Raw genomic sequence first — 260,330 nt, 5'->3', positions numbered from 1 at the left:
ACTTTGAAAGTTTGTTGTTTTCATGAATACAAAAGTTGGGTGACCCTCCCCCTAGACTAAAAAAAGTTGGATGACCCTCCCCTCAACAAAGAATAAAAAGGCATGACCCTCCCCTATTTTCCTCCGGTGGCCCATTCCATAAATACCGAGCGGTCCCTTATGCACAATTTATAATAATTACCATAGAAACTACATGTAACGTGTAACAAGGACACTGTAAATAAAGTGTTACCAATTTTTTTTCTATACACTGCCGTTCAAAAGTTTGAGGTCGGTATGATTTTTTTTGAATAATGGAATCGTAATTGTAAATAAAACGTCTCGGTTACGTATGGTAACCCTCGTTCCCCGAGGAGGGAACGGGGACGTGAGTCAGAAGTGATTCTGACGAATGGGGAAACTTAACGAGCCAATGCACATTGGCATGCGATAATCGCATCCTTGTTTTTCCACCGAGGAGCCGGACCTGTGACTCGGCTGTACAGCGGAAGCTCAGCAACTGTGGCGAGGGGACTCATGTCTCCGTTCTGTGTACGTCTGATCTCCAAAACGTCTGACTGCCGCAGGGGTGGTGGAGGAGCTCACAGGGTTAGCCATTTCTGGGGAACACTACTGGAGCAATGGACGCACGTATCCGGCTCATGGGGGCGGGAGTGGCATTGCAAGCCGACACTAAGAACGGGTCCCTCGCGCTACTGGCCACGGAGGCTATAGGATCTAGCGTGTTAGATGTCGCCCAGCCCGCAGTTCTACATATATCTGTCAGCGAGGTGCCTTGAGGCGGATTCAGTCTCCTCGCTCCCATTATGAGAGGTGTTGATGTAGTGGCTTAAAAAAATGCTGATTCTATTTTGTGTGAGGATGGAGCTCACCTGCCACCAGTTTAAGTAAATATATTTTGGAGTTTTTGCCTTTTATTATGATAAGAAAATATGGAATCAAGAAAAGTCCACGAGCCAGGACTTGAACTTGTGTCACCTAAAAATTATCAGCTCTTGATGTCAGTGCACTGACCACTAGGCTGTGGGGGCCTATTAATTATAAGCACTTTGATAGATATTAGAAGATCCTACTTGTGTAAGAAATACTGGGGGAACAGAATCCGACGGCAAAATAACAGCTATCAGAATCCGTTCCCCCACTCCCATTATGAGAGGTGTTGATGTAGCGGCTTAAAAAATGCTGATTCTATTTTGTGTGAGAATGGAGCTAACCTGGCACCAGTTTAAAGAAATATATTTTGGAGTTTTTGCCTTTTATTATGATAAGAAAATATGGAATCAAGAAAAGTCCACGTGCCGGGACTTGAACTTGTGTCACCTAAAAATCATCAGCTCTTGATGTCAGAGTACTGCCCATTAGGCTTTGGGGGCCTATTAATTAACAGCTTTTTGATAGATATTAGAAGATCCTCATTGTGTAAGAAATACAGGGGGAACAGAATCCAACGGCTAAAAAAAAAGGCTTCGATCCAACCCATCTTCCAGGAAAGAAAGCACGAAGAAAGGTCTTCCCGGTGGAAAGAACACCATTCAACGAACAGGTTCCACTTCAGAGCATAGAGGCACCTTGTTGAGGGGGCTCTAGCAGAAGTGATGGTGTCTACCACCACCTTGGGTAGATCACCTAGAACCTCCACGTCCCTTCCAAGGACCAGACATGGAGTTTCCAGAGGTCTCTAAGAAAGCATGTCCTTCCTCAGAGGAATGGGCGGAGGAGGTGCTGTCGCGAGGAGCATGAGTTCTGGGAACAAGGTCCGGTTGGGCCAATACGGCACAACTAACAAGACCTGCTCCTCGTCCTCTTGGCAATTGGCAATGGGTCGAGTCCGGAGAGGCAAACAGATCTATCTGAGTGGCTCCGAAGAAGTTCCATATCAGCTGGGCCACCTGGGGATGGCGACGCCACTCTCCCGGAAGCGTAGGCTGTCGTGAGAGCTCGTCGGCTGCACGATTGAGCACACCAGGGATGTGAATGGCACAAAACGACCTCAGATGCTTCTGACTCCATAGGAGATGGCGGGCAAGTTGCAACATGCGGCGGGAGTGTAGACCACCTTGACGGTTGATGTACACAACGGTCGCAGTTGTGTCCATACAGACCAGTACGTGCTTGCCATGTAGCGGCCCTTTGAGGCAGCGCAGCGCAAGGCGTACCGTGAACATCTTCAGGCAATTGGTGTGCCAATGCACCAGGCGAACCACGGACTGAAGGTTTGGAGGCAGTACGGGGTGCGCCCCCCGGTACGTGCCGCTCTTCCACACCCATCTCGGCACTCGACCGTGAAGCCAGTGCTGAAGCGGCCTCATATGAAGCAATCCAAGCAGCGTACTGCGGCTACGGATGCCATTTGCCCCAGGAGCCTCTGAAAAAGTTTCAGTGGGACCGCTGTCCTGCTCTTGATTTTACTCAAGCAGTTCAACAGTGACCGGATGCACTCCTCTGCGAGTCGTGCTGTCTGGTTGACCGAGTCCAATCCATACTGAGATAAGAGATCCTCTGTGTAGGGGAGAGTTTGCTCTTGTCCCAGTTGACCGAAGGCCCAACAGGCTGAGGTGACGGAGCACCATGTTCCTGTGTTCGCACACCTGATCTCGAGACTGATCAGCCAGTCGTTGAGAGTACGAACACCGCGTTCTCGTAGTGGAACAACGGCTGCCTCCGCGACTTTCGTAAAGACACGGGGCGACAGGGACAGCCCGAAGGGCAGGACTTTGTACTGATATGCCTGTCCCTTGAACGCAAACCGGAGGAACGGTCTGTGTCGAGGAAGAATCGAGACATGAAAGAAAGCGTCCTTCAGGTCGATCACTGCAAACCAATCTTGGGGACAGATGCATTAGAAAATGCGTTTCTGCATGAGCATCTTGAATGGGAGCTTGTGCAGGGCCCAATTCAAGGTTCGCAGGTCCAAGATTGGCTGTAACCCACCGCCTTTCTTGGGTACAATGAAGTATGGGCTGTAGAACCCTGTCTTCATATCGGCTGGAGGAACCGGTTTGATCGCGTCCTTCGCCAGTAGGACACCGATCTCTGCCCGCAAGACACTTGAACTTGGGAAGGCGCCGGGCGAACTGAATCGCATAGTAGTAGCCTTTATTGTCACTTAGTCACAAGTACCAGCGAAATTAGCCATCAACCTGTCCATGCACAAACATACATACAATATGACAATGGGGTAGACAAGACAGGAAGACAGAGGATTGAGGAAAATAATACAGCATGACATGAGGATAGGTGAGGGAAAAAAAGGCAACTCCCAGACTATGCTCCTGTGAGGAGTACAGTCTGGGAACAGGAAAAAACACCTCAGCAACATTAGCACATAATCAGTACTACGACATGAATCCACAAGACTTGCAACAGGGGAGGGGAGTGGGGGATGGAGGTCACCCAGCACAGGCAAGCAGCCATCCGGTCCTGCAGCCATTTTCGGCACTGGTCACAGACCCGCCCGCCAGGCTGGGGGGTACAAAGCGGTGAAGGCGAGGGATGTGGGGTGGGTGGGTGATTGCATATCTGTATATATATGTAAGAGTTTGTAAATGTGTAGGCCTGGAGATTCGCTCCGCCTGGCATCCAAATCTCGGTGCCTCTGTCCGCAGGATGTTATAGCGTTAGCACAGCAAGTTGCCATGGAGACAACTTTGATTAGGTCCCAAACAGAGTCAACAATCAGCAGGAGTCTGTGAGAAATGGGGGAAGGAACGCAAGAGCGGCTCACTGCAGTGCTCTTCCGGGGGAGTTGTTGTTCCAACAGCGGCCTTGGCCGAGGCCAGTGCTGGTTGAGGGGGGCCGAAAGCAGATAAGATTGGGATTATTTGGTCTTGGGGCGAGTAGCCGCATTCCTTTGCACGACTACTCTCTTAGTCCATTCTGGTCCATCAGCTTTTGCAAAGCCGTGAGCTTCTCCATGATGTTATCCATACTTCGGGTCACCTCCCTGTTGTTATCCATAATGCGGTTGATAGTCCCAGCCTGAGTGCTGACCGCTCTGCCCACTGCTTCAATCATGCCGGGCAGCATTGTGGGGCTTTGGACAGCTGTCACCGTCTTCTTAATTTCTTGATAAACCAGGGCAATGCCTAATCCAGTCAGCAAAAGACCTGTTATCATGGTTCCGAATAGATAGATATCTTCAATGTCCTCCACGGAAAGAGCCGCCAGACACACGACCCGCCACCTCTCCCACGCGTCCATCGTGTAGCCAGCTGCGAACGTTCCGGCAGGGCAGTCAGGTTCCCCCGAACCCAAGCTTCACGTCGAGAAGATGGTGTCAATTGCGTTGAGAGACCAGTTGATCAAATCCATGTAACTGTACATTAGTTTGGAGAGCAGTGCGGAGAGAGTCTCTCAAAGTTAAGACATAAGACTAGACGAGAGGAGCGAAGCAGGGAAGGTAAGGGGGAGGAGAGGGAGAGAAAATTTGACCGCCTTCGTTGAGAGCCAGAAGAGCCGAGTCTGATGGTATGGATGAGCTAGCGAGACGGGCTGGGAAGCGCTAGCCAGGTTCCCAGACACCGTGCAAGTGGGACCAACGGGACCACATACCTGTGGGGTGGGGCAGCGAGGTGGAACACAGGGACTCGGCTCGGGAGGCACTGAGGCGGCCCGAAGTGGAGTCTGAGTGTGTTGTACTACACTTACCTGGTTCCAGGGTGGGGCAGAGGGTGCGTGGGAAGGCTTTGTGGCGTCCCGAGCCGCACACTGCTGCCCACTGGCAATGGAAGAGGGGAAAAGGAGTGGCAAGGCATGCAAGCATCGCTCACTGCAATCCGCGCCCTCTTGTGACCCAGAGAAGCTGCTCTTACTGACAATTTGGGTACAGCTGACAGACGCCAGCAGAGGAACAGAATTTGAATAAACAAAAAGATTATCCGCCCGGTCCTCCACCAGATGACTCTGGGTCGCCTGTCTCAGGGCTGCTGTCTTCCTCCGAAAGCTTGACGTCACAGTAGAGCTGGCTGTGACAGTTTTTTTTTTTTTTTGCAGGGGACTGACATCTTTGGCAACAAACAGACTAAGAGGAAGCCCACTAGTGACTCTGGAGCACATCGGGGCAAGCTCTTGGTTACCTCAGCCTGCTTATGAACTGTGGAGAACCACTGGGCACAGTCTCCAACAGTGTCGCCGAAAAAGGCCATCTCTTGAGATGAGAGCATCGAGAAAGTGAACTTTGTCTTGCACCTCAGCAAGGTTTAGCCCTGGGTCGCTTCTGAACCACAGCGTGGACATCGTTTGACCAAGGGCCAGCGCTGTGATTTAAACCACGGTTAGTCACTATGCGCAGCTCAACCTCGACTCAGAACTACCCTGGTGCATTGCTTGTTTTGGCCTTACACAGAGTTGTAGGGTGGTCATCATATGCAGGGAAGAGGCAGTCTGTAATTAGCAAAGCTCCCCCACCACCAAGGGTAATGAGAGAGGAAAAACTTTTTCTGCAGATATGCTTCCATACTGCCAAAGTTTTTCACACACACCCGGGCAGGCACGGGGGCGAGGTAAGGCAATTACGCGTCGCACTGCCTCCCCAGAGTAGCCCGGGAAAGTGTGGCTGTCAAGTCTGAATCTGATTCAACATGAGCACACACACCATTACAGTGGGAACTCAGCATCATCTTCATTTCCAGACCGTAACAGCCCTCTCTCCAATGCAACGATCAACATCTGATCCTCCACTGGAGCCCCGAATGAAATGCTTGGTCCCTCATTAGAAGGACCAGTAATCCCATCCGAAAGCAGCCAGGCATGCGAGACAGTGAACGTGTCCATCAAACTCGACCGCACACGGCACTCTGAGCACTCAAGCCCTCATGAGAAAGGCAAGACGAACAACGTGCCGACGTGGTCATGCTCTAATGAGAGATCATAAACCACCCACGAACACAGTCTTGGCATGTTTGCGATGCGCTAGAGGAGTGAGGGGCCCGAGGAGGTGGTCTCGTCGGGGAACGCTCACTGTAATCCTCAGATCACCAATGCTATTAGCCAAAGTAGCCCTTTTCTGGTGGCCACCAGAAGAGGAACTAGATCGGGGAATAGGCAAAGGGACTCCACCTCGTTTGAGGCACTGGAGTCTCGATCGCGCATCTAGAGCAACAAATGACGCACGCTGGGTTACCGTGACAACTCGCCGGCAGTTCGACGGCACACGGCATGCTGAGCGGCTAAAGCCTTTACGAGAAAGGGAAGACGAACAACGTGCCAACGTGGTCATGTTCTCATGAGAGAACATGAACCACCCACGAACGCAGTCTCAACACGCTTAAGCCCAGGCATGTGAAACAGTGATCGTGGCCGTCAAATGAGGATAGGAAACGACCGCATCCAGAAACACACGGTTTGAATGACGTCTTGAAAAAGATGCAGTGTCAAACCATGTATGCTCTTTCAGGAAACTGTGCTTCTGGTGCTGAAGCACCCAGGGATGACCATGGCTACACAGATAGTGCAAGTCTGATGTGAGCACTCACATTCTCATTAAAGGCGCAACATTCTGAGCTGTGAAAACAGCTGTTTTGAAGAGGCATTCTCATGAAGAAGCAGACTCGTCTTTCGTAGTTAAAACACTCTCAGATAAGAATGCAGAGCAGGAACAGACAAGGATGCGAGGCACCTGCTGCTTATTATATGCTTGCACCGCGATGCGCAGCAGCTGGTGCAATTATCGCATGCCAATGTGCATTGGCTCGTTAATTTTCACTCGAAGAAGATAGGCTCTCGCAAGCGATCCCCATTCGTCAGAATCACTTCTGACTCACGTTGTAGTGATCTGACGAAGGAGAACTATTAATCAGCAAGGATGAAATGACATAGACATTTACAATGTTACAAAATATTTCTATTTCAAATTAATGCTCTTCTTGTCATATTTCTAAAAAACAAATAAAAATGAGCATCTCTGTTTCCACAAAAATATTGAACAGCATAATCATTTGGACCATTGATAATGGAAAGAAATGTTTCTTGATCACCAAATCAGCTTATTTGAATGATTCCTGAAGGATCATGTGACAATTCAGCTTTGCCATCATTGGAATAAATTACATAAAGTAGAAAACGGTTATTTTTAAATTGTAATAATATTTCACAGTTTTACTATTGTTTTTGATCAAACACATGCAGCCTTGTTGAGCATAAGAGACCGCTTTCAAAAACATAAAAAAATGTACTGTCCCCAAACTGCTGAACGGTAGAGTGTATATGTTTTTAGTTTTGTTTATTGTTCCATAAAAATTAACAAAGATTATTTACAATATCTACATTGATCGTAGTCAGGTAATGTATTTATCCCTCTGATGTAGTCGTGTCGATTCTGCTGAAATATCTGTAACCTACTGTAATCTGAAAGTGAACAGAGCCCAGCTAGACCACAAGTGAGTCCATTAGACTTAGTCTGGCTGCTATAACAGGGAGCTTCATTCCTAAAATTGCAAGACTGCGATTTCCACGTCACCTGGCCTTGCAATCTGGATCCAGATTTGGACCTTGTTTTAAACGTCACCAAGGCCAAACTTATTAAAGAAGCAAAATTAGATTAAATTTTTAGTGATTTTCATTCTTGCATGCATAGCCATCAGATGTCTGGGGCTATAATAAAGTCCATGTGTTATTATTTGGTGGTTTGCTAAACACACATTCTAGAAGCACTTTGTGTACTTGTCTCAGATGCTGGTTTAGAAACCTTGCTAGATTTACTAGTGATGACTTCATGATAGCAACAGGTTTACAGAGACTACAAATTCAAACACCAGATGTACAATGCTTTCAACACTCTTTTAAAACAAATAGACAGAACTAAACAGTGGACAACACAAGAATTAAAATTATTGTCTGGAAGATAAATTGTTATTTGTATGTATTCCTTGTATTTATTCTTAATTGTGGACAAACGCATCCTACCGGGCTATGGACTCTGGGCTTTGCAGATACATTAAAATTACATATAATGTACAATGGCATGTCATGTATCAATATTCATGGTTAATTATTGTGTCTCAGCATATACGTGATAAACTTTGAAACAAATGTGTTGTAGTTCTACAGTAAAAAAAATGAAGGCCATAACAATTGCATTACTGTACTACATGTATAAATCTTACTGGCATTGTTATTGTTTGTGGATCTGCATTTATCTTTTTGACAGATACTTCATTACCAAAACAATGCCAGGAGCATTTAACAGAGCAGGTTGTTGAGAAAAACCTTCCATTCTGCAAGGAATGTTTTTTCTTCTTCATATTTTTCATGCTACTGTAGCTTATAAACATTGTAGAGACGCAAGCATTCATGATGCATACGTTCATGTGGCATCTGTTTACTTTTTTCTCCATTCTGTCACCTGATGGAGTTTGGGTTCCTTGCCACTGAAGCCTCTGGCTTGGTTAGTTGCGAACACTTAATATTCAACAATATTATTGATCTGACTGAACTGAGCAAGACGATGACATCACTGTTTCCTGCAGAGCTGCTTTACAGCCGAATTGATCTCTGTTTGAATAATTGAATCATTATTTTCATGTTGATCACTGTACAGCTGCTTTGAAAGAATCTGTAGGCCTACTGTATAAATCGCTATAATAATAAAGGTGACTTGATTTGGCTCATCTTTATTTATATTTCATTTCATTTATTTTGATAATCCACATTAGACATTCTACTAACTACAAGTAACTTTGCAACTACATGTCAACTAATTAATAAGTAACTACATGTCAATAACTCTCAGTGTTAGGGTTCGGGTCAGTAGAAAAAGTTCACATAAACTTGCAAAGTTACTAGTCCGTAGAATGTCTGTTGGGGGAGCATCAAAATAAAGTGTTAACAGATATTAAAGGTACAATATGTACGAATTTTGTAATTCAATATTAGGAGTGTCACGATTCTCCAAATCCTCGATTCTATTAAATTTTCGATTTTAAGGTCACGGTTCAATTTGATTCTCGGTTTTTAATTATTATTTTTTAAAGCACAGTTTGCTTTGCCATTTTTAGACCAGACTTTTATACATAATATCTGACCTTTGTTCGCAATGTACCACACTACATTGTCAAATTTAAAACATTTATTAAGAACATAATGTAACAATAATTTATATCTTCAGTCAATTGTCAACTTAAGCAAAATAACCTGCCATCTAGTTGCTCTTTTGTAACTGCAGTCTTCTTCACAGAAGATGACATTCAAGTTCACAATAAAACAAACCAACAGTTTAACAGATAAATCTATGCGTCGCGCAGCGCCACGTCTTTAAAATTCGAAGACTTTATCTTTCTGAGTGTAACATTACACACACACCGGCGGCGCCATTCGGCGTCTGTCCGCGGCGCCAAGCAAAGGCTCAGTATTAATTCAAAATTAATACTGCTGCGCCACAGAGCGCCATTTACATAGTTTTATATAAAATTTACATTTATTTGTCTCAAATCGTCATTATGACTTCACACTGTGCTGCAATATATATTTAGTTTTACATTCATTAACAGAAATCAGCTGGTTGAATGAAAATTGCTGATGTTATCGGATTTTCAGGATATATTCTCAATTCATTCAGTTAACGGACGCTCTGAGATAAAGTGAATTCAGACTGCAGACTAGCAACGTATTTAATTGTACAGTAGCCTACAATCATAACATAGACATGATCTTAATCCCATAATGTCCTTAAACATAACATTGCAAGCCATAAACTGAGAAAGTGCATGTCCGGTGTGCGATACCTCGAGTTGTCATAGACGCGACGCTTCTCGTCCGGTGTGCGATACCTCCAGTTGTCAAAGACGCAACGCGGCGCTTCTCGTCCGGTGTGTGGCCCCCTTTAGAGGAGATTGACTCGCAGCACTTCAACCAACAAGCGTGGTTTTTTTTCTGTAACAAGCCGACCGAACGCGACATGGGGGTGTGGCAGCATCGACGATTCCATTTTTTTATTCGAAGTTCGAGATTGTGACTTAATTTCGATCGATTTCGATGTGACACCCTTATTCAATATCCAAAAATCACTTGCACAGTGTGATATATTTCCTGCAGTTATGTTTACAATATCCCAAAAGTCTCCAAAGATTTTTTATTTCAGAGAAATTGCTATTTTAAAGAATGTCCCGTCCCGGAAAAAAATGTTGCCCGTCAATGACGCAATATCCGCGCTATCCTCGGTTTCCGCTCCTACTGCCATAGCCATGATGTAACCATGGCGACAGACGTGGACAACTGCGTAGTGCGTAATGTTTAGCGGCACGCTGTTCTTATTTCATTCAAACATTATGGACCATGGCAAGCAGACTTTGGGACAAAAAAGGTAAACTACAATGAGGCTCAATATCGGCGTGGTGTTTTCGAGATGCCGAGAGCTCCACTTCCATGACAAACTTGGACTTGACAGAGCTTCACGAGTCACGACTTGACAGCGACACCGCTCTTGAACATTCTTTATTAGACAGGTGAGCAAATGTACATCAAATCAATGTTATATAGCTCAACATGATGAAATGTTAGAATATGATCTGTATTTATCTGTTATTCTAATGTGGATCTAGCTTACTAGTAAGCTGCTAGTTTCATATAGCAAACGAACTAACACATAGAATAACATTATAACTTTCAACACACTCAAATGCTGTTTAGTATGATAGTGTAACATTAGACCAAGTGAAACAGCGCTGCGTTACCTCACAAGTTTAATTCCTCAAATAAACTGACCTGTGTGAGTAGTAATTCAGCACTTGCGGGTGGTTCGGTAGAATTAAATATCTTTTTCCCTTTATATCCGCAGGACTCGCATGTGATATCTGTCTATTATTAGCAATCGCGACCTGCTTCATACCACTGTAATGTTAAAAAACATTAATGTTTTCACTCATCCATTAACATTATTAGATCCATCAGCTTGACAGCAAGTCCCATCATTCAGCTTGTCACTGCTGATGACGTATAACAGAGCTTTGTGGCAAATGAGAGAAGGTGGGATGGTAGTCTCCTTACCACACACTATAGAAATTTCCCATATTCCCAGATGATCGAAGCAGAAGCTGAAGTGTTTGTCATTTATGATGTCAACTGTAATTGAAAGCAGTGTCAATTTTACTGCCCATCAGTGTAAGATCAGTGACTTCAGCTGCTCACTTATGGGCAGTAATAATAACGTGAAGGTTTCACTTTTATGGCAGATTTAGCAGAAAGCATGGTGAATTAGTGAGAACATGCAAAAGCTCGAGGGAAGATGAGAGCAGGATATGCCATGAAGGTTTGAGAGGTGCGTGCAGAAAGATTCATGAAAGGGTGTAAATCAATAATATATGTGCCCTGTTTGAAGTGGGGAGCTCCAAAGTCCATGTTTAAAGAAGATAAATGAGTCCTTATCTTTTTTCCATCCTGGCTTCAGTTCCTCTCTCGTAAAACTGGCGTGTTTGCTTTCTTAATGCTCATCTGTTTGTGAAATAGACTTCATTTGCATGTGTTGTACTTTTGCTGCCTTACTTTGTGTTGTCTGTTAACTATGAGAAAACAATTTGGCTCTTAAAACCTGAACATGGTTTTGACTTTGAACCTTTGACCAGGACAAGCCAATTACATTCTGAACAGTTGAAATCTTTAACAGACACTTTACGTGCAATAACAAGTGATTTTGTTCGAGAGACAGGAATGTGACAAAGTGTACTAAGAACGTTTCCAACATCAATATGGTTGCTTATCCCAAAAGCCCACATTTGTGATAATCAAGATCAGATCAGAACAAATATACAATCCTTAATCTCATTAAATGACAGAGCACTATGGGGTTTACAAGGTGATGGCTGTCAATAACAAAGAACTACGTGCTGGTTCGAACGAGGTGAAAATCCAGTGTTCAATTACCCATTGTCGTCATAGTTTGAGAGTGACGGGATGGAGGATTATGTAAAGCGCAGGTGGTAGCAGCCGCAAGGCTTGAGTGTTGTCTGGGCCTTACGTAAGGGGCACGGTATGTTTTTAATCACTGTCAGATGAGAGGAGAATCGGAGGTATTTCACTCACGTGCAAGCTTTGTACATACAAGCAAAAAGCACTTTATGTGTTTGATGTCACCTGCTAGTGAACAAATAGAAGATGATTACAAAATCATTCATAAATTTAGCAACCATATTTTTTTTCCCAGTAAAATAAAGTAGCCCACTTTATAATATACAAAGCAAATAAATAAATAAATAAATACATTGTCTTGATTTCCTGTAATAATGTTTAAAAATCCTTAAAACAAGATAAATGTACTCAAGTAAATTTAAGCGATCAATTTTTTTTTAAGCCAATCAAAGGCTTTTGAGGTGCATTCTGCCTGTCATTTTGCACGTTCAGGCAGTATGGGAAGCCGGAACACGCTAGATGAATTTGGAACAGTTTTCACAAGTTTTGAAGGTGACATTTTATCAAACGATTTATCATCAACGTCCTGAAATAAAACAAAGGACAATAAAGAGACCAAAAAAGAGCAAGACGAGAGTTAGTATTTAAAAATATAATAATCTTGTTATCAATGGAGGGTATACAGAGATTTTTCACTTGCTTAGAAACAAATTCCGTGTTTGTCTTTCTTCTACCTGACAGATAAAAACTATGCTGTGTTCACGCCATAGTCGCCGTAATTATTGTAATGGACCTTTTTCAAATTTCCGGTTTTCTCAGAAGGGGAAGTTGTCATAGTTGGATAAACTCTTATTGCAGTGAATGAGAGATTACATTAAGTATATTTTTTGTGTTCCCATTTACTCAAATAGCAAAAGGAAAACACAACAGTGTTTTCCCAACTTTCAAAAAGACAATTTTTTTTTTGAGGATTGATAACGGCAGTCAGAAGAGAGAAAGACTTAATCTTTACCGTCACTCCCATAGACAATGTATTAAACACACCCTCACAGCAGCGTTAACTTGTTTTTGCAAAGTTAATAATAAAGTATAGTGTTATAAATGTACATCTTTTTTTTTTTTTTTACATTTGCAGGATTTACAATGTTGAAGACCGTTACAACGCATCATCAGTCTGTGAAAAGGGTCCATTACAACATGACCACCCGTGACGTTCAAATCACAGCTGTTCATGTCCTCAGACTACAGTAGCAAATACGCATTTCAATGAACAGACCAGAATGCATTTGCTCTCTAATCACTCTCACAGTACTTAGATGTCATACCGTAAAGCGTAGTGCCGCTTCAAGTCGAACACACTAACAGTGTTGGCAGATCAGGTTGAAGATTTTCAGGCCAAAATCTCTCAAAAACTCACCCAAATCATTCACTGCCAAAAGAATGTCATGGAATTGTTTCTACCGAACAGGTATGTGTTCTTTATGTGTACAGATGTGATGTAATGAAGCAAAGACATGCTTGAATTTCCCACGGAAATCCACCAGTATCACTGGAATTGAAAACATTATTACAAGCTTACTGTTTTGATTTGAGCTAGTTTTGAACACTGGCTGGTTACTTGCTCAGTATTTGCTTAATTTTGGAATATTTTTAACCCAAAAAAGTTACGGACTGTAGCTTTAAAAAGAACTGTGTTTAGTCTACTTACGTTGGAGTTTCATCCTTTGTCGAACGAGATTAAGTGGATTATTGGAAGAACTTTGCATCGACTTTATTTACATCTGAGATCAGCTGCAACCATGACAACAGGACACTGCAAATCTGTGGATTATACATGCATGTCTTTCCTTTTGAGCCATGGACCTATCACCGCGAGAAAGGACACTGGTCCGGAGCTGCTCTACAAACATCAGCAGAGGAGCTTTGTTCAAACATGGCGTCCCGCGTGAAGAGGTATGCTTAGTTGTGCTACTTATTGTTGAATGGCAATTTAACTTTGTGTGCACATACATTATAGTAAATCCAATGCATTGGTTGTCAATGGGGATAACTAACTTTGCAAACTAGTTTCATATTGCTGAATATTTTGTGGATTATGAAGGCGTTTTTAATGATGTTGATGTTCAAATGGACTAACAAAAATGTGTTGTGAAATTAACTCCTAAAGCATTTGTTGAAAAGGTTGAAAGGTTGCAGAGTGATAGAAAATATGTACTAACTAAAGATACTAATTTAAAGGGGTGGTAAAATGCCCTTTTCACAAGATGTGAAATACATTTTTGATGTCCCTAGAGTGTGTGTGTGTGAAGTTTTAGCACAAAATACCCCACAGATATTTGTATATAACATGTTAAAGTTTTCACTTTTTGAGGGTTTGCAAAAACGCACCATTTTGTGCCTGGCCCTTTAAATGCGAATGAGCTACTGCAGAGGGCGGGGTTTCAAGAGCTAATGTGTTAGCAGCTGCAATTACCTCACCCAGACACACTAAAATGACAGAAACTGCTCTGCCTTTAAAGGGACACTAAGTAGGAATTACTCCCATCTAGTGGTGAATTTGTATTTTGCATCCAAAGTAATTTTGCTCTCCAGCGCCTCGCTTTTTCAAATGCGCATTGCATCTACGGTAGGCGATATGTACCAAAAAGCTTTGACAGGATATCTTCTAATAGCACTTCGTCGAGGGGGGATGTTTTGAAACATTGTTATTCATAAAAATAAATCATGAGAACACTGCATGTGCAGGAATTGTAAAATCTTTTTTCTTATTAAGTAGCCTAACGCAATATTTTTACTCTAATAGCTTATCTTTCCCCACACATATGAACTCTGTGATCATCATGCAATAACATTAACTTTACATCACGATGATGAGCTACAGTGAAATGATAGAAAAGACATTATCTGTGATAGCAATTCGCCTTATTCGCGCAAACTGGAGTAGAATGATAAAAATAATTAAGCAGAGGCAGCGATACATTGACCAGGAAGGGGGAAATCCCACGCATTTTACGTTCTATTTTTGGCGACGATGTTTTCTTCTCCTGTGGCTTGGCATATGTATGGTCCATAAGAACAATGCAATTCAGACTTTTAAACTTGCCGGTGCAGTTTCAAGCGCCTCTCACTGCTCTGCACCTGCGTTTCTGCTGGTTTCGGCTGGCTCTGAACGAAAACGCGTTGTGGAAACGCGTTGGCTTAGTACTTTTTGTCCCTCTCTGCTATTATAGTTTTGCAAAATGGCGGAACTACATGGAAGCCTCCGTGGACCTACCCGTCCCATGTATATAAAGATAATTAATTCTTCATTTATAAGGATAAGTCAGATAATTGGCCGAGGTATTTGTACACCATTGAGGACATATTTATGAATAAAAATATTGATTTTAGATAATAAAATACCTAAAAAGATACTTACTGTCCTTTAATGTAGTCAAACAAAGATGGAGAGACTCAAGAAGAAGTGACAACATTTAGAATGAAACAGGACATCTCTGAATGGTTAGTTGATCCATTTATGTTGCTGATGTGGAGTTAACTATCTTCAATTAGCATTTTCTGTCATGATAATCTATAAATCGCTCGTATAGGAACTGTTGTGAGATGCACACAGAGTGACTTTCTATTGCTTGTAAAAAGATGAATGCTAAAGTTTGAGCTGAATCACAAATGTGCTCTTATACAACTTTTCCTCTTCTCAACATGGACCGCGTGTTCCCGGGGGTTTATGTACATTTTAGGGTTGCTGATGTCACTAACCCGGGAGGAATGTCAAGTAGTCCCTACCAGCCGTTTGTTGTAGTTTCTTTAAAAGCAAATACAGGTGCTGGTCATATAATTAGAATATCATGAAAAAGTTGTTTTAATTCAGTAATTCCATTCAAAAAGTGAAACTTGTATATTATATTCATTCATTACACACAGACTGATATATTTTAAATGTTTATTTCTTTTAATTTTGATGATTATAACTGACAACTAATGAAAATCCCAAATTCAGTATCAGAAAATTATAATATTACTTAAAAGGTGCTCTAAGCGATGCTGGGTGACGTCACTTCTTGTTGACATTCAAAGTATTGTCAAACAAAACGGAGGCTAGCTAGACCCTCCCTCCTCCTCATCCCGTCTCCTCCCCCTCCCTTCATTTCCCAGTGAGCATAAACAACGGCTCCGTCATAAACAAATTTAGTCAAAGTTGTCAATAGCCTATAAAGGAACATTCAAATTCATAACAAACAGTGGGTGTATACAATCATTCACACAAGCTGTCGCCCTATAGCCGGCTACTGTAAGTTTGCTTGATCATTTACAATAGAGATTGATCGCTAGCTGCTATAAACATATATGTTGTATTCACTAAAGTTTGCGCTGACTGGATAGATCTAGCTAATTATATCCTTGTGTTGGTTAGGCGAACACGAACGTCCATTTAGAAAAACTAAAAAATTGATTTACCCACCTGTCCAGCAAAAACAGAGCTACCTGAATATCGGATTGGAAGCCCCTCTGGCGCCGGAGTTCTCGCCACCTTTCGCAGGCTTTTCCAATGTAAATTCGGGACTTCGCGCGTTCCTTATCCTTTTCCCTCTTTGCAATCTGTTCATCGGAACGTCGTCTCTTTGGTCGTGTGTCGGCCATATCAAACTTTAAGAGAATATAATTCTAATTTCCCTCTTCATGCTTCTATCTCCTCCTCCACACACCCCTTCATGTGTACGCAGTACGCACACTAACACCCAAAACCCCACCCCCAAATCTTGCTTGTCGGTTATTGGCTGGAACACTGTTTGTTATGTTTCGTGGTGCGGGTTGCCCCAGTTTGTTTTTGTTCATGTTCATGTACATGTTTGTATTTTTGAGAGAATAATGTTTATGCATGGTTATTGAAAAAACTAAAAACTAAAGTGTCTGAAATAAGGCCACAAAACACATACTAAATATGTGTCCACAATACTTTTGATAATGGATGTGGTCGCCTAGAGTTCTTGTTTCAAAATGATCTGATATATGAGTGATCGTCTGAGCGGAAAGAGTGATCATCTGAGCGGAAAGAGTGATCATCTGAGCGGAAAGAGTGATCATCTGAGTGGAAAGAGATTGAGAGCTGATCCAGCGGAAAGAGTGTTATTGGTATTGTGATTGATTGGTTGTTATTGTTGCTGTAGCGAGGCTATGGTGAATGCGCTGTGTGCACACCTTTTGTTTGTTTTTGTTTGGAGTAAATAAAAGTATGAGTCCCATGCAGTCACGCCAACCCCGTCTTCTTCCTTCCAAAACATTGAACCTCATCACAGTTACACAGTACTTTAGTATTATTTTTATATTTTTACCCAAAATGGGGAGATGATAGCGATATGGAGCGTTCTGTTTAATTCATACTGGAAGCCCAGTACTGATTCATCCCCCACGCAGAAAGTCCACAAGTGAGAATCATAGAAGTATTAAACTTATGACATTTCAGGAAATGCCTTATATGGATATAATAACATGCAAATAGAGATGTTTTGACTGATGAAACATGAAGACAAACAGATGATAGCGATAATATATCTGTGTTCATCAAGCTATCTCAGGTATTTTCATAAGAATGATGTATATCTTTAAAGGGTTATTTCACCCAAAAAGGATAATTAGCCCATGATTTACTCACCCTGAAGTCATCCTGGTGTATATGACATTCTTCTTTCAGACGAATACAATTTTATTTAAAAAAATGTCCTGGCTCTTCCAAGCTTTATAATGGCAGTGAATGGCTGGAGAAATTTTTAAGCCCAAAAAAGTGCATCCATCCATGTTAAAAGTGCTCCACTTTTACTCCAGGGGGTTAATAAAGGCCTTCTGAAGTGAAGCCATGCCATGCGAACCCATATTTAAAACTTTATAAACTATAATCACTAGCTTCTGACAGACGGCCGTACGCATCGATTTACGCTGGGAGACTAACCCCTGACCCGACGCACAACTTAATGACGAACGTGAAAGCTCTGCGGAAAGAGCAAAAAAACACCAGTCACGAATTAGCAATTTTGCAGATAAATGTCGGAGGATTTCTATATAATAAAAGAGGAGCTTCAGTTTGTTGCACAGCCATATTTGTTTAAATCGCGAGAAGCATCTAAGCTTACAATACTCCTACATCATTATGTCATACATGTGTCACGGGTTACTCTTGTGGCGCAAGTTGAATTGCGTATGCGTACGGTCGTCTGGTGGAAGCTAGTTATTTTAGATTAGAAAGTTATAAACATGGGTATTTTTCTTACAAAAACCAATGGTTTCCCTTCCGAAGCCCTTTATTAACCCACTGGAGCCGTGTGGAGTATTTTCCAGTCATTCACTGCCATTATAAAGCTTGGAAGAGCTAAGAGATTTTTTTAATATAACTCAGATTATATTCGTCTGAAAGAAGAATGTCATATACACCTAGGATGACTTGAGGGTGAGTAAATCATGGGCTAATTTTCATTTTTGGGTGAACTAACCCTTTAATGCAATGCTATCATAGAATTTAATAAAATAATATATTCTCACTCTGTGTTAAGAAGCAAGCAACATGAAACTACAGAAGTAATTTCAAACATGTATTGTTATTTTGGAGCAAAACATGATATTAAACTCATAAATTGTAGTGTTTGATGGTATGCTAAGCAAACCAGCTTTCCCTGTTGTCAAGAGCAATTGTTTTATTACTAATTTTGAAAAGTAATTCCAGGAAAGATCATTTGAATGTTTTCATTTAAATCATTTCATAATTGAAAGCAAAGAAGGTTAAGTGAGAGTTTTTTTTCGTTCTAACGAAAATATGCTGGGAGCCCACTGTTGCTATAGTAACGAACTACACTTTTACATGCATCTGATTGACAGAAATAATGAATGCGATCTTATTTCACTGCTGTTGAGTTTTTTTCAACTTTGTACAAAGTTTGCTTCATACATTTAGTTTAACTGTATTGTTAAAGAGGGCGAGCTTTACCATTTAATTGAACGTATTGCATGTATTTAACATGACACTTACATTGTTCTTGCTCCGTCCATGCACGTGTCCATGTTATGAGCCGAGTTTTATACAAGCGGCAACCTCCCTGTCTCTCTCTTGAAACCAACACGGAAGTGAATTAAACGGCAATTCATCGCCTGGCCGCTTGAGGCTGGCTGCCGAAGTGAGTAAAATCTGTATCTCCCCCATGTTAAAATGCCCAACTTTACAGCAGAAAAAAACATGTTTACAGCCTGGTTCTCTATGTGGCTTTGGTCTATACAGCTAATTTTGCCCTTCATAACAACTGTGAGGGGGGTACATTTTTTTATAACTCATCCGTTTAGTTGATTAATATTTAAAGTTCTGCATAATTAAGGGTGTGTCCACTTTTGAGTGACAGGTGGATTCCCGCTGATGTCAATGCTAGCCGTTTGTCTGCTGTTAGCCGTCACTTCACCTCAGCAAATTCCAGCTGCTGAACTTGCAATCTCTGCCGTGTTTTTTCGGGATTATTTCATATAATTTAATACACCCATTACTTCGCCTACGCCTTTGGATTCCACCTTTGGATTCCGCCGTTGTCATTGAGTATCGTTCGAGAGAACAACCAGCGCTGTATTTCAGTTGTTTTCCTCTGTGAACATGCACTAATGGATGTCTAACAATTTCGTTGCTTTTTGGAGTTTTCAGATTTAAAAAATGTCTATAGATATAAAGGCTTCACTCGTTCTGCGGTACCTTTGCTCTGAAACAGATTATATATGCTTATGTACCGTCAGATGAAATCCTGCAGGTGTCGGTGCTTTCTTCGTCCATGCAATAAATGCACATCCTTGAATGAGCGCGTATTTCTATCGCATTTACTTGAACTTCATAGGTAATCTATCTATGGTTTGACCCATTTGAGAATTGAAATGCGACCAAAATCTGAATTTAAAATGGACTGAATAATAAAGCTCTCTACGAACTTGACGAGCGATGCCGCGCTGACGGATGACTGTAATAAAAGAGTGACTGACATGTATGCACATAAATCACGGTCACACAAACACACACACTCTTAGATTAATATTGTAAGTTACTGCATAATACATTTTCAACTAGCAGAATAGCTGTACAGAATCACGATACACAGTCTAACTTGTAGTCTATATCTTTTAACTATTATAATATTTCGAAGGGCAAAAACAGGACCTTTTAATTGGCATTCTGATTTTAATCATCAACTGTCACTTTAGCGCGAGGCCCTGTGTGGAGTCACAGATCTGGTACTGTGAGTAGCATATAGCATTAGCTCCCAAGCCTGAGCTAACTCCATAACGTTGAGCTAGGTGGGCGTGATTTCAGATAGCCAGGCTCCTCAGCTCCGCCCCTTTGCCCATATACTGTTATCCGAGAGTGACGAGCGGTGACGCGAGGCCAAGATGGCGATGGCCGGCTCCGCCCACTTTAGGCTTCAAAAATGCTCTTCAGAAACCTACAGGTGACGTCACAGACACTACGTCCATATTTTTTTACAGTCTATGGTTTTATACTTCAACTGCTCAGTGCTCTGGTATTATCAATGTGATGACCCATTTTAGGAGCCATAATTCAAATTTAAAATCAGAATATGAGCATAGCTCACTTACATTCACTGAAATATTGAAACGTTAGCGATACTGATTCAAAACACGAGCGCACAGTGATTGAATGTCAAAGCGCGGTTTGAACGCCCCGCCGTCCCCCAGCCAAACTCGAGATTTTGATTGGTTTTGCACCCAAGTCAGACCTGTCTGTTATAGGCTGAACCGCTTCAGTTCTGTCAGTTATTGGCTAAAGCGCAGGGCTCCACCGCAGTAGTTTGAAAAGTCAGCTCGCCCTGTTGCTCCGTCAGCACCTTTGTCAAAGTACTTTGTACTTTTAGTGAAAAATAAATGTAGCGAAGTTGAATACTTTATTTTTATTTAAATTGAAAAATCTACTCAAGTACTGTAACGAAAGTATTTGTAATTAGTTACTTTCCACCTCTGGAAGCCAGTGAGTATATAGGGATGATTAGGAAGCCATGATGGACAGAGGCCACTGGGCAAATTTGGCCCTTCAATTACTCTTTCGAAAGACATCCTGGGATTTTTTGTGACCACAGAGAGGCAGGACTTCGGTTTAACGTCTCATCCAAAGGACAGTGCTTTTTGACAGTGTCCCCGTCACTATACTGGGGCGTTAGGACCCACACGGTGAGCACCCCCTGCTGGCCTCACTAACACCTCTTCCAGCAGCAACCTGATTTTCCAAGGAGGTCTCCCATCCAGGTACGGATCTGGCTCAACTCTGCTTAGCTTCAGTGGGCAACCTGTCTTGGCTACAGGGTGATATGGCTGCTGGATAGAACAATTCTATTAATTTATATATTATTCTTATAAAACAAAGTAATTAAACAAGCAAATTAATGAGTAGCCTAAATAAGCAAGTTAATGATCAAATAAGTTAGCCCCGCCCCCCTCACGATAATATCTTGTATTGCCGATCTCACAGGCTGACAATAGGACGATTTGAACATGGAGCATATCGCCCAACACTAATGTAGATGATTGCCTTAAGAGTGTGACATCTGAAGAAGAAGCTTGTTTAGTTAAAGGCCTTTCCATTCTTTGTCAATGAGGAGGTTTCACTCAGACAAAATGGATTAGCAACAAGCGCATTGTCCTGCAAACCATTACCGAGGAGTGCAAAGAGTGGAAGCAGCTAGATCTTGACAGGGACAATAGGTAAAAGTAAATCGCTAGTTAATACCACTAACAAGGCTCAAAATAGCCTCACACTAACACGGCAGCATAATGAGGGTCCCTACATGCAAACCGAAGCATTGAGAACTTTGTAAGTGTTCAGACAGTTTAATAAGAAGATACTTTATAAAGACAGTACATTACGCGTATACAGGCATGAGTATAGGTGTGGCCTAGGTGTGGCCTGACCTATTCCATCTTGGAAAACAGTCTTGACTAGTCGAGCCACGAATGCCGTGGGTAGAAATCGGCTCATGGCTATACTTTTCAGATTAGAGGAGACATTGAGGAGCAGTTGACTGGTTGCTTAAGTTGAATAGGATATTATTGAGAAGGACTCGCAAGAGGAGGGAGTCAGATACTGCAGATGCCAACAAGCAGATTGCCTTGGTGCAAGAGAATCGGATAGCTAAAGGTACAGCAGGAAGGCAAGCCTTGTCGGCTGATGATCTTAATCTGCTACTGCCGACAGCAAAGATTCCCTGAGGAGATCGCTGCTTTGTCGTCTGGAAAGGATATAGTGATCAAACAGATTGTTATCTATAAGTTGGGCCCATGGTTGGATAATGGGATTCTGCTATATCCCAACACAAGAATTGACTATTTTGGACCAATAGAGGTGAAGAAAAGAATGGGCACAGTGAAGTGTTATGGTATCCTCTTCACCTTCTTGGCCAGCAGAGCATTCTCCCTTGAACTGGCCAATTCCCTTGACACAGATGCCTGTATTAATGCTCTGTGCAGATTTATCAGTAGAAGAGGGGAGTCAAGCATCTTCTATCAGATAATGGCACACATTTCATAGGGGCAGAGAGAGAACTTGGGGGTGCACTTTCATTATTGTCTCATGGTAAGATGCAAGGAGTTTTAGGACAGAAGGTCATAAAACTGATCATCTGCATGTTGAGGAAAATCCTAACCGCAGTTCTCCAACAGCAGACGCTTGATGACGATGGTATCCAAACAGTCTCATGATAAGCTGAGGCCATCTTGAACGATCGACCAATCACCAAATTGACTGACAATAAAATGGATCATGAAGCTCTCACACCCAATCATATCCTGTTGCTGAAAGGAAAACCCTCCTTATCGCCTGGATTGTTTGAAGTGCATGATTTGTACATAAAAAGAAGGTGGAAACAGGTTCAATACATTTCAGATCTTTTTTTGGAAGAGATGGTAGAATAGAGAATACTTTGCTGCAGGAGAGGAATATTGAATAAAACTAAGAATAACCTTAAGCCTCGAGACATTGTGGTCATTATGGATCCAACGTGACTCGAGGCTCCTGGCCACTCGGAAGAGTTTTGGAAACATTCCCTGATAAAAAAAGGGTTGGTGCGATCTGTGCGTTTATAAACTACGGCTTTATTTTTTTGAGATTATGGGCTAGGGGGTTTTGTTACAAGCATCATGTGTGTCTATTGTGCTCACTATTTGTATTAATTAATGGCTCTTTGTTATGTGTTGGGAATTGGTATGTTTAATAGCCGAGGCACTACCCACGTAAAGTTGATGATTCCGCGAATAACAGCAATTGCAGATTTCGAACAGAAATGGCGGCAAAGAGGAAAAGCTACGGACTGCAGCTTTAAGTAAATACAGTTTTTTGACTAAATGAAGAAGCCTACTACTTAAAGCAGGTTGAGGGATGCTGAATGGTGCTTAATGGACGCGCACGACTGGTTTATTATTAACTGAAATATCCACACACAAGTTAATATGCTCACAATTGTACTTTAGATTTTACCATTTTATTTTACCACTTTTTATTTTATTTTATACTTAATTTCAAGTAAGCAAGAATCCAAACAAACAGTCAATAAATCCACAGTTACAGTCCTTCACCATTATTTCCTACTTGCATATGGCATAGCATAGCATATACCGTAGCTTAGCAGTCAAAAAACTGTGTGCACCTTCCCTCCAGCAACACCTGTTACCTGTACCAATTACACAACAGTGACCCCTACTGGACACACACCAGTGTGTCATGGGGGGGGCATTTTCTTTAGTATACAATTTCCTCTTATCTTCAGATCAGTCTATGGAGTTAAATAAAGTAGGTCTTTTCATTAAAGATAAGTGAGCGAACCCTTTTTTGAACCCAATTTTTAGTTTCAGTCCAAGCAGACAACCACCCATAGCTACCCTTCAGAACAGGCTGTCAGCAATGAACTCACATGCCAACCAGTGAGGAGGCCTAGTGTGTGAGAAAAGAGCTTTGCACTTGTGTTGTCATGGGCACTTGTCTGATCAGACTAAAACTGAGCATTCTTTGTGTTTGGCCCAGCAGGTCATAATAACCATGACGTATGAGGAAATCACCCCATAGAGGGTGACCACACACTGGCTCTTTTCTGCAGCCGTGACAGCCCTGCAGGTGGCTGTGATGTCATGGAGAGGATTATGTTAACTATGCTGATCACTTCCAGTAACATTGCATTGCTTATTTGCATCTTGACAACAAAATGCCCACTGAACGCTTTCATTTATAAAGGTCTAATGTTAAACGATGATGACGTTAAAAAGATTGACCAGAATGCTGTGAAATGTGGGTACAGTTGTTGCTGCTGCACACTTGTGAGGCTTTCAGAGAAATGAAAGGCTGGCATTCCAAAAACCATGCACCACCAGAAGCCAACAGAAAGCGGGCTCCCAAAGCAACGCAGAAGTCGGCACCTTACAAAGTTACAAACTACAAAAAGAGTTGCCTGGGGTGGATGGTGACATTTTAATATTTTCATCAGAATATAATAATAACTAAACTGATAATAGTTTGTGTAGATGGACATTTTTGGTTTGGCTTAGCCTCCTTCTGTCTATTCTTGCTGTCTAAACAGATCTCTGATGCTTGGCTGTTGGAGTCACAGTTGGCTATTGTGGCTTTGGCAGAACTTTCTGGTTTGAGACCTTTGGATGACAAGTTGTGACTGTAATTTAATAACAGGCCACCCAGGATAGACTTATTGGTGAGAAGAAATCCAGACGTGTTCAAGTATTCCCTCTCCACTAGGTTTTCCATTTAATAGAAAACCTGTCTCTTTTTCCTTCATGTAAACAAAAGACTTTGCCTCAGATGCAATGTTCATGTATTAGTGGTCCCTAGCAGTAGTAAATTAAAATGTTGCAATTTATCGGACTTGTGCTGTTCTTTCTTTTTCTTTTTTTTTCTTTTGCTGTTGTACATTGTGAAATCACATGAACAAGACCACTGTGATATTCGGACCAAAATCATGAATTTGAGTGTGATATTGCTTTAATACAAATTTTCAATAAACAATAAGTTAATATTGAGTCACTTACATTTTAGAAAAAATATTCAGTTTGTCTGTTTTTACACCACCAACGAATAGTGAAACTGCAGCTGAATTATCCTTTGCACATCTTTGAGCTTCACACAGCGTTTCGGTATTTTTAGATGAATCAGTTGATTAAATATTTCAATGAGAATCAGAGTTTATTTGAATCTGTGTTTATGAATTAATCAACTCAAACAAATCGAATTCAATGGTTCGCTAGTAGACACCTACTACGGGTGTGGCCTGACCTATCAAGTAACTTGCTGAAAGAGCCATTGAAAAATCTCAGTAGACAGGTAATCTGTTGTCTATAGCCTTGCATGTCACCATGTCTTTATACTTATAGCCTATCTAAATATGAATTCTTACTTTGTTGCAACATTTTATCAAACCATTATCCCATTTGAGTTAAGTTGTGACTACAGGGAATGAATACAGTGTGGCACTGATTTAACTAAAACAAGGCCACGGGAACAAATTAATAAAACGTGCAAGAATCAATAAATTGTGGGAACGTATTTTTAATTTATGGCCAAGATATTTATATATTTTTTCTTCCATATTTCACCATCAGGGTTCCACTTTATTTTGATAGTCCACTTTAGACATTCTACTATAAGTAACTTTTCAACTACATGTCAACTAACTCTCATTAGAGTATTAGTAGAGTGTAGTAGACTGTCAGTAAACTGTTTGGTTATGGTTAGGTGTTAGGGTTCGGGTTAGTAGAATAAGTTGACTTGTAGTTGCCAAGTTACTTAGTCAGTAGAATATCTGTTGGGGGACCAACAAAATAAAGTGTTAGCATATTAAGCAGACAGTCAATACTCTAATGACAGTTAGTTGACATGTAGTTGCAAAGTTACTTATTGTTAGTAGAATGTCTAAAGTGGACTATCGAAATAAAGTGTTACCAAAATCAGAATCAGAATGAGCTTTATTTGCCAATTGTGCGCAAACACAAGATATTTGTTGTCTCTCTCTCTCAGTTGGAACATGATTCAGTTCCTCCAGTCTCACGTCCAGCATCAGTCACACTATTGATCCAAAACACATCAATCCCTTCGACCTGCCAATAAACACGCTTCTCCATTAAAAAAAAAAAAAAAACGCCCACAATTATTGCTTTTGTATGCGTTTAGCTGAGCTGTGTTCTCGAGGGTTCTGTACTCTGGCCCTGTGGCTGAGGATGTGGAGAGTTAGTGGTGGATTGAGGAAGGGAAGCTATGGGTCAGGAACAGGTCGGACTGGATTTATGAGCTGATGCTTAGTGCCTTTCTATGACCCAGACTGAAGAACATCATGGTGAGAGTCATGGGAACACTCCACACAGACTGATACTCTTGTTTGGTCTCAGATTCAGACCAGTCTAGTAGCTGAGAGTTGATTTTGAGCTAAATGAGCCTAGAATGATGTGGAAGGAATTTCCACAAATGAAAAACTTGAAACTCACTTGAAAAATGAGGAATGAAACTGATTTACGAGTTGCCGGTTCAGGTGAACTATGGTGTTTCATATGAATCCTATCCTGAAATGATTGTCGTTCGTTCACTAATAAGCACGTAGCCTACCAGTTCATTTCGGAATAAATTAATCCAATATGATGGTAAAATAGTGATGATATTGTCCTTATCGATCTAAAGCACTCAATTAGGCTACGTGATTATACAGGTTTGCGTCTTTGCATTTAGTAAAACCATCACGCTGTATCTAGACATCTAACCCCTGCAATGTTACTTTTCATCCGACAGATGGCAGTATTGGGATATTTTTCCCATTGATGGGTCAGTTTGCTGGACTCTAATTCGTAAGGATGATGGCAGCATGACTCAAAAACTGGAGAGCCAGTGTGTCATAGATTAGAATATGTTACAAGAATGCTATGACATATTAGATGCCTGTAATATTTTTTATTTAAATTACTTATGGCTGCACTCAAAAAAAGTTTTTAAGGAAATAATTTTTGCAATAAAGTTTAAGTGAATTTTCAGAACAATTTTGTTTGTCTAACACAATAATCACCATATGCAGCATGCTTTCATTCCAGCATGTTTTAATAAGCTGTAGCTAGCTACAGCAACATATTGTATGTTTTAACAATAAATACATTGATTTTGTAAAATATACATCTGTAGAAACAAAATGTGACTTGTACAACTACTATATGTGACTATAGAAATGGTGTATTGCTGATGTTTATTGTCCCCATACATACATTATTTTTGTTTGAAGTTGTTTCCCGCTGGCATAAATGTAAATTTTAATGTATAAAAACTGTTAGCCTGAAAACAAGTGAAATAACTAGCTTAATTTCCTCTGACATGATAATATCTTATGTTGTTTTAAAATACATTAATTTTAGGGTTAGTGTTTTGCGTTATACATAGATTAAATTAGTGTAATAAGCAATATCACACAATCAAGTTGTGCATAGTGAGTGCCGTAATCATAGCTGTGTTGATATTACTATAGGACATTGTGAGGGTGAACAGTTCCATAATGTAATATTGAATAACTTACATTTCAGAAGCAATATGGCCAGTTGTTCTAAGTTTGTTCTGTCCCAGCAGAATCAGCTGTATATCAGTGCTATTGGAATGCAGCTTGTCCAAGATTAGAGAACCAGAACTAACTGTTGTATATGGTCTTGCACTACATTCTGCTCCATTTATTGTTATGGATTTTTTTACTGCACAAAATGGTTGCAATTTTGTCCAAGTTTTTTTCTTTAAAGAAATAAATCCTTTCTGATTAACTCCAAATATCTCAAAAATCTTGCAAAATTAGAACAAACAGTATCCTCTCCAATAATGGATCTGTATCTTTACACAGCCTGATCTGGCTCCACTCCCTCAGCTCAGATAAAAACCAAACTCTTTCTCTCACAGCCATTGCCAAGAGTGTAGTCCAACATCAGACAAGCCGTATTAGCAACAGACAGCTTTAACAAAGAGTTCGGAAGACAAGAGAGAACGTACTGTTTTGCAATCCCTGTCAATCGGGACAGACATAACATATAGCCTACAGCCCTCGTATCTTGATCTCAGCGATTCTCTAATTTCAGACACTTCTTTCCTTAATCAAATGAATGTTTGTTTGTGGCATCTAAGGCTGACTGACATGCAAAATGCTGGCACAATGTGTGGAACTGCTGGGGAGTGAGTGTGAAGTGGTCCATTTATATATAGCATTCAAATCAAATCTGCATTTTGACTGATGTTGAGCCGGTTCCAAAGAGAAAATAACAAAACTTGATGTTTATGATATTGGTTGGAATATGAAATTGAATTTTATTTTATAAACTTTAAATCCCCATGTTCATTAACTGGTTTCCCACTTGAGCCGGGTTTTTCTCATGCCATAGTTGTCTAGGTGTCGTGAGTATGGTGGAACTTTCTTTTTCGATTGTCTTTAACCAAATCTGTTTTTCTTTGTTTTAATGTCATTGGTTTCAGGTTTCTATTTTAATGGCTCTGCTCTTTCTCCTTCTTACCCTTTGCACTTTCTCACTCCCTTTCTCTACATATGCTCTAAACCAATGCCACATGATGCTGAGCATGCAAACTCGCCTGTTTTTTGTTTTTTGTTTCCAGTTAATTTGAGGTTTGAGGATTAAAAATGTTCCTCATCTTGGCCTACCATCAAGAGGACATTCTCCTTCCAAAAAAGGCATGCCTTTTGATGTGTGTTTGGACATTGTATAAGAGAGGACCATGTCGGGCCTCTACAAATGGAGGGCGAAGGTCAGGGAACTGCAGTGTAAATTCTTGACAAGCGAGGGTGTCCTCGCAGTGCTGCACACCATCACAATTTTTTTCCTACCCAGTTCCTCCTCTTTATTCTTACGTCTCATGTCTTGAAATGTGACTTGTATACATTTTTCTGTCTTTTTCAGACAAGGCTCTCACTTAAGTGTGAATAATTTGGATGTAGTGGGAAACATTCACCTCATTACTCAAGTGCCCTTTCCGGAAAGAGACGTAGTTGTCATTGTACCCATTTGAAATTGTTAGAGCTGACAGATCAAACACATTCCCTTCACAGCTGAGGATGTGGTGAGAACCATCATGCTGTAATCGCAAAGAGTCACAGCTAGGGGAAAAACACAGAGGGACACAGACTGACATGAATGAAAGAGTGAAGGCAAGCATTCTGTATCTCAGAACTGCATATTTAAGCGTTTCTATATGTAATATCAACCCTGTGGTTCTCCCAGGGCAGCTGATTCTTGCTGCTTTCAGCTCATTTTTCTCTTTCAACTTATCTTAGATCAAAATTATCCATTTCATCACTGCCTTGTTTTGGCTGCCAAGTCACCGTGAGAAGGCCAGCATGGGTGAAGGCAACGTGGAGGTTATGACTCCTTTTTTCATACAGAGAGGATGTTCTTTGTGATAGATCAGGTAGTTTGAGGTGAGGGCTGAGGGTTTTTACCTTTAAAGTATAAACTTATGACCCTTACAAGACGCAGGTGGAGATGGTCAATAAAAATGCATTTACTTACCAGATGTTTAAGCAAATACCTATATTCAAGAAAAAAAGGACTACCAGCTAACATTTAAAGGGATAGTTCATGCATCATGCACCCTCATGTTGTTCCAAACCTGTATGACATTTTTTGTTCTGTGGATTGCAATAAAAGATAGTTTGAAAATCAATGAGGTCCAAAAGCACTACACCCCATTGACTTTCATTGTATGGACAAAAATAAAGACAATCATTTTGATTAATTTCTTATTATTTATTTATTTTTTACAAAATATCTTCCAGTCCTTTGTGTTGGAACCACATGAGGGTGGTTTATAATGCTATAGAAAGATAATCTATTTCGGATAAATGCTGTTCTTTTGAACTTTCTATTCATCAATAAATCCTGAAAAAACTCTATCACAGTTTCCACTAAAATACTACGATGTATTCAACATTGATAATAATAAGAAATATTTCTTGAGCACCAAATCAGCATATTCTGAAGGATCATGTGACACTGAAGACTGGAGTAATGGCTGCAGAAAATTCAGATTTGCCATCACAGAAATGATTTACGTTTTAGAACGGTATTGAATTTCATAGATATCACTGTAATTAGACAGACCAAATGTACAATAGAACGATACGGGCATTTTGGCCTTCCACATTCCCACCTTATTTGGGTAATGTCTGGACATGCATGGAGCAGAGTGTTGGATGAATGGCTCAGTTTGCCAAGTGAGAGGCCGAGTATATGGACATGGTCTGGTCTCCATTGCCTGCTCTGTGACTCCTAATCACAGCGGTAATCTGGAGCCTATCCAGATATATTACACATCAGCTCAAACAGCCAGTCTATGAGATTGCACAGAACACATCCATCAAAAGTTCTGTCAGTCCAAATCACTGAATATGGGAGAAAAGGGAAAGAGAGAGAGTGCTCCGCTAGTCTGGATATTCAAAGCAAAACATGCTTCTCTCTGAACATAAGCAGTCAGAATTAGAGCACACACTTACACATTTAATGTGACTAACATGAACCAACTGCATGTGAATGCTTTTTTTTTAAGTTTGCATATTTTGAGTGGTGGTTTTCTTTTGAGATTAAGGTATTTTGAAGTTTATCATTTAACAGTTTTTAGGTTGGTATAGAGAACATCTCTGTTCTGGATTTTTAGTGACTATTTACATTGCTGTGCCCATTTAGTACATCTGTGTTGTGTGTTAGCTAGTCATACATTTAAGCCGTTTGATGTTGGCAGGCTGTTTGTGAGGGGTGCAAAAGACACTGAGTCCTCTACATCCAGTGTGTTTATGGAAATCCCCTTCATTTTGCTGTTAGATCATCATCAGTTTCTTTGCTGCCCAGCTGCAACTCTAATCTCGGTGTGTGTGTGTGTGTGTGTGTGTGTGTGTGTGTGTGTGTGTTTGTGTGTGTGTGTGTGTGTGTGTGTGTGTGTGAAACATCTTCAATCTAAGTGACAGTTGTGCTTTCTCTTGGGATATATCAGCCAGCCAAATATGCATTAAGGCAGCAATTGTGAGGGATATTTTGTTTTTAGAGTTTGTGTTTGTGTGTGTATATGCAGCTGTGCAGTTATCAGTGTTTCATTGCATATGTGGGGTTGTCTTCAATATACACACATACATGTGGGATTGTGTGTAACTCACAGCTGTGACCTGACTACATACCTCCAGCACTCTTGGGTCAGAACGACCCACCACAATACTTGTCAGCTAAGCATCACTGAGTTTGTGTGGGCTTACGTTTCAGTTTGTGGTTCTTAAAGCACCTTAGTGAGTATTAGGTCAATGTGCATTTGCGTGTGTTTGTTTCTGCGGGCGTATTTACACTTTCTTGTTCTTCAGGTGTTGCTTTGCTCTTAAGTGTTCTCAATAAGCATTCACATTTTTCAGAGTAATGTCAATTCATTAGGATATGTATTTAGGATCAATAAAGAGCATGCTTTGTGTCATAGTTTTCAGTTTGGCTTGATGGTGAAGTCCGGATGTGAAGTTCATTTTGCTGGCCCAGATGGCTTATATTTATACATAAGTTATGTCCAGGTTGTGTTGACTTGACTTGAACCCTCAAGGTTTACAGGATGCAGCTGGAGTATATTCTTATATAGGTGATAGTAACACATCAATCAGCAACAGCAACACATGTGTGGTTCACCAACACAGTACATGCTATTTATTAACAATGTTACAATGAGTGTACTTTGCAACACTTGCAACGGCAACAAAAGACAATACAATAAGTGAAGAAAAAATAGCAAAAATAGTGGCTTGTAAAACAACACAAGTATTTAAAGCATTTCAGACAGAGGAATTCACTTTGAAAATATTTGTAGAATGTGTGGTTTTTGGATGGGGCCAGAGACATAACAGTTTGGTCAAGTCTTCGGTTTCTGTTCTCTGATGTGGTTTCTAAGGCAATAACCAGTTACCATTTAAAAAAAAAAAAACTTTTTCCTTTTTACAAAGTATAATTGCAGATTTAAGTGTACTTTATTTGTCCTGAAGAAGGCTGCTTATATTTAGCATTATATTCCCAAATTTTGTGTAAAACACTGTCTTTTTTAGCTTTGAGTCTGAAGAATATTTATCGCCAGTGAGCGCAACCTTTGTTTCTCGTGACCTCTTTTCCCCACTGTTTCTCATAGCATACCCGACCCATTATGGAAGGATATGGAAGACAGAGGAGGGGGGGATTGAGATCCAGCCTAGGACAGCCCATGATATCATGGGAAAGAAAACAGGCCACACAAAACACGATGTAGCTATCCAATTTATGGAGTGTTTATATTGGATTTTCTCTGCTAAGAGTGGCAGGGAGGGAGTAATGAGACAGGCAACAAAGGGGCAATACGCCTAAAAGCAGCGGTTCAGTCTGTATCTTCACTAGTTTCACACACACACACACACACACACACACACACACACACACACACACACACACACACACACACACACACACACACACACACACACACACACACACAAACACAAACACAAACACAAACACAAACACAAACACAAACACAAACACACACACACACACACACACACACACACACACACACACACACACACGTTGCACTTGAGTGGACCTCCAGTGTCACAACATTTTGTGGTCCAATTGCAGATACACAAAGGTCAGAGATCGCTTTTTAAAGGGATAGTTCACCCAAAAATGTAAACAATCTGACACCATGTTCTCATCCTCATGTTGTTTGCTCAACTTGTATGACTTTCTTTCTTTTTTGGAACATAAAATATTTTGAGAAATGTCTCCTCTAGCTTAAACAGTTGAGCAACACTAAGGTCATGCATTCTATTCTCAGGGAATGCATGAACTGATAAAATGTATACCTTAAATGCAATGCAAGTCAATTTAAATAAAATGGTCTGCCAAATGCATATATGTAAAATGTCTCAGACTGTGTTTTCTGTCCACACAATGGAAACTGGACACCAAAACTGATAACCAAAAATGTTCAAGATTGTACACCTCTGATATAGAACATACTTTTTTAAACAATTGTGAAGTTTGTTTCTCATCAAATGCAATACCTACTAAGACGGTATGTGATTTCAGATGCCCCTTAAGTGTATTTATTGACAACTGGAGTGCATGCTGCATTAAATAGCCTATGGTGCTGAATGCTACTGTATTCCATTCTGAACATACACTCTAACATAACAGTTATGAAGAGGCGAGATCCTGTTTTCTAGTGCTCCACATTTAACTGAAATAGTGTTATGGGAAATGTTTAATTTGTTTATAGGAGCACCAATGAAGCCTTTTCTTTCATTCCACTAAACATATTGTTTATGGAATGTAGTTGCCTCTAAGGGTACAGTGGCCCAGCGTGAACTACGAATGCATGTGTGCAAATGTGTGTGCATGAGCATGTGCCTGTAGGCCAATGTTAAAGTGTTTGTATGTGTGTGAATGCTTCGTGTGCGTGTGTGGGCCAGTGTGGAAACATGCGCGCATGTACGTGTGCTGTTTTAGGAAGGGTCGTGTTTAAACACAAAAGCAATGGGGCGTTCTCCATCCATCATATTCTCATCATGCCATGGATGGATCAGAATTTGGAGAGTAACATAGGAAAAGCTGCTGACAAAGCGTGTGGTCTGACTGATGAGTAAGTGCTCAGGTGTAGCGGAAACTGTTTAGATTATGTTACAAGCCTCACGGCACTTTTGCATGCTGCCTGTCAGAAGATCCTAACAAGCTGGAAGTATGTCAAACTTGAGCAAAGCATTATGAAAAGATTTGATCAATTACACAACAAGGGGAAAAATGACACATGCCTTAAACAGGTGTCTGTTTGATTATAATTTGTGTTTTGGCTTTGTTTCCTGGCTCAAGCTTCACGAGTACAGTTTGTGCCTCTTGTAGTAACTGCCAGCTCAGTGATGTCACTGACTTTGAGTCTTGTTGTATGTTACTAATCTAGGAAACATTCAAACTACCTTCTTGTGTTTTCCTCCTGAATGTTTTATTTTCCATTGTTTGCAGCAACTAAACAGGACCTAGGTGTTCGGTATCAGATACTTGTGCAGATTTATGATATTCTCATTATTTCTTAATCAAATCAATATTCTAATTTGATTAGGGAATGCAGACCTGTGCCAGCAAACCAAAAACAAGCTCAACTTTAGTGCCAGGTGTTCTACAAGAAAGTTTATGTTGGCCCTGAGATTGAAGGTCTGACTAATTACAGTGCAGATCAAAAGAAAAAGAAAAAAACTGTTTTAGTAGCAGATGAAAAACCCTGGGGATTAATTGATGTGGGATTGTTATGCGGTTCAGGTGTAACTAGTGCGGAGTTTGGTGAGGCTTAAACTGAGTTCTTCACTCTGCAGCCGACCAAAACGTTTCTGAGTTACATTATAGAGAAAGGGCGTTTATCTTGGCAGACATTGAGTAGCTGATGGCAGAAGCCTAGCTCAGTAAAATCTCTGTTCAAATGAGGTCACTCAGGGTGGAAAAAGGCAACACATACTTGTCTATTTCTAGAGACATGCAGTAATGCGGAATAGGGTAGTGTAAGGTTACCTAGAACTTATCCGGTGTTATCACTGCTCATTAAATATCATCAGGTAAAACATCAGTAAAGCACAAACAAGAGCGTGGTGTAAGACATGTTTCCTACAGTTTTTGTTGAGTGCACTGAAGCTCAGTCAAGTTAAAAAAGTTAAAATCGAGTTAAAATTGCAGCTGATCATGGCTGCTACTGATCATTATGCATTTTTGTTGTGTTAAGGAGGAGCTTTGACATTTTAATAATAACTCTAATTGTGTTCAGTGTAAGAATGCACTGATAACCTGGCTGATACTGATAAGACAAGAATGATCTTCATGCTGCCAATATTAAGTTATATACTGTATAGTCTAAATAAATAAAAACACTAAAAACAAGTATAATATATATAATGCAATTATATATAACAAATAATCTACAGTATTAAAAATGGATATTCATTTTGAGATTCGCTAAAAATGTTACAGCGTTATTTAATGACGAAATGTAATTTCTGTTTAAAACGAATCATCTGTAGAAGTTGCAACTGTGTAAGAGAAACTTGTGTGTATGTATGATGTGAGATATGAATGAGTAATGCCATATATGTTTCTGTCTATGTGCCCAGTTTGAATGTTTTCCAGGTAAGAGTCTGATGTGTCTGTATTTGATTGATTGTTGCTGTAAAAAAGTGTTCCAGCTGAAATTTCTCAAATCATCTGGAGAAGATGGATAGAAAGGAAAGGATCAAGATCATCCGTCCTTTGTAGCTGACAGAGAGGGGAGGGGGCATGAGAGAACGAGTGAGACAGAAGAAAAGTAGGTCATTTACTGGTCAGCGAAAAACCTTTGGAGAGAGAGGAATGACTGTCTTTAACACTCAGAACAGCTGAACACTCCACGCCTCATTCCGCCAAGCCAAGTGTCAAGATGTCAAGTAAAAAAATGAGCGTAAAATAAAATAAGCTTGAGAAAGACTATTAGAAGACAGCTGGTGGGGATGGAAGAGTTAATGAGTCTGGAGGGATTGAGGTCTATGGGAAGAGTCCAGCTTCCACATGCAGAAGAGTCTAATGAACTGCACCTGCCTGTAGGTGCTCACTGTAAATGACCTACTGCAAACTGAACTGACTGTTTTTAAATATTTGTGCATGCTCATTTTGCATGCCATTTTATTAGTTATTAAAATAAATATCAGTTGATCTATATTGGTCAGAATTTTATATCAGTACATCCTTAATGAACAATCAATACACTTAACTTAAAGCATTAATGGTACTGTAGCTCTCTATTGGACAGAGCGGTTTGTAAACTATATGCAATGGGGGCTACCTGGAGCAGCCGTGGCTCGTCTGTATGGGCAGGGGTTCTGCCAAAATATTGATCCAAAATATAGCTCTCTATATAAGCTGAATCAATAATACATTTTAAATGTGTTCAGCATTCTTCAACAAATATTGTTTGAATTTTCTAGACTATTTTAAGTCATAAAGTGAGCAGGGTATATTCAAATTTATATCATGGCTTCAGCAGGCATGTATCATGAAAAATGGAACTGCAGCACGCTCTAATAAAGAGCCATTGGGGCAGATTTCAGACTGCCCCGCTTATTTTCATTAGCTTATTATTTCCTAAGCTTTTATTAGCTTACGTAAACCTTGCTCTAGACCAAGACAATCAATGCGCTTCAGCTATATGTATATTTGTCTCCATCAGGTCTGTAACCATGTCTGTGCTTCCTATGTGGACTAGCATATCAAATTAATGAAAGTATAAATCCTTTAGTTTAAACATGCTTACGCAAATTCTGCAGTGTAAATATTTTGGATGGCGTCAATTTAAAACCAGTTCGAGCCCGATTCAGATTTTGCCAATGTTAACAAACAAGAGGATCATTCAGAACGGATTCCATGCACAGACTTTGCAAGCACGGATTTCACAGGACGTTTCAGTATGTTTTTATGTAATTTTCTTATATATACAATGTTATCAATCATTTAACCATGATATTTGTTGGAAAACAAAGGTAATACAAACAGTAATCGATCACAAAACCGTTAGTTTTCTCTATTGCAGCTCAACCAGGCCTCGCACCTTTTTTGCGTTTCTGTGGGCCGGGATTATTTAAACGAGGAATATTGTGACCAGAAAAATCGCATTGTAGTCCAAACGAGTCGTTCGTTGTAGTTCTGGAAAAGCGAATTCTGTTAAATAAAAAAATCTCCCTTTGGAGTGGACTTTGAGCTTTGTAACCTTGCAGAACTTTTTTATGCTCAAACAAACAGCAACATTACACACAAACTTAAGTTGAAAAAGTGGAAAAGCATAATGGGACCCCTTTAAAAGCTTGTCAATCAACATTAAAGCGCCACCCTCAGGCTGAATAATACAACCTCTGCAAGAAGTGTTCTGCGTGTGTTCAGCAATTAGAATATAAAGCTTACAAAAATATTTATCATAAACTATAGCACTATGATTTACGGTCAGGAGCCGCTACTGGTCCGGAGTAACTCACACGGTAGGAAATAAAGTAATAGAGAAGAGAGTGAGAAAACCATTGCCGATAGGGAATAGGGATCCCATCCAAATCCACTTTGTAAATTACTGGCTTTGCCCTCCTTTGAAATGTCAGGAAATATAATGGTCAAAGCACTAATTGCCCCATTTTTTAGGCAATCAGTTGGAAATTTGGATGTTGAATGTGGCATCTGTTCACAGAGGAGTTAACGCTTTTAATGGTTCAGCGATTCAACTTTTCTCTCCCAATAGACAACTTAAGCCCTAATGGATATGCTGACTAGTGTGAGCAACAATTATTCTCCCAAACTAATCAGAAAAGTTCAAATTATGGTTTGAAACTTTTTTTTTTTTCTTTTGCTCTTTGGCTGAAACTGCACCACCAACACCCACATGGGACGTCCATTAGCAGTGTGCTCACTATGTAAAGGGACTTTTATTTTCATAGCTGCATGTGTTAGTAAGTCTGTGCCAAGTTACCTATATACAGGTTACAGTATATTCCACTTGGCGCTCCAGTGACTCGTGGGAATCATTCTCCAGCCTCCAATCCATGGCAGGACAGAATTACTCTTCTCGGAGCGAGGCGAGAATGTATTTGTTTACTCACAAAGATAAAGATGCGTCTGATGATAAAATAAATAGTTGGGTGACTGTAACTGATCAGCATTTTGGGTGTAAGAAATGGATGCTATATGGATAAATAAATGTATTAAAATTTAGTTCTACTTTGCAATGACAAGAGATGAAATCATTATTATTCCACTCTAGAGTTCCTGGGGTTAGAATAATGAATGAACTGATCTTGTGTCTGGTTTCAGGAGAATGAGTGACTGGAATGGGGAAGAGGAGGAGGGGACATTAACAAATGAAGGGGAATTATGCAATTCCTAAGAGGAGCTATGGGATTTCTGAGCGTGAAACAGGTGTGAGAGAGACACCTTTGGAGAGGGAGACTGAAATGTTCTCATACTGCTTCATAGTTTGGCAAATGTTGAAAGTCTTTAATCTTTATAACTGAAGGAATTATATGTTGTGTCTGCACTTGAACTGGGATGGCTGTGTTTCTCAGTGAGACTATCACTCTAGGTCTTGACTGATGATATTAATTTATTGCCGTGCAGAACTAGGTCAAAAAGAAGAAAGATTATGTCCATGTATAGTTGAATTTATGTTGGACTGTATATCAAATTTGTGCTACAGAAGTCATACAGTGTGGAATGACATGAGCCTGAGTAAATGATGACACAATTCTAATTTCTCTTGTGAACTGTCCCTTTAAGTCTGAAGTTTCAGTGCAGAATGCAGTTTTCAAGTTGTGGTCATCATAGTATTTTCATATTATGATTAATTGTTTGTGGGTACACTTAAGCCGTAGAAGAGATTCCAGCATGCCATTCTGAATAATATGCAGCCCCTGTCTGTATGTTTGGTCAAGAAGAGTAATGACAAATTAATGCCATTAATAAAGCAAATCTTCAAGTTTTCAGCATTTTTTCCTAGCTGTGCAAGAGAGCTGTATGTCTAAGCCATCAACGTTTGGCAGAAGAAACAAGGGTAGTGTGTGTGAGGAAAAAACTTAAGGGAGAAGATGAATTATTAGATTTAGGTTCCATTGTGGTATAGCGCAAGGTTAAAAAAGGCTTTAGTTCCCCTCCCAGTATTCAAATTAACGGTTGTTGATCAATTTGGGGTTTTCCAATGAAAAGTCTTTAATTTCTCAAAAATTTATATTTGATTATCATCCAGTCTTAAGCTTTGCCAAACCAAGTTCTTAATACGATTTAAAGCTGTTTCTGTATGATCCAGTTGTATTTTGGGGGTTCTTTTGGCTTAAGTGTTCTATGGTTCAGTGTTGGGGAAGATACTGTGAAACTGTGGCTTGCCAAGCAACAAGCTACTCATAATTTAAAGTTAAACAACTCAAACTACTAGGCCTACACTGTTCAAACAGTGGAGTATGGCACTTGCAAGACCATGGTCATCGGTTTGTTTTCCAGGGAATGCATGCATGAATAAAATCTATACCTTAAATGCAATGCAAGTTGCTTTGGATGTAAAGTACATTAGTGAAATTTGTTTTGATCACATTGTGTATGTACTACTGTACATGACCCATCTAAACAAACCTATGCATGTTAACATTACTTGGCTAGAGCACTTTTTTTTTTGAAAGAGTTGCTTGTTACTGGAAAATTTTCCACTAGTCCAATGAAGATAGTATAACACAAGGTTTAACAGATAAATCCAAATAGGCCATCACCTAATAGGCGAGACAGTGTGCTAGTGCACAGACAATACTGGACAAGGAGTGTAGGTGAGGGAACAACTTAAGTATGAACACAAACAAGGATAATTACTTAAAGGGTTAGTTCACCCAAAAATGAAAATAATGTCATTAATGACTCACCCTCATGTCGTTCTAAGCCCGTAAGACCTCCGTTCATCTTCGGAACACAGTTTAAGATATTTTAGATTTAGTCCGAGAGCATTCTGTCCCTCCATTGAAACTGTATATACAGTATACTGGCCATGTCCATAAAGGTAATAAAAAGATCATCAAAGTAGTCCATGTGACATCAGTGGGTTAGTTAGAAGTTTTTGAAGCATCGAAAATACTTTTTGGTCCAAAAATAACACAAAATAAGACTTTATTCCGCATTGTATTCTCTCCCGGGTTTGTTGTCAATCCTTCACAGTTACGCTGATGGCGTAAGACGCTGATGACGTGTTATCTGGTGCGCCCGAGCTTCATTTACAGTCTGAGGGAAACGCACGCTGTAAAAGTGTCTCATCCGCGACATGCACATTTACGCACCATTAAAAAAATGATATCCACGCAAACAATGTAGAATAGCTTGAATATAGCGTGCGTCTCCCTCAGACTGTAAACGAAGCTCGGGCGCACCAGATAACACGTCATCAGCGTCTTCCGTCAGCAGCGTCACTGCGGAGTCGTGAACGCAGATTCACAACAAACCCGGGAGAGAATACAATGCGGAATAAAGTCTTATTTTGTGTTATTTTTGGACCAAAAAGTATTTTCGATGCTTTAAAAACTTCTAACTAACCCACTGATGTCACATGGACTACTTTGATGATCTTTTTATTACCTTTATGGACATGGCCAGTATACTGTATATACAGCTTCAATGGAGGGACAGAATGCTCTCGGACTAAATCTAAAATATCTTAAACTGTGTTCCGAAGATGAACGGAGGTCTTACGGGCTTAGAACGACATGAGGGTGAGTCATTAATGACATTATTTTCATTTTTGGGTGAACTAACCCTTTAAACACAGCTGAAGAACACTAAAGAAAATTTTTTACCTTAAAATAATGTTTCCAAAACCGTATCAGTGGTTCATCAAGTCGTAACAGGGTGAAAGGCACTTTTGGATTCGCTTTGCAGCCTATATCTGCTATAACCGCACTATGCAAGTTTGCCAGACCGGGTCGCGTTTCTGTAATTCGAATGAGACATAAGAAAACTACAAATGTTTTACGTCAAGCGTTACAATAGTCATTATTTAGTTTTTCTTCGTTTCTGATGTTGCAATACATCATACTTTCATGAAATCATGCAAAATACTCTACCTTGCCTGTGGACATCGTTCATTCCAAAGCCGGTGCTGGATAAACAGCGAGCGTGTGTGCGACAGTAGGCTCTGGTAGGCTAAATTATTTACGACAGTTTTTAATGGTACGATAATTATTAATGGACAATTCCGCTTCCAACCTGTAGGGCGACCGAAGAGGAAAAGTTCTTTAGTGTTGCTTTAACACATCTGCAGATACGTTCTTCAAAGTAAATCCCTTATGAATTTTACCTTGAGCATGATTAATGATGATGACCTTTTGGCCCTTCTGTTGTTGTTCAATAACAAGCTCCACTGTTTTGCAATGTTCACTGGACCTAAAAAGTACCCGTAGCCCGCAGTCCACTCAGAATTAAATATGTGAATCATTCATCACATGATGCATACTTGCACATTATTTTCACAAGCCCAAATGCATGCTTGCTCCCACACAGAGCAGATTTCATTTCATTCATCAGGTGTTTCAGTGTGTGTTGTTTTTGTTCTCAGTTTGTTGTCCTGCCATGTAATGGAGCAGTTGTTTACATTATACATGCATTTAAGATTTACCCACATTTAACACCACAGGAAAACATCCTGTGAATCATCTCCAGGATAACAAACAGTTATGAAAACTCTGCTGTTTAGCATATCTATCACATACACACACACATAACTATTCTCTCTCTCTCTCTCTCTGTGCTCATCACAGACAAGTCAAGTCAGTGTCGAACGAAATCAGACACCTGCTTAGCATGAGACACATGAGGTCACTCAAGACACCAAAGCTATTTCCCCACATGGAAACAACATCATTAATTATAATGTCTTGAACTAACAAAAGAACAATCCACAGGCAACAATGAGCTTTCGTAAGAGCTAGAGGATGGAGACCGCAAAACACTAAAGTTAAAAATGCCTTCACTGACATATAGAATCACTTATGCCTGAGAATGAAAATATTCCAAATGGCAAATAGTCTTTATGAGTTTTTCATTCTCTTATCAATATGTTAGATCAGTGCTAAGTAGAAGTATCATGTGATTTCAATTCTTAATTATTTTATGATTAATAAAAAAATTCGCTAAGAGAAAGTGTTGTTTCGCATAATTTGAAAGTGTCACTGAAGTCCCCAGTGTGTGTGTGTGTGTGTGTTACGATTACCTCACGCAGACACACTAAAATGACACAAACTGTTCTGTCTTTACAGTAATGTTAAAACTGAGTCAGACAAAGATGGAGAGACTCAAGAAGAAGTGACAACATGTAGAATGCAACAGGACGTCTCTGAATGGTTAGTTGATCAATTTATGTTGCTGATGTGGAGTTAACTATCTTCAATTAGCATTTTCTGTCATGATAATCTATAAATCGCTCGTATAGGAACTGTTGTGAGATGCACACAGAGTGACTTTCGATTGCATGTGAAAAGATGGATGCTAAAGTCTGAGCTGACTCACAAATGTAGTCTTATACAACAACTTTTCCTCTTCTTGGACTGCGTGTTCCCGGGGGCGGGGTTTATGTACATTTTAGGGTTGGTTATGTCACTAACCCGGAGGAATGTCATGTAGTCCCTACCAGCCGTTTGTTGAAGTCCTTTTCTTTAAAAGCAAATATCTTCCTTTGCTTTGAACTTTGAGCGTTGTAACTTTGCAGATGTTGTTTATGCTCAAACAGCAACATTTACACTAACTAAAGTTAGAAAAGTGAAATCATACTTTACCACCCCTTTAAAGAGCTAGGAAACAAGACACTCTAAATTTTAAAACAGGCATTCCAAAGGGGGAAGGTAATAACATAAGGGCAAAAACAATGGGGATTATTCAACAGTCTCAGAGTCTCACACACTCACACTCATCTGGGGCTTCAACATGGATGACGTCATCTGTTTTTATTCTGATCGAGTGTGTTCTAGTGAATGCAGAATGTCCTTGCCGTTTGACATGCTGCTTTTGCCATAAATGGCAGGGAATTTGAACTTTTTATTAGGAAAGTTTTATGCCTGCTGATATGCTGACATATTGAGGTTAGATAAGCTGCTGCTTGAATTTTTCTTTATTGTTTAAAAGCCTCAGAAAATGTAAAACATTTCCCTATTTGTACATTGGTTTGTGCTTGCTGCTGCTTAACATTATCCTTTGCAGTCTGCTCAGAAGCATTTGTTTTTATGAAATGGTAAGTTCCTTTGATACAGGATTTTAATGGATTATCTAAATAATGAGACATATATTTCCTGAAGCTTTAAGAATGGTTTTAAGAATATAAACTGAAAGCGATAGTTTACACAAAAATTAACATTCAGTTATTTACTAATTTATTCTATTTTAAATATATATTACTCATTTTGATGTCCTTAACTTCCAATGGATGTTCCTTATGTCCAATACCTTCTTTTGTTTTCCAAGTAACTAAAATACATAAAGGTGTGGAACGTCATGAAGGTGAGTAGTGTAGATGATGACAGATGACAGACTTTTTGTCAGCAAAAAGAAAACATGACTTTAGAAATCCTTTATGGTAGAATTACAGAAATGTTTTTAATTTGTTTTGTTTTTTACTCCCATGAGGCCCTGTGTTGTCTTGTTTTTATGTTCAACAGAATTTCAATCATGTCATACTTGTGTTGTTAATTTGATATTGAACAGAGGCAAGAGAGATGTTGACAGATTTTTGCTGATTGATAAACACACACCCCAACTCCACATACACCAGTGGTAATTCCTCTAAGGAACCCTCCTTGAAAATGATGAATGAGAAAATAATTGGCAGTACAAAATTGAAACAAACATCACAGAACATGAGATGAAACAATGCGTAAATCACTCTTTTTTTCAGACTAAATTACTTTAACAATGACAGCAGTGGAAAAAGAGTCAGCAGCATAGAGGGAACAGAGGGAATTTAATTGATCAAGTCAAGAATTGAATCAAGTAAGCCACAGATACAGAAAACATCTCTACAGTGTGTCATCATGTGAGAGATCTTTGCAATAATAATTAAAAAAATCCATTTAGACAAAATGAAGCTAAGGGGTGTCAGCGTTGGCACTGTCCTCACTTGTTGACAGCTTTCTCAACCTTCTGTGAGGTCATGTTTTTTTTTTCATTCTCCAGAGCTAGAACTAGCTGTTTATTTAAAATAATGACCTGAACCAAACATTGGAAACTGCATTTATACCACTTTTTAAGCTTTACTTTTTTTCATATTTGGTTTGTGAGTTTTGTCAAAAAGAAAAAAGAAAGTAACATTTTTGGATGTTTGACACATGTTTTGTGTGTGCAACAACTTGAGGTACAGAGCACGAGCACGCTGGCACAGTACATGCCAAACATTTATAGATAACACTTCTGACCTCGAACCATCAGACAGTCAATCTCAGCTAAAGAACCAACCCGTCGACCACAGTCAGATTGACGGTTTATTTTTCCAAAAAACACGATAGAGCTTCCAAGACAACAGCCAAGCAGACCAAATAAACGCACAGGGGAGTATACAAAGCCAGTATCCATCATAAATAATGAGAGAGTATGTCTGTACTGTTTGTACAAACAGGGATGGTGGCATACAAAGGGGTCCTGCAGTGATGGTAGGAGGGGGCTGACACAAATCAAGATGGAGATGTAAATTAACTTCGCTTTCTTTTGCTCTTTTTATCACTCGCCACCCAGGAATTTGTTTTAGACGGGAACTTGCATGTTAATATCACTGCTTGTGTTATTGTAGAACATGATTGATTTGGAGAAAGAGGAAGAATTCTCTGTTTTTTGTTCAGCCAGACATCCATAAATCTATAGATATTCTAACAATCATTTCCTAACAATCTTGTCTTTCTCTTTTTAGTTTAACAGAACATGTAAGTGTGAGCAGCTCTGTTCAGTTAAGGATACTCATCTTCTCTTCTCCACAAAGTAACAGAGATATGGAATTTGTGATCCATATTATTTGATTTTTTTTTTTTTTAATAATGACTTTATGACTAAACATACACAGTCATAAAAACATAAAAAAAACATTAAAGGGCACCTATTATGCAAAATTCACTTTTACATGGCGTTTGAACATACACGTGTTTTGGCAGTGTGTGTACACAACCACCTAATGATAAAAATCCACCCAGTGCTTTTTTAAAAATCCAAATCATAAGCACTGTCTCAGAACAAGCCGTACTCAGATTCGGGGCAATGTGACGTACTTTTGCACAAGCCCCTCCCACAACTGTTGATTGACACTGCAGTTTTAGCATAGACCCGTGAGCTGGACACACTCCGCCATTGTTTCGATGCTGGAGCAGCTGTAGACAAGAATTTAAGGGATACACACTAAAATGGTGCATTTTAAAACGGAGTCCCAAAAAGTGACAATTTAAAAAAAAATATCTGTTGGGTATTTTGAGCTAAACCTTCACACACACATTCTGGGGACATCAGAGACTTATTTTACATCTTGTGAAAAGGGGCATAATAGGTGCCCTTTAAAGCTATCCCATGACTTTCCCAAGGGCTCATACTGTCCATTTTTGCTAATTATTATTATTTTTTTTATTTTTTTTTACATAATATAACTCTAAACTCAATTGTGTATTTCAGATGCTGTCTCGTATCATAACCTCATCATCTGCAGAGATTTCACTGGAAGTTGGTCTTCATTACATCTATATTATGTTCACTGTCAATTCGCCTTTGGCTAAGCCACGCCCTAGAATGTAGATTGACCAATCACAGCGCAGCCAAGAACGAGCTCCCACAGAGGTCCGACACTTTTTCACAGGGCTCCATTGACTTTAACACAGGCGTCTCATATGTTTGGTCTCGGCAGGCTATTACCGTCGTAATTTTATCAAAAATATGGTTAAACGTTGTGCCTGGGGCATTTGTAACACAGATACGCATTTCCAAGAGAGGTTGGAGGGGGGTGTCCATTTTTTCCCTTCCCAAAACCGAAGTCAAATCCTGACAAGTGTCGTTTTTGTATTAAACTGTTGGACGTCCTCACAGTCAGCGAAACCCCTCAAGATCAACAAGCTCACTTTTGTGCTCTAAGATACATTTTGCTTTTAACCTTACTGTGAAGTTATACTAGTTAGACAGTTTTAGGTTATGATTTCGGTTCTCTACCCTAATTGTTGATACGCTAGCACACGCTGTTAATAAATACAACTATACTCGCGTAGTCCGTTTGCTTTGTAATAACGATTAACGTTATAGAAGTGAATAGAGACCTACCCAGCTTTGCATGAACAGTGTTGCTCCTTGATATATTTAGTCCCAGCCTCCGTCTCGATTAGTAGGATATGCGCTGGTTCATTTTTTGACTGTGACCGGTATGCTTTTGCCTCTATTTGGATGCCTTGTTGTTGCTTGCGTTTTTCCGGTATGTCTTGAATATAGCCTTCGAACGCATATTGCAGCCCCTTTTGCCTACTTCTATCGGACACTTTATTTGCTGCTTTATAAAAGTTTGATAAAATTTCAGCAGGAAGAGCTGTCACAGCATAAGCCATGTTGATACCAAACCAGAGCCCAGATGAAGTTGACGGACGTAGCAACAGTAACTAAGGGGGGCGGAGCTTAGCCAAAGGTGAATTGTTATTTATTTATTAATGTATTCAGCTAACAACTGTTGTTAGAGCACTGTCATTTTTGCTACAATCTGCCATGTCAATAACAAATAAAGGTACCTAATTGACACACCATGCTGTTTTTTTAATGTAAAACCTAAATAGAGGCAACACGATTTAAGACCAGGCATAACACTAAAAAGGACACACAAAAAAACAATATTAATAAATAATTTATTAAAAGATAATAGTAAAATTAATAATATGAAGATACTAATATTAATTAAATAAATATTATTAAAATTGTTATTTATAACACCATTAAGATATAGAACTTTCAAAGAATGGTTATTTATGGAACCTTATAAAACGGTTATTAGCACCAAAAAGGGTTCTGCTATTGTATAAGCCGAAGAACCCTAGTTTGGTACTGTTTAGAACCATTTTTCTTAAGAGTGTATGTTCAAGTATGGAGCTTGAGAGAAGACATAATTATTTCTGCTGGTTCTGATGAGGAGTTAATGCATGAGAAAGTGAGAAGGTTCAACTAGCTGCCAGGAACAGCTTGAATCATTTATTGATTCAATTCGCCTTTGGCTAAGCCACACCCTAGAATGTAGATTGACCAATCACAGCGCAGCCAAGAACGAGCTCCCACAGAGGTCCGACACTTTTTCACAGCGCTCCATTGACTTTAACACAGGTGTCTCATATTTTTGGTCTCGGCAGGCTATTACCGTCGTATTTTTATCAAAAATATGGTTAAACGTTGTGTCTGGGGCATTTGTAACACAGATACGCGTTTCCCAGAGAGGTTGGAGGGGGGTGTCCGTTTTTTTTCCTGACAAGTGTCGTTTTTGGGTTAAACTGTGTGGAGGTCCTCACAGTCAGCGAAACCCCTCAAGGATCAACAAGCACACTTTAGTGTGCTCTAAGATAAATGTAGCTTTTAACCTTACTGTAAAGTTATACTAGTTAGACAGTTTTATGCTATTTTAGGTTATGATTTCGGTTCTCTACCCTAATTGTTGATACGCTAGCACACGCTGCTAATAAATACAACTTTATACTCGCGTAGTCCGTTTGCTTTGTAATAACGATTAACGTTATAGAAGTGAATAGAGACCTACCCAGCTTTGCATGAACAGTGTTGCTCCTTGATATGGTTAGTCCCAGCCTCCGTCTCGATTAGTAGGATATGCGGTGGTTCATTTTTTGACTGTGACCGGTATGCTTTTGCCTCTATTTGGATGCCTTGTTGTTGCTTGCGTTTCACCTGTATACTGAATATAGAAATTCGAACGCATATTGCAGCCCCTTTTGCCTACTTCTATCGGACACTTTATTTGCTGCTTTATAAAAGTTTGATCAAATTTCAGCAGGAAGAGCCGTCACAGCATAAGCCATGTTGATACCAAACCAGAGCCAAGATGAAGTTGACGGACGTAGCAACAGTAACTAAGGGGGGCGGGGCTTAGCCAAAGGTGAATTCACCTAGCAAGGACACAGAACACCCTAGCAACCCCCCAGAACAGCTGCCTTGCAACATAACCATGGGTAACACTTTATTTCGATAATTGTCTTTTAACATTCTACTAAGTAACTTTGCAACTCAACGGATCAATGTTCCGGAAGTATTTTGTTTCATTAATCAAGACAATCAGCTACGAGTTGACTTAACACTAACAAACTTTGATTTGAAGCAAAAAAGTTTTTGAAAATTGTACAAAAAGAAAAAGTTACAAAACATTTCAGTATTTTTTAGAATGTAGGGAGATCGACTCGATTATGTCAGTGCTTCAGGGGGGTGGGCTGAGCTAAAAAAAGCTATTTTGGAGCGTGTTGCTTTTTTTATTTTTAACTCTGATTTGAGTAATTTTCTGTACAGCATCATGGATAATGTTTAAACACGATTATTTAAAAAAATAAGCGGAAATAATGTGGGCGGACAGCTTCAATAGAAGCAAAAAAAACAACAAAAAAAACATTAATTAACAACCTCATAGCTCATAGCTCACAGGTCTGTCTTTAATGGTAAATAAGGTATTGTTCATAAGTCAGTTTCCTTATGGATGAAATTAATGAGTTTTTACTTTTAGGGTACCTGTTGTACCCTATAGTAACCACCCAGAATACCCTAATGGCTTAGCAACCACAGAGAATACCATAATAACTTATAACAACAACACAGAATATCCTAGTAGCAACGTATTAGCATCTACCTAGCAACCACTCAGAGCAACCGCCTTGCATAATTCTTCTAACTGCCTAGCGATTCCCTGTAGCAGCCACATCAAACTGAAGGTCTTTCCCACTTTTTTCTGACTACAGCCTGTAAAGCCTGTACAATTATTTCATATTTTCAGTCAAGGCTTTGTCAAACCAACATCAAAATTCGTCTTTCTGACTTTAACCCATCTAGTTTATTTTATAGTTATTCAGGTTGGTGCTGATATCTACACAACCTGATATCTTTTTTTCTTACTCCCAGCGAGTCTCAGTGTGTTAAAATGGTGTTTTGTGTGGAGAAAATCCAAGAGCAAATCTGTGTGTTTGTCAAGAAGGAAACACTCCATAAACTGGGGCTGTAAACTAACCAAAGCATGAGAGCATGCTTCCATCATTCCCAATGGCACCCACCTGTATTCCACCATGTTGTCAGCTTGTTTGACAGATGTGTCACTGAGCTTTTACTCCACCTCAGGGGTGTTGGTTAATTATATGCGGTTTCCTTTCTCTCTGGCACGCGTCTGGTAATATGAAGCTCAGACATTTACGGTTCCATGGTGAGGAATAAAATGCCTGCATGCCAGTGAGCTCAGTATTTCTCCCATGTTCCTCAGCATCTTAAACAGCAGGTGATACAGGTTTTCTCATCCCTTTGATGGGCCTGGGTTTACTTTGTCTCTCCTCCGTGGTAAAGATCACATTGTCCATCACCACTGTGACTTCATGAGCTCCAGATTGAAGGAATAGCGCACAGAGTGGGAAACTTATGTCATACAGGACAATTCAGAGTAGTTTTTGTTATGTGATTTACGTGTTATAAATAGATCTAAAAGTCTAGCTGAAACTAGTTTACCTGAAAGAGAGATTTCACACTGTCAGTGCAAATCTGATTATTTGTGTATCCGATTGGAATTTGATCTAAATTATTGACTGTCCAGTGTCCACACTGTGTATCGCAACTATTTGGATCTGATTTGTGTGTTCGTAGCGCACAAAAGTTTATTTTTCTTGAATGTCTTTCTATGGTAATGACGTTGCTTTATTTGGCATACTCCAGAAAAAAACAACAACAAAAGCAGCAGCAACATGGAGGGGTTTGCAATACAGATGTTTTCTTATTTACATCATGACAATGTGTAGCTGCCGCTCTGGACCACTACGTCTTCTGAGGCAGAAGCAGAAAGACAGGAAGCTCAGCTTTATTCCATGCAGTCATCTCTGCTGGTATTCAAATTCAACATGTCTTCATTATATTGTAATTTTCTGCTCGACTGACACTTTGCAACAAAACACCCTTTTTGTCTCTGCAGCGAATTTCAACATATTTCCTTTAACAACTTCTGACATATTTACATTTTACGTAACGTGAGAAAGTGTCATAAACCATGCAAAATCCGATTAGAGCGGTCAGACTGAAACAGATTTCGAGAAATTAGAATAGGATTTCAAACTACATATGAATGTAGCTCAAAACGGATTAGTAAAAATCGCTTGTTTGAAAAAAATTGTTTGTTTACTAAATGCTACAACAAACTCTATGTATGCAATAATAGGCATTATTGCTATCATGTGCATAACTAAGCTATGAAATCTGTTTGCCTCCAACAGTCATTTTAATGAAACATCTAACATCTAATTAAAATATGTTCTTTAGCACAAATCTGAAAAACAGGTGTTGTCTCAAGCACACCAGATGCAACTAATCAAGGGCTTCATTAGTTTCACCAGGTTTGCTTGAGCTAGAACACATGAAATATCTGAACTTGCTAGGTTTGTTGAGTGTCATGTTTGACTGCATGTTAAAAATAAGTCAAAAGAATGAACCAAAAAGTTAAGAGAAGATATCATAGCCCTTCACAAACAAGGAACATGATACAAAAAGATAGCGAAGGCACTAAATGTTCCTAGAGACACCGTTGGAAGCATAGTTTGCAAGTTCAAAGTTAAAGGAAAAAGTGGTTAGACTGCTTGGACGGGGCAGAAAAATAAAGCCATCAATGGCTGCAACCAGATTTCTGAGAAGGCAGGTTAAAAAAAAACCTTGAGCGACTGCAAAAGACCTGCAGCAAGACTTGGTGGCAACAGGCAGTAAAGCGCGTACTAAACGCATGCCAGAACTCCAAGACGTGCAACCACTACTGACCAAAAAGCACAAGAACAGTCGACTCCAATTTGCTCAAAATCATATGCCACAGAAATTTTGGGATTCTGTTCTGTGGAGCGATCAAACAAAACTAGAACTTTTCGGCCCTATGGATCAGCAGTATGTCTGGAGGAATAAAGAATATGCTGAAATAGGGCTGGACAATAATTCAATATCAATATATATCGCGATATAATTTTTTTCAATAACGGTGATATGATTTTTAAACACATTTCCGATATACATTAAAGGCATGGGCTACGTTTACGTTTTCATTTTTACTGCGTGATAAATATAAGCAGCACGGCACAACGGTTCATATGTTTCCAAATTGACCGTTTGCAAAGACCCACCCCCTTTACTTACTGTTGCTATGTCCAACAAGCTACGCCGCTCTCACGCAGTAAAAACATCGCGTAGCAGAGAGGACACTGACAACGCACCGACAGACAGGACAGAACTGGCTACTTTTGATATGAAACACAGTCTCAACTTTCAAATTTTGTCAAGAAATTTAAACAATAAATACCGTTTTGTGGCTCTTTAATATGTCTGACAGATCGCTGTAGAGCCCCAGTTAAAGCTGCTTGTGAACCGATCATCTCTTCCTTCTAGTTCATTTATAGTATCAAATAAACATGAATGAACATAAGAAGGAATGTTGTTTTAACCGCGGAAAGACATCAGTATACACTCTGTTTTTCAAGTTCAAATCCTCCAACGTTAATCTACTAAGTTAACTCCCCTGACTGCTTTGTCGGACAAAAATGTTTGGATTCGGCGAATGGAGTTATTATGTGCAAACAGCTGGAATCTATATTTATGCAGTGTGCGCATGTCAAAAAATAAATTCTGATTTGAAGCTTGTGACATAAACGTGCACAACAACCCGATCACTTGTTTAGCGTTCATGTAAACACTACATTCAGATTCATCAATCAAAATGAATTCAGGGTGTCATCAACACTCAAAATGTCCCTCAGCAACACGTGTTTTTGTTGTTGCTCACTTTTTTTTGGTTTGATTTCCGCAGCAACTCTGAGCACTTTTCATATTCTTTATCCTGGCCGAAGCCCTTTTTTCAATCTAAGATAATAATATAATCAACCTATATTAGCCTATAGCTTAAAGTTAAAGATATTAATAAGTTGAGTTATTAACTTATGTTTATTTGACAGTGATTTCACATTTCTTGTATGAAGGCTAAATACAAATAAAATATTAACAATCATTTATTTGTACCATTTTTATTTCTAAAATATAGTTTTATAGGAGGAGGTTTCAGAGACTTGGCAAATACATTTTTCAGAAGTTTGTGGGTATACAGACATTAATTGTGGGCGTTCATGGCAGTTTTTCCTGAGGCTTTTAAATTGTTCATATCGATATCGGAATTATATCGTATTGACCGAAATGAAGAAATATATTGTGATATAAATTTTGGCCATATCGTCCAGCCCTGTGCTGAAAAGAACACTCTGCCTAAAGTTAAGCATGATGGTGGCTCGGTGATGCTCTGCGGCTGCTTTATATCCTCTGGCACTGGAAACCTGCAGCGTGTGGAAGGCAAGATGGATTCATTGAAATATCAGGAAATCCTAGGAGAAAACATCATGGCGTCAATGAGGAAGCTGAAGCTTGGGCATCAATGGACCTTCCAACAGGTCAAAGATCCCAAGCATACTTCAAATTCCACCAAGGATTGGTTGCAGAAGAAGTCCTGGAAGATTATATGGCCATCACAGTCACCTGACATGAACCCCATAGAAAATATCTGGTGGGATTTGAAGAAGGCGGTTGCAGCATGCACGCAAACCCAAGAATATTACTGAACTGGAGGCCATTGCTCATGAGGAATGGGATAAGATTCCTCAGAAACTCTGCCAGAAACTGGTGGTTATACATCTCGTTTGCAGCAGGTCATAACAGAAAAAAGGTTCTAAGCTAAAGATGCTTGCCATGAAGGGGTTGAATAATTTTGAGACTGTAGAAGTCATTAAAAGTTGGATTTTCAGTTGAATTTGGGGAAACCACTTGAAAAATATGTTTTGTTGAGCTATTTCAATTACTTTTGTTTCATTTGTTCATTGCAGACAGCTGAAAGTCTCTTTGATTTGTAATGGGGGTTGAATAATTTCGATTACAACTGTACTCTCTTGATTAGGTACTTATTGTAAATAAGTAATTACTTTGCAACTGCTAAAAAAGTACACTTGACAACGTCCAAATCCTTTACTTGAGAATCGCAGCAAAAATTGCAAGATCTCTAAATACCTGCAGTACTCCGACTCTCTGCCACAAAGTGCATAGCCTACGTCTGCTTAGACCCTGGCGTGGTGCTATAAGCACTTTTCCACGTCAAAGACCGTTTTTATAAGTATGAAAGTTGGAGTGGATTGAAGCCTACGCACACTCCAAGATCAAATCTGTTTTATAAATGAGGCCCGTGTTTTCTAACCTCATTGAATTTACATTTGTCTTGCGTCAATAGTTGAACACAGGGTCAGGTGTATGCCATGTTGAGGTGGGGTTTGTGGTGGGATACAACAGGTCCACTGAGACTTTGTTCTGGAACATTATGTACACCTAATCCAGCTAGCTATCGGTACTATAAACTTGTGAGTCTCAAAGGTTTACCCGAGGCCTGTCAGAGGATATTACAATCAAACATTACATCGGGTGAAACATATTACAGTTGTAGACTCGGATAATTTCATACAGGATTTATATGGTTTTCTTTGAATTTGTCTTCACAGAAGGTATGTACAGTCTGGTTGTAATGTAAACAGTATCAGAGACTAATATTATTTATTATGCCTTCATATTCTAACTTGTCATCATGTTCATTTTAACACTCTGTGAAAGATTTAACCAGGTCCTATAGAATAGACTCTTTAAAAAATAATATTGTATGACCAAAATGTTCTTACATCAGTTTGTTTTTTGACCAACATCAACATTTGTCTCATCAAGCCAGTTGCTTTAACATTATCATTTGTGTAATCTAACATGTTTTAGTGTTTTCTGCCTGGTTTATGTCCCTGTCATCATGTTTCACAGCTTGTTTTACTTTAAAGTAGTATGAGAAACTAGGAAAGAGCAAAGGTCAGCGAATGGGAGCAAAGTGGGAAAGAAAGTTTGGATAAAGTTACCTTATTCAGGTTCTGCTCCTGCCTGACCACACAAGTACAGATTTTCTCATTTACAAACAAGAAAAGCCCAGCATTAGGTTTAAGGATTAACCACATTTTTCTGTGACTATAAATTGAGGCTAATTTAATGCCTTGCGGTTTGGAAAAAAATAATTGTTTGAAGGTTTCACAGCTGCGGTTTTTGAAATCACAAATCATATAATTTCCTTTGAAGGTTGCCAAAAAAACGAATAAACATTGAACACATTGAATATTGCTCCTATTATATTGGGGCTAAATTTATACTTTTCCGCATAGACAAACAAGCATTGTCTTCAAGGATGAGAGTTTCACAAAGTACAGTCATGTCGGATTAAAATCTGTTTATATGTGCTTAAATTAGCAGATTTTGATCATTATAAAAATGAAATACATCATAAAAAAATTATATTCTATTTTTTATTTAGTTCTGTTCTAATTAAGCTATTTCACATAACATATGTCTTCATATATTCCACAAGATAAAAACATTTACACAAATGATCCTGGTTTAAGTTAACAGGATTGGTTATCAAAATGGTGTGTATCTTCCATGATCACTGCTTTGTCCTGAACAAATCTATTTTATAAATGCATGTTATTGACCTGATTGTGAACGTTTCATCCATGTGTACGTTTCATTTTTCCATAACTGATCTGTGAAACAACAAACTTCTCTCTGGTAACATATGCCAGACTTCTTCGATCTTTTAGTCCACTTAAACCCCAGCCTTAATAATCACCTCCAAGATCCCATTCACGTCTGCCTCCATCCAATCAATAACTAATCAGATGTATATCAAGAAAATAACTGTTGCTACTCCTGTTTTTGTGACTTTAAAGGGATAGTTGACCAAAACAATTTAAATTCTGTCATTTACTCGCCATCACGTTGGTCAAACCTATATGATTTTTTTCTTCAGCTGAACACAAAAGAAGATATTTTGAAGTTGATGGGCCCCATTTACTTGGCTACCTAAATTCTTGTAAGTAAGTAACTGTGCAAATACATGTCAACGAACTCTCATTAGAGTATTAGTAGACTGTCTGCTTAATATCTGCAAACTCTTTATTGTGATGCTCCTCCAACAGACACTACTGACTATAAGTAACTTTGCAACTACAGTACATGCCAACTTATTCTAACCCTAACCCTACCAGTCTACTAATGCTCTACTAACACTCTAATGATAGTTAGTAGACATGAAGGGGCAATGTTACTTATAGACAACAGAATGTGTTAGAGGGACCATCCAAATAAAGTGAAACCAAATATTTTCTTTTGTGTTCAGCAGATACAGGTTTGAAAAAACTTTTGAAACAACAACCGAGTACCTTTTTTAAACCATTTGTGGGTGAACTATCCCTTTAAGAACCAAGGGGATGTTAAGTTTTGAACATGATTATTATTTATATATTTTTTTATTGTAGCTTCTAAAAGTCAGTACTAAATAAAAGTAAAATGATCTATTATATTTAAGCTAAAGCTAGCTAGCTAAAAGCGATTTAAAAGCTAACCCTTACGAACTTTCGGTCTACTTTCAGTCTACTTTTTATGTACTTTGAAATATACTTCAAATTGCACTTAAGTATACTTGATTTATACTGACAGAAAAGTCTAAGTATATTTGGCCTTTACTTGTTGATCGAGATATACTTAAAGTAGGCTATAATTAAGTATTCTTGGCTTAAATACTTTATTACTTGAAAACATATTATTACACACTGTCTTATAAACTTACATGTTCAAGTTTATATAGTAACAAGCTTTCGGGTGGAATAGAGTAAATACAATAAGCATGGAACTGAACCTGATCTTGTACACAGCGATAATAATAATACGTTTATTCAAGTGTTCTATTATTAGTATACTTCTTTTCAACTAAAAATAAGAAAGCATACTTTCAGTCTAGTTTTTATATACTTCTCCAAAAATATATTTTATGTACTTTTCAGAAATATACTTAAAATTACACGTGTACTTGACTTATACTGAGAGAAAAGTTCAAGTATATTTGGCCTGTACTGCACTCAATCTTTTGATCGAGATATACTTAAAATTATAATTAAGTATTCAAAGTATACTTGGCTTGTAGTTGTGTTAACTCTTTTGATCGAGTAGCCTATTAAATATACTTTTTTTACATAGTTTTTCATATACAGTCTTATGCAACTTACATTGTTTGAAAATATTGATTAAAATGTTGATATAAAACAGACATATTTCTATTTTTGTGTATCTGAATTTTTGTGTAGGCTAGTCCATTGGTAATGTACATAGGAATTTACTTTAATTCTACTTTACTCTTTCCCCACTATGGACTTTATGCACAGCTGCACTACTTCCTGAACTTTAGCCAGCTCCTTTGTTTCCTGTCTGCCATTATTGGACAAACTGATTATCCAGGTGTGCCTGACCAACAACAATAATCAGACATACCTGGATTAATCAGTTTGTCCAATAATGGCAGACAGGAAACAAAGGAGCTGGCTAAAGTTCAGGAAGTAGTGCAGCTGTGAATAAAGTCCATTGACTGAATTTTCCAGCTATCCATGTTTTCACTGTTATACGGTAGGGGCGCTATGACACATCTTAGTACAGAATCTCCGGATCAAAACACAGGAGAAGAAGAAGCTGAAACAAGTGATAGAAGATTGCTCACTCAAATGTAAAATAACTTGATCATCAAACATTAAACAGTGTGTAAATCAAAACTGCTTAATGTTTCCAAATGAAATGAAGCGTAAAATGACTGTGAAGCTTTGGGGTAGTTGGACTTGATCTACTCCATCTGTGTTTTGATCATCGTTCTGAAACTGATCAAGGCTACTAAACTAGTAGTTTACTGAGAGTATACTTCAAAGTGTACTTTCATAAACTAAAAATTTGCTACAAGTATTAAAATAGTAACCTACTAGTATACCCATAAGTTCACTTGCAGTACAAATGAGAATGATTTTACTACTGTTACAGTACACTTAAACATATACTTTTATATAAAAGTGGGCCAATTTAGTTCCAAGCGGTATTAAAATAGTGCACTTACAAGTTTAATACTAGTACATATTGAATTAAGTATACTTACTGCATAATGTATACTTAAAAATATATTTGAACATCACTTAAGTATACTTCATAAAATTAACTTGAAGTATACTTCTTTTTCGTAAGGGAAGGAGACAAAATGCAAATGGATATGAGGTTCTTGTCACAATAGAAGAGGGCAGACACGAGGATGGAATCAACAAGACTTTGATGCTGAAAAACTTCAGAGATCAACGGAACTCAGGAACACAAGGCAGCGTAAAGAATCCACAAAGGTAACTTAGCTTGGTAATCAGTCTTTGTATCTGATTTGCAGGTCCATGGACAGAAGAGAATCCAGAGGCTGCCGGACAGGCGAAGGTGACAAAGATAACTGGCGGACCAGGTTGGCAGGTAGTCAGGCGAGTCACTGTAGGGACGAGACCAGACAATGGTGTGAGTGTAAGAGTGGCTTATGTAGCAGTTCGTAATTGATGACAGTAGGTGCAGGTGGTTAGTATTCCGGAGAACTGGAAGTGGGAGGAGCTGAGGAGTCTGGTGCTGAGGGATTAGGTGGAATTGTGACAGTTTTAATGTACAGTATGCCTTTAAACAGTAAAGAAACATGTACACTGATATTACATATAGCTCAATTCCATTTTGACTTGATCTTAGAGACAGTGTAATTTTGAGAACACCCAGAAGACCTTTCGATCACCATACACATTTATTCATACTCCATCAGATATAGTGTCTGTCCTGAGGTCTTTTAAGACTTAAGAGGAGTTCACTATCTTAGGCCAACTTACCCTAAATCTCACCGTCTTGCACTCACATTTGATTCTTCTGTTTTCCTAATATTAAGGCCTAAAACTTTATCTCAAGAGCCCTTTTTTTTTAGCCCACCTGTCTTTGCTCTTCGTTTCCCCATCTTTTTCCAACTCTCTTTTAAAATTGATGACTACTTCTTTCCTACTTCACTGCTTTTTAATTTCCCTTATGCTTTCGCTGTCTTTTATCTGCGTTCCTCCTGTGTTTTGCTTAGAGGTCTTCCAGGCTCTGCTCCAGACTTGTGTAACAGTGCAGGTTCTTTTTTGATTTACTGCACAGGTGTTCAGAGACACTTCGCCGGCAGGTTTCGCTCATAAAATAACAGCAAGAACACATTTTGATGGGGGAGAGAAATAAAAAAGGGAAAGGGAGAGATATTGAGACAGGAAGGTTAGCTAGAAGACGAGAAGGTTTAAGTAAATGCTGAAACAGTTCAAATCATCCGAATATCTGACCCTAAGATCCTATATAGTGATTAAATCAAATGATAACTGATCTATTATACATCAGATAATTTGGGAACTATTTGAAAATGATCTAATGTTGTGCTGTAAGTTGTCCCGCCTCCTTCTTCCCATAACAACAAACTTTGCTACAGCTCCCATCACAAAAAAAAAAAAAAAAATACTAAGCAGCTCAACTGTCAATGATAATAAGAAATGTTTCTTGAGCACCAAATCAGCATATTAGAATGATTTTTGAAGGATCATGTGACACTGAACTCTATTGAAATATAAAAAAGTGAAATTTTAATAATATTTCGCAATAAGACTGTTTTCACTGTATTTTTGATCAAATAAATGCAGCCTTGGTGAGCATAATGGACTTCTTTCACAAACTTTAATAAATCTTACCAACCACAAACATCTGAAAGGTAGAGCATGTTCTTGCGTTTTAGCTCTCCAGCGGTTTGTTCTATGTTTGATTTTGTCAAGTTCACAGTTGTTTTTAAGTTTAATCAAATCCCCATTTTGTTTTCAGCTTATCTTCCTGCTTTTTGAGTGCTGAGGAATTGCACCTGTAGTTTGAAAGCTGCAAGGGCTAATGCCCACTTGTCCAGGTTATTGGACTCAGTTAAAGACGATTGATGTGAATGCTTTCCAAACTGCATGCAATCATGTAAATGAATCCCAACGAACCCTGCATGACTATTTAGACAAAAGAGTCTCTTCAGCAGCAGACTGAATGTAACACATTGCCAGAAAGAGAAAAACAGGCAAACATTTGTTCCAACAGCCATCAGGCTCAGCTATGTATCCCCCAGCCAGCAAAACAAAATCAGACCAATTGGTGGCTGTTGAATATGGACTCTGTAACTATTTAGTCATTGTCATAAAAATAAGTCAAGGCTATCAGGAACTAATAGAAGTTTCCTACTATTATGGTACTCGCAAACTATGAAATGCCAATTATCAAATAGACATTGTGTCTTATTGTATTAATTTAGTCTTTGGCTTCAGCCTCTCACACTTGAAGATTCCCTTATATGCACATGGTTTACAATCTATAAAAATCTCAGTCCAGGAATTGATGTGGTCGGCCACATAAGGCCCTTTTACAATCATTCCATAAGCCTTTTCTTCAGCCAGTTTCTCCTTTAATTGAAATACTGGGGCTATAATTCTTAACTATTCTGTGTGTGGAGAGGATATTTAAAAAAAAAAGTAATTCCTTCAGATCGGACTGTTGCAGTTAGCCAAACTTGCCATGTAGAATTAAATTCAGCACGTGTGTGGAGGCTGTAAACATAGGGCCTGTTTGTTATTATACCACCCATTGGAGATCCCACAGCGGGCTATTGTAAACAAACATCCATGCTCCTCAGGGGGCACATGCTTTCACACATAGCTTAAAGCTATCACACTTAAAAGAATCGCCCAAAAGTGAAGTCATTGTTTATAGACTTAATTACCTGTTATATCAGATTTACATGGAGCTTTACTTCAACATGCTTGACTGTAATGCATCAAAAACGTGATTGTTTGAAAGTACGTGACTGGCAAAACAAAATTCAAAACACCTTTTCAAACACGGTTGAGTTTAATCATCTCATCGTTTAATCATCATGGCTCAAGATCACCTATTTCATTTCTGTTTTTGTGCATGTTCATATCCTTAGATTTGGTTGCATGTTCAAATGAGAAAAAAAAGGTGTACATAATATATTAGTGCAAATTTACCGTAATAAGGTAAAAACTTTAAAATGGGCAAACATGACAGCTAGAGTGATAATTTTTTACAAGTCACATTTTATTGAATAAAGATGACTAACCTCTTTAGATGAAGAGTTTAGATTCAATTTGTTTGGTAAATAACATTTAATTTTATAACAGCACAGCTGTTTATGACCATATCCCTTTCATGTGGCTTAAAATACAGACAACCATGTGAGCCAGTCATAGGTGAAGTCACAGTTATTCCCAGTAGAATAAGAAAAAGCTCCCTCTTTTTTTAAGTGATACCATGTTTTGCATATTAGTGATATGAGCAATCATGACTTTTTTATTTTATTTTCATTTGTTCAATAATTATGGAATTCCACTAACAATTTTTTTGCGGGTGTGGTCTTCGGGGCACGTTCCGGCTCAGTGGAAAGAAGGAATCATAATGGTGTTGTTCAAGGTAAAGGGACCAATGAATGAATGTTACAGTAATAGACCCATTACACTTTTTTCACTCTCGGCGCCACCCTCAACAATCGGGATTTACCCCGGGAAGATCTAAACATGACGCCATCCTTGCTCTCAGGCTTCTATCTGAAATACACCGCGAGTTCAACCATCCACTCATAATAGCCTGCCGAGGGTTAAGTCACAGTTCAGCTCACGTAGTACGCCGTTCGTGGTTCGACTGGTTGAGACTGTTTTCCAAAGATGGCTCCTACCTGTATACGCGAAATGTACTGTCTTTATAAAGTATCTTCTTATTAAAGGGATAGTTCACTTTAAAATTAAAATTCTGTCATCATTTACTCACCCTCAAGTTGTTTCAAACCTGTATTAATTTATTTCTTCTGCTGAACACAAAGGAAGATATTTTGAAGAATGTCGTCAACCAAACAGTAGACCGTACCCATTGACTTCCATAGTAGGAATAAAAATACTATGGCAGTCAATGGGAACAGTCTACTGTTTGGTTACCGACATTCTTCAAAATATCTCTTTGATATTTCTCTATATCTCTATTTCTTTGTGTTCAGCAGAAGAAATAAATTAATACAGGTTTGAAGCAACTTGAGGGTGAGTAAATGATGACAGAATTTTAATTTTTAAAGTGAACTATCCCTTTAAACTGTCTGTACACTTACAAAGTTCTCAATGCTACGGTTTGCATGTAGGGACCCTCATTATGCTACTGTGTTAGTGTGGGGCTAGTCTCAGCCTCAGACGTCACGCCCACAGAACGTTGGCTAAACGTCTGATGCATATGGTACACTTAACTGGAAACACTTCAGGAATGTCGAAGTCGGATTTCCGGGGGGCGCGAGTGTCGCGTTTATTTTCGGTCCGCCGGGAAACAAAGCGCAGACGTGTGATTGCGGAAGAAAAACTGTTGTGTTTACATGAATGACAATGAGCATTTATCAAGATCAGCTAAACGTAGGATTCTCAAAAGTATGCGAGGTTCACGGCATAGACTCTTTAAGAGATGTCCAGGAGTTTTGTTTGAGGCACTTAGTGGAGACTTGTTGCACGCCGGTCTGTTGTTGTGGGGACATTTCCACGCACCGAAACGTGACGCTGAACGAAACGAACTGTAATTGGTTGTTTGACATGTCGGTTAAACGGCCTTATGGGCAGGCCTTGGCCAAAGAAAGCTGCTATGAATTCCAGACCTTCAGCCGTCAGTCTGAAGGTCTGGCTACGCGAGACTAGTGTGGGGCTATTTTGAGCCTTGTTAGTGGTATTAACTAGCTATATCTTTTTACTTATTCTATGCCCCATATAAGCTAATCAGTTTTTAGAGATAAAACTGGGTACATTCGATTATCATGAAAACACATCCCAGAGAACGGTCGACTCGGTACCCATGTGTTATTAACCCCTAGGTTAATTTTGCACCGGAATTGTCCTTTAAGGCTCATTTGACTCAGTGGACCGTCAAGGACTGTGGAGCGTATTGAGGAGCATCAGCATCCCAACTTTCCTGCTAGATCTCATCAAGGACCTTCATTCAGGCACCATTGCCAAAGTGAGGGTCATTGGTACACTCTCAGAGGAGATTACAACCACCTCTGGAGTCAGGCAGGGCTGCGTTCTGGCTCCAGCACTTTCCATTGACTGGATCCTTGAGCGATTAGCATCAAGGAATGGTATGAAGCAGCCAGAATATGACTTCACTGATCTTGACTACGCGGATGATGTCGCATTGTTAGAGGAGTCTATCAAAACTGGCAACATCCCTTGAGCATCTCGAGTTGGAGGCTTTTTATCACCTGAGCCTACATGCATCATGTCAAAAAAACAAACTGCAGAGCCTCGTTAGCAGAACCAATATCGGGAACATCATTGTCAGGGGTCAGCAGGAGGAAAATGCCACAGTTCAAATATTTGGGCTGTGCACGGCTGATATCTTACGCCAAATCAGTCTGGCTGCTTCAGCAATGAGGTCTTTTCAGACCCACTGGCATCAGCAGAGGATCCAGCTTAGTACAAATCTCCGGTTCTATTCCACGTGTGTGCTGGCAATCCTCCTGTACAGTTCCGAGACTTGGACTCTTCAATCGTAAGACACAAAAAGGCTACAGTCGTTTCGGAAACCCGAGTTCGATTCCCAGCTTAAGGTCCTTTGCCGATCATGTTTCACTCTCTCTAGACCCCATGTTTTCCTGTCAAAATCTCTACTGCCCTATCCAATAAAGGCACAAAAAGTCCAAAAACATAACTAAAAGACAAACAAAATCCTGGATGTTCGTTGGTTCGACCTCATAACAAATGTTGCTGTCACATTGCGTTCTGGTCTGTCAACAGTCACTGACATAATCAGTCATCCTCGCACAGCTCGGTTCGGACATGTGCCTCGGTAGGAAAGTCATAGTCCTGCCCATGGCGCACTTGCCTGTGCTGTTGCCCGCTGTACTGAAAGACACGCTCCTAACGTTTGGAGAAGACCACCTGGTCACCCATGTCGAACATGGAACTGATTGGCGACAGTCCCATTTCCTCCCTTCTACATTAATGGAAACTCACCATCGGTCATGGTCATTCATCTCGCATGTTGAGATCGTTTCTACAAGCCACCGCTGCTCAGGCGACTTGATAATGATGACTGTTTTGTCCACTTATGTTAGTACACTAATACACAAGTCTGGGAAATAGTGGTGACTTTTAGAGTTATTTTTGTTTTTTGCTTATTTCTTGGGACCTGACATTCACTTAATACTCTGAACCACTTTATTTATAAAGATATTGAACAAATCAAGAAGTCCTAACAAATTAGTTCACGTGATTTCACTGTGTTAGACCATGCGTTTTTTTTGCCCCATCAAAGGACTGATAATGTCCAATTCTTTACTATCTGGGTTGAATTTCAATGTCACCCCCTTCAGGTTTGTGTGAGACTAAAATCACAAGAGAATAACATGTCTTTTCAAAACGTTCTCTCCTTCACTCACACACACAATCTCTCTCTCTTTCTAACCTTAACAGCTGTTCCCAGGCCCTTAGCTCTTATGTAAAAAGCTGTGAGGCTGAATTTAATGGTCAACATTTCCTGTTCATGTTCTTCAGCACAAATTATTTTGAAATGCGTCTGACAAAGGATATGATGTTTTGATGAATTTCAGAGAAACTTGATAACTGGAAAAACTAGCAGGCTCAGTTCTCATCTATTTTATATTTTTCACTCTCATTATTTTAGAAAATGTCTGTTATCTATCAACACTGATTATATTCACTGCAATTTCCCAATGACATCACAATTGCTTATGAAACCAACCGTTTTTTTTTTTTCATGTCTGGACAGAAATTTACTCTCACTGAAAAAGTTATTTTAATGGATACAGAATTAAGTCCACACAAGGTTAAGTTTTAGTTCTTTTGAAGTCTTTTTGTCATGATTTAATGACTTTTCCCAAATTTGATGTGTAATATATTTATTTTGCTAAAATGTATTGGAATGTGTGTCTTGCTGATGTTTCTCAGTGTGAACAGCTCTTTCTTTTCATCATGTCTTTATTGTTGCTTGTATTCATACAGTGTGTTTGTTGCAATAATCATTTCTCAATAAATAAACTTCTATTAAAAGACTTTGTCCAAAATAACAGTACTACATTTGTGAAAGTGTGAAAGTTTGGTATTAGCAAAATGTTGACTATTTATATCCACAATAGCAGAGCTCATTTTGTCCCAAGGCTGTAGCAGCAGGCTTTAGTTTTTGAGTTTTAAGCAGAGGTGTATCTGCCTTATGAGGATACAATGATGTAATTATTATCTCATTATTAAATTATGTTATAATCATCACACTACAGTAAGCTAATAGTTTACTTTTCATCTTCAGAATTTGGCCAGTCAGTTTTATTTGACCAAAAGAAGCCAAAGCATCAACACAACAAATAGGGCACAACGTGATTCTGTTCCAATTCAGCAATTCCAATTCAGTCATTTGGGTCGTTAATTGAAATACTCCATCCTGCAAAGTAGTTGATATATATGTGCATTAGTTGTAACTGTGTATTGATTTTTAGTTTATTTCCTGAATTTACTATCATATTAAAACAGACACTCAGCCACAGCTGTTACACAGAGCTGTTTTCCATCTAGTGTCCGGTTCAGATTAAATGTGTCTGGGGCAAATGTGATGCATATCATAAGTGTGTGGTCGATGGTGGAGTGATGACTCTATGCTGTCAATCAAACCTGGAGCTTTGTGTCTGGGTGGGGTTTCCCCCTTGGGTCCCCTCTGGTGCAGAACAGGCCGGCTTCCAATCTGGCCCTGAGGTTTCAGCAAGGCGTGATCCCTGAGAGTTCCTGTGGTTTTACTATTTTATTGCCAGACCAGAGGAACGTGAGAGAGTGCAGCAGGAAAAGAGATGTCTATGATGTCCTGGCAAAATGAATATGAAGGACTGCCAGAATAATTCTGTAAAAAATGACAGTAACAATATAAACATATTTAGAGAACAACCTGTAAACTTCACAATTTAAAACTCTTATTTACAAAATAATAATCAATTAAATTTTAAACCAGTAAATCCACTCTCCTACAAAAATCTGTTTTCCACCTTTACCATACTGACAACCACCATAATAACAGTAATAATAGGGTATAGGGTGTCAGGGTTCTGTCTCTTCTGTTTAGTCCATTTCTTGGTTTTGTGACAGAGCCCTGACACTCCTGTTTTGTCTTGTCTATGTGCCTTGTTTCATGTATTGTCTTGTGCTGTGTAGCACGCAGCTTGTGTTTACACTAGCTGTGTGCTTTCATGTTGTCATGTTTTGTGTAAACATATAACTTATGAGTGTTTTCATTAGCTGGGTGACATGTCTCGTTTTGTGTGAGCACATGGCTGGTGATTGGTTTTACTGGCCATGTGCTTGTGTTCTAGTCCTGTTTGTTGTGAGCACATGGCTTGACGTGTTTCCTTGTGCCATGTGCTCTCCTATCAATTGTCTAACCCTGCCCACCTTGTTACCTGATTATTGATTAATTTGCCCCACCTGTCCTCCCTCATTACCTGCTTTGTTTGCAGTCCTGTGCTGGTTCGTTGTCGTTTTGCATGTTGAATGTATGTTATGTGTCTGTCTAGCCTAGCCAAGTCAAGTTATGTTTTTGCTTTATTTTTTATTAATAAAATATCCTTCTTCATGCAATTGAGTCCTCGCTTCATCTCCTCAACCCCCACACCTGACAGAGGGTTAACAGCCACAAGTTCATCATAAAGTTAGGGCGTACCTGCCATGCTCCAGCAACGTACCACTAAAACGTCGCCACGAGGAATACAGGAATCACAAAGTTACATCGCTGGAACATTATTTGGCATGCAGCTGCGAATAATATGGTCCTTCGAGGTAACGTCCTCACAACATGCCAGTTTGGTCATTGAGACGTACTCGTCACGTTCTAGTGACATACAGCTATAATGTCGCCACGACTATTATGGAAATCACAAAGTTACGCCGCTGAAACGTTATTTGGTACGTCACTATGATGGATATGGGCCGGTTATGTCTTCACAAGTAACTGTGTTAGCTGGGTAGTATATAAATATCAACATTGTAAAATTACTCAACTTTTCTAAAACTGGTGTTCCCAGCATGCACTGGGCCTTGAATAATTAATTACGTTGATTTATCACTGTTTTCCAGCTGTATTTACACTGTTTTATCATTGCTTTTGTTGTTAGGATTAGTAACTTGCCATTTTGTGACATCTGGAGTTCATTTTCTACTCAAAATGACACATTCAAACACAAAAACGATCCATCAAATGTTACTGTTATTGTGTATTATCTACCAAGTATATGGTCTCTGCGTTCACATGACGTTTTAATTCTGAAATGTATATGGTGTCTCACACAATATCTAATGTATTAATTACTTAACTGTTTCTAACTAAATCATATACTTTAAAAGTGTGATTTAGTTCAATGTTATTTTGTTTGAGTGAAATGTATTGCAAAGGAAACTTCAACTAATTGGATATTACTCAACATTTTACTAGCCAATTTAAAATTACTTATTTTCTTTACTTTCACTTAATTTAGTTAAGTAGGCCTAGAGTTTACTTAATTACATTTGTGAAATTTACTTAAATATGTGTGTGAAATTTATATAAAAAAATATTTGTGCAAAACCTTGCCACTTGTTTTTGTTTTTTTTCAGTGTAGGCTACATAATAGAAAAATGATAGGCCTATAATTGGGTCTTTAGATCACCAGATGCAATGTAAGGCCTACACAATCACGTTACAACACCACCAAAATCAATCAATTCTCATTGCGACCCATTTAACGGAATATTATAGTTAAAACAATCTGAACCGCTACAATGACAAAATAACACTGACAACTGCGACTAATTATCAAACCTTTTAAATCACGAGCAAAATATTTAATCGTACGTACCTTAGCCTCAGTAGAGCTGCTTCTCTTCGATGAGTGAAACCACCTCAGCATAAGGTCCTTTTAATACCTGACCTCGCGTTGTCAATCAATCACGTTTACACTGCCTCCGTCAAAAAAAAAAAAAAAAAAAAATCGGGTCGCGTTCGATTTTCTGCGTTTTTCGCATCCGTAGCAAGCACTATGTTGACAATTCAGAGCATGACGAATATGAAAAAAGACATTCGTCTCCGAATTCAAACGACCAATCAAAATTCGACTTTGCCTAGTATTGCTATTAGCTTAATATGCACTCTAGGAAGAAAATGCTATTGGCAAATGTGATTTTTAAATAGCATATTTTATCATTAAAATCCCTTTAACATTCATGGTGATCTGAGGGGGTGGGTCCCGGTGAGGTGGCGCCGCCTTGTTGAGTGCACTCATTCAATTTAAACAAAAATATTCCAGTAATTTTATCACCTTGCCGACTCCGAGTGTCTTTGAGAAAGCCTACACTTAAATGGATGGGGTTAAACAATGCTGGATAATGGTTGTTTCAGTTCCTATGGAAGTCTATGTAGCCTAGTGTCTATCATCTTCAGCGGCTCTGATCGTCATCTTTTACCATTTTCGAGGTAACGTTAGGCTAAGTTACTTCACACTTGTGGTAAGTTTGCGGCCTACGATGTTATGCTTTTAAACTAGTTTGTGACGTCAATATGTCAAATACATTGTATTATGTTAAGGCATCTTTACACATAAAAAGCGGCACAGAAACCAAATCTAAAATGGCATAAATCACAAAAATATATAATATAATATGTATAACAATGCACAGTGACGCTGCTGATTGGGTTAAGCATTTAACGTTACCGTATCTGAGAGAAATGTATATCGCGTTGATCTGTCTCTTCAAAGGAAGATTACAAAACGGCAAGTCGGCGACTCTCTGCTGTTATTTTATGGTTTACTTCACGCTGTGAGTACAGGACTCCTTTACTTCGCTGGCAGACATTTTTTTTTATTTGGCTAAAACGAGGAACTAACGTTAGCCCTATATGTTTTGTCTCCCGCTTCTTGATTCTCGCGCCGCTTGAGTTGACAGGCGTGCTTGTTAGAACCGTGTAGGGGAGCCCACTTTAATATATATATATATTAGAGAAGCCTTAACTCGGCTGTGTGAAGATGCCTTTAAGTAAGTAAAGTTGTCGTAAATCGTGATACATTTTCCTAAAGTTACCCGAACTTTTCCCAAGTTCCCAACTTGTTGTTAAGCTTGTTAGCACGGATAGCTATTAGCTAATGTCACCGTTGGTTCAGAATGAATCCGAATACTTTTGCTGAATTAAGGCGAATTTCCACTGCATCCGTATTTCTATCTGATTTTAATGTCTGTCACTGTCGAAACACATCATGCATCAAGACCCACAGTGTTTTAATGAGTGCCAAGTGTTGTGTTCGCTAGTGTAACGTTATTCAGTTTAACGTTAGATATGTAAAAGGAGTGCATTTTTTTCAACAACAATAGGTGTTTTATAAGCCCACAGAACCCCCTAAAACTAAAAGGATTACATTATGTCAGATGTCACCTTTTTGACCTCTTGTGTGTTTGCAGGTATTATTGCAGTTTTTCACCTATATGAAGAATGTAAAATGACACTTTTTTTTTTAAACAAAAAAGCTTGTTGAAATGCTCTACTTGAAAAAATATGCATTGCATTTTAATGCATTGTATTTTTAGGGCTTGCATTTTTATGGGCTGAAAATCAACATGGTTGTATTTAATCTGTGAATATTTCAGTACAAAACATTTAACACACGTTTTCATTTAAAAAAATTCAATAATCCATATTCACCTTTCAGATTTCACTTCCAAAATATTAATTTGGTTTAAATATACAACCTATAATATTCGACTGGCCATTTTCGGTCCATTTTATTTTGCTTTACAAATTGCTTCCACAAATTCAGTGGATCTCTGAAACTCGTTCTCGGTAGCGAGTGTAAACATCACATCCTTTGATTTTCCCAGCAAAAACATCCTCCACATAAAAATAAGTCTGACAGGCTTTCATAAACAACCTAGGAAGTTTGGGATGGTCTCAATAAAAAAAAAATATGAATATCGTTCTTTGCAGTCCGAATGGACGGAAGGATTTGCATTTTTGCAGCGATCTGAATCTGCGATTTGTCTTATTTTACAATTGAATTAAAATAGCTTAAAATGGGATTTGAATTTACTACAAAGCACTTTTATTATCTCATTATTAAATTATGTTATAATCATCACTCTACAGTAAGCTAATAGTTTACTTTTCATCTTCAGAATTTGGCCAGTCAGTTTTATTTGACCAAAAGATGCCAAAGCATCAACACAACAAATAGGGCACAACGTGATTCTGTTTCAATTCAGCAATTCCAATTTAAGCAAAACAGCGGAAGTCACATTATTCGTGTTGATCTACTGTTTGATGAAACTACCATAGTGGTTAAAGGGGTGGTAAAGTATGATTTCACTTTTCTAACTTTAGTTAGTGTGTAATGTTGCTGTTTGAGCATAAACAATATCTGCAAAGTTACAACGTTCAAAGCAAAGGAAGATATTTGCTTTTAAAGAAAAGGACTACAACAAACGGCTGGTAGGGACTACACGACATTCCTCCCGGGTTAGTGACATCAGCAAGCCTAAAATGTACATGAACCCTGTCCCCGGGAACACGCAGTCCATGTTGAGAAGAGGAAAAGTTGTTGTATAAGACTACATTTGTGAGTCAGCTCAAACTTTAGCATCCATCTTTTCACATCCAATCGAAAGTCACTCTGTGTGCATCTCGCAACAATTCAATACGAGCGATTTATAGATTACTATGACAGAATATCCTAATTGAAGATAGTTAACTCCACATCAGCAACATAAATTAATCAACTAACCATTCAGAGACGTCCTGTTGCATTCTACATGTTGTCACTTGAGTCTCGCATCTTTGTCTGACTTAACATTAAAGGCAGAACAGTTTCTGTTACACACACGCACTCTGGGGACATCAGAGATATATTTTACATCTTGTGAAAATGGCATTTTACCACCCCTTTAAATTAAGTGCCATCTACAGGCCTATTATTCAATTAAAATTTATTTGTATAACGCTTTTCACAATACATATTGTTTCAAAGCAGCTTTACAGACAATGCATTCAGAAATGTACATAGAAAAATACAGTTAGTTAATCATGTATTAATTTAGGGCATAACTAGGGATGCAAATTATCGATTAATTCATTAATCATTAATTGATTGACCTTATCGATCGATTAGCCTAACGATTAACTGATAAGCAGCTATTTTCCTGAGAATGTACATTTTTCACGGTATCAATAGTGTCTTTAACATAAAAAGCTAAATATTGCTTATACTGTATACTGAACAAAAATGCATGTTATATTGCTCAAATTATGTTTTATTGTAACAGTTGGGATACGGTACAGAATGGCATTTATGTAGTTTAACAAAATAAATTATGCACAGAAAATTTAAATACATAAAAAATAATTGTGCACTGGCTCACCTGTTGCAAACATTAAGCAACATAAAATAAATGTTAAATAAAAATCTATATGGGTAGGCTTAGCCTAAACTATATTAAGTCTACATATAATAATCTATCTGGTAAACTACTTGAAAAACTTGAAACATTAGGAGCAGCACTTATTGATGCTTGGTCTGAGAAAGGTAACAGTAAGATTACTAGACCTGGAAACTTCAAATATAGAACTGAAGGGATGTCAATTTTCACGAATTCCCATGATCGATCGTAATTTAAATTAACGATGAATGGCTTAGAATGGCTTTTAATCCAAATAAAGGGCTAGTAGGATTGTAAAATGTTTCGATGTGAATAATAATTAAATTAAATTAATTAATTAATAATCAAATATAACGACTAATAATACAACGTGTCACCAACGCCGCCTCAGATGCGTGCTTGCAGTGTGTTACGTTAGACGTGCACTGAAACGCACTGAAAACGGCAACTAAACCCAATGAATTCACAACGATTTAATAAAATAGTGTTCTGATGTTATGTAATATGACAGTCCCAAATTATTCATCGTTATTATTAGTCGTGCATTGCTGCTTGAGCGGCGCGCGCTGAATGAATAACCGTTGAGCACTTTGCTAGCGCGTTATTTAACTCAAAGAAGCGCAACCTATATGAGATTAGTCAGATATATACAAAATAAACATGATATTACAAATTATATCTGCACAAAATGACGTGAATGCACAAGTGAACTTGAGTTACGTGCCATTCAGAATGACTCATGTTGTGGACGCGCTCTTCCTGGAACAACGCGACACGGCAACTAAACCCAAATACTTCACAATGTTTTATTACACTATTGTTCTCTTTATAAATGTTATGTAATATGACAGTCCCAATAGTCATTATTAGTCGTGCATTGCCGTTTGAACTGCGCGCGCTAAAAGCCCCAATATGAGATAAATCAGATATAGATAGGCGTACACATAATAAACTATTACAACTTACATTTGCACAAAACAAAAGGCTGCGAATGCACACGAAAACTTATAGTCATGATGAAGGTGTAAAATAGTCCCAAACATAACTCTGACGCGCTCGCTTGTGTTTCGCGGTTGAGCAGCACGCACGCGCATGAACCTGCTTAATCGATGATCGATAAGTTTGATCGATTAATGTATTATCGACAATTAATCGATCGTCGATTAATCGTTTGCATCCCTAGGCATAACATATCGCCGGCGTTGGGTCGTCTCTTCACAGGCGTCGAGTCGTCTCTTCACAGGCGTTGGGGCATCTGAAGACTGGCGTCCCGAGATAACCACAAAAAAGGCAGATGGGAAATAATTAGCGTAGCTGCTGTTAATAATATGAATGCATTTGATCTGATTTAACTGTAGTATAAAAGGTATGAGATGCATTATGTGAATGCTTGGCTAAAGAGATGCGTCTTTAATCTAGTTTTAAACTGGGAGAGCGAGTTTGAGCCTCGGACAATATCAGAAAGGCTATTCCAGAGTTTAGGAGCTAGATGTGAAAACGCCCTCCCTCCATTAGTGGACTTAGTTATCCTAGGTACGACCAGAAGCCTCGAATTTAGCGATCTTAAAGAGCGCGATGGATTATATGGCGATAGAAGATCTCTTAAATACACAGGAGCTAAACCATTTAGGGCTTTATAAGTCAGTATAACAATACTTTGTAATTGATACGGAACTTAATAGGTAACCAGTGTAGAGATGATAAAATTGGTGTTATATGATCATATTTTCTTGACCTAGTAAGAACTCTAGCAGCTGCATTTTGGACTAACTGTAGCTTGTTTACGGAGGATGCAGGACAACCAGCTAATAAAGCATTACAGTAATCTAGTCTCGAGGTCATGAATGCATGAACTAACTTTTCTGCATCAGAAACAGAGAGCATGTTACGTAGCTTAGCAATGTTTCTAAGGTGGAAAAAGGCTGTTCTTGTGACATTTGAAATATGATTTTCAAAAGACAAGTTGCGGTCTAGTATGACACCCAGGTCTTTTACTGTAGAGGATAAAGTAACAGGACGTCCTTCTAGATTAAGGTTGTATTGTAAGAGGTTTTGTGAGCAGTTTTTTGGACCAATCAGTAATACCTCCGTTTTATCTGAATTTAATAGAAGAAAATTACACGTCATCCAATATTTTATATCTTTAACGCACTCTGTCATTTTAGATAATTTAGTGTTATCATCTGGTTGTGATGAAATATATAATTGAGTGTCATCAGCATAACAGTGGAAACTTATTCCATATTTTCTTATAATATTACCAAGTGGCAGCATATAAATTGAGAATAGCAGAGGGCCTAATACAGATCCTTGCGGCAATCCATAATTTACTGACGTTATCTTTGATTTTTCCCCATTTAAATGGAAAAAATGGTAACGGTCTGATAGGTACGATCTAAACCAGCTTAATGCCTGTCCCTGAACACCAGTGTAATTTTGAAGTCGATTTAAGAGTATTTTATGATCTTTGTGTCGAACGCAGCACTAAGATCGAGTAAAACTAGTATTGAGATACAGCCTTGGTCAGAAGCTACAGATGGTACTCAACCAGAATGAGACTTTTACCGCCGCCGTTCCCGCGGCGGTAAAATTGCGGGGGTGTATTTGCTGCATTTGACCGCTAAGAGGCGCTACAATCGCAGACTTTGAAAAGTGTCAGTTTATTCTCTCTATTGCGTAATCTGCCGCCGCGCCGCATTGAGAGTGTTTGAAATGTGGTAAAACAGATCAATTCAAGTTAAACATTTAGTTAAATGAATTCATATAATCACAAGACTGAAATTAAATGTAGGCCTAATACATTTAATAAATAATGAAAACATTTCAACACAAAACATTGCAATAGAAAAATATTAGGCTACATCAATGAGGCTTTGCAAGAGCAACGACTTATCAGCTGACCGACGGTAGCGCAATGGACAACGCAACAGCACGAGCTTCATGGAGCTTCAAACGATTCGAGATCGAATCTCATTAGCTTTGGCTGACAGCGTTAAATGTTTTACCATTCTTGATGCTTAGATAGGTAACTGTTTATTGAAGTCAAGCGTTTTGTTTAATTATCAATGGCACATTACAACATACATTTGCTAGATTCCAGTAGAGCCGCTGCACAGACGACAAACCTGATGAAGGAAGATTATCAGCCGATCGCGTCAGAAAATGAAAATGACGAAGCTATCTTTAATCTGCAAAATTATTGTTTTGTGAATCATCCACGAAATTGAGATGACTGACATTGATACCCGCCATAGCAAAGGAAGAAATTTTTAAAAACAGATCCTGGACATTTCAAGGTTTAAATAAAGTGTCGGGGGCAGTTTATTTATTTAAAACAGGGTTGCATCGAGTTGGAGTTTATTAAGTAAGAAACAGAATCTTATTCTTGCGACATTTTAAATCTGTATTGCCAAATAAATTGCAGCTAAATAAACAATTAAAACAGTAGGCTAGTCTACAAAACGAAAATAGTTCAAAGCAACATAAATTAAGATTTTCTTTGCTTCTCTCTCGCGCTGGAACTCTTTTATTTTAGTTTATTTAGTCTCCCTGCACTGCGCGCGCCGGGTCTCTCTCGACATTAAACAAGATTTCAGGGTAAACCCCCATTATACAGCTGATAATAGGCTACTGATGTCGCTGTGTGTCATCCATACAAATCACGGAAAAAAAAACTGTAACAAATGATTGAGTCTTGCTTCAAACAGAATGCCTGGTTGAATTCACCGTACAATAAAACGAGGTGGATCGCGAATAAGCGCTCTGCTGCTTATCGCATTCGTTTAGTTGGCAAGAACGCGTTTCGTCGATAGTTCATGCCAGATTGTTGACAAACACACTGCTCAAACGTGTTAAAATTCTACAAAACCAGTTGAAACAAATGGATTGAACACTTCAACTGAAAGTGTGTGTGAAACCTCTTTAAATACAATACATAAAACTACAATAGCTATTTATAATTTAAGGGCCTACATTTGGACACATCGAGAGATTTATCTTTAAAAGCTCGCTCTGCATATGAAAGACAGTACATTTAACACCTCCTGAACCACCAACCCCCCACAGGCGATCTGAGTCTGAGACCGACTTAAGACAAAGAGAAGTCGCAATTCACACTAGATATTAGCATTAGGCTAGTAAAGTGTTGATAATGAAATAATTTAATTATTTAGGCTATGTAGGCTAATGTTTCTGTCATAAAAGTTTATTAATAAACATTTAATTATTTCAATAATTGAAGAAATAAAACACTACCTCGGTTTTGGCCAGCTTTTTCCAAGCAAACCTAAATACAAACGCATGTTCATTTGTTCAAACGCATGTTCATTTGTTGTCATGAATACAATGTTCAACTCAATGTTAAATTCCACGGGGATCTTTGGATCCTTACAACCAGGGTGCGCGATTTGTGAATTAGCTATTATTATTATTTTTATATATAAATCTCGAACCACAGTGCTTGCTGCTGCTAAACTTAATAACATTTATAGAATAATTATGAACTTAAATGAAACAATATCGCAACATTTCGACAAATAAATTATCTGATCTATTTTTACAATTTAATTCAAGGGTGATTTAGCCTAGAGACTACATTTAATTAGCGAGATTTTCACCCTTGTCCGTTCATCATTGGGAAGCGCTCACAGCTAGTTTGAGTAGATCTTCTGCACCTCTCGGTTTCATACGGATTACCTAATCAGATAACATTTATTAAATATTTATACATTCAAAGGCTTTAGACATAGCCGATTTCTTATCGTGACTGAGCGGAGGAAAGTGGCTTTCGGTTCATTTTTGTGACGCGCAGTTCCTGGAGACAGAGACGACAGATAAACTTTTGAATAAAAGTTTGAATATGAATAAAAGTTTACAGTTTTGAACGATGTAGGCTACTCTGCTCTGATCTGTATGACTAAAAAACTACGGAGTAGCCTAAAGGGCCTAAGTTATTAGCTGTCTGTTATGAGAAAAATAAATCCAAATGAACGCGCAGCCGCGTCTGTCGAACACTAATTCAACATGCCAGAATAAAACCCGACTTTAGAACAATGGATAGCCCCACTCGGCCTGGTGTGCCAAAATACTTAATTATAAACTTCAATATTTCATTCAAAATAATCTCAAAAAGCTTTGTGACATTTTGAAAGCCGTGCATGCAAGGCACTGGAACCATGAACGTAACTGAAACTGGTTCTGATTTTATTGCATATCTTTACATTATATATTTTAAATGGTCTATTGGTGAAGTAATTTATAGCATTGGTTACTGTGGATGGAGGGGGGATTAAAATAATTCAGCAGAAGCAGGGATGTTTAGACCAGAAAGAAAATCCGTACCTTGCTTAAAACCATGTTTTACAAACTCTTTATTAGAACCAAAAAAAAAGGCAATCCTGTATTAAAAAAAATGTTTTATTTGTTTGATTGTCTGCCTTAATAACAGGCTATGACATGCATTAATAGTCTAATATAAAATCTACAATAGTCTAAGTTTGTTCGGGATTCGAACCCGTGTCATCCAAATGACCAATACGTCAGTTCTACCACTCGGCCATGAATTTACTCATTCAGAAATGCCCGGTTTATCCAATCTGTTCCAGAGAAGCGCTCATCATTCGTCTTATTCCTCAATAGAATAGTAAACAAATAATCAGCTTTTTTGCACCTAATTTATTTTTGTTCGTTATTTTTGTTATTATTATATTATTTTATCACGCTGCTCCCAACGGGCAATAGGCTTATGTCGCCCACCGACGTCTAGGCTACAATATGAAATAAAGGCTATATTGTTCTCGTCTCTATTTTTAAATTATGATTCTATTTTTCGGTCCTAAACAATGTTCTATAGTAGCCTATTTCATCTGTTAATTGACATTAACCCCGCTTACATTTCAAAATACGGCAATAGCTGCTGTTTTGCACAATGTCCCTCTGCGCCACCTGGCGGTCATTTCGCGAATGACTTTGAAATGCGACTGGATTATTTTTACCGCGGTAGTTTTGCCGCGGTGCCTGTCGCGGCGGTAATAGGCATTCTGGTTGAGTACCATCTGTAAAAGTAAATCATTTGTAATTTTAACGAGTGCAGTTTCTGTGCTATGATGTGGCCTGAATCCAGACTGAAATTTTTCATAGATATCGTTTTCTTGCAAGAAAGAGCACAGTTGAGCGGACACAACTTTCTCTAGTATTTTAGACATAAATGGAAGATTTGAAATGGGTCTGTAATTTGCTAGGTTATTTGGATCTAATTGTGGTTTCTTAATAAGAGGTTTTATAACTGCCAGCTTGAACGTTTTTGGAACGTGACCTAAAGATAGAGACGAGTTAGCCTAATAATATTGAGAAGAGGCTCTTCCACTACAGGTAACACTTCTTTCAGTAGTTTAGTGGGTATTGGATCTAATAAACATGTTGTTGGTTTAGATGCAGTAATAAGTTTATTTAGCTCTTCCTGTCCTATAGTTGTAAAGCGCTGTAGTTGTTCTTGAGGGGTGATAATTGAGGCTGAATCATAAGACGCTGTCAGAGATTGTACATTTACAATTGTGTTTCTGATGCTTTCTATTTTCTCAGAGAAGAAATTCATGAAATCATTACTACTGAAATGTAACGGAATATTTTGGTCAGGTGATGTCTGTTTATTTGTTAGTCTAGCCACGGTGCTAAATAAAAACCTTGGATTATTTTGGTTGTTTTCTATTAGTTTGCGGAGATGCTCAGCCCTGGCTGCTTTTAGAGCCTTTTTATAACGTGACATACTGTCTTTCCACGCAATTCTAAAGACCTCTAAATTAGTTTGTTTCCATTTGCGCTCTAAGTTACGAGTTTCTCTCTTGATAACATGCGTAGCACTGTTGTACCATGGTGCTTTAGTTTTCTCTCTAACCTTTTTTAATTGGTGCAACAATTTCTAATGTACTAGAGAGAATGGTGCTCATACTGCTAGTCATTTCCTCTAGTTCATCTGTTAGTTTGGGTTCACTGAGGAGCGGAGATAGATCAGGTAAGCTATTCAAGAATCTATCTATAGTGGTTGGAAGGATTGTTCTACCTGGTCGATAACGCGGCGCAACATGACACATTTCAGCCGTACGTACGTAGTATGCAAGTTACCATGTAATGATCAGTGACGTCATCACTTTGCGGTATAATATCTATATCGGTTGGATCGGTTCCATATGATATAATTAAATCTATGATTAAGACGATGAATGGGACCACTAACGTTTTGCTTGACCAAAAGGAGTTTAGTAAATCTGTAAACGCAGCCCCTAACACATCATTTGTGTTATCAACGTGTATGTTGAAATCTCCAACAATTATTGCCTTATCGACATTGACTAATAGATCTGAGAGAAAATCTGCAAACTCTTTTAGGAAATCCGCATAGGGCCCTGGAGGTCTATATACAGTTGCCAAGGCTAGAGATAATAGAGATTTCTTTCTTACATCTAAAAGTGTCACATTTAGCACAAGTACTTCAAACGAATTAAACCTGTGACCTGTTTTCTGAGTAACATTAAGAATATCTCTATAGATTGTTGCAACACTGCCGCCACGACCAATCAGACGGGGCTCATGCTTATAACAGTATCCGGGCGGAGTGGACTCATTAAGACCGAAGTAATCATTTGGTTATGCTTATGCTCCCTTTATCTCTTAAATGACACTGTGCCATGCAAAAAACATGTAGGCCTAGTATTCTTTTACTTTTATTTCAATAGCCTTTCCCTGAAACGGTGTAGTTATTATTAAATCTGAAATAAGATTTGCCTTTAAATGATTGAATCTGCTTCAAGACAAAATTAGTTGTAAAATCACAAGTAATTCACAATAAACAAGGCATGCTCTAGGTTTTGTTTTTGTGTTAAAACAATTCACTTTGGCATCACAGCTCTTAAACAGCCCTTTTGATGATGTGCAGTTTTTTCATAAAACCATTTAAACTAATCCTATTTTCTTAAACACAAGACACACCCTGCCCCTTTATCAAAATCCATAATCAATGGGTTGTAATGGCTTTTGCTGTACACAATGTTATAGGCTTTTCTTCATCTAGCTCTTTGTAAAGCTATTAAGGTTTTGGGGGAAAACAATGTCAAGAAAGCTGCCCAATAAGGTTTTATTAGGCTGGCATCAGTTGTGTGGTTTAGGGTTTTTGTAAACAGTTAAAAAACAAATATTTTTAACAAGATTTTACTAGAAAATAAGTTATACAGCACTTTAAAAACACAACAAAAACACGTGTAGATGGTAAGCTATTTTTGTTACAGTAATAGCTCAAAAATGTTTTGGCTATTTTTTTGTCATAGGGCATGATGTCACCATTTTTAGCTTTTAATGCCCATTCAAGTCAGACCAACAAAACATCAAGTAACATGCAGTTGGTCATTGGATCAAGGGGTGTATGTACTGTAGCCCATGTATCCATGTGTGTGTGTGTATATATATATATATATATATATATATATATAAAACATTCATAACATGTGTTTACGGGTCTTCAGTTATGTTTACAGGTGTTTTTTAATCAGTTCAACAGCTGTAAAAAATGTTTTTCAGTTGAGTCTTTTGACTTGCACACTAACCCATAAATGTGTAAGGGATAAAGAAATTATAAGACATCTGTGGTTGTGCTTTGGTAGCTGTTACTCTTGTGTTATTGTGTGGTTTTTATAGGATGTTTAGCTCATGTTTTGTATTTTTTGTTTAGTTAAAAAAAACAATTTAGCTCATGTTTGGTATGGTTAAATGTATTGTGTTAAGAGAGGAGTTGGTTGGTCGGGCAGGATGTGGTCAAATTATTAATTGTGCATGTATCTTTTATGGGGTGTCTGAGGTTATGACAAGTTGTTTACAAATACACTGAAAATGTTAGGTGATTTTAAGTTAGTAAAATGCATGATGCTTTAAATAAGATTTGGTGATGTGGTATTGATAAACATTTAATGCTGGCAAAAAAATCCATCATACATTCAAAATACAGTTTTGACATTTTCTTAAAGGAAGTAAAAAGAGACTTTAAATCAGAGGAGAACATTCTAAAATTGGGATTACAGTTAATGTGCCTGGCTTTGTGAAAATGAAATTTACCCAGAAGACAAAGTAATAATATAGTATTATCAAGATCAACATCCTTAGAATGAAAATCTGATTACATTATAGATTATGTAATTTGTAGGGCTGTAACGATTAATCGTGATTAATTGAAATCCAAAATAAAAGTTTGTGTTTATATAATATATGTGTGTGTATTGTGTATAATTATTTTGTATATAAATAGACACACATGCATGTATATATTTGAGAAATATTTGCATTTATATACTGCATATATATTTTTATATGATTTATATTATATATAAATATAACTCTTTTATATATAAATAACACATTTTTATTAAATATATACATGCATGTGTGTGTATTTATATATACAAAATAATTATACACAATACACACACATATATTATGTAAACACAAACTTTTATTTTGGATTTCAATTAATCGCGATTAATCGTTACAGCCCTAGTAATTTGTGTCTATAGGCATGTGCGTTCGGCCTTACTAGGCTTGTCAGTAAATGGCCACTGTTATGATTGTCTAACATCATCGCATAGGAAACCGTATCAATGCCCGCTCGCAATTGCATGTGAGTTAAGCGTCTTGAAAACATCCGTTTAAAACGTACTCGGTTACCTAACGTAACCTCGGTTCTCTCTAGAAGAGGGAACGAGTACTGCGTACTGAAAGTACGCACTGGGTAAAGTCTCTTTGCTCGAGATATTGAAGCCAAAAATTTATCCTTAAATTTGTAAACATTGTCAACGCAGTGCAGCAGCAGTTAGACCTAGAGCGGGCTGTCTCGCGCGCTCATTTCCTGTACATTTGTCGGGTGTTGTCTGTGCACTAGCATACTATTTTGTTTGTTGGCTTGTAATTCTGACTTCATAATAAATCTTATTTTCTTTTATAATCCTTTTCGTCTTCTGTGGATCTTAGCGTTACAAGTGTAGCGTCAGTGATTATAATGGGTTCTATTTGCTTATTGACACAACACGATGCTCGCATCTAGTCTAGGCAAGTGTCAGCCGTTATGTGACTAAACGCCAGTGGGTGGGACCTATGGTGCAATGATGTATGTTCTGTCAGGACCACTATCGTCAAATACGATTGGCAATTGACCGTTCGCAAAACCCCGCCCTCGAACGGTTCTCGTCCAATCCTAGCTCAGCAACTGTAACTAAGGAGAAGGACCTCCGTCAAACATTCCGATTTCAGCAAGATAGTGAAACGATGCGCCTATGGCAGTGAGGTCTGCACGGGCTTAAAACTTAAGCCCGAACCCGGCCCGTACCCGAAATAATTTAACCTGACCTGACCCGAACATTACGGTTATATTTTAAGCCCGACCCGAGGTCCGTTTCTCACTTTTTTTTTTTTCATATGCTGTATTTTATGATTGCTTGCAACTATAATTAAAAAATAGGCTACATGTACAAACACCGTTTCACTACAGCACCGCGGCCCCTTCATCAGTCAGCAAACGAGAAAAAGCACGGATTACTAATTACGAAACTTTGATGTGGTTGAACAGGTACACAGTCACACATTCCTCTGGAACTCAAGCATTAAACTTCAAAACAAAGTTTGCGCAGTTGCACAACTATTTACACAAATATATCCTTCTCAGTCAGCTACGAGTTATGAATGAAGAGAACAGCATCGAGAGTTGATGGTTTCAGCGCGTCCTCTGATTGCAGTGTTGTGACTGAAATAGCGCGCGCGGGAGCACATGCGCAAAACAGTTTTGTGAAATTATATATGATCAAATAAAAATGATTGATATATAATTTTACAAAACTGTTTTGTGCACGTGCTCCCGTGCGCTATTCTGTCTATACTTTCTGTCATGCCCTGGAGGATGTCTGCTGCATTACTCCAAAACCAATCACTTAGTATGGAGCTCAACCCAGCCATGGCTATGTTCTCAATGGTTGCGTAGTAACAATAACTAAGGGGCGTGGCTTTTGCGAACGGTCAATTGCATACAGTTAGGATTGGTAGTTTGGTTCTGTTCTGGGCAAGAACTCCCTGCGCATCCATGCAGCCTAGCATGATAAGAGAAGGGAGAGCAGCAATAACCTACCCTGGAAATCCAGAGTTCTTGCGAGAGCACAATTTGAATTTGCACATCGAGTAGCTCTGGTGTCGAGTAATAATGCTCATTAAATATGCCCCTCTATCTGAGCTGCACCAATCACATCGGGTTATCTGATATAGGCGGGCCAGAGGCGAGATGACATTACCGGTAGTCATTAGTAAACATTGCAAGATTGCTATGAATGAACACCAGTTGTTTGAAACGGCTTTGGGCGCTACAATGACCATTAAAGGAACACTCCGACTTTTTGGGACTTTAGCCTATTCAACTTATCCCCCAGAGTTAGATAAATCCATACATACCTTTTTCATCTCCGTGCGTGCTATAAGTCTGTTTGACGCACCCACCGCTAGCCTAGCTTAGCACAAAGACTGGATGTAAATGGTTGCAGCTAGCATACTAATCCAAATAAGTGACAAAATAACGCAAACATTTTCCTATTTACATGTTGTGATTTGTATAGTCACAGAGTGTACAAAAAACAAAGTCATATGAGACACAGACATATTTTAACCGTATAAATACTGGGAACTATATTCTCTGAAGGCGAAGCACTGCTACTTGGGCGGAGTGATAACCGCAGCACCTGAGATGCGCCGTGGTGAGGAGCAGAGAGTTCGTTCAGAGCGCGTCTCAGGTGCGCTGCGGTTATCACTCCACCCTATATTCAGGGAATATAGTTCCCAGTATTTATACGGTTAAAATATGTCTGTGTCTCATGTGACTTTGTTTTTTGTACACTCTGTGACTATACAAATCACAACATGTAAATAGGAAAATGTTTGCGTTATTTTGTCACTTATTTGGATTAGTATGCTAGCTGCAACCATTTACATCCAGTCTTTGTGCTAAGCTAGGCTAGCGGTGGGTGCGTCAAACAGACTTATAGCACGCACGGAGATGAAAAAGGTATGTATGGTCTTATCTAACTCTGGGGGATAAGTTGAATAGGCTAAAGTCCCAAAAAGTCGGAGTGTTCCTTTAATCTTCCAGATTTAGGTCTGGATTTCCAGGCTAGCAATAACCCCCCTTAGGGTAAACATTTACATTTTACATTTATGCATTTGGCAGACGCTTTTATCCAAAGCGACTTGCATTGCATTTCATGGTACACATTTACATTATTATCAGTTCTTGCTTTCCCTGGTAATCGAACCCATGACCTTGGCGTTGCAAGCGCCAACGTTCTACTATTTATAATATTTGAGCTACAGGAAGGCTAGACCTGATAACTGTTCAAGAACAGAACCAAGATGAATGTATTGCAGATATCATCAATTCAAGACTTTAAAGTACAACATTATTTGAGAATTTATTCTGATTCAAGGGGAAAAATTAGAATGCCAAATCCTGACTGACGAGAGGAGCTGGGGATGGAGAAGGGTAATTAGCTCCTGAGAAACGCGATAGCTGCTGATAATACTGAAGGAGCTTATATATGTACAGACATTGTATTCCTATAGGTAGACATGGATCAGCTGAGTGTCAGCTGCTGCGAGCTTGACTAACGTGACCTGCCAAAACTGACGCTACGCTTAATTTCGTCGATGTTTTGCTCTGGAGGCAGTCATATTCCAATATATTTGCCCGTGTGACGTCACAGATCCCGCAATATCAAAACAAGCCATTTTTTGAGCTTGATTAAATAAATGCTTTGTTTATAATGAGGAAGATGATTTAAGACACTTGCAGGATGGCACAAAAAACTCTTACATGTTAAAAGATCAAGGCTAATTTGATTTCTCATGTCATGACCACTTTAACATCTCGAGCTAGTTATAGAGCCCACCAATAACGTTTGGGCAATAACGTTTGGGCAACCATTGTCCAACAGTACAGCAACCCAAAAACAACCAACAATAAAATAACTCTGTGTAAATGAGACTTAAAAATAAAGTTAACAAATACAAATTGCTTGTGTGAAAAATTAATAATTACCATAAACAAATTATTATAATTATTCAAAGTTGCTTGCGTTCATTACACAAGCATACTTACATAGTCATTCAGGCACAAACACACTGAATCAATTAGGGGTGAATTCTGTGTGGATGACTCCATCACAGTAAAGAGACTTTCTGGCCAAACTTATTTGATTAAGAGCACATGAAGCCACAGCAAAGAAAACATGACAGAAAAAGTAAAGAATCCAGTTTATAAATGTAGTTCTGATAATATCAAGGCACCACAGTAGAAAAACTTTATAGCTAAAGTGATTATAAATTATGTGTGTGTGATACTCTCCACTTGGTCAATAGGACTGATTGTGTGTAGGCTAGTATATACTATTTCCTCTAAACTCATCATGACAGACATGTTGATGCTTTTTGTGAATCTGAGCATGTGTGTGTTTCAAGCATGTGGCATTCAGTAAAGTTAGTTTTTCACCTTTACCCTAAGCATGCTCACAACCCTGTATACAGCTACTGATTAATTCTTGATTGGTTTGCAGTCGAGTGACTGTGTGTTAATGTTTTACTGTAACATTATGTGGATCCTAGATGACACACAATAGTTTTGAAATGGATATGTATTTCACACTATTTGTCTTCATAGTTTGATCATTTTTAGATAGGCTGTATGTAAACCATGTTAGTATTTCATAAGTGAGTAGCTAGCTACTATAAAATACAACAATCATCAAATCAAAAGTTCAAAGACTGCAACAAAGTTTACCAAAAATCAATTTAAATAATTTAAAAGGTAGCCACTCAAATTATTTGAATATAGACTACCATTCAAAAACATGTTTGGGGTTTGTATGATTATTATTTTATTTTTATTTTTTTTTAAACGCTGTAAAAAAGTAATACTGTGAAATATTATCACATTTACGGATTTGGTTTTTATAACTTATTATTATCAATGTTGAAAACAGTTTAAGTAAACCACTTAGACTTTTTAGAAACCATGATACATTTTTCAGGATTCTTTGATTAATAGAAAGAAAGAACATCATTTATTTTAATATTAATATAATTGTTTGTCACTTTTGATCAATTTATTGCATCCTTGCTGAATAAAAGTTTTAATTTCTTTAAAAATATATATTGCTGACTTTTAAACAGTAATGTAGACATGTCATTAAAACATGGATGCTCCAACATCTAGATAAAAAAAAAAAGTACAGTTTTTTCCCAACACCCTGCTCCCAGTCTTTCTGTTTTGAAAAAGACTTCAGGGATTTTTTGCACACTTTTGCATCTGTTTTCTCTCATGCTGTCTGTTTGCATCCTTTAGCCAAACATACAGAATAAACAAATTTAAAGCTACAGCCCAAGCATCTGGTTTCCACTGCAATGGGACTGAATGCAGCTGAACACAGAAAAAAAAACATGAAGTATTTTTCCTGCTCCCTACGTTAAGGCTTTGTGATCATCTCTGACTGAGACAACACAGAGGTTTGTTCGTTATAGACGTGAGAGCATTCCTTCGGATAGAGTGTAAAACAAATCACTAGAGGAACTGAATCCAGTACTTGTCATGGAGTGGTTACTGAAATTATTTTTTATAGGTAATATAAAATTTGTGCAGTTTGGTGTGGGGTGCAAACAAGACACGGGAAAGTAAATTTTAAAGAATTGTTTGCTTTGCCATACAATTTTGTATATCCCTTGTTTAAATGCTTGAACTGTTTTAGTGTAACCAATGTAAAAACATTCAGTGGAAAAGACTATTCAACATTGGCTCAAAATGTTTCTCTGTTCTTAAGGGCTGACACAGATGCATGGACCATTTAAACCACGGATGCTGTGTGTGTGTACATGTCCTTTCAAAGCATACGGCACTGCAAAGTTCACGAATGGTCAAACCAACAGTTCCATAGAGGACAGTACGTCAGCTTAAAGGATCCCCTCTAGGTGAGCTAAAGTTGAAGTCAAAATACTGCATCAAAACAATAGAGTTGAGATTGAGAAAGAGAGAAAAGTTCATCAGATCCATGTGTTTGGGTGTGCTTTGGGTTTGAGGAAATGTGTTGAATCACACATTACTGGATGTGCGTCACTTGACACGTTTATTGTGAAAAATAACTGCTGAACTGCTGGAGATAATGAAGTACAGCGGTTTGAGTCTCTGTCTGTTTTCTCTTTCTTTTTTTGTTCTGTCCCTCTCATCCTGCGACCATTCGACCTAAGAGTCTTGCTTGTTAAAAGCATTAATCAGGAAGCATGACTCATTTTGTGCTCCACATTCGATCAGTCATAATATGCTGAGTTGGCAGTTTGTAAAGGCCTCTTTAAGGATCAAAACAGCCCGTGTGTGTGTGACTGACTGTGTGTGTGTATATACATGTATGTATGTGCTCATCTGCATGATTCCTTGTGTATTTGTGCCTGATTTCATCCCCTTATCTTTGTGATCCCTGGAGTGTTCACTGTTGCGGTTTTAGGCTTTGAATAGTTTTGGCTAAATCAAGCCGTCCATGTTATGAGTGCAATATGAACCACATGTTGATTCAAACACACACTCAGTCAGCCAGCCATCTTCCAGGAAAGACAAGAATTGAAGTTAATTTGAAATGATGAGACAACAGGATTGAGGATTATTGATTAAAAACAAACCTTTTCTGGTCTATTGGATACCAGTTTGTACTGGAAAGAAAAAAGATTGTGCAGTGCATTAGACTGGTTCTTTAGGTCAGTTGAAAAGATTTAGAACAAATATGAGAAAAGAGCTTAAAGGATAATTCCGGTATTTAACACCTTGAGTCTATATTGTAGTTTGTTTTGGATGAACAAGAGTGGTGGACAACATTTTTTTGACAATGGTTCCTCTCTCGAGTTTTTGACTATAAAAGAATTGGCCATGGACCCATTTAACATTGGAGTCAATGTGCATGTCCGAAAATGTCATTAAAACTGCCAATAATGTTCGTTTACAAAACTGTTAAACTCACCGAGTGATTAGTGGTGTTCGTTGATGTTCAAGAAACAAAAAGTGTTGCGAAATACAGTTTCTGTCGTGTTTTATTCGTCATTTTGTACTAAGTTACAGGGTTGTGAAGTGTCTGAAAAAATAGTTCCACTATAGCAAAATAAACGGATTGGAATCATATATTGCGACGATATATTGTTTATAATCATCAACGAACACCACTAACCACTTGGTGAGTTTAACAGTTTTGTAAACGAACATTATTGGCTGTTTTAATGACATTTTCGGACATGCACATTGACTCCAATGTTAAATGGGTCCATGGCCAATTCTTTTATAGTCAAAAACTCGAGAGAGGAACCATTGTCAAAAAAATGTTGTCCACCACTCTTGTTCATCCAAAACAAACTACAATATAGACTCAAGGTGTTAAATACCGGAATTATCCTTTAAATAACTACTCAACACATTTCTAAGCATCATGATGACTCATTAAGCACAATGTAGTCTGCTAATGATCATACACTTAACTTTTCACAAAGCTCACATTTGTTCCTCAAATATTGAATCAATTACCACATTACATTGAACATTATATTGTTTCATTGGGTTGGACAGCATACAGGTAGATCTTCTCCATATGTCAACAGGAGGTTGTACAGGAATTCAAGAAGAAGAATCATAAAAAATACTATTAGTTTACCATTAGCCCTCTGGGGTCTGAGGTGTTTTCTGGGTCCTGGAGGTTTTTTGACATTTGTGCTTATTTACTTTACATATAACGTTTACATGGCTAAAGTCTGATTACACTATATCGAGCCCACACTACAATAATCTGAGCAGCATGCATGTACATGTACATGTTTTTTCGTGGTTAGTGAAAACGTTTATTTAAGCAGTGTTGGGAGTAACTCGTTACAAAAGTAATGCATTACAGTAACATATTGCTTTTTGCTGTAACGCAGTAGTGTAAGGCATTACTAATCAATTTTCAGTAATATTTTACTCGGTACATGTTCAGTAACGCTTGCATTACAACACACTTAGGCCCCATCCACACTACTGCGTTTTCGTTTAGAAACGGAGACCTTTTGCTATGTTTGCACCTCCCGTCCAGACTACAACGGCAAAAACGAAGACCTAAAACGGAGAAGTTTAAAAACGCTCCTTCCCCGTTTTGCGTTTTGAATCTCCGGTGGGCGTTTTAGTGAAGACGGTCAAAACGGAGGACTTGACAAACGATGACGCAGAGGCTCACGCTCGGCTCTATGATTGGGTGTCATCAGTCATGGCGTATCCTTCCCTGATTCGTCAGACACCCATCACATGACCCGTCCCCGGGAAGAAAACATACAAAAACAGCCTGGACTACGTAACGTTAGTGACTGCAACATGGATAACGAATTACATGCGTTACTGATGTTGATGTCTTTGCTAGCAGCTGTTGTGCAAGTAAATTCTGCATTTTACAATGCTACAACTGCCTACATGCGCCTGTTTACACCGGCACGTGCATGCCCAGTGTTGGTGAATGGTCACGTGATCCGCGTTTTCAGTTGTTTTAATGTGGACGTAGATCAATTCTAATACGCAGCTAAAACGCTGGTGTGGATGGAGATCGTATTCGTTTTAATTCTCTGTTTCTAAACTAAAACGCAGTACTGTGGATGAGGCCTTAGTAGGGCTGGGCAATAAATCGATTTTATCGATTAACTCGAATGTGTAGTGTATGTCGATTTGTTTGAATGAAAATCGGTTTTCTCTTTAACATCCGCCAATTTAATAAAGTTAAAACTTGTTTTGAACAATTTATTTGTCATCTGCAGATTTCTTTTAAATAGTGGAGAAAAAAAATCTATGTAAATCGGATTTTTTTTGTGCAAAAATTGGGGATTTCTTTTCAGGCCATACCGCCCAGCCCTAACACTTAGTTTTAATTGTAAAAAAAAAAAAAAACGTGAGACATTAATGAATGAAAAATGCAAGTAAGTTACCTCTTCGTGGTCAGTCAATAGTGTCGTTTGTAAATAGACTAAATGGTAGTCTGATTTACGGTTCTGATTTATTTGGATAGCAATTTATTTCATTCATCTCCTTCTTGCTGGTGTACCTTTGTATTGTGTGACATAGTTCATTGAAGGCGTGTTTAGGGTGGGTTTTACAGGAGTGCCGCGAGGCATGATTTCGGCCTCTGTGCTCGCGCTGGCCAGTGGAAAAGGGGCTAATAGGTGAAGATGTTAGAAGACTGTACATTTGCGAGATGGACGTATGTGCATTACTCTATTTGTTCTGTGTTATCTTTCTAAGCAGGCTATGTTTAGGTGGTGTTTTCATAGTGCAATCATGTTTTTGATGCGGTGGTGACGCGTTCATGTAACATGTAAGGGTGGCGCTGCCAATAAAGCACCTAAAAGCTGTCACAAAGAACCGGCAAAAGTAATGATTATGAATATGTCAAATATAGCAAGGAGACATTTTAATTGTTTATTAATAAAGATGAAGTTGACGATGCTGACTCGCGATCTTCGCAGTAGTGAATGCGCCAGAGAGAAATGCACATTTCATACGGATTACATAAGCAGAGAGCTGTCGGTTTTCTTTCGTTTTGAATTGTTCTGTTTAAAAGTAAACATTTCAAACTTTCTATACATTTCTCAGGTATGTGAGAGGCAAGTAGGATACCTTATACGCTGAGTTTCGGTTCATTTATGAGACGAGCTGCAGTTCAGGCGCTGGCGCCTCCGTGTCGTGATTATCTATTGTCTGCTATATTTACTACTTGTATATTAAATCCAGGCAATTGGTTGATTAAACATTAGTGTGAAAGGGCCTTAATATTGTTCCTTTTTATTTTTGTATTGTTGCATGGTGTTTTCTTTTACTTATTTTGCTATTTGTTTAGACTTCATGAGGAGTGTCCATACAACATCCACATGGTTTGGTTATGGCTATTCTTTGGTATGCTTTTGTTAGCATGGCAGTAGCCTTTCTCAGCAGGCATGTCAGCAGTCACTCTGATCTATTTGTTGTGGTAACTAGATAATGGAAAACAATAGGCTAAACTGAACTCAGATCAGTACCATTGTCCCTTATGGGAGCTGGCTGTGATGGAGATCGTAGAGCTGGCAGCAATTGTGCGGCTTTGGTTTTAATTATGTATGCACTCACAACATCCCACACCCTACATGTTGCTTTCATATATCATTATTGTAATGTAATAAAGTGCATTACTGTAATAAAAAAACATTACAGGATTTTAATGTCATCTATTAGAGTGTCCAATAGTCACTGAGAAGATAACTGACTGAACTTGTATGATAAGTCTGATATATAATTTTATTTGCAATTTGTTTTCTTTTGGGTGTCTTCATAAAATGCAAATGTGAACACGAAATGCATTGTTGGATTGTGATTTCTATGGTATGAGGTGCTGTCTCCTGCTCACTCCTTTTTTCCCCCCTGTAGATTATTTTGGCTGAGTCACTCTGTGAGTTGCTCTCCCAAGGTCAAGCCAATGAGATCACAGTTTTAAAAGTAAATTATTCTCATCTGCACAAATAGGACAATCTAGTGCTGCTCGTCGTGTTCACCTCTGAGGTAATGGTAAAGGAAAAAGTTCAACACTTGACTCTGGCAAAATGTACATTTTCTCCTTCTAGCTATTTATCTTTTAATGAGACAAAAGCAATAAAAACTTAGATTTCTTTTGAAAGAACAAAAATACTGTCTGCATGTCTGGTTTTATTAAGAGACCTCTAATACTTGTCTTGGATGAACTGTCAAAGACTTTGTCTTGGAGTTGTTTATTGTCTAGTGTCTAAAATTAAACATTAGACTGGATAATTGCTTTTTTCTTATGTAACTAATCTTGTGGCATACAAGGATCATTTATCATTCTGAAATTGTTGTCAGAACAAACTTATGAACAATATTTAGCAATATGCTACATAAAAAGTGATGTTTTATTCAATGTTTTTAATTGTAGACTAATAGCAGGAACGGTCCTCTTGTGATTCAGTGTGGCTGATGCATCAAAGCTGAATAGAGTTTCAAAATGTTTTGTGACCCATTTTATGACCCAAAGCTCACAACCATTCAGTGGTGTAATGCAAATTTACACATCATCTTTGCATTCAAATTCATATTTGGGAGTTTATTTGAAACAACAGTGTGCTTGAGATATATAATAACAAATCTTAGGCATTCACACAATTAGTTCATTTGTAAAGCAGCATTGTTAGATACACTCTATAGCATGTGATTTAACTTGTAAGGTAAACACTGGTAAAGAGCTCACAGTTCTTGTGTTATTGTTTGTTATGGCCAAACTATTGTCTGTTTAAATTATGTCTGTTAATCCATCATGTCTGTCAGGTTTTCCCTGTGAGTTTTCAAGATCTTTGATTTATTCAAGCCATTGGTGTGCCAATTAAAAATAAAATAAAGGAATCAAATAAAGAAATGTATAAATTAAAATAAAACTGAAATTAAAATGAATACATTTGAATTTAATTCGTTTAAAAGTATATTGAATGTAACTGACAAAAAAATAAGGAATTAATAAAACAGTCCAATAAGTGAACCATTCATTGGCATTTTAAACTCTTTTGGCAATGAGGTAAAACAAAACGAGGAAATGGCAACTGCCATTTTTTTTAAAAGCAAATTAAGTTAAAATTATTAAATAAACTTTTATTAGAAATGCAAATATGTGCTTTGGAATAGTTCATTGCTGACACAGAAAACTTACTTACTAAATTACTTTTTAAAAGGACTGTTTTGGTTCAATAGCTCAAATTCTGTATTAAAATAAATAAAACGTTACACTCATGTCAAGCCGAATCGCATTTTGTGCCAATATGAGAAATCAACTCAGATCTGTTTAAATAATCTGTTTAAAATTAATTTAACTTTGTAATAAACGGTAGGCTGTGCATTTTCTGCTGTCAATTCAATGCAATTTAGTATTGAGTAACAAACCTGAAATACAAGTCATGAAAACAATTAAATTAGTTTGAGACCCTGAAATTGATTGCTGTGTATTTAATGGAAACAAAAAATGCTTATATACAGCTCTCTGTATTTTATGACTTTCTTATTCTGCAATACTCTTTTCAGCTCCTTTGGATTGTCTGCATGGCTTAATATCCAGTTGCTGCTATCCGCAATTATAGGCAATTTATCAAAAAGTAAATCTGACTCATGGTTTTTCCGTGCAGAATCAACATAAGTACGTACAAGTGCCAGGCAACCCTGAACAAGCCAACAAAGGACTTTTACTTTTGCAAATTGAAGGAACTGTTTGTTATTAAAGTCTCAGTTTCCTGCAAGTGTTTTGTTTGTCCTTACGGGATATGATTTGTGTCATTGCAAGTATTGTATTTGGGTAAAAGATCTTGAATACTCCGCTGTGGATTTATGATTATATGTGTGAACTCTACAAGTCCTTTTGTCCTCATAATGAGGAAGAGGGAGTAAGAGAAAAACAACAGATGAGAACAGATTTTACCTCTAGACTGTTTCTGAATGATGTTGTATATTAATTTATGGATCCCAGCTGAGGTTATTAAAGTGCAGATAGTATTTTGCTACAAGTGTGTACAGTTCAGTATGTCTTAGAGGGTGTATCTGATTATGGGTAAAGGAAGAAGCCTTGTAATACTTTTGTCTGGCTCGGCACCACAAGCCTCCGCTGACTGCGTGCGCACGTCCCCAAATGGACGAGGCATTTATAATTTATGTGCTCGCCATACTATTTGTACTACTCTTTGAAACAATAGGGTGTAACTTGGAGTCCTCTAAACCATCAGGAAGCAGCGGTGAAAAGTGTAAGAGAAAACGCGAAGAGAGGGTGACTGAGAAAACAAATGAAATTAACATTTGAACTCTCTCTTGCTAAGTTAGCATCCCCATCCGAGACTCAATCACACCGAGTTGATCACCTCTGTATTGTCTTGATTTACATCTCATTCTCTTCACCCCCTCTTGTCCATCTTTCCTCTTCACATGTTGAAATTACCTGAAATTCACCCAAAAATCTAAATGGTTTAATGTGAACAATTAACACAACACTATACATGTTTGGTATAATTTGAAATGTCTCAGTGTGACTGGTAAAAATGTCTCATTCCCACATAAGTAAAACAAAATGGTAATAAAGGTTTTAAGAGTTTAGAGAAATGATTTGCTTACTGTGGTGGGTGTGTCCTAATGCAAAATCACCTTTTTTCCTTAAGGTGTAAACTACCCAGGTCTGGAGACTTAAGAAATGCATTTTCCCATTATTAGCTCATGTTTCCACTTGAAAGTGGTTTCTGTCTTGGTATTTAAAGAGATGTTGCGGGAGGCTCAAGGTGCAATTTGTAGTCAGATCGGCCTGTATTGAAGTTAATTCATTTTAAAATTAAAATAAAGATGTTATATAGACTACTAAAGGGGGCTAAACAGAACTGCTATTTAAATAATGGCAAGCATGGGGGGCCTATTGAATAGCATTAGCCATAATCTCTGATCAATGATCGGACTGGCGAGTTTGTGACCGTGGAATCTGCGTAAAAGAACGGAAACGCGAGACCCTCAGCGGCATTGGTAACCAAATGAATGAGCTAGAGATGCACTGAATACAATTTCTGATTTTTCATTGAGTCTGACCTGCCAATACCGATTTTAGCCGATTCCGATTTCATTTTTTCTAACCATTTTACAGCACACACAAATATTTATTTTCTATTTTTTTTCTTTAACCCCTTTCACGCGTAAGTTTAAAATATTCTAACTAGGGGTGCACCGAAATGAAAATTCTGGGCCGAAACCGATACCGAAAATTTAGGATGCACTTGGCCGAAAACCGAAACCGATACCGAAAATGGCTTCTTTTAAAAACTTTAATATATATTTATTTATATTGCTTAATTTTGAATGGATCTGAAATGAAAAATCACAAACCAATAGAATAATCATCAAACTTTTATTACCACTAACAGTTACATAACAAAACCTAAAATATGTTATATATTATATAGGCCTATATTTTATATTACATGCGCTTCATGAGGCACACGCGCGCGGTCTCTTGCTCTCTCTCCCTCTCTGCCGTGCACGCGCTACACGGTTTGGAGCACAGTCTCTGTCTCGCGGGCGCGCTCGCTGTAGATTCCGGAGATTTTAACTAATTCGCGGGCATCAGTGGCCCTGTCCCAAATTACGCACTTCATGTGGACTTACGGTCTCGTGGACTTAAATTGCGCGTGCTCGCTGAGTCTACGAGTCCGTAGACCGTCCCATTCATCATTGTAACGCTCTGAAGTGTGCTCAGCAGCGCCCCCTTTGTACCCTTGAAGCTGTCTTCCGCGAAGCCCGCATAGATGCAGGTTTCACGCACTTTAACTACCCAGAAATCCTTGCGAATTTGCGAAAGGCCAATCAGACAACGAATGGGAGGAGCTTTCGCTCACGTTAACATGAGAAGAAAATATTTAAGTGTAAATATCATTATGGTTTTTATGACCTATGTGTACATTTTACCAGTTATTACCTACAGTTTATACAAACATATATGGTCATCAACCAGTGGTTGATGCAAACATAAATATATATTTATATTTAATATATACATAAATAGTGCACTGAATAATAGGCTACGATCGCATTATGATTCATTAAATAAATATAACCGAATGTCAGGGCTTTACTGAATCATATGTAAATGTAGAAATATAATATTTAAACAACAACCGGACCGTCTTCCTATTTCCGGCGTGGCGATCGAGTCTGTCCCAAAAATACCTCTCAATGCGCCCTCGTGGACTCGCACCAAAGGCCCTATAAGTCTGCACTACATGATGTCACCAAAGTGAGGACTCTGAGGAAGTCCACAAGTCCGGAGTGTGCCATTTGGGACAGGGCCAGCCGCTATCAATATGCGGGAGACTCCCGGAACTTCCGGGAGACTTGGGATGTCTGTATTTCTATACTGAAATAATATCGGCATTATAATTATTGATTTTTCATTACGCAATTTTTTGGTGCCCTCTCAGCTCATGCGCGTGGTGGGAGCGGCGGCGCTGGTTGTCCTCATCTGAAACTTTAAAATACTTCCATACCGCTGACATGCTTAATCTTTGCAGACGCGTGCAAACAGCTCGACCCTGAGTGAAACCTGCTTGAGCACGGAGGGGAGGGGTGGGTGACAAGTGATAACAGCTCGACCGTGAGTGAAACCCAAGCGCTTGCGCGCGGATGGGAGGGGCGCGGTTGACATTCATTTTGACATTCATCAACTTTTTTAATTCGGCCCGAAACCGATAATGCCATTTTCGGCGACCGAAATTTCGGTGCACCCCTAATTCTAACAGCCCCCCCAAATGAGTTTTTCAAGGCGACGATTATTTTAGAACATTCCCTTTAATGTTTCCATGGTGACGCGTCATGCGATACATTGCAGCCACAATAACACTGTATGACAGATGTCGCTTTTATTTCCTTTTTCCTTCAAAATATTCACAAACTTGCTTACCATGTCATCAACTATGTGATATTCCGATTCTTAAATACTTGTGAGTGTTTGGTCGTTTAAAAACCTTTATAAATAATCTTGATCTTGATCTATAACGTGAGATGGGTGCCGCCATGTTGTCCTGTCAGTCGGATTTACAGCATGTAAATTCATCAGTTTCTCCCGAAATACATGCAAGAAAGTGGCTGGTGAACTGTGAGAAGAATAGAGTAAACTTTATAGTTACTTCCACTATGTTTGTCTGATATGAATAACACTGTCACGGTGGGTAGTGGAGAATGGAAAAGAGGACTCAAGTGTGGAGTGAAATGAAGAGGTTTAATAAAGATAAAACATTAAATAAACAAACCAACAAAAGAAATCCAAGGTCTCAGAACTTAATCCAACACAGACATACAATACAATACAATTTTATTTGTATAGCACATTTAAAAACAACTGGCGTTGACCAAAGTGCTTAACAAGGCCAATAAGGGAAGACAGTAAGACCAGTAAAGATACACATCAAAGAGAAGTATAGTCGCTCAAGTCAGGGTATATTGAAAGCTAATGAAAAGAGGTGGCAGGGCCACCTCATGGCAGGGCAGGACAGGGCAGGACAGGCACAGAACTCCACGCGACTAACACGCGTAACAATAACAACGAACGAGCACAGGACAGCAAACACAGGTAGACTAAATAGGAAGGCAAACAAAGGAGGGTAACGAGGAGGACAGGTGGGACAAATAAACCAATAATCAGATAACAAGGGTGAGGGACCAGACAATGACCAGAGCACATGGCCCAAAATAACAAAACATCACAAGACAGGACAGACATGTGACAACACATGTTGGCAAATAATATTTGAATAGATTGTTATTGCTCCCTCCACAGACATCAGTGTGTATTTTACAAACTCCAAATGTATTGTTTTACTCGTGCTTGTGTATTTAAATGTCTGAAACCCAAAATAAACATTATGTGTTTGAAAACACTGCATAGTTGTGATATATGACAGTGCTGATGGCTCTGTGTCAGCCAGGGCGCGAAAGCACAGTTTGAATCTGGCAGTTATGCGATGTCAGTCACTGAACATTCTAAATCCCATATGTGGCACCGTACTCTCGGGCACAGAAATAAAAAATCCCATATATGGGCCAGTAGTCACCGTACCGCTCAAAAGGTTAATCATGTGGCGCATGAGTGCATTTGACCGGCATAAAATCGGCATGTCAGACTGACCGGCCGATCACGTGAAAATCGGCCAATTCCGGTCACCAGCCGATCTCTAGAATGAGCACAATAAGAGTAAAGAGGTAAATAGAATAATCAAATGTATAGTTAAACTATTATACAAATGATCAATAATCAATTAGCATTCTAACCCAAATTCAAGGTTGTGATAAAATGCAGTCAGATAAGTAAATTGGAATTAAATAACTTTGTCACACTGAAAAGACAGAACATGCAGAAACCTTCACCCACATCTAAACCTGTCATTGGGCTGATTGGGCGGGCCTTATAGAAGTAGGCTACACGTGGTGATATTTGCTTTTAGTACACTTCACCAAACCCACAATTAGGGCTGTGCAATTAATTGATTTTTTTTTCCGATTTTGGTTCCCAACGATCACCAAAATAGTACAATCGTGTAAAAACGATTATTTTGCCATATTCTGTTTTGCAAGAACACTCTTATTTTGTCTTGTGTTCTGAATGACGCCCGCAAGCACACACCCGCCCCTCCCGAAGCCAACCATAAACTCTCTCAGTCGTGTGCATCATACGCTGGAATTTAAAAACTCAGCGCGAGTAAAGATGGCAGAAGGAGGGCAGCCACAGCAGTGTTTGGTGAGCAAAAAAGGCAAAACCAACTCTGTTGTCTGGGAACAGTTTGGCTTCGAGGAATTTGACGACGAGCTGAAACATGCTACGTGCAAGATTTGCTACATGGTAGTTAGTGGCTGCAACGCAAGGGAACACCGCAAATTTGTTCGTTAACCACTTGAAAATTAAACACAGAGTTACTATGCGAGCTATGACAATCTAATAAATAAACAGAAACAGCAACCCCCTCAACATCCTCCGTTTAGGGGCTTCAGAAGACTTTATAGATAATATAGAGCACAACTTTATTTATTGTTTTTTATTTATTTGTGGTGCTCAACAGTCATCCCCCCCCCCCCCCCTCCTCCCCCCTTTCAATAAATTGAGAAGTTTGGTCAGTACATTCTTTTTTTAATTTTGTGTTCCACAGAAGAATGTCATGCCGGTTTGGAACAACATTAGGGTGAGTAAATTAATGTGGAATATTCACTTTTGGTTGAACTATCCCTTTAATAAACCACAGTAGTATATATTCTCCATGCACTGGATAAACTACTGAAAGAAGTGCATGACACTCAACAGCTCTTTGTCTGAGATGGTCAACTTGTTGAAAAATCCCAGGGTTCTCTGTCACATTCTTCTAGATAATTTTCTCTCTCCACAATTAGGTCAACAGCATTGTTGAGAAAAACAGCTGCTGTGTAGAAGACTTAGCAACTGCAATAACTCTGAAAAGGATGTGGGAGGTGGGCAGCTGGGTAGGATGGAATGGATGTGTCAAGATTTGCTGGCATGGACAACAAACTAATGTTCTCACACACCAGATACTTTCACAACCACCTTTTCTTTTCTTTTTGGTGGAGATTTTTCATGCTAGATTAGCCTGTCCTCAGAGTATCAGGCCTGTTGTGGGGAAATAACTCACTAAAGGCGGGCATACACGGTGCGATTTTTTGCTGTTTTACGAGCTCGCAGATGATTTTTTCACTCGGGAGAAATCGAGTGCAAATCGGTGATGCTCGCATGGTCGCGGCTCGCAGCGTGTGAGAGGAATTACGAGCCGAGCCGAGCACGTTATGAGCACCTCCCCGACCTCCCGATCATTTTTAAACATGTTTAAAAAATTCGGGGAGTCGGCCCGATTTTCACCAGCGTATAGGCTGTCCCCTATTGCCAAATCATACACAACCGCCTCACAGGCTAGATCGATGGGGCTATACCTCAGTGGCAGCAACCACACAGCATGCGCATACACTGTCACACACACACACACACACACACTCTCTCTCTCTCATGTTTTTATGTTGAACGGAATGGCTACTGTTACAGTATCTGCATTTGCACACACATTTCTGTCATTTTTCTATCTGAAGCTATTGCCTGAAACATTGAAAGCTCTCACAGAGACTGTGTTTAACCACCAGCTCGGGATAAAATTCGTGCAGGAGGACAGTCGTGCCGTGTACCAGCTGCTTTGACGCGATTATCAGTTTAACTGACTCGTAACGTGTGCAATATCTCACGACCTCCCGAGTGTCCGAACTCGCACCGTGTACGCCCGCCTTAACTCACTAGTTTCCTACAATGGGGCAAAGAGTGATTGTGAAATTTTTCAGATTTTCCAATCTCTTTCTTCCTTTTAAAAAAAACCCCAGCTATATGTTAGAGCCAGATAGTCTGTTCCGTGTTTCCAATAAAGCAAACAACACAAGTCCCTGCCTTTTGACAAATAGCTTGGTGTAGCTGCAGTCTCTCTGAGCCTATTATAATCTGGAAAATTGTGTACATTCTTGGCAATGGAGTATGAGCAAAAACAGCCCCACATTGTAGATTTATCTGCAAACACTGATAGAGTTTTCGTTCTGAACCGAGAGCAGTAATGGAGGACTAAGGGTTCTCTCTTAAACATGATGCCTCAGGCCTATCTGCCAAGCTCTTCCACCACAGAATTTGGAAGCTTTCCCGATTATCCTCACTCTGGGGTGAAGCGATGAAGCGGTTTCTGTGATGAACACTTGCATTGGAGGCAGTAATATAAGTGGGAGAAGGGACATTTAAGCCTAGTAAATGAACATCAAGATTAATTGGAGTTTTGCATTCTATTTGAAATTGAATTCACAGAACATATTTGGCATATAAAAAAAAAATATGTAAAACATTAGAGTATTAAAGGTACACTGTAGTTTTTTTAAAAGTATTTTATTAGCTAAAATCAATGTTTATTCATAAATATGTCCTCATTGGTGTAAATTACCTCTGCCAATGATTTGACTGATCCTCGTAAGTGAAAAATTTATTATCTTTATTTACATTGGACGAGTAAGTCCAAGGACGCTTCCATGTTTTTCCCCCATTTTGAAAAACTATAATAGCAGAGAGGGACAAAAAGCACTAGCCTACCTTAACACGTTTTCACAATGCGTTTTCGTTCAGAGCCAGCGTCACGTGACTGAAAACAGTTGAAACGGACATGGAGATCAGTGAGAGGCGCTTGTCACTGTCCAGGCAAATTCGAAAGGCTGCAATGCATGGTAATTCATAATGCAGGATCATGCTTATGCCAAGCCACAGGAGATGCTTTTTACAGTCTGTGATTCATACTGTAACATTTGTTTGTTCGTTGTGTGTCAAGTTGCAGTTCGTTTGAAATAACAAACCTCATCACCCAAAAGAAAACTCGATAAAGTGCTATTGGAAGACATGTTGTCATAGCTTCTTGGTACATAACAACTTCCATAGTTGCAACATGCATTTGAAAAAGAGAGGCGCTAGAGAGCACTTCATTTTAATGCAAAATTTCACTGCTAGATGGGAGAAATTCCTACACGGTGTACCTTAAGTCTGTTTTACACAGCTACTGTAGTGTAAGCGGTACATTCATTGTGGGAAGCATCTTAACTGGTGAAAGAAGCATTTGTTGGATTTATAATGTGTGTGTAGAAAGAATATTTCTGATAAATCAGCTTATTATTTTTGTTAATATTGGTTGTTACAAATACTTCTTTCTATAGCATGTGATGCTGCAAATGTATGAAATCCCAGGTGATGTCACACTGAGAAAAAAAAACATTTACTATAAACAAGTCTCACTGGCTCACATTTGAGTAAGTGAAACACTCTTTCAATTGTTATACATATTATAATGTAAACATTATCAAGTAAATATTGTCATCCTGTTTTAATTTTCTCTTGGGACACCAAGTCAAATCAACATGAGCAACGACATTTAATAATAGTAATATAAATACACTTTTTTTTTTTTTGTCTTTTTAGTAACATCCCATATTAATTATGTCTATTTGCCAGATGAACATGGAGACTGTGCTGAAGGGGCCTGTTTCCATGTACAGTACTCGCATATTATGTACAATGCTCTCTATTTAACTTGGAACATTTGATTATTATCTAATCAAAATATGCGTTATAGTAGGGCTGGGCAATATGGCCTAAAAAAAATCCCCGATTTTTTCACAAATCCAATTTACGATTTAAATCGACCCCCCCCCCCCCCCCATTTAAAATCAATCTGCAGATGACAAATGAATTGTTCAAAACAAGTTTTAGCTTTATTTAATTATATAAAGTGCAATCAGAAACAACAAGCCAAGATGGCAGGCCCTGCCAGTGAAAATGTTACATAACATAACGTAACATAACATAAAATGGGTGGATTGGGATTGGTGGGGATGGTGCTGCTTGAACTGAGATCAGTCACGTCACATTTACAAGTGCCAAAACTGTGTTTATTGTTTGAATTTTGTAATTAAATTGACAGAATCTGAGAGCTGAGAATTTGTTTTATATTAATAGTACCGTAACCTTCTCTGTCTGTGTCAGTGTCCTCTTTGCTTCGCGATTTTCTCTGCGTGAGAAATGAATGTGTAGCGTGAGAGCGTGTGGCAAGTGACAACTGCGGCTGAGCAGTGGAGTCTGAACTAGTCTCACGATTAATGCGTGAGAGTTGGCAGCCCTGCAGATTCAGTTTGCAAATGTTTTTGGCGGGTGTGCTTGTGCAGCCGCGGTCTTGTTCATTTTGCCATGTTGTTTGTGTAGCTCTATGGCAAACGCGCTGAGCGCGTCCGGAACTAGTACGGGAGCCCAGAGGGAGCGTCGGCGGATATTATAGAGAAAACCGATTTTCATTCAAACATATCCACAATTAATGCCTGAAAGAGTTGTATTTCTTTATCTCTAAAAGCAGAACAACATTATTGTGTGAAAACTAGGGCTGAGCGATATGACGATATTATCGTATATAGACGATGTCTCTTAAATATCGTGATATCGATAACAGTCAGTGTTACCAGACGATAATCGACAATATCGTAAAAATTACGACCGATAAACAAATACATTATAAATAGCTTAGTAGTTACCATACACTTACCTTTTTAGTGTTTTTGATGCATAGTACAGTACAGTAGCTTATGTGTTAAAGCAAAACATTAAAGGTAGCCTAATATGGATAAGATTTGGTTGTCTGTTTTCATTATACATACGCAGAGAGAAGCACGTTACAAATAATTGAGACATAGCTTGGCTAAAAGTTTTAAAAGCTATTAAAATATATTAAATAGAATATTAATAATACAAATATTAATCAAACATGGAAACCTGTAAAACATTTAAAATACTAATGCTAAAAAGAAAATGAGAGAGCGAAACCTTTGAAAAAAAATTTTTTATAGACTCAATGCGAACAATATTCAATCATTAAGACAAATTGCTTTCATAAGTAATATATTAAAAAAAGTTATATTTTAAAATTAAACTATGGGTAAACAAAATCACCTAAAAATCACCTTAACCAGGTGATCTGTAAACCACCGTAACTGTGGTTTACCCAGCATGTCTTAACAGTTGCATATGCAAATCATAAATGCATTTTTAAAAATCATAATTCAAATCATAAAAAAACTAAATCATCAAAAAACTAAATCATCATTCAAAATTAAACCAATATGATTTCATTTTTTTAAATAGACACATTAGGCTAGTTCTAAAAAAATTAACGCAACAATCGACCACATTACTGCGGAAGCTGCACCGATCCGTCTGTCAATCTCCCGTTCCATCCTTCCCTCACTCGTGAACAAGACCCCAAGATACTTGAACTCCTCCACTTGAGGCAGGAACTCTTCACCAACCTGAAGAGAGCAAGCCACCCTTTTCCGACTGAGGACCATGGCCTCGGATTTGGAGGTGCTGATTCTCATCCCAGCCGCTTCACACTCGGCTGCAAACCGTCCCAGTGCATGCTGAAGGTCCTGGTCTGAAGGGGCCAACACGACAACTTCATCCGCAAAGAGCAGAGATGAAATCGTATGGTCCCCGAACCTGACACCCTCCGGCCCGTGGCTGCGCCTAGAAATTCTGTCCATAAAAATTATGAACAGAACCGGCGACAAAGGGTTTGAGGGTTTGATATATAGTTGTTTTATATCAATCTTTTAATTTAACATTTGTTTTTCTTTTAAGAAAGATTCATATTTTCTTTTAAGATACATTTAAAATAGCTGCGTTTGTGTTCTGCAATTCTAATCTGTAGCTTATAGCTTAACCTTGAACGGTTGTTAATTTATATAAAAGTTAACCATAGGCCTGTGTTTTAAATACTATTAAAATAAAGGTGTTATAATAAAATTATTATAATATAAAAAGATATATTAAAGTGATGACAAAAATCATGGGTAGGCTATTTAAAATAGCAGCATAAAATACAATATATATATAATAATGATAACACTTTACAATAAGGTTTAATTTGTTAAGGTTAATGAATGTAATGAACTAACCATGAGAAATAGCCTATATTAGGCCTATTTATTAATCTTTGTTAAAGTTAGTTCACAGTGCATCGAAGATTTCTTGGATATTAAGCCGTTGTCCTCCATTTTATGCCGGGGAAATTGACGTCGGACATGAGCAATGGCGCTGCGCGCGGGCAGATGGGCGGAGTCAGTGCGGAGTAGACGAAATTATCGGATTTTTTAATGCGATTATCGCCAAAAAATTTACATATCGCCCAGCCCTAGTGGAAACAGTGGAGCTCTGTATACCAATGATTTCACTGCTTGAAGATGAGTGGAGGAGGTATATCGATCTTTATCTCTGAGTTAACTAAGATCTGTCTCCTAAGGCAAGTATTTACTCAGTTTTTGCAGATTGAACTGTCATCAGCTCAAATGAATGTAAGACGGTTGTTACGCCCTTACTAGGGAGCAACAATGAAGGAGGAGGAAGCGTTTTTCGGCGGTTACAATACTCTCTTTATTGGCACATTTCTCACAACAAAGTCAATCTCCAAACTCGCCGCAACGCAGATCAACACGTCGGTCCTGGCCAGGGATCGGTGTGACAAGAAGGAACGCTCCAAGAGGACGCCAAACAGGAAGCTTTTATCGATAGGCACACCTGTGCACCGGTGCACTCAATCCACCTGATTACCGCACACCTCCGCAGCGCACCTGTAGGGGAAAGCACAATCACGCACATACAGATACACACACACACACACACATTGCAGAAAAGACAATACAAAGTACAGCCGTGACGCACCCCCCCTTAAGAAAAGAAAACCAATAAGTTTCCGCCAACAACACTTAAGCACTCATAACCACACTAACAAACAATTTTAGTATAGGCCTATACACATTACCAACAAATTTACCCCCACATCACACACCACATTGCCTTTTTTTCAATCGTGGAGTAGTTCCTTTGACTATTGAACTTCCGCGGAAAAAAAAAAACGGCCGCTCAATACCCGCATCATCCTCTTGAATTAACACTGCCCCTGCTCCCTCTTTACTGGCATCTACCTGAATTTTAAATGTTTTTTTCCAGCTGAGGTGCCATAAGGACAGGTATCGTAGTTAGCAACGTTTTCACTGCCTCAAAGGCACTCTGACAAGACTCAGACCAAACAAACAAGGCTTTAGCTTTCAGTAGGTCCGTTAAAGGGGCAACGACCGTAGAGAAGATCCTACAAAAACAGCGGTAGAAACCCACCAGACCCAGAAAGCTCATTAATTCCTTCTTCGTAACAGGAACAGGATATTCGTCTATCGCTCTCACCTTCTCCCTCACTGGACGCACCCGTCCTTGCCCCACTACCTTACCAAGATACATTACTGTTGCTCCTGCAAACTCCCACTTAGCCAGATTCAATGTAAGATTTGCTTGAGAGAGACGGACCAAAAGCAAGCGTAAACGGTTAAGGTGTTCGGACCATGTATCGCTTACCACGACCGTGTCATCCAAATAGACAGTCACGCCTTTTAGTCCCGCGATAACCCGGTTCATCATTCTTTGAAACTTCGCCGGTGCGTTTCGAAGACCGAAACTCATAACCTGGTAAGAAAATAATCCATTTGGTGTTATAAACGATGAAACCTCACGCGCGCGCGCTCTGTCAGTGGAATCTGCCAATAGCCTTTTCAGTAAATCTAATTTTGTCACAAATTTTGCGGCACCGACCTGATCGACACAGTCCTCCATTCTCGGCAGAGGAAAGGAGTCTGGTCTTGTAACAGAATTTAGCTTCCTATAATCTGTACAAAAAATGGAATGTACCATCAGATTTTTTAACTAATAAACACGGCGAGGACCAGCTGGAAAATGAGGGCTCTGCTAACCGGTTATCAAGTAAATACTGGACTTCCTTCTCCAAAACCTCTCGTTTATTCAGCGGACAACCCTGTAAAAACGCTGACGAACAGGAGCAGTGTCGCCTACCTCAATATCATGTTCCAACACTGTTGTTTGGTTTGGAACATCCGAAAACAACTCCGGGAATTCAGAAAGCAAACGGATCAATTCCTGACTTTGCGACGCCTCCAAATGTTTAAGATTAGATGACAAATTTTTCAACGTATCAGAATTATTTAAACGACCCAGTAACACACTGTCATCAGGAGATTCTAAGTCGTCCATAGGCATGCTCGTCATGACCGGTGTTACACACGACTGGGGGGAGCTGTCCACCAGCACCACAGGGGCTACTTCCATTGAGACCGGTCGGTTTCGCTGATAATAAGGCTTAAGGAGATTTACATGACACACTTGGGACCTCTTTTTTTGGTCTGGCGTCAGAAGTGTATAATTATCCATGGCCCCACAATGTATTACCTCATACGGCCCAGTATATTTAGCTTGGAACGGGGAATCTACTACAGGCAGAAGTGCAATGACCTGATCTCCAACGCTAAACTTCCGATTTGAGTAATTAGGAAGGTTTACCAATTATCCTTTGTGCCAAATGCTGTCAAGATTTTAAATGGTAATGATTGATGTGTGCTTTGTTTATTTTATGTGTAATGTATTGTTGTACTGATGTATGTGAAGACAGAGACAAATTTCCAATACGTGGACAATAAAGTAAAGTAAAGTAAAGTTCAGTGTAACGGTCAAACAACTTTTTCATTTTCCCCTGAGTTTTACTTAAACATTTCCCAGCTAACTCCCCAGCAAATGAAAGCCGATGACATAAACCCAGTACATACTCTGACAATTTTGCAGGCGGTTCTGAGTCAACCCATTGATCACGTAAGACAGCCAATAACCCCCGGACTTTGTGCGCAAAAACCAGTTAGTTTGGGCTAAAACCAATACTCTGCTGCGTGACCTCTCTGGCTGCTAGCATCAACCACGGCAGACCTTCTTCCCAGTCCCACTGCATTTCCAGGCAGTAGGCTCTCAATAATGGTTTTAACGTAGCATGGAAACGTTCAAGTGCCCCTTGACTCTGGGGGTGATACGCTGTTGACAGATTGTGTTTAATACCCAACTCGCAAAGCACTTCTGCAAATAATTTCGACGTAAAATTACTTCCCTGGTCCGATTGAATGATTTTCGGTAACCCAAAAATAGACACGAACTGAGTCATCGCTTTCACAATAGACTTCGTATTAATCAAGGGCAAATGGTACGCAGCTGGATAACGCGTAACTTGACTCATCACTGTCAACAGGAACTCACTTCCACCTTTCGAGCGAGGAAGAGGACCAACGCAATCAATAATAAGATGTTCGAACGGTTGACATACAGCCGGAATTGGACGCAGAGGAGCTGGTTTTAATGACTGGTTAAGCTGACATGTATGACAGGTCTTAATAAAACTGGCAACGTCCTTTTTAATACGGAGCCAGTAGAAGTAACAAAGAATTCTGTCATACGTTTTCTGAACACTCGCATGACCGGCGAGTTGGTCGTGTGCCAATTTCAACACTAACAAACGAAACTTTACTGGTATTACGTACGACCTGAATTACAGAATCTCCCATACCATCAACAGCATGCGGGGACGACTTTCTCAGTAAAACACTCTGTTCAATAAAATAGCCTTGAGCTCTGTCACGAATTTCAGTGCTGTCAACAACCTGTTCAAATTGTGGTTTTAATGTTCCATCATTTTGCTGCTCAGTTGACAAATCCTCTCGAGAAACCACAATGGGATAATCACTCAAAACGAAAGACGATTCAGTTTCACTTACTTTCTCATCAACCCTAGGCTGAGCACCAGAACGAGTTACTGCACACGCAACGAACACTTTCGGATACTGTTGCGCACTCTCATCCAAACCATCAGTACATGACGGTGCATCAGTCACAACCAGAGAGGGCGATTCATTAACCCAAACGCGTCCACCTGCTAAGTTATTTCCGAGGATCAGTGAGACGCCGTCAACAGGTAAAATAGGGCGTATACCAAGATCTACCACCCCATGCACTAGATCACAGGTCAAATTAACTTTATGCAGGGGTACGGATAATGTATTAAGCCCAATTCCGCGAATCAAAAGCGAGCTACCAGTGTGCGACTCAGTTGAGAAGGGCAACACGGACTCCAAAACAAACGACTCGGATGACCCTGTGTCCCGAAGAATTTTCACTGCTACTTTGTCAACACCACCTGGTAGCGACACAAAACCATTAGAAATGAACGGTTTAAATAACTGCTGGTGATTCTCTACATTCTTGGGCATTACCTCCGGTATTCCTTTTAAAAAACCAGCCTGATTTAATGCAGGAACCGAAGCAGCCAGGACAGCAGGTTTCACAAAATGGGCGTGTCTAGCAAACTTTGCACTTGAAGTCTTTGACTTAAGTACTGGACAATTCGACTTCCAATGTCCTTTTCCCAGATAATAGTTACAGCTATCATAGTCACTTGATGTTTTTTTCACAAAACGCCTGACTGGTCCCATAGGGACAACGGGAGAATTCAGCCGTGTATGAACTTGGCGTTCACTGAACCTTTCGGCCCGGGGTTTATGAATAAGTTCCCAATCATCCACCAGCAATGCAGCTTCTGAAACAGTTTTAACCTGACGCTCTGCAACATAAGTAGCAATAATCTTAGGAAGTGTATTCCTATATTGTTCAAAGAGAATTAACTCTCTCAATTTATCCATTGTTGAAATATCTGCCGCTGTACACCAACGATCAAACTGCACAGTCAATTATCTTACGAATTCAACATTTGTTTGATTCAACTTTCGCTGTAACGTACGAAACTGCTGCCGATAGCTCTCTGGAACACGCTCATTGATCTTTAACACCGCCGCCTTAATGGCTTCGTAATTCTGGCTGTCAGCATCCGATAGCGTAGAATAGGCTTGCTGGGCTTTACCTGTTAGAACGCACTGAAGCAACATAGCGCGCTCAACATCACCCCATTTATACGCTACTGCGACTCGCTCAAATAAGAGAGAAAAAATCTCCACCTCATTAAACGGCGGTACCAAACGTAAATTATGAGCCACACTCAGTTTCCTCAAATCAATATCAAAACCTTCCCCGACCGGTTTACCTTATTCTTGTAGATCTAGTCTACGCCTTTCAATCTCTAAATGCTGTTGCTCTAATTGTTGCCGGCTTTCCTCCAACTGTAGCTCCATTTGTACCATGTCACATTCCAAGCGACGCTTCTCACACTCAGTATCACGCTGTATCAGCAACAACTCTTTCTGCTGCTCAAATGAAAGAGTGCTTAAAGCAGACAACGGAAGTCTAGTTGGAATAGGCGTACCTAAGGAAAGCAACGCGGCGGAATCAGGCAATTTAGATTTTCTTTTCAAAATTTTCAGATCACACAGCGCAGTTTCAAGGACTAGCTTAATTCCGTCTTTTGACCTTTTTTCATTATACGTTAGCTCGATTTTATAATGCGCAGCTAATTCCAACAATTGCTCTTTGGTCATTCCCGCTAACAATTCCTCAGACGGAGTCTGAGCAAATGTTTCAATAACATCGGTCGCCATAATTACCAGTAACCACACGCTCAGCAAATATTAGGCTACTCAAAAAAAGTTCTGTTTAACTTTTCTTTTCCCAATAAGGAATACGGGTTTACTTGAAGAACTAAACCATCCACTTAAATTAGCTAGACCCTAGTCTTCAGTTGACCCAAGACCGGGTATTTACGCACCAAATCCCGCAAGTTTGGGAAAACGACCAATTGCCGAGTCGCCCCCCAAACCTCGGATGTGCCCCAGAGACAACTGCTCTAAGTTCCGAGTCAACCAAAAATAACAAACAAAAATAAAAAACCTTTGACGAGCCCCCAATTGTTACGCCCTTACTAGGGAGCAACAATGAAGGAGGAGAAAGCGTTTTTCAGTGGTTACAATACTCTCTTTATTGGCACATTTCTCACAAGAAAGTCTATCTCCAAACTCCACTATTACGCCGCAACGCAGATCAACACATCGGTCCTGGCCAGGGATCGGTGTGACAAGAAGGAACGCTCCAAGAGGACGCCAAACAGGAAGCTTTTATTGATGGGCACACCTGTGCACCGGTGCACTCAATCCACCTGATTACCGCACACCTCCGCAGCGCACCTGTAGGGGAAAGCACAAACACGCGCATACACATACACACACGCACGCGCGCGGCAGAAAATACAATACAAAGTACAGCCGTGACACGGTGCAGTCTTTGAAAACTATTAAATGTGTTTCACTCTGGGCATGTTCTGTGTTTTGTCTAGTGATATTGACCTGACTATGTGTTATTAAAACCAGAGGCAGGCTTGAGACATTCCTGCTTTAGCTCTAAATAAAAGTTGTCAAAAGTGTCACAAAATGGAGTCCACATAATCTTCTAATATGTCATGTCACTAATTTCAATAGCATTACTACCAGCACTGAAATTAATCTGCGGCAGTAGGGTGATACAGGTCAGTGCTCTTTAAGTGGTTTGTTCATTATTATTGTAATGTTATGTGCTTTGAGACATGAGATAGTTTAATGCCGTCTCTTGTGATGCTTCTGTTTGCTTCCTGTTGTATGCGTTCATGTCTTTTGAAGGAGGCGTGGCTTTGGAGATGCTCTGAAGGGAGGGTGGGATCGTATACTTTCAAAGCTAGCTTGTTATTGCTAGCCTCTCCGAAAATCGATCTTATCTTTAAGCTCACTTGCCAGTCCGATAAACAAATGAGTTGTTTGAATTTTAGAAATCTAAATTTGTATGACTCTTTTGTATAGTTCTGTCTGCAAGTTCAAGTTTTTGTCACAAATGAGCTTGTCAGTAGGTCAGAATCTATTTATCGGGGATTTCTGACAGCTGCTGAGACAGTATCTGATTCCATTTTGACTGGGAAAATAATATTTCTCACATGGACAGCTGCAAATCTTCATGCCAAAGGTTTTAAGTTACTTTTGAGCAACAGGGAAGTTGAACAATACCTAAACACATTTAAAGGGATAGTTCACCAAAAATTTTTATCATGTACTGACCCACATGTTGTTCCAAACATTAAAAGTCAGTGGGGTATAATTTCTTGTTTTGGAAACTTCAAAAATGTATTCTTTGTGCCACAGAGAATATTCATACTGGTTTTGAAGGATGTAAAGTGAACTATCGCTTTAAATCTTTATGTACATCTAATGTCTAAAAATGCCAACAGCTGTACATATGTGAGAAACTAGCTCCATCCTCCTAATATAATTGTCATGGCTCATATTCCCTTTTTGGTCATGTAACATGTGGCTAATAAATTGCCACAGAGGATTACTCTGTTTTGTACACATGTATTACTGTTGATTCAAATAAATCCAATATCCCAAATCCTCCGCTTCACTTAAGGCACATAGTCTTTGTTTTAATAGCTTTGATTAGTGAGAGGACGCTGAAGGAGTACTTGAGAAGATCCAGATGCTTTTCCTTCCCATGACTCTCTCACACAACTTTACAGAATATGGCATGTGGTGGATGGACGTGAGAATGGAAAGGGGTGGGAGAAAGAGAGAGAGGGAGTATGATTGATCTCAAATTAAAGTGGATGTGGTGAAAGAGAACATAAAGAGAAAATAAAGGAAGACCAAGATTGTTGTGGATCTGAAGAAGCTTCTTGGTGCCCTTAGGCTTTGGACAGACATATGGATATGATCAGAAGGGTGTATTTTGGATTTGAGGGAGACCATCTTGGACATGTTGAATACTGGCTTTGGGGAATATTTGAGTCGATTTGGCTCAGATGTTGCATCAACATCTGTTGGTGTTAAGCTACATGGAGCTATTACATGAATATTGCGTGTTGGTAAAAACAAAAAAATAATATAAGTAACTTGTTAAATAAATGCAGCCTTAGTGAGCTTAAGACACTTTTTTTCAAAAACTCTTTCAAAAAATCATACCGACCCTAAATCTTTAAATGGTAAAATATATAAGTTAATCAAATAAATAAGTCTCTTTCTGCAACATAAGACAAAATACTGTCTGTATCCAGGTTTGTGTACATGTTTGTGTGATTGTCCATTAGAACTGCAAGGGTCTGTTGTACATGGTACGTATATGGAGTTTAGGGTCGAAGATTGTGGATATGTCTTGTGAAACCCCGGCGGACTCATCAAACGTAAGTTGAGAAGAAGAAAGTAACCGCCCATCACATATGAAAGACCCTCTCCCTTTGAGTGTCTGCTCCAGCCCAGCCATAGAACAATCTGGTAATGATTGAGAAGATGACATCATCAGAAAAGTCGGAGTTGAAGTGGCAATGTGGCTCAAGAGCGAGATAAAGAAAGAGAGGAGGAGAGCGATTGAGTCTGCATGCGAGCATGTGCATGAGAATAAGGGAGTCAATAAGAGCTGCCTGAAGGTCACATGACAGAAAAAGAGTGGAAAAATTAATCAAATGTGCTTCCTTGAAACAACAACCATGTGCCTTTTGGCAGCTGTTATGGCCTTGTGTATTACTGCATGGACTATGTGCGCAAGCGGTGCATGATTTGGCTTTCTGTAGGTTACCCACTGACACAATTCAAACACACCCACATTGATAATAAACGATATTACCAGGGTCACTCACTTTTCTTTCTCAAATGAAAAAATTGTTATTGAGACACAGATGTCAGTCCTTGGCCCAGTTCAAAACTAACAGCAACCTTGAAATTGATGTGTTGGACACTTGAAACTTTCCTCGACCATAGACAATGCCGCACAATAAATGGATGACTTTACAACAGGAATCTCACATGAAGTACATTTGCAAATGATGTAACCCTCAGTATTTATATATTCCACTTTTTTTTTTTTTTTCAATACACTGCAACAGAAGTCCTTAGATACAATGTTTTTCTTGTGATCTCGATATTATATTTTTCTCAGGAGATCACAGTTAGTTTAATTTAATAATAGAAATCCCAATTTCATGCGAGATCTCAGTTTTTTAATGCTCAGTTTTCGGTACAAAGAACAGACAGACTGTAATGTATTCTCTTTAATTTTGATTGATTTATTCCTTTAAAGTCCCTGTAAAGGCAATTCAAAAAAATTATTATCTAAACGCATTATAAATGTTAGAAGTGTATTGCTAAAACATATTACAAAGACTGAACTGTGAAGTACTGAATTGTGGAGTTAGACCGTTAAACAGTTTTTACCATTGCTGTGTTCCGGATTTTTTGGGCGGGGCTAAAACGGGGGCTCGATGACACACTGGAGCCACTGAGCTCCTGGACATGTCCTACTAACAAACGAGCACATTCGCATCAGTTCGCCGCTCAATCGCGAGTTACTGTTAGTACTATTAGTTACTACAGCCTACAGTTTGCTAGCTAGTAGCTAGCATAGACAGTATATAAGATGGACACACCGACCCCATAGGTTTCAACGGAGAAAAGTGAAGTCAATTAGAAGCACTCACTTCCTGATGGCTGACAACATAGGGTGCTCCAAACTGAGCTTGACAACATAGGGTGCTTTCACATCATAGTTCGGTTCATCTGGTCTGGACCAAGGGAGAAAAATGATATTTCAGGCGTTTTGGTTCCTTTTCACACCACACTGATTGCTCTGGTCCGAATCAGTTGATGAAATGAACCAAAATGCAGTCACGTGACAACATCCACATCACTCGTTGGCCAGATGGGTCTTGAACGTATTTTCATAAACTGCACTTCGATTGTCAGAATTAACAGAATTAATTCCAACAGAACTGAACTTGTGTACAAAGAGGAAAATCCGGCAGAGAACACGCCGCTTTTAACTATAGAGAAACGACTTTGTGGGCTGATTGTATCCCTGGTCATAGTTTATCTAATTTGTCTACACCACTTTAGGCAAACAATAACATTTGAGAATGAAGCGAGGATGCGGCTTGAAAATAATGTTTTATGCAATGCACGCGGTGAGTCACTTCAGGAGGAGGCAGCGCGTGCATTAATGTTGCTAAACAGTGACATAATGCACAGCGCGGCTGACTACAGCAGCTGGTTTAGTCCAAAAATGCGCAGTTTTCCGGCAGTTGGGTCTGTTCGAGGTCGGATCACGCTCTCACCACAAATGAACCGCTCCAGAGTTTGTTTGAAAGCGTACCGAGACCACCTCTCCAAGGAGGTCTCGGTACGCTTGCTTGGTCCACTTTTGGTGCGCACCCGAGTGCGATTGCTGCATTCAAATGCACCCATAGATGGGATTTGAGAAACCTGTCTGACAGTTGTAAGTCTTCTAGTAGCTGTGCCAAGAGAAATCTGAATCATTCCCTTCTGAATCTCGCAGAGACGGAGAGCGTGAGTATTCGCTGTCCATGAGCTAGCAGCAGGAGCAACTTTATCACTCTCTATAGGCTTCTCCCTTGACTTTATGCCTCCACGTCCCCCCGAATGCCGAATGCTTGCAAGCTTCTCCGCCTGTCTACACGGTAATTTCTCGACTGTGCGACAGAGTCGAGTGGTTATGACGCAATCGTTAGCCTATTTTTACAAAAACTGCTACGGGGCCGTAACGTAAGATTTGAGACAAGATACATTGTTGTGTTTCTTTAGAAATAAATAATGGACAAATGGAGTCTTTAAACGCCTCAGATATACAGTATATTCGCTGTCAAAGTGACGCCAAAATGAATGGGAGTCAATGGAATGCCAACAGCAGGTGATGGTCTGCTACAATGGTCTGCCCCCAAGGAAGCTTCTTTTTCTGGCTGATGGATTACCCCCTTGGTAGCTATGCCTTCGTCATGGAAATGCGTACTACCTGGATGCGATCACGTACAAAACAGATCGGTGTCCTTATTTAAATTTACGAAAAACGATCACATCAAGAAGAGGTGGATTCATTTTGTGAGAGTCACCTTGATGGAGAGCTGAGGATCACCGCCAAAACCCGCCTCTGTTGTGATCATTTTACACAGGATAGTTTTATAAACTTTAGTCGGAGACAACTGGGATTCACTGATAATCCGCTGTTACTCGTGAATGGGGCCAAACCGACTATCTCCCGCCTCCATCCTCCAGTCGCGCCGACAACTGTGCCATCATCGGCAGTGCGTGCCCACCAATGAGTGCAAGTTGCCTTGTGTTTTATATGCGTTTAATTATAGTAACGTTAGGTAGTAGCTTTAAAGGTTGTATCATGAATTTCAGGCCCACACATAAATTATAACATTCATCTAATCTTTCCTAACGATCCGCTAGCTGCCCGCCCCATAAGCAAGCTATCAAAAAAACGCGTCTCTGTAGGCAGCCTAGGCTCTGATACAACCTTTAAGCTGCTAGGAGCATCCATTCCGGCTGTAGCAGTGACAGTTGAGTGTGGCGACGGCAGCTTTCCCGCGAATGGGCATGGTTTCAGCGCAGCCAGCGGACACGTCCCCAGCGTTTGAGAGCAGAGACTACTGCTAATTTTTTTAATATTTTGATAGCTTATTTTATGTACTTGCTGGCTTTTTTATCATTCAAATTTGGCTGGGTGGCTAATAACACATTTTTCTGTGGTGTGACAAACTCAACTTAATTTTGACTTTACAGGGACTTAAAAGTTTTTTTTTATATATATATTTGGTGCTATATTTCCATCCTTTCAAAATGAAAAAAATGTATACTCCGAGAGTGCTCCACAAGTTATTTAAATGGTTAAACATGCGGTCAGATTATTGAAATAATAAAAAATAATAATAATTGCACCCAAAACTGGTCCAGTCTATATGAAACGCTTACACTGATGTCTCTTTCAAACCAAGCAGCTTTCTTTTGGTTAGTGCAGTGAATTTGCGTGACCAACTTGAACATAAGCTAGATCTGCACTGGGAACTTTTTTGCCCTCATGCAGAATTCCTGATTATGTGGATTCCTATTAGAATGACTGGATTAAACTTTGCAGAGCAATGGTAAATGCCAAATTGTACACCTTATGGCCATAAGACTTGAGTTTGCTCGATCCTGTTGGAAAGCTGAATGCATAATGTCCATAAATATTAAGATGAGCTGAGGGTGTGTGCTGACCTAATACAAGGAATTCCTCCTAAGGGGTTTGCCCTAGCGCCTTTTGTACTTTTGCAAACTTTAAAGGAGTTCCTTGTGCGTTTGGCACTTTGAAGAGAAACTCAGACTGATGGGTTGTGAGCTGAGTTGTTCTGAGTCTTCTGTTGCATCATTCTTGCACCCTCCCTCTTACTTTTGTCAAATTCTCAGTGACACTGGATAGCCTTTCATAGCCTGTTCTCTGCCATGGAAAGGTCAGACACCGAGGTGTGTGGTTAGTGTGTTTATCCATTGTGTGTCTGATTTTGTGTCTTACGTACCCATTTCCAGCTGGTCAGACCTTCGAACACGTCATTGTCCAGACTCACCACATCACCTCATGCAGTTCTTGACACTCAATGAAGAAAAAAAATAATAATACTTTCTTCAATGTCCACTGCCACGGTCACAACACGTCTCTTAACTATCTCTTCAGCTATCTCACTAGTTAACACAAAGGAACACCTTGTACTGTCCTCACCTCAACGAATAATAGTCTTTGAGAATATCATTTTTGCAAGGTCTTTTTTTTTTTTTTTTTGAGATTTAGATCAAATCCATCCAAGTCATAAAATGTAATTCCAGAGGATTTGTGTGTAAAACTTTGCCTAAGCTTCATCCAAAAAGTATGCGTCCAACAAGGTTAGTGCGCATTTTTGGACTAAACCAGCTGCTGTAGTCAAAAGTTAGTGCGTTTGTTACGGTATGGAGACACAGGAGAGGAAGAATGATGGTGAATAGTGATATTTATTGAATAAAGGTGCGGTAAGGGAGAGTCCAAAGGGTGATCTTGGTGGAGACACAGAGGTAAGGAAGACGCGGGAGATCGCTGGAGACAAAGGGGAATTTCCACATACAATGAACTGTGGTTAGGAGTGTGCATTTGTAGTGGCAGTGATGAGGGTGATGATGACGTGCAGGTGTGTGTGATTAGAGATAACGTGCAGGTGGGGACCAGAAGGGATGTTGGGAAATGAAGTGGGGAGGATGGTGACTAGGTGAATATGTGACAGCGTTTGTCATGTAATTAGTACAGTAGATGACAATCTGGATGTTCTACTCTGAGGTGTTCATGTCCTTGGACTTGAAATTATGCATTTCTATGGCAACACTAATGCAAATCATTATGTGTAATTTGAGTAATCATTAGATTAGACAAACCTCCACTACAACAAGTAACAGTTTTTATGCAAGTGCTTTAATAATAAACTTTTATTTAATTTATTTTGCCTACTTAGCAGGACATTACACATTAGTTATTTAACTATAAGTACTTTAAACTGTATTTTATGTCTGTCATTTGTATGCAGATTCATCTTGCATTATTTAGACATAAAAATATTAAATTATAGGAACTAATAAACAAAACTGTAGTTCTGTCATGACAACTCTGAGTGTTTGGCATGGTAATGGGTATGACAATGTTGATGTTTGGTCATGGTGGAATAGATCTGCTACACTACTGCTGTTATTGCTCCTGCTGCTGCAGAGCAAGTACAGGACTTGCTACTGCCAATACATACACAACATGCTGCTGAGAGCAGGCCCGGATTGGGTAATCGGGAGCACCGGGAGCATTCCCGGTGGGCCGGCCTTTTTTATTGGCCAGGAGGGCTGGTGTTGTCATGGTACTGAGTTGAATGCTTTCCCTATATAGGCTCCAGTCACAGCGCAGCCCCACTATTTTTGTATTATTATTTTCTCGCAGCCCCCCTCCAAAAAAACAGTCAGTTGTTAGAGATGTGCGAACAAAAAATAAGAGATACCTAGGCGCAAAGGCGGCACTGAAAAGGCCAGAATAATAAAAAATCTCTAGAAACTCAAGCGGCCAAATAGCCTACGAGTCAGGGCCGTACCCTCCATTGAGGTCCGGACCTCTGTAATTTTTCTGAGTCTATAATGAACGTTGTGAAATAATTGCTTAATATTAACTCTAATTTGGTGCTGCAATGATTCGCATATCGCGATGATAACCGAGCTTATCATCTGAGCTGCTTCAGCACTCAAACACAGCTCGTCGGCAATGGCAAAATTTTTGAGATGACCGATCAAGGCAAGCGGGATTTATGTTCACAGAAGCGTGAGCGAATCCCAACGCGACGCTTCACGAGATAAGATGCAAATGGCTAAACTAAACAGCTGTTTTATGATAGAAGTTTTAAACGACCGACATAAAATAATCAGTTTGCAAAGACTGTCAATCAAAGCTCAGCTTCGGGAAGGGGACATTTACAGGTAGCCTAAAGATAAAGAGACTGAGAGAAGAAGAATGTGAGAAGGAGATGGAGATGAGAGAGGAGAGCAGGTAGAGGAATAGCCTATTGCATACTGTTGCCAGAATGAGAATAACTTTATAACAATGGATTCCTATTTAACACAGATGTTATTTGCCAATGACAGTGGAAAAATAAAATGCCCCCGAACCCCCTAGCCAGATCACTTTTGGGACCTTTGTATTTATAAAACCCTGTGTACGGCTATTGCACTGAATAGAAAATTATATTTTTGAAAAATACAATGAATTACAAGGCTGTACAGAACAGTGCACTATTGCAGACTTATATACGGAGGGTTTAATTACATTATTTTAATATAGTCAGTCGGGAACTAAAGTGGGCCGGTCTAAGGCATGAAACTCCAGGGCTGAAAATGAGTCCCACTCCGGCTCTGGCTGAGAGTAAGAAAGACATGCTCCTGCTGTACAATATAGCGTATATAAATTACCCCTAGCAGATCTATACAGGTGGAGCTGGGGAAGGTGAAGGGTTTCTAAAGCATGCTGCACTGCTAAGGCAAATGCTGCCAACCAAGGATTTGAAGGTTGAGTATGTGAGCTCACTTGCTACTGATACAGCAGGATCCAATCAGCTGTGCCTAGATAACGATGTGATTGCAAGCAGGTTGAGCTAAGGACCTATTAGCCTGCACATCTAGAGTTTCATGACAGAACTTTGTATTTAACTGCATTTTACTGCTAAATTTGACATTGAGTGTTTCCACAATAATGATAGACCTTTCAGGTGGTACAACTTGGAGTTCTTCGAAAATTAAGTTTACAAGAACATGAGCGTCTTTTTCCAAGTTAGAATCTCGTAATGACTGTAATTCCGACATGGCACGAATGCACCTTGTGTGCGTACTTAGTTTAAAATATTTCAGAATTCACTGTTAGTTAGAGTCAAGTTTGCATTACAGATTCTTTTCAGTAGGCCTATTTTTTTTATTGTTTGGCTGTGTGGTAGTTCATAAAATCCTTTAACTTTTTGTAATTATAGAGTTTAAATGCTACCTAGTGTATTTGGGTTTTTACATGCTTTACATGTCTTCAGAGGTGCACTTACCCTTTAAACCTGTCACTTTCTCATGTTTATTATTGTGCAACCACTGAAGTTAAGACGGCGGTTCCCATGAGTAACACAAAGATCTTATTTAAAACAACAGTGTCAGATGGATGGACTGGTCATAGGGAACACCTTGTGAGCCAGTTGTAATAAACATTTGAGCACATGATACATTGTCTGCTGAGATTGTGATCGTAGTGTAAATACACTGATCACTTCTCTGCTTTAAAAAATCTCTACAGACATTCCTTTAATGGCTGTACAGCAGCTCTAGAATAAAGTCATTGTCTAGCTTAAGTTTTTTATTAATTAATTTCCGTTGTTAAAATCATTAGTTATTAACTTTGGGCCTGCTTACACGACACCACTTTCAACTGAAAACAGAAAACGCTCAACGCAAATGAAACTGAATCTGTGAAAACGGTGATGGCATGAACATGCGCATTACGTGTTTAGTCTATAGGCGTGTTTGAATGTGCGGACGCTTAGTTTTTCATTACAAAATTTACATTACCAATTACTTTGCCAATTACAAATAAATTAAAGATGGGGCAGACTTTAATGTATAAAAATAAAACACTACATACATAGACTTCCATTACACGGACACACCTTTACCGGCACGGACAAGGACAGACCGACACGGGCACGGACACCGGCACGGAAACTCGGCCCCGACACCGGCACGGAAACCTAGCCTGGTCCTACCAGATTCTAGTACATTTCATTTGTACAGAGTCTGGTCTCTCTCCATTGACAAGTGTTAACTTCCTTGTAGGCGGGTTCTCTGTTGAAGTTTAAAACTATTGAATCTGCCTAGAGCCACTCTGGATCTATCATAACCAATCGCTAACGTTTGGTCGTGACGAAACTTCAACTCAAAGTAGTGCACGACCTCAACGTCATCGTTCTCAGCCACTCTCTCTATTCGCTGATTGGACTGGTAAAAAATTTAACGGAGAAAACCCAAGAATATACCACAAACCCAGACATAGTACTGAAGGAAAATGAAAATTGAGCGGAAGTGCGTAGGAGGGTGGAGCCAGGCTAACGGAAACCCAACACTGGTACAGACACACCGGCGCACGGACACCAGCACCGACACGGACACACCGCCACAAAAAAACGTGAATTTGACTTGGCGACATGAGACTCCTCAACAGCGGTTAGTTACACAAACAAAACTAGACAAGATACAATGGAAACATGAGGGGCTATTTATACACCAAGACTAATGACTAACAAGAAACACTTGTGAACAATTAAAAAGAACAAACAATAAGAACATGACAAACGTTTGAGATTGGTAAGTCTTTTATGAGGCTGCATTTCCCCAAGGTTGCATTTATTTGATAAAAAAAATAATACTTAATGTAAATATATATCACAATTTAAACCAACTGTTTTTATTTTATTTGAATATATTTATTTAATATAAAATGTATTTTATTTCTGTATAGTAAAGCTGCATTTTCAGCATCATTACTCCAGTCTTCAGTTTCACATGATCCTTCAAAAATCATTCTAATATGCTGATTTGCTGCTTATTATTATTATTATTATTATTATTATTATCAATGTATAAAACAATTGAGTAGCTTATTTTTCTTAATATTTTTGTGGAAACTGATATTTTTTTTCAGGATTATTTGATTTGATAGAGTATTCATTTCTTTTTCTTTTTTTATCTTACTGACCACAAATTTTAAGTTCAATTTCAGCTACATTAAAGCTATTGTGACAATTTACTTTAGTCCAGAAATTATGTTCCGTATCTTTCTGTTCATATAACACAAGTATATATTTTTTTGTGGAATTCATTCAAACTGCACAATGAGACCCTGCAGCAAGTCTTAGATGATCGAGAATAATTGCTATAAAGAGAGCCAGTGACTACTTTTGACTGTTTTGACATTTACAACACACACACTTAAGCATATTCAGATATAAGTCTAAATGATTGGTATGAGAGACTATCTTTTGCTTCTCTGTCTCTTGTTTTGATTAGTGCATCACTGTATCCAATAGATGGGATAAATTGCAGTTTCTCATTTTTCTGTTTTTAGAGCTCCTACAGCCATAACTTTTATCAGTGTCATGCCCTTGGCAGAATACAGCTGGCTAGACTATAGGGATCTAATCATGCCTTTAGACTGACCGGCCCCTGCAGTTGACACAGGGACGCTAATCACCAACAGACTGCACTGCTTCGTTATTGTCACGTTCCTTGATCATGTGTGCTCTTTTTCTATGGTACTATAGATTGTATTTGTTACTTTTGGGTTTTCTGGCATTGTACACAGAACAACAGGATGTACAATTATATTTGGACAGGCTAAAGTTGAATGATCTTAGCAACTAACTAAAAAGCTAAAGCCAAGAAGCCAAAAAAAAAAAACTAATGTATACAGAACAGAATTTGAAATTGCATATACATATATTACATACACAGTCTTGATTTATTTTGCAGAGTATCTCAAAATATCCTGTGCTTATCATTTGGCAAATACATTAGGATGAAGGGTAATTTGGCTATATACTGAAATTAAATGTAACTTTTCTGTGGGATGGTGGATTTTAGCTGCATGGAAAGAGAGAGTCTGGTTTTGTTGATGGTTCCAGCCGAGAAATTTATTCCAGCAAAAGCCAGTTTGGCTCTCTATAAAACACTGCATGGGTGGGGTACTATTTCCTCTGTCAAATTAACAAAGAAACATTCAAAACCCTCACGTCACGCTACTCAAGAACCTCTAAAGGGCTCAATACAATAGAACCCCTGGGTGGATAGAGAGACTGATCATAAGAAAAACACTTACATGCGACATGCAAGCGATGCATTTCAAGCCTGGGTTATAATAGCATGTGTATGGTGCCATATTAATGTATTTGCATATTTTATTATGATATTACTCTCCCATTCAAAACTGTGGGGTCGGTTTTAATCAAAAATACTTTAAAAAGACTACAATTTGAAATATGGTTTGGCTATTTTAATAATATATTTTTTTCCTGTAATGGCAAAGTTGAATTTGATGAATAACGTTCAAAAGAACATAATTTATTTGAAATAGTTAAAGGAGAACTCCGGTCAATTTTAACATTGAGCTCATTTTTTTGTAAATTTGGAGTGCTGTCAATACAGAGAACAACGACAAAAATCGGTGTTGCCTACACCGTTATCCTCTTTTTAAAATTTGCACCCTGTTGACTTCAATGGGGCAAGTTTTAAACTTAACCAGTTCTTAGTCTTAACATCCTTGATGTGTCATACAAGTGCCCAGCCATGTTAGATGATTCCTTCTGTGAACACGAGTGAATTTGACTGCAGTAGATGTGAAAGATATGAATAAAAAAATGTATATCAGCCAGCGCACATATCTGTATTTACATCCTGTTTTCAGTCGAAGTCTAAAGTAGTCTGAATTGTCGAGTTCACGCGCATAGGTTTAGTTAAGGCAAGTGCACACTACAGGATTTTAAAACGTTGGGCTGAACTGTGCAGTTCACACTACATGACTTGCTCTCTGTGAAATCAGGAGTGTTCAAGTTGTTGAGCTGTTCACACCACACGACACAACGTGATTGATCCGCAACAGGAGGTAACTCACTACACGAGGTGACAACAACTCTGTCAGCCAACGATTCTATCTTGACTACCAACCACGTTTTATCACGAAGAAATCACGCGATAAAACGAACCGGAAATGACGCAATACAGCACGCGCGCCACTACCCAGCGAAGAAGAACTCAAGTGCACAACCCTATGTGCACAACACGCGAGTCTTTGTTTGAATATGGACGTCAGAAAGAAATTAGTGCTGCAAACTGTTTACGCGATGATTTGCTCTGAAAAAAAAAAAAATCCCATAGACAGTATATAAACGGTATTTTCCCAGTGACCTCAACCCATGCCTTGCTCTGATTGGCTGTAGCTCATGGCATCACATGTGGTTGAGTCGTGCGACAGCTCCAGATATCTAGCATGCTAGATATTTTTCTGGGCTCGGCGAGGCGTCTGCGAGCGTCTTTGATGCGTTGTTGGCTTTTTTTTTATACTAACAGATTGGCGAGCGTTCATCGGCCGCTAATCCCCCGCGATTTGCACGCGATAACAACCCGACCTGTCGGCGAGCTCAACGATTTGCAAATCGGGCTTAAATCGGGCTTAAAATCCTGTAGTGTGAACTAGGCATTACCTATGATCACGCGCGTGAACTCGACAATCGACTACTTTGGACTTCGACCGAAAACAGGATGTAAATACAGGTATTTGCGCTGGCTGATATAACATCATTTTTATTCATATCTTTCACATCTAATGCAGTCAGATTCACTTGTGTTCACTCTAAAAGAATCACTCACATGGCTGGGCACTTGTAGTGACACATCAAGAATGCTAAGAGGCTAAAAGCAGGTTTAAAACTTGCCCCATTGAAGTCAACAGGGTGCAAATTTTAAAAAGAGGATAACACTGTTCTCTGTATTGACAGCACTCCAAATTTACAAAAAAAATTTGCTCAATGTTAAAATTGACCGGAGTTCTCCTTTAAGTCTTTACTTGTAATCACTTTAATGCATCTTTTTTTTTTTTGGAAATCTTACTGACCCTAACTTTTGAAACTGTAAAGTTCATTGCAAAGCAATTAAAGTTATCATTATCGATGTGTTAAGCGCCGCGTCTTTGACAACTCGAGGTATCGCACACACCAGACGAGAAGCGCCGTGTCTTTGACAACTCGAGGTATCGCACACACCGGACGAGAAACGCAGCGTCTTTGACAACTCGAGGTATCGCACACACCGGACGAGAAACGCAGCGTCTTTGACAACTCGAGGTATCGCACACACCGGACGAGAAACGCAGCGTCTTTGACAACTCGAGGTATAGTACACACCGGACGAGAAGAGCTGCGTTGTGTCTATGACAACTCGAGGTATCGCACACACCGGACGAGAAGCGCCGCGTCTTTGACAACTCGAGGTATCGCACACACCGGACGAGAAGCGCCGCATCTTTGACAACTCGAGGTATACCTAGCACACCGGACGAGAAGAGCCGCGTTGCGTCTATGACAACTCGAGGTATCGCACACACCCGACGAGAAGCGCCGCGTCTTTGACAACTCGAGGTATCGCACACACCGGACGAGAAGCGCCGCATCTTTGACAACTCGAGGTATACCTAGCACACCGGACGAGAAGAGCTGCGTTGTGTCTTTGACAACTCGAGGTATCGCACACACCCGACGAGAAGCGCCGCGTCTTTGACAACTCGAGGTATCGCACACACCGGACGAGAAGCACCGCATCTTTGACAACTCGAGGTATACCTAGCACACCGGACGAGCAGAGTCGCGTTGCGTCTATGAAAACTCGAGGTATCGCACACCAGACGCGCACTTTCTCAGTTTATGGCCTGCAATATTATGTTTAAGGACATTATGGGATTAAGATCATGTCTATGTTATGAGGCTACTGTACAATTAAATACGTTGCTTAGTCTGCAGTCTGAATTCACTTTATCTCAGAGAGCGTCCATTAACTGAATGTATCCTGAAAATTTGATAACATCAACATTTTCATTCAACCAGTTGATTTCTGTAAATGAATGTAAAACATGTATAATGCAGCACAGTGTGAAGTCATAACGACGATTTGAGACAAATAAATGTATATAAAATGTATTAATTTAAAATAAATTTAATATAAAAGTATGTAAATGGCGCTCTGTGGTGCGGCAGGATTAATTTTGAACAAGGTCCTGAGCCGTTGCTGGGCGCCGCGGACAGACGCCGAATGGCGCCGCCGGTGTGTGTGTACACTCAGAGAATAAAGTGTTAGAATTTTAAAGACGTGGCTCTGCGTGACGCATAGATTTATCTGTTAAACTGTTTGTTTGTTTGTTTGTTTGTTTTGTTGTGAACTTGAATGCAGTGAAAGAAGTTTCAGTCTGTAAAAACACAAATTTAGTGGATTTGAAGCCACTCTTCAATAGCCTAGCAGTTTCATAATGTTTGTGTCTGAATATGTTGCATTTTAGGAGGTTTAGGGGTGGATCCAAGGGAGTTCAGGGTGGCTGTGGTTTCAGACCCTAAACTGAGTTCCCGGTATAGTCGCGCTGACTCCACATTGGACACCCACACACCAGGCCATGACTCATCCTGCTGGAGCTGATTGTGTGTGTGTGTGTGTGTGTGTGTGTGTGTGTGTGTGTGTGTGTGTGTGTGTGTGTGTGTGTGTGTGTGTGTGTGTGTGTGTGTGTGTGTGTGTGTGTGTGTGTGTGTGTGTGTGTGTGTGTGTGTGTGTGTGTGTGTGTGTGTGTGTGTGTGTGTGTGTGTGTGTGTGTGTGTGTGTGTGTGTGTGTGTGTGTGTGTGTGTGTGTGTGTGTGTGTGTGTGTGTGTGTGTGTGTGTGTGTGTGTGTGTGTGTGTGTGTGTGTGTGTGTGTGTGTGTGTGTGTGTGTGTGTGTGTGTGTGTGTGTGTGTGTTTGTTTGTGTGTGCACGCACAGAGGGGGCCTGCATGAGCATGCATAGTTGGACCCACCATCCAACCATGACTATCGAGTGCATATGCAACTATTCAGGGTCCAGCCCATAGTGCTATAGCTGATACACTGGTGCAAATGATTTATTTGTGAGTGGGTCTTTATAAACCATGAGCCAAAATGCTCCTAAAAGAAACAGACCGTTTCTTCTTACTATTGGATATAAATGAGCACATGCATGTAAACGCTTGCTCTTGGCCATCTGCAAAATATTTATTTTCATCCAATGTTTTATTTGTTTAAAATGGGTCATCCCCTTCAAGCTTTCAAATACACTGTAACCCAAAGCCTTTAAATATTACATCACTTTCTCACATGGTTTCTTGCCCAACTTTCTACTTTTATGGGACCTGACATTGTGCACCGGAGCATTTTTACATGTGGAACTAATCTACAGGTCATTAATGACTTTAGCAGGTGAAGCACTGCAGTTCATGCTCCAATAAGTTAGAGAAGGAGAGAGACAGAGGTAGCAGATCTCTTTAAAAGCTCCATCAAATCTGCTTTAATTGGTCCAGGACTCTTTTGCAGTGGTGTAAATAACAATAAATATGTTTTGTTTATATAGCGCCATTCCCAAGCTCAAGGACGCTTCACAAAAACAGTAATATATCAACATAGTAATATTTTTACTTGATCGATTAAGCGTGTATGAGTACTGCAAGTTCATTTTATAGAATATATTGATTGTCTCCTGTGAAAATAGTCTCATCATGAGCTAAATGCGAATGTTTTGGGATGCAAAGAAGTAGGAGTTATACCGGTATTGACCATAACCGTGGTATTCAAAGCATGAAATATCGATATCGTGTTAATTAAGGGTGTGACCATAAATACCGTTATTGGTGATAACCGAAATACTCTGTGATAACCGAAATACTCTGTGATAATAATCATTAGAATGAATAGTACACATATGATAATATGACACAAAAATAATTCAGCGCCAGTACCTGGTTGTACCTGGACTATTGTATGTTTACTTTAAATATCTTTAGAGAGGAATATTTTTGTTGTATTTTTACCAAAAAATAGGCCAATGTGAGCATTACAAGTCACATGTAATTTGTTTCATACATACTTGACACTAGGGATGTCCAGATCCGATCTGATCGGGAGGTAACGTCCGATTCCAATCGAGTCTGAAACCACGTGATCGGGCCCGATTTTAGATCACGTGGTTTCAGACTCGATCGGAATCGGACGTTACCTCCCGATCAGGACTCGGATATATATGTAGTGTATATCAGTGATGCGCGGGTTGATCCAAAATGAGCGGGTGCCTGCGGTCATCCGCGGTTACGAGTCATCCAAAAATATTTTTAATGATATTCGGGTCGCGGTCGGTCGGGTCGTTTACCTTTGTAATTTATATAGTACTAGACACAATGTTCTATGAAATACATAGGTCTACACTTTATTGTCTGAATGCGCGAGGATGACGCACGAGCAGTCTGCAGATGAAAGTGGGAAATCCTTATTTACCTTTTGAATGTTGAGCGCGTTATTAACTTTTGAATAAAAGCTGACGCGGGACAAAATGCCCGATTTCCCAACGCGTTGAACTGAGCAATGCCATTGTGCCATTTTAATAGGCTACTTTTAAACGCATATAGCTCAGTAATGTCAGTTTTATGTAGCCTATTTGCTGAGAGGGGGTGGGATTTTTGTTGGGAAAGTCAGGGGAGAGACGCACACGTCGATTAGACTGGATAAACACATGCAGCATCTTAATTGTTAAGAAAATGAAACGAAATAAATGAATAAATCAAGCCTTTATTACAAAACACTAGGCTATATCATACAGCATTCAGAAAAATGCGCACCCCTAGTTCCTCCGTCTATGGCCCATGACGCGATGAGCATTTACTAGCTACTTTAAAAAACGCGGGTCAGGTACAATATTTTCTTTCTTTTTTTTTTTGCGGTCCGAGTTGCGGGCGGGTTATGCCTAGTTCACACTACAGGATTTTAAGCCCGATTTAAGCCCGATTTGCAAATCGTTGAGCTCGCCGACAGGTCGGGTTGTTATCGCGTGCAAATCGCGGGGGATTAGCGGCCGATGAACGCTCGCCAATCTGTTAGTATGAAAGAGCCAACAACGCATCAAAGACGCTCGCAGATGCCTCGCGGACGCATCGCCGAGCCCAGAAAAATATCTAGCATGCTAGATATCTGGAGCTGTCGCACGACTCAACCACATGTGATGCCATGAGCTACAGCCAATCGGAGCAAGGTATGGGTTGAGGTCACTGGGAAAATACCGTTTATATACCGTCTATGGGATTTATTTATTTTTTTTCAGAGCAAATCATCGCGCAAACAGTTTGCAGCACTAATTTCTTTCTGACGTCCATATTCAAACAAAGACTCGCGTGTTGTGCACTTGTGTTCTTCTTCGCTGGGTAGTGGCGCGCGTGCTGTATTGCGTCATTTCCGGTTCGTTTTATCGCGTGATTTCTTCGTGATAAAACGTGGTTTGTAGACAAGATAGAATCGTTGGCTGACAGAGTTGTTGTCACCTCGTGTAGTGAGTTACCTCCTGTTGCGGATCAATCACGTTGTGTCGTGTGGTGTAAACAGCTCAACAACTTGAACACTCCTGATTTCACAGAGAGCAAGTCATGTAGTGTGAACTGCACAGTTCAGCCCAACGTTTTAAAATCCTGTAGTGTGCACTTGCCTTTAGTTGAAAACGTCGGTCGGGTGCTGGTTGTTTATACATTGACCCGCGCATCACTGATGTATATATATTCTCATTATTTTTTAACACCTCTATAGTTATGCGGTGGCACAGAGTTAGACCCTTTTGACTCCACACAGAAACAGCAACGCGTGCGGCATGACATCACTTTGTTGACATCACCAAAAGTGAAGAATTTATGTTATTTATTACTTGATTGTTTAAGCTACCTCACAGAAGTGCTCTGTTTGTTAACAGAGATGTTGAATGTTAAAATAAGGTGAATTCAATAAAAAATAAGGAACATCCTGGATCTGTTTTTTCGCTCTTCTTTATTCTTTTTTTATGCACGTATTATAGAAGTATCGGATCGGGACTCGGTATCGGTAGATGCTCAAAATCAAATGACTCGGACTCGAGGGCAAAAAAACCTGATCGGGACATCCCTACTTGACACCATCCTCGCGCAGAAAGTTCACAAGTGAGACCCTGGAAGTATTAATCTTTTGACGTTCCAGGAAATCCCTATCCATCCAGCTATCGCTGCAGCTAAAATCAATATAATGCAGATAGAGACGTTTTGACTAATTAAACAAAGAAAATTAACACACCATTGTGACCGTAACACCGTAAATGGTTGATCTGTGTTCTTTAAGCCATCTTGGTTATTTTCTTAAGGATAATTTACATTTATAATGCAATGCTAATTGACATAACCTTTATCCCTGTATAGAATACTTTAAAATAATATACATTCTGTAATACGGCACTAGGGGATTTGCACTCGACTGACGCTATAACGCGATTTTGGAGTAAAATATGCTGTTATTGTCAAAAATATTTTGACGCTGTGCTAAGCTAAAAACAGTTAACCTTTGTTTCCTCAATGTAATCACATAATATTAATGTTACATAAATCTCAGAATGAATTCTGATAATATGACAAGCAGCTGCCAATTTGTTTCTTTCAAATGAGTATAAAATGTTTGAAGTCCAAAGGCTTCATGAACTGTATTTTAATTTAGGTATGCCATTTTTTGCATTTGGATTCCAAATGGGGTTAACGGGTATAACAGGTATAAGTTGTGTTTAAAATAAATAAATAATACTTAGCCTACTGTTATAATACTTGACAGTACTTTCCTCTCTCCTGGTTATTTCTTAGTCATTGTCAAGCGTCAACTTCCTTGTAGGCGGGTACTCTGTTGAAGTTTAAAACTATTGGATCTGCCCAGAGCCACTCTGGATCTGCCATAACCAATCGCTAACGTTTGGTCGTGACATATGACGACTCAAACTAGCGCACAACCTCAACGTCATCATTCTCAGCCACTCTCTCTGTTCGCTGGTTGGACCGGTAAAAAAGTGACTGGAGAAAACCCAAGAATATACCACAAACCCAGACGTAGTACTTAAGTAAAATGAAAATTGAGCGGAAGTATGTAGGAGGGCGGAGCCAGGCTAGTGATTCATTGGCTAACAAAAGAAAGCAAAACACAAAATAAACACAGCAAAGATGAATTTGACTGACAACTTTTTTTTTTCAAGATTTCTATAGATATATCGTTACTGTGAATTATTTTGGCCACGAGAACCGTGGTGTGAAATATCTGATATCGTGACAGCCCTATAAAGATGTTATCTAGTAATTTATTCTTAAATGCCTGTCTTTATAATTTAGCATACATAACAAATTTCCCATCTGTGGAGATTAATCATGTTCTGCATCTTCAGCACAAGTAAAAACATCTGTGGCAGCATTTGGTTTCTCAGTCATTCTTCACTATTGGAATAGAATAGAATAGAATAGAATAGAATAGAATAGAATAGGAGATCAGGTCTGTGATCCTCTTCTCATTTGATCAAATACACAAGATACACACCAGCAAACATGTCAGATCTTCGATTTACTTATTTCAACAGGGCGTCTAGATATAGGAACATGTTTGAGGCAAGTCAACTCATGTTGTTAACCTTGTTTTTTGTTTTGTTTTTTCTGCTCTCAATTAGGTTCAATTTAATAAAATAAAAGCACACATCTGGATGGTTACCACAAGCCCTGCTGGGGTCAAATCAGATGGGTTTCTGTCCCATTGAAGAGTTTGAACTCAGCTGGACATGAATTGTACAGTAAAAGCATAGTGATCAGAGGCAATCTAGCTCCAAAAAGAACAAAAAGCAATATAAAAATGCAAAAGCAGTTCAATTGATTTATGCACTATAGTGCAAGTCTTCTGGATCCATGCAATGGCTTTGTGTAAAAACCTGATTACAATTTAAGTTCAAAACTTGGTCTGTTTTTTACACAAAGCAAATGGATTTAGAAAATGTCAAATTGTTGTTGTTTTTTTTTAGCTTGGTAGTCCTTGCTCTCTGTATCAACTAATAAGTTTGTTAATGGAGGGAAAACTGCAAAATGCTCTTAAATTCAAAACATTACTTAAAAGGCATCAGATATACATGTAATCATGACCCTCAGCTTTCCCTTAAAATATTGTAAATCACTGAAAGCTATACATTTCTTAAGAGCAGGAGATTGGCTTGTTTCTCATGTTTTCTTATCCATATTAATCCAAAGTCAAACTAACTAAATGAGGGAAGTTGGTGTGCAGATCCAAGTGCATTTGCCAAAAACAACCCAAAGGGATTTAGCCTACTCTGAACAACATAATCTGTGGTAGAACATTAACATTTTTCGCTCTAATGAAACATTATTTTTCTTCTCATTGTTTTAAAAGTGTGTAAATGTGTTGGATTCTTTGTATCTTTCCATGTCAGAATGTCTTATCAATACTCCTGGCAACAAACTGCCTCAGGCTCTGGATACCAGAACTGGCGGTGCTTGCCTGGAATCATGCTATTAGCTGAAATAAAAATTTTGCTGAGGTTGTTAGCAAAAGCCTTGCAAAATGATGAAACATCTTTATTATAATGACAGTTTGGAGAAAACCAATGTGGGTAAAAAAAAAAAAACTTGTTAGCATGCCGCACCTAATGTTTGGTCATTAAAAATCCCATTGCACTTCTCGTAAAGAGTAGGGGTGTAACCTGGTGTCCTGGCCACATTTCCTCCATTGGCTCTTATTAATCATGGCTTCCTAATAATCCCCACAACTGATTTGGCTCGATCACTTTCTCACCTCTCCACCTATAGCTGGTGTGTTGTGAGCGCTGTGTACTGTGGCCGCTATCACATCATCCAAGTGGATGCTACACACTGGTGGTGGTTGTTGAAGGGAGACCCCTGACATTAAAGGGATAGTTCACCCAAAAATTTTAATTAGCCCATGATTTACTCACCCTGAATCCATCCTAGGTGTAAATGACTTTCTTCTTTCAGACGAATACAATCAGAGTTATATTATAAAATAAAATAACTAGCTTCCGGCAGATGGCCGTACTCATCAACTTGCACCAAAAGAGTAATCCTTGAACTTGACGCACAACGTAATGACGAACGCGGTTTACCAGCCCTGTTTGTTTGAACCACGAGAGGCGTAAAGGTTTACGCTACTCTACATCCTACGTCATACATCGTTAAGTGTTACTCTTTTGTTATACAGTACATGGAGTAGACTTTAAGGAATTTTTTTATTTTGACTTTGTGTTCTCTAGCTTAGTGTTTATTTTTCAGACTTTATTTCTTGTTATGCTTATAGTTAAAAAAATGATGACCATGATGTTAGTTTCATGACAAGTCTTTGCCCTCTCCATTAGTGGATTACATCCTTCCCTTAGTGCTTTTCTGTTCAGCTTAGGCCCTCTAGAGTTTAGACATTCCATGTCCTTGTAGATTACATAAATGTGTGTGGTATAGCTAAAATTGAGCTTACATCATTGATGCACCGCATCCACAGTAAATGTATCTGAATAGTGTCTACCAGTATACAGTTTTTATATATGATCTCATTGGATTCGGTGGCTAAATCTAGTCTCATCAGTGAAGCGGAGGAATGCTGAATGTTGGAATTCTAGCTTTCCTCTGTGCTTGATTGAGGGGTTGTGACATTGACCCTGGAGACTTTTCCCTGGTCGTGACCTAATTTAAACTTGTTGATCAATCATAAATCAGGCCTTCAAAACATGTAGGTTGAAAAGAACGTAACTGCATTTGGTGATTTCTCTGGAGGGTAATATTAGTATATATTAGAGATGTCCATATTAGTAGGACTTCTTAAATGTCCAAAACAACTAAAAGACCAATCTGGCTTTTACTAGTGTTCTCATTTGTGTCTTGTATGATGACTGTTGTATGAGGAGTCTGGTTTGAGTTAGAACCTAAAAGCAAACAAGCAGCATAGTAAAACTAACCACTATCCCAAAAACTAACAACTATCCCACACTTTTTATTCCATATTTTTCAGGAAATGTTTTTGTCATTCAAGACAGTACAACATTTTATTTCACTGTTATGGAGTTAACGGTATCAAAACCTGTACAGAATCAATAACAGTATAACGGTTACAATTTGCAACAGCACACAACAAAATACATAAATGTATTCTACACTGCAATCTATAGTCATTGTGAACGCTGCTCAGTTTTTTTTTATATAGCCATCCCATTTGGTATCCTCCCTCAGTACACAAGCAGTGTTTAAGATAATGACAAATGTCTCAGCTGAGAGAGATCACTGAACACGCAATGCTCTATAATTTGTTTATAAAACAGGATACTGCTGTCTGAGAGCAGCTATTAATGCTCAGAGTTCTTCAAGGATTCAGTTATTCTAAGTATATACTGTACTGTGTAGCTTCTAAGAAGAAATCAATCAAATAGCAAGGTGAGCATGGTTGTAAAATATCTGAACCCCATAATGTAACCAACAGGGTACTATAGTTCATAAGAGCAATACTTCAGTAATGGCAGACAGTAATCAGAGGTTACAATCAGGGAGATGAAGATTTTATGAGCACTTTCATTGGGCTCAGATGTTTCTAATAAAAGCTAAATCATTTTGAACTATTTTTCATTTATCCAAACCATAAATGCCCAAGGGGCCTCATAGCTGTTTTTCACATTGTAACATTTTAATTTAATGTTTGATGATAATGATGATTATTATTTTGAAATTAATTTATTTTCCCCAGCTCTACAACTCTTTTCTTTTTGAGGCTGGCAAATAGTCAGAATCACAGTAGGCTTGGGAATCCAGATAACAGTAATTTTGTTTATTAAATTTGAGAAAAAATAAAACTTTTCTATTTGTTATTTATTTTCACCATTTGCCAAGTGCTATTTTATGACATGTGATGTCAGATGTTGGAAAAAACATAGGCCTGAGGAGGCGTAGGTATGATTTTGCATTTGGGTGAGTCTCTAGACAAGCGGGTGGACCAGGCATATATAAAATGAAAATAAAAACCACAGATTGCAATTTTATTTGCATGAATGTAGAAAACAGAGTCTGATGCACCATGAATAAAATGAACAGGCCCATTTATAGGGCTGCACGATTTGGGGGAAATGTCACATTGCGATTATTGAGGTCGATATTGCCATTGCGATATAATAAACAAATGGTTTCATAAGTCAACTTGCTTGGTTCTCAAGTAAAATGCACACACAGATTAGTGATAATGCTGAAATGTGTATTCTCAACTCAAACTAGCAACAACAACTAAATGCAGTGTTTTTTTTTTTTCTTCCAAAATGAAATAGTGGCATATTTGCATTACTGCAAACTTAAATATAAAATAAATGTAATATTTATCTGTGCCCTTGTCTAACTCAGGTATGACATATACAGAAATTTAACAAAGTTATCAAACATTCGTCTGCACTGCATAAATTATAAATTAAATGTAGACTAATCCTTATTACAGCTACAAAAGTTATTTAGTCAAGAGCAGTGAGTCATTTTCTCTGTTCCCTTTGTTCTATGATTAACCAGTCCCTCCAGAAAAACGCAGAGTTTTTTTGTGATTGTTGCGGGCAAAAATTCTTGATTATGCGGCACGTTTTCTTAAAAAATGCGATGAATATGCGGGATATTTATGCAATTTTAATGCGATGAAATTGCGGGAACTTGCAAAAATTGCGAGAACTTGCAAAAACTTTTCAAAAAAAAAATTTTTCTCCCAACACCCTATTCACTAGGCTACTACTTTAATGTAAAGAGTCATTTCTTATTACTTCCTATGATAAGCAAGCATACTACCTCACATAAAGTGCTGGGAATATTTAAGTTCTCATCTTGTTTTATTTCAGACCTTAATAAAGGGACAGCAGCCAATAAATGGCTCAAACTTACAAAACATTGATGAGTCGAACAAGTTCTGTAGCTTTACAAAATGAATATGCTACAACTTCTGTAAAAATGACAAAGTGGCAAAGTGGTTGTCCAGCGTCGACTTCCGCCTGTGGTCCAACACACAGTTGCACGGAGTACAAAATAATTTGCCCCCACTGTCATGTAACACACTGGGAAACTGCTTTGCGCGGTCTTTTGCGCTTATGTTTGTTGGCAAATGAGAATGATTTGCGAGCTTCATCATGGTTTCATCAGCATTACGGGGTTTGCAGCTTTTCAATGATGTCGCGCAATTACGTCACTTCATAACGTTCCCATGGCAACAGGGCAAATGGCTGCGCTTGTGTGAAGTAAACGCAACATTTTTCAACTTTCTGCTAAGATATATGTGACTTTTTGCAACCAAAATGCGGGCATTATGAAATCATGCAAGCCCGCATATTTTGCACGCGGAAATCTGCAATTTATGCGGCGAAAGTGCGGCGTATTTGAAAAAATGCGCCCCCCGCATAAATATGCGGACTTTGGCTGATTATGCATTGAATCATGCCATCGCATAATTGCGTTTTTCTGGAGGGACTGATTAACTTTACTGACAGATAGCTTTATTGGCTGCTGTCCCTTTAAAACCAGCCGCTGCTAACAGAGACACGGGTCTCACACGCGACTCATTCTCTTTGCGTTCATCTTAAGACTGCTCTTATGTTGTGAAGATACTCGACAAAACGGACATTTTGGTATAATTGTGTGTTATTGTTCGTTCAAGCTAAAAAGAGAACTGTATTCTGGCGTGCTGTCTGTGCGAAAGCATGTTCTCTTTTGTCTAGTCGCGCATGAATGGTTTAAAAGCATTTGAACGAATAAGAGCGGGATCATATAATGTAACACTAGCCAAAGGATGACAAAAATGAACGGGCACTGCATTGATTGCGTTAAATATTTTATCAATATTTAAGCAATTTAACGTGTTAACGTTGACAGCCCAAATGTATTTATTCCATAAAATCGCCGCATTTTGCGTCATGTAATCGCATGTAATTGCGATATGATTAACCGCGTAGCACTAGTGTATATTAGTATCGATTTGATATTCAGATTGACTTACTCATTTTGGGGGTTCAGTTGAAGGATTTCAAGTTCATTGAGAACTCTCAAAATGCTCTATAATTTGTATATAAAGCAGGAGACAAGGAGTGTGTGACTTATGAAGAAATCGACCAAATACTGTAGCAAGGTAATAGCATGCTTAGTAAAATATCTCACCCTGTCATGTAAACAGCGTATGATATTTATTTATTCTGATGGGCAGGGCTCATGTGTTTCCAATTATTTGGCAGTCGATTATAAATTTGGCTTATAAATTTTATCACTTGCACAAGATTTAGGTGTAAGTAGATCAGTGAACACAGGCCTATCTGACTTCAATTCCATTTAGGGTTTTATAATTGAACAGTTCAAACTTAAAGTTTGTCCCTCTTTATATGTTTAGCTTACAACATAGTGCGCTGGCATGGTGTGGGCCTGCTATATGCGCCTGCTGTTAGTATTTTGGGGTAAGATTTGCTTAGGGGGAAACTATAAAAAATGAAGGCTTTTAATGGTTACAGTCAAGGGTGGGACGGCCTAGAGGAGGTCACTTGGGTTTAAAACTGTTTAGCTGCAGATGCTGGGAGTGGGAGAGAAAGGTTCTTTAAGGTTAAACAACGGGGTGGGTCTCATTCTTAATTTGATTTGTTCTCTCTAAACTCTTGGAGGATATTCTTTTATTTAAGCTAAATTGTAGCCTTTAGTTAACCAGTTTAATGTAAAACCCCCAAATCTGTCAGAATACCCTGCTTAAAATCAATTTCACCTTCTGAAATTGGTCCGGTGTCAGCTTAGGTCTTGGTTTATACATCACAAATGTATGTAATGTTTACAAAATCTCAAATTAAGGTGAAAATAATGTTAACATTGGATCTACATCTTATTGGCATATGGCTGGATTTAGGTAAACAACATAAAACTGAAAAAATAAGCAAATGCCTTACTTTCTTTACCTCCAGGACCAGACCACGTCAACAACACATATCTGCCAAAGTCTTGTCAGTTGAGCAAAATGTGGTGAGATCATTTGAAATGGGTCAGAGCAGGTCAGCAGGTGCAGTGGTTTTGTTGGGTTGATGCCTTTTTTTCATACAAAAGAAAACTGAAACCCAGTTCAAATGTGTTTGTCAGTTTGTTTTTGTGCACAAATAATAATATATATTTTTTTTTAGACAAAACAAATTAGGCTGTATGTATGATTTTACAATACAATTCATAAACTGAAATGGCAGAATATATATTTTGTTTTAATTTCGATGTTTAGCACTGGACTGAAACCTGCCTTTAAGCTTTTCTTAAATAATGTTGTTATTTTCGACATGTATACTCCCTGTTCAGTTCAGTCCTTTGTCTGTTATTGTAATGTGTTTTTCTCCTGTGTTCGTGATTAAAGTCAATTTTAAGTATATTCCTATTTCGTGTGTGTTCTACAACACCTTTACTGTTTGGACTGAATTTCATTTTGGCTGTCTTAGCAGAGACTCTTTGAGTCAGTGTTATTCTTCAGTAAGAAGAATAAAGTAACTTATCCCTGGACTGGCCAAAGTTATGAAGACAAAGCTGATACTTTATTTGACTCTGCTCAGGGTTTAGCTACCTCACCATTAAGAGCTGATGTGAGAACGCACTTCAACCCGAGATAAATGAATTCCTTCGCGCCACTGAGCCAGTCTCTCGTGTGACAAGGCATGAGTTAATTGATGTTGTTTGCATTTGCTTTTTGGTTGATCTTGTGTAAGCCACACCATTCTCTCCAAGAGTAGTCAAGTGGCTTATTTGCATATGTCTGGAACAAATAAACTTTTGAGCCAAGGAACTTTGTGTAAATACTGATGAGGCCCAGTGAGTTCATTGACTGAGACCTCCCTGATCGTCTGTCAGCATCCCTGCACTTAATTAATGGCTGTACATATCCTGCTCCTCTCTTTTATTTCATCCCAAAATGGGGGATTTCCTGATGGTTTATGACTTTTAACTTTCATAAACAAAATCCTGAAATGAAATATGAAATCCATCCCTATTCTAACAAGACTTATTAAATTGAGACTTTTGCCCCTTTAAGTTTATTAAACCAGATGTATTAGGTCATTTGTTTAGAGTCACAGCGCAGTAGGCTTTTCTTGATCATGGATTTGTTACTGAAAATATAGTTTCTTTAACCCCCTTTTAGAATAATATCTCCCATTAAACAGCATGAGAAAATACATGTAAGCTGAGGTGTCTTGTATCACTCTGAAGGGGATTTATTTTGCAATAACGACTGGCTGACTGTACATTGTCCGGCTTATTACCCACCAATTAAATAAATTAAATGCATGGATATAAAACATTAATTTGAATTGAAATTATTTTACAATTTTCTTTCAATTTTCTTCCAATACATGGTTATAGAGAAATTAACAGTCCAGAAAATGTTTTATAAAGACAACTCTATAAGAATGCTCAATGCAATGTTCAAAACATGCTGAAGACGCTAAAACAATATTACATATTCATATGTATATATTACATAAACAGCGCCAGCTTCAGTTCTCCGAATGAGCCAATTGAAATACAGTTAACATGAACAACTGCAAATATGAACTGCACTGAATGTGCCGATTGACCAATCAGAATTGAGCATTCTTAAAGTGTTGTCTTTGTAACACATTTTGTATATTGTTACTTTCTCTATAACCATGTAAGTGTTTATCCACTAATTAAATTATATTATTTAATGATTTTTCTTTAAGGTGAAAGTGACACGTGAATTCCAAGTACCCCATACTCGGAATTTGTCCTCTGCCTTTAACCCATACAAGTTAGTTGCACACACATTAGGAGTGTGAGTAGTGAATCTGATTACTCGGTTACCAAAATAACTGTTAGTGACAGCCCTAGTGAACACACTGCAAACCGTAGACACACACACCCGGAGCAGTGGGCAGCCATTTTGCTGTGGCGCCCAGTGTGCGATTGGGGGTTAGGTGCCTTGCTCAAGGGCACCTCAGTCATTTCCTGCCGGTATTGAGAATCAAACCTCTAACCATTAGGCCATGACTGCCCTCTATTTTTCTTTAGTGTTTGTACCTTTCATTAAATATCTGTCATTCTTTTATAGTGTATGTTTTCGCATCTAATTATATTAAAGTTCTGGAGCTTTTGGACCTTTATCAGTCAACATCCAATCAGTGTAAAAATCATTAACTTTATTAGTGCAGCCCCCAGGCCCAGGTTTATTAAGTCTAGCTGGTTGTTGTTTGCTCTACATAAAAGTGCGTAACAAAGAACCTCAAAATGAAAACTGCATGTTTGTGTTTAGAGTCCAGATTTCCATCTGAGAGAAATTGAGAAAGCAGGAATCCCCTAACTGTGTCAGTTTGTAATGAACCTCACTCCTGCAGAGAGCTCTACTTGTAGGGATTTATAGCACATATGACTTCATCCATTCCCTCCCCCCTCTTTATTTTGTGGTATGCTTCCCCTAAGATGTCCTGTATTGTGAGCCATCAAGCCAGTCTTCAAGGTCTGGCACGGCAAATTGACCTGGCCAGAGCCCAACTGCTCTCAAACCGCAAGCCAAAGAAAGCCAAGCAATGAGTAAAACCCTGAGCACAAATGAACATTTAAATGACAGTATAGTATCAGTTCACATTTCTTTCAAAGGGTCAGTAAACTAAAAAGTAAACAAATAAGTACTTCAACCATAGAAACAGCAGGACGTTATGAATGTTTTGGATGATTTCAGCGTATCTCTATGATCTCAAATCTCTTTTGAGGTGGGTTAATATGAATGTTTAGGTCTAGTTGTCAGATTCGTCATCATCATCTGTGTCGTCATCGCCTGGCTGCTCACTTTTATGTTGCAGGTGTGAGCCAACTGAAATCTCTTCTTACCCTTCTCATTATTTAATCACTTCTCAGGTCTTTATGAATCTTCATCATCCATCTGATCCTCTGATTCTTCTATTGTTCTTTTTGTTTTGCCACATTGTTCTCTATCCCAAGGCAGCAATGGGCAGTAATATGTCAAACTTCAAACTGCACTGTATTTAAGGAGATTAAACAAAGTTGATTAAACAGTGCTGTGTAATACTGACTATATTTGCCATTTATAGTGAATGTATCTGAACACATTGAAATATGTTGGGCTTAATAAAGTTCCACATGTAGTTTCATGAACACAGAGCACTTTCTAGTCAGTGACTAAATCCAGACAATATATGCCGTTTATAGCTACAGTTTAGGGTTGGCTTCAGTGTAGATTTAGTGTAATTTAGACAATGCAACTGTACACTGTAATGACACATAAATGGAGTTTATTGCAAAACAAGGTGATAAAACAGGTGAGTAGCGTAAGGAAAGTGTAAGTATGTCTTTTAAACAGTCCTTCAAGGAACACAGGTAAGTATTCACAGCTAAATATTTCTCAAACAGGAACTTAGAATACCAGGTTCTTCATGAAAACAGGACTACAAAACTTGATCCACAGGAAACATGGCCCTATACCATGATGGAACAAACTCAGGGTTACAAGATTAGTTTAAAGTTGACAAAAGCGAACCAATTCAATCAGGCTTTGTTGGTACCATGATGCTAATCATCAACTTTCTCTGTCAACTCGGGCTCTGATCCTGAGTTCATGGAGCGAGTGCACATGAAAGTGTGACATCAGTAGCAAATAGCCAATCACATGCCTTGAAACATAGAGAAACTGCGTTTTACTTCTCTTGAGAGTAGTGCGACTTTTTTTCTTTTCTGCCGAAGATTAAAGTTTGAAGAATATGAACCACATATAAATACATTTACACAGCAAAAAGAAAATATCTTGCTATATCAGTACAAGTGAAAGTAGTAAATTTAGTTTATATAGTTAAAATAGCTAAAATATTAGTTATAGTGTAAACTAAAATTGCTCATGTGTAATGGATTAGGGGTATAATAATTATATAATTAATATAAAATAATAATAAATAAGCATCGCTAAAAGACAGACATTGTATTTAAAACCATGTAGTGACCATGTAGTTTTTTACCATGTAGTGACCTTTAATTTGAAGGGAGAGATAGACTGCAGGTCTTTGAAATCCAAAAAACAACTCACAGGTAAGCAATTCGGGTAAGTAACTAAGGACAGTCCATAAACCTGTAACAAAAAACTCAGGTAAGTCTTTTCCAGCCAACAATAGCACAAAGGTGAGTCCAAGTAACAAACAACAATGCCAGTGACTGAGTACAAGTGAACATACAAGTCTAAACAAGAAGGTGATTAACTGCAGGTGTGTGTGATCAGAGTGAGAGTGGGTGCGCAGACCGATCGATGTACAGTATTACATCAAAGTACCACGAGACTGACTCGAAAGCATAAGGATCGTTTGAGATTAGCAAAATCTGTGCAGAACCGATCACTGGCTATCACTGCAAGATGCATGCCACTTAGAAATGTGTCTGAGTGTGGTCCGACTTACGTTTATGTCATGCTTACGTATGTCAAAAATCTTTTGATGGCAAGGCGGCCGTGTCGGATTCTGCAGTCAGACGAAGGTGCTCTCCGCCGACTGCGCTGATCAAAACCAAGATGATGTGATGAACAGATCTGAACAGATTTTAAAACACTAGGCATCATACACTTGTCGACTTTGTAAATGGTTACAGTGAAAAACTGGGCCTTGTTTCTAGGAGACCCATGACAGATTCGCAGGAGATGGAGATTTACAACAGCTGGCATAGTTGTTTTATCTATGTTGTCAATGGATATGAATCCATTATCAGTCACTGTTTACATTTAATGCAATATAATCATTCATTCGCAGCTATTGATGTTCAGGCTATTTATCCTCTTATCCCGGTCAAGCTTTAATGTCAACCTGGCTACTGCTGAATATTAACAAAAATTAATGAATCAATATTTAACTATGTCAGGACAAAACTAACAATACAGTTTTATGTGGTTGCTTTGTGACTTCGCACCCTTGATTTCCATTGGCTGGTTAGCATATTTGACTGTACTGTAGCCTTATGTACTGTATTCAGTAGCAACGCGTCATACATACCTGTATGTATTCTAAAATCGGCTCAAAATATCACACGTTTTGATATCCTCCGACTAGATGGTATCAAACTCTGTGCCCACATCATACTGTACACTATGCACCATTTCAGTGAATTCTGTCAACTCCGACTGGCCAAAATCTCCATTTTGGCGCAGACTTGCCTCAACTATTGTCGACTTGTCCAGAATGCAAAACGTGGAAAAAACTGAGCAAAAAAGTTGTGTAATGTATTCCAGCCTTTAGTTAAGAGCTGTTCTTACTTTAAGAAATATGATGATAAGACTCTAGTGATCAAGTTTTATTGTTGTTTCTCTCCAACAGACTGAAAGAAGGAACAAAGTATAGTTTGTAAGTGACTTTGGTGCAAACATTTAGCAAGCAGCTGTAGTGGCTGTACATGATGACAGTGAAATAGACTCTTGTTCAATACTCTCACCTCATACAGCAGTATGACTCACCATATGGGACCTGACTGAGAACACATTTGGCATTTAGTTTGTTGTAACAGGACAGAAATAAAAAAAAAAGATTTCAGAGCTTTATAAACAAAATGTTGAGACACATTAACGGAATACATTTATTTTTTATTTTTTTACTGTTCCTAAAAAAAAAAAAAATAAGTATCTGCTTTACTGATCTTCTCATGCCATCAGCCTTTCAAAATTAGCTGAAGAACACAATACTTCTTTAACCAAAAAAACAAGAGCATTGCCTATAAATTATACTGTACTTCTCTTAGCAACTAATTTCTCTCTTTTCTCTGCTCAAACTTCTTCATGGTTTACTGTTCTGTGGAAACTCAGTAATTATATACTACTAATAATGTTAGCTCTTTTAAATTGCTGGTTTTAAATTCTTCTAATTTGTTAGTCACTTTGGATAAAAGCATCTGTTAAATTATTAAATCAATAATTTCATCAGACAGTTTTGTTTAGGTGTTTGTGGTTGTTCTAGCACAGAAATTCCTGAGTACATATGATTTTTTCAAATATTTTTGGTTGTGGTTTTAAGCATGGCCGTTACTAGGAAAACACAAGTTTTACCAATAGAAATATTAATTTCTACCATAGCTCCCACAGAGAACTTTCCCCAACTATTTCTATGTTCTCCTGTCTCATCTAACATGTGGGTGAGAATGAGAACCACAAAGATAAGTTTATGGTCAACGTTTTTTGGTTTTAGACAGGATATTAAGACAGTGTTTCTGTCAATACTATATTTCCTTTTCTTGTTTGTTAATTATCCGTAACATCAGGGAGCAAAAGATGGTGGTTATGAGGAAATATTGACGAACAGCGATTAAATAACACCTCATATCCTCCATCATTCTCCAAAAGTTAAGAACTCCAAAACATGTTGTTCTGGTGTTAAAAGATGAACAAAGCATTCATAGAGTTTTTGTTACCAGCATACTTTTTAAAAAGATCAAAAGTGTTTCATATCAGGATTCAAAAAAGGAGAAAAGACTTGGACCAAGGAGGAAGAGGGTAAATCATCTTTCATTGTTGTTCAGTCTTGTTTAATAGTCCATGCTGGTCTTTATGTAGGTCAGTTGAAATCAGACTGTTTTGGCCACTGACAGAACAATGCTTTCTGCTTGATGTAATAGCACTAGTCTGTCTCACTACCCACAATGCACAGCCCTGATACCACTTTCCAAGTTATATACTCATCCGATCGAGGTCAGACTGCCTTAAAAGGCCAGAGACGGCGAGCATGCAGCTGTTACATTCAACAGCTTGAAATATTACCCCTTTTTTCCATCTTTCTCTCCTTTCGTTGTCTCAGGAGTTTAAAAATATGAATTTTTTTAAATTCCTGCGTGTAGACATTTATAATTTATATTGTCAAACTAAGGTAGCAGTTGGGTCAGACAAGACCGTTATTAAAGGCGCAATATGTACGATTTTTGCATTAAAATATCCAGAAAACACCAGCTCAGTGTTATGTAACTTGTTCAGTTGTGTACTTATTATCTCAAATGTTACCAACTATGTTTAAATCCAGAGAAATTCGCATTCACAAATCTAACACAACTTTGCAACATTGTCCATCAATGGTAGAAACCATGGCAAAATAGCAAGTCTCATAAAAAAAAATGTGGAAGTAATAGTTGTATCATCTAACACTCTGTTGTTGTTTCACACAGTCGTCATGGACTACAATTATTCATTTTTGTTCGCAGCAGGTTGTGTCGCCAAAGATAACTCCAAGAAACATAAACTGATGGGTGAATCAAATAACCCAAGAAGAGTTTTGTAGAAACTCTTTGAAGAGGAGAAATAAAACAAGAATCAAATATATGTGTGGCATTTCCTAACACTGTTTAACAAGTCTGGTGAACAAGTCTATGGCAGTGTAACTAAATACAGTATACATAAATAGTAAAATGCTTTTTGCAAATGCTGTGGGTACTTTAAAATATACTTTAGTATGATTATTTTGAACACACAAAACTGCGCTGAGTTACCCCACCATTTAATTCGACAAATAAAGTGACGTATGAGTAGTAATTTAGCATTAAACATTACGTTACTTGCAGCTAATGAAATAAAATCAAGTGATCAAATGTAACGGTTTTAAAACTTTTGCATTACCTCATCCATGACCATGATTTGTTAGTCCCATAGAATTGATTGGAGGTAAAGACGGCAACTCCTATAATTCCACGCACCTTCAGTGTCATCAAGCTACACCTTTGTTATTGCTTTGAATATGTGACCTCTAGCAGCAAAAATTACATACAGTGCCGTTAATTGAGAAAATAATGAAAAATTACACAGACTGCACCACAAAATATTTCTAAATGTTTTATTTGGAATAAATACCTTGAAGCATGACGAGAGAAAAAAATATGTATAACAAGACGTAATAGGTATTTACATGACTTGTTTGTGCACAGCCAAATGGATGTATACATGGTATACAAGCCCATGCAGGACATTGAAATCTTTTGCTGTAAGAATGCGCAAAAGAAAAAATATGCATTAAAGTAATACAGAAACCATCTTTTAGATGGACAATATGGTCACTCTGAAGAACCTTGATCAAAAACGTAACGTGTTTTTGTGTATTACAGGGATTTTCACTTACTGATTTTCACTTGCCACTGAAGCACAGGGCACGACACTGTACAACCTTGTGCCACCAGTTCTTAAAATTCATTATAATAGTAATAATAACTTAGTTAAAATGGCAACTGTACCAGACAGGGCATGATTATAGCAGCTGCACCTCTGGCTCAGTGGTAGGTAGAGGACAGGAGAGGAGATAAACAGCATTACAACGAACAAATAAAAAAGAGTTCTGGTTGAAAGCTGGATGGGGAGAGAATGAGTTTGGCAGTACAGAACATGGCTGACAGCAGGAGATATGCTGGCCAGAAAAAAAATTAGGTCTGCTGAGCTAAATAACAGTGACTTTAAGGAGATGAATGGAGATGGCTAACATGCTAACACACATGTACTGATAAAACACAGGCCTTGTGTACATAAGGCTTCTCATTGCTGTTTTTGTTTTAGGGGACTAATACATCGGTGAAGACTTAAACATTTCCATGATCTGTACTTTGTCAAAATGGACCCTCTGAGTTACTGCACGTCATCTTGCAGCAGTAAAGGTGGATCATTGGATTGCACGAAAAGCCTTGTGGAAAGTAGTTAGAAGTTTTCCAGTTACATTACAACACAGATGACTTCATTTATTTGCATGACGTAAAGCATTGGGATAACCGGCTTCCTCGCTCTATTTGTGAAAAAAATCTAATATTTAAGCCTGTTTGTTGATACGAAGGACGTGCTGATAGAAATGTAGCCTGTGCTTCCTCTCAGTCCTTAAGCAATGTGAAAATTTGAAAATTAATGAACAGTTACTTTTTTCTTTTTCCTTTGCAAATATGAACCCCCTCTACAAATACTCCAGTCCCATTCTTGGATGTTGATCTTCATTTTTGGTTAATAATTAATTGCTCCCCAGGAAGAAAAAAAAAAAAGGTAGATCAAATGGTAGATTGCAGCCAGTTCCATGCAGTGCAAGGGCATTTCTGAGCAAGTTTATTATATGCCCTGCGGAATGTTTCGGTTAACCCAGATGGACTATATCAGTGCTTGTTGGCTTCTCTCCACTGTATGCATTCATTAATGGCCATTTCAAACATCAATTAGCTCACACAAATAGAGATGTTTACACTGATGTCTGCAGAAAAAATTCATCCGTGCAGTTAAAAGCAATGTATTTGTGCAGATTAGGCTTTAAACTACACTGTTCTATTGGCCTCGCATTGCAATGCCCAATGTCATCTCATTAGTAATCACAGGTATTCGTATAAAGTGTGGTTCTATCGCATTATTTTCATGTTTGCATAGACACGTCCATTACTGACATGTTAACAGCATCTCAAATGTAAGCATTTGACATATTAATGATTTATAGGCATACAAATGTTTAAAAAATTGTTTAGGTTTATGGAATATTGAACTGATGTAATATGTTAATTGTACTGCATTTTTTTCAATGACATTACTATGTTTAATGTCATCACATTTTATTGTTTTCTGCTTAATTTTAAATAATTTACATTAATCTGCCTATTTTTATATATAGTTGAGAAGTGGTTAGCTTCAGAATAGAGGTGGGATTAGGTAACTGTACAAATATATTTATAATATAATAAAGAATTCATAAATATTTTAGTTTTGAATTCATAGTTATATACTTTTGTGTTTTAGATGCTGTCAATACGTCTTTATGCCATTTATTCAAACAAACAAAAATATATATGAAGATATTATGTACGAATACCTACGAATTGTAATGACATCAGGCTATAATGCTATTCATGATTATGAATTTGGTCTCATCTGGATGATTTACAGGTGATGGGTTATGTAATAATTGTTACAATTGGAGGTAGAGTACTATATGCATTTGTGTTCAAGCCTGTGTATGTCATGACCTCAGTTGTCTGTATTTGGTCATTTTTTTGTTGTCATTTTTTGTCCCTTTGTCAGGCAGATGAGAAAATATAACCTATGATCCAAAACATAGTCTTTTTTCTTTGTTCTTTTCTCTTTTGAATATGCAATTCAACAAAAATAGAAGGTCCATGTAGAGCAATAATAAAGGATTGATTATTTACAAGAGGCTAATGAACAGAAGTCCAGCTCCTGTGGCTTCTTCTTGTCTGCACACTTCTCCCTGGAAAGCAACGTTCCCACTTTTGTAACGCAGTGAAGCAGGCGCCGTCTGAAACCCTTCCCACAAGTCTTGGAGCAGGGGGACCAGTCGCCCACCTCCCACATGGGGCAAGGGTCTCCACATGCCTGAATAGCACTTGGCTTTTGGTTAGGGTCACAGTCCACCCCAGGCCCACCATCTACCCCAAGACATTGCACCATCCTCCTCTGGAGTCCATTACCGCAAGTAACTGAGCAAACACCCCACCCTGCCACCACCCACTTCCCTGGTTTTGGTGCGATACCTTTGTCGTATATAGGTGAGATTTTGTCCTTGAGAAGATCTGCCTCCTTTCCACCTTTACCGATTCCTCCATCTTCCCTAAGAACACTGTTTTCAGCATGTGCCTTTTCTTCTTTCTTTTGCACCTTGTTATCTTTGCTCTCCCGTGGCAAGTAGAAAGAATAGCGGATGCGTGGCGGTGTCATCTGGCCCACTGACAGCACTTCAATTATCAGGGCTTCACTCAGAGGCTTCACAGCCTGTAGAGTCTCTGAGGACCCAACCGTTCCACTGTAGCGGAGCAGGCTCCCTTTCACCAGAATATCCTTCTCCATGGCTGAAACCACATAGTTTCCATTCAGCAGGTACTTGCCCTGGTTGTTCTTGACAGCAAGATAGTTGTCATCACTCATGATGCCCTTGTAGCCACGCTGTCTGATGTCGACGTTGGAGGCTCCCATGGGAAGCATGACCACAAAATTGTAACCATGCCTGAGAAAAGAAAAAGTATTAGAATGTTTTTTTGCATAATCTTTTCTTTCCTAGTACTGTACTGTATATCAGTTGACCAGTCTGCATGAATTGGGAAGTCAAATTTTCCTTGATCTTTTGACATATACAGTAAGAGGTAATTCTATAGGAAAATAAGCTGTAAGTTTCAGAGCTCAAAACTTACTTGTTACTCCAAAAACAGCTTTTATTAAAACCATTTTGTCACATTATTATTGTTATTATAACATGTTATGGTCTCATTATAAACTTTAATACATGTTTTACATTGTTGGCAAATGTTTCAACTATTTTACGAGATATTTTTCAACGTTGGAAGTTCCACACGTGTAATGGCGGGAACTTTGAAAACAATTTTAATATGCAAAACTGTGACCCAATCATATAGCATTGGGCGTTTACTTCAAAGTCTTGAATGTGGCATGCCCATTTAAATGGAGTGTTTGAAAGAGAGGGTCAAAACAGGGTTGAAAATACCTTATTATAAATTATGTAAAAATGGTATATTATTATAAGTGAAACTGAGAGAACAAAAAAAATGCCGTTCTGTCATGACCACTATCGTCAAATACGATTGACAATTAGCATTCAGTTAGGATTGGTGGTATGGTTCTGTTCTGGGCAAGAACTCCCTGCGCATCCATGCAGCCTAGCATGATAAGAGCAGGGAGAGCAGCAATAACCCCCCTTAGGGTAAACAGAACAGAACCAACATGAATGTATTGCAGATATCATTAATTCAAGATTTATAGTACAACATAATTTCGAGAATTTATTCGGATTCAAAGGGCACTCAGAAGGCCAAATCCTGACTGGCGAGAGGAGGAGCTGGGGATGGAGGAGGGTAATTAGCTCCTGAGAAACGTGATAGCTGCTGATAATACTGAAGGAGCTTGTACAGTATGTATACAGTGATAAGCGTCGTAATCCTATAGGTAGACGTGGATCAGCCTTTAAGATTATTTATCTTCTTATTTAACTTCACTTACATGGGCTTGGTGAAAAGGCCTGAGACCTTCTTGCAGTTCTTGTTATCTCCTCCACAGACACCACACTTGTCAAACTTCTTGTTAGATCCCAGTTTTCCATCACAGCCTGCCTTGATGCATTTGCCTTGGACACAGACTGATGAGGAGTCAGGAGAACATGGTGTACCATCAACAACCTATAAAAAGCAGAGAAAAATTATTGAATTTATAAAAAATTAAAGCATTTTATGGTGACTATTCTTTTACAAGGGCAATTCTTATACAACTATTTTTTTCTTTAAAAATCAATGATTCATGTATTGATGATTTAGATACATCAATTATTTTATATGTAATTGAGTGAAATGATAGATATTAAAACAAAGAAATATAGAAGATACATTAGAGGATTACACTAGATAAATCCTCCTCAATGTTTCCAAGTGCTCAGTTTTAGAGCAGCTTTGCAAAACAGGCTGATTTCAAGAGGTTTGCTTGATTGTGAACTGGGAGAGAAAGGGACAGGATCGGGACTCGAACTTGGGTCGCCCGAAGTGCAATCACGCTACATGTTACATACTACACGCTGCCTACGAGGCTATCAGCTCCAACAAAAGGCTGATTTCTAAGTATGACGTGATGTGCGGGCGTCCAGCCGAAAGTGAAAGAAATTAGTCCAGTATGTCTACCTAGTGAAAAAAACCTATACCAAAATGGATTTAAAATAGTATGAAATAAATGTAAGTATACTACAAATCTATTAACATATTTACTGACATATCACTTGAGACTTGTATAATATCATTCTTTAAATGCTAAATATTTAAAGTGTACCTAAAGAATACTTGCAATAGTTCCACTTTAGCACAATCAAATATACTTAAGGATATCTTTTGTTGGACCTCAGCGCTATTTCCGGATAACTAAAGTGCCTTAAGTACAAAATTAGTTGTTCCAATTTAGCAGATTTTAAGTATACCAATTTAGTACACCAAAAGTACAATTGCAGGGTATTGATATTAAGTTTATATAAATGTATTTGTAGTATACTTACCATAACATAAATGTATTTCAAATACATTTTAGTATATTTATTTTTCACTAGGGTACTATTAAGCTATTTCTGGCTACTCTGTTGACCATTTGTTTTGGATGAGTCACACCTTTAAATTAGCAATGAGGCTTACTGAATTAATGTACTGTCTAGTCTTTGGTATTTAATTTTATTTTTAAAAAAAGTTATGCATTTGGCAAAACATGACTTGAGTAGATTTGAGTTTTTTCAGTCTCCTTAAGAGTTCAAGCTCTGAATAGTTTCTAGTGTCAAACCCTGGTTAAGTCAGTCTCATAAACATACCTCTAGCCATGACATAACTGTTGCGTCTGTACAGTTTCACTCCACACAACACTCACAAAAGATAGGCCCTTTCAACTTTAGGTTATCGTTCCTCTTCCTGACCACTCAGCTCTGTCTGCAGTGACGTCTGACATACAGTAAGTGTAAAGCAGCCATGAAACAGCAGGTAAGCTCACCACGTACTTTCTCCTCTTACATGCGTATAGTAATATATGTTTTTAATTTAATGATTCTTTTCCTTCCAATAAATTCTTAGATGAATGTCCACTAACTCATAACTGTTCTGATATTGCATATTTAGCCTTTCATGTACCAAACTATTGCAAATGTATTTTATGGTGTTAAGGTGTCTTAGGTTCACTTTATATCATAATCTCTTGTACTCGCTTACGTGATGTAAACTGTAGGAGACCCTATAAATTATTGTGTTTTCCACATCCCCCATAAAGCACTCAAGCTCCATTATCTCCAGTTTTTCATGAGACACAAACTAGGTTATATAAATTATATTATCTAAGGCTATATTTTATTAACTATATATATAGAGAGAGAGAGAGAGAGTTAACATAATATAATAACATTAATATATTTCCCCTGAATGCATGATATTCATATTAAAATAATATTTTTTGTATTTAGATATTTTTATGCTTTCGAACCCAACTTTGCTCTATATTTTTTCATTTTTCACAAGTCATTTCTAAATGTGGTAGATGGTTCTTAACACTTATTGCTCACCTTTGGTGCAAGAACATAGAAGTATCCTGTTCCATTTGCCCTGCAGATCAGCTTGCACATATCTTTGGCCGACACACCAGAATATTTGGGCACCCACACCACAGAAGGGGTGAGCCGGTTAGTGTTCAGACTAAACCCATTATAAGCTTCACACTGCTCCTCACGATAGCTCTTGCCTAAAAAAAAGGGGGCAGATTAAAGAAGAGCACATTCTTGAAATATTTTATTCCATATGCAATGCATACAAAAAAACTAAAATTATTCCAAATGTTTTTTGTTTACTTTATGTATCCATTGATGCTGATTTTTTGGATAAAAAAAAAACATTTTGAAATGGTTTTTAAACCTGTGTCAGTGCATGGGGAAAGGTTGCAGGACCGGTATTTGACCCTCACTCCCTGACAGTATTTGCCTCCGTTGACTGGCACAGGGTTGTCACAATCTCTCTTAGACAACTGCACACCACCTCCACAAGTTCTGGAGCAGGTACCAAATGACCCCCATTTACCCCATCTGCCATCCACCTAACAGAGAGGAACAGGAAGAGGGGGGTGTCAGAGCTCACTTGACCTTTAAACATTAAATATCCCTTGACAACAGAACATTTTACTTCTAAACCCCAGATGACTCAGCCACAAAGAACACTATACGTTCACAGGTCATGTGCAAATTCTTTAAGCAACAGGGCAAATAAACCAAGGAACAGGTCAAGTGGAGTACGATTAACAGGCTGACATCAATATGTCAAAGCTCTGTTGTGTCACATGACATCTTTCACAGTGAGAGTTCCTTTAAAATGTATGCGTTTGCCAATTTAAATCCAAACAGTGACTTTTTTTTTTTGGCCAGGCAGTGTGTGAAGGTACCTTAGTTTTAGTTATCTCCTGTTTCTCCATGCATGTGCCCCGCATGCAGAGCTGTCCATCCCCGCAGCTGGTTCCATCTGCCCACGGAAAGTGTCTTGTCTGGCACACCAGTTGCCCACGGGTCTTCCCTGTGCACCATAAGCGTTGACATGGTGCCTGCATGAACGGGCAAGGCTTTGAGCCGGCACCGAAGGCAAGCTCACACTGCCGCTCTAAACCATACGATGCACCAGGAAGCACGTCTGGAAGAGCTAATGGTTTCTGAGGTTGATCCAGCAGACAATCACCTGCAACGATATCAAAGAATAACAAAGTTACATATGAAGGCCTCCGATGCAAACGCCTCTAAAAGCCACCTCTGTCAAAAATGAGATAATAATATTGAGTGAATGCTCTCCGCACATAGTATACGTTCATCAAATACTTTCATTTTAAACTCACTAAATCCCAGCCTCTGCCCATTCAGAAATGCCGGTACTTAGGTGGAAACCTATACAGTACGTAGGAGCTTGATAAAAATGCTAATATTAAACGAAAACTTTAGATGAAAGCTTTTGCATCTGAAGTCTTCAAATATAGTTGTAGGAAATTGTATTTACAGCACTTTAGATATTTATGCTTGCTCTAATTTTACCTGGTTTTCTTATTATTTTATTAAAATATACAATTATTTTACAAAAAAAAAAAAAAACTGGGGTGAAAAAAGTAAAAATTTTGGGCTTCGGGTCATTTTGACCCGCGAGGGAAGGATGAGGGTTAAAATACAAAAAGTATTGTTTTTAACAGTAAGGAACTAAAGTTTAAATAGATGGCTAAAATGTGGGCAAGGCATGATGTATTCGTGATATTTAGATTTTTATGTTTATCAGAGATGTCGGTGTCTTAGTCTACAGAGGGCAAATACCAACCCTGAGAGGAGTTCTGAATCCCACAGGGACCCTACTGTAAACCTTCACAGAAACACTCCAGTCAAACAGTTACATCAGTTGCCACACTGTTTAGACAAAATTTTAGATCACAGAATTTTGCAAGCTGTAACTTAAGCTGACCTTGAGACATCTATTTCTTTGAAGACAGCTTTTTAGAAAGCACCAACACTGAGATGTTAAACCCAGACTCTCTAAATCACTCTATTTAGCCCTAAGCTGACTCGTATACACTACCATTCAAAAGGGTACAGTTAGATTTTTAAATCTCTTGTGCTCACCAAGGCTCCATTTATTAAAACATACATTAAAACAGTTTTGAAATAATATAATATATATATATATATATTATGCATTTTTTTTTAATTGCACCCATTACTCCAGTTCTTCAGTGTCACATGATCCTTCAGAAATCATTCTAACATACTGAGTTGGAGCCTGAGAAAAAAATCTTAATATTACAGATGTTATATTATACGGTTGTGCTGCTTAATATTTTTTGTGGGGGAAACATGATTTTTCAGGATTATTTGGTGAATAGAAAGTTCAAAAGAAAATAATTTATTGGAAACATTTTTTTTTTGTAACATTATTATGTTGGCTTGAGAAAGCCAGCACACTGAAATGCTATTTAAACTTAATATTATTTTCTAAAAGACTCAATTTTCTGACTACTACTTCTAGAGCTTTAATTCTCTAAAGCACTCGCCTTGGGCTTGGTCTGAAGCTCGTCGCTATATACATTTGAGAAAGAAAGCGGCTGTGTATCGTTGAATTTGTGCATTATGTCTTAAAGCGCCCGCATATCTGTCTTTAATGTTAATTCAATAAAAAAAACAGACAAAGACAAAAAATCACTCACTGGCATTGGCTGAAAAACTTTTGTAGTATTTAGTAAAGACTATGCAATGTTATTTGACATTTGATTTTTCAATTCCACCTACAAACCTGAAAACCTGATTTATTTGTCCTGCTTGTGCTTTGATTATAGTTAACTTTAACTTGTATGTATAATTTAGCTGTAATCGCTTATTTAATAGAATACAAAATAGCATGGGTCACAAAAAAAAACTTTTTTTGTGGTGGGGCCAGCTCCAGAACACCGAACAGAAATGTGCTTTGAGTCAGGCTGCCCATTCAGGCTTTCTCAAGCCAACACCAAAATTTGTTTACAAACTTAACCTCTAGTTAATGTCTTTACTGTCACTTTTGATCAATTTAACGCTTCCTTGCTGAATTTAATTATTAGTTTCTTTTTTAAAAAAAAATCTTACTGACCCTGAACAATTGGTTTCATAGCTGCTCTAACCCTCATGTTAAACGCGTAACTTAATTAGACACTAAGGCAATCAATAAATAAAACATCTTTAGTGTTTTTGTTTTTTTCTATAGCTTAAAATGACAAAATTATATATATTTTTAAACTAAACACGCTACATTTTGATATAAACATATATTTGTATGGGCAAATTTCAACATTTAGTTAGAGATACTTTGTCAAAAATGTGTGTTATATTTCAATAGTGTTGTAATTTCTTCACTTTCAAATGGCTTGAATTTTGTACTGTAACCCTGTAAAGGCCAAATATACAGGATTAGGCATTATGCAAAAGTGCACACAGTTGTTATGTAATTCACGTTACAAGCAAACCATATTCTGGCCACCTCAGTTTGCTTAAAAATTCATGAGCACTTTCACAAGTGCGCAAAGTCTCAACCTACTACGTTTTACTTTCTTTGACTTACCATGTCCACTGTCCAGGTAGTCGGTGATAATGGCAGCACTGCATGGGGACCAAGGACTGGTGCGGTTGATTCGGATCAGAGTGGGAGACATCATGTGATTGTCCTGCAGCTTGCCAAAAACCTCCTCACATGCCTTAACATTATCATGTGGCATATTGAATACATGTCCTGCAGCGGAGGAGGAATAAAGGGGGAAAGGAAAGAGTGAGAAGTTATGAGAACACAGAAGAGGATAGAAAAAAAGAGACATAAAATGCCATGTGTGCCAGCACTCCATGCTGATGTAAATTAACTATCTGTGGAAATGATACAAATGTAAGTTTAGATTTTTGCCTTTTAAATCACCAATAATTCCAATAACTTTCATACAATTTTCCTGTCAGCAATCAGACCAAAGCTATGCTGAGTCACTTCTACAATACCTCCAACAGCTCCCCACATTTCCTCCCTGGCCTTGAGAGGAAACATTTACAAAACCGCCTATGAGGCTTCCTACAGGGAAACAAGCCACTTCAATAGAGCTTATCTTTTCTCAGTGTTCCACTGAGCTAATCTGAACTGAATGAACATCATCTCTGGGACAATGATCCTCAAGATAAGTGATTTCAGCACCTCAAAATAAAATAAGTGACGATACAAAAGGCTTGTTGTTGAAGCATTATGTTTGTGCTGGGAGATATAATCTGAATACTAGTTAAGGAAAACTGTTTTGAGTGTGAGTCAGTGATATTGTGCACAATGTATTAAATTAATATTTTAGCTGGAGAACCCTGTCTGGGTGAACCGAATCAAACCAGCAGCTGGTCAAGTGTTACGGCACTGGGCAGTCCATGGACGCAAGTCTCAAGGCCCTTAACTGGGCAAAGCAGATTGAGCTTCACTTGGTCCGCCAACACAAAAGGAGGAAAAGGCCAGCAAGATCGTATAATATGCTATATTCGTGGGTACTTTGGGCACGCAGCCCAGTCTTGGGTGTAAGATGGCTTTAACCCTACCCGGAACCAATTTTAGAGAATAATGTGTTCGAATTTTAAAGACGAGGCACTGCGCTGCTCTTCTCATCCGTTGTGCGACTCCCTTAAAAAGACCGCAACATCAGAGCCAGTTGTTGCCAGAGCCCACCGCCCAGAGAGTCTTCCTGTCGAAACCCCTAGCAACCGTAGCAACCAATTACGTTCCGTGGGGAGGCTTTCTACAACTTGCTTCAACAGTTCCATTTTTCGGAAAACAAATTAAACACACACACCAGTCAACAATAAATCAGATTTATATTTTTTCTTAAATACATTTGAATAATAAAACTAAACTAAAAAACGGGCCAGTGAGTAATGTGGGCGGGCCAGTGCTGCCCCCGGCCCATTACTGGCTACGCACCTGGGCAGGACATCAAATAGCCAATAGCGTTTATTGTACCTCACAGACTGCAATTCATACTTGACAGCACCATGGAAGCAAATCCGAGTGCTGAAGATACGTTGGATTCAATAGTAGAGGTGTAAATAAATTCTAGCCATTTCATTCTTAACCAACGTACAGTTGGAAAACGGAATGAAACTCGAGCGATCAATGGAGAAAATGAATGGGATTTTAAATGCTACAACCCTACTGTTGCGCTTTTATACATCTGTTTACACTTACCAAGCTCATGGGCAGTAGTGAAGGCAGATGGCAACCCATCATCTTCAATCACAGAACAACTTCTCTTGGGATCACACATGGTGCCAACATCTGCCATACCCAGTGTGTCACATGTTGAGGCTCCACACAGGTCCTAGATCCGCAAAACAACAACAAATTGTGGTCATTATCCTTATCTGAATTTTTTAACACATTGTAGATTTGATTTGTAATTACAAGTCAATTTGAGTACAAATTAATGTTTTGCATATTTAACCCATACAAGGGTAAGTGTAATTTAAAATGGGTAAGTGTTTTTTAAATACACTTAGCATTCAGTAAATATACAAATTGGTGATATTTTCCAATATATATGCTAGGGAGTGTCACCCAATGGCATGTGGTTTCAACAACCCAATCTCATGAAATGTGTCTCTATGCACGCATTGTTTTTATCATGCAATTTATACGTGAAAATTTGTTTTCACGTGCATATGATACGCACTGTAAACCCCTTGGGTAGGATTAGTGGTGTGGGGTACGTGCGGATTGTACACTTGGGTAGGATTAATGGTGTGGGGTACGTGCGTATTAGTGTAAACTAATTTGCGCATATAGTATAAATTGCACGATAAATACAATGTGTGCTGGAGACGCATTTCATGAGATCAGGCTGGGTTTCAATCATTGGTGCATAAATCCTGGAGTAAAGTTATAATATTAGTGATAATAAAAAGAGAAAAAAAAACTTTCAGGCAGCACTAATATGCAGGTAAATGTAACTGAAGAATCACACTAACATAATGAAAAGGAAAGTGAGTGAAAAATAAGAAATAGTAAGCTAGAGGAATGTGCTTTTGATTTACATGGAAATATTTCAGATAACCTAAATATCTCTTATTTTTATTGTAAAATACAATATCTCAGTCCAAAGGAATTTCTAACTGACCTATATTGTGTTATATGAATTGTCTCAAAACATCTGTTGAGCCCTACTGACTAAACATCATAATAGCAGGTTTGCTCGTCAACCTTATCCCATGGTGCAACACCCTACCAACTCCCAAAAAAGGACTAACACTGACTGCGGTCATAACCTTAGCATTAAAAGTAGAGTTTATTTCTGGCTACAACATGCTTAAAGGGAACAGAAGCTTCACCACATTCAAAAGAGACTCCTTTAGCACTCAACATTTGCTCTGATAGCTTTGACCACAAATTAAATTGCATTGTCTAAGCTGAAGTCACAAATCAGCGTGAGCAACAACTCATATATTATAAACATAACATTGTTAGTCATTTAGTTAAAGTTCAGGACAGCTTTTAAGGACAGGGGGTTTCTTCTGGTCTCTCTCATTTTTTTTTTTTTTTTTTGACCTAGTTCTCACATCCTCTCTACATTTCGTGATGTATGAGAATCCAGCTGCTAACTCCCAATGATCATCATGGGGCTAATCATAAACAAAGTCCCCTGAATCTTTTTAGACCTTCTGACGATAGCTGCCTCACTCAAACATTCAACAGGTCAAAGAACTTCCCTGTAGTCAGGCATCTGCCAGAAATAAAGTGGTTGGGAGTGTATTCTTCAGTCATAATTTTGTGTGACAACTAATCTGTGAGACAGAGAGACAGGGATAGCTGCAGATCATAATGGGCGTGCAAAAAGGTACACAATGCTACAACAGAAACTAAACCCTAACCCTACCCCACACCCTAACAGGCTGCTTTCACGACCAATTGTAAAAACCTTTCGGCATGCCTCCGACCTTTCTGCATGACCTGACTCTACACTCAGGATGAAAATACAGCAAAGTTGAAAAAAAATGCAGCCTATTAATACATGAAGGCAACATGGCCTCTTCCCATAAATGCATGTAACAGGAAAGGTGTGACCTCTTTTTCTAAATCCTTCCATTCTCCACTACCTCAACACCAGCTGTTCTATGCACATGGGTTTTTAACTTCACATTGGCGATTAAATTAGCCACTCTGCTTTAGTTACAAGTATACACAAACAATCTGAAAGCAGACGGTTTGCTGATTGGATTACTAAAGAACATGAACAATTGTAGTTGCTCACAATTATGGTGTTAAGGTCATTACTTTGGTCATATGTCCACAAAGTAGACTGCTATACACAATCTATTACAAATAAACATTCAGGGAAAAATAAGTTTAAGTTCAGAAATATATTAAACATCTGATTAAAAATGAGAAACCCGTAGGCCAGACCCCTGTTCTGAAAAACGTGTACTTGTGTGACCTGGATCTAAAATCTGTTTGGACTGCTGGTTGAAATATGAAGAAAAGAGCAAATGAGGTGAAAGGTTTAGTTTTTTATATGCAATATTTATCAGAAACCATTTAAGATATTATCTGATCAGTTTCATGTTACACCGTTGAGTTATACCCTCAGTTCAGACTCCAAGTGCCCGATGACATGCTTTGGTAATAAAATATGGTATGGGCCTTTTCACTGGATTCTAGCCATCTGCCTGTGCCAGGTGGAGGAAACAAAATCTTTTTCAGGTCCTGGTTAAGCTAATGGTCCAGTGCTCTCACAATGTTAGATAGACTTCCAAGTCATTTCAAGTAACTTATCTATCCACTGTTTTTTATCCATCCTCTATGTTCGGCCAGAAATCTCTTTATCCTCAGCAAAACAGGGGAGGGAACTTACCCATACTCTTCACAAGCAGCGCTGACCCAATTGGCATCCAACATTGCAAACATACGACTTTCATTATGCCTTTATAAAATCCAAACTGTTCCATATGTGCTTTTCTCTCTCTTTTCCCTCTCTCACTAACTCTTGCCTTCCTTCGCACTTTATATCTAGATCATTGTTGTACTTTCTCTGATAAACTATTTAACTCTACCCCTGCAGGGAAATAGTGGTTATATGGTTAGCAACCCAAGTAGATGTACACTTCCAGCACAGTGTCTGTGCAAACAAGCGCATAATTAAATACAGGCCGCATAGCAATCAAATTGTAGTGCTTCAAATTTATAAAATTGAGATGATTTTTCTAATGATTGCAACAGTGTATTTCCCAATTATTATTTGAGGTATTTCGTTTTCGCCATCTTGTTGTTTTCATTTTGTTACAAAAATCTCTACTGCGCAAAAAGCTCAATAAAAGAGTTTCTCTTGAATCGTACCATGTGACGAACTTGAGAACCACACAGACTGCAAAAAACAAGCTCACATGGCAGTCAACAAGCTCCAAGCTAGTGATCATTTTCAAACCAAATATGTTGTTATATAAAAATAGGAGATGGGCCTTTGTAGCCCAAGGCTGTTGGTTACTTTTAGTTTGCCAAATAAGGAACATAGCTGAAAAGGCAGATGTAGGATTGTGCAAATGTTTGATGCTAGTAACTTTAGCAATGGAAGCCTTAAGGCCTTGCATTATTATTTTTTATATCTTGTTTTCTCATGATCTCGACATAACAAAAGTTGTTTTCTCATGATCTTGACCTAATTTTCTTGTGACCTCAACAACAAAAGTTTTCTCGTGATCTCAACTTAATTTTCTTGTGATCTTTAACATAAAAGTTGTTTTCTTGTGATCTCAATATAAAAACTGATATTAGACATTTGATAAACATTCAATCTTTTCTTTAGTGTTAAATGACGCAGAGAACATATTTGAGCAAACAAGCTGAATTTCATGAGTTTATAAATCTGTTAAAAAAGTTTATATCAAATGCATAGATCTTGTACATTTGTATCTTAAAATTTGTCAGTGCCATAGTTTTGTTTTAAAGGGGTGGTTGATTATACTGATTTTACTTTTCTAACTATAGTTAGTGCGTAAAGTTTGCTGTTTGAGAATAAACAACATCTGCAAAGTTCCGATGCTTAAAGTTCAAAGCAAAGGCAGATATTTTATTTGAAAGAAATTGCTTTTTAAGGACTACAACAAACTTCGGACTACACGACATTCCTCCCGGGGTTAGTGACATCACCAACCCCAATATTTACAGAAACCCCGTCCCAGAACATTATTTATAGGTTATCAAGACAGAATATGCTAATCAATGACTAGAAGATAACTTCACATAAGCTACATAAATTCATCCACTAACCATTCAGAAATGTTGTCTACATGTCACTTCTTCTTGAGTCTCTCCATCTTTCTGACTCCGGTTTGAACATAAAAGGCTAAAAGTTGTTGAAATTTTCAGTGCATATCTGTGTGAGGTAATCGAAGCTGCTAAGGACAAGAGCTCTTGAAGCTCCGCCCCCTGTACTGGGAGCAGCAGCTCATTTGCATTTAAAGGGACAGACCCAAAACGAGGCGTTTATTTATTTTTTTGCTTACTTTTTTGCTTACTTTACTTAAAACGTGACAAATTTAACATGCTATATAAAAATATCTGTAAGGTATTTTGAGCTAAAACTTCACATACACACCCTGGGGACATCAGGTATTTATTTTAAATCTTGTGAAAGGGGCATTATACCACCCCTTTAAGATGCACACCAGTATTCTTTTCTAAGGGCCCTTTCACACCTACCTTGTTTGGTCTGGATTTTCTGACTTTTCAGTTTGATCCGAATCAAAATTACAGGTGTGAAACCTCCCACGGTCCGGACCAAACAGATGAAATTTGGTCGGACGAAAAGAGGTAGTCTCGGTCCGGATCAAACTGAAAAAAGGTTTGGTTTGGACTTTCATACCATTTACAGGAAGTTCCAGTGGTTTTTGCAAGATTGTTTGCAGTCTTCTCCTCTCCTGCCGGCGACAATAAAATGTTTGTACAATGAGGACGTTCATTTGGTGAATTTGAACTAGCCTCGAGTATAGATTGTGCTGCAAGTAATGTCGTAATAATAACAGTATAGTGACAAAGATATGCCTCTGTTCATTCATTCTTGTCAAAGTTACCCACCGAATTGACATCACGCTGATGTCAGACGCACGTCCATTTACAAACCAATCAATGTCAAGATGCAGCCCACATAGATGATGACGACAGGACGCAAGTATGTCATGTAAAGTTCTTTAGTGCGCTCGAATAATTGCAATGTGAAACCAAAACGTACCGAATGTATAAAATGTTTTAAAACATGAACTTTGGTTCGGACCTTGGTGCGGACTTTCAGGTGTGAAAACGCCCTAAAACACGTTTATAAAAGCTACTTAAATGTACTAATTGAGACCTAATACTAGGTTAATCTAAGCCCTGTCTGTGAAACCAGGCCTACATGTTTAACTTTTATATACCCCACTAAAGCATTTTGTTGGCAGATATGATTAAAACACTTAACCCCTTGACACCTGAATTTATTTATATATATTTATTATATTAAAAAATATATTATGTCTGTTTCTGGCTCCAAGCTGATGCTAAATTAAGGTGAGATTGTTCATTTTTCTATAGCATATAGAATAGATATAAATTTAGGTATGATGCAAATTAGCGACAACAGGCATTTATGGTCAATTTTTTTACAAAATGGTAAAATTAATTTAAAAAAAAATCCCATCTCAGGTATGTAGATTTTATTCATGTCACAAAGTTGTTAGAACTTCTAAACTTTAATTGACAAATTAATGAATCTTGACAACAGCAAGAAACAAAACACTCTCCTACTCCCTAACATTGTCAGTAGTTTTTATACATTCCATGTTACACTCTGTTTAACTCTTTCCTTGTTTCTCCAGTGCATAAGTGAACAAAAAAACACACTATAATAAGTAAATTAGACTCCGTCAGTTTAACTCTGTCCTTGTTTCTCCAGTGCATAGTGGACAAAAAACACACTATAATAATCTGCCTGGTTGCTTATAGAACGTTGTTGCATTTATTATGTTCTGTGTTAAAACGAAGGACAGGAATTGCTTTTATATCATGCTATTTTTGTAATGATTATACAAATAATCTGCCTAAATAAAATGCATGTGAGTGCTGAAAGCCATCCAAATACAGCATTATTATAGGTAGCCATTATAGCCGAATGGACGAATGTCGCAAATTTGCTACAAACAGAAATCTCCAAAGTACTTAAAAAATATTCATCACATGAAGTCTATTTGAATAACATAGCTATAGAAGCAATCAATAAGCTGGTACATATTTTTATCTTAGCACAACTTGCCTCATTTTGGGCAATTTCTCCACATTTGCGGCCTTGATATGCGGATTTTGCTAACCAAAATATTAGTTTCTGTGAACCGGATGTAGTTCCCACTCCGAACGGTCCTACGAGAAACCAGTGTGTGCAAAAGGTTCCTAGGTATGTATCAAATCAAATGTGCACAAACCAAGGGGGTAATCCATCCGCCGGAAACCGAAGCTTTCCCGGGGGCCGCCATTGGCTATCAAGCCTTCACTTGCTGTTTACATTCCATTGACTCCCATTCATTTTGGCGTCACTTTGACAGCGAATAACTTTACATCTGAGGCGTTTAAAGACTCCATTTGTCGTGTTTCTTTAGAAATAAATAATGGACAATGTATAAAAGGCTCCATTACCTTGTATCTTACGTTATTTCCCCGTAGAAGCAGTTTTTGTAAAAATAGGCTAATGATTGCGTCATAACCACTCGACTCTCTGTCACACAGACCAGAAATTACCGTATTTTTACAGAATTCGCGACAGTCGGCGTTAAGGGGCCCACTGAAGTGCCTTGGAATGCACGGCTTTGTATGATACATTGACATAATTTCCACTGAAACAGGATGCTAAGGCAGGACATATTGAATGGCTCCTCCCCCTTTTCAAATTAGCCAATAGCATTTAGTTTACCTCACAGACTACAAGTTGTACTTGACATCACCTTGGAAGTGAATCCGAGTGCTGATGATACGTTGGATTCATAAGTAGAGGTCTGAATAAATTCTAGCCATTTCATTCTTAACCAACGTACAGTTGGAAAACGGAATAAAACTTGAGCATTCGAGAAACGTGACGTGACATGTCACTTTAGCATAGGGAGTGGGATGCTTTAGATTCTAGAGAGCATTTGATTGGACAGAAGATCCACCTTATTCACAATATTAAGGCTAACATATTCATACTAAAAGCTAAAAAAAATTACATTTTGATTTCAAGGGGCCTTTAAGTGTTAAACTGCTAGCCTAAGTAATCAGACAGCACATTCTCAAATAACCTGACACCAGCTCAGAAGCACAGGAATTATTCCATTTAATTTTCCCTAACATGTTATGTGACAGTTTGTTCAGTGTAGTATTTCTGCAATCCAGTACTATTCTTATATTTGCAAATAAATGCAAATAAACTTCAGATGCGCCTTTCTGTCTCCATGCTGTTCAACTGGTTTGCTGTTACCACTTACCCAAATTATACATAACACAAGGATCTATTATAAAATAACAGTAATGCTCTACATGAAATGTCAAGTAGGCTATATGAGTATGCAAGAATAATTCCTTCAGCAAGGTGTGCAGTTTGCATAGTGGATGTACACAAAAAGCAAACATTATGATGTAAAGTAGATTGAATTACACCACCTTGTTCAACACTCAAGTAAACATATTTTCTGGGAGGCTAACGACAGTCATCTGATTATTTGAAACAAGTTCTTAAACTTGTGACGCTGTTCTTAATGCTATTGCACTAGCTGACAGTTGCCTCAAGGTCCTATAACTGTAACTGCCTCCTTAACAACTGCAGTTCATGTGCTGAAGTTGCAAGTAAAGTTTTGTAAATCCATCGTATGTCACTATTGTAATGGTTACATTTCATGTTGCCATAGCATGACTCTCAGTCTCTCTTGCAACAGTGGCTTAGTTACAATTCTTGCTCTGGTTTTTATTGAATTTGAACTGTTGTAATTTTGCATGGCTGGCCAACAATGACTCATTTTGAGACTTTTCTTGTTTCTTGCAACAAATGTACTACTTAAAAAAACATACTCGCTGCCATGTTTAATTTTGTGAATAAAAATACCTACAATAATCCACTGCAGGTTTTGATGCCACTACATTATTTGACAGAACGATGTACTGAAAACAGAAAAAATGTCCCGTCTGTACAGATGACAACGTTATCGAAATAATTCCTGTTCACACGGATCAGTGAAAAAGACTAAAAATGCTGTATTATGCATGCCAGGCAAATAGTTGGCAATGTCACTTGGTAAAAAAAGACTACGCGTCTGCGCACATATGCATTCAATCGCGCGTGCCTAGACTAAACACAATACGCATGTGCATGCCATCGCTGTTTTCACAGATTCGCGTTTTTGAAGTTTACACAGAGATGATAATAGTATACTTTATACAGTTTCAAAGTTTGTGTTCTCAGGCTACCAAAACGCCGTTGTCGTGTAAATGAACAGCCAGAACGCTTAAAACGTTTTCTGTTTTCCTTTGAAGATGGTGTCGTTTAAATGGCCCCTAAATTAATAAATGAAAAACTGATGTTTACAATGGAAATTAATCAACACTGAACTTACTTGCTAGACATTGCTGTACAGCAAAAACAATATTTGGTGCATTCATTTCTTGTTATCACTGTAAACCTGCTTTGAAACAATCTGTAATGTAAAAAGCGCTATATAAATAAAGCTGACTTAAAGGTGAAGACAGAAAATTAGGTCACAACAGAACAGGGTGGATAAAAAGATAGGCCTATGTCATTTGATTTCCAGGCTGCAGCTGGTATTGAAGCTCTGCAGCACCAGCACCCTAGATGCTGTGTCCACGTAGGGTTTCTCTCTTCCCAGATTCTCCTCATCAAATACTAGTAATAAGGAACAGACTGAAAGAGGGTGGGAGGAGAAAGAGTGCTGAATATCACTCACAGCTGCGACTGTGGTTAGGGGAAGCTCCCCTCGAAACTGGACACTTCCCATAAGTGTATCTCCCAAAGTCCTGTATGAAACTCCCTTTAACTCTTTTGTATACATTGGCCTTGTTGAAATAAACAGCTTAAAGAAATAGTTCTGTCATCATTTACTCACCCTCATGTTGTCCCAAACCCATTTGACTTTCTTTTGTCTATTGAACACACACACAAAAAGTAAATAATGTACTGGTAACAATTTTCCATTCAAGCAAATGCACTTTAAAACTTCAAAAAGGATGCAAAAGAACCATAAAGTACATTCCAAGTCTCCCGGAGTTATTATAGTTTTGTGGGAGGAAAAGTCTGAAATGTAAGTTCTTTTCTTCATTAATTCAAGATCTGTTTCAGGCTGGTTTTTGATAAAATCAATTGAAAATATACGGTATAAACTACTTTTAGGATCCTTTTCTGATCTGTTTTGAAGCTTGAAAGCTCCAGTCCCCATTCATTTTAACGGAATGGAAAATAGCAACTAGCACAAAAATGTCTGGGTTTACTGATCTCCCTATTTTAGCTCTTTAATACGAAGGATTGCCAATTCATTAAGATGTAATCTCCATTTAAATGTCAGGGGAATCTACATTTTTATAGATGCAGTATGTCTATATGTTCAACACATACCCGCTATAGTGTTCATCTATCATACATCTCTTCATTCATCTGTCTATCAATTGATATTTGTCATTTCATTAATATTTCTCTCTGTATTATTTATGCAGACTTGCATAATCACAACCTACTCAGGTTGAAAACGTTTTCCTTTATGTAGGTTAGCAGATGTACAAGTCTAGCCCCTCTCCAAATCATCTTGACTCGTCCAAGACCATGGAGAAATCCGACAATCTCTCTCTCTCTGTCCACAGGGAGTAATGAACATAATGAGTGGAAGAATGTAGGGAGTAACTGTGCTCTCTTGCTAAAATGCTTCATAAGTTCCCTTTGGAGAAAAAACAATAAAACATTTACTCCTCTTAGAATGATTCACTACAGCTGTCATCCAGACTAGGCAGACATAACTGGTCTGGATGTCCAGCTCAGGTCATGTGTAACTGCAGCAGATTAGCAGAGGATACAATGGTTGCACTCATCTGGCGTGTTTGGAGCTGTTTTCACACATACAAGCGTTCCTAAAAAACAGCTGACAGCCTAAAATGAGTTAATGTGGGTTAGTAAGGGTGAGTCGGTGCAAAGGAGTTTCTGTGTGAGTAAAAGCATAATCTGACAGACTGGAGAGTGAATGCAAAGCTTTATGTAGCCATTCCTTAATGTTGCCCTGGTCAATGTCATTGAAAACAGTTGATAACAGCTGGAATGAATAGAAACAAGGCACTATTTGTGAGTAGAAACTTTTATTCTGCAGTGGGGTTAAATAAGGGCAGGAAGATGTGAAGTTGAAGGAAGTTGATGTTATCACTAACAAGCAGAATTTCATACAGGTTAGGTAACCATCTTTAGGTTATCATCTTTTAATTTGCCCGTCATCACAATTTATGTAAAACAGAATAAAGGTTGTTGGTGTTTTGTTCATTTCAGATGGAAATGACAGTGAATTCCATGTACAGGTTCAGTTTGGGAATTTTGTGACAATAGATAGGGTGAGCCTATGTTGAAAATTGACAAAAAAACAATCGACTATAAAAGGATCATTAAATTGGTCAGTACTATATTCCAAATCTTCTTGAGCCATGTGGTAGTTTTTGCATGAAAAACATAGGGGTTTGGAACGACATGAGGGTGAGTAGCCTAAATGATAACAGAACTTGTATTTTTGTGTGAACCATCCCTTTATCTCCAAATAATCACACTCTTTCTGTTTTCTAACAAAATAATCTTCTGAGACCTGCCAATAGTTGAAATGACTTTAACCTGTGACGTAATGTCAATGCTAATTTGACCAGCCATCTAAAGACATTGCACTTTTTTTCTATTTAGACATTGTACGTCCAGTCTCAAATCAGTTTCCATTGCTAATCCTGCTCTAAATGCTTTCAATTAAAAATAATGCTCCAAAAGTTCAATGAGCAAATTAATTTATCACTCTGCTAATTATGCATATGTGAATTGTATCTCTGCTGATTCATAGCACACATTCCTACTCGCAGTGCGGTATACAGGGCAGTAGCTCCAAGGCAGGCCTGACCCATGACCTTAAGAACACTTATAAACATGAGGCAACTGCAGGTTAACTGGAGAAGCCGCTCTTGTTGCAGCCTGCCTATTACTATTTGAGACACAACATATATTTCAAAGTTTAAAAAGCTTTGTATACCAATATGTGTTCAGATATATATATATATATATATATATATATAAATTAGGTTAGAATAAAAACTCATTCAAGCATGTGCAAAACAATTTTTACAAACATGATTTACATGATTAAAACACCGTATTTATACTTATGCAGTGCACATTTGGACTAAAAAACGGTGATTACAGTGTTATCATAAATCATGTCTAAAGTGGGTTTATTATTGGGTAAGTAAATTGCAGCCGCCTGAGTGGTGTTCAGTTTTGTTTCATGTTGCAAGCCATCTTGATATAATTACCACAAGATACATTAGCCTGATCATTCTATTCACTGATTCTCATACTGCCCCCTATTGACGAAACGCGCATTACCCCTTACCTGTTTTGTGAATAGGATTGCCGTATCCCAATACTCCTCGTGCTTGTCATTGTTTTTGTTCAGCTTCTTCTGCCAGGTGCAGAAATTACGCAGGGTCATCGCCGCGTTCCCGGAAACCTTGGGTCCTTTCTCTTCCTCGTTAATCACCATAAACTTGACAACCACGATGTTGATAGAGTTGAGAATGGTGGGGTGTTTGTAAAGCTTAGCCGCCACGGACATTAAGGTCAGCACGTAATGCTTGAGGTCATCACCGTGGAATTTGGCCATAGATTCATCGGCCACCACTAATGTCTCTACATAACGCGGAATGGAGACGAATCTTTTCGAGCGGTTTTTCAGAACTGACATAGTGATGTTACTCATGTGTTCCTTCATGTGCTTAAACTTCGCCAAAGACTGCGCAACGGTGTGGGTCACATCGCTGTCCACGCCGCACCTTGACGTTGAGTTTCCACTCATATTGGCGTTAGATCTGCGTCTGATGACATGCGCATCCACATTATCCCGACCGGTGTCGTTAAAAGCCGGCTTGACGAAATATTCCCAGCCATCGTAACCGAATGCGCCCTGCAGCCCCTTGCACAAACTGAGCGCTGCATAGGAATATGGATCAGAATTCACCTCACCGGCATAAAAACACCGGCTCAGATCTTCACTGTGCGCGGAATTTTGAGCAGTTGGGTCGGCGCGCGTCGAGAAACCGGGAGCAATGAAGCTGGAGTCCGACTGTAATTCGAGTACAAAATCTTGTTCAAATGCACTTATTTTAAATACAACTTTTTGCTCCAACGTGTTATCTTCTCCACCGACTAAACTGTTCTTGACATGATTCAGTCTGACGGGCACGCAAAACTGACTCTGCATTGAATTCACATTTTCCAATTGAGCATAGAACACGTTAACAAGAAGAACTGACCTTAGCAACAAAAACATGTTTGTGCGCGAGAAAATTGATTGATAAAGCGCAAATTGAGATAGAGTGAGATGTGGATGCAACAATATTCCAGGATGCGGTTGCACTAAAATGTTGCTTTTGCGCGTCCACAAAGTGTGAAATCCACCGGTCTGTGATCCATCCCTTTCTTGTACCTGTAAACTGAAGCGGCTCTGCTCATCTGTCGTCTTTATGTGCGCGCGTCATGTGCAAACATCTAGCGCTTGTCATCAGAAGTTTTTGGGGAGGTGCTCGAGTGCGCTCACTGTGTATGCCTCTCGATTTAAGGTTAAGCCTGCAACTACTTGTGGCTCTGTGAGCTTTCGCATCATCAGCCTGCAGCGCTCCAAGAGCCGGGTTTCCCTCCCACTTCATTTACGGCATCCAAACAGTCTCTTATGATATGAAGTTAGCAAGGGGAGAACAGCACATGGACTACACACACACACACACACATACATATAAGTTCTAAATATGTTCTATTATGATCTTAATTTATTATTTTCATTTTTTAGTCTTAGCTTGTACATGTATCTGTTATGGCTGCATTTATTTTGATTTATTTTCCCTTTTCTAACACCTTAAGTGATATAATCATAATAATTTAAGGAAAGGTTATGTAGCTAATGGTTTCTAAAATTTATATAATTTTTCCATAATTTCTATATATTTTTTACATAATTGTTTGTGTGTGCTTGACCTTTTCCAAAGGCTAAAACAGCTTGTCAGTGGGGCAGTAGGCCTACCCTTACTCCTATCATAAGGATGCATATTATAGGGCTACCTTACAGCTGCATTGCACAGTATAGTAATATGCACCTTTTTGGTAGCTAAGGTCTTTGGGCTGATGTCCCAGTGACATGCTAAAAATACAATTTCTTAATTGTGTCATTTGCTGAATTCAGAACCGCATACTTGTAGGCATTGTACTACTTTTACCATATCTTTCTATGGCAGAAATCGTAAGAGTAGAATGATATACGATTCTGAATTCAGCATCTGTCATGACTGCTAAATTTAAAAATGGGCAATTTGAAGTACTTGTTCAGTGGACCCTATTCAGTTATGCACAGGTGTAGGAGCGACATCTTGTGGTAAAACAATTTCAACACAGCTTAGTAAATATATATATAAAATAACTTTAAACTAGCCTACGACCAGTCATTTCAGAATAACCTCTTTCCATTCCATAGCCTATTGGACAATGTTTTGTACCGTAGGATGCCATATATGATATTTTGTTAAATTGTTATACTAGCAGAAAAACCTCCTGTTTGCAACTTTATACTCTAAATGATACAATGTTGCCCCTTAGCGGTGGTTTTTAAAACTAACCTGACATCAGCCACTGTACGCTGCGCTATACGCTTGTGCTGATCATGAAGAACTCGCTGAAACACGCTCACTGTGTAGGCTATATTGTGAATAACAATATGTCCCTCCTCTGATAATTATTTTAAGATTTGTCTTTTTGCTTTGTTCTTTAGAGCTTTTTTTATGAGTTTAAAGGTAGCAGGATTTAACTAATTCAATGCCACAGATAGAGAGTCTGGTCATGGTTTTGCGTTAATTATTTGAAATAACGTAAACTAGCCTAGGCTATTTCAAACTGAGATGCACTCCAAAACGTAGGCTATTTCGGAACTTTTCAAAATCATACATTTTGATTTATAGTTGGATATTCAGATGTAACCTTGCTCGTGGGTACACCGCGTTTCTTCCCAGATTTTCACTGGTTTAACACGCACTCTAGCATCTACATGGTTGACACTCAACACATACTTTGAGTGTCCTGCAGCATTCCAGCCGGCTGTTATAATAATAGCTGAAAGTAAGACCTGCTGTAGTGAAAAGGGGGCGTGTCGTCGTAAGCCCCATTGGATCAAACTGGGGTTGTTGTTTTTCTTGCTTTGGCGCACGAGGGGGAGGAGAAAGAATGAATATCAAAAATAAACCGCGTACGCTGGAGAAGCGCAAGACAGTATAAATACCAGCAACGCGAACATTCTTCGCTTACAGTTAGCCGGATGAGTAGGCTATTATCTTACAAGACTGTTTTTATGAACTCTCGAGACTTAGCCTAATTTTAATTCTTATTAAGTCAATATTTATATGAGGGTTTTCTTAAGATTTTCATTATCTTCATCTGCATCTTTGTTTTAAAATTGAACTATCTGTGCGAAACATACAATTTTGAATATTTCCGAATTTACTATTAAAATGGTATCCACAATAGTTTGTTATATATTTTTCTTAGTAAATCTTATGTCTCAGTTTGCTCTGTGTGAGCTAAACGAGGAAGAGGAAACTGTGCCAATAAACCTTGCATTCAGAAAAGGTGTTTTTTGGAGAAACGAAGAGAGAGAGCGTTTTAAGATCAGCGCCTTTGGCCAACTTTTTGTGCTTGACCTGACGCCGGACAGCAAGTTCGTGTCTCCAGCATTAAGCGTCCAGCGCATTAAAGCGAAGAATCTCCCCGCGGTTCTGGACGCCTCCAGGAGCGGAGGTTCTCTCAGGGGTGTCAGCCAGCCTGGAGACAGCGGAGACCTCAGAGACTGTTTCTACACAGGAACGGTCAACTCCGAAAAGGAATCTGTAGTTGCTGTCAGTTTATGTCACGGCATTCAGGGTACTTTCATAACGCAAGGGGACGAGTACTTTATTCAGCCTAAAGCAAGTGTCAAGACCACCGGGAAATCCTTTACGCAGGTGCACGTAGTTAAAAGGCGAGTCTTTTCCAGCAACCGCTGGGGAGCGTCAAATATGGTCTTTGATCAAATAAAAGTGGACCGTTTTGTGAAAGCGAGCAACCTGAACTCCAGTGAAGACGAAGACGGCAAAATGAGACGCGCAAAAAGATTTGTGTCTGCTGCGAGATTCATCGAGACTCTGGTAGTGGCCGATGCTTCAATGACACGTTTCTATGGAGATGAGATAAAGGTTAGTAAACTGTGTCTTTAATCACAAATTGCTCATTTAACATTTTTAATTTACATATTTAGCAGTGATTTAGATGACTGAACGTTGTTTGCACCCGATGGGCATCTCTCTCTCTCTCTCTCTCTCTCTCTCTCTCTCTCTCTCTCTCTCTCTCTCTCTCTCTCTCTCTCTCTCTTTAAATTGTTGCGTTTTACAAGCTAATATCTTTAAATAATAGGCTACCCCAATTATTGTCCTTAGCAATGCGGACAACTGTGACTGCAATATTTATAGTATAGGCCTATTTATGGAATATTTGTAGAAATACTTTTAACTAACTTATTTGCATCCGCCTTCAATAAGTTTTCCAGGTCACATTTAATACCCATACGAAAATGAGCCATGGTTTTATTATAGGCTAGTAAACGTGTAGTAAGGCTTGTTTTATTTTTTGGCGGATTGATTGCCATTTGTATACCACTGTTTCACTACAAATACCATGGTCAAACGAGCATATATAGCCTAGTCTAGCAAAAATGTGCTTAATTTGTGATTACCATGGTTGAACTATATAATGAACAGGTTTTTTGAAAGTTGAGGCATGGTTTCTCTCGTGAAAGGTAGCGGATTGGCATAATTTTGCCTGTAGCAAGAAAAGTGTTTTGGAAAGTGAAAGCGTCAGTGTCTTCTTTCTCTCCATGGTCACTCGCAGCGGGGTTTCTCTCATTGAAATAGAAAACCCGGAGTCACTCCGCTCTACCTGCATATAGTGCGGGTTTCAGTCTGCATGTTGCAGAGGTGGAGCTAGACTATGTCAAGCTCTGCCTATGACGTCCAGAGAGGTGGTGCTGGACGTCATTTGGCTGTACAGTGAGCCCCACTTGGAGAAATGGGAAGCAGGCAGTGGTTCAAATCCGCAGGTCCCCCCGAACCGCAACTCTGTGCCACTCTCTTAGAAATCGCGTTACCGTCTTCTACGTCACTGATTGATTTTTATGTAAAATTCACACGTACAAATAAATAATCAGAGTAAAGAGTATGTATATGCCGTGCTATCCGAAGGGAGCTCTGAATTTGTCCCAAACCCAGAGTAGGTATCCCAACCATGGCTGGAATAGGAACCAGCCAAGAGTGAGGAGTCGGGGTGGCGGAGGGTGGATGCAGAAAAACTGTCGAGAAATATGATGTGTCGTCTATGTATAGGCCTCCTCTTGTGCTGATTGGGTAGGTAGATAATTTGAACGTGTTCATCCCGAACTTTGTTAATAAAAGATAATTTTCAGCTGCATTCACAAGTCGATTGAAGTATAATTTCTAAAATGAAGTAGCTCTTAATGGTCTATGTTTAGAATTGAAAAGTAACATAAATCAGGCAAACCACTAAAACATGTGGTTTGAGGGTGACTGTGGGGTTGGTTATACTGATTGTAACAAAATATGAAACTAGTCTGTGAATCAGTGTGGGAGAAAAAATACAGAGGGGGGTGAAAGGACCATCTGGAAAAGAGGGACAGGCCCTTGTTTTTTGGCTCCTATTATTGATATAAAGAAAAACACATTATTTAATATTTGGTCCCACAAACCTTCAGATTTGGGCTACCCCTTTATTTACTCCCCCAAAATGTAGTAACTTAACATTATGAAACTTAACATAGGCCTATGTCTTTATTATGTCTACTGTGATGTTTGTGTATCATCTGCATTAATATGTCTAACATGGAAACTTAAAAACTTTTGTCAAGTCATAGTCTCCTAAAGTATGAAACTGAAAACAGTCGATCAGACAATCATCTATGTCAAGAGATGTTTTGGGTACTATATATCCAGGGGTGTATTTTTTTAAGTATCTTTGAGATTTGTTTAAACACTGTATCCACAGACCATTGTTTAATTACTGAATGTATATTCTCTCTCTCTCTTTATTTCTGCAGCACTACCTCCTGGCGATGATGTCCATGGCAGCTCAGATCTATGCACATCCAAGTCTGAAAAATGCTGTTAGTCTGTTGGTAGTAAAGATGGTGGTTGTTGAGGATGAGGAGGTGGGACCTGAGCTTTCAAGCAATGGCGGTGTTGCCCTGCGCAACTTCTGCATGTGGCAACAACAATTCAACCCAGGCAGCCAGAGGCATCCTGAACACTATGACACTGCCATCTTGTTCACTAGAGAGGTGAGAAACACAAAGTATTTTTTTAGGTCAAAATAATCCACATTTGAATAAAACGGCAACAGTAATTGAGATCTCATCATCTTGTGTCAGTAACCTAAAACGGTTTCAATAAAAAAAAAGACACAACTGGACGTGTAATAGCAGATTTACTTTTAAAATCAGAAATATGTAGGTTAAGTAATTTTTTCACCAGGAAAGATGGCAACTTTCTCCCCAACATTTTCAGTCCACACATTTTACAGCTTTTGATTAACTCCCTTGGCTAGCACTTTTCCAAAACAAGACATCATTTAATTGAGGCAATGACAGGGTCATGATCACAGTGCTCAACAGGGAGCCCCTTGTTCAATCTCGAAGACAGCACACATGAGATTGTAGCACTGCCAAATCCAGAGGGTTAGCACAGCATAAAATAGATGTAAGAGAAACAAAAAATTTGGCTGGACATCCAGCTGAGAGCAATACAACAGACCTCATGGAGGTCTCAGTCCTGCGAGATGGAGAAACAGGTGTTTTTTATTTAGTGGAGGAGGTCTGTGTGTCTCTGGTCGTCTCACATGGCTTCACTGAGACGTCTTCCACAGTCAAGGTTATCCCTGTCTGACAGGGAACTGCTGGACAGACCTATTGGTCAGCCTGTGCTGTGTGGTCCAGCTATCTCACAGTTAATTTTCCCCCCTTTTTTTCTAGTACGCAGTCTGCCATGTATTTGCTTCATTTTACGATGGAAACACTGACAAATATGTTTTGCTGGCAAGAGCCTGCTTGGGGAAAAAAAGGCTGTCTGGAACTAATGGAGCGATGGCTGGATATCAGTGTCTCAGATGTGTCCCCCTCTCTTCTCCTCTTGCTTTTTTTTTTTTTTTTGTCTCTCTTTCTCATTTGCCCACTTGTCTCCCTCTCTCTTTTTGACCTCAGGATATTTGTGGATATAAGGATTGTGACACTCTGGGTGTAGCTGATGTTGGCACTATGTGTGACCCCAAAAGAAGCTGCTCAGTTATAGAGGACAATGGCCTTCAGGCAGCATTTACTGTGTCACATGAACTCGGTATGTTCACACACATGAACAGACTCAATGTCTATAGTTGGACATCTCACCCTAACTGACTGTCTGGACAAGAGCATGTGTTCCAGTCATTAATTAATGTAAACCAGCTGTTTTCAGCAGCTAAAGTACACTGAGAGCTTTGTGTGAATATTAGGGCTGTAGAACGATTTCAAATTTTAATTGAATTTTAATTCTGATTAAAGTTAGAATTTGGTTCTAAAATGCAGAATCACATGTCAATATTTTTGGAGACAAAATTAAGATAATTCAAAGACATTGCAATATTGTAGTAGAATTTTTTTGAATATACTTACATATTGTAGTGGCTTTAGAAGTCACTGTATTGCCGATCTCGAGATATTTCTATATCGAGTTTTCAGTCTGTCCAAGGACAAGTTCTTGTATTCTATCTATGCTATTTTCTTGAATCATATTTTCAGGAGTGAGCTTAAACAACCCATACAGAGTATGCACACACAAATACTGTAGGTGTTCAAAATACAGGTATATTTATTACAATACAATAATTAAGCAGTATTGTTGTTTCTTTAAATCTTTGGTTGTAAGTGACACCCTCTGGAAAGTCAAAAACTACACAGTGAGCAGCAGTGATAAACATAAATAAAAGATATATAGAGCACAGTCATATTGAGGAGCACAGCAATGATTGAAAGTTATTACAATGTACATGTACATCTTTTTGTTTTCTTCTCCTTTTTTCAGGCCATGTACTCAGCATGCCACATGATGATTCAAGAAATTGTGAGAAATGGTTTGGGCATCTCAATGGACATCATTTGATGGCTCCTTTCTTCATTCACCTCAACAAAACTCTTCCCTGGTCTCCGTGCAGTGCTCTATACATCACAGAGTTCTTCGACAATGGCCACGGTATGATCCTCTTCTGTTTGTCAGAAAACTGTTTTAATCATTTCCCTTCTTTAAAAGTTTTATGTCAGTGAAAAGTACTCCCAGAAACGCAGTACCTTTTGATTTTCTCTTGTCTTTCTGAGTGTATCTTTTATTAACAGCTGGTTTTCTCTCGGTTAACATTAGGTTTTCAGTTTTTGTTTGGTTTTGGCCTTAGAACATAATGGTGCATATTTCCCAGAGACCCAGAGGGAAAAAAAAGACAATAACATTCACTGAAGCTTTCGAGACATTTGGCTTAAATTGTAAATCTGTCATTCTAAAGTTAATGGAAACATGTCACAGAGAATCTACTGTATAATTTTGATCTTAATGTGCGGTGAAAAATCTCTATAATGTAAATGCCTGTGTTTTATGAATTTACTTTCTTCCAGTGTTTTGCACGTTTCTTGTTTAAATGCCTCTTCTGTTTAAACTTACTCCCTAACCACTAATAATGGGCTGGTTGGACCACACTGTGTAATTTTGCTGAGAGTGTCAAAACTAACAGTCTTTGCAGAGCAAGCTCACTCTCACTCACTTCATCTACTCATGCTTTATATAAATATATACACTACCGTTCAAAATTTTGGGATCTGCAAGACCCCTGATCTTTAATGTTTCTTATGCTCACCAAGGCTGTATTTGTTTGATCAAAAATACAGTAAAACAGTAATATAGTGAAATAGTATTACAATTTTAAATCACTGTTTTCTGTTTTAACATATTTAAAATTTATTTTATTCTTGTGATGGCAAAGCTGAATTTTCAACAGCTATTGATCCATGATGAAATCATTCTAATATGCTGATTTAAAGGTAGGGTAGGTCATTTTTTATAAACTCTTTTTGTTATACTGGTTTAAACTTTCTTCAGATCCTGAGAGCAATCAATAATAGAAGTGGTCTAAATAAAAAAACGTACATATCTTCTGTGGAAGTCTGAGGACCAAAATATATTTGCGCACACCCTGCTCCCGCAGATATCACACGTAATCAGTGCTTTCCGTAAGGCTATGCAGAGTTGTGGACAGTCACTGAGCGCCACAAACAAACAACAGCCACCAGTTACAGTTCCTCCTGAACCAAAACTACGCGCTTATGCTGCATTCACATCATGTCGTAACCATAATTACGATAGCAAAAATCCGAGTCTGAGGACGGATTTTTGCGTTTCTATGTCAACACTATCAACACCGAAATGAATCAGCCGCATGCTTTGAGACATGAGGAAATATAACACCGTCTCGTGACGCTTTGCAGGCGCTGTGTGCGTTACGTTCATGTGTTTTGAAGGAGGTGTGGCTTTGGAGAGCGCTCTAAATGGGGAGGGTGGGATCTTGCTAGCCCTCCGAATTTGCCTACACTACCTTTAATACTCAAGAAACATTCCTTATTATCAACGTTGAATGCAGTTGTGAGGCATAATATTTTGGTGTAAACAATAATATTTTCAGGATTCTTTGATGAATAGAAAGTTCAAAAGAACAGTAGAAAACTTTTGCAACATTATAAATGTATTTACTGTCACTTTTGATAGATTTAATTTGCCCTTGCTGAATGAAAGTATCACTTTCAAAAATAATCTGACCCCAAACTTTTGAATGTTAGTTCCTATCAATGAAGCTGTGAAGTTGTGATGTAACTTCATGAAGTGAAAGATCTTTCAAAAGGGACTTTAGATTTCTGACCCGCCGAGGGGGATACGTCCAGACTGCCTATATATAGGGATACCTGGGGTTAACTGTTGTTCAAAATAGAACAATGCATAATAAAGTTGAGCTCAGATAAGAAAAGTGACAGCTCAGGAAATACGGTAGACATATTTTCTCCAGTTTTTGATTTATCTCCGTCGATATCTCAGTCTACATGCTCTCGTTCCCGGTCTTCCATTGACTCATCTTCAGTGACTCACACATTCCAGGTTTAACAACTGTTTTCCCTCACAGAAACACTATGCGTAGCCAAGCACATGCCGTCTTTACCGGTCGTACTGTTGCCACAGGTAGACTATGAACTGATACGACTTCAAGGCTGTTATTTTCTATTGTTGTTATGCCCGTATCCGTTTCAACAAAAGCCTTTCATTACTACAGTAAGCATTCATAACATTCATTTAGGTGTGCAAAGCTATATTGAAACTTGTCCAAATTCTTAATGTGTCCTCAATACTTTAAGCCTAATTAGATTTCACAGTATCTGTCTTGGAAAAACACAAAGAGAGTCAAGAAGTCTGCATTATTGTTCCATGGTGTTATACTGTCTCCATATCTTTATCCATATGGATAAAACTATGTTTAGGAAGGACTTAGGGTAGACATTCCTTACAGTAAAATTATACTTTCTTTTCTTACTGATTCGATTCTTTGTTCTAGAGTGAGCTAACTCCACAATAATAGGTTACATAATGGAAACCTCCAGATGGGAGACTATTATGTCTTACGCACATTGGGATTAGAGGAGGTACAGTGAGATCTCTCTGCTATGAAAATAGTTCCCTCAAGCTAAGGTGCACACCTGTTTTAGACTCGCTGATGTAGGAGATTGTTTTATTTGAAGTAAACACTCGGTCAATGGCAACAGGCTTAAAGAAAACAGTCCAAACCACCTCATAAGCATCATTACAGGAGCTAGCAGTCGAATATCTGTACAAACATACAGCTGAATAAGACCCATATGTATTCCTCAGGTGACTGTTTGCTGGATCCACCTGAGACGACCATCCCTTTACCCGCTGAGCTCCCCGGCCATACGTTTGGTCTACAACGTCAGTGCCAGCAGACGTTCGGGGACAAATATATCCAGTGTCCTAATGCTCCTAAAGAGCAGGCATGTGCACAGCTGTGGTGTCAAGAGGAAGGAAAGAGACAGTGCACTACCCGGAATGGAAGCCTCCCCTGGGCCGACGGTACTCCCTGTGGGGAGGACAGACGATGTCGTGAGGGTTTATGTGTGTCGAGTACACTGGAGGAGGCGGGAGAGGGGAAGGTATGCATGGCCACGATGTGTATGTGCGTCATCCAGTTTTATCACACTTCACCTGTCAGCACGTATGCATCTGAAGTGGGGGGGGGGGGGGGGCGACTGGAAACACCTCTGTACAGATTTATGGGCACCACTTTTAAAAAATATCTGACATTTTAGGTGACGCCTTGCTGATGGGCCCTTGTGCATCACCCTACACTCCCTTTTAAAAAATGTAAACATTAGCACATACTGTCCCAATTTTCTCTTTTGATTATTCAAAACTTTTACGTATTTCCCTTCCTTTGACATCAAAGATGACATATTATTTTCACCATACTGTTTACATATTTGAAAAAGTCTTAGAGTCAGACTCAGAAATAAAACGTTTTCCTCCTCTTGGATCCCAACCAGGCCCTGTCTCTGAGCAGCTTAAAATAATCAATCTACTTTAAATCCAGCTTCTAAATGCCAGAAAGTGAGTTTATACAGAGGGAGCCTTTAAAAAACTCTATTATTTTTGAGCCTTCCATTTTCAGATGCATGTTTTCAGCAAAGCCTCTTAAAAGTGTGATTATATTTGGTGTAGTGTAAAAAAAAAAAAATTGTGATCCCAGACGGCCTGGCTGTGAGAAGGCATCCTTCAGCCAACTCATAAAAAACCCTGACAGAAATGCAGTGTGGTATGCTCACATTCTGTCAGCACTACGCTTACTGGAAGTGATGTTTAGGACTTTGCAAGGCTACATCAGGGGTCAAGATGAGCACTGTGATTGACTCAGATAATACACTGAGTTATAGAGATATTTTGAAGTTTATAAATATTTACATAGAACAAATATAGTGATTTTACATGCAGTGTATAATAAAATGAAATAAAAAACTAATATAATTATATAATAAATATTGCTTTCTACTATTTGTTTATATAATTTTGTTTAATTGTTTTAAGAAATTAATTATTTTATTCAGCAAGGACACATTAAATTGATAAAAAATGACAGTAAAGACATATATAATGTTACTGTTAGATTTCTGTTTCAAATAAATGTTGTTCTTTCGAACATACTATTCATCAAATAATCCTGAAAAAATGCATCACGATTTCCACAAAAATATTGAGCAGCACAGCTGTTGTCAACATTGATAATAATAAGGAATGTTTCTTGAGCAAAAAATCAGCATATTAATATAATATGCATATAATCATAATCATACTAGGTGCAACATATTACAGTGAAATGTAAACAGCCTCTATTTGTCTTCCAGGTGCCAGTCAATGGTGGTTGGGGAGAGTGGGGCCCTTGGGGGCCGTGCTCACGGACATGTGGTGGGGGTGTGGAGTTTTCTCACCGTGAGTGCACTGCTCCAGTGCCACAGAATGGGGGATCGTACTGTGTGGGACAGAGGGTCAAATACCAGTCCTGCAATACTCAGACTTGCCCAGAAGACCATGGTAACATTTTATAAATAAACCTCTTTGGGTAGCATATGTCACATGAATGAAGTCAAGAGGTCAAAAACCCATGCATTTGTAATAATCGCATTATTCTTAGTGGTGCACCACTGACTTTTATTTTTTTATTCACAGGCAAAAGCTTCAGAGAGGAGCAGTGTGAGAAGCATAGCAGTGATCGTTACTTGGACATTCAAGGGAACATAAAGCAGTGGATCCCCAAATATTCTGGTGTCTCTCCACGTGACCGCTGCAAACTCGTCTGCCGAGCCAAATGGAGCAATGAATTCAAAGTTTTTGAAGCCAAGGTGCAGATCCTTTGAAAAAGCTTTCTTTTTAATCTAATCTGATCAGCAATAATGAGAATATGTGGAAGAAATTGTAGTCTCTTCTGTGTAACTGTCTGCTCTAAAGCTTTACTCAGATGATCTCTTTCTTAGACTTCACTCTTGCCACAGTCCCATTGATATCTTTACACTCCCACTAAACTCTCATGCATGAAATATTTTCCTTGTTGTAAAATGTGAAACCTGAGCACCCGAATCCTACAGTCCAGCTACTTCCTTAAGCTTTTTGAGTGCATCTCTGTAACTGATATTTCAGATACAGCTGAAATGTAGTTGGTTTTGCGTCATCAGCCCAGAGTTTTGGCCATTCCGCTTTACATGGAATAGCCATTATGTGAGAACAGAAGACACTGCACTTAGCACTTAGGCTGCCGCTGCAATATAAATGCACATTGTTTCTTTAAGCATTTGTTTAGTGTATCTGTCTATTCTAATGCTGATCTTTTATATGTTCTTGGGCAGGTTGTGGATGGCACCACCTGCGGGCCAGACACCACATCTATCTGTGTTCAGGGCCAGTGCATAAAAGCCGGTTGTGACCAGGTCATAGGCTCAAATGAAAAGCTGGATAAGTGCGGTATCTGCGGAGGCGACAGCACGACCTGTAGGAAAATAAGTGGCTCACTAAACAAAGCTACGTAAGTAAAAAAGAAGAAGAAGAAAAAAGAACTGAAGTATATTTAAGCATTATTAAAATGTTAGAAAACTGTCAAATAAACTCTGGGAAAAGACAGAGTGGGCTGTTGATATAACTGAGCATATTTAGTTTTTGATAAGGATGCACTTAAATTAATATTCTATCCAAAATAATGTCATGTTACTGTATGGGCAATATTAAAATTCTACACTATTTTGTCTAAATAAATGAAAAATAAAACACTAAAATCAGTGATACAAGTAAATTTATGTATCACAACATTATAATGTATAAAACGAAAAATAGACATTAATTTTGAGATTTGCTAAAGATTTTTTATTTAACAGTGTTATTAATTATTATTTTTTTATATCTAAGGTATGTAAAAGTAGGGTAAATGAGCAAGTACAATTAAGTATCCAATATGAGTCACCATATACTGATAAATTCAAAAGTCTTAGCTCCAAAAGTGGGTTTTCGTAGCAGTACAATAACCATTTTGTGTTGCCCAAAGATCCTTTCAGTGAACAGTTCTTAAAAAAAACTTTTTTTGTCTGTAACGTTGTGTAGTACTCCAAAATGCAGGCCGCAGAGATAACAAAACAACGTTTTAATGAACATGGAGAATAACACAGGAGAACACTCGGGAGAATTTAGGAAACTACACATGTAAATTAAGCACGACAACTGACAAGTGAACTGAACATAACAGGGAGTATAAATACCAGACAAGCATAATGACAGACAGGTGAAAATCATATGTAACCATAAGAACAAATTAAGATATAATCAGTAACCAAGGAATCCAAAACTAAACAGAGCGGGGAAACAGGAACTGGAGGAAACAAAACCGAATATCAAAATAGACCATAACCATGACACTTTGATTAAAGAACATTTTAATAATCTAAAGAACCTTTTTTCCACTATCAAGAACCTTTTCTTGGGAAAAGAAGTGGGAAGCTTCCATGGATGTTAAAAGTTTTCAATATATGCCAATAAAGAACCTTTATTTTTAAGAGTGTAATGGCAGCCAGTTACCAATATGGATATATCATGCATATCATCCTAGTTTATGATATATTGTTTGCTTATAATATCTCCACAGTATTGGCTACATTGATATCGTTACCATCCCGGCTGGGGCTACTAATATTGACATAAAGCAACGCAGCCATCGAGGTATCGCACACGATGGTAACTACTTGGCGGTAAAGGCAGAAGGCGGAACCTACATCCTGAATGGGAATTTCTCAGTGTCTATGGCAGAGCAGGATATCCCAGTGCCTGGTGCCATGCTTCGCTACAGTGGCTCTTCCACCACCTTGGAGCGACTCCTCAGCTTTCACACACTTCGGGCGGCCATCACTGTCCAGCTGCTGTCCACTGCTGGGGACACCTCACCACCTAGGATAAAGTATACTTTCTTCTTGCCGAGGGATGTGCCTTTTAGCAAACCTGGCACAGAGAGCCGGATTTCGGCACATGTTATCTTGCCTTTTGGTGGAGCTGACTGGGTCTTAGGTGAGTGGTCTGAGTGCTCCAAGAGCTGTGGTGCTGGATGGTCCAGGAGAAGCGTGGAGTGTAGAGATGGGCAGGGATCCCTGTCTTACTTCTGCGATGCCGACCTGCGACCGGCAGACATCCGGCCCTGTGGGGATCTGCCCTGTCCCATTTGGCAAATGGGGCCGTGGTCAGCATGCTCACGGACTTGCGGACCCGGAGAGCGCCACCGTACCGTAGTCTGCATGGACTACATGGGCAAGGTTCTAGGGCATGAGAAGTGCAACCCAGATAAGAGGCCAGAGGTAGTTGTAGGAGAATGTTTTTACCAGGACTGCTAAAGCTGACATAGTGTGCTGTGTTAGAGAATGAGGAGGTGGTGGGATCTGTTGTGTCTGTAGTGACTGAAAAAGCCCTACCAAGCTTCACAAGCAATCCGAGGAGCAAGGGCATTTGTTATGAATTATTATCTATATCCTGGTTTAATCTAATTCTCTGTGTCTTATTTTGTTTAATTTTAACCACAAAGGTAACCTCCCACGGAGATCTACCTCAGTCAATACAAGCTTCATAATGTTCACAATTGTTTAGAGAGGAATCCTTTGGAAAACAGCGAAACGTTTGACCAAACCTGATGAAACCTTTAATCAAACATCTGTCAGATATCGCCATAATGCAGTATAGTTTACTCCACATATGAAACAAGTCCAAATTTAATGATATACCTGAAGGTGGTCAGTGGTCACATAAATTATTCTAGTCAGAGCGTCCACTTTCTTAAAAAAAATAAGTCAGAATGGACTGCATTTTATGTCTTCATACATGCTAGACAAATTGATTTCACACATTTATTTGAATTGCCAGCTTTGTAGCATTGAGTCTGTTTCGTAATTATATCTACTACTTTTAATACTGGTATTACCCATGAAGGCTTTCATATTTTTCATATTACAACACTGGAAGAAACAGTATTTGGAAGTACAGTTCCTTTACTGTCCACACAATAGCTGTATTTGAACAATATACACAGAGATAAGAGCTGTTGGAATAGATACAAATATGCTCATTTTACTTTTAAAATGTTACCTAGTTACGACTGTTAATTTGGATGAATGGTTTTAGTTTGCATGCAAAGCATGCCTTAAATTAAAAAATAATAATTTAGCATCCACTGGTGCACATTACTTAAAAGGGAATCATATAATATAACCGATACTGGCATATGTGAGTTTACAGGAGAAAATAATTTATTGCTAAATGTTCATTTAGAAGTGTGATCATTTCCTGTGAAAGACACTTTGAGATTGCATGCATTTTATGCAATCTATTAGGTTCATTTGTCTTTACACTTCCAAGTTTTAGTTGACACTGTATAAATACATTTAACATACATCACCCTCACACCCATCATAAGAATGAAAAGAAAAATAATCTGAATGTGTTATATATATATATTAATGTAATGAGACAACGATAGGTCTAGTGTTTGTTTAAACGCAATAGTACTACCGAGTAGACAAGCCTGATTTTTCTGAAAGTTTCCCTTTAACCAGAAGAACACTGATATTTTTTAATAAGTGCAAGAGTTGTTTCACATGTGGTAAAATGAGATTAAATTTGATATGCAGTTGCAAAATTACCTTGCCTATAATTTAACTGAATAGGAACTGTAAAGAAAAAATGAGAGCAAAGATTTGCATTCCGTTTGAGTCAAAAGTGTGCAAGTTTTTGAATGGTGCATATTTGAAACTAGAGCATTCTATCCCTTCAATGAAGGTCTGCACAATGCTATTGTTATAGCTTCCTTTTACAAACTATTTATTTTTTCTACCTTCAACACCTAATGTTTTTTTCCTTGATGCTGCTGTCTGTCTTATACATGATTGATGTATGAATTTAAATCAATTAAATATGTCTACAATAAAATTGTTCCTGATTCATTTGTAAGGCTTCCACATCAACACATTGAAGAGTCAATTATAGAGACAATGTTACCTAACACAGCTTTTTTGTTCATTGCTAAAATGTTTTATGAATGATTTGTATACTAATCATTCATAAAACATTTCAGCAATGAACAAAAAAGCTGTGTACATGCAATACAGAATACATTAAAAAAGTTGTATGTCCATACTAATAAAAGGCTATGAACTTAGATTAAACCTCAGAGCAGCAATGAAAACTCAGAGAAGGTGCAAATGTAGTAAAATATAAGGACTCTGTGTCAGAGACTGTGTGCAGTCTGGTTATTTCAGTTGGTGTTGTCGGGGAGGAAGGTAAATATTCTATTAATTTATTCTATTAATTAAATATATTTTAATAAGAACATACAGGTATCTTGCCACAAGTAACATAAAACAACAGTCAGTCAGGAGGGTTGACTTACCTTAATAAAAAAAAGAGAGGGAAAAAAGAAGAAGGACATAGACAACACTTGACAGGAGAGCTTTCTAGACCCAGTAAAATATAATGCTGTAGTCTGAAACGAAACTATTAAATACTCTACAAATGGACTACAAAAATTAAAATCATGCTTTTATTTTGTGTTACTGCGTCATCACAGCGCTTTTGAGGTCATCACTAAAAATGAAAGGTCAGTCGCACAAGCCCCGTGAAAAGCATTCTGGGATACCGTATGTAAACATCAGCCTCAAACCTGTCAGAGGAGATACCAATGCATTTTATACATAATGCAATTTTGAGCAGGCTTCTTTTTGTATGACTTTGCCCTTTAATACAAACGAGGGGCCCTCGACTTCGTGATTTATCGGGATGTGACTCTGCTTTCAACAAGCGACAGTACTTCTGTGCAAGTGTCAGAATGCTAGCAGCTAGTTAGCTCGCTGCTGGCTCACATTCATGCGCTCATCATAGTTGTAAAACATTTCACCGGATTCGACCGTTCTTCTTTGTTACCGGTGAGCTTGAAAGACATTCATCCAACTCGAGTAATGTTTTGTACACTGTGTTGACACTGACGACACCGTTGTAGTCATCGTCAGAGATTAGCGAGCTAGCCAATGAATGCTGCAGGTTAGCTAGACGTTGTTGTTTTTGTTTTGTTTTACTGTAAATGGTAAAGCACACGTTTTACTATTCTTCTTGAGTATTTTCTGCAAAAGTTTCGGATAATGTCACATTGTTAACTCTTGGGTTTTTCATATATACATTGTAACTCTCTAATTTACTTTACACACCGCACAATAGCAGGCCACATTCAACCTGTCAAAATACGCACTTTTTGGGGATCAGAAATTAAGTGTGCACTAAATGCGTGAATCTAAACTTTTGGTATGTGGGTGAGAATGATATCGTCACGGCTGCTGCTATAGAATGCATGCTTGCGATTTGTTACACAAACAAAAGCAACTCGTGTGCAAAGCCACGCCCCTTTAACGTTCCCCGAGGATAAGTTTGACAGCCATCAACAAGATGTCATTGTCTCCTGCAACTTCCTCTCCATTCATTCATTACTTATGGATGAATTATGTCTGTAATTCTGCATTTTTTATATTGACTAAGATTTCAGTGTATCATCTTTTGCTACATTTTCCCTGAGCTAAAATCTTTTACATGGACAATCCACTGATAATTTAACTTTTAATTGTTATACATTTCGAAGCTGACATCTTTATATTTGTTTTGGGAGGCTTTCACCACAAAATTAAAATTGTCTCATATTCACCCTCATGTTTTCCCAAACCATTTACGATTCATTTTCTTCTGGGGAACTCATATTTAAACTAAATAATATTAGTGCAAGTGATGCCTTCTTAACGGTTGCTATGTTTTTTCATGTATACAATTGTATACTGTACTGTGTGACTCGTTTATAATTATTAAAATATTTGGGGAATACTCATAAATAATAATAAAAAATATTAGATACTAAGTCATAATTCACTGTTTTCCATTCATTAACTAGAGAGTCTGTCCTGCTAGTTTCATAATGAACCATTAAACTTCTCATAATTACATAACAGTTCTTTAATGTTGTGTTTCACGCCATTGCTTTGGCAAAGAAATGGACTTCCATAACTTTCTTTGTTGAAAAATACATATTGTTTAACTCATTTTGTATAATAATGTTAGATGTAGGCTAGTAGCCTGTAAACCTTTAAAAGAAACTGATTTCATGGATTCTAATTTTTACTTTTAATTTAGGCCTATGTTACCACATTGAACATTGATAAAATAATCTTTTTTTTTTTGTTCTTCACATTTTTCACGGCCCCCCAATAATTCTTGTGGGTTCCTAGACCACAGTAAAAAAAAAAAAAAAAACCTGGCTTAGAGCATTGACACCTTAAAAAGCGGTGGTAGGGGTTTTATCAGTATTTCAACCGTGTCGTCCAGTTACTGCTGGAGCAATAAATCAGAAACGTGCAGAGGCAAAGGTTTTCTTTTGTATGGCTATTTTATAACTCTACGCTTTAATTTGTCCCAAAAATCTTGTAAAGTCTCTGTCACTGTGTGGAATGCAGCGTACCGTTCTAAGAACTCAAAGTATAGCTAATCTTTCTAAGAATTAAGTGAATTTCTTAAATGTTTCTTAGCTTACTTCATCTCCTTGTTTGATTAGACACTGCAGTTGTAAATATTTAACAGTGTGAGTCAAGGACCAAAGACGATCTCTTTCTCTCTAAACCGAGACAGGCTCATTTGGACATCTGCATAGTTTAGACATATCTGCCATCACTCTGTTAGCTGTCAGTTGGATCCAAGCAATTCTAAACCAATTTTCGGCAGATGTTATCTGAGGGAGTTTATTTGGGCTTGGAAAAGTTACAAAATCAGGATTCTTCAGCTCTGAATCATTTTAAGTATGTGCTTGTGCTTTATGTCATAAGGATCACTGGAAATGAAAAAGTGCTGAAGGTGTAAAGCCTTGTGTCTTCAGTCTGTATCTAGCTCTGTTAGAGGAAGAATATTCCTTGCCAGTGACAGTGAGATTGCTAAACTATTACTTGGGAGAACTTTTAGAGGAATTAAAAAAAAAAAAAAACCTGAATAATAACATAAATAAATTTATTTTTAAGCATATCTATTTTCATTAAATCACCTTGAGCACAAATGTATGCTGTAATGATGCAGTATGTATTTAACATATTTATTTAAATTATATAAAATATAATATTATTTAAATTATATTAAATATTATATTAGATTATAATTTAAAAATAGGCTATGTGTGAATGGTATTTGGAGTTCTCTTCCTGTTTTTAACAATACTTAATTGACAGTCAATTATGTATATTCCTGCAAACTTACATCCCTATTTAAAATATTCATTTAAGGTTTGATTACTTCAAAAACCTGTTGTAGTTTGCATATAAATGTTAGCCATTTTGTGAGACTAATGTATCTTACTCTGTCCAGGCAGCCCAGACTCCTCGTCCTACTGTGAAGGATGGGTGTGAAAACCTTCACTCACAACTCCCCCAGCCACAGCCAGGAGCTTTTGGACAAGCTTAACACCCTGCGCAGTGAGGGCCACTTCTGTGACGTTACCATTCGTGTACAGGGCCAGCTGTTCTCAGCCCACAAAGTAGTACTAGCCTGCTGTAGTGACTTCCTTCGAGCAAAGCTGTCTGGGAAGCCGGCTGAAGAAGACACTGTGATTGTAGGTGAAGATAACAAACATGTGCTGGATCTTCAACACGTGACTGTCGCTGGTTTCGCCCCTCTTCTGGAATACGCCTACACGTCCACCCTGTCCATTAGTACGGAGAATATCATCGATGTGCTCGCGGCGGCTAGCTACATGCAGATGTTTGCGGTAGCCAACACTTGCTCTGAGTTCATGAAGTCCAGTATCCTGTGGAACTCTGCATCCTCGGGAGCAGGAGGCCCTGGTAGCACCCTGCCCCCTGGTTTACACAGGCCCCAAGAGCCACCTGAAGGCCATGCGAGCTGCACCCTCGCCCCTGTAGATGCCCTCTCGCCGTCTCCGGTCTCATCCGAGTGCAGCGTACCGGAGCGGCCCATCCCTGTGTGCCGTGAATCTAGGCGCAAGCGCAAAGGCTTTGCGAGCCCGCAACCAGCATCCTCTACCTCTCCACAAGTCCCCAACCCCTCTCCCTCCTCTTCCTCCTTCCCAGAGAGTTCAGCGCAGGCTCTGGAACCATCTCTGGCCTTCTCCTGGACGTACCCCTTTGGTGTGGACCGGCGGTTTACGCCAGAGAAGTCAAAACTACCTGAAGGTCTCCTGGAAGCATCCGGAGCGTCGGGGCAGGACTCTAGTGGACGGGCACTGGTGGAGTATCTCGCCTGCGAGGGCCCGCGCAGCCTGGGGGTTGTGGGCGAGGCAGGGGTAGAGGAGGAGGAAGAAGATGATGTGCAGGTGAAGGTGGAGAGACTGAGTGATGAAGAAGTACATGAAGAGGCTTCTCAGCCGGTCAGTGCTCCACACAGTTCTCTGAGTGACCAGCAGACGGTTCCTGGCAATGAGCACACCCAAGAAGATCTACTCATCAGCCCCCAGTCCTCATCCATTGGTAAGACTCCTTACATTCATACATACAATTTCTTGATTACACTCATCAATTCTGTGATGAGCATGTATTTAACGTCCGTATTACATGGTTATTACAAGGTCTACTGTTCACAAGGTTCGGGTAAGTAAGTTTTTTCTTTTTTTAAGAAATTATACTTTTATTGAGCAAGAACGCATTAAATTAATCAAAGTGACAGTAAAAACATTTATACAAAGTTATGTCATGAAACTCTTGATACAGGGTTCGTACGGTCATGAAAAACCTGGAAAAGTCATGGAATTTTAAAATAGCAATTTCCAGGCCTGGAAAAGTTTTGGAAAAATAAATAAACCCAGAAGGTTTTGGAAAAGATGTGGAAATCAGTTTCAAAATATTTATATTATAATGGAATATATGTTTAAGTAATAATATTGCATTACTTAATGTAGTTACTTAAAGGGATAGTTCACCCAAAAATGAAAATTCTGTCATCATTTACTCACCCTAAAGTTGTTTCAAACCTGTATGAGTTTCTTTCTTCTGTTGAACACAAAAGAAGATATTTTGAAGAATGTTGGTGATAGTATCTATCTTTTTTTCCTACTATGGAAGTCAATGGGGTCCAGCAACTGTCTGGTCACCAACATTCTTCAAAATATCTTCTTTTGTGTTCAACAGAAGAAAGAAACTCATACACAGGGCTCGCAAAATTTCTAAATCGCTGGTAGCCCTTCGGGCAGGCACTCTTCAGATTTTGGTAGCCCGAAATTAATTTTACTAGCCCACATAAAAAGACAATTTTTAATGTAGAAAATTGGTTAGGAGTCAAACCATGAATCAAAACCTTTTTCAAAACACAAATATCTACAATTGGATATAAAATAATCAAATTAGAATCATCAATACAAATATACATCTGGTTCTCTGAACTGAAATGTGTGTGACCAGTATGGAACATGAATCTGTCTGTGGCTCAGCCCCCAATGAGGGTATGATAAAAAAATAGAAAAAAGGGTAACACTTTGGTTTAGGGTCTAACGCTAACAATTAACTAGTTTCATTAACATGCAGATGACAGGGTTTTATCATCACTGAGGTCCCAAATGTGAGGTAGACTAGTTAGGGGTGTTCGGGGGCCAATCTGCAATAATTTTCTCGGCGGCCCAAGAAAATTTTGATTTCTCTGATCTACATATGTGCATTTTAAGATGTTTTGAATGCCAAAAAAGACTGACAACAATAGCTTTAAAACCATGTCACACAGCTGATTATTGTTCTCTCCTCATCAGCATCACACTCTTTTTCTCTTTGTTTTTCTCTTGCCCTGGCTCTTCCCGTCCTAAAGCTGAGCTTTGACTGATAGGCTTTTCATTTTTGTCTGTCAATGACGAAAGTAAACTTGGGGTCAGCTGATAGGTTGATTTATGAATCATTTTCTCAGACACCTTCATTTACTGAAAGCTACTAGGAAAGCTAGGTAGCCTAACTAAGTGTATTAAATTTATTCACAATATGTACACATTCATTATTGATCTTAATACAGGGCCGTAGACAGGGCTTTATAATCAAATAGGTCCTAAATTTAAGGTTGTTAGGGGGTTCAAATTTTTTATTTCTCTGATATGTGCATTTCAAGACGTTTGAAGGCCAAAAAAGGATAAGAAATAGCTTTAAAACCATGTCAGCGGGCAGTAGATTTGTCAATACCTGTTCTCACTATCCATCACTCTTTCTTTTTCTCTCAGTCTCCTCATCTTGCCCTGTCTCTTCCCCTCCTAAACCTGAACTTTTTTTAATTTACTGAAGGCTACAAATTGTACTATATTAATTCTCAACATGTACACATTCGTTATTAATATTGTGCCTAACAAGATGAAAACGGCTTTGTTAATGTTTCTCGTCCCCTCACAATGACAGTAAACTAATTACATTACATGAGTCACGTTACAAAGGCCTATTTTCAGTTAAAAATGGCGAAATTAGACAAGTAAATTCGTTTGCCTGATAATAGTATCGTTTGTCAAATGTGAAATATTTAGTTTAGCTACTTACATCTTATCGCACTTGTAAACTGAAGCGTCGAGTCGCTCTGCTCAAATTCGCGCTCAGCCGCTTCTGTGAATATAAATCCCGCCTACTTTGATTTGATTGGTAATCTCTAATATTCTGACATTGACGAGCAGTGACAGACCAATGAGGCTTAAGATACACACACACACACACACACACCCTGTCCTCTGTTTCTGACGTGCGCTCTGTTCGGCGCCACTGCGGAATGCGGATTGAAGATGAAGAACGCGCTGAATCTGATTATAACAAGACTGAAGCGAACACTATTTCAGATAGCCCGTCGGGCAGGCCGGTTATGCATTTTGGTAGCCCGACTGGAAAACACAATAGCCCCGGGACGTCGGGCAGGCGATTTTGCGAGCCCTGATACAGGTTTGAAACAACTTGAGGGTGAGTAAATGATGACAGAATTTAAATTTTTGGGTGAACTATCCCTTTAACTACATTACTGAACGCTCATTCGATCTATCCGACTGCGGCATTCCGTCAGATTTCGTTGCAGTAGCGTTGAGCATTTTAACCAATCACGCACGTTTCTGTTGAGCTTATGAATGTGATGACCAATCCAGTCAGAGGCGTTCAGAATAGTCATCACTGAAACTGAAAATACTTTTATTCAGTGCACGTGCTGTCTGACTGAATTCGTTCTGACTGAAACTCGCGAATCAACAACATAAACAACAAAGTGCAAATTTGATGTAAGAGAATCAAGTCGCAGTGTCGTCAGTGTTTGTGAGAGTGCTTAAACTCGCTCTAGACCCAAGTTATGGACAGCTTCACAATTGTCACATTCTCTGCTCCCTTTCTGTATACAGTTTATCCCAGTTAATATAATTTTTTTATAGTTTCTGATAAGATTATGTGAAGTATTCATTTTCTAATGTGTAAAAAGCATTAAAATAATTCATAAATGGTTCTTGTTTTGTACTAAATGGTTGTTTTATCTGTGCAGCCAGAATATGACATGCAGTTTCCCCAAACATAAAAAAACTATTTTATGTATTCTATTAATTTACATTAATAATTATTATTTCAATATCAAGAGTATGAATTGACCCTGTAATGAGTTCCTGTTAATTTGATCATTTATGAGTAGCATTAAACAGCATCCACATTTGCTGTGTAAAGAGATGGCTTTTGTGAATGATACAATTTTAATGGTAACAGTCTTTATAGTATTCGGATTGATTTAAGTAGTTGGTAAAGAAAAGAAGAATAATAATATCCATTACCATGCCAAACACTCCATGCCAACTGCATGTCAGAAGTAACATTACAAAAGATTTCTTGCTGTTTTTTTTTCTTTTATTTCTATTGATCAAAGAATCATGAAAAAAAAAACAGTTTTACTGTGTTTTGATCAAATAAATGCAGTGAGCATAAGACTTCTTTTAAAACCTTTTTTTTTTTAATTTACCAACCACAGACTTTTGAATGGTAGTGTATATTTAAAACATTTTTGAAAATTATGTTATGGTAATCATGAAAAATGTTATAATTTTTTTTCTTAATAATTGCACATGACATTTAAAGGGTTAGTTCACCCAAAAATGTACATTCTGTCAGTAATTACTCACCCACCCGTAAGACTTTCGTTCATCTTCGGAACGCAAATTAAGATATTTTTGATGAAATCTGAGAGCTTTCTCACTCCTTCATATGCTGCTAATAATTTCATCTGCCGGCCCAGAAAAGTTAGTAAAGACATAATTAAAATAGTCCAAGTGACAACAGTGGCTCAACCTTAAGTTTATCAAGCGACGAGAATACTTTTTGTGCATTTCCCATCAAATGATCGTGAGCGTCATTTTCTAAGTTCTCGCGCATGTGTTGTGGCGCTCCCGTGAACTCGCATCATAGGCCCACACAGAAGAAAATTAATGGTTAAATAAAGTCGTTATTTTTGTTTGTTTTTTGCGCACAAAAGTATTCTCGTTGCTTGATAAACTTAAGGTTGATCCACTGTAGTCACTTGGACTATTTTAATCTTTACTTTCTGGGCCGGCAGATGCAATTACATAGCAGCCTATGAAGGAGTGAGACGGCTCTCAGATTAAAGAAATATCTTAATTTGTGTTCCGAAGATGAACGAAAGTCTTACGGGGTTGGAACAACATGAGGGTGAGTAATTACTGACTGTAATTAATTATTTAAATTTTTGGGTGAACTAACCCTTTAAGTCATTGAATTGAAAATGACAGATTTACCTCATATTTATCAGAACTTTACTCTTTGGTTATTTCATTCACTTTTGAGAACTACTGCGGCAGTACTGTATCTACACTATATGTATACAACACTATATTGAGACATAGTTTTACTGGAGAAGAGGTTCAAAAACTAAATTTTGCTCTCTCTTCAGGCTCCATGGATGAGGGGGTGACGGAGGGTCTCCAGTCCATGCAGGGCACTCCAAACACTACTGGTCACATGGAGGAGGATGAGAGGTAAGACCCCTTTGAGTGTCTGGGTTGTTTTTACAGAGTATCCTTTTACACCATCTTACTTTTATGATTGAACTAAAGGGCCCCTCTGAGGAAGGACATCATTTTTTAGACTTCTCATCATCGTCTTTCCTCATGTATACTTATTTATATGCAGTAGAGGCTTCTGTGATATTGTAGTGGCTATTAGGATGAAGATTTCTTGCCAAGAGGCCAGAGAAGCTTGTTGGCAGGCTTTCTGGAAACTTCTTGGACATGAATTTGCCTTTTGGAATACTGGAAGAGAAGGGAAATGGTATGATGCAAAACAAATGGGATAGAAAAAAAGACACTGCTGTCCATCTCAGGAGTGGGAGTCTGCTTTTATATGACAACTTGATATGCCTGACTAACTGTGTTATATGTTAGCCTTAAATCTTTTTGGGGTGATCTCTGTGGATCTGTGGACAGAGGAAATTGCAGCAATACACTTTCTTTAAATTCCTACCCCAAATTTACATGTATTCCTTTCAAGGGGTCATGAAATGGAAAATCAAAATTTTCTATATATTTACACATTTAAGAGGTTACTCTATAATAAAAACATACTACAATTAGCAGTCTAAAACAGACTGTTGCAATCATTGTAGTTGCCTTGGTTGATTTTCTTCTGACTCAAACCTATACGGCTCTGTTACGGCACTGGCCATCTTGAGCATCAAAAAACACATCACGCATGCTGCGAGGGAGGACATAGATACGGTGCGATGAAGTTCACCAATCAAAGCAGTGGGCATTTACTTGCATTTCTGAAACCCTTTGTAACGAGTGTGAAGGGAGTGAAAGTGAAAATGACGATGAATTAATTAATTTGCCTAAATGATGTATTCTTGTTTAACAAAAAATATAAAAACATTATATAAAGATTTGATAATGCACCCCTTTAACAGATGTGTAGGTCTTGTGAAGACAAACAGGACACCTGTAAATCGATGTGTTGCAATAAGATTAAAGAAGATAGTGATATCACAGGTATACTACCATTCAAAAGTTTGGGGGCGGTACAATTTTTTTTATTTGTTTTTTACAGAAGTCTCTTATTTTCACCAAGGCAGTAATCCAGTAACTGTATCTGTACATTGTGAAATATTATTCCAATTGAAATAAATGTTTTTGGTTTCAGTATATTTTCCAATGTGATTTATTCCTGTGATGCAAAGCTGATTTCAGCAGCATTACTCCAGTCTTCAGTGTCACTTGAAAGTTGTTGTGCTGCTTACTGTTTTTGTAGAAAAAAACATGCTGAATTTTTGTTATATTTTTTATAATTGTTTAATGAGTGCAAAGTTCTAAAGAACATTTATTTGAAGTAGACATTTCTTTTGCAATATCCTTACTAAATCAAATTCAAAACAAATTCTTACTGATCCCAAAACTTTGGGAAGATGGAGGCACCTGTTTCCTTATTTAGTCATTTAGATTCCTATTAAGAGTTTTTCAACTTAAATTTTTTTTTTTTTATAGAAAAGTTCTACAAGTCTATTCATTAGTGACTTCTAAGAGTCAGTGTGTAATTGGATCTTCTAATTAGTCTCTTTTCATTTTTGTTTTGTTGCTTTTCTCCAGGCTGGAGAATGTCCAGTACCCATATCACCTGTACATCAGTCCCTCCACCCGCCCAGGACTCAACGGTCCTGAACGGCCCTTCCAGTGTCCTACGTGTGGCGTCCGCTTCACTCGGATACAGAATCTCAAACAGCACATGCTCATCCACTCTGGTGAGAGAGCCTCTGCTATTACAGGACTCCACACTGACAGTGACATTGCATGGGAATGCCAAGAATTTTTTTTTCCTTCAAACACTATATTATAATCACTTTATATTCCTGATGCCTCACCCAGTGCTTAATTTAAGCCGTGTCCTGCCCGATCCTGTTCCGGAAAATAAACGATCTGGAATTAACAAGTGCATTCGATTCTGCGTGTCTGCATGAGACAGAGCATGCGCGGGTTTGTTTTGCGCACAATGAGCAGCGTAAAGTATGGAGAGGGTATATACCTGACAGATTATTATAAAATATGAAAAGATTAAATTTTAAAATAAAAATGTTCATATCCGCGAGTGAATCTAATGTGTTTCTGATTTAAGAAAAAAAAAAAATATATATATATATATATATATCCTGAGAAAATGGAACTGCACCTCTTGACAATTCTGCTAATACTAATCAGGATAGCAGGAGACATGAGCACCGGGAGTTAGATCAGTCAGAATCAGTGTAATAAAGAGGCAATGATGTCATCGGTGAGAGAGAATATCAAGTCAAGTCAAGTCATCTTCATTTATATACGCTTTTGACAATGTAGATTGTTTCAAAGCGGCTTTACAGTGATAAACGGATAATTTAAGGTAACAGAGATTGTTTTGGCTTTATAGCGGTTCTTTATACAGTAGCGCTGATCAACTGAATGATATTTGGTCTCAACGTACAGAATAATACACTGGGCAGTAGTTAAGGCCACGCAGACACTTGTGAATGATGCTCTTCGTTGTGCTATCACCGTTTAATGACGTCATTGTATGTTCCAGGAAAACTGAAGTTGTAAGGTCAGTGTCGGTCACAGCGCCTTTTAATTGTTGTTTTGGATCCGGCAATTATTAATTTACAAGCACTTTAAGCACTGGCCTCATCCCATTTTTCTAATGATTAATGTACTGAAGCTTTATTGTTCAAATGTTTTAGGACAGCTGAAGACGGGTGGTAAGCTTTTAGACAGGATCCAGGAAAGACTTGATGTCGGGCTCTGTATTACATAATCTTCTTGTTTGCAGAAGTGTACAACATGATTCACTCTAATCGACTTGTTAGTTTATACAGAGGTGGCGTTTTGTTTGCTGTTGATTGTCCAAATAGAACTCATCACAGCGATTAGTTATGGACTGGTGAAAGCGATTGTATGCATATGCAATTGTTTTAGTTGTGGGTTATGTGACCAGCATGCCTATTGTGACACATTGCTGGAGGGAACCTTCACAATAAACATCCTGACTTATCTGCATGAGTAGGACGATGTTTTTTGGTATTTTTTTCTTTTATTTAGCAGTTAGCACACAACAAACTCAAACACAGACATTCTTGTTATGTTCATTTCAGGCTCATTCAACTTCATTATCATCTTTATTTGCTAATCTCCTGTTTTCTGATATGGATTTGGTAGACAGTAATCTTTCATGGGTTTCCTCTACAGGTATTAAGCCATTCCAGTGTGACCGCTGCGGGAAAAAGTTTACGCGGGCTTACTCCCTGAAGATGCACCGGCTGAAGCACGAAGGTAAACGCTGTTTCCGGTGCCAGATCTGTAGCGCCACTTTCACTTCCTTCGGTGAATATAAGCACCACATGAGGGTGTCTCGCCACATCATCCGCAAGCCTCGGATTTACGAGTGCAAAACGTGCGGCGCCATGTTTACCAACTCCGGCAATTTAATCGTACACCTGAGGAGTCTCAACCATGAGGCGTCAGAACTAGCAAACTACTTCCAGACCAGGTGAGGAGGAGCTGAACATTCTAAGAAAATATGTAGAAGTACAAATTTAGTTTTGTACGGTCGGCCGTTCATCTCATGTTGAGGAGGTAGCAGATACGTTTTTGAATTGAGGGGGGGAGAAATTATTTGACTGTATTGAAGAATATGTGTATAAGGTGAAACACTTTACAATAAGGTTCAATTCGTTGACATTAGTTAATGCATTGGGTGTCATGAATTAACAAAGATCATTACTTTTAAATCGGTTATTAATATATTTTTATTAATTTGAAAGAAGCCTGTTGTGCTCAACAAGGCTGCATTTATTTCATTAAATACAATTTAAAATAACTTTTTCTATTTGAAAATATTTTAAAATGTCATTTATTCTTGTAATCTATTCTTCAGTGTCACATGGTCCTTCAGAAATCATTCTAATATGCGGATTTGGTGCTCAAGAATGAATACTTTCTTATTATTATCAATGTTGAAAACAGTTATGCTGGTTAATATCTTTTGTGGAAATAAATAATAAAAATAAATCAGTCAAAAAATTATTTTTATCATATATTTTTTGGTAACAATGTAAAAGTTTTTACTGTAACTTTTGATCAATTTAATGCATCATTGCTGCATAATTTTTTTTTTTATATATCTTGAAAAAAAAAATCTTACTGTACCCAAAACTTTTGAACAGTATGTTCATAATACATAAACTAATGTTCATTTATATAACTTCAATTGTACACTATGAACATACTTTAATTAACAATGACAAATAGTATATTTATAAATTAACAATAACCTAGATTAATAAATTCTGTAATAATTGTTGCTTATTGTTAGTTGATTCATGATACCCAGTGCATGAACTAATGTTAACTAATATAACCGTATTATAAAGTGTTACAGATGTATTTTTAAAGACTGAAGATGACAGGTTTTTCTCGTTGAGGTGTGACTGACATCTTGAATTCTTCTATCAGATGAAATGTCTTTCCTGCTGAGTTTTAACAGGTTTACCCCAGTCCAGGCTAACGCCCAGTTCCATTGTGTTTTATTTGGAAGACCGTTAATTACTGAATAGAGCTTTCAGGAAATCACTGAAATCTCCTCTATTGACTGTCCTGATCCGTATTGTGCTTATGTTTATTTGTTTCTGAATAGCTTTAACACACGTGCACACCCTTCAGCTTTTCTTGCATTCTATTCTTAAAATTGCACGTGTATTTCTCTTAGATGTGTTCTCCAGAAGAAGAAAAAACTAAGTGACTTTCCTGTTTGAAAACAAGTATTTTCTAAATGAAATAATCATGGCGTTGATTCCATTTTGGAAGTAGTGAGAGTTGGACCGTGCATTAGGAAAAGAAGCTTTACAATGTAAACAGTCGGAGCGGGCAGGGAAATCAATCCTGCGTCAGCTGAATAGGTTTTTTAAGTGAAGTTCTCAAAAAAGCTTAGTGGAATCACTGTCTATATTTTTGAGGAGACTGTAAGAGACGTTCGCCTGAGGTAATCTTCATGACGTTAGCCTTTCATTAAAGCCGAGGGAAGGGAGTCAGGTGCATTTATGCATTGAGCTCCTGCTACACGTAGACTCCCTTATTTCATCCAACTGTTTATTTGATTTAAGCCCTCTCGCTCTTAGGATCTTTGTGGTCTATTCATCTTTGTCAGGCACAAATAAACAGTGTCTATGAAAGCTACAGTGCTGAGGCAATAGTTTGGCTCTGCCGTGTGCTTCTTAAGAGAGGGAGCGGTCATGTAGTGTATCCCGATGAACTTTTATTGTTGTGATTACAAGAAACGGTCGGCATTGCAGCCAGACTTTTCAGAGATCTTTGATGGACTTAATGTTTAATTGTAATTTTAAGGTGAACAAACAAATACAAATAGAAAAGCGCTAACTGGGTTAATTTGGTATCTCACAAAAAAATCCTGTCAATATTTTGCTTTAAAGTTTGTGCTAAGGACTTTAAATTCAGAAGTCAATGTCGAGACTTCAACGACTTACTGTAAAGAAATAGGAAATGATGTCATTAGGATCTAAATCCTATTCATGGATTAAACTAGCATTGTTTGAATTGTAATTTCTTGCTATATCACTTTTTCTGCCAAGCCACAATCCTCAATCTAATGCTTCAATTTTGACTTTTAGTTTAGATCGCTGAAGTGTTTTGCCAGAGGACATTTTGCCAAAGTTTATTGCTAGACTTGAACATGCAAGGGCTGGCTGTTCGTGGAAAAAAAAATCCAAAGAATCTTAGACTCGTATACCAAACTTGGAACACAATCTTGGGTTAATCATAAGAAATTACTAGTTAGTTTTTTTGACAAACTTGCGCCTGAGTGGTTTGACATCCTCTGATTGTGGCTTCACAGAGGAGATTGAAAGCAATATCTTTACATTTTAATAACCTATTTTTGTGTTTGAGCCCCATTTTTCTTCATAAAGAACTTTGAGCTTTTATGCTAAAAACCCAATGAAGATACTTTTAAGATTGTGAAAGATCATTGTAAAGATCATTAAACTTGTCAGTTTTATCTCATGTTAAGTTAGTCTTGATGGCAGTGATGATTTTCTGAACATTGGCGCTTCTCTCCCTTTTGTTGCCCTAGTGAGTTCCTCCTCCCAGACTACCTGAGTCACATGCAAGAGGAAGAGGGTCTGGGACACTTTGAGATGAGTGAGCACACCTTTGAAGCTTCTTCCTCCTCTTCCTCAGTCCAAACACCAGTTATCTCTCAAGTTTCCTCTACCATGAACTACGACACCCACACTTCTGCACCTCCTTCCCAAACCCCAAACCCCAGATCAGGGCAGGAAGGGGAGGGCACACCAGGGGACCATCCCAAGTCCACCGCAGCTGTTACCTCTCTACAAGACCCAGAGGAAGATGAGGCAGAGAAGGAGAGAGGGGGGAGAAAGAAGAAAAGACTTGTGTCAATTACAATTGAGTGAAAACGTTCCATACATGTAAACATGTATAATAACAGTCCTGTTGCACACTCAGTACTTCTGTTGTTGAGGTCTCGTTACAGCTTACAAATCTGATGTGTTCCGTTATCAAAAAGTGTAATGCCTTTTGATATTTGTTCATTCTGATTTGTTGGGGTTACTTCAAAATTCAAGTCAAGTCACCTTTATTTATATAGCGCTTCATACAATAGATTGTTTCAAATCAGCTTTACAGTGATGACAGGAAAATAGTGATTCAGTGATACAAACAGTTCGATTCTGCTGTGAAGGAGCTCTAAAAAGACAATAGTAAACAGTAATTTGTTTGTTCCAATTGTTGTAATATCACATTTGATTTGGATTTACATGCAAATCTTTCTGAAAGGACATCACAATTCTAAATTAAAAAACATAAGCAAACTTGACTTTTTTTATTTGTTAGTAACCCATTATTATCTGTGACTATAATGAATTTGTTCCATTGAACATATTAATTATTTTTTTTATTATATCACTTTTTAACCACTTTGTGGCAGTGTCGAAAATAATCTAATTGTACAAATGTGATGTTTTGTGCATAACGTTGAACTATGACTGATCTCTTTTTATTATTTTTCTTCTTTTTCTCCTGTTTCATGTCTGCGCCTTAACTATAGCAAACTGCCCCTTCTGACTGTAAACAAACCTGTTATAAACTGGGAAGCTTCGACCCCCTGAGGACCGTTCCTAAAAAATGTGAAAGTCTGCGTTACTACTTCCATGTGTGTTCAGAGTGGAAACACAACACTGAACCTGACTGGCACAAAACAACCATGAAACCTTGTGCGTGGATGGTGACTAACCTAATGAGTGTATATGTGAAGAGTAGCCCTGTTTTCCTAGCCCTCTTTTCTGCTGTGTGTGTAATGCTGCTAAATTTTGTAAACTGTGCCTCTTGCCCAGCTCTCCGAACCACTCGTCAATTCGATCTAAAGAGCTGTAAGTGAATTCTTTTAGTTTAACATTGTTCTTTTGATTGTGACATATGGATGAAAACAAAGGGTCACGTTTTAATAGAGTGGAAGGTGATATTTCCATAGCCTTTCCCATTTTATTGCTGTTGGAATTATTCTATGGAATTTTTCTCCATAACTTGATGCCATAGTTGTATGTGCCTAACAGTCTCCAAAACAAAGTTTATGAACATCTTGTGACTATGGCATGAGCCTTGATTGAAGATATGTAGCATTTATTTTGTTTGGTGATTGTAATGATCGTGTATCTTGCGTACAAATCCGCTTCCTCCATGTGATATTGCACCTGGCAATCAGTCTCGAAGCTGCTCCATTCCAACATGATTTTGTAGGGATCAAACATTTGAATAGACTTTGTGCAATATTGTTTCGGATGATTCACGTGTTCCAAAATGAAATGATGTGAATTAAAACATTTTATACTGCAGTGGACAATGAGCTGAATGAGTGAAGATAATGAACTACAGGAGGGGGTTAGTCGAGGGAATAAGCTAAAGCATGATAAACAGTTCATATGAAATACAAGGAGCGAAGGAAATCATATTGTGTTACAAAAACTAAGCTGCAATATCATTCTCTGATGTCATTTCCCTCGAGATGGTCTCCCGCTTATCTCACTCTCTCCATTTTTGCAACTGCGGGCTGTTGCTCAAACTCAATTACTTCATAGTCTGAGAGTTTGTAGTGACGCATTTATCCATAAGACAATATTGGCTGTCTGTCCCAGATTGCTCTTTGTGCTACTTGCATGTTTTCCGTGCAAATAGAAATATGGGGGGAATCAATATAGCATGGGTTGATTCGTTTGTTGGATGTCGTTTCAGATATGTGCTACTACCATTTTGTATACAATATTCAATCTTTGGTGTTCAATTGTTTGAGCAGAAAGAAAACGTGATATTTCAGTAGTCATAATGCTTTTTTCCAAAATCTGCATCGATGACAGTTACCTTGTAAAGTGTCAATTTGTACATTTGTAATATCAATGTAAGTGTGAGTAGTTATTTGACTTGAGCCTTGTAGTGTTCGCTTTTGTGACCATGTCTTAATGGTATATACTCTATATTCTTTTTTTAAAGCCTATCGTTTTAGTCGTATCTTGTGCCTTTGGATATTGGATCTGTATTGTATTTTAATTGGCATAAACATGCATTGATATGAATTCATAATGTTTTGTAGACAGAATGCTGGTAGACTTCAAATGTAGCTTGAAACTAAAAATATTTTTGAAGTGCTATTCGACACGGTTTAAACTGTATGTTTTGTGTTTATTTTCATAAAGAAAAATGTATTAGTCATTTTGTATCCTTTCAGTGGTTCTTATCATCTGTTTCTGTGCCAATTCAGATTTATTGAATGATGTTTTGTAAAAACATTATGTACATTAAGATTTACAGTAAATGGTTTCAGCCTGAGACCCCAAGTGTGCCTAAATTCATTGCTTCCATTTTTATTGCTAAATGTTTTTAAAAGTATAAAAGGGGGGAGGGAATTCACATAAATGCTTCTTTTTTTTTTACTTTCTTTTTATCAAGGAATACTGAATAAACTGTACCAAAGGTTCCCCAAAATATTAAGCTGCACACCTGTTTTCAATATTTATTATACTAAATGTTTCTCAACCACCAAATCAGCATATTATGATTTCTAAGGATCATGTGACTGAAGACTGGAAAATTCAGCTTTGCTCACAGGAAAAAAAATACATTTTAAAATATATTAAAATAGAAAAGTTATTTTAAATTGTAATAATATTCACAATATTACTGTTTCGACTGTTTTGTCTAATAATGCAGCCTTGTTAAGCACAAGAGACAAAAATTAAGAAACTGCTGAAGTCGTATCTTTTTCGGCAGCACTTGATCCAGTAATACTAACACTTTCTTCTCTATTCTAACTTAAAAATAAAATAAAAAATTGCGTTAGATTACTGTGAAGAGTCATAGCACGTACAGTACATACTGGTGTCCTACTGCTAGTTTAATTGCTTCTATTGTTTCTCATTTGTAAGTCGCTTTGGATAAAAGCGTCTGCTAAATGAATACATGTTCGTCAACTGCTGAGAAAGGCTATTGAACTCTAATTAACATCTCATTTTGACATTTTATACAATGGTTTGATGAAGGTTTTCTAGCTCAGAACAAGCTCGGGTGTGTGAAGGGACGGTAATAAGGAAATTCTTGGCAACCAGGTGCACAAACACATGCTAAAAGAAACAACGAGAGGCTTTTAATTTTGCCTTGGCCTCCTAGATGAAGTTTTGTGACACAGCACAGTATTTGCAGACAGACTCCAAGCACCTGCTTGTGATTTGGTGTCCTCCGGCTGTCTGACCCACATCAGCTCTGGAGGGGTGGTTAAAGAAAGCCCTCAAAATGGGTCAAGTCAGATAATGTTCACGAAATAAACGGTTTTGATTCATTGCAAACTGAACTACTATCTTAAAATGTCAAAAATTGCTCCAGAATCTATTTTATAATCATGTCCGTGACATTGACCACTTTTAGTTTTCCACTGTTGTTGGCCACATCGGTACTTCATGACCTTGCATCTCAATAATTTACTGTGTGAGAGACATCAATGGGCATCAATCTAAGGGCACATCTTGTGCCAAACCTTTTGACTCCTACACCTGCAAACATTAGTCAAATAGAGTTATATAACAACCACCTTTTGTCTGCCTTTTATCTGCAAAGCTTAGATGCTATTTTGTGGTGATGGATTGGATTTTTTCCCCCAATATGGCCCCACAATCCTTTTTATTCTATACCAAAACACATCAATATCGAACATAGACTATTGTATTTCTGTGCAAACTTTGTCCAAGTTCTGAACACAAACATGTAATGTATCATTTCGCTCACTACGATTCGATATTTCAGTGTAGATATTCTATCTAATGTCTTTCCATATTTTTTTTCACTATTCTGAATCTTGAGTTACACATGCTATTTATTTATAAACCTATTCTTGAGTTACACATCTGACATAACATCATTACAAAGTTATAAAGGTTATTATGAATAGATTTATTGAAGTAGAAAGTTGATTACTTATTTCTGCTACTTTACTAATTTCATCAACATTTCTTTCCAAAATCCTGCACTTTCAAAAACACATCAAATGCATATGCACACAATTATCCACAAGCAAGAGACTGCTTCTGACCGGCTGAAAAAGAACAGGCTGCTCCAATGTTTTTTTTTGTTTTTTTTTGCTGCTGAGCCTGAGATTGTCTTGTAATATTTCAGGAGGATGATCATTTGTCAAGTAGGGACATTTTATTGTGGTGTGGTATTCCAAAAGATAGCTACAGCACCTTTGTTTTCATTGCTAATGATATTTCAACCGATTTTTTGTTTAGAGGCCTGAAAAGAAAAAATTGTTCCACGCTGGTCAGTGATCGCATGGAGAGCTCCACCGTCACCACTGTTATGTAATGGCCAATCCTAAGAGAATTACTGGAAAGTGTTTCAACATGATTCTTGTTCCAGTGACTGCTATTTCAAATAATGCCTCCTTTTTTTATAAACACCTTAATCAATTTTCTTCTCTTGTTTGCCAAAGCTTCTTAGTCAAGCAGAAACATTTAAGAATAGTTCAAGCACCAGTAAAATCATATTTATCAAACAGGATCCCGCCAAAAAAACAAAGTAGATATATGCAAAATGTTCTCAAGATGCAGCTGAGGCTGTCTAAATATGATATAAAAGCATCTTGAGATGCGGAGCGATCGCATAATGTATGAACATGAGTCCATTTGAACATCTGGCGCTGATGTGGTTTGCACAGCAGATTTGTCAAAAGACCACTGACCAGGACCATTAGCAAGTACCATTAGTCTTTCAGATGTGGACAGCACTTCATAATCAGAACTGTGATGCCTCTGCGAGTTTGATTTACCACCAGACAGACTGGATTTCTTTTCAGATTCTGGAGGCTGTATTCATTTAATAATAATAAAAACACAGCCTGTTATTGAAAAAGTATACTGACTAAGCTTGACCCAAATTAATATTGTAACACCCTCCCATTTTTCGCCACAGTCTAGTCTATGATTGTATGTCTATCTGAAGGTGATTTTGTCAGTGTCTACCTGTGCTGGATTAGGCTGTGCTGTATAGTTACTGTTCCTGTAATGTCAAAACAACAAGGAAGCCTCAAATTGTGCCGTAAAATTGATGGAAACAGATTCTAAAACAGATGGGTCATAAAACAGATTTGCCCCTGCAACTTTCCCTTACAAAACAGACTTCAAGTTTTATTCATGTTCCTTTTATTTACTTCAGTATATTTTAAGTGTACTTTATGTACAGTAGTAAATATACTAATACAATTTACTTAGTATACTTGTAAGTGTACTATTTCAATACTAGTTACTTAGAAGTATACTTTTACTAAAAAGTGGGCTAAGTATACTTTATTTTCGTTTGTACTGCAAACATATGAATGAACATAAGTATACTGATAGTTTACTAGTACAAACTTGTAGCACATTTTTTAGTTTATGAAAGTACACTTTAATAAATATTCTCATAAAACTATAGTTTTATACTACAGTTCTTTACAAACTTAACATCATACTTATACAGTAGTTTACTATTTCTATAGCCATTATTTTAGCACTTTAAAATACTAAAATACTATTTTCATATTTGGGAATTATTATTTATACTTGAAATACCTTTTAACTGTACTTTAAGTATATGAAGTAAATTCTACTATATACGTATAGCTCTCATGTGTAAAAAATTACCATACTCAGAATTATACGTTTTCTTCATAAATCAATATTTTCAGACAATGTTAAGTTTATAAGACAGTATGTAAAACTATGAGAGAAAAATATGTAATAGGCTACTCAATCAAAAGAGTAAACAACAACAAGCAATGAAAAAGTAATCTTTTGATCCAGATATACTTAAGTATTCTTGGCTTGTAGTTGTGTTTACTCTTTTGATTATGACAATTGACACTTGCCTGAGCTCCCCTGAATCCTGAATTTTAAGTGTTTTATTTCAACTTATGTACTTACATTTTTTTAAATATCCACCCAGAGACTCTATATCTTATAAGATACCTAGTGAAAAACAGTGGATGGTTTTCATAAAAACTGATTTTTGTTGGATACTATCTCGGCCTACTTGGTCAGCTGAAGCCTGAGGATTTCCTAGTAGAGAACCTTCAGCACACTATGCCACCCAAGAAGGACCAAAGCAGCAACCAAAGTAATGGAGAGGAGATGGTTTCGCTCTCACAGATGCGGGATCTAATGAGTCAACAAAAGGATCTGTTCATGCAACTTCTACAGCAGCAAGAAAGTAACTTTAAGACTGTTGTGGAATTAATTGTGAACAATGTGAACACTAGGATTGACAAATTGATCAAGGAGACACAGGAGCTGAGAAGCAGCTTGCAATTCTCCCAAAAAGACATTGAAGATCTATTAAAGAAAAATGAGAAAACTGAGTCAGAAAGAACAATTGCTTGTGCTGAAACCAAAATAATGCAGGGGAGATTGGCAGAGATTACTGAGAAAGCGGATTATTTGGAGGGTCAAACAAGAAGGAATAACCTTGTTATGGATGGCATTCCTGAGGCCCAGAATGAAAACTGGAAGGAGACTGAGGACAAAGTCAGGTATGTGATAAATGAGAACCTTCACCTGGACAGTACTCAGATGGTGATTGAACGTGCACATAGGACTGGCAATCCATCCGGACATTCTGGAAAAAGACCTAGGCCTATCATGGTCAAATTCCTCAGATACAAAGATAAAATGGCTGTTCTAGGAAAGACCAAGGATCTGAAAGGCACCAACATCTATGTGAATGAGGACTACACTGAAGCCGTCAGGCAAAAGCGAAAGGAACTCATTCCAGCCATGAAAGCTGCCAGAGAACGAGGTGACATAGCCTACATCCGACATGACAAGCTTATTGTCCATCCCCCTGCCCAAAAGCATAAGGATAGGAATGGCACCAGCAGCCAGGAGTTGGAGCCAAGAGCTGCAACGAGAGACTAGTCCTCTGGTTTTCTTAACTTGAGGTCATATAGACTGAACTGATTTTAAAGAAAAAAAAAAAAAAAAATTATGGATAGTAGGCCTTTGGATGATAAGCATCTCCTCTCGGTTTCAAAGGGTCTTGTTTTGGCCCATTTGAATGTCTGCAGCATCAGAAATAAGGTATTTGAACTTAATCATCTAATTAAAGAAAACACCATTCATATATTGGCAGTATCGGAGACTCACCTGGATGCTACTGTTTTTGATACAGAGATCTCCATTGATGGCTATAATATTTTTAGAAGGGACAGGAATAAACATGGGGGTGGCATTGCATTATATATCAGAGATAATTTAACGGCAACACTGTGCTCTGAGTTTATCACAGATGGTTTAGAATCGTTATGGGTTAAAGTACATCTTCCTCACCTAAAGCCGGTATTAATCGGTTGCTGCTATAGACCTCCTGGGACTGATGTGCAATACCTGGATAATTTATGTGATTTAATTGACAGAGTTACAGATGTTAATGGAGATATTTTTTTACTCGGGGATATGAACATTGACTGGTTTGCGAATCAATGTCCAATGAAACAAAAGATAGTTTCATTGATAGCTGCTTGTAATCTGTCTCAGATGATCTCTCAACCAACCAGAGTCTTTACTAATAGTGCTGGACATACTTCTGCCACTTGCATAGACCATATTTATACAAATATTCCTGAATGCTGCACTAAACCAGTTTCTCGATCTGTGGGTTTTAGTGACCATAATATCATAGCAATTACCAGGAAAACTAAAATTCCAAAATGTAAAGTCAATATAGTACATAAAAGGATTTTTAAGAAATTTATTCCGGAGAGTTTTTTGGAGGATGTTGGTGGTATTGATTGGACTGATGTGTATGTTGCTGAGGAGCCTGAGGCTGCCTTAAATATTTTTATGGAAAGATTTATGAAGATTGTTGACAGGCATGCCCCTATGAGAAAGTGTATTGTAAAAGCGAGACCAGCCCCATGGCTGAATGAGACTATAAAGAGCCTCATGAAGGATAGAGATAAAGCCAAATCTATATTAGTAAAGACTGGATTGGTGGAGGACAGATTAATGTACTGTAAACTGAGAAATCAGGTTACTAAATTAAATAGATCGATGAAAAGAGAATATTACATGCAGAGAATAAATGCTGTAAAGCAAGATGGTAAAGAGCTATGGAAAACCCTTAATGAAATAATGGGGAGGCGGACATCTGGAAGGGCTTCCTATGTGGAGTCAGAAGGCAAGTTTTTGACCAAACCATCTGATATAGCGAATTATTTTAATGATTTTTATATAAATAAGGTACATGCCTTAAGGCAGAATATGGACAATATTGATTCTAATTACCTAAAGTTCATAAATGATGATGTGATGTTAAATAAAAGTTGCACTTTCCAGTTTAATGGTGTAGAGGAGCAGGAAGTAAGAAAGTTGTTGAAGTCCCTGCCCGAACACAGCTCAGTGGGTACTGACATGCTGGACAGTAAAGTACTTGGCTTGGCAGCTGATTATGTTTGCGGTCCGTTATGTCAAATATTAAATGCCTGTTTAATGAAAGGAGTTTTTCCCACTATTTGGAAAAAAGGTAAAATTATTCCCTTACCTAAAGATGGGAGACTAGCACTTAGTGGGAAGAACAGTAGACCTATTACTATTTTACCAGTTCTTAGTAAGCTGATGGAGAGAATAGTTCATGCACAAGTACAGGAATACTTTGAATCAAATGGCTTGAACACAGATTTCCAACATGCTTATAGACATAACCATTCAACTTGTTCTGCCCTCACAGTAATGACAGATGACTGGCTAAAGGAAATGGATAATTTAAAGATGACTGGTGCTGTTTTACTTGATTTTAGTGCGGCATTTGATGTCATAGATCACAATTTACTCATTGGTAAACTAGAATGCTATGGATTTAGTCCAACTGCCATTGATTTTATGAAGAGTTATCTTACATGTAGGACGCAACAGGTCTACTATACTGGCAGCTGGTCTCATTCTAAGGTTTTGGACTGCGGGGTCCCGCAAGGGAGCTGCCTGGGACCACTTTTATATTCCATCTTCACAAATGATTTGCCATCAGTTTTGTGTAAAGCAACTGTACAAATGTATGCTGATGATTCCACATTGTATTATGCTGCAAAAACTGTCAGTGAACTGGATTATGTTTTGTCAGCTGAGTTAAATATGGTTTCTGATTGGATAAAACAAAATAAGTTGGTGCTGAATATCTCAAAAACCAAATCAATTATCTTCGGATCGAGTCATAAATTGTCATTAATACCAAAGATGAATTTGAACTTGTCTGGAGAACCTATAGAACAGTTAGATAAAGTAAAATTACTGGGCACAATAGTGGATAGTCACCTATTATGGGTAGAACATATTAATATCATCGTGAAGAAGATGGGTAGTGGTATTGCTATAGTGAGGAAATGTCTTTCTTATGTCCCTACACACATTGTTGAGCAGGTGGCCAAATCTTTAATTTTATGCCATTTGGATTATTGTGCCCCCGTATGGTCATCTATATCTAAAGGTCAACTAAAGAAATTACAAACAGTCCAAAACAGAGCTGCCAGGTTGGTTTTACATTGTCCCATTAGTACAAATATTATTAGTATGCACTGTCAGCTCTCATGGTTAATGGTGGAGAAAAGGCTGGTTTTTAATACCACTAAGTTTTTTAGAAACATTGTCTTTTCTTCTCAACCATTTATTTTATATAACCAAATTGTTAGGTGTGATCAGGTACATTCACATTTGACTAGGTCTGCAAATGATGGCCTGATGATGTTACCATGCCCAACATCAAATGCTTTAAAAAAAACTGTTATTTATCGCGCCATCACTCATTGGAATAATTGCCCATTGAATATACGAAAAATTAATGGCAAAGACTCTTTTAGGTACCATCTAAGAATGCATTTTTTAAAATTGTAAGGAAAGGACCTATTTACTTTATGAGTGTAATAATGGTTGTATTGAATTGTTTAAATTAATTTATGATGTGGTAATGATGTTTATAATTTTGTGCTGTTTTTGTCTTGACATTGTTGTGATTTTATTTTTATTTTTTTGTGGACCCCAGGAAGACTAGCTTGTTTACTTTGGTGACAGCTAATGGGGATCCTTTTTACAATAAACAATAAACAATAAACAATAATTATAGCCTATTAAATATTTTTCTAAAATATTTTTTTCAAGAAAACGTATAGGATAGGACGTATAGGACTAATTAAAGTACAGTTAAAGGTATTTCAAGTATAAAAAATATATATTCCTAAATAGGAAAATAGTAGTACTATTACTAGTAGTACACAAGTGCTAAAATAATAGGTTATAGAAATAGTAAACTACTGTATGTTAAGTTCACTTTAAGAAAAGTATAAAACTGTAGTATAAAACTACTAAAATACTATAGTTTTCTGAGAGTATTTATCAAAGTGTACTTTCATAAACTGAAACCCTTTTTGTAAGGGTTATCAAATATCCAGAATTATAATTTTGTGTGTAACTGTAGTTAGACACTGACATTTACCAGTAACTTCTTGCATAACTAAAATGGGAAAGAAACTGGTCACATTATGTTTATCCAAAATGTTTGACAAATGTTTCAGCTTCATTTTAAAAACAAACACTTTTGTATCTCATCAAATGCAATGCAATGGAAAACGTTATTTTTGTTCAACTAGTGGTTGAACAAACTTAACTACTAGTGGTGAAAGAGAGGAAAAGAAAAAGAAAAAAATTATTTGCAAATGAAAGATTATGCTAAAAAGCAACTCAACCAACAGATATAATTAAAACTGATGTAAATTGACACTTTTGTAGCCGACTACTAGTACTTATGGAAGGTACAAGGTACCGTAGATTTTATCAAGTTAAACCAGTAACAAGCAATTCATGAGTTGACATTTACACTATAAAAAAAATTACGCAAAGTTATGTTTAATTTGATTTTCCATTTGAGTTATTTTAGTTAATCCTTAGGTGTTTGAATGCTTGGTGTTGTTCAATTGTATCAAACGTTACTCTTGACATCCAAACTGACTCTGGAAAAAACATCTGCAATTCTTACTGAACAAATGTAGTTGTTCGCTCAATGAACAAAGTACAAGTTGTACAAGTTCAAGCTTGTTTTATTAGTTTTACGTTTTAAGTCAAATACAATACTTACCACTGAAATGTACTAGAGCGGAAGTAAAACTAGATAGTAAACATTCAAGTAAAGTGCGGTACTTTACGATGTAATGTTTGAGTGCACTTTTAAGTAATAGAATCTGTGTGGTTATAAAGGTAAAACCGAACTGTCAGGGAGTATAATGCTTTTCTATTGAGATCACTGCCATGTACAACAAATCAAACGTCAAGACCAGGCAGGCTGCAGCTTTTTATGAAGCCAACAAATTGATATAACTCTTTAGGAGCAATTAGGGATGACCTGAAAATGAATGAGGTGTTATACCAACAGATTGTGTAATGAAAGGTACGTCATGATCACACGGAGCCCTGTTGAGCTATTTCTCCACACTTTGTCTGTTGAAACGGAGTCTGGGTTTCTAAGAAAAACCCTGATGACCTATACTAACAAAGGTAGCTAATATTAAACACATTAAGTGACAGAGAAATGTTCGATTTTCTTTTCTCCTCCTTTTGTGTGATATGAAATTAACATTCCAATGAACAGAGATAACGTTTCCCCGGACTCATTTTTCACTCTGAGCCCAAGAATGTTTTTGCTTTAACAGAGCAGTTTCTTGGCACGTCACTAAACTGTAATATACACTCAGACATACTGTCATCTGATGTTTGGTGTTGTTGCCTAGGAAACGGTCCACGTAGCTCTGCTTTGGGGTGAGTGGAAAGAGTCTGGAAGCAAGAGTTCATCTCCTTCATGTCAATGAAGCAGCAGCCCACAGATGAAATGATGAAGAGCGCTATACCTGTCACAAATGATGAGCTCATTCTGTCGTCATTCAGATATACTGAGCTAATCCTGCTTAGATGTGCCAAACTCAAACTGACAAAACAAGTTCAAAACTGCAATACTGTAGCTCAGGTTTTACAGATGTCACTCAGCAAAACAAGCCTAAAGCTTAGCTGACACATTACATTTTGCTTCTGTGATTGATACTTATTTGGTTTGGTTTTCTTTTTACTTTGTACCAATATACAATAGTGCACATTTCCTCACTTGGGGAGCTTACAATAGTTTAGTTAAGCAAGTGTTATAAAAGTAATGGTCAAGTGATTCACTTTTTTACACATGTGCCACCAAAAACAATGACTTTTCAAACCCCCCCCAGTCTGCCACTTCTTGGATAAAGAAGTAACCCCGGCCCAAACTCGTACCATTGGTGGATCAAATATTATGATGTTACTCAGATTGCAATTCCATGGTGCCACAAATTACACATGTCAAACTGACACACTAAACGGCATGCTGTATGATCATTTCTTATGAGGTCACAGTTTTACAAGAAGAGCTTTATGAATCAATAGCCGTGTTTCCACTGTCGGGCCAAAAGTGAGCGTGCTAGTGCGTGCCAGGACAAGTCGCGTTTCCACTGTCACTTCCCAAACCCCATTTTTCCAAAGAAATTCAAAAACCGGTTTCTCTACAATGTCCAGAAAGAGTTTTAAAGTTCCCGTACTTGTGATAAAGTAAATTTGCAGAATAGACTACACATTAACAATTCCAGCACATATGCTGAGTCACTTTAATAAGAGCAGATATTTTTCTGTTCAATGTGATCCCGCAGGTTTGACGCAAACCGGGAATCTCTCCTCCCTTCCAAAGATACGTTTGTTATCACGGCAGCCAAATGCTGCTCTGAGACAGTTGGAGGATCATTCTGCATTTCACGATGAGGAGACAACAACAACTCTGGCATTTCTCACCCATCTGAAATGGGTCCCAGCAGACAGAAATATGCCATTCAGTAAACTAAGTCATATGGTTGATATTTTGAAGATGTGGTGTCATAATTCTGATTGTTTTGTGGTAAAACCTAGAGTTCTGTGGAAAAAAAACCTCGGACTTTTATTACTAACAAATGATTCTCTCAGTAAACAAATCCATCAGACCTATTCTCTCTTTGCAAACGGGCTCAGCTTTCCACTACTGCCCTGTGATAACCATCACTGGCCCATGTGTCTGGAGCAAAACCCAATGACGTCACGCTAGGAAGTGAATCAGCCTGCCCCTCAAAAAAAAAGTGAAAAAAAGACACAGAAACAGTGTCCAGCCAAGTGTGGTCCTTCCCATCATAAATAAGAAAAACTTTTGAGGAGAAGGATAGGCCTAACTAAAGCCATCAGGAGGAGCGACTGATGACACTAGCATGTGTTCACTTCCTTCCCTGTTGCCTAAAGCCTTTGAGATTGCTTTCACAGACAGCAGAACCCAGGCATAGTCCACCCACCGACTGTCTGACCTTTATATAAGCTTAGCTGTGGGAGGAAACCTCACTTATACACTCTTAAAGGGATACTTCAGGATTTAGCATTAAGCTTTGTATGAGTAGAAAACCTGTAGTATTTTCACATTACCGTGCTTCCCTGCCTCATGTCCCCCTGAGACAAGAGATTTATGTATTTTTTGTCTGTAAAAAAAATCATACGATTTTATTAATTTTGCGCCATCGGAAGATTTTTTGGCCAGAGGCTAAAAACTACAGCCCACCCTCTATGGGCGGGTTGAAAACATGCGGATCTAGCGCCTTCTACTGGATCTCACTCACAGAATGTACAAATAGTGTCAGCCATCTTTTATTTAGAAGCTAAGCTAACAGGCTCTTGTTCTGTGGAGAAAGCTGAGAAGTAGGGGTTACCATCCTCTTTTTCCCGGACATGTCCGGCCGTCGAAATCGTCCAAAATGTCCGGGATTCGGCTTTTGCTTTCTGCAGTCGCCATTCACTGTTTACATGCACACCTTTTGTTTCAAACTAACTGAATTCATTCCGATTGGTGAATCTGAATGTAGTGTTTACATGAATGCTAAACATGTGATGGGTTAATGTGCGTTTTAACATTGCTAAGAAAATTCCGAGAGAGATATGAGACCGGTGCGTCTCATAGGTGTCGCTCATCAGTAATCACGCCACCGGCCTCGCGTCACTCTCCCGCGGCCCTCAGTCTCGTCCTGCTCGCCACAGTAAACATAATGAACTGCAGAACGCAATAGCCGAATCCCAGACATTTTGGGCGGTCTCTAAATCCCGGACAGACTCGTCACGGAGACTCACTAGTAGCATAGCCTTGTTGTTTAACTGCGCTCTCTTGCGTGGCCTCATAGGGCAGTGAAGCAAGTGCATTCTGGGAGTTGTTGTCTTTCATCCACATGAGCCACAAATACATTTTCTGGATTTTCTCAGTCTAGAAGGCTCCAAATTCAAAAATAATTTCACATTTCTACTACATAAATTACCCGGTAATTTGCGTATATTTTTCACATCACTGTCGTAAAGTCACTTGCGGCGCGCCGGCGCACTCATCCCCCTTTCTACCGCTGCTCATGTGCTTTTGTTATAGTCGGAGCCGGTGTGGTGAACAAATGAGTCCCAGACGCACCAACTTTATCGTGTGGAGCTATGTCTACCGTGGTGGGTGATACATCATACACAGTATCATTTAACATTGACATGTACATTTTGTATTCCGTAAAGCAGTTTGTGTTTCTCGCTCTTTCTCGCTTCTCACGAGACTTCCTATTTTCAACTTACCGGGACGTTAGTCCCAATGTTGCAAGGCTGGTTTTCCGCCTGGGAACGCTGGGGGGAGCGGGGAAAGTAACCATTCTCACCAGAACAGATTATTTAACCATCCAAATGATTTCTAAACGGATTTATTAAGTTGAAAAAGTTACCAAGTGCACCTTTAAATACACATTCATCTTTACAGAGGTGAAGTATCCCTTTAAGCACAGTAGAATAGAAGTTAAATTCAAATATATGTGCGAGAAGATGACAGAAAATGAGACTATTTACCATGAGTTACAAACTTCAGCATCCCCCATTTTCACTTAAAATATGTTCCCTAAATACACATATTGCTTATTATGTGACTGTTGTAACCCTTCACTCAATTTCGTACAGACACAAAGTCTGAGTATGGACCAGTAAAATCAGAAGAACTAAATTCGCCTGCAGAGAATAAAGATGTCACAACAATAATGAGTCACTCACACAAGGTATAAGGTATAATTGAAATATATTGGTTTGTTTAGAATTTGAAACTTGAATGTATAAGAGAAAGAAGAAAAAGAAAAAAATACAGGAAAGAGAAAAAACAAATAAAATTCAAAGTGTGCTTCTCAAACAAATAAAGTAATTTCTTTAGACACCTTTTTGTCTGTTCTTAATGAGTTTCAAAGACTCAAAAGGCAAGTATAATCACTTGTCACAATGTTTATGTAAATTAATACATTAACCTCTCGTTTCTTTGGAAAAATAAAAATAAAAATTAATCACTACAGTGAATTCACCTTATAGCTGAAAAGCTTAATTTAGGATATAATCAATTTAAGTTAAACTCCTTATTTGATCCCTTTTGAAAATTTATGTAGGATACGTTTTTTTCTTCTTAGTTTTCAATCAATATAAAAGGAAAAATAAAATGAAAGCAATCACATTTGAACAAGCAACATCGTTAATAAACAAACAAACAAAAAAATAAAATAAACCCAACAAATTCACACTTAATTCCCTTCACTGGAATTAAACCCAGCAGTTTCCAAAAATGAGTCTCTCAAATTATATTTACAACCTTGTGAATGTGAATCGTTATACGACAACAGTATTGTTCGTTACTCAGTCTCTCCTTTGTGGCTGAATCCTTCCAATTGAACGGTGAAAAATTTAAGTGCTGTTAGTTCAATTTCCTACCATCCATTATCCATCGGCAACACTAATGTCAGTTCCATGCAATCACGACTCGCTGTTAGGTCCGTGCATAGACATGTATAAAGGCTAGATGGCTTACCGGCGCTGAAAGCCAATGGGACCCGACGACGTCACACGGCGGCCATCTTAAGACAGGCCCGCTCGTCCAGTTATAACATTAAAGTCTATTGTGCATGTAGTGCTGAAATAACTATATTTTGCTCAATTTTCAACCGATTTTCAAACGGCTTGGTGTGTCATAAACGTCAGGGATGCGGCTATTTAACTGCATAGTTTGTGAAAAATTAATTTAAAAATCGGCATCAGCACAAATCATAGCCACGTTATTAAGGTTTGTAATAAACCAAACCGTTTGTAAATCCGTCAAGAATTCAGCAAGTTACAAACATTTGTCACTCACCTTCCATCCACAGCAGCAGGGAGCAGCAGCGCAGTCTCCTGACCTAAGATGGCCGCCAAGTGACGACACAGCTGACTCCGCCTTGAGCCATCTAGCCTTTATACATGTCTATGGGTTCGTGCGGCTCGCCAGTCCCGACTCCCTCCGCGAACACGAGAGTTGGAACGAATACCAGGAATCCAGGAACTCCAATCCGAAAAGCACGATTTCAATGCAGCATCAACTCAATTCACAGCAAGCACTCGACAAGATGATGATGATGAAATAAAATCAGCAAAAGGCAGAAAGAAGAAAAACAGGGAAAACAAAACAAAAAAACCTGACCTTGAATAAAAAAGGTCAGAAAAGAAATCCTTGTTAGTTTTCTCCATAACATACACAGATCACATAATTTACCATTGTCTAGCACGGCATCAAAATGGCGATTGCGTTTCACATACAATGTGCGATCAGAGAATGTCTAATAAGGGGAGAAGGTTCACTCTCGCTACACTTCCGGCTTCTGAACTGGTTGCAGTTCCACTCTGATTCCATATGAGGGCGCTCACAGGACGAGTGCAGAATGAATGGAGGTCTATGGAGCTATACCCCTCAAAATCCACTTTTCTCAAGATATAATTTTTTGTCTAGTAATTTGAATGCTGTATTCGAAAGGAGATGCAAAGAAATTGCACATTGCTGGGTGTTAGATTTTTTAGAGTCACTTATTTGCTTTAAAAAGTCTTTCAAAATGTCAATGACGTCATACACATCGTACGACCAGAGATACTGCTTTACGGCAATCCTTCAGTCACTGTGGTGCTTTCGCGCTCTGCACTTTATTTTCTCTCGAGGCATCGCCAGCACAGCTGACACAGGTAAACACACGTGCTAGAAGAGTTTCTGCTAGAATACATTCTGTTCCCGCTTCGGATGCCATGATGCCATCAAGCGGTATCTCTGGTCGTAACCAGTCCTTCACTGACCAATCAGCGTTCATTAGCAGAATGCTAGCGTGTTATGGGCAACAACAACTCAACCTGTAAGAAATCGAAAGGACATAAATACTCGTTCATTCAATTTTCGACGTATAACCCATGTTGAACTTGCCAAACCTACAATCAAATCTAAGATTTCTCAACGGCAATCGGCTGAAAGGGACAAATTTAGCCGTCTAGCCCCATAGACTCCCATTCATTTTGCACTCGGGGGTGATCGCCCCCAGTGGAACTCTGGTGGAACTACAACCAAAATTCGGTACAATAGGACTTAATAGGGAGTGAACAGGCTCTCCGTAGACGGGCTCTGGTGCGATCCAAGGGGGTAATCCATCCGCCGGAAACTGAAGCCTCCGCGGGCGCCGCCATTGTAGCAGAACTTCACCTGCTGTTAGCATTCCATTGACTCCCATTCATTTTTGCGTCACTTTGACAGCGAATAACTTTACATCTGAGGCGTCCAAAGACTCCATTTGTCCATTATTTATTTCTAAAGAAACTCGACAATGTATAAAAGGCTCCATTACCTTGTACCTTACGTAGAAGCCGTTTTTGTAAAAAATAGGCTAACGGTTGCGTCATAACTCACGCGACTCTCTGTCGCACGGTAGAGAAATTACCGTATAGACCGGCGTAGAAGCTCGCAGGCAATCGGGGGAACGTCGAGGCATTAAGTCCGATAAAGTGAAGGGAGAAGCCCACAGAGAGTGATAAAGTTGATCCTGCTGCTAGCTCATGGACAGCTAATACTCACGCTCTCCGTCTCTGCGAGATTCGGAAGGGAATGATTCAGATTTCTCTCCGCACAGCTACTAGAAGACTGACAGCTGTCAGACACCTTGCTCACGTGTTCAAGCTCAGTTTGAGCCTGCGCAGTTCGCCTGGCGATCAGGAAGAGTGCTTCAAATGGGCTTCACTTTTCTCCGTTGAAGTCTATGGGGTCGCTGTGTCCATCTTATATACTGTCTATGCGTGCGATCATTCGTTCACCATATGTGATCGTAAAGAAAAATACATTACTCATAAAATAACAAACATATTTCTCATTTATAATTAACTTAGGCCTATATGAGCATTTCAACAACATTTCACATTTTATTACATGAAATAAAAGTGTAACGTTAACTCACCAAGACCCGATGAACTTGAACATATAATCCTTTTAGGTCTTAAGAACTCTTTTACAACTCATTCCTTTGCTCAACTCTCTCGTAAAAATCAATTCATAGATCCTTTTTTTATCGTTATTGAGTTTTCTCAAACAACTCTTTGATACGTGAACGCGCTATGCGTACGCGCTATGCGATAACAAGGCTGCTTATCCGTAACTGCGTCACACGTTATAAAATCAATTTAATAGTCTCTTTCACATCAAATTTACTTCTCTTTTCGCTATATCGTCTCTGGGCACAAATAACTTCAATCATAATCAATTTTTTCAAATAAAATCAAACAAATACTCAATTCTCTTTGGAGAGATTCAAATCACGACTGCTCTCGTCTGCTTTTCCAATCAAAGAGAGTGCGAGCTCTCACCGCGTGCGAATTCCGGAAACTGAAAAAATGTTTTTTAACATCCTCAATTCTCATTGGTCAGTCTTACAAACAAAAATTATTTTAATTTACTATTTTAATACTCATGAAAATAAGTGTACCACTATAAGTGAAACTGTATAAGCGAAAATAAATGTTCTGCTCACTTCATTTGATCACGTGTTAATTCTGTGGTCCCTCTATTTAAAGGTCTGGATGTTTTAACCATCTAAGATACACTGTGGCAAAACACTTGTTTATATTTACCCATTAAATACCCATTCTTCACATTAATGAGTTATAACTAATATAACTGCAGCTCACACTCTGAAATGTTTCATATAAACCAGTTTGGTGGGAAAATATCTGTTCATACTGTGCCTACTGATAATACTGTCAATTTGTCACATTTAGCACAAAAAAAAGTATTTGACCTGGGGTTTTTTTACCCACAATTCTCTCTGTTTAGTGATAAATATATAAAATAGTAAACTGATAAATTATTATGCATAAATGGAACAATGGTAGTTTTCGAACCACCAATTGTAATACTATTCACACAACAGCCCAATTACATTGTAGCTAAATATTCCAAATGATTTTCAATGTAGTCTAATGAAACTCTGACTGAACATAGCCTACATTTCAGCTTTTCTAGCATACGGGGAAGGATTTTATAGAGGTCATCAATACAACTCTGTATCAGATCTGTATCAGGTATTTTACAGTCAGGTCATTGAGGTCCAGGAAAAACTTTATCCCAAAACTAAACATTGCATGATTTTCATAACCGTAATTTTTTTTTACATAATAATATTCAATATCGATGCTTTGGTCTTTAAGGATTAAACGGGAGGGAAAGATGGGCTATTCACAAGCTGTTCTTTCAAAATGCCTGAATACAGACACATAAACATACATAACAGATGGAAAAAGAGATTCTTATGCGTAAGATTTTTTTGAGGTTGCATAAAAATCGAAGAGATGAGGAATGTGCTACTGGATCTAACACACACAGACACGTTTATGCATGCTGGACAATGTTCTACTTAAATAGTTCACATCTGGACACCAATCCTCAATCACCCACACGGCCAGGCTCTGCAGAACACAGTGGCGTGCAGTGAACTGTATCAAGAGAACAGTGAGTTCAGACATCCTCAAATATCATCCCTCTCTCTCACACAAACACGCACGTAAACTGCCATGGGTCTTTGCTTCTCATCACAGTATGTGTGTGACACTGCTTGTGACAATAAAATAGATAAAGGGAATAGAACCGAGTCGCAGAGGGGGGAAAACAGTGTGAGAGGAAGAACAAGAAAAGAGCGATGAAAGAGAAGGGGATTGTTGTTTACGACTTGCAAAACATAAATCCTCTTCTTCGAGAGATGACATGATGACGGTTAAAAGAAACCGTGTGGACTTAAACAAAGGCTTAAGAGACTTTGTAGCAAAAGGCAGCAAGTTCTCATTCCTCCATGTCTTCTGAACATTGGCGTGTGTCCCTGAGCAAAGCACTTCACTCTGTTTTGCTATATACTGCAGTATGGTACACCTCTTTGCCCACACTTCTTTTTTTCCCAGGGGTGTGCCGATGTTCTTTCATATTATGGTTAATAAAGACTTGAAATAACCATAGACATCTGTTTTCAGGCATCCTCTCCTCTCAGATTGACCATTTAGAGGTTCCAACATGTTTGCAAGTAAAGATGGTAAAACCATTAAGTGTTCTACGCATGTCATACAAGTTTATATCTGCTCTGAGGAATGAAAGGAATGTTGTTAAACTCTAAACTGTAAGTACTTGGTTGACCATGATAACTGCATCATAAAGCACCATGTCATTAATTTTTAACGCTTGTTTCTTAACGAGAAAAACACATTATATTAGCAACCAGGGCTGAGCCATCAATCCTTTCCATACTGTTATGCTAAACTATTTGAATGAAAATAAACTAATGAAACAAAACAGAGCCATATGCAGAGAAAAGAAGTGAGGAAAAACACTTTTTGCACTGTTGGGATTAATGATGAAGTTATTCATGCTGCTTCTTATATAGTCCACATGGCTGTCCCATCTGAACAATGTCTCTAGTCTAAATATCCATAACTTAAGTGGATTATATTGTCAACACAACTGTCAGAGGAGGGTTTTTACAACCTAGCAGAACACATATTGTTGCAGGAACAGTGTCTCCTAGTGGTAACATAGCAAATTTCACATACTACGCATATTCGGAGGTAGGCTACATAAAAACAATTCCCTGGAGAACAGAAGTCCTGAGTCAGTACCTTCAAGACATTCATACTGTTGAGAGGCATTACAACACATAGATACACATAACAAAGTCAAACAAAACCTGCTCACCTGCTGGGTGGAGAGGCCCTGCAGCAACTAATTTAATAATGACTTCATCCCCTTAATACTCAGGTGAGGTCATTCACAACAGACACCTGCGGCAAAAACAGATCAATGAAAGCAGTCGAGGATATGAGCATCTGCCTTAGGTAAACACAAGCCCTTTAGTCTGACCTCTAGACTAACACAAAATTTGCGTCATTGCTTGGGTTTGTCTGCTGTATAGGATATTGCCAGCATGTTTGAAGCATGCATGCCCTCAGGGTACACGCTGTCTTTTTCAGTAAGGGAAATGTTGCCATATATCATGGGAATCCGTCTGTCATCCTCTGTCAGAAAGTACACGAGGTCCATAGCGTGTCTTCTTTAGGAGAATGTGGAGAAAAGAAATCGCGGCAGTTAACGTTAGGCCCACTGGGGTTTTTTTGTGTGTGTGTTTTTTTTTTACTAGGGCTCCAAGCTGCGACTAAAACACTCGCAAATGCGACAATAACTTTAAATTTAGTCTTTAACTTTTTTGTGTGTTCTTCGTCATGTCATATTGTTTGGTGTTTCCTGCACGCAACAGGGAACACATGTAGACCTATTTTTACAGTCAAAGATTTTTACAAGATGTAGACACAGCGCGAGCCGCAATGTTCAATTTGCGCACAACCCGGAAATGAACTGGTTCTTCTCATAGACAGTATATAAACGGTTCTTCTCAACCTTTCTTTTACTGTCTATGTTCTCAACGAGTCAGTAAAAAAAAAACGTGAAGTGGCACCGCTGTTGAGTTAGCGGTTTGAATCAGACATAGGCCTACTAAATGAATCGATAGGAGTCGTTACTGAGTTCACAGAGGTGCTAGTCATTATCAGGCTCATTTGAGATCGTGATTCACGCTCATGTGCTTTGTTGCTAATAAACTGGTTGTAGCCTAATATAAATTCTGTTGCTTTTATGTGAAATAAGTTTACAAAATGTATAATGAACTAGACTTTTATGGTAATTTAATTTAATTAACCCCCAAAAATGTTTTTTCCATCGATTTGTAGTAGGCTATTGGTGAAATTTCAACAAATGATGTTTTATTAAAAAGGTTCGGGAGGAGCACGTTCAGATAATTAACACAGATAATTAACACAAGTGGAGAGCACTCAGCAATCAATGGTAAGAGGTATATACACTCAGCAGTCTCACCTCATTCCATTGACAGTTTTGCAGCATCCCTCCACCACCCCTTCTCCACGCTTCCCTCCACCACCCCTTCTCCACGCTTCTATTCCTAAACACTTACATACGGGGGGGGGAGTACTCTGGGTTCGGGCCGAACTCTGAGCTCGGAGCCCTCCCTCCGGACAGCACGCCAAATATGCATTAAACTTTACCCCTTCAAATTATATGTAAGTGTGAACTCGTGAAATACCCATGAGTGTTTGTGAATATTCATGTAGCCTACACATAGCCTGCAATCATGATATCAGAGATATCAGCTGTGAAAATAAATCTGCTTTGTTTATCCTTTTGATCTTTCATTCCAAAAATTTCACAAAATTCTAACCTTTCACTGAAGTAGCCTAGCTAAAGCAATCGACCCCCCCCCCCCCCCCCCCTTCTTTGGCCACAATTATTGGCACCCAAATTGCAACATCCTTTATACTGTAACAGCTCTGAGTTTTTTTTTCAATGCCTGATGATTATGGAGAGCACCTGAGAAAACCATTCCTCCATACAGAATCTCTCCGGATCCTTCAGCCCACTCATTTTATATAGAGGTCAGGCGGAAGCTTCATTTTGTGCTCAGTGACACATTTTTGTGTTGATTTTATGTTTGTTTTGGATCATGTCCTGATGGAAAATCCAACCACAGGCCATTATAAGATATTAGCAGAAGTGGTAAGGTTTAGAATTTTTATCTAGGTATTTACTAAATCCATGACACCACATATCCGGACAAGATGTCCAGGTCCTCCAGCAAAAAAAAAAATAGGGCATGGGGTTCTTTTTTCCCCCTGTTTGCATCAAACCCATCTGGTGGGTTTGTTGCCAAAAAGGTGTTTTTTGTTTTTGTTTTGTTTTTCATCTAGAACCAGGGGGCTGTTCCATAAACCAAGATTAGAGTATAAGCCAGACTTATTTTGGTTAGTCAGACTTATTGTCGGTTGATTCTGTTTCATAAAGCAAACTTAAAATAGTTCAAACTCAGTTACCCTGGCAACTTATGCTGGGAAACTAGCCTGGTCCAGGGCAGGCTAACTGTCAGGCTAAGCCTCAGTTGTTACACAGATCCTCTAACACTGACCAATAGGAACACAATTACTGACAATCTCTCATACCATTATTTGACTTTATTAACCACTATAAGTCCAAAAATAAAAATACGGTAAAGAAAATCAACTAAGGCTACAATGATAAATTAGACAATATAGACCTAAAAACATATATATGTCGGGGTTTATACATATATATATATATATATATATATATATATATATATATATATATATATATATATATATATATATATATATATATATATATATATATACACATATATATCCTACCGGTTTACTTTTCTTACTGGCTGAATGTTTTGTGATTTAATTAGATAGTTTTAAAAATGTATGAAACACAACATTTAAAATAAATAATTACAAAAGCACAGTATACATTTAAACTGGTAAGATGAATCTGAGCTTAGTAATTGTATTAACCTACACTTGATTTACCCCATTACAATAGTCCCTTTACAGTTATTATCCTAAAAATACACTAAATTGTAGGTTTAAAATTCTAAGGCACATCTAATGTCCAACAACCAATATTTTAACATATATATATATATATATATATATATATATATATATATATTATGTACTTTATTATGTCTTTCAATTCAAATACATTTAACACAATTATACAAATGGATAGTTCCTTTAAAGACATAGTATTTCCCCCCAATAAATCTTATTTTTCCTTCTACTTTTTTCTTTTGTGATAATACCCACCAACACCTAAAAACTATTAGAACAACAACCATTAAGTAGCCTACATTAGACACTTTTACATATGAAAAAAAAATGGAAAAAAAAAAACATTCACATATTTATATCAAACTCTTATAATGACACATAATTCATAATAAGTTATTAAAGTAATATTATTTAAATATTAAATAAGTAAATAAATAAAATAACAAATAACTAGAATTAAGGGAGGGAAGGTTATTTAGTTATAGGCTAATATGTATTCCTTTATTTTATGGAATATTCTTTGATTTTAGAGTTGCACATATCTTTTCAAAATGTATACTTTTGCTCTTAATTTCATGTTATCCTCTCCATAATGCACTGTATAAACTACATCTAACCAAACCTTCTTGCTTTCTCCAAAAAAAAAAAAAAAGATTGCTTTAAAAGCTGTAATTCTCAGCATTCTAATTAAATAAGTATAAGTCATCTTTTTTAAGTAGCTTAGGTCCTAAACTCAAAACTATATTTTGTATCTTTATTATATTTGGTTTCTTAATTTCTTCCCTGAATTAGTCCTACTTCTGTTCAATTGTTTTATTATAAGTATAAAAGTTTAATGAGATATAAGTTCACTGCAACTGATCCAACATCCTAAAGATAAATTATTATAATTAGAAGATATTTCTGGTGTTATAAAATATCGCACAGCCTATTAATTTTCAAAGCAAAATGTATATTAGTCAGAATTATTGCGCTCCGATTTGGCGCGCATGCGCGCAGCAGCGCTCGTTCAATGTGAAGTTTACAGCAAAATGGAACTATTTGCACGACTTTCTAAGATTTTCAGATGGAGAATATTCCTGTGAAATGTAAGTTTTGCAAACACCATGTCTCAAACGCATAAAACAGCACAAAATATATGCAGTTTGATGGTGGATCGATTTGATCTATGATCGACCTCCAGGGCTGCTTAAGAAACGCGTGCACACGCAGTTATCTAGACTAGATAAACCTGGATCAAATTAGTGGGATTGCGTGAACTTGAATTACCTTTTATGAAACCGCTTTAGCCCCAACTTATTTGTTAGGTTTATTCAAGTCGCGTTTTGGACTTTAATCCCCGCTTTTCTAAGCGGCTTTTATGGAACAGCCCCCAGGTCCCTTTTGAAGTTCCAGTCGTGTCTGACTGACAACTGAATATGCTGAAGATTGTTTTTGGATGAGCGAGGAGGATTTTCCTTGAAACCTCCCTAACAAAATGTGGTGATGTAGGGGTTGTTAGATTTTTCTTTTAGGCTTTCTGACCACAAGACTCAACTAATCTCTGCAATTCTCCTTCTGTGATCCTTGGAGAGTCTTTGGCCACTCGAACCATCTTCCTCACCGTGCATTAAGACAATATAGAGTACACACATCCTCTTCCAGGCAGATTTGTAAAATCTTTAGTTGATTGGAACATTTTAATTATTGCCCTGATGGTGGGAAAGGTTTAGCTAATTTCTTACAGCCACTTTCGATTTGTGAAGCTCAACAATTTTTTGCTGCACATCAGAACTATATTCTGTGGTTTTACTCATTGTGACGGATGGGAAGGGAATTTGGCCTTTGTGTTTCCTCATATTTAAACTCCTGTGGAACAGGAACTCATGGACAATTTCATTCTCCTATTTACTCTGGTGTGCTAAACATTTTTTAAAATATGAGTGCATACTTCAGAGATATTTTACTCATAAGAATTTCTAGGGGTGCCAATAATTGTGGCCAACATGCATTGGAGAAAACATTAATTTCATAATGTACATTTTTTCACCCACTTTCAATTGTTTTTGCTTCAATGAAAGGTTTGAATTTTGTGAGTAAAAAAAAAAAAAGAAAGATCAAAAGGACAAAACAGATTTATTTTCACAGTGCTCATATTTACCAAGGGTGCCAATATTAGTGGAGGGCACTGTAGGATACATATTCAGTTTTTTTGTTGTGAATTATGGTATTTAAAAAAAAAAAAATCAAATTTTTTGCACAAATATAATTGCTTGTTTATATGAGGTTGAAGTGTAAGGTTGAATCAACTGGGAAACTTTGTGTGACATAATCACAACATTTACTTGATATTTGTAATGTATTATTTTGTTAGCTGAGTGAAGCACTGATGGCTATGTGACCTCATTGACACAGAGTTCCTAATCCCTTTAAGTACCGCAGATTTCAGAGGAAATAATGAATGTGTATCACTGACAGCAGCACTTTGACAGAGAATGGAGCGCGGCCAAACCAGGATGGATATCCCAGACGGCCCCTTTGCTGTCCAAAGCAAACACAGGTCCCACTGTCCCTGAGGTGTCAGGCTCAACGTGTACAGTGAAGCTTCAGACACTAGGGCTCTTTCAGACTCTGTCAGACTGACACAGGAAGAGCGATGGCAGATCATGCCAGATTTAGATCCTATTATACACAAGTTTTAATTAAGAAGTTGTTGATCTTGAAGCTTCAGCCTGGCATAATTTTACAGTGGGTCTTTGTGAAGGTTAGGGACAGGGATTTATTTTCTCCATATAATTAAAAAAAGATATGAGGATTGTTGCAGTATCAGATACTGTTTCCTATTAACCTATTATATCCGGATGTTAAAAAAAAAAATTAATCCAGTAGACTCCATATGCAGAGGCAGAAAAATGGAAAAGGGGGTAAGGATTTTACATGTCAACCATTCTGAAAATACTCTTTGATCACTCTTCTGTATATCTTGCCACAATGTCTCTGGTATTTTTCTTTCAAAGGGTTCTCTTTTGAAGAAAGTGTTTGAAGAGAGAACTGAGGCATAGTGGGCATCCTTGATAAGACTGAGACTGAATCCTACATCACAAGACTGTGTTCCCGCTGCACAGTCAAATCTTTCATCAGAACATAACTAGCATCTGAAGATTGAGCCATCAAAGCTAACAAACTCATCTAGCTTCTGTCTCACACTGACTTACACAGAAGTGCTGGCTTTTATTTATGTTCAAATGAATGATTAAACACGAATATTGATCTTTTACGTTAATATTTGTTCGTATGCGCTTTAAATAATGAAAGACACCTTTAATAATAACAAAAACTACTTAGAACTAAAATGATAATGATGTCAGAAACACGAGTTTGAATACTGCTTATGACATTTTCTGATGTATTTAGAAAAAGGGCCAAAACAACTTAATGATCAGGACATTAAAAAATATAGTGTTTTTGTATTTGACATTTCTGTTCTTATTCGATTTTGCATTATTAGCTTATGTTTGAATGCTAATAATACTAAAAATAGACATAATAATGAAGTAATTCAATAAATAATAAACAAAATAATACAAAAATGCCTATGAATTCAGCGATTTTTAGTGTGTTTTTAGTGTGTTTTTTTAAGTAAGTGTGAACAATTATTTCAGCAAAATCTTTTCTGTTGCCCTATATATTTTTCCTGGTTGAGTAAAGATAATTTAAACAATGGTCCACCTAATATTAAAAACTACACTGTAAAAAAATATGATCGATAAATTGACAACACGTTTTTACATTGCTTTAACTCATTAAAATAAGTTAAGCAATTAAAAAAACAATATATATATATGTTATACAAGATTCAACTCCTTTTTTAATGGCAGTTTCATGTCATTTAAGTTGAAATGACTTAAACATCCAAGTTGATTGTACTTAAAAATGTAAGGCAACGTTTTACAGTGTAAGGTGTCACACTATGTTACCAATTAAATTATAAAACCAAATTATAAATCTGATCCCATATAATTTATGGATTTTAGAATATATTTTTTGCTGTCGTATAATACGTTTTTTGTTCCAAGAATGTGTGGTAGTGTCCAGTCCGTTACCTTCAAAGCATCAAAGGCTCTGTTTGAGGACCCTGAAGGCTTCCTGTATGCTCTGATAATCAATTTAGAGCACTAAGCTAACCTATCTGCTTCCTGACTTTAATTAGAACGGCTGAAAGCAGCCCTGCCTGCAAGATTTACACACACAGCTCTATCAAAGGCCACTTTGTACTGAGCACACTAAACAACAAAGAAGGGCATCGGGGCATCAAAGCCAAGAAGCAGACCTCTGCTGCCCTAAGATTAATCCTGCTGTATGGAGTCCTCTTACAAAATGGTATTGTTTTGGATTAGAAGGCAAAACAGGATTTGGGGTTTTAGAGTAGACCAGAATCTGATTAAACTGATTTAAGATTAGGAAGAGTTAGTGTGTAATTATGATCTTTTTTATTATCTCGTGCCATTGTCTGTCTAATTGACTGCTGATGAAAATCCAAGAGGCAATTTCTGTAGGAAAGTATTGACCAACAAAGTCAAACTGCAATGAGGATCTTGAACTTTTCTATCACACTTTAGTATATTGCAACTATGACATCAATCATCAATTCTAGATTCCATGGAAATCAACCTTGTGCCTAAAAAAAAATTAGTTGAACAGGTTCATTATCATCAGTTTTGCTTAACATCCAAAATAATAACGTATAAATGTTTTGCAAAAAATCATTCATTGCATACTAATTTTAAAACCCTGGCCAATACCAATAATAAGCCGATAACTAAGTATGCTTCATGTTATGGTCAATAACCAATAAATGTATTTATTTGTACTGCAAGAAAGAAAGAAAGAGCTTAACCACTGTAACTTTTATGCTACAATTAAATTGAGGTATCCAAAGTCACCATGAAGTTACAAATCTTTTCTTCTATATTGTGACTTATAGAAAACGGTTAATTGAACACGAAAAGATGTAGGGAATGACTTGATTTTGTCCATGGGGAATTAATTGGACTGTTGTCTTTGTTATCACTGTGATTGACAGGTTGTCCCACCCTCACACCAGTAAACACTTCATCAGAGAATGTAGCTGCAAGTGGTAGGGGACGCTATTTTGATTATAAATCAGTTAAATCAAAGCTCTTCTTTTAAACAAAAAAACTCACAAATATTGTTGTTCATTTGCAAAATAGATAATTCACCTCATTACTTTGAAAAGTATTATTTATTTATTCACAATCAAACCAGTCAGATTTACATTAAGTGGGTAGGCTATTGACCATTTCCAGCTAAAGTAATCGTTCGCTGCAGGCTGCATTATAGATCCGCTATACACATATCATAAACATTATGAGGAAGGGCTTTGGAACATTTTTTTTTTCCGACAAAGAAAAAGGGTTCATCAGACCCTTAAAATGCAGTAAAACAGTCTCCAGGACGCACACCAGGAACATAAAGAATATGTGGCAATTGTCCTTGAGGACGGCGTGCTTCACTCAGTGCGCGCCCTTCTGCACCATCTGCGTGAAGCGGTTGGTGATTGAGAGCGTCGTGTCGATGAAACGCTCCACGCAGCTAACCAGACACGTCTCAGTTCGTGAATCCAACTTAGAGCTCGGCTTTTCCATGCATTTATCCCAGCAAACATCTGTAAAGTTGTGAACCTAGGAAAAGAGCGTTAAACACAGTTAAAGCAACCAGACTTGCTAATACTGGTGTTGAATGACAGTAAAGCGGCACTGAAAAGTTAACGTTACCTGGGCTTGAAACTGAGCCTTCTGCTGCTCCACCGCAATCAGACGCTGGAGCTCCGCAGATTCCGCGTTTTCAGATAAACTAGACGACGGCATGTCAAAGCTAGAATTAAAATCAGCCATGGTAAGACTTTACTAACAGATTATATACACAGGAACATGAGAAGGACAAAGCTACTGCGCTCGCTGTCGCTGACAGGCATGGACGTAAAGGGAACTACTTCCGCCGCAGAAATATGACGTCATGACTAGGTTGAAATTGAAAGAATTCTGGCTGCTTCTTCTCCAAATGAGGTGGTCTGTTTCTCTTTAATTGCAATTACAACATTTTCAAAAACCCTTTGAACTTACCTTGCTTTCAAAAACGAATGTTGCTGTATTGGTCCTTGCTATAAGCACAACTTTTCACCTCGGCCCATAGATAATTTGGGACAAAGCCTATTATTTTTAAATAAATCTTAATTTTTTGAAATATGTTTTTTAGCAGGCATAATAAGAGTCGAACTATTATTAAATTAAGAGATCCATAATGTCCATAAATTTCCAGTGACACCAAGGATGTTTTCTATTGTTATGCATATGCGATTCCAACAGCAGGGTCTTGGCATTAATCAGAGCTAATACCCGAAACAGACAGTATTGCGCCCCCTTCTGCTTTTGATTGATTTGATAAGCCTATACTACTGCAATTGGGAATTTTTTTTTTTGCCCCCATAGTTTTAAATGTTAATAAAATACGATCTTTACTTAAGAATAAACATTTTTGTCCATTGTCGCCATGCCAATATTGTTTATTGTAATAGAGGTTTATGGACGGCCATCTGGACTTTACCAAACTCATATTTATTGGTAAATAAAGTTCAGCAACTAACTTTCAAAACCTTATACACAGATGTAAATAATTTTCTTGTTAAATTAAAAAAGGATATTGATTTGACCTGTTCTTTTTGCGATACGTTGGCTGAAACATTGACTCGGTTATTTTGCCATTGTGCTCATGTAAGGAAATTTTCGAAAGAAATGACGATTTATAATTTATAAATGTTTTCTTGTTTAGGAAACGTTATATTTTGTATATTGTATTTGGTTAATATCCCCTCAAATAAAATGAAAGAATACTATAAATGTAATTTAGATTTTTGCTACATTTCATAGGCCTACATAAATGTATAGTAGGCCTAGCACCCAACCTTTGTTTTTGGTTCTTGAAAAAGAAATTCAAATATATATCAAGACAATTTTTCTTTCACATATTAAGAAAGCTTTTAAAACTCTTTCTGTGAGTCCTTTAATTTATATTTAGGCTACATAATGTTTAGCCTATTACCCTGGTTGTATGTTTTTATATGAATGTTGCAGTTCTGACTGTACATTGATGTTGTTTGTTTGAAGTTGAATTACCAAAAATATATTCTGGCTTCTTCAACAAAAATCTCTTATCCCCCAAAATGATGTTGAACTTCCTTTTAAAATTGTTTTTCGGGAAGAATTTCACACAGTTGCTCCGTTTTTCATCACTTTAAAAAAGAAAACTATCCATTTATTTTTGCAAAATGTATTTGTTTATTGCAAAGTGATGTGGATTGACTTTCCCAATTTTGTAAAAAAAAAAAAAAACTTATTCTGAAACTTCTGTAGCCTATTAGGCAAAAAAAGAAATAATAAAATAATAAATAATAATAATAATATATAATACAATAATACGTATGGTGACTTTGAAAAGAGACAATTTTCATATTAAGTTATTATCTTATTAACTTTACAGTGTGTGTGTGTGTGTGTTGTTTGACTACCCCAGAGCGATAGACGGCGTAAGCGAGTAGTTTTAGTGAAACAACGGACTCATGAGAAAATTACCCGCTGTGTAAAATATATAATATCTGATCATCTGACCTAGTAAACAATCATGGCGAACTTGATTTGTTTGAGCACGGTCTGCCAAAGAGGAATAAGACGTAAGTCACTATTTTAACATTTTATCCGGAATTTATATGGCACAAATGCAATGCATAGTCACATATTTTGTCTTTCAAGTTGTTGATATTTTTTCTAGCCTATGTATAATAGCCTATTTTTAAACGTAAATATATGCTGTACTTCTCTGCAACACACGTGGGCTGGTTAAGAAGAATCGATGTAAACAAAGCCATTGCCTGCTGGGACTGGGAGGATCCACGCAACTTCATCACACTCAAGTGTGCGATGATAACTGATTATTAAATGCAAATTTCAGTCATTTTCTTACCCATTGGCGAATATGGGTCCAGGTGGGCATGGGGCCATTGAATTGTGGCTCACCCAGTCAAAAGTTGGACATTTTCCAAAGCCACATAATAAACATACTAGGCCTACGTCTTATTACACTATAACTTTATTTATGTAGTTAAGAATGATTAAATGCCAGTTTCCATGGTTAATTACAGGCGATTTCGTAGTTTTCCCTTTCCCCCAAAGGCTACAGTACGCTTGTCAAAATTAAACATGTTAGTCGCGTTCACAATATCTTTACGACGCAATTGTAAAACGTGTAATAGTGATTTGCTCGTTTGAGGAGTTGAATTTGAAAAGAGCCAAGCAAATATCGATCCGTTAAAACTAATCCTAAATTGAATATCCCAATCCACACTGACTGCTGCAAGAAACCAAGTCTAGCGATTCCTTTAACGCGAACTGACACACTGATGAGTTCATCTCCGTTTTAACCATACTACAGGAAGACATGTAAAGGTAAGTAGCCTACAAACATTTTCTCACTGTTTATAGTAAAACAAAATTTACAATTCTAAACATTCATGTTTGTAATGACATACTTGATAGAGCCATATAGTATTCTGTATGCACTGTAGGCTACAAATAATATGATCAATAATTCATGGCTACATTACTTAAACTCATAATTTAAGCAATTTCAACTTTTTTAAATAAGTTATACGAGACTAAACTGGATTTTTAAGTCAGTTTTAATTTAGTTTTTAAGTCAGTTTTAAAGTTGAAATGACTTGTACAGCCAATTTGATTGTACTTCATTTAAAGCAGCTTACATTTTTTATTTAAAATACCGGTAAGTGGAATTTGTTTTACAGTGTAGATGTTTATAGGTTATTGTTTGTTTTTAAACTTTGAATTTGAAACTGTTGCTGATGCTGTTATATTTTTGAAATAAGGACATCAACATTTAAAACTTAGTTGTATTATAAAAATGACAAGTGAATTTCCTTTTGTGCAAAAATGAAGACACTGTTTCTTGAACTCTCTTACTTTTTTTAACTGACAGTAACAAATGAAATGAAATTTTCTAATTGTTTTTCAGCTGTCTTCAGTTCTAGGGCAGCGTCCAAGCACTGGACAGGTGAACGGGTATTGAGTATAGTTCTGCTAGGCATGGTTGCAGCCGCATACCTGTGTCCTGGTCCGGTAGTGGATTACTCTGTTGCTGCAGCTCTCACACTGCATGGACACTGGTAACTGGTGTCACACTCGTGTGTCTGAAGAGTCCTGCTCTATTATGCTTGTTGTATCAGGTGTTTTATTGAAAGTGGACTATCATGAGGCACCTCATTCATCAGTGAGGTCATGTATTTAAACTAAGCATACGTTACACTTCTTCTGTGTTTTCTCCTTCTGCAGGGGGATTGGTCAAGTTCTTACCGACTATGTCCATGGTGATGCTAAGATCAAGCTGGTGTTTTTATGCTCTCCACAGCCACATTCTTTGGTCTCTGCTATTTCAATTACCATGATGTTGGCCTCTGCAAGGCAGTGGCCCTGCTCTGGCAAATATAAATATAACTGACTGACTTTGATTGATTTATCATGGTTTAGGTACTTGTCCCAGTCTTTTGAATGGGTACATGCCTTCAACTTTATAGAAGACAACTTACGGTCTCTTTACATATATGTTACATGTTTGAATCATATATGCAGTGATAATTCACAAAAAGAAATGAAGAGAAATGTGAAAAAAAGAAAGAAAAAGATATTGCTTTGTCGATGACCTGTAACTGAGCATTTCCGAGGACCACCCAGGGTTCCCGCGGATCCTTAAAAAGTCTTAAATTTGATTTCTTTTTTATTTAAGGCCATAAGAAGTCTTAAGTCTTATTTTTACTTTTGAGAGGTCTTACATTTTAGATGGCACTTTGACTTAGATGTATCTGAATACTTTACCAAATAAAAGATTAGTGTTATATGATTTTTATTATTCTGGATTTTTACTTGTTCACGCGACAAATTCGCGGCTATAGGCCTACGACAGCGTAGCTATTGCCTTCTGTCTCGCGAAAGAAGAGAGAAGAAGAAGAAAATTAGTAAATGTTAGTCCAAATGTAAGTTTATTTTTTATATGCGTATGGGTGTGCGATATGTAAACGTCGATTATATCGTAATTATTGTTTTAACAATATGCGAGGTGGCATCGAGTTTGTCACTCGTGCTTTCACTGTGTGATGTAGTTATATGCCCCCAAAATTCAAGATACACAGGCATTTTTGCCCAGATGAATGATATGAATGTTATACAACAGTTAAATGAACAATAAGTTAACATTGTGATTTACATTTTTGCAAGGGCGTAGTTTTGTGGAACGAAACATTAAAGACAGTGACTTGCCACCACCTACTGGCAGTTTTAGTTTCATATTTAAAGTACCCCTTTTTTAATTAAAAAGTTAAATTTAGAGAACATTTTATATGTAAATATTGGATAATAATAAAAACGATCTCATAGCATTATTATTAAATTCGTTGTAAATATATTATACCACTTCTTTGTCACCTCTGCAGTGCAAAGATGGATTTTGTTGATAATTTTAATAATTTAATTTGACTGGTAACAGCACTATACTGTGTTATTATTGAATGTAATTTGAATGTTAGAATTTGACATAAAAGATTATGCATACATCTAATAAGTTTAGGAAAGAATTCCCTTATATAGGTAAAAATGCCCCTGGAAATCAATATAAGGTGGAAAATAAAAAAGTTAATTTCTACCACATAGAATATGAATGTCTTTGTAAGTCAGCTGTCTAAACCAGCCATGGTACCAGCACAAACACACATTCAGCTAAATATAATCTAATTATTGTTATCAACAAAATCTTTGAAAATATTGAGATACATGTTTTTGTCAGTATTGTGCACCTCTAATGAACAGTATTAATTTTTATTTCTTCAGGTCTTAAAAAGCCTTACATTTGAAAATGTGCAGAAACCTTGCCACCATGGTTGGTGATAATTAGTTTATCTTTTTGGTATATGAGACCATGCGCAGTGTGTGTGTTTAGGACAGATCTCTATGGTTTGTTAGTAAGTAATAATTATTTTAACAGTTATTGTTGGTCTCCAGCAGAGGTCAGTGTTTTTCAGCTTTATTGGGAATGCGTGATGGTAATCACATTGTCTGTGTAGGTCACATCTGTTTACAATATGCATTAAAACCAAGAACTCTTTACTTGTGTATACATTTGTGTTTTTCTTACTTGAAGCATGATAATATAGTCTTAAAAATATAAAAATGCTGTAAGAGCAAATTCACGATCAGATTATTGTACAGTGAATAAACTGCTATTCATTACTGCCTTGATTATTTTTTTCCTGAATATCTTTTTAAGTTGATTCATGGTTGATTCATGGTTTGAGTTTACTAACCCCAACTGAAAAAAAAAATAATCTTGTTAAACTTAAATGATAAATTATTGGACTATCTCACTGTTCTTTTAGCAGGGAACAGGGAACCATACAACATTTATATTTATATAGTTCTAGAGCCATTATAAGACATGTAACAAATTAAATAATAACAAGGTCACCTGACAACAGTCGCAGAGTTATAATAACCACAGAAAAGTAATAAACCGACAATATAAGCACTAAGAATTGAGTGAGTGAATGAACGTCTGTCCATTTCAAAGTCAAATTCCTCATAAGATCAATCTTACCTCCTATTTTTGTATTCTGATTATAATGAAATACTTATAATACTTTATAAAGAAGGCTATGAGAACCTGGCCTCTGGATCATATGGTCAAAAATATCACAAAGTCTCCTATAATCTTTATAGATTATAATCTTAGACATTCACTGCAAATATCTTGTCATTATAAACATTATAATACTAATACATAATACATTATAAACATGGTAATACTTCAGTCTCAAAACAATGAATCAGTTGAAGGTATAAGAAAACAGTGAGCCAAAGAATGATATAACCAGGAAGTGAATGAGTTTATTAGGGTTAAAGTGTACGTAAAGTGGGTCATACTGCTCCGTTGAGTGTAAATAACAATTTGAAGCTAACGGCATTCGCTTGTATCTTGGATTAATCATGCCAACAAGTGTGCTTAAAAATGCATTTAGGACTAGCAAAGGTAAGCTTTTATTATTGATTACAATGCATTTTATCATAACTTGTTTGTTGTTGTAACCAAGAGCTGTGACAATTTAGCTTTTGCTGCCAATTAAACTGAGATCCAGACAAATGTTCAACGCAAGACAGTATATGTAAAACACGAAAGTAAAAGTAAAAACTCTGTTGAATGTAAAACAAGAAGAACCACCAGACCAGTTGAGGGATTTGTTTTTTGTTGATCTCAGTCTGAACCAAACTTTCACAGTATTTAGCTTATTGTAACAAGTGGCTAATGTTATTATTTGTATTGCTTGTTTTAATATGACATTAAATATTTCAATAATTATCAATAACCACAACAACACAGTTGCGTAATGCTTAATGACATTTTCATCTCTTTAATGTGAACAATGCAAGTGAACCCTGTACCATATGCACTTGTGCATGGAATAATGCAAAGCAAATTTCTCCTTATGATAAATAGGCTATAACTGTTTAGATGCATTTTGTAGTGCAATCCAAGTCCTCTCACAAACACTGTTCAGCCTCGTCGTTTCTCTCACACACGGCCCTCCCCTCCCCTGCTGTGTTACGTAATCGTGTGATGTAACAGCTGGCAAAAGATCAGACTTACATAAAGAAAGCTGGTCTCCTCCCTTCTGCGTGCACATACTTTTTATTGCTCTTTACAATTTGTCATACACTCTTCTCCACCCTCTGTTCTGATCAAGGGTGCAGCTTCACATCTCTCTACAGGATGTCCTACAGAAAGCCTCAAACAATTGGTAAGAACGAGAGCTCTTCTGCATGGATGCACATCTGCAAGTTTAACTTTCTGTTGTACGCTAATGCACAGGCTTTGTGATTGTTCGCATTTGTGGGTGCGTGAAGCAATGCAGTGAATGCGGGCAGTGCACATGCCTGTGTGTATTCATGAGAGAGGGTGATTGAGTCTGAGTGTTATATGTTGAAATTTAGCTGCAGTCACAGCTTACTTGCATGTCCATGTAGTTGCTGCATTATTTATGCATTGGTGTATCAGCATCCCAGTACATGTGAGCGTGTAGAGAGGGACTGTTTCTCTAAAAGTAATACTTCTCTTTGTAATATCGCTGACTCTCTGCCTTTTCAGCTCTGTCATTTGTTGCCTTCAATCCTTTGTTCTTTTAGCTGACCCAAATAGTGATGGTTAGAGCAAAGTTGTATGTCTGCTAATCTGTTACTTACTACTACTATATAATTTAACATAACTTAGGCTTAGCTAATGGCATTTTATTACCATTATCATAATTTTAGATCCATTGTATTTATAAGTGCATCTTTATTACATTATCTATTGTTCATTATTTTTATCAACAGTTTCTGTTCTGTCAACTTGCCAAATAATCAGATTTTGTATATCATGTAAATCATTTGTGGTTTGTACAGCGGCTGCTCAGAGAACATACTCCACAAAAGTCCATGGGCTGCCAAGCATCAGTCCCTTGGTAAGTTCGGTAGAGGAGACACCTGACCCCATCCCCACCTCAGTTAAGGGCACCATCCCAACCTGGATCCGTGGGAGTCTGCTGCGGAATGGTCCAGGAAAGTTTGAGTTTGGGAATCAGCAGTGAGTATGGCTATTCTACTGTTAATATATGGTGATTTATTTTGATCTTACAAGAACATCACTGGAATGTAAGGAATAGTAAAAGAAATGAACTAATCTCTGTTTGGTTAGCAGTTAGTAATTGGCTATACAGCTAATGCCATTTGGAAAGGTGTAATACAGTCATTTGGGATATGCCGTGGTGGAGGTAGTGACTGAAACCTTTCACACAAAGCTGTTATGCCAAATTTCGATTTGTTTTGATCACAATTATATGTCTTTCTAACTCTAACATGCATATTCAGGCTCACTCTTGCTCACGTCAATTTTTCCTCAGCTATAACCACTGGTTTGATGGCATGGCCTTGATGCATCGCTTTCAGATCGAGGACGGTCAGGTGACATACAGAAGCCGTTTTTTGAGCAGCGACTCGTATAAGCAGAACAGCGAGAGGAACCGCATCATGGTGTCAGAGTTTGGCACTTTGGCTCTACCTGATCCCTGCAAGAACATTTTTCAGCGTTTCCTGTCCAGATTTGAGATGATAAGTACGTATAGATGTTGAATATGTGTGTGTGAATGATAGTAAGCAGGCTAGCTGTGCTGGCTGGTGAAACGGATCTCAAACAGTTTAGAAAATCTAAACATCACGAAAAGCTGTCTGCTTTAAACAGGTTACTAAAAGCTCTTTCTGTTTCTGAAAGAGTAAAGAGGCATGTATTTAGAGGGCCTTGCTCAAGAGCACAACAGGGTCAGTGGAAGCGTCCACACAACTCTATGTCTGTAATCATGAGAACACATTTAAATCAGACACCATAAGCACTCAATTAGGATGAACTAAAGTCACACGACTACTAAAGTGTGGAGATGGAGCTGGCAAAATGTACTGGACACTATAACTGAGATAATTATCAATGAAATATGGGTCTTTTAAAATGATAAAATATTGCACAACCATCTTTAAGATCAATGCTTTAAGAAATGAATAAACAAAACCATCGAATATTAGGGTCCTTTGAGTCAAAAAGGTTAAAGGAACCGTATGTAAGAAATGTATTTCAATTAATCATAAAATGGCCCTGATATGTCAGTAGACATTAAGAAATCATGTTCATTTCAAATACTTATATCACTGACAACAGTAGTCCGGCCAGGATATTGTCATTTAAAAGTAAAGTTGCAGCCCTCAACTGATGTTGATGTTGTCATGTTGTGTTTTGGCCTGATGCGCCAGCCTCCACCTATCTACCAATCACGAAGTCAGTAGTGTTTCGGCATCCGGGTTGCCAGCTCTGCTCTAGTCTTGCCATTGGAAGCTCCTTGTAGCAGTCTATGTTCCTGCTGGATCCTGCAGCCTATCTGGCAACCTCGAGTCAGGGGGGCGGAGGAGGGGATACACCGCTCTACAGTAATTTGAAAGTGACTGCAGTACCAGTTTTGACCACAATCTTACATACGGTTCCTTTAAGGTTTTAAAACCATTGTCAAGTCCAAAAATAAATAAAATATATTTTTTACACTTATTTTTCTCTCTCTAATTCCAGAGTCAACAGATAATGCCAGCGTCAACTTTGTTAAATACAAGGGTGACTATTACGTCAGCACAGAGTCAAACTACATGCACAGAGTGGATCCAGATACTCTAAAGTCCAAACAGAAGGTATGAAGAATAACCAGCTTTTAGTCACCAACCTAGGTCAACAACCAGTCATGTCTAATTTAGGAAGGATGATTATTTGTAGGTGGACTGGAGCAAGTTCATAGCTGTGAACGGTGCTACTGCTCATCCACACATTGATCCAGACGGCACGGCTTACAACATGGGCAACTCATACGGAAACAAAGGTTAGGTTCCGGTCTTCTCCTTTTATACTGACCGATCTTTAGGAGGCTTGATGTTGTGCTGTGATGTGTTTTATAGGGGCTCTCTATAACATCATCAGGGTGCCCCCAGAAAGAGACGGTTCAACGGATACTCTAGAGGGAGCCAAGATATTATGCTCTATCGCCCCTCATGACAAATCCAAACCCTCTTATTATCACAGCTTTGGTGAGTGAAGAAGAAAATCTGTCATGTGTATTATCTTCAGATCTCCGAGACAGTCATTCAACAATGACTATCATGTGTCATTTTATTGCACATCCACTGAATGTTCTTAAAGTCATGTGTCATTTTATTGCTAGGCACTCTGAATGGTGTAATCATATGAATGTGCAGCACTGAAAAAAACATTTTATTTTCCTGAACCTTTCAGGCATGTCAGAGAACTATGTAGTGTTCATCGAGCAGCCCATTAAGATGGATCTGTTTAAGATAGTGACTGGTAAACTAAGGGGGAAATCCCTAAATGAGGGTATTTTCTGGGACTCCAACCAGGAAACCATTTTCCACCTTATTGACAAACAAACTGGAAAGGTGAGACAACAATCATGACAATAGTCTCACAGAGGCACTATGTGGTTATTATATATTTGTTCACTGATTGTGCTTCATATGGTTCATTGAAATTTTGACGAAGAACATAAAATACATTGTAAGATTATATCTAAGAAAGAATTTTTTTTAACAATTTAGCCAACTACTCTCTTTGCAGGAGATGCCAGTGAAGTATTACACCAAGGCCTTGTCCACCTTCCATCAGATCAATGCTTTTGAGCAGGATGGATTCCTCATGCTAGACATGTGCAGCTCTGACGACGGCCAGGCCATAAACAACTTCCTCGTCCAGAACCTGCGTCAATCAGGAGAAGGACTGGATGAGGTTATGTTCTTCCTCAAACTCTCTTTCTCTGTCTATCTTAATACTAAAACTAAGAATAATTATTGTTATTATAGCATAAATTACATTATTTCAGTCCTGTCTCGCTCTCTCAGATATTTAACACCATATGCCAGAAGGTGTATTATTATTATTATTACAAAAACATTGGGTAACACTTTAAAATACGGATCCTTCGTTAATGAATAACTACACAGGAACAAATGAGTAACACAATGTTAACAATCTTGTAACTACAGTTAACTAACAAGTAACTCTGATTAACGAATTAGTCATTAATAGCACACAGATTTAAGTGGTAGTTCACTATTAACTAATCAATAACTACTATTTTTCAATACTTCCCAGAGAAATAATGAAAAAAATTCACAATTCATGCAAAACTTAATGAAAAATTACTAGCACTAGATTAACATTACTGCTAGATACTGTACACTAATTATAAATATGTAATAGCGTAGCAGACTTATGATTTGGGAAAGCTGTCAATAATTAGCCTATGCACTGCTGTCTTTTAGAGAACTATTCATAAACTAAATAATTTTTAAGAATTGTTTTTATAAATGCACTTGTCTGGAACACTTACCCTGTGGCCGATTTTCCGGCATTCCTCTGGACTGGCTTTGAATAACTAGACTCATCATGGTGAGTACTGGAACATACTGAGTCATCAGCCATCCAAATACCAGTTATTTTATTATTTAACCTACTTCTCAAAAGTGTTTTTATGTATGTCTCTTTGCTCATATGTAGATATATATATAAATATGTGTGTGTATATATATCCTGTGAATGATTAGATGATTCTACCCTTTCGGGCTGGCTCTTCATTAGTAACTACAGCATGGAATCATGATAACTAGTAATGACTCAAGTGTTAATGCATACTTCTATAGGAATTATTAATTATTTGGATCCGTATTCTAAAGTGAAGATCATGTTAACTAACTAGTAATGACTCAAGTGTTACTACATACCTCTATAGGAACTACTAATTATTTGGATCCGTATTCTAAAGTAAAGATCATGTTAACTAACTAGTAATGGCTCAAGTGTTAATGCATACTTCTAAAGAAATTTTCTAAAAGTATAGTACTTAAAAGTTCACAAACAATATCTCATACGCTTGAAATGACTTGTGTTTGGTATTCCTATAGAGGTATGTAGTAACACTTGAGACATAAAAACACATAAAAACACTTTTGAGAAGTAGGTTAAATAATAAAATAACTGGTATTTGGATGGCTGATGACTCAGTATGTTCCAGTACTCACCATGATGAGTCTAGTTATTCAAAGCCAGTCCAGAGGAATGCCGGAAAATCGGCCACAGGGTAAGTGTTCCAGACAAGTGCATTTATAAAAACAATTCTTAAAAATTATTTAGTTTATGAATAGTTCTCTAAAAGACAGCAGTGCATAGGCTAATTATTGACAGCTTTCCCAAATCATAAGTCTGCTACGCTATTACATATTTATAATTAGTGTACAGTATCTAGCAGTAATGTTAATCTAGTGCTAGTAATTTTTCATTAAGTTTTGCATGAATTGTGAATTTTTTTCATTATTTCTCTGGGAAGTATTGAAAAATAGTAGTTATTGATTAGTTATTAGTGAACTACCACTTAAATCTGTAAAAAATTCAGTAGTTCTCTGGGAAGTATTAAAAAAATAGTAGTTATTGATTAGTTAATAGTGAACTACCACTTAAATATGTGTGCTATTAATTACTAATTTGTTAATCAGAGTTACTTGTTAGTTAACTGTAGTTACTAGATTGTTAACATTGTGTTACTCATTTGTTCCTGTGTAGTTATTCATTAACGAAGGATCCGTATTTTAAAGTGTTACCAAACATTGTTAACAATACGACTGCTATTATTATTAAGCCTATTAGTAGTAGTATTATGTAATTTATTATTATTAATTTGACATAAATGACAGTTTCATTGCCACTCTCTATTTTTCTGTCAGATGTATAACACCATGTGCCGGCCGTTTCCCCGTCGTTTTGTGCTTCCTCTCAACATCACCAGTGAAACACCACTGGAGCAGAATCTCAACACACGGCCTGACAGCACCGCCACCGCTGTCTGCCGAACGAAAAACCAGGTGTTGTCTTTGTGCTGGTTACAACAGCATTTTGTGTGTGTTATGTGCTGGTTTTTTCTTCACAGTCCATCATGGAATTTGGTCTATAGAGTATTGTTCGGTTATATTTGCCAGCCTTTCTACTGGCACACACAGCACAATTCAAAAGTTTGGGGTCACTATTTTTATTTAGCAAGGGCACTTTAAATTGATTTAAAGTGATAGTGAATACATTTATAATAATTTTCTGTTCCTCAAAGAATGTTTCATGGTTTCCATCCAAAATATTAAGCAGCACAGCACTTTTAACACTGTTAATAATTAGAAATGTTTCATATATAAGAATATCATGTGACTGTGAGGACTGGAGTAATGGCTGCTAAAAATTCAGCATTTTTACATTTTAAAATATATTTAAAAATTTAAATTTGAATTGTAATAATTCACAATATTGCTGTTTTACTGTATTTTTGATCAAATAAATGCAGCCTCAGTGAGCATAAGAGACTTCTTTTGAATGGTAGTGTAACTACATTATTTAGACCTTCACATTTGTATGTGCTCAAGATAACAGTGATTGATACGTCACAAAATGTGCATTTGCGTGTTTGCGAGTCTTCAGCTCTTTTATGACTACATAATGTCTCTCTCACAGGTGTTTTGCACGTTTGAGGATCTCCATGGTGAAGACCTGAAAGACTATGGTGGCTTGGAGTTTCCTCATATTAACTACGCCAAATATAACACCAAACCTTATAGATACTACTATGGTTGTGGCTTCCGCCACCTAGTGGGTGACTCCTTAATTAAGATGGATCTGGAGAGCAAAAAGTTCAAGGTGAGATCAAATTATGACCATAGCTGCTAAACTGGGACTATGACTGATACCTACAATGACCAAAACGTTTTTTTTTTTTTTAAATGTAATAAATGACAGCAGTAAAACTTTTCTTGTCCATTTGGCTCACAATGTTAAGAGTGTTTGTTTGTTAAATAAATTGATTTACAGGTATGGCGCCAACCTGATCTCTACCCATCAGAGCCTGTCTTCATTCCTTCACCCAATGCCGAGGAAGAGGACGATGGAGTCATCCTGTCTGTGATCATCACACCAGTTAAGGTACCCTGAATGTGTGTAAAAATAAAAACAAAACATGTAAAAAACAAACATAAGCTCTATACATCACCTGTTCAGAAATTGAAACGTGTTTAGAAAAGTCAGTTGAGAAATTACATTTTATTACATTTGTTATGAATGCATATTTCATCTAAACTCTAAACCCTTTCTTTCTCTTCTCTCTGCAGGATAAGAGTACATTTCTCTTAGTCCTAGATGCCAAAACTTTTGAAGAACTGGGAAGAGCTGAAGTGCCTGTCAACATTCCTTATGGATTCCATGGAGTTTTCAATTCCAGTGCATGAAGCTCTTGGTATCGCTCCAACAAAATAACATCTAATGACAAGTAGCTCTTCAAAATGGTTAATACACCACTCAGCTGCTACTATTGAAAGCAAGAGACTAGCTGAACAATCCAAAGACATCCTCCACAGATTTTTGAAAGAACAACATACTTTATAGTAACAGTTAGTTGGTAACACTACAATAAGGTTTCATTAGTTAACATTAGTGAACTACATTAGTTAACATGAACTGCACTTCTACAGTATTTATTAATCTTTGTTAATGTTAACATATACTAATACATTAGTTAATGCAATGTAAACTAACATTAACAAACAATAAACAAGTATTTTTATCAACTAACGTTAACAAAGATTAACAAATACAGTAACAAATGTATTGCTCATGGTTAGTTCATGTTAGTTAACTAATGTTTTATGCATTAACTCATGTTAAAAAAAAGAAACCTTATTGTAAAGTGTTATTAGTTAGTTGAGTTCAACGTGAGAAATTATACCTCAACTAAAATACAACAAACATGTTTATTTCGAATTAACAATTTTACAAATGTAATTAAAAAAAAAAAGACCATTTACTGAAAGAAAATCGCAAAAACAGCGTCCACATTATTGATTTGGTGTTTAGTAACTTGGCTCACCCAGTCAGTGATGTAATGAGGAGGAAGTAGAAGAGATACTATCATTTCTAAACAGCAGCAGAAGACGCTATTGTTTGTATTTAACAATAAGAATAATAAGATGGGGAGATGCACACATTGTGTTGTTTCTGGCTTTTGTAGACCTGTCAGAATGTAATATAAGCTTTGCAAAGAGGTGTTTATATGCGGGGGGGAAAACAGCTTATTGAATTATGGGTCAGAAAGGACTGTAATGGTAATGTAACTAAATTATGGTTTTTGGTGCCAGAAACCTTTACTAAACATTATGGTGAACCACAAGAGAGAAATTCTTATGACCCTAATAATATCAGCAATATGATAAATGTTCACAAAAAGCTCACATTGTTTTGATACACATTTGATTTCTCAATACATATTTATTTTATTTTATTCTGTTTTTATTTTTCAAATTGTGAACTATATGTTTATACCACAATATGACACCTTTGCGATGATTGCAAGTTGCAACTGATTTTATTTGCTCAATGCAGCATCCGTTATGAACTGCTTGTTTCATACAAGGCTGTTCTCTTCTACTCTAAAAGCAACCGTGAGCATAACACTTGTGCAACTATGGTTAATATTTGGTGTTAGGATTTTTATACTTCCATCATGATAACAAGTTCATTGCATTGAATGTAATTCCTAAGACAGAACCATTTTTGCAAATAAAAAAAGCCCAAGTGCCAATATAAGCATAATTATTATTTGGTTAAATAAAAACAGATTATCACCATATGCATATTATTGTATCAACTTTCTACCTCTTTGCAAAGTAACATTTGAAAAGACTTTAAAGCTTTTCTTGTGTATTATGCCTTTTACGTTTTAAATGTTTATATATATATATATATATATATATATATATATATATATTTTTTTTTTTTTTTTTTTTTTTTTTTACACATTTTGTCATTTGTAACTTGATCACAATTACTATGATAAATATTTTCACACACAATACCTTGTATGCTATCTGCTGCATGTCTTAATTCCTAGTCAACTTTTATAAAAACATTCACAAAGCAAGTAAAACGTGAAAGTTTTTTCCACATTCTACACGTTTGTTCAGGTAATCTTGACGACATGTGCATCCAACAGAGAGACGGATGGCTATACTTTTCTTGTCCACTAGGGAGCAGCAAACACTCATAGCATGCATGCCTGAGTAAAGTCATAAACCTGATGTAAAAACAACCTTATACATTCATTCTATGCAACAAACCATATATCTGAAATGCTTTCATTAACCAATAGTGCATCCATTCAGTTCATATAGAGACATGTGTGCAACGTGTGAGTGTATGTGCTCTTGCATGTGAATATCTCTGTGGCTCGGCTAAATTGGGAGCTCTCAGATTTCCCCTAATCCCTGCACATCAAACAGCAGGCAGAGCGGAGCAGATGCAGACAGACAGAGGCACTGCTCTCCTGTGGTATCTCGACCTGCCGGATCTTCTTTCCCCGTACACAGTGCTGTTATTGTTTGTGTGAGAGACACAGCATGGGTTGTTTGTCCCTGTGTCTCTCCATCCCTCTCTTTTTGGGTTTAAACACTGTTCTGATTGGTAGCAAGCAGAGACACTGATGCCACACATCCACACTTCAGCTTTTTGTTCTAGACCAATGCCTTCAATGTTGGCGTGGTGGTTCTTTATTGGCATCGATAGATAACCTTTTACTTTCCTGGAACATTTCCACTGCACAAAAGGTATACTTTAAATTGGACAAAAGTTCTTCAGATTATTAAAATACTCTTCACACTAAGAAGAAGAAAAATGGTTCTTTTAAGAACTGTTCTCTGAAAGGCTCTTTGGGGAACCTTCCTTTTATTTTTAAGAGTGTAAGAAAAAGAAAAAGACAATTAATTCAAATTCGAGACGTGAGTGAATGAATGAATGAATGATCGAAAGCAGCGGTGGGACTTAAACCAATACACTAACCAGGTGGTGGTCACAACAAAGACAGCTGTGTGTATATGTGTGTGCGCTCGCCTTTTTGCCCTGCAAATCCCACTCAGACACCTGCACTCAAAGCTTCCGCTGCTGAACCTCCACTTCAAACAACTACCGACACATTGAACGGAAACAAATATCTATGAAGAAGGGAACAAAGGACTGAGAAAGAGTAAAGAATAGGATTCCTGCAAAACTTTCCTGATGCAAACAACTCTGATCATACAACGCTGTGTTTGATTTTCAAAAAGAAATCACTGCAGGCACAAGTACTGAAATCTCTTTATTTATAGCTTTGATGGCTCACAGAATGTTGCTGAAATAAAAGGAATGAATTTGCATATGTATCATTACAGAGCATGTGAATTCATGCTAAATGTTTAAAATGACCTCCATCTGACTAGATGTCACCGACCAAAACACCAGATGTGAAGTTCCAGATCACTCTACAGGGCCAGTGCTTGAGTCACCCAGAATGAAGCTGCAGTCTACAAACTGAAGACTGTTTTCTATTTTAATTTATTTCTGTAATGGTAAAGCTGAATTTTCAGCATCATTACTCCAGTCTTCAGTGTCACATGATCCTTTAGAAATCATTCTAATATGCTGATTTACTGATCAAGAAACATTTATTATTATGATGATGATGATGATGATTCACAATATATGTGAATTCATTAATATTGTTTCATAAGGCAGTGTTATAAAACATCTAGCAGGGGGTCTGCTTCATCTCTCAAATCCACCAAGGGCTTCTTGGCCGAAAAAAAGGTTGAAGATGACCCCTGATGTTGAAGACTGAAGATTAAAGAATGTCTCTGTCCAGTTCTATGTCTTAGATTTTGAGCCGAAGCACAGTAAACAAGCGTGTTTGTGGCTTAATATCTTGCAAAGAATGTATAGGTGTTTTTTCCATTTTGTTGGCAACAAAATGTCTTTGAATGCATAGCCTAATAACATGGTCTAATGACACACCGAACATATGAAATTTGTAATTTTGTGAAAATATGTATTTAACAAATAGTTTTTCCACAAAACCATCTATTTAGTAAACAATACACAACATACGTCCTTGCTGGACATGTTAACAACACACTGCTGCTTATACATATGGTTACCATAACAACTATAGAGGACAAGACATTCCAGAAAATAACCATTTAAACCTATATTTGTGACGTATTGTTGGACTTTTAATGTATATTGTATTTTATTTGAAGTTCTGTAAAGAAACATGCTTGTAACACACCAAAGTCAAGCAAGAAGGTAAAAAAAAAAAAAAAAAAAAAAACTGAATATTGCATTCCTGATTACTTGGAAATGACAGTGCAATCCCAAGAAAATACAAAAATACTTATTTGAAAAAAGTCTTATGCAATAAAACAGCAACATAGACTCCAATGTTACCATTGTTTTATCAATACATTTTACTCCCAGACTTATTTTAACCCATAAAACATGGCTAACATATTAATCAGGTCTTGTAGTGTGGCCCGTTCTCTCTCGCTGATACCAGCGCTCTCTGATTGGATAATGAAGCTACTCGTACCCAATAAGAGAGGACGGCACTTTTTTTCTCCTAGCAACAACAGTGACTGTTTCCTTTCAGCATGACAAACTACTACAATACGAATAATGGCAACTGCACAGCTTTATGGAGGAGAATATCTTTCTTTTCTGCCATTCGGCTCTGTATTTTAACCTCTGTTGGATCCTCTCTGATTCCCGCTCATTCTCTGTCATCCCCTTATTTCTTGCCCCTCATCTTTGGCTTCTTCCTATCGCTCATCTCTCACACACTCTTTCTCCTCATTTTTTTTGTTACATTACCTTCGACCACTCTCTGTCTGTATCTCTCTATCCTCCCCACCCCTCTCCTCAACTCTTACCCCACCCCACCCCCCACCTCTCCCTCTCTCTTGGCTGACTGTGTGTCTCTGGTAGGGGCACACAGCCGGCTCCTGTTTCATGCTCTTAAAGGAGCAGCATGTTTTTCGTTTCACTGAAGGACTATGCTGAGGGATTCTGGGTAACAGCATGCACTCGCTGACCCTGGGAGAGGTTCTGCAGGCAGTCGCTGTGGAGCAAACATCCCGCCAAACTCTCTCTCTCTCTCTCTCTTTCTCACACACACACACACACACCTAAAACTGCACACTGCCTGGAACACAACATTTATAGTCAAGAGCATAAATCAGACATACAGCAGCGCAAAAAAAAAAAGTATTGGTAAATTATAAGTGTATCAATTGCAATCAAAATTTCAGATGAAATATGAAACAAATGATCATAGACCAACTTTACTTTTTACTTTTAACATTTCAAAAGTGAACAAATATGTAATATTTTACATATTAACAGCTAACAGATACAAAGAGGGCTAATAGTTGAAAAACAAAAAATAGCTACTGTGTGCATGAATAGTCACTCTCAAAGTCAATTGTACTACTAAAACATAATTTTTAAATTAAAATGTATGTTTTAAGATGATATTATCCAATTAAAGAAGAGAATCAACTAGTTTACAGTAGATTATACCAACTCTTTAATTTAACATCTATTACCCTGATCACAAATCAAAATATAATGCAGTAATGAAACGTATTTATTCTACCTCAAAATTAGCTTTTGTCCTTGTATTGTATGTGCTAGAAATAAAAGTGACTTGACTTAAATCTTTTAAATCTTTTTACGATGTCAGAAATCGTATTAATCTGCTCACAAAAATTATAGTTGTTGAATAGTTTTTTAAATTCTCAAGTTTGAGACAAAATAACATGTCTTCTGTTAAAAGGTTCACCCAAAAACGTCACAAATCTGCAATAATTACTTATTTACTAATTATAATTACCCCCTCATGTCATTAAAAACACGTAAAAGACTTTTGTTCATCTTTGGAACATAAATAAAGATCTTTTTGATGAAATCTGAGCGATTTCAGTCCCTCCATTGACAGCTACACAACTGAAACTTTGAAACGCTTCAAAAAGTTAAAGGGATAGTTCACTTTAAAATGAAAATTCTGTCATCATTTACTCACCCTCAAGTTGTTTCAAACCTGTATTAATTTATTTTTTCTGCTTAACACAAAGAAAGATATTTTGAAGAATGTCAGAAACCAAACAGTAGTCTGTACCCATTGACTTCCATAGTATTTTTTTTTCCTACTATGGAAGTCAATGGGTACAGACTACTGTTTGGTTTCTGACATTCTTCAAAATATCTTTCTTTGTGTTCAGCAGAAGAAATAAATTAATACAGGTTTGAAACAACTTGAGGGTGAGTAAATGATGACAGAATTTTCATTTTAAAGTGAACTATCCCTTTAATAAAGAGATCGTAAAACGAATCCATTAGACCAAATTTTCTGAAGAGACTCGATCGCTTTATATGATGAACAGATTTAATTTAGTCTTTTAAAGCTACAAGAATTTTGTAATAAAATATCCAAAAATCACAGTGTGATATATTTCCTGCAGTTGTGTACTTACAATATCCCAAAAGTCTCCAAAGATTCTTGTACTGCCATAGTAACCATGGCGACAGATGTGGACAACTGCGAAGTGCGTAGCGTTTAGCGGCACGCTGTTCTTGTTTCGTTCAAACATTATGGACCATGGCAAGCAGACGTTGGGACAAAAAAGGAGAACTAAAATGAGGATCAATATCGGCGTGGCGTTTTCGAGATGCCGAGAGCTCCACATATGCAACAAACTTGGACTTGACAGAGCTTCACAAGTCACGACTTGACAGAGACACCACTCACATGTACTTTATTAGACAGGTGAGCAAATGTATATAAAACAAATCAATGTAATATAGCTCAACATGATGAAATGTTAGAATATGATCTGTATGTTATTCTAATGTTGATACTACTAGTTTCATATAGCAAACGAACTAACACATAGAATAACATTATACCTTTCAACACACTCAAATATTGTTTAGTATGATAGTGTAACGTTAAACCAAGTGAAACAGCGCTGCGTTACCTCACAAGTTTATTTCATCTAATAAACTGACCTGTGTGAGTAGTAGTTCAGCACTTGCTGGTAGTTCGGTAGAATGAAATGTCCTTATTCCTTTATATCCGCGGGACTTGTCAGTGTGTGCCGCTGATATCTGTCTCATTAGCAATCGCGACCTGCTTCATACCACAGTATGAAATCCCATTAAAAGAAAATAGTGCCGATTAAAACTGAGGTGTGAATTTTGTCTGGAGTGTTTTTTGTGATGTAAATTAATCAAGCTTTGAAACGCAAATCATTTTTTCACGTAAAAAACGCACAGTTTTGAGGCCCCGGAAACTAACCAGGACTACTTTCTTGAAAAACTTCCAGCGGCCAGAACTCTGACCAGGGAGGTTACCACAGAGTGGGTCAGTGTGTATGCACTATCGTGCTGGTAAGCATTGCATACAACTTCATGTCTTAAATGGGCGAACTAACCCTTTAATATTTTATATATTTATGTGGTATCAGTTCCATGTTGATTCACACATACTGGGACATTTTCAGATTTAATATGGATATAAAAAGCCAAAGCTTTACTTTTTTGTGCGAATACTAGTACACGGAGTCTAACTGTTATCAACCATGTGAAAATAACAACGTGAAGTGTCCCACCATTTGACACGCTCTCAAATTATTTTTCTTACATACATAAGCATGGTCTAAAAATATACTTTTTCTAAAATATACTGGTTTGGTGGATTTAGTAGTGCAAAGAAAGGTGCCTGTAGTCTACTTTAAAAGTTCACATGCACCTATTATGGTCATCTTCCTGCCAGTGATCCATTCCTCGTTTTGATCTCGCGATTGAAACTTCACGCTTTGCTGTTGGCTTCACCACCCAACCTTAATTGACCTCGCTCTCTCCCTCCTTCCAGCTCTTTCTCCCTCCTCATCTCTGCTCCAGAGGAATTCTGCCGCTGGGCTTTTTAATATTCCCTGTGCTTCAGTGCGGCCCGGCCAAAGCGGGCTGACACTACAGATTAACCACAGACAGAAGGAATGCCGCGGCGCTTTTGTGCCACGTGGAGAGCCGCCAACTAAATGCCTTTGGCCAGGTCGGACTGTAGGAGATCTCAGAAAACAAGGAGAGTGGGAAGAGTGGGAAGAGTGGGAAGAGTGGGAAGAGTGGGAAGAGGAGAGAGAGAGAGAGAGAGAGAGAGAGAGAGAGAGAGAGAGAGAGAGAGAGAGAGAGAGAGAGAGAGAGAGAGAGAGAGAGAGAGAGAGAGAGAGAGAGAGAGAGAGAGAGAGAGAGAGAGAGAGAGAGAGAGAGAGAGAGAGAGAGAGAGAGAGAGAGAGAGAGAGAGAGAGAGAGAGAGAGAGAGAGAGAGAGAGAGTCGTGAAGTAAAGATGCTGCAGACAGCACACAGTCGCCCTGGTCGGGAGGTGTCAGCCTAATTTGTCAGCTGCTTAATGATGACCTCAAGCTAGCCACAGGAAGATGGCATGGGGAATTTGCTAATAAGCTGCTGGCAAGAGTGAGAACTAATGCCAAAAATTGAATACTCAAGCACAGCAACCTTTGACATGTCATATTGATTTATCAAAAGCATTTTTTCTTCTTGCAATATGCTCAGAATAATTCCCTTTTCATGAAAAGTAAAGTTCAGTGAGTTAAAATTCCCTCAGTCCTCTGCTTATCTGGCCTCTCAGAGACAAGGAGGCATCATGGGAAGACTGTAGAGTGAGACGGCCCATGCAAGGAGGGGCTGGAGACCCAGTGGCGCCAGCAGTATGTCTTCAGACACCTGGCATTTTGTTGGTGGTCAGGGTTACTATGGCAACCCACCAAGACTTTGCCAGGGCCCCAAAGACAGCGTTGGACTGCACAGGTGTATGCGTCTATTTTGTATTTTCTGTTTTGTTGAACTGAAACCTCAAATATTTCACTGTTCAATTATCAAAGAAAAAAGAGGAGTGGTGCCAAAATTAATTTGGACATAGTTATAAATAAAGAAAAAAGGTGCATGTGTGAGCATAATTACAGGACAGAATGAAACAAGATCAATTAAATATGAGAAATATAATTAATAATGGAAACAATGGAGCAGGAAAGAACTTCGAAGAGAAGAGAGGGAATGAACACACAATAGGAAAAAGCTGTCTTCTGCAGATTAGCACAGTTGTAGGGCACTGCAAAAAAGCAAGTTGTGGCATGAGAGGAAAGGTAGAAGAGGAAAGGGAAAGGAAGAGAAGTTAGAGAAAAAGAAATAGGGATTTTGAGAGGATGATGAAGAGATAGAAGGAATCTAACGGAGGTATTTGGGGAAATTAGAAAGCCGTTCAATCAACTGTGGCACAAAAAGGGGGAAATGTAAAATGAGAGGAATATCAAGGGAATGAAAAGCTTGCACAAAGGGGCCAGAGAGAGGGAGACAACAATGAAGCGGTGTCTACGATTGCCGTATGAGAGTCCTTCTTTTTGAACGTTTGTGTTTCCATCATCATTTGAGTGATTTCTCAACATGAGAAACTGAAGCTAATCAAGTCGTCATAATAGATTCCAATACATGCATATAAATGTTGCGATGTATATTTTATTTTTTTATTTGGATCCCCATTAGCTTCCACAATGTGGTTGCTAGTCTTCCTATATGCTTCATGCTTCAAAACTACATGCCCCATATTCTGCTGTTATACATGAATATAATACAATGATAACAGTTGTAAATGTATGTTCTTATACACTTTAGTACACATGAATCTTTTTGTTGTTGTCAAGGAACAAACTATAATTATAATATGTATATACACTACCATTAAAAAGTTTGGGGTCGGTAAGATTCTTTTTAAAAATGTTTTTGAAATATGTCTCTTACCAAGGCTGAACTATTTTGATGATAAGTAAAACAGTAATATCATGTAAAATTATTATAATAAAAAAAAAAACTGTTTTCTATTTATATTTTAAAATGTTATTTATTCATGCAAAGTCAATGCTGAATTTTTCAGTGTCACAGAATATTTCAAAAATCATTCTAATATGCTGATTTTCTGCTAAACTATACTAATCAATGTTGAAAACGGTTGCGCTGCTTAATATGTTGAGTTGAATAGTCAGTTCAAAATAACGTAATTTATTTGAAATCTTTTGTAAGATTATACATGCATGTCTTATAATGTTTTAAAAATATTATAATAATCAACTCTAATTTTAACCTGGCTATAATTATAATATTAAGTTGTTATTAATAATGATATTGGTTACACTTTATTTTAGGGTGTCGTTGTTACAATGTAATTATATATTTAAGTACAAGGACACTGTAAAATAAAGTGTTGCCATAATATTTTTTAATTCTAATTTTTTTATTATGCTTTAAATATTTCACTACTACTAAAAGAAAACGAGTCTGTAATAGACACCTTGCAAATAAACATAAGAGACTAAATTATTCTTTTGTAGTAAATCATGTTTGTCTTTCACTCTGGAGACATTGAAAACAAACAGATTTACATATTTGTTTAAATGGGTTGTAACAGGTTTATATAGTTCCATCTAATGTGCAATAAATGTAGCTTTGCACACACACACACACACACACACACACACACACACACACACACACACACACACACACACCTCAAACAAACGCAAACACTTGCCACGGCTCTAACAAAAGTCATTCTGTTTCATCTCCCTTGTGTTGATCTGTCTCGCCCCTTCACCCCTCCTACAGTATCGTCACTCCTCTCTTTTAACCATGCTAATCGGTTTAGTATTTCAAATCACCACGTTTTGTAAAGTTAAATGGCAGGACAAAACCTAACACTTTAATGACACTATTCCATTTGCTGGATTTCAGTCTCTTTTGGTGGTCTCATTAACCGTTGGTTAGCATATTTAAATGTAATTTGTTAATTTAAATGGTTGCTATTGCATTGTTACAAAGTATTTCAAATTGCCATGCCATGGAGAAACGTTGCAGCAATTTGGTTTAAAAATGAATGAATGCATACCTGATCATGGAAAGTTTAATAATGCAGAACTGTGCGAGTTAGGAATTTTGAACCATTGTATGATTTGTGACAACACATTTTTTTTTTAAATGTCGTTTTTTTAATAATATTATGAGGACAGTGTTCAAATTCCATTCCAAAAGGTAAATACATTTCATTCCACAGTGTATACAATCTGAAGAAATGAATGCTTTGTATTAAAAAAAAAGAAAAATCAATATTGAATTACCTTATCTTTTTTACTTTTTTAGCACAATGGAAAATAAAAAAAGCGTAATTTTAGTTTTAATAACTGCAATACAGCCAAAATCACAAAACAAGGCATACACGTATATTTCAGAAAGCACGAAATGTACAGTCCTTGAGTATACGTGTCCTGCAGTCCGAAAAGTGCATTAAACATATGGCCAGAAATGACTAAGTGTCAAGAGAGCACAGTGACCTCTGACTTCTCCTGAGGCAAAAGCACATAATGTGCACCCCTGCCCACCCACTTCACTCCCATGATGCATCTGAACCAATGACCCCATGTGAAATACTGTGTGAATGTTGAAGACCAATGGATGCCTGAACATATAGTCAGAATACCACATTTACCAGAATACATACCACTGACAAAGAACAGACAAGCATATCAACAAACTTTTGAAAAAAAATTCATGTTATGCCCATGACCATCCATTCAGGGTTTCAGCCTTAGTTGAATATCTGTGGTGAAACTGAAAACCCAAGTGTAGGCAAAGGAATAAGAAATAAAGGTAGAGGTATAAAAGAGAACTTGTGCCAACCAATCCCAACAACTTGCTATCACTGTGGGTTTTTATTTAATCTAATAAATATTTTCTGACCATTTGCATACATTTTCAGGGTTTTGTAAGGAAGAAAAGCTTTGTTACGAGATGAGAATAAAGTTGTCAAATGCGCAACACTATACAGAATATTTTATTGATCAAATTGCGTGACAGCCTGCAGCATCATAAGCTGTAAAACTTATGACTAATGTGCTTGGTGTTTGTCAGTGGGTGATAATACATTTACATGAAATCAAACGATATATTTATTTTCACTTTACAGCATGTTAAATAGTTCCATGCAACTGTTAAACAGCTTTTATTAAAATCTAAGAATTCAGTTAAAGCAAAAGTACATATTTAACACATTATCGTTTTGTTCAAGTAATACTAAGGCATAATTCATATCATTACTATTTTATGTATTTATGAAACTAAATTAGGTTAGTATAGAAATGTCTGGTTCATAACTGACTTGATAAACAAATATTACTGCAGTACTTTAAATGTTTAGTTCTTCATATTCATATCAAGTGACTATTGGATGTGTGAATAAAAGGGTTTGACATGTATGTATAGTGAACGACAAAATTATCTTACAGAAATATTTTCAAAAAATATTTATATTATATTATATAAAATTAGCCAATATTTTTAATTACAACAAAGTGACTCAGTTTGGCAATGAAACATGTATGTAATTTCAGTTAAAAGATGAATTATCAAAGCCAACAACACTATATTTTCTGTGACCTCTGCAATTATTTATGATTTAAAAATGGGTTGGTTATGACTGTTTGATTTATCATAAGTTGAACACATTAAAAATAGGAAACAGAAGTGCCACTAGAACCCACTTAATGAAAAGTATGTTTTCTAACTGTGCTCATGTACAATATGTGTCGTGTCTTTTTTTTTTGTGTGTGTGTGTTAAAGAGAAAAGTAATTTTTTTTAGCTAATAAAAAGCTTTTTTTCATTTCCATTCTCTCCTCCCACTGTTAGTGTCACTTATTTTCGTTCCTCTTTTCCTCCACACACACACACACACACACACACACACACACACACACACACACACACACACACACACACACACACACACACACACACACACACACACACACACACACACACACACACACACACACACACAATCCCCTAACTCTATCTCTAAACCTACCCATCAAAGAACATTTTCTGCATTTTTACATTTTCAAAAAGCATCACTTAGTATGAATTATAAACTGTCCTTCTCATGGGGACCTAAAAAGTCCCATAACGTCGGGTATATCGTAACCACTAGTGTTGTATAAAGTACTAGAAAGCAATACTTGAGTAAAAGTACAAGTATGGTACTAGAAAAAGACTTTGGTAGAAGTAAAAGTTACCTTTTAGAATATTACTTAAGTAAAAGTCTTAAAGTATCTGATTTATTTTGTACTTAAGTATGAAAAGTAATTTTCTGATATTTAATGTACTTAAGTATTTTAAGTAAAAGTAAAAAGTTTTTTTTATTTTTATTAAAGCAAGCGGTTAACTTTGTTTGTGAACTTTATTGTGGATTTCTTATACTAGGCATACTATTAACTGGTACAACCTGTTGTTGTTTGTGTTTTGTAGCCTGTACTTGTGTTATCGTTTATCTCCCACTGCATGTACCTTAAGTTAGCTGCTCTACTAAGAAAAAATCAGTCTGCAATAGTGCACTGTTCTGTACAGCCTTATAATTCATTGTATTTTTCAAAAATATAATTTTATATTCAGTGCAATAGCCGTACACAGGGTTTTATAAATACAGAGGTCCCAAAAGTGATCTTGCTAGGGCGTTCGGGGGCATATTATTTTTCCACTGTCATTGGCAAAAAACATATGTATATCTGTGTTAAATAGGAATCCATTGTAATAAAGTTATTCTCATTCTGGGCACAGTATGCAAAAGGCTATTGCTCTACCTGCTCTCCTTTCTCATCTCCATCTCTCGTTCTTCTTCTCTCAGTCTCTTTATCTTTACCTGTACATCTCCCCTTCCCGAAGATGAGCTTTGCAAACTGATTATTTATGTCGGTCGTTTAAAACTTCTATTGTAAATCAGCGGTTTAGTTTAGCCACTTGCATCTTATCTCGTGAAGCGTCGCGTTGGGATTCGCGCGCGGCCGCGGCTCGCGCTTCCATGGCAACAAACAAGCTTGACGCTGAAATAGAGTGTGCGCAATGCAATCTAGGAGCAGTGATTCGCCAAACCTCAAACCCACATTTCTTCTGATTTTATTTTGTAGTAACGACTAACGAAGATGCTTAGTGGAAATGTAGCGGAGTAAAAGTATACATTTTATCTAGGAAATGTAGTGAAGTAAAAGTAAAAGTTGACATAAATTTAAATAGCGAAGTAAAGTACAGATAGCCTACGTGAAATTTCTACTTAAGTACAGTAACGAAGTATTTGTAGCCTACTCCGTTACATTACAACACTGGTAACCACACACGCTGCAACGTGATCTCATGAGTATTCATGTGTATTTTTACGTAAAGTATGGTTATACCACATGTACATTTACTTACGTTTTCATTCACACTCAAACACACAATATTGACGTATTAGCAGCACTAAAATGTAAATTATTTACGTATTGGCAGCTTTACAGACGTACAAATATGTACGAATTCTTATTTATGAATATTAAAATGGTATTGTTTTGATTCTATTGTATTTACTTGTCATATAAATTACATGTTTTCAGTAGTTATTATGCAATTTACTCATCTAGCCTACTTCATATGAAATTTGTGACTTCTGCTGTAAACTTGTTTGGAAGAATTACATAATGTTAAACAAGACTACATGACGTTTAAACATGATTTATATCATGTTTATCGCGATCTTCATCTCTATTCTCCACAGCGACCTGGAACTTCAAATCCCGCACTCGTTATGAATGAAAAAATTGCTGCCAAAAGCTCATTGGCTCTCTCGCCGCGACACCTTTTGTACCATCCCAGTCAAAACCTAACTTTAATTAAAAAATTACAAATGTATTGTATGTGTGCAGGCATGCATGTGTCATTTGTATTTTTACCCAGAGACCAACATATTGTTCTATCATCTTTGGAGGGTGGTGTGCATGTTTGATTATTACAACTCTCTCCCCTAAACATCAGCACTTTCGGTTATCATAAATAATAGTAATAATTTCTTTGCACACTTTTTTTTCTGCATTGTAATTTATTGACTTATGAAATGCATCCTACTGTAATATTGTTGCTTTGAAGTGAAATAAAATTGTACAAACTGAAGTAGACATAAGTGCTCGCTTTTAAGTTATTGACCCAAGATAATAGATTTTCATCTGGCAGAGTTTTTTTTTTTAGCATTTAGCAAAAATTAAGCATTGTAGGAAAACAGCCCTATTAAGTCACAGTTAAAACATCAAGATTGAAAGCTGAGTCAAGCTAAAGTAGAACATTGCATCTGTACGGTAAACATCACCCTTGTGACATGTGCAGGATAACGGTGCATTAAGACATGTTGCTATGGATACAAAAGCAGGTCTACATTACACTTGAGAAATATCCTGATGCATTAACAGCCACAGGTTGCAGGCCACATTTAACCATTACACAGGTCAAAAGTTTAACTGTTAATAATTGCTCATGTGTGTTTCGTATAAGAAAGATGTGATGCTCTGATTGTATCTATGCAATATGGCCTCTACCATTTACATTTTACATATGAAGACTTCAGATGCAAAAGCCTCTAAGTGCCATCCGAAATTTCCTTCTAGAATGATCTTTTTTTTTTATCAAGCTTGTATGTTTATGTTCAGTTATTTCACTTTAATGACAAAGAAAATGACCTATTAATTGTCATTAAAGTGAAATTACTGAACTTAAATATACTAGTTTGATAAAAATGCTCATAGAAGAACATTTCAGATGGCACTTAGAGGCTTTTGCATCTGAAGTCTTCATATATCATATATTGCAATAAATACACATCTATAGGCAGAACACTTCATTCTAATTGGTCAATCGCTGCACATTTGACTGTTAGTCCAGGCTACATACACTATGTCCTTCTTATAACGCAGCGGTCTCTTTCTTCTCTCATTACAGAATTATTGAAACTCAATACTTCACATGCTTTTATTTATTTGGAAAAGAGGTCTTTGGTGTCACATGATCCTTCTAAAATCATTCTAATATGCTGATTTGGTGCTCAAGACTTTTCTGTTGAAAACCTTTGTTCTTTTTTAGTAGAAACTGATAGCCTATATTATATATTATAAATGTTTTACTGTCACTTTTAATTGTATTAATTTGTCCAATTTTTTTTTTTACAATGATTGTAAGGAATTCAAAATAAATGTCTCACTAGCTGCATTTACAAATAATGATGGAGCTGATGGGAAGAAGAGTGAAAGAGAGAATCCTGACGGTCAGAGAGACTGCAGACCGTCTGAAGGTAAAACATACAGTAAGAACCAGAACATGCTACGATTTAACAACTCCCAATGAAAAGGTTCACGTTATATGTTTGTTCGGAGCATTTGACTGCAGATTGTTGTTGTTTTTTAAGCCACAGTTTAATGGCGAGTTCGTAAAGAAACTTTTGTTGAAAGATGGAGCAGCCAACTCTATTGGATCTGACAGCAGCTACTGTACATCTCAAACCATAAGTAAACTATTTCTATTTCATGCAGTTGCGAGGAGGCATTAGCCAATCATAACAGTGGCTATCTACTGACAAGCCTTAAAAGACTTGAGTCTTAAAAACTGATCATTTCAGACAGAGTGACAGAATGGAAATAAATCATTTTGTCACAAATATTTTTTTTTTTTAGCAAATTACAAGTGAACCTCAAGAAACATTAAAATAATAAAACAACAAAAACAAATCCATGTCATTGCCCCTTTTAATTTATTTTGTTTAAGTGGCACTGTGATCACTATAGAGACTCTCTCTTTCATTGTGATTCACTCACTCTGTCATGCCATTCAAATTAAAGAGGATATGATTCAGTAAACAGAGATATTATTGTTCCAAGCAATGGCAAGTGACTCTATCAGCTGAAGTCTTTACCTCATGTATGAACAGCCTCCACACTGCATATTCAAGTCCTTTCATACTGCCATCTTGCCTCCCATTTCAAAGCTTCCAACAGCTCACAATCCATCTATCATCCATTTAACATATTCAAGTTATCATTAACATAAACAGAGCTTATGGCTTTGATTATCATTGTTTTACTACCAAACACTGTTCTCCACCATGATACGTCCCTGTTGTTCATTCTGACAGTAAAAAAAACAAACACCCTGAACTATTGTAGTATCGCTATGGAAATTTCCTCGGAAAGAAACGCACATTGAGGGGACACAGACTTACGTGTGGAGGGGATTAGAAACAGCGCCAACTGCGAACAAGTCCAGGATAAAAAGCCACTCAGCCATGATAAGCTTAACATTGAATTATGAGGGCTGGCAAAACTCAGGACCATCCATTCCCCTATACACTCATTCTCAGCAGAGAAACTGAAAGAATTGACTATAATAAGGGTGCGTCGAGAGTTTTGTATGCGGGAATGGAGTCACTGGAGTTCATTAATATTTACATGGATTTTTCTGGCAGTAAATGCATGTCCATCCACATACTTTCATTCATGAGGTAACAAATCGAAGTGAGGCACAAAGACAAAAACATGGAACAACATTAAGAACACATACTTTGAAAAGAAGAGGGGGCAATGTTTTAGAAAGGTTACATTTTACATTTGGCACACTACTTTTACAGTTCATGCATTCTCTGGGAATCAAATCCATGACCGTAGCATTTTAGGGCCATGCTCTACTGTTTTAGCTACAGTAATTTGCTCCGAGATCTAAAAATGTTAAGTAGCAAAATTCATTCAACTTTTAAGTTTTGAGCAACTTTTTAGTGCTATTAATAACCCATCCAAGGGAACCTTTTAAAATAAAACTGAAGTTGGAAGCTGAATGACAAGACAAACCACAAGTTAACCACATGAGTCTGATGGGACACATATATAATGGGTTTGAGAAAAAAATACTTCCTTTAGAGGAAGGGAAGAAAAGATTCATCCATGTTTTGCATAGACATGTCTAATTCTCTTAAAAAGGCCTAAACAGAGGAGTTTGTGAGAGTCCTATGGTGTGACATCTGGTTTGGGTTTGATAAGCAAAAATGTGATAAGGAATGATAGAGGTTTAGGGATTGTGAACCAAGAACTACTTACGGTAAATAAAATAACAACCAAGTGATTTTCAATCACCCTGAAAGTGTGTCAAAATTCAGAACGAAACCGTCTGACTAATGCAGTCTGATTTTCAAGTAAATTATTCATATGATCCGGTTCTTTTTAGTGAATCAGAAACAGTCTGATCAGTGGTTCGATTCTCAATTAAATGACTCGTATGATCTGATTCTTCTTAGTGAATCAGAAACATACAGCCTGACCATTGAAGTCTGATTCTCGAGGGAAACACTCTCATGAGACTCTTTTCTTCTCTTATGAGTACATCACAAACAGGCAAAGCTGTTTGTAAAAAAAACACACTGTGAGTTTTGTCAGTGGTATTTAAAAAAAGGGAAAAGTCTGTGACTACACTTTTTATTATTTGTTGTTTTAGAATAGAATAGAACATTAGATCACAACATTTGGCTGCAGAATTGCATTTCTGTTTTCCAAATATTCAAAGGAATCATTAATAGAATAAGAATAAGAATCAGAATCATTACATTTCATACAGTTCCCATCCTTTTAGAGGCATGACTGTCTTCAGCACTGTTGGGAAATAATGTGTGAAGACAAAAACCAAGATACGCTCCGTGTCCGA

The 260,330-nt window shown here is 38.0% G+C and overlaps 6 protein-coding genes and 3 long non-coding RNA genes across 13 annotated transcripts; 5 read left to right on the top strand and 4 right to left on the bottom strand.

Moving 5' to 3' along the window:
* Positions 1–56,531: 56,531 nt before the first annotated feature.
* On the bottom strand, positions 56,532–66,608 carry LOC306996182. Its single transcript, XR_013797028.1, has 3 exons — positions 66,518–66,608; positions 64,311–64,533; positions 56,532–57,052 (listed from the first exon to the last, which is right to left on the bottom strand). It is a non-coding gene; the product is annotated as an uncharacterized lncRNA (long non-coding RNA).
* Positions 66,609–66,891: 283 nt separating this feature from the next.
* Positions 66,892–153,337, top strand: LOC306995266. Its single transcript, XR_013796826.1, has 4 exons — positions 66,892–67,163; positions 84,962–85,109; positions 152,717–153,015; positions 153,132–153,337. It is a non-coding gene; the product is annotated as an uncharacterized lncRNA (long non-coding RNA).
* adamts15a (ADAM metallopeptidase with thrombospondin type 1 motif, 15a) lies at positions 142,941–167,045 on the bottom strand. Its single transcript, XM_079606729.1, has 8 exons — positions 165,771–167,045; positions 154,339–154,471; positions 152,701–152,868; positions 150,029–150,315; positions 149,509–149,686; positions 149,163–149,338; positions 147,089–147,264; positions 142,941–146,081 (listed from the first exon to the last, which is right to left on the bottom strand). The coding sequence occupies exons 1-8, from the start codon at positions 166,704–166,706 to the stop codon at positions 145,262–145,264; spliced, it is 2,874 nt and encodes a 957-aa protein (XP_079462855.1). The 5' UTR covers positions 166,707–167,045; the 3' UTR covers positions 142,941–145,261.
* A 1,630-nt stretch (positions 167,046–168,675) lies between these two features.
* Positions 168,676–182,579, top strand: adamts8a (ADAM metallopeptidase with thrombospondin type 1 motif, 8a). Its single transcript, XM_079606728.1, has 9 exons — positions 168,676–169,647; positions 171,558–171,797; positions 172,716–172,848; positions 173,572–173,739; positions 176,446–176,744; positions 177,990–178,176; positions 178,312–178,484; positions 178,986–179,161; positions 180,269–182,579. Exons 1-9 carry the CDS (start codon positions 168,928–168,930, stop codon positions 181,002–181,004), a joined length of 2,832 nt encoding a protein of 943 aa, XP_079462854.1. The 5' UTR covers positions 168,676–168,927; the 3' UTR covers positions 181,005–182,579.
* A 654-nt stretch (positions 182,580–183,233) lies between these two features.
* On the top strand, positions 183,234–200,612 carry zbtb44 (zinc finger and BTB domain containing 44). 4 transcript variants are annotated; one of them, XM_079608397.1, is made up of 6 exons: positions 183,234–183,581; positions 186,043–187,160; positions 191,572–191,656; positions 193,259–193,410; positions 194,882–195,182; positions 197,781–200,612. In XM_079608397.1, exons 2-6 carry the CDS (start codon positions 186,074–186,076, stop codon positions 198,121–198,123), a joined length of 1,968 nt encoding a protein of 655 aa, XP_079464523.1. In that variant the 5' UTR covers positions 183,234–183,581; positions 186,043–186,073; the 3' UTR covers positions 198,124–200,612. The 4 variants fall into 4 exon arrangements, with proteins under 4 accessions (XP_079464523.1, XP_079464524.1, XP_079464526.1 ...); XM_079608398.1 differs by having other exon boundaries at positions 183,269–183,581; positions 186,047–187,160; XM_079608400.1 differs by having other exon boundaries at positions 183,269–183,581; positions 194,882–194,965.
* On the bottom strand, positions 197,914–217,463 carry LOC306996172. Its single transcript, XR_013797022.1, has 3 exons — positions 216,597–217,463; positions 214,490–214,813; positions 197,914–198,039 (listed from the first exon to the last, which is right to left on the bottom strand). It is a non-coding gene; the product is annotated as an uncharacterized lncRNA (long non-coding RNA).
* A 9,856-nt stretch (positions 217,464–227,319) lies between these two features.
* Positions 227,320–228,154, bottom strand: timm8b (translocase of inner mitochondrial membrane 8 homolog B (yeast)). The gene is made up of 2 exons (XM_079607704.1): positions 227,871–228,154; positions 227,320–227,777 (listed from the first exon to the last, which is right to left on the bottom strand). The coding sequence occupies exons 1-2, from the start codon at positions 227,988–227,990 to the stop codon at positions 227,610–227,612; spliced, it is 288 nt and encodes a 95-aa protein (XP_079463830.1). The 5' UTR covers positions 227,991–228,154; the 3' UTR covers positions 227,320–227,609.
* A 1,524-nt stretch (positions 228,155–229,678) lies between these two features.
* Positions 229,679–243,496, top strand: bco2a (beta-carotene oxygenase 2a). Of its 2 annotated transcripts, none has more exons than XM_079606934.1 (13): positions 229,679–229,822; positions 234,950–235,003; positions 235,647–235,827; positions 236,144–236,355; positions 237,352–237,467; positions 237,550–237,652; positions 237,729–237,857; positions 238,063–238,223; positions 238,402–238,569; positions 240,561–240,698; positions 241,333–241,515; positions 241,687–241,797; positions 241,983–243,496. In XM_079606934.1, the coding sequence occupies exons 1-13, from the start codon at positions 229,774–229,776 to the stop codon at positions 242,097–242,099; spliced, it is 1,722 nt and encodes a 573-aa protein (XP_079463060.1). In that variant the 5' UTR covers positions 229,679–229,773; the 3' UTR covers positions 242,100–243,496. The 2 variants fall into 2 exon arrangements, with proteins under 2 accessions (XP_079463060.1, XP_079463061.1); XM_079606935.1 differs by lacking the exon at positions 229,679–229,822 and adding an exon at positions 234,072–234,237.
* sdhda (succinate dehydrogenase complex, subunit D, integral membrane protein a) lies at positions 231,009–233,309 on the top strand. The gene is given in 3 exon segments (XM_079606936.1): positions 231,009–231,328; positions 231,495–231,544; positions 231,547–233,309. Coding segments are annotated over 3 exon segments (330 nt in total). The 5' UTR covers positions 231,009–231,152; the 3' UTR covers positions 231,651–233,309.
* Positions 243,497–260,330: the final 16,834 nt, after the last annotated feature.

This window comes from Phoxinus phoxinus, assembly GCF_949152265.1.
Source record: "Phoxinus phoxinus genome assembly, chromosome: 3".
Classification (NCBI taxonomy): domain Eukaryota; kingdom Metazoa; phylum Chordata; class Actinopteri; order Cypriniformes; family Leuciscidae; genus Phoxinus; species Phoxinus phoxinus.
This window is presented reverse-complemented; position numbering and strand designations above follow the sequence as displayed.

Coding starts and splice junctions, on each gene's coding strand:
- adamts15a (XM_079606729.1), bottom strand. CDS start 166,706: ATGTTTTTGTTGCTAAGGTCAGTTCTTCTTGTTAACGTGTTCTATGCT. Junction 149,687..150,028: donor AGGAGATAACTAAAACTAAG/GTACCTTCACAC, acceptor CCTCTCTGTTAG/GTGGATGGCAGATGGGGTAA. Junction 147,265..149,162: donor TCTATGTTCTTGCACCAAAG/GTGAGCAATAAG, acceptor TGCTTTTTATAG/GTTGTTGATGGTACACCATG.
- adamts8a (XM_079606728.1), top strand. CDS start 168,928: ATGGTATCCACAATAGTTTGTTATATATTTTTCTTAGTAAATCTTATG. Junction 178,177..178,311: donor GACTTGCCCAGAAGACCATG/GTAACATTTTAT, acceptor TTTTATTCACAG/GCAAAAGCTTCAGAGAGGAG. Junction 179,162..180,268: donor GGCTCACTAAACAAAGCTAC/GTAAGTAAAAAA, acceptor ATATCTCCACAG/TATTGGCTACATTGATATCG.
- zbtb44 (XM_079608397.1), top strand. CDS start 186,074: ATGGGTGTGAAAACCTTCACTCACAACTCCCCCAGCCACAGCCAGGAG. Junction 193,411..194,881: donor GCACATGCTCATCCACTCTG/GTGAGAGAGCCT, acceptor TTTCCTCTACAG/GTATTAAGCCATTCCAGTGT. Junction 195,183..197,780: donor GCAAACTACTTCCAGACCAG/GTGAGGAGGAGC, acceptor TTGTTGCCCTAG/TGAGTTCCTCCTCCCAGACT.
- timm8b (XM_079607704.1), bottom strand. CDS start 227,990: ATGGCTGATTTTAATTCTAGCTTTGACATGCCGTCGTCTAGTTTATCT. Junction 227,778..227,870: donor AGGCTCAGTTTCAAGCCCAG/GTAACGTTAACT, acceptor CTCTTTTCCTAG/GTTCACAACTTTACAGATGT.
- bco2a (XM_079606934.1), top strand. CDS start 229,774: ATGGCGAACTTGATTTGTTTGAGCACGGTCTGCCAAAGAGGAATAAGA. Junction 235,004..235,646: donor CAGAAAGCCTCAAACAATTG/GTAAGAACGAGA, acceptor TGGTTTGTACAG/CGGCTGCTCAGAGAACATAC. Junction 241,516..241,686: donor TGGAGAGCAAAAAGTTCAAG/GTGAGATCAAAT, acceptor ATTGATTTACAG/GTATGGCGCCAACCTGATCT.